This window comes from Anopheles coluzzii, chromosome 3 (genome assembly GCF_943734685.1).
Source record: "Anopheles coluzzii chromosome 3, AcolN3, whole genome shotgun sequence".
Taxonomy (NCBI): domain Eukaryota; kingdom Metazoa; phylum Arthropoda; class Insecta; order Diptera; family Culicidae; genus Anopheles; species Anopheles coluzzii.
The window spans coordinates 46,806,471-47,054,905 of record NC_064671.1 but is presented as its reverse complement, the minus strand read 5'-3'; the positions used below and the strand labels follow the sequence as shown (position 1 = coordinate 47,054,905).

Below are 248,435 nucleotides of genomic sequence, written 5' to 3'. Positions count from 1 at the left end.
CGCTACAGTAGCAAACGTACAGACTTTATCAGTTTTAAATTAAAAGTTAATGCATAGTTTATTTATTTGTTGGATAAATTATCGTAACATTTCATAATAGGGAATAAAATATGTATTGATAGTGAGCAAAATTGCATTTAAATAATTTAGATTGGTTGATTAAACCAATATGGTTGTCGTGTAATGACGGCTTTAGACATGAGTCGTTTGTCAGTCGTTCAACGTCATCATTCATGTGACGTTTATAAGGTGTAGTGTTTCGTCAAACTAGCAAAAATTTAAGAAACTGACGCACCTACCGACCAGGGAAGACCAGCGGTCAAATTAGTGTTTTGCCTTATGCTGGCGCATGTGTCGCGTTCAGTTGCCAGCTCGGTACGGAATTTTTTGTAACGTTCTAAAGGTTTACAACAAGCAGAGCTTTCAATTTTACGATGCATCCATATGACCATTTCATGCACAGTCGGTATATTTGGCGCATGTCTAGGCAGAACAGCTGTGGGCTGCTCGTGCTGGATTGCCGGCCAACAACCTTTCCGGGGTCATTGGTGAATCATACCGAAAATAATTTGGCAAAGCAATTGTACAGAATTATTCTAAATTATTCTATTCTGCAGTGTAATGGAGGTTGATTAAGGAGTAAAATAAAAAAAAATGCAAGAATTGTAATGAGGGAATTATTGAAGGAAAGTTATGAAGATTTGTGTTGACTTATAACATGGCAAGGCAAGGGATATTGTTGCACCCGATGCTCTTATCTAAATTAATATTCATTCAACCATAGACCAGCAAACACCGCTACTAAAACCTCCCAGCAGCGTATCTTTGCGGTATAGTTGAGGTATGCTAATTAGAATCATATGCTAACGATTTGCTCTTGAATTGAAGCAGTCAAAAATTTCCCCGGCAAGATTTTCCCACTGCAATCCATGGTTGTGCTCGCCAGGAAGGGAAGGTCCTTTCGGTTGGAGAACTAATCGCCTTCATTCTCTCTAACCAAGAGACGACCACCAAATTCAACAAGCAGATGATAATTAAATAAACCCCTTTTGGCCGTCCACACGAGTGCGATTGAACTCCAAACTGAGCTCTTGTCGAAGTTTAACAGTAGGATAGTGCCTAGAATCGTTTGTTTATCATTGTCTAATTGATTGCTTCGAAAGTGCCAGCAGCTGGCACGCTTACTGCTGAAGCTGATTGAAATGACGCGAAACTCCCTGGAAGAGCTGGTGGACGATTGGATGCAAAACGGTACAGCAGCGTAACGGTCGGTGGCAAAGGGTTAAAAAGAGTTTCCGCGACTTCATGGCTGCCTGCATTGAAGCGAGAGTCCTGGTCCTAACCTCAAACTGGAACAATGGCTGGGAAATCAAATATTTAATGACAATTATTTACACCCTAGCGATTTGCGTAAATACTCGTCGTACGTATAATGTGCGCCACAAATTGCACGTGGCACGTGGTTTTGGTGGATTCGGGAAGTGATTTGATGAAGCTGAGAGAATCCTCGCCTGGATGATGCGCAGTGATCCAAAGGGCTGAAACAGGTCGTGGGTATGCGAGTCGCACTCAGGTCAAAGTTGAAAGTTGCAAAGACAGGAACCAGGCGCTCGGAATATGAACAGCAGGATGCGCCTTTTCAATTACGTTAATTGTTAACAGTCGTCGCAGGTCAACAATTACTGGCGAAATGGTTGTTGATTGTTTGCGGCGTGCATGGAAGCGTTTGGGCAGGTTAGCATCAGTACACATGTTAGCTATGCGAAACGCCTAAGAAACCCATTAAAATGAACCAACAATAACTACAAAAGCAACTTTTGTAAGATCTCTTCTTCAAAGTGTATTCTAAAATGTATGTAGATTGTGTACCTCAATTTTATCATTAAAAAAATCTTCATAGCTATTTAACACACTTTATTAAAATTACACAAATAAAGGATAATAATAAAATAATTATTTAATAAAAAAAATAAGAAAATTGTGCAATGATTCAATGAAAGATTTTACAACAATAGATTGGACATTCTGGGGTATTGTCATTGCCGTTTTGATCTGAAATATTTCTAACACATACACATGTTCCATTGAGTTTCATTGTTTAATTTAGTTTCGAATTTTGTTTTGTCCTACTGTTGATGATACACTACTCTCTACTAAACCTTATTTATCCTGTGCCGGTCTCGTGGTGCAGTCGTCAACTTGTACGGCTTAACATCATGCCCGTCATGTGTTCAAGCCCCCAATAGACCGTGCCCGTAGGACGTACGTAGTACTTGACTATCCTGCTATGGTAATAATAAGTCACTGAATAGCCAAGCTCACTTCACTACTGGATGTACATGACCGACAACGATTGTGTTGTGCCAAAGAAAAATAATTAATTCATCCTTTGTTGTAATCGTAATACAAATTGTATACGATTCTGGTCCCGTGGCATAATTCTTTCGACAATATTAGAACAAACCTACACTATCCTTTCCTTAAGTTGGAAATACCGTAGCATCAGTGCCCAACAACAACAACAACAACAACAACAACTGGTGGTAATTATGATAAAATCAACAATCAGCCGTTATGCAGTTCCCATTCCCACTGCTTCAATAAGCATTGAATTGTGGTACGAAAAGTTGGTAAATCAAGTTCGATTAGTTTCGCTCGTAGCCTAATTGCTAGGACGTAAAAATTTCGCTTCTCACAGAACGCCGGGGGTTGGGCGTGTGGGCCTTTTGCTCAGCACAACCCAGGAAATGGATGCTATCTGTTGTGGCGCCACTCGTTCAGCACGGGGAAAAAAGCATAAATTCATACAAATCATATTAGCCAATATTGGAATCGCTTCGAATCGGTAGCGAACGGAATTTAGCAACGGAAATGAATTAATATTTATAACCGATTCGGAAGCTGCTGCGAACCGGATAGGATAATTTCCGTTCATTTCCACTGCTGCTTTTGGTTGCCGGCAGCGTGGTTGTTTTATTTTTCTCTGTTGCCCTTGATGCCACGATGGACACCGAACTCGTTTTTGTACGACTCCGGATTATACTTTCAAATGGAGGTAGAATTGTCCTGCTATTTATTCGACATTCGATTTGTGGACCTGCTAAAGTAAGATGAGAAGGAAACAACCTAATGAATGGTACCAATCTAGTCGATGAACAATTAAATGTTTCACTTGCTTGCCGTACCATACCGGATATTGGTGCCCAGTTGGAAGAAACACACCGCCCTCGGTATATCTCGTTTTTGGAAACATTCCAGCGAAAAATGTACAAGACGCTGCCGGTACCGATCGACCAACGTGCTAAAGTAATTGATGCATTTGTGCCAAACTTTCCGTGGGCGAGACATTGGATCGATTAGTTTGCTCGGACAGAAGAGTCACCTACGCTGGTGCTAACCTTCCGGGCCTGAAGTCTGAAATGGAGTCCTGTGCTCCCCCCTCCCTGTGCCTATCCGGAGCTGAAGGACATTTTCTAATCTATATAAATATCAATGACACACAACAGTACCAAAACATAGCGAAAGAATCGAAGGGAGTTTTCCACTGTATCGATTCCCATAAATAACTCCGCGTGCAGTATAATGCCACACTTGCGTCTCGAGCATAAATCAAAACGGACAATTCCGAACACTGCCGTCTCGTTCTGGGACGGGGATAGAAGAACCTTAAACAGTGCGCAACATACGGGATAGAAGTTGTGAGAAAAATCCAAGGGAAAGAGGATAAGAAAAAAAATACGGAACTTAGAGACAGGATGGTCAACTGGACACCAAAGTTACCGGAAGAAAAAAAAGTAACCAGGCGTCTCGTTGGTGGTAAATGGGAAGGGGGAGGGAGGGTGGGTGTTTCGGAAGGGGAAACAGCAGACAAGCGCCGGAATTAAATCGCCGGGACCGCCTTTCGTCACGGTAGCTGCTGACCTTTGGGCATAGCCTTTCGGCAATCGTTTATCCGTTAGATTTGTGTAGAGAGCACGGACAAGGGGAAGGATAATCTAGTGCTTACAGTCAACCCCCAGTCAAAGGACGTGAGGAGGAGAAATCGAGATCGGATGTTTGGGAAGCAGTCGGGAGATGGGAAGCAAAAAGGAGAACATAATGAACTAATTGTCCCAAGGGAACCATTTATTTGCTTTTACCATTTCATCACAAGCACCTTCCTGTAGCACGCGACAGCCATTGGAACGCGTAACCAATAGAAGGCAATCGCCAATCGGTTGGTGATGAGTTTTGATTTCGTTGCGGAGTTGTTAACCTTCTGCATCCGTCTCATTGACCGCAATTTGTTTAGGGGTATTGTAATGACAATGTAAACTTTTTTTTTCATACCCGGAACCATTATCAGAATTGCGATGTCGATGTTTTGGAAAGTACGTAAAAAAGCAATCCTTTTACAGACTATTAGTTTGTTTTCACCGAGCTGGAGTCATGGCCAATTAGTTTTGCATAAAAAAGAGGACAAAGCATAAAAAAGGTCGTAGTTCTAAAAAAATAGAGCACCATAGAAATATGGGACAGTTTTTACGTTTCCGTTCATCCCCGTATGTCTGGTACGGTTGAGAACGCGTGCCGGGCAATAAATTTCCACGTCAGTCTTATCATCGGCTATTGTCCAGCGGCTGGCGTTCTCCAACTACCCTCTTCCTCCCCCCCCCCCCCTCATCACCCACCCCTCGGTTGGGATGCAACACATTAGAGCGGTGGCAAAGCGGGCGTCCATCAAGTCTGGCCAGGAGATGGTCAGTTTTTATGGAGTGGAATGTGATAATGCCCCCCCGTTGCCCTTCGTTCTGTGCCGTTTCGTTCCCTATTGCCCGGTGCGCTCGTGTGGCATATTTTGGGCTGCCAAACCCCGACCTGCCACTGTCATTTCCCTAACAAAGCGTACCTTCCCGGCGATTCCCGGTCCGGTTCGAATTCAAATGGATGGCTGGGAAATTTCTGAACCTGCTGCCCAGTGTGCTACTCGTGCACAGTACAGTGCACAATCTATTTATTGTTATTTAGTGAAGTAAATCGCCCATATTCCTTGCTGCTGCGTCGTGAAAGCAGCAGGGCAGTCTTTTCTAATCAGTCGTTATTTATTTTTATATGTGACCGAACGCATTAGTTTGACTTGGCATTGAATAGCGATGATGGTAATCGAATTTATAGCATTTCTGGCAAATGAAGCGTGCAGGAATGGTTATTTGATCGTACCTTTGCCGTTGCAAAGAAATGACCACACAGGGGAAGGTGTTTAAAATTATTTAGAATGATGTAAAAGGTCAATTCAGAAAAAAAATTTATGCACAATAAACTGTAAAAATGTGAAGTTAAATTATTATGAATAACTTTTTGTTTTACAGAACTTGTACACCTTAAAATAGGCTGATTCTGAACATGTTGTGTACTGTGTAAAACATTTGTATTTTTATTTAGCTTTATTATCCACTGTATTGCTACCTCGCTACTTCGCAATCGATTTACTACTGTGTAACAAACCTGCCATTTGTCAACAACCGGTCAAACATGTCACTTTAATTACCCATCTAATCGGAGCCTGCAGCACCAGGATTCCTTGCTTGGCCCTCTGGCCAATCTGGACATGTTTTGGATAGGAAATCGAAGAGAAATAGAAAAAAAACACCATCATCGCCAATGGCCACCGAGGGGTAGTGGACGCGCTTACACAGGGTTACAAGCACGAGGACAACACCATCTCGCAACCTTTCAACAACATCTTCCACTTTTTTCCTCATGTGTCTTCAGGAATGAGTGGACAAGAGCAGAAGAACTACTAGCACCGAAATGTGCTCGGAATAACAAAAACGTCTTCGAAAAACGTAGCAATTGACGTCCTAAAACGGGCGGTCAGTGCCTGAAGGTGCTTCGGTCCATGTTGAAAACGATTCCGTACCTCGCCGGGGATCGGTTGGTCGGTCAGGTCGGTCGACGCAAGAGCGGCGTGGATTGAAACTAGTGGCTACCAATAAAGTGATTGGAACCGATAGCGAATCTTGTACAAATAATGAGGGTGCAGATAATGTTTTATCCATGATTGCGTCCTTGCTGGAGTGGGCCACTAACAAGGAACATCATCCGTGGGTAAACAATTGCCACAACCGTTCGGTATCGGTGTCGCATCGGTAGGTGGAAATGTTTCACCTGCAATCGGACGAGTAGCCGGAGTAGCTCTGGGTGTGCTATTGCTGGGTGCAGGGGCTAGATTAAACGATGTGAACAAAGATGTGGCGAGAAAACACGGTTCGTGAAGGCACACGTATGAAGCGAAATTGTCGTTTGCAGAACTGACCGCAGCTTCCGGACGAAGGTTCGACAAATGCGGTCGCACCCTCTCCCCCTCCCGCCGTCCGAATGACAAGCGTCTGACAACGTGCCGGGAATTACGAAGGTGGCAATTATTTCTATTTCATCGCCCGATTCATCAATTGCATTATCTCAATCACGGCGGGCACGATCGGAAACGGAAGCATGGGAGGACTAAATTTAATTGTCAGTGAAGGCAATTGAAAGAGTTATCACTCACGGCGAATGATGCGTGCGGAATGTGGATGTTTATGGGACGGCGCAAAGGATGGTGGTGAAGTGTGTTTTATTTCCTACAGTGTCTTTCGGCTTACAGGCTATCGATAATGGTACACGATGACTTCATCAACATAATGATATGTATTATCTGTAAGAGAATATGATATATTATGAAACAACTTACGCGTATTATACCGCAGTTGATTGATTCGATGAGTGAGAAGATAATCCTGATTTGAAGATTTCTTTTCTCTATCGTGCATTCATTACAGGATGATGGTTATAATGAATAGCCCAGCGTTTAGCAACTCATTGACATCTGGCATCTCTTAAATGGAACCTCCTGCGGTGCTCTTAGCGGAGACAATCTGACAATCAGATTTTGCCGGAAGATTATTCAAATCCGAATTTATTTTTTGAAAGTTATTTTTTTTTGTGTGGATTTTTCTATTTTTCAATTTCAATTTTTATCAAATGGCAATAACATGTTGGCACAAATGAGTTTACACATACGTCATGCCTACAGGTTACATCAACCTATGGTACCTGTAAAGATGCAGTTGACTAGCTTGATATTGTTCACTTCTTTTCTTCTTTCTGATAAAATCGTTCCCGGGGTTTATTGTCTCAAGTACAGCTACAATGAGACGGGCAAAAGATCCGAAAGGAGACATTGAAATCGTAACAAACGATTATGGATGCGTTCGACATTTGTTCTGCACTTGATTTTGCCTCTTGCCATGCGTAATGTTCCTATATTGAATTCTCATTTTGTTTCTTCCTCCAAACATCCTAGGTCAGGGGTGAAAGCAGCAGGAGGTCGCGTTATCATTGCGGTTAAAAAATCTCTGTGAACAAATATGCTAGAGGTCGATGTTTGACGTATTATTTGAATGCATAAAAGGCTGAATGAATGTTGGAATGTGTTTATTGCTGTGCAAAAAAGCAATAGTGAGTTTAAATAAATAAAGAAGCGATACCTTTAACATCGTAGAAAAATAATTGATAAAATATTATGTAAGCATAATGCTCCCCATAACGAAAGAAAAAAAACAAACAACATGAATTTCTTCGTGTTTTACACGTCACCATATTATTTTTCATGTGTGTGCAGATTAGCTAATTAAACAGAATTAGTTACCAAGCCTTGGATTTATGGGTTCAAATCCCATATGGACGATGTGCTCTATACCAGCTGTTTTCAACCGGTGTGGAATTTCCCCCCCAATGGGGAGTTTTGACTTTTAAGGGGAAATTTTTCGTTGAAAATTTCGCTAAATATTAAGGGTTGCCATGATCTTCTTCCCCCGCTCTTGACATTTTGAGTGGGGAACGAATCTTACATGCACCCTACAGAGGGGAAAGGCTACAAAAAGGACGAAAACCACTGCTCTATACGCACCTGACTGACTATTAGGCAATAGTGATAAACAATTAGTCGCTAATAGCTAGGCCCATCAGAAATAAATGCTACGTCTATTTCGCAAATAAGAAAGATTTAAAACAAGTAATTGAACTAAAAATTGCACGAGCAAATGAATAACATTTCATTGAAAAAGTGCTGTGGGATATACAATCATGAGGTTACTTAGTAATCCTTTAAAAAATAGACAAAAAATCTTTAAAAATTACACTTAATAAAAAAAGAGTGAATGATGAAAAAAAGTTTGCAGCATCATTAACCCATTAGAGTTGATACATGAATGATCGCTGATTGAAACATATTGACAGAGAGTTGATAGCTACAAAGCTTGCATGAAACAAAGTATTCCATTGGCCATTGGAGTGCTTTTCTAAAGAGAACAAAAATATTCACTAACAAAAAAGGATAATGCTAACGCGGCAAAACCCATTCTTGTTGCGTTTACCCGCCGATTATAAATTATTCGAGTATGACAACATTATGCTAAGTGTATCATTGTAATTGAATTAATTATCCACGCTACTGTCGATGTCTTTCAGGGTGAGGCAGCCCGTGACGAAATCGCTGTAACAGATAGTGTCGGTGCATGCTTTGCATGCGTATTTGCACGCCTTTGTCCCTGTGTATCCCTTTCACCAGTGTCGACTTTTGCCCTCTTTTTCTCCAACGGCAAACCTTTTTCGCTGAGGGCAGGGGAGTCGCCCTTCGGTCTAAATTATTCATTTGTTGTTCCGGTTATGTCCCTAGATTTCCGGAGGCCCTCGGTGAATTAAAAGATTGCGTGAATTTGACCGCAAATCCGATAACGTTTGTGGCTGTGCTGGCGTGGCGGGAGAGCAGGGTTGCAAAAGGATGGCTTAATATCTTCGAGATGACTCTTGTGTTTCTTTAAGAAATTTTTATCAACTGCAAGCATACCGTAGAAATTTTCTCGTAAGACATAACACCGACAAGCTCAAGTCGGTAAGTAGCTAGGAAGGATAGGAAAAAAAGCGTTCAGGAAGATATCGGCTACGGGCAGTCTTGAGCAGTGTAAAATATCATCACTCTATAACGCTATCATTGACGTGCATTGCTCCGCTTACGAGCCACGAGCCCTTTGAAATTTATTGTTTTATAAATAAGTCATCTCATTCCTTGGGAATGGAGTCGGGGTGGTAACACGCTTCCCCGTTTTTGGCGTTGACGAGGGTAAGGCTCTTCCGGTGGTTAGTTAGTGCGACATCACCGTCACCCTCCTGCTCACTACTATCGCGCCAACGCGTCCCGTTCCAGCAGCCGCCAGACAATTAAAGTCCTGTTAAAAGACGCGTTTATAAAATCACTTCATCAGTTAAGGGAAAGGAAATCCTTCGAACCCTAGCCAGTGGAGGTAATTCCGGGGAAAACATGAATGGGATTTTCTTTGCTCCGTTGGGATTTTCTTCACCGCGGTTACTCGGTAATGGTGTTGGTAATGGTTGGATGGTTGACGATGCTGGTAGTTGATTCCCGAGTACGAAATCGTAAGGGAGCCACGAAGTACTTCAAAGCAAATCCAATTTGGATCAATGTTCATTTTGTTACGTGATCGTTTTGTACAAGTTTTTTCCTAATGTTGCCCATTTAATAAGTTCTATACCACAGCATGATTTAACTGTAAATACCTTTCTTGAATGATTATTGTTGCACAATAATGGAAAAAATATTTTAAACATATTCAACAAAAATTCAACTATTTGAAGCACGACACGAACCTATATTTTTTGTCTTATATTATTACCTAAAACATTCCTTTAGCTCATGAGTGAACTTTAAATTCAGTTGTTCACTAGTTTTAACAAGAAAATAGTAACTGAATATATCTTCAGTTCTACCTTATTAAAGGTTGATTTTTGTCTTTAAAAAGTAAAAATTTGAATGTGATTTGAATAGTCCCAAAAATAACTATTTATTTGAACCTTCACAAAGTCATCGCGGGTAGTATTTTAGGCTCTCGAGGGCCGTAGTTTGGACCCCTGATCTATTCAATATATGCGTTTACTCCTGCCGGACGAAATCTTTTCCGAATCGGACCGTTCTGCCGGAGCAAGGACTGACTATCCAGTTGGGTCTTGGTTCTCAAACTTCGTCTCAAAAGCCTGTATTGGCTGGCAAGACAGTGAAGTTCTTTACAGGGTTTACCAGTCCAATAAACAACTGTCCACTTGTTTATAACAATAGTCGTTTTGAATAGACACCTCTGTCTACCACTTGCTCACACGTCAGATGGCGTAAGCTACTCTGTCCAATTGAATAACACAATTTTCACCTTCGATTGCACAACGGTTGGATTCGGCACGGTTTCTTGTGGTTGTTGTATAATTAACAAAATTAATGTTTTGATTTATTGAAATGTATGGTTTATACTGCATATTTCTTGAATAAAAGAAACGTGTTTGAAAATGTTTTGTTTTTGCAAAATTTGTCAAAACAAAACAAACTGTGCCGAATCTGACAGTTGCTTATCGAAGGCGAAAATTGTGTTATTGAAATGGACAGAGTAGCTTACACCATCTGACGTGTGAGCATGTGGTAGACAGCGGTGTCTATTCAAAACAACTATTGTTATAAACAAGTGGACAGTTGTTTATTATGCTGGTAAACCCTGTATGCCAAAAACAAGATGAAATGTTTAAAAAATGATTCACAAATAAAAATCTCTACAACAAGTAGTGTGAGTCTACGAACCCTGTGTACAAAGTTCACTCTATGATCGGTTTCTGCGTTGTTGGCTCGTTTGAATCGTTTGTAGAATTCAAGAATTCCTTTAGTAAAGGAGGTTTTCCTTAGCGATACTTTAGGGAAGGAATGAATCAATTATGCTTTGTGTTTCTAATAATAGAGCCTAATAATATTAACTACTTTCCAACTTATCAACATTGTGTTGTTAAACTTGCTAAGAGTTGGAATATAATTTTTAATTATTTTGTTTTCATTCGGTAAATTGTTATACACTCATCTTTCGACAAATTTGGCCCTAAAGTTATTCGCAAAAAAATATTTGGGAACATCTAAAATTTCCTTTAAAAAAACAACAAAAAACAGTTTTAAACTCAGCAAGTTAAGGGCGTGCAGTAAGGGGTGGATATTTTAACGCCATAAATTCTGATTTGGATCGTTTACGCATCGCGACACAAAGGGGAGGTGGAAAATCACACCGAAAAATTTACCAACTCTGTCTGTTACTTCATTTAGCATCCCCTAGCACAGAAATGTCCTGCGCTGCAATGATACGGGGGTTGATCTGTAAGATACCTATGCCACACAATGTTACAAATCGTTGAAATAAAACATTTTCAAGCAATTCTCCAAAACTACTGCAGCGAGAATTAAGTTATGGAAAGTGAAAATAGAAAAAATCGAAGCTAACGCTTTCGGGGCAAACAACGTGCTCAAAACATGCCCAAAGTACTTTTCAACCAACCTACTAACGTAACACGGATTGTCTCCTCATTGTTCCCGTTTTGTTGCCGCGCGCCGGTGCGTGAACTGTGACCAATGACTTGGTAGGAGGAAAATTGTAGCCTCGCTTCCCTGTTGGTGGATGATAAAACGTGAAAATTGGACCACCCACTGGGCAGGAAATCGCTCTTCAACGAAGGAGACAACCGGCTTCGTAGTCCGGTTTGTGTAAGGTCACCCCGTAAGTAGGACACTTCAGGACTAGTTACAGCACCACCAGCACAGCAACAGCACACTTCAGTTTTTACTGAAAGAAAGCCGGACCCCACCGACAACATGGGAAGCTTCGACCACAAATCACATCACTTAGCCAGCGATTTGTTGTTTTAAATTCGATTGCTCCTCTGGTCGGTACCATCGCTTGTTGCCTTGTTACTTTTACCGACTTCTAACTAGCGGCGTTACTGGGCAAGGGGCGTGGAACTTAAAAACACCCTTAGCGTTGTAGCCACTGAATTGCCACTGTAGAAACGGATTATGTCCAATTATTAGAGCTCAATCATCTATCATGGTGGCAGCAGCATGCAGCACACATTCGCGTTAGCTTGTGGGCGTATCGTGACTTTAATGATACCAGGGCAGTTCATCACGTGTTTGTTGGATTTAAAAAATCAAACAGACACATGCTCCTTGTCAAAAGACATCAACTGTAAATCTTTGCTCTGCTGTTATTATTAATTATTCTAAAATTGTTTGTATTGTTTCAAATGCGTACTTTGTTTATCAGTGTATAATGTGCTTTAATCATAATCTTGACACGTTTGGCACGAATGGTCACCTATGTTCCAATGAAACTTTATTTGTTTATTAATTCATTTATTTTTCAATAATATTTCAGTCGATCGAAAACCTGAATTCTAAGCATTAAAAATATACCAGTTGTGATGCGGATTAAAAAATGTCCTACTGTCCAAACCTGAGTGTCCTTCTTGTTGAATGCAAGAAGGAAATGTCTCGAAACCGTTTTAATTGTATAATTATACTCTAAAATTAAGCAATACGGCCGAAGCCGTTCTTCCTGAATAAAAATAAATCCTTGCCATTTTGGTTAGTTGGGAAGTTTTGCAAACAAAAAAATATGTAAGAAAAAAGTCTGATTAATAAATTTGGCAACCTTTCTGCAGTCATAAGGGCGGTATTTAGGACTTCAATGCTTCGTTTTGCAAAATAAAAAATATCAACACGATTCTTGTCATCCGAAGGGGTCATCCCTCAATTATGTAATTTATATATGTTAATTGTTTTGAATTGTACTTTCTTTTGAATTAATTAAAAAAACAGATATTTTGTAAGAACTGAAGAATGTCCAAATACAGTGAAATCTCTCTAAGCTGAATCTTCAAGGGGGGGTCAGCTTAGAGAGTTATTCACGTTGAGGAAAACTAATGAAGGTGTTGCTATGAAGTATCCAACAAACTACGGGGAAAACATGGCATCCTTTGACCAATATTGTTATGAACAATCATCCAAAAAATTATTTTAGAGAGTTTGGGCTCTCAAATAGCATATGCAACTTAGAGAATATTTGCCTAAGGGAGATATTCATCTTAAAGAGACAATTTATCTTGAAGGGACTAAATCTTAGAGAGATTTCATCGTAACACGTTCTAAATGACTAGATAATATGAAAATTATGAGAATTTCATCAAAATGGTGGTATATAGGTAAAATCTTTGTTTTTTTATGCACAATCAATAACTTCAAAAGTTGTACTTCTTGAAATGTTGCTTTGTTCGAAGTTCGAAAAAATATAATCAAAGTATTTTTATCCTAAATGTTTTATAATAGAAAGCTGGTCTTTTTCATCCCAGTAACCTATGAGTCGCTTCATCATTGCTCCCATTCCCGGTGTAAGACACATTCCGATTGTTTTCTGGTGCCAGCTAACCTTAGAGCGACAGATAAGTTCACGCCTTGCCAGTTCAAGTACTTCCTGTCGCTTGGTCGAACAAAAACGGCTCCGCAAATCTCAAGACGACTCGCCAAACAACGACCTCGAAAGTAAAAAACACCAACACCAAGATAGCGTTCTGGCTGGCCAGAGCGTGCTCGCAAGCATACGCTCGCTTAAATACTGTGTGTTTGGACACATGGTGTGTAGATTTCCCTTCAATAGATATACGATTATACGGTCCATTTGAATCAATAAAGTTTATCAATTTATGTACTTGTTATCCTTGATTTTGTTCCACTTTTTTCTTCTTGTTGGTTCTCGCAATCCTCTTAGACAGAACGGCTTTGAGAGGATGTGTGTGTTTTTTTGAGCTCACTTTCTTTTACTGTTTCTGGCGCTTTTCTTCTTGCTTCCTTCTTGCCCAGTTTATGGAAGATTTCAAAATTCCACGGCAATAATTTTCGTGACTTCCTCCTTCGCCAGTGATATCCGCTCATTTTGCCCAGTCGAGTGTGTGTGTGTCTCCCTTTCCTTGTCACCGTCCCTTCGTCACAAAACGGAACCAAAGCATGCGATGTCTTAGATGACATACAAGATTGGATGTTCATATAGGCATGTAATATGATGACTGTATCTGTCTCTTCGGTGCCGTTCTCGCCTTGCACCACAACTGCGCCATATTCGCGCTCAACCCCCTCATAGAGCGACCCCTTTCTAAGCGGGGTAGCGTATGGTTTTGCGGAATCTATGCTCTTTTGGCTCCCTTTGGCACAAGGAGACCGTCCAGGCGGGAGAAGTGTTTTCCTTTTTATTGACATAATACTCCCATAAGTAATCCGCCTTAAACGGCACATACATGTTCATATTTCTGTGGCGGAACCCATTACCCACGGGCTGGCCGGGACTCGCGAGGGAGCAACGCGAGGGAACTAGATACCACGGGCACGATTGAGATCCGGCCGCATGGAAAGATGTGTCGCGGGCAAGGATGGGAAAGATTTGTAACTTACTCCTCCGTCGCGTTCGTCTAGATTCCCTCAATACTGTGGGAAAGTATAAACATTCCTTCGAGCACTCGAGTGTTTAAAGCGAGCGCGTATTATATTGAAGATTGTTTCTTCTTTTTGGCTCAATCCGAGGAATGCCAATTCCAACGAAATCCACCACTCATCCGATGCGATTAGAAGCGATGAAATGAAATAGAATGGAAAATATATTTTTTTCCCCCACGAGGCGACATGGCTCTCTGATCGTATCATGCGATCAATTTGGTTCGCCGATTTGATGCGGGTTTTATTGGTTTTCCTAGGCAGCGCTGCACTTCCCATGCAATTAAACGTTCACATAAACCTAGCACGACGTATGTGATTGTGTATTTAAAGCATAAACTCTTTTTGGAATGTGGAAAATAATCAAAATATTCTCTGAACTCTCATTCAAGGCAAAAATAAGCAAAAGTTTACTATACTTTACGGCAGGGGCCTCCAAACTTTTCAGCTCGCGGGCCGCATTGCTTCAAAAATAGCTATGTTAAGGGCCATTTGACACTACCTTTAACTGATGGGTGATCGTTTAAATCTCATTTTTATAACAAAAAACTAACAATACTTGTACAGTTTGGTATTACTAAAGGTTGATTTTTGTCTAAGAAATGTAAAAAATACAATTTTATTTGAAAAAGTCATAATCATTACGTATATTTATATTAACTCTGGCAAAGTCATCGTGGGCCGCATTATAAGCTCTTGAGGGCCGCTTGCGGCCCGCCGGCCGTAGTTTGGAGACCCCTGCTTTACGGTATCATTCCCCAATTATATTGTTTTTAAAGGAAAACATTTACTAAGAACTGCCCCCAACAGAGGTGAAAGTGATGTATCGTGCTAATAATGATTGCTTCAAAATGCGCCACCTCGTACATCTTGCCAACAGCTAGCAGAGGGAGCTCTTCTGTCTGGCAAAAATCAATGTCCAAATGTCCCAACAGTATCGTCACATGTCCCCAGATCGTACGATGCCATTGCAGCGATAAGCTACTGCCCTCCACTGCCAAGCGGACGCCTCTGTTCAAGCGCACGAACAAAAGAAGTCAATGAAAATCGATAACCGAAGTATCGAAGACTGTGGATCTGAGTCGTTCCGCATTTTCCACCCATGTCCCTCTTGCATCGCATGCACACGGCACCTATACCTCCTGGCATGCGGGTGGCTGTGCGACGGTGCTTATGTGCTTAAAACGGCACACAGTGAAATACGCAGCAGGATACGAGCTGGCTCTTGGCCACCCTCTAGGAAGGCACTGATAGCTGTCTAATTTATGGATGACAACCATCCGTCCAACGCCGCCTCCGATGCACCGACCTGCTGCTGCTGCTGCTGCTGCTGCTACTACTGCCGCCACCGCCTACCAGCAAATACTGTACACTAGAGACGAGATGAGGAAGTCGATTTTTAAGAAGCGTTCCCGTCCTTCCAACATCCCAGTGACGTCACTGATGAAAGGTCACCGGGCATCACCGTGTCGTAAAGGCGTAATAAAACTCCTGATTCTACTGCTACTGGTAGACAGAGAGAGAGAGAAAAAAGAACGCCGGAAGGAAGATTGGTCGATTGTCGGACAATTTGTCGCGCTAGGGAAGGGCGGAGACGGTAAACAGGGGGAGAAACCGGTGTGGCAATGAAACGTGTTCAATGTTCAATGGGCGTGCAGGATAGATGTCAGTCAACGTAAATGAGATATAACCAGATCCGTTCAGAGCCGCAATGTACGGAAAGTACGCCAACGCCGTACACTGATTGGAATAAAAAGAGGCAAGGTGAACGAGAGCAGTCCCATTTTAGACTCTAGTGCTATGAAAAAAGAAGAAAACATAAAGCTAAAGTTGAATCAATGTAGAAACATACAATTTACATTGAGTACATAATTACACGTAAATTATATCGCGCAAAGGTTAGCGAAAACATAAACCAAGAAAAAAACTCCACGTTTTTTGTATAAAAACAAAAACCTCAACTGTTTCAAACGTAGAAAATTTTTACTTAATTTTTCAACATCTTATATTGTGAACTCAGTTCACATACCCGCTTTGCGATTTAATTTCACATGTCGCAATCTACAATTGAGCCATCATCAACGCGACGAACATCAGACCAACACTGCAGACACTCAACCGCATGGCGTATGTGGGGTGGCGTATTGATGTATTGATCGATCGCGAGTAAGAGAACCGAGACGATAAATTCATTATCGAAGTGATTCAACTGAATTCATTACGGCTTCCGGTTGGTTGCATCGTAACCTGTCCTGGTAGTGAACACTGCACGATGGTTGTTGTACGGAACGATGCAAGTTTAGAATTGAGGTTGCATTTAAAAATAACATGAAATATTTTATGTAGCATTATATTTAACATTTCAGTAAAATTATCTTTTAAATAATGTACAACGATGTTAATATTTAAAGGCTATTAGTATTACACATAAGTTAATGAGTTAATCTAGTACCGTTCTTCTTGAAAAAAAGATAATGAATGAATGTAGCTAAAATGTCAGTAAAAGAAAAAGTTAATAAAAAAATTAATGCTGAAATATTAATTACTATATTAGGAACTGTTTTCGATGGCTTTTGTTGCTAATTAAAAATGTTTGAAAAAAGAAATTTAAATTTATTTTTGTTTGAACTCTTTAATAGTACTTCAATAATTAAGCACTTTATTCTTTTTATTTTAATGCTGTAATACCAGGCAAACAAAATGTTGATTATGATTGAACAATAATTAGACAACTTTTTTGGTATATTTTTTGAAATGCTTCGTTCATTTGTGATTTTTTACTCACTGCAGGATATTCCGCTTAACAAATGGTTCTTTCTTTGAAGGAACAACGCGTGTTTGTCCATTAGTTTAAAACAGGATCGATTCTATTCGACATTTCATTTTGAAGCAAATAAGCAAATAACAAAACCATTCTTTACACACATCGCAAACTGTAAATCTTCTTCTTCTTTTTTTGGCTCAAAAACTGTTGTCTGTCAAGGCCTGCCTATACCACTTGTGGGCTTGGCTTTCAGTGACTTATTGATTCCCCCATAGCAGGATTGTCAGTCCTACGTATGGCGGCACGGTCCATTTGGGGCTTGAACCCATGACGGGCATGTTGTTAAGTCGTACTAGTTGACGACTGTACTACGAGACCGGCTAAGCAAACTGTAATTACGCTAACAATAATACATACAACTCATTCAAAAATATAGATAAAAGAAACGAGAGCTGATTTGTACTAGCAATAGTGTTCAAACATATCGTTAAACTAAATTCACTACTCTTCGTCCAGATGTTTGTAAAGTAATTGTAATTATTCACAGTAGACGATGAAAGTGTACCTTTTTGCATGCATTTCAACCGATGAAAAATTCGATCCTTCAAAATATGAAAAAGCCCCAACACAGACAACCTTCATAACCTGTTCGCTTTTCAGCCAAACAACGGGCTGAATGTCGTGGAAAATTGTGGGCGGATCCTAAATCCGAGTTCGATTACGAATGGTAGTGTGTGTAGAAATAGCAAATAGTAGTAGTAGTAGTAGCAGTACTCGAGGTGGTGGTATTAGCGACAGTATTGGTAGTAGTGATGGAAATGCTGTGAATCTCGTGTCCATGAAAGTGATTTTGTTCTCTTCTTTCGCTTACTGCAATCAACGTTGTTGGCTCCGATTTTTATGAATAATGGGGACACAGGTGCTTGATTCCCGGAAACGTGGAGCTGGTATTAAAAAAAAACAAAGATTATACAAACATATGTAGCCCCAAGCAGACATCCAATGGATGGTTAAGATCGAAACCAGAACTACTGTTAACCGTAGTTGTTGCTCTGCATTCCTTTGTGGTCCTGTTTCCCCGCTATCTATTCCATATCGGACGACGGTTCACATTCCAGTGGTATGCTTTCCCCAAATCATAACAGGGAGGATCAAATATACATAAACATGTCGGTAGGGGACCAAGTGCCGCACCCGTACCTGATACTAAGTCTTGGCGACACAATCAAATGTTATTGTTTGCGGTGGAGATTTCCTGCCATTTTATTTTTTATTGTTTTCTTCTTCCAAAGGCTGCATGCAAAATAAGCTTCCGCGATAGCATGATATAAGAACGCGCGCAAACATTCAAGCGACTGCTACATGATGCGCCGTTCCTGTCGGACGACTCTTGCTCGTCTCTAATGAACACTTGACGACAGTTAGATGATGCTACTTCCAGGAAAGCCGTAGCAATAGTTTCGTAAACCGTACACTTGCTTCTAACCCTTTGTCCGTGCATTTTGTCTGGGCTCTGGGATGGTAACAAGATAGCGAACACACACACAAAATGTGACGATAGGAACATGCCGTCGAATCAACAGGGAGTTGCTTAATGAGTAAAGTTTTGCGGAAGAATTCTAATTGGAGCTACATTTATGAAATGTCGCTTGTATGCATAAGCAATCTATTTCATATAATAATGTATTGAAGAAAATTTGCAAGTTTTGTTTTAGAAATGGGCTGGATAATGTTCCGAATAGATTCATGAATGTGCGAGGATGATCACCAACACTGTTTCGGGTTTGAATGAGGTATAAAGTACATTTGAGATCCATTAAAATATTGTTTAAATTGGCGAGGGTTTTCTTTTTAGTGATCTACCTGCCCCATCGCAGCAATGTGAACCATAATTAATGTTTATAAACTGTTTAAAATTAATGGTGAGAATTCCCCAGCAATGGCGCGCAAAGTAGTAGTAACCGCGCAACGTTGAAAAATATGGGACACTCTTCGCTAAGACGGCCAATTATTCGTAAGCTATCTGATGAACTTACACACCTTATTTGAGGTTGCCGTGTCGCCATTTAGTATCCCGTGGCAGAAAATGAGAAAAGCTAGGACCATCGGAAGGGGAGGCTTGCTTTCAAAATGAGGGTAGCGCACTATCTGATTGCGATTATTCAAATTGACTGCAAGCACCGGACATAATTCATTTTCTAAGGAGACTTAATTGTAAATTTATAGACTTGTCTTGAATATAATTTTCTTCGCACCTCTCGGGCTGCGGCTTAGTTGGTGACATTGGAAATAAAATCGGATTTGTATGTGATGATATGATAGCTGCTTGCTGCTACCGGGTGGTGTTGCTTATAGTCATAAGAATGTATTGTTCGTTTTGAGCAATATAGTGAGACATGCTAGGAGAATATCGTATACTAGCTTAAATCAAATCTAGAGGGAATAAAATTTAGAACCATTCTTTATAAAATATGATTTTTAGGATATAACTATATAGCCAATAATACATCATTCTTTCAGAAAAGTTTCTATGATGAGAATGATAAGCTCAGCGTATTCTTAAAAAAATCATAATTGTAGTAGCAGGTCAATGTACATATTTAAAAAAAAATAAAGAAGCTAACAGAGAACAGTTGAAGTTGATACATAGGATGTCATCAAAGACAAATTTACCTACAAGAAGATTTTAAGTGCTGAATACATATGGGGCCTCGATGCCCTAGTAGCCATCAAGCTTCAGTTATGGGTCGAACGGTGAGCGATGTCATTGAACAGGGTTTGAGATTGATGATGAGCCAGTCTCGTGGTACAATCTTCAACTCGTACGACTTAACAACATGCCCGTCATGTGTTCAAGCCCCGGAGTCAGTCCCGTGCAGTGTTGCGAACGGTGATAGTCGTCGACATAAAATTTTACAAAATGATACTTTTTGAAGCATCGCATTCTAGATCCACGCATTCATTCGACAATCACGGAAAAAAATATCATTTGACACGATGATATTTTTTGTGCTACAATCATTTGACTTTTTGATTTTGCCGTACCTCAAGTGAACTAGATCTTCATCGAAAACGGGTCCTTTTTTCGTGTTTTCGCGTGAATTTCTATACTCCTGTAAGAGAATACCATTTTCCTGGTTCACTGAGTGAAAATATCAAGTGGTCTAATGGCTTAGTATCGGTAAACGCACGATTAAGCAGTTCTGGATTCTCACTGAAAAATGTCAAATGACATTCATTCTACATTTTTTGTAATCATGTCATCGCAAAAGCATTGATTGTTAATGCGCAAATAATTGTCGCTTTTGGAAAGTCATGTCATGGTAACCATGAATATCATGATCAAAAAATTATTTTGACACCCGCTTACTGCGAATATCGTAAAAAATGTCGACAATTAACAACACTGGTCCCGTGTGCCTCCATAAGTAGGGGACTGACTATCCATCTATTGATAATCAATACGTCACTGAAAGCCAAGCCCACTAGTGGTACAGCCAGGAAGGCCTTGACCGACAACGGTTGCTGTGCCAAAGACGAAGAAGAGGATGATTGAGTACTCAGTGGGAAAGGAGTTCTCTCTTTCAGTAGGATCCCGAGATCCAGAATACCAGCGATCTCCTTTATCGAAGCACGTGTGCCTTTCATCAGTTGGCCTAGGCTTTTAGTTTAATCTGAACTAATCAATAATTGCATGTTCAACTAATTCGTATAGATTTGTTCGTTAATGGTGTGATTTTCTTTGTTTAATTAATAAGCTTGATCAAGTTGAGTAAAACAACTATTCACAGACCACAAAACCACAAAAATCACTATAAGGGGTAAATAGAATACCCCCTAACACACATTTTTACTGCTCATAAGATGACAATGTGTGTACCCGAGGTCATTTTTATTTCACCAATATTAAAATGTGCCCCCTAGTGATGATGATAAAACTCGACCAGCTCATATATCTTGATGTTTGTGATCAACATCCTTCATTAAATTAAGAAATTAATAAAAAAATATATATATATATTAAAAAAAAACAAAATCCCACAACAAAAGTCAGATATTCCTACTGTCATTCTTTATGACAAAAGTAATGACCACAGGGCGCGAACGTAGTGCTGCGTACGTAAATTGTTTTTCTTTTCACACATCGAAAAAGGACCGTGCAGTGGTGGAAATCCTTGTTTTCGGTCGTTGGATTCGGTTTTCCGATGTATTTCTTGATTTTTCTGGCTAGATGAAGCTAACTATGGAAAACCAGGTACGTATTACAGTGTGACCAAGCGCACTTGGCGCCTTTCGGTACGAAACGGCACGTGCGATTTTTGGCGACAGAAAGTAAACATTTGCAGGCAGTGAAATAGAATAATGTTCCCGTTTTGCTCCCGTGCCTACAGAATCGACGATGGACCGTGCAATGGTTGCTGGGGTTGGTGACCCTCGTGCTGGTGGTTGGGCACTGTTCGGCGTTCTACGTTCCCGGCGTAGCCCCGGTAGAGTTTAAAAAGGGCCAAAAAATTGATGTGAAAGCCGTCAAAATGACCAGCACCCACACGCAGCTGCCGTACGAGTATTACTCATTGCAGCTATGCTTGCCAAAGAACGGCACGTTTGTGTACAAGAGTGAAAATCTCGGCGAAGTGCTTCGCGGTGATCGGATCGTCAATACACCGTACGAAGTGCGGATGGCGGAAAACGTCCAATGCAAGCTGCTATGCAATGCCAAGGATCGGCCTATGAACTGGGACCACGAGCAATCGGCCAAGGTGGCTGAACGCATTCGCCATGAATACTTTGTCCATTTGTATGTATCGAATTGCATTTAGCCGGGCTGCAAGTTTGTATTTAAATTAATCTACTTTTTTCTTCAAGGATCATTGATAATCTTCCAGTGGCCACAAAGTTTGTGAATCCAGATACGATGGAACTGCAGTTCGAACATGGATACCGTCTAGGGCAAACCAATGGGCCAAACGTGTTTATCAACAATCATTTAAGATTCCGATTGTTTTACCATCTTCACAGCGAGTAAGTTGAAACATCCAATTTAAGAATCAATCGTGCTTATTAAACTCACCTTTCTTTTCAACAGAAATCAGTATCGCGTGGTTGGCTTCGAGGTGGAAACGCTTTCGATCAGTAAAAATTCGCTCTCTTTCGATGGTGATACTTGCATTTTCCCGGACAATCCCAAACCACAAGCGGTAACACCGAACGGTAGGACGGAGCTATACTTCACCTACTCAGTAGTTTGGCAAGAATCTTCCGTAAAGTGGGCCTCCCGGTGGGATATATATCTTGGCATGAACGACGTGCAAATTCACTGGTTCAGCATCATCAACTCACTCGTTGTGGTATTTTTCCTGTCAGGTAATTAACAATGATTGCTTTGATCGATTAGTTTTGTGGTGGACTAAACTGTTACTGTTTTTGTTGCGGTTTAAGGAATACTGACGATGATTATGGTACGTACACTGCGCAGAGATATTGCCAAATACAACACCGATGATAGCATTAGCATCGAGGATACATTAGAAGAAACCGGATGGAAGCTGGTCCATGGAGACGTGTTCCGCCCGCCCCGATATCCAAGGCTTTTTGCGGCTGTTATTGGCAGCGGAATACAGATATTTTTCATGGCACTCATCACCATCTGTAAGTAACATGGTCGCTCAGATGAGGTGGAACTTCTTATACTACTGCTAACCTTTCCTTTTCCCCCAGTTATTGCAATGCTTGGAATGCTGTCACCCTCTTCCCGGGGAGCGCTAATGACGGCTGGCATCATGCTGTACGTGTTTATGGGTCTAATTGCTGGCTACTTTTCGGCTCGGCTGTACAAAACGATGAAAGGACGCAACTGGGAACGAGCGGCCTTCCTCACGGCCACCTTTTACCCGGGATTGGTCTTTGGTACCTGTTTCTTTTTGAACTTTTTCATCTGGGATAAAGACTCGAGCGGTGCCGTTCCGTTCGGTACGATGGTTGCGCTGTTGCTGCTGTGGTTCGGCATATCGTTACCGTTGGTGTATTTGGGCTACTATTTCGGCTACCGCAAACAAGCCTATCAGCACCCGGTGCGTACGAACATGATTCCCCGTCAGATACCCCATCAGCATTGGTACATGAACGTCGGTTTGTGTATTTTGATGGCCGGCATACTACCGTTCGGAGCCGTGTTTATCGAGCTGTTCTTCATATTCTCGGCAATCTGGCAGAATCAGTTCTACTATCTGTTCGGGTTCTTGTTTCTGGTGTTTTGCATACTGGTCGTGAGTTGTTCACAAATATCAATAGTAATGACGTACTTCCAGTTATGTGCCGAGGTAAGTGTAATACACACATGAACGCAGCATGTAGTTTATTGATTTTTTGATCGCATTTACCATCTCACACAGGATTACCGATGGTGGTGGAGAAGTTTTATCGTTTCCGGAGGATCTGCCGTGTACATACTGTTCTATAGTATATTTTATTTCTTCACAAAACTCGAAATAACGGAATTCATACCAACGCTACTATATTTGGGATACACAGGTAAGTAGAGCTATCAAAGTGTATTGATACATTCATTCTTAAGTGCATAAGAGCGCAACCGTTAACTGTTTTTAATCCTTATTCAACAGGTCTCATGGTTGTAACGTTTTACATCCTCACTGGTACGATAGGATTTTTCGCTGCGTACAGCTTTATCAGAAAAATTTATGGAGCCGTAAAAATTGATTAAACAAACATTAAGGGCACAGTTTTCGTTTCAACATTTTTTAATTTAAATCAGTTGCTACTCATAACTTTCACTTTTAACGTAATGAAATTCAGAAAATGCGATGCCACTACTAACTTTTTAGCCCTCAACGCCGGAAATCTTTTTTGTGATAGTACATCGAACATACCGGATGCAGTTCAATTTTTAGCGCGTAAGATCAACTCGAACGAAGAAGCACTTAACGCATTGGAAACGAATGGATTAAACGACAAGACTCTTCTCGAGTAAAGGATAAACGTTTCGTGTACGTTGAGTAGGTGCAGCTGTCATAGACCAAAATCCAAACGAAATGAATGGTGAGTGTCGTGTTTCGATACAAGTAATGTTATACACATTTGCTATGCGTCATCCATGTACGGCCATTGTTGCTGGACAAACTCAGTTCAGTTGACAAACGCTCTGGGCAGACAGACAGACAGACAGACAGATACGCCCAGACAATCGGTTATCAGTTTGCTGAAATAATGATAAACTATCATTTACATCTACATGAAATTACGTCAAGACTCTGCAATTTTAGTTAGTTGTATGATATGCTAAGACTAAATGTAACTAAACGATGAAATAGATAAATAAATCACAGTCTTGAATGAGTAGTACGAGCTTTTACACATCTTAAGCAAAGTAGCAAAAAGCAAAAAAGAAACATCGAAAAATAAGCAACATGATCACTTCAACTAGTTTTTCTCAGTTTGAAGAATTGTTGATAACGATGCATTCCGATCCTCTTGGAGCTATTGATTACTGCAACGATTTCTCTACTTCATCCTCATATTTCGACGCATGGCTTTTTCTACGATATGTGCCCAAAATAACACCATCTCTCATGCCTTCCACAAACCAATTATCCTGAATGCTTGCCTATACATTGCATCTCTAATTTATTTCCAACGGCCACGAGCTGCACCGATTCAAATGTTTTCCATTTTTGACGTTTGAACTGTCAACGTCGGTGTCTCGAAAGGCGCACATGGTGAAAAAGCGGCAACGTCGGTGCTGTCCTGAATATTTGTGTTATGTTGTGTGTACAAACAAGAAAGACTTCCCCGCCGATAGTGCCCGTGAATGTATCGATGTTCAACTAGAAGTTGAATGTTGCGTCTCGTAAAAGCCTCGATTTCCTTCATCCGACGCTGCCCACAAACACGTGCTTTAGCCAGTGTATGTAGTGCCAATATGAAATACTTGAACGTAGCAGAGAAAAATGATGCAGCGAAAACGATTGCCGGTTTGTTGTCGCGAGGATCGTCCCAAAGGGTGAGTTGTCGGATAGTTGACCTTGTGCTGAGAGCATGTTAATGTGTGTTTTTTATTCATTTCCCCAGAGAGAAGGATACTCGCCGTACAACAAAATATACGAATTCAGCTACAATCTGCACGGTCAAAGCATCCAAATGATAATGACATCTGTATCGGGTCATCTGTTGACACATGAGTTTTTGCCCAGTTTCCGTGGCTGGCACAGCTGCAGCCCGGAGGATCTGTTCGACGCACCGGTACGAAAAAATTGCCCGGAACAGTATGAAAAAATCAAGAAAACCCTCGAACGAGAGGTACGCGGTTGCTCAGCCCTCATCATCTGGACCGATTGCGATCGAGAGGGTGAAAACATTGGCTACGAAATCATTGAGGTGTGTCGTGCGGTGAAACCACAGCTGCGAGTTTTTCGGGCAAAATTTTCCGAAATCACTGCACCATCGATAAAGCGCGCGATTGAAAACCTGGTCCAGCCGGATGCTCGACAAAATGATGCAGTTAATGTGCGCAGTGAGCTTGATCTGCGCATTGGGGCCGCATTTACCCGGTTTCAAACGTTGCGGTTGCAGAAATCATTCCCCCTTGACATATCGAACAATCTGGTCTCTTACGGGAGCTGCCAGATACCGACGCTTGGCTTTGTAGCCCAACGGTACAAGGAAATTGAAAATTTCATACCCCAGACGTTTTGGAAGATCAAGCGTAAGTAATTATTCATACGACGGCAAGTGTCCATAATATTAAATCGAAATCCACACATTTCAGTTACACACACGATCGATGAATTAACGGTCGAATTTCATTGGTCGCGAAATCGGCTTTTCGACAAGCAGTGCTGTGAAGCATATCTGATGCTTTGCCAAACCAATCCGACCGCGAAAGTGGTGAACGTTACACAGAAGCCGAAAAACAAATGGCGCCCCACGCCGATGGATACGGTAGAGTTGGAGAAATTGGGCTCCAGGAAACTAAAAATGAATGCCAAGCAAGTGATGACTATTGCGGAAAAACTGTACACCCAAGGTAAGTGATTGCGATAATCAGTAACGAACTCAATTTTCAAACGAAATGGCCCATTTTTCAGGTATCATCAGCTATCCACGTACTGAAACGAACATGTTTACCGGCGATATGAAGCTAGCGCCACTAGTGCAAGCCCAAGTTGCCAGTGATCAGTGGGGCTCTTTTGCGGAAAAGGTGCTCCAGTGGGGTGTCAATCCGAGGAATGGGAAAAAGTCCGATCAAGCCCATCCTCCCATACATCCCACCAAACTACCGACCAATCTCTCCGGTGATGAATGGCGCGTGTACGAGCTAATAGCGCGACACTTCCTTGCTTGCGTCAGCCGCGATGCAACCGGTTCCGAGACGATCGTAAACGTAGTCGTTGCCGAGGAGGAAGAATTTACCGCTTCAGGGCTTTGCATTCACGAGCGAAATTATCTCGAGGTTTACCCGTACGATCGGTGGAATGCGAAGGAAATACACTCCTACCAGGTCGGACATACGTTCGAGCCGACCGAGTTGGGATTGCACGAAGGCTCGACGACGGCACCGAACATGCTGACCGAGGCGGATCTGATTGCGCTGATGGAGAAGCATGGCATCGGTACAGACGCAACGCACGCTGAGCACATCAACACGATCAAGGAGCGTGGCTACATCGGTGAACGGGATCGTGGATTTCTGGTGCCCGGTACGCTTGGCATGGGGTTGGTAGAAGGGTACGAAATGATGGAACTACGCTTGGCCCATCCCGAGCTCCGAGCGGGTCTCGAAGCCGACCTAAAGCTGGTATGCGAAGGCCGTAAAAATCCCAACGACGTGCTAGCGGAGCAAATTGCCAAGTACAAGGAAGTGTACCGAATCATGTCCCAGAAGGCAAGAGCGCTCGATAGAGCGATGGGACAGCGGTTGAACCAAACGCCGCAAGAACCACCGCCAGATGCGGGTGCATCGGCTGCAACCGCCACCGGCTCCGCACCTATGCGAGAGGTCTGCAAATGTCCAAAATGTGGCCACAAGATGTGCCTTCGAACGAAGCGCGATTCCTCCGGGTACTATCTCGGATGTGTCGCCTTTCCTGAGTGCAGGAACAACATCTGGTTCGACGATTCGATGCGTGAAATCAACGTGCTCGACGACACGTGTGCCCGATGTGGCAGCAAAAAGATGACGGTCAAGTTTCGCAGTGTACGCTTTTATGCCCTGCTTCAAAGCACGGACATGGACGAGTATCAGTTTTGTATCGTGTGCGATGACAAGTTTCGAAACTTATTTAACATTAACGAGTCCAGCGTTCGCGTCGCGGCCGGTGCACGCTCATCATCGAATACGACTACTGTACCTGTGGCCCAACCTGCTCGCAGCTCGACCAGTACCTGGGGTACCGGGAATCAAAGCGAACGACGTCCAGCTAACACTGCACACAACACAACCAGCAGTGGAATTGGGCGGTCGAACAGTTCGGCAGGCTCATCATCGTCTTGGGGAACGGGACAATCCACGAGCAACAATTGGGGCGGAAGTCAATCGTCTAACCGTGGCGGTGGATCATCCACCACTACCTGGGGAAAACCAGCGAACAATCGAGCGGATGGTCCAGCTAAAAAGGGAGGTGGATTTGGCGATGCGGGAGGCGCGAAGCAAAATTCCTGGCACAATCCTTCAAATAGCTCACGCGTAGGCATAGGCGATGAGGACGGAGAAGTTATGTGCCGTTGTGGTACGCCGGCATCACGTTTCACGGTGAAGAAGGACGGACCGAACAAGGGAAGGCCTTTCTTTAGCTGTCCCAATCAGGCAAGCTCCTGTGGGTTCTTCAAATGGGGCGATGAAAACATGCCTCCAGCTTCGTCGCATAATGGCGGGACGGGCGGAGGATCGGTCAGTTGGGGCTCTGGTGGCGTCAGTAACAGTGGATCGAGCTGGGGACGCAGCAGCAATGACACTACCAACAAAACATCCAGAACGACTCGAAAGTGTGGCCTTTGTCGTCAGGAAGGACACACGAAAAACAAGTGTCCACAGCGTGGTGATTCAACTGATTTTTGACCCAATAAAGCAGAAATGTGTATCATTTTATTCAGCGTTTTCTCAACAGATCCTCTAGTTCCATGGCTGAGATCATTACCTACTGGGTCGTACTTAATTCCGTTAGGGTGGGGCCCTATCTCTCTAGATCCCTTCGTGCTTCATCCGATGTCCCTCAAGGCAGCAATTGCAATTGCAGATTAATCTGGGACCCTTACTATTTGTCCTTTACATAAATGATGTTTCCACGATCCTTTCTGGGGATAAGCACCTGCTCTACGAGGATGACACCAAAATCTTTCGGCAAATCCAGGAACCAGACGACCATCGGATACTCCAGGCTTCACTGGAAGACTTCGATAACTGGTGCACGCGAAACTCTTTAGCCATTTGTGTTGATATGGAGTTCGCTTGTGACCATCGTCGCGTACAGACGTGTTCTTGTATCGTGCGACCAAGTGAATAGCAAACGAAAAGCGTGCCATGACGAAGGCGAAGAAGAAGAAGAGAGAAGATACCAGCCCAACCGTCTCCGATGAAGGCGTTAATTCGGCGAAACACGCGCCGGACAAACGCGCTAAAATTGATGGTGAAAACACTGATGAAGAAAATGAAGTGGAAGATAACGATGGTTTCGTCTGTGTGGAGCGTAGAAAGGGACGGACTGTCTCCCCACCACCTTCAACTGCTCCATCACCAGCTGCAGGCCCACACAAGCTGTCTCAGCGGCTACCACCCATCGTAGTGAGCAACCCACGTTTCCAAGAGTTGCAAAAAATGCTTGCCCACATCGCAAAGGTTGAGTACCAAATTGTTGGTGTTGGCACAAAAGTTTGGACACGAAATGAGGAAGACTACAAGGCCATTCTCACGTTCCTGCAAACTGCCGATTGTGAGTTTTATACTCATGATCTGCCCCGAGATCGTCCGTTCAAAGTGGTAGTGCGAGGGCTCCCCCTTTCCGACGAGAAGGACATTCGAGATGCCCTGGAAGCTGAAAAGCTCCAAGTAGATGCAGTCTACCGCATCAAACGGCGTCATGAGGGAAACGGAGATAGTGGAAGCTGTCTATACCTCGTTCATCTCAAGAAGGGTACCATAACGCTGGCTGCCCTAAAAGAAATTCGTGCCCTCCTATCTATCCGTGTCCATTGGGAGGCATTCCGAGGTGGACGACGAGGTGTGACCCAATGTTTACGGTGCATGGGCTTTGGCCACGGCTCGCGGCACTGCGGCATGCGTCAACGTTGCTTAAACTGCGCACAAAACCACAACGTCGCGGATTGCACTGTGGTCCCCCCGACAGTACCGAAATGTGCTAATTGTGATGGAAATCACAAAGCAAATGATCCGGAATGCCCTCAAAGGGCGCGTTTCCAAACGATCCGGCAACAGGCGACGCAACGTCGTCCTAAGACATCAGCGCACGGAAGGAACATGGTGCCCCCACCACCACTATCTTCCTACCCGCCCATCGGACGAAATGGTTCGAATGCCGCCTCAGCCGCTCTAGCAGCACCCGCTGCCGGTGTACGTGCTCCTGTTCGCGACAAGACTCCAGCAATCGTTCCCAGAATTCCTCCGGGTTTTCAATATTCGACAGCGCTTAGAATGGCAGGAACTGACCAAACTGCCTCTCAGCCAAATGTATCGTCCGAGGAAACAGCACTATATGATGCTGCAACTCTTATGCAGATTTTCTCCACGATGGTGGAACGGCTTAATAGCTGTCGCTCCCGTCGAGAACAAGTCGCCGTTATCGGAGAGCTCATAATTCGCTATGGATGCTAAACTCCGAATAGCAACATGGAATGCCTGTTCGGTGAAAGCTAAGAAAATTCCGTTATTGGATTTTCTTCAACGATGGGCTATTGACGTTATAATGATATCTGAAACATTCCTCCGCCCCGAGGACAATCTTTCTTTCGCCAACTATCATCTAATTCGATTGGATCGTACAACTGGACACCCTGGGAGAGGAGGAGGAGTGGCCATCATCATTCGCCGTGGGATCATATTCCGGCAATTGCCGCATTACCGGACGGGTATCATTGAGGCGATCGGCATAGAACTACAAATATCGAGTGGCGGCATTATCCTTGTTGCGGCGTACTGTCCGGTACAGTGCAACCGCAGAAATGGACTTGCAGCTGCATTCCAAAGAGATCTCATCACCATCACGAGATCTAGATCGAGATTCATTGTTGGAGGCGACTTAAATGCACGTCACCCGGCGTGGAACAACAACAGAAGAAACATGAATGGTGTGGCTCTCTTCGAGCATGCGCAAGAAGGGCACTACGCTGTTCATTTCCCTGATACGCCAACGTTTCCGAGGATCGGGTCTACTATTGATTTTTTCCTGTCAAACGTTGATCTTGACAAACCGACAACTCTAGATGAGTTAATCTCAGACCATTTTCCGATTGTGACAGAGGTTGTTTGCTCCATATCTAAAGCTCCTCTCGTCTTTCGGAAAAATTACCACAACGTTGAATGGGTGCGATTTGGTAGGCTAGTTGATAACGACGTTACGGACACAAACGTCCGTACCGTGGAAGACATAGACAGGGCAATTAATGAATTTGACCGTGCCATTAAAAAAGCAGAAGCAGCTTGCGTTAGAGAATATCCTGTACGAGGTGAGTACATTGAGCTAGATCCCCATACACGTGCGCTTATCGTGGAACGTAATCGACTTAGGCGCCAGTATCATAACACTGGAAATGTGACCTGTAAAAGTTTAGCTGCGGCTATTGCAAGGCAAATATCCGTTCGTCTGGAAGTGATTCGAAATGAAAATTTCGGACACTCTATGGCAAGAATGGACACAAGGGCCCCGGCATTCTGGAAAGTGACCAAGGTCTTGAGGAAACGGCCTAAGCCTATCCCTCCCTTAGTCAATACTGTTGACAACCTAATGGCGGTTACACCTGAAGCCAAATCGAATGCACTTGCAAAGCAATTTGCCAGTGCGCACACGCTAGGCGCAAATATGCCTAGCCCACATGAGGCAGAAGTAGCAGCTAGCTTATCCCTAGTCGATGAGGCGCAGTCCACGGTACCCCCAGAAGGTAGAGTAACAACTGGGCGGATCAGGACAGCGCTGAGGCGGCTGAAGAACATGAAGGCTCCGGGGTTCGATGGGGTCCTTAACATCCTACTAAAGCACCTCCAAGAAAGGGCCATTTGTTTGATAAGCAATATCTTTCACAGGTGTCTTGAGTTGGGCTACTTTCCTGATGCATGGAAGTGCGCAAGAGTAGTTCCCATTCTCAAACCCGGTAAAGACCCCACGAATCCCGGAAGCTATCGCCCAATCAGTCTCCTTTCCTCGCTAGGAAAGTTGTTTGAAAGAGTGATTCTTGAGTCCCTTCAGGAACCTGTGGAGACACTTGATCTTATCCCTGAGGAGCAATTTGGCTTCCGTCCCGGACACTCTACTACTCACCAGCTATTTAGGTTAAAACAACTTTTCGAAAAGAACAAGAGAGAGGCCAGGTCCACGGTAGTCGCAATGTTAGATGTCGAAAAGGCATTTGACAATGTCTGGCATGGTGGACTTATACACAAACTTGTCACGTTTGGCATTCCAATGTACCTTACAAAGATAATTTCAAACTATCTACAACAAAGGACGTTCAGGGTAGCCCTGGGTACGACGCTCTCAGACGTACACTTACTTCCGGCCGGGGTGCCACAGGGTAGTCTGCTGGGTCCACTATTGTACATCCTGTACACTGCGGATATTCCGGCACTACCTTGTGATGGAAAAATTTTCTTATTCGCAGATGACACTGCCATTGCGGTGAAGGGTAGATCTCTGACAGAGGTGAGTCGTCGTGCTCAGCGCTGCCTTGATACTTATATACAATATGCTTCAAGCTGGAAAACCCGTGTCAACGTGGCCAAGAGTCAGGTCATGATTGTCCCACATCGACGCAAACGGTCTTTGATCCCAACTATGCACAGCAGGGTTGAGGTTAACGGCGTTATGGTCGAATGGACTAACAAGGTAAAATATTTGGGCCTCACGTTGGATAGTAAGATGCTTTCCCACGGACAGGTTGAGAGTATCTTACGACAGGGTCAAACTCTCTTAATGAGTTTATACCCACTGATATCGCGCAGGTCCAGACTTTCCTTTGTGAATAAACTAGCTGTCTTTAAACAAATCATTCAACCAGCGGTACTCTATGGTTGCCAGGTTTGGGGAACATGTGCCAGGGTACATCGCCAAAAAATACAGGTAATGCTGAACAAAATGCTAAGAATGATAGCAAATTGCGATCGATACACTAGGAATTCAGATCTTTATGACATATGCGAAGTAACTCCACTCGATAGCTACATACAACAGCAAACGGCAAAACTAATTGAAAAATGCAGAGATTCTACACACAGGGCAGTACGTGAAATCGCCTCTATTTGAATTTTTCTTTTAGGTTTAGGGTAGATTAGGTTAAGATAGGATAATTAGGTTAAGGTAAAACTCTCAGTTCTATTAATAGAACAAGCTACTACAGTGTATCAAAATACAGCAAGAAAGTGAAGCCCCAAAATAGGACGAATAAGAAAAATACCCTGTAAAGCATACGTGCTGCATCTTGTAAAACTTGGAAAATCAACTGTAAAGGAAATCAAAGTACAAATATACGTTTAACTAACTAATTTGTGTTGATAAGAGTGTTACCAGCACCTTCAGCCGTTCGCGCTCTCCAGTGCATTTCCACTATAGTGGATTTCCACTACGTAGGGCTAACCGTTTCGCGCTCCGTTCGTGGGGGAGCAACAATGACTACACGACAAGGTGTTTTTTGCTCGACTTACCCCAACTCGACGACCGGATACGAAATGCTAGGCTGGCTTTCATCGTTGGGCTGCTCAACGGTAGCATCGATTGTCCGGCTTTGCTCTCGTCACGTATACAGCTATACGTGGCTGCAAGAACCCTCCGCCCTCGGGCGATGCTGGTCATCCCGGAGACAAGGACCACCTTCGCCTCCCGAGACCCGTTCTTGCGCATATGTCTTGCTCTGATTGCGGCATCTGTTGCGTATGAGCCCGGCATGACGATAGCATATGTGTTGAGTTGTATTCATTTTCTTCGCACATCTCATCTGAATCTTTAGCGTCCTTGTTATTGTTGTATAAAAGCGTGTGACTATGTAAAAAATATACTTGATTCAAAGCTGTCATTTGACCAGCAAACAGAGGAGGTGATTACCCGAGGTAATCAATTGCTTGGCATGTTGTTTCGGATAACAAGAGATTTCAAAGACCCAGTCTGCATCAAAGCGTTATACTGTGGTATTATCCGCCCGGTACTCGAATACGCCTGTGTCGTCTGGAAGCCCTCAACCCAAAGACTTTCTGAGAGAATGGAATCGATACAGCGTCGCTTATCCCGATACGCAACACGCTTGTTACCTTGGCCACCTGGCAGTCAGTTACCACCTTATGAATCGCGACTTCTGCTCCTCGGACTGCAACCGCTCCACATCCGACGCCGTACCGCACAACAACTATTTGTGGCTGGTTTACTGCAAAATAACATCGACTGTCCTTCCCTACTCCAGCAGTTAAACTTTTACGCGCCTGCTGTTCAGCTTCGCTCTCGTCCGTTACTTGCCCTGAACCGTAGTCGAACTGGATATGGATCTAGAGACCCCCTCAACTCCATGATTAGGGTGTTTAACGAAGTTCGTCATTTGTTTGATTTTGGAACCTCAGTGCAATCCTTTAAAAACTGCCTTAGAAGCGAATTATTAAGATGATCTTACTACTTATTTTAATCTAATATTAGACTTAAGAACATTCACACGGATCCATTGTTATCCATTGAACGAGTAATAAACAAATTAAACAAATTAAACAAATATGTTATATTCGTATTGTACTCCTACATAAATCGAGTGGGCTTATGAGGTCCGTTGATCTTTTTTTTATTAAGGAGGGACGGCTTTGCCGTATTGCTTGTTGATCATTCAATAAATATCATTTAATAAATATACAAAAAACAGAGTCTCAGACTTTCAATCCTTTTTTATGGGTATACTACCCGTCTTACTGTTATGGGCAGCCGTGCCGACCCCTGGACTTGCTCCTGACTGGTTTGATGTGATTTCTAGAGCACAGCCATGACTCCGATCCGACTCCGGTTATTATTGGTCAGGCTCCGAATCCGGCAAAATCGGAACCATTTGTTCTGCCGGAATCGGGCAGAATCGGAAACAAACTGGAATCGGAGTCACTGATTCCGTCACACTTACTCGACACAGACTCGAAAAAGCTGCGCTTATTCCGATTCCGACTCAGCCCGGATCGATCCTACTCAGAAAAAAGGTATTTTACCTATCACTACTCCGGATGACTCTGACTCCGACGACTATGGATAATGCTGGTCGGATCCGTCCTCCACAGTCGGATCGGAGTCGACTCCGGATTTTTGCCAACTTTACCATCACGAAAAGCAAGCAAAGTCACTAATAACCAAGCCCATTAGTAGTTAAAACAGGCCTTAGACCACTTATGGTGGTTGCACCAAATGAGCAGCTAAGGATAAATAATCAGTCAAAGCGGCCACCGACAGTTTAGGTAGGATTCGCTATGTTTGTTGCGTCAAATAAGAAGAAAAAGAAGAATATCCATGATCATATGCGGTGATCTCTCTTTTGATGTTTTCCTAAACTGCAACTATTTCAGCACTAACCGCGGTGGAACTACATAGTACATACATGAAAGACGGACCATACTCAAATCTTAATGAAACTCTTTTTGCTGAGTGTGAGAGGAAGAACAAAGTAAAGGAGCTGGACGAGCTGAACAAAGATCTCATTGTCGTAGCACATTCCTTCAGCTTCGGAGCTGGCAATGTTGCACGGTACTGGAGAACCAGTAAGTGAATTCTTTTTCAAGCCGGCGAGGTAGGCTCAAGCTGAAATGGTTAAATGACCCGGTTGCCCAGCGATCGGGATAACGGAACCCCAAAGCCCTAAAAACCCTAAGCTGTTTCCAGGCACTCCTATACTTTAGGTCGTGGTGGAGAAGCTGTTATTCCTTTATTTCAAGTTTTGGGTCGAGACAGTATCGGAAATAATCGAACAATAATAATAATTAGATCCCGATAACAGCTCAGGAACTTCAGTACTGGTGTGAATAGATGATGAGTTAAAAAATGAGTTAAGAATTAGTTTCAAAAGTTTGGTAGAATCGATGTTAGTACCAAGACCGTTATAGATTACGAATTTTAGGACCAATAGAGGTTTTGCAACCGTCCTAAGAACGATACAGTTACATGATCATTTCGAGTTGTTAAGCTCATTTTGCTATAATGACGAGCTATACGAGATGTACGGCAACCTCACTGTTGTGCAGCGTATCAAGCTCGCCAGGCTCCGGTGGGCTGGCCATGTTGTACGCATGGAAATGGACGAGAAACGGAAGTATTTTTAGGCCGTCCACAAGGACAGAGGAGGCGTAGAAGGTCCTGAGGTGGCAAGATGGCGTGGAGGCGTCCACCATTAAGGCCGAGATATCGGACTGGCAGACGAAGGTGCAAGACCGTAAGCGGTTTCGGACACTCCTAAGGCAGGCCAAGACCGCAAAGCGGTTGTAACGCCTGATAAGTAAGTAAGTAAGTAAGTGAGCTCATTTGACTTTGAGCATTTGTTCACCCAAAAATCCATTCGCAGGTCGAAATATCTACGTCGAATATCGAAACCAAAGGTGTTCAAATATGCAACGGTCCACGGTCACATGCCGCCCGTGGGCCACTAGTTTGACATACCTGATTTCCAGGACCGAGAAAGGTCAAAAAATCGATATTGGTCCACGGATAGTTCGAAAACTGTATCACTTCCTGTACGGTTCCGGTACTGGGATGAGTTTAAGTTTAGTTTTAAGGTCAGTTCATTGTTCATTGTCACACACCGTTATGTTCAGGATTAGTTTAAATCCCGGTATGGGTTACGTTCCAAAACCGGAACAGGTACAGAATTACCTCCAATATGGGTTCTAGATCCGAAGAGGATATATATTTTGGGATCGATTCAAGGACCGGTATGAGTTCGAAATTAGTTCATGAACTGAAATAAAATAAGATCGGGATTAATTCGAAAAAGAAAAATGGTTTTCTAGTATTTTTTTCTGTTGGTTTTATTTTTGTCACTGTGTATAAAAAATATTTCATCTTTTAACGGTGCAATAATTCCCAGTTAGCCAGCGAACACACATGTTGCAATGCTGCTGGTCGTCTCGTCGTACAATCTATCCATTTACAGATACAAATATACATATAATGAAGGGTTTTCATTTTACTTTTCTTTTCCCATTCCTACGGGTGAGGATAATTATTGCTATTCCTTACTATCTGTTCATACAGAAATAGAGCTATCCAGGTGTGTGCCCGTGTGCGCACCAAAAAATTTCGAACAACCGCTCAACCCTGCAATCCTGCATGAACACAACAATCTGAGCTCTGTACGAACAAAAAGCTCAAGAAGCGAGAAATTCGCGCAAAGTATTAACATTTCTACAATTTAATTAGCTGTATCGGTTTGCATATCCTTGCGATCGATGTTATCAATCGCTGTTCCTACCTATAACTCGTTAAGCTTACATTTGTTTATTTGTTTCCTAGTATCTTCTTTCCAGCATAGACAGTAAGCCACAGTTAAATTATAGATGTATGTGTAGCAATTATGCACATTAGTCAATATAAAGCGCGTCCTCGTGAACAGCAAGAGGCACTTGGTCGTCTTTTCATTTTCCATTCAGCTATACTAATTCTGTGTTATTGGTCTACATTAAATGCATACTTCATTCTATACAAAGGGGTTTTCCAGGATGATGCGACCGCTATTTTACTTTTATTGTCATCTAAGATAGATTTAAATTATTGTATCTTTCTCCCTTCCCACAAACTCCAATAAACAATCATGCTCGTGTGTCGCAAAATCGCAGTTCTTTTCGGGAGCGCTCCAGTTAAGCATTCACATTCACAGCCGTGGTCGCAGCATTTACTTTTACCTATCCGCGCTTGCGTGAGCTCTTTACCCCTCGCAAACAACGAAACATCAAAAATCTTATTGAAGCATTTGCTCTCCTACCTTTTTGCTCACATGTAAAACCATAATTTGTTAATAAATTACACTTTTGCTCTCACGCAATGCTTCATTTCAATGATCGTATCCGTATAAAGTGTCTCACTTACAAGTTTGCGAGCTTGTCCATTGTTATGATACATAAAGGGTGTTAGGATATGGACGATTACTTCACTTTGCTGTATGCTCTTCTTCTTTGAGAAAGAAATTCAGTACATGTAGCATATATTACGTGATAAGGCCGCTAGAACAATGTTCCTTTAAAGTTACTTTTTGTTTGATTGATTGTTTTTTTTTTCTTGGGTATCACTGGAAAGTAGCATCGTTTGTTTCTATGCGTAATTTGACGTTCTATCAGCGTAGAGTTTGTGTTATCTATGTTTATCCCTTTTAAAAAGCCATTGGACTGCAAAGCCGCCCGAATTGGAAAAAGCTTTTCATACCAATGCAAAGAATGACAACGGGACGGGGCGATTGGCAAACATTTTATATCTGTATACTTAATTTTGCTGCAAGCGCCATGTTATCTGCCGTCTACAGCCTTATGCGAAGTCCTGTAATGGGAGGTTCTGTAACGAAAATACGTTTTGCAATAAATACAAGAACATACATTATTATGATTGCCATTGAAGTGTGTAGTTCATCTTGTGAGATTGTAAAGCATTGAAAAATTGAAAAGCGGAAAACACATCATTCGAAACATTTGCAAAAGAACAAGCCAAAAACGGCACTCACAGCAACACATAAATTAAAAAAAATCATTCAAACACACCCCAAGTGTCCCGTGTTTGCATCTAATCTATTCCACTTGTTTCTGTACAATCCGTGTAGTGGTTCTTTGCTCTCCGAGGGTACACACGACACACACGAGAATTTATAGAATGTGATAAGTGATCCTAATTATACAGTGATTCTAATCTAAAAGAAAGAAGTCACAATGTGAACGAAAAAAAACACACTCAAAATATAGTGGAAAAGGAAAACAGTGTAGGTGTAATAGTGTATATGGTGTAGTCGACTGTTGAAAGACTTACCTCAGCCATATTTAGGGTAACAAAACATCACACACACACAACTTCAACAAAACTCATATGCTACAGGTGCGTTTGATGAAAATATAAACAAATGCAAATCATATGGTAAGTGGTTAATTTTAGCAAGAATTTACATTATCTAAATGACCATGCAAAGGGAAGTTTAGTATAGTTAGGTGTCTCGTATACCTACCGTGTATAATTGAAGAAGAAGGATTTTGTATTAAAAATACAATGTTAGTGTGGAATGTTTGAAATATGTTTAAATAGAAATATGTCCATAGACTTAATAAGCAATAAATTAATGGAAGAAAATGAGTTGAAATAGTACATAAAAAAACTGTTACAGTATGCAGACATTTTGTCGAGTATGAATGAATCGAAATTGTCACTTTTGCAAAAAGCAAAAAAAAATGAATAATTTTGATAACTTCCCTGTTTTTTTGTCTAATGCCGCTACCAACTAAAAAATAACATACACCAAACACTACCCGCACAGTCCACCACCAGAGAGATACACACACACATAATACACACACCGAATAAGAAACCAACCGTGGAAGCAGAACATTTAAAATATTTGTGAAAAGCAGTACAAAAGCATAAAAAATTATTTACCCCCAGGCCTGTTAACAAATCGCTTTCTACTGCAGACCGCTTGTAGTGATCGAAAATAGACACAGAGATTGAGGATTGAGGACAAATGTGCACATGCTGATATGCGCGCGTTTCCAATTCTTTCCCAACATTCCATTGACATTTCATTGGGATCTGTTGCTGGGTTCACGCTGGGTAGAAGCTATGGCGAGACCGACGACATCGACATTCGCCTAATAGCCAAATCGCTGCCGTGGAGCGTTGCGCTCGAGTATTCCACCGACGGCAGTGGTCGTAGCGGAACGCTTTCTCGTGATCAGCGTACTGGATTTCGAGTGATTGCTTGAGGTTGTGTGTGTTAAGTACCTGAATATGGATGAGGCAGACGTCGAACGAGACCAGGTTACCAGCAGATTCTCACCTCTTCGTTTTTCTTCTTTGTACTGCAGTGTCACCCGTACGCCTTCGCAGGGCCAAATGGTATTTTTGATGACACGATACGTGAATCTGAGGGAAGGAAAGGCATCGTATCAATTACATTATTCAAACGCATTTGAGCACGCATCGGTAATTATACACGTACCGTGGCAGCAGGGCAAGTACGGAAGTAAGCAGCGTAATCAGATAATACTGTATTGTACTCATGCTCATATGAATAACCCAATAATTGGACGGCAACCCGAAGCAGTTGACACAAACCGAATTGTACGCAAATGCAAACGCATAGAACGACACCAAACTAATCACTATCGATAAGACATGCAAGATTGTCTGTTTCAGGTAGATATATAAAAAAAAAAACAAGAAAAAGATTAATTGTATGAAGTTGATGAACATAGATCCAATGCGCCTACATACCCATGATTTAATTTCTATGGCACAGTGTAGCAGCATCGTAAACAAGCAGGAGGACGTAATCGTTGTGCCAAACACCCATAAATCCACGTCCGATCCCCAGTACGCTGCCTTTGCTACGAAAAATATCACCAAACTCTGGTACACTGCATCGAGCATCACAATCCAAAAGGTAGACCACTTGTAGCCTTTCCCCCGACGTCCCTGTGACACGGAATCAATGAATGGCGGTAAGAAAAGGATCATGAATAATTTGTCAGCCCACCACGCGGCAGCACAGCGGTACACTTACATGCTGATACAACTGCGGATACGCCAGAAGAAGGTCGTCAATAATCTTCTTATCGTACACCCCAATTGCCAGCGGGGGAAGGGCCGTAAACAGCAAATTATAGATCATTAAGTACACTTGATCAATCATGACAGCACCGGAAAATCCACAGTAAAATTGGTACCAGAACAAAAGAAACACGAATGCCTGGCGAGTGGAATGGAGGGAAGGGAATAATTAAAATTATTCAACAATCAGTTCCAGCGCTCATGGCAGATTGCACAAACAGTCTATACGTACCGCATTTTTATAGAAAAAGTAGATGATCATGCGCGCCAATCGATCGTAATTCCAGTGTCCATGTACAAGCAACAACTTTTCCAGCATTTTGAACTTGGCGATTGAAAAATCGGATGCCATAACTGCTTGCATGCCTTCCTGTCCGCAGATACCCACGCCAACGTCGGCCATCTTTGGTTGAAGAGAAAATAAATGCATATCTTTGAGATCTAATAGCAGCACAAATGTACAATAGGCACCAACCTGAATCATAGAGACATCGTTTGCACCGTCACCGATGGCAAGCGTGCTGATACGAAGCTCCTCTTTCACCACCTTCACGAGGAACGCCTTCTGCAGTGGTGTCGCCCGACAGCACAGCACAGACGAACAGTAACGGGTCAGTCTTAGGAATGGCTTGGTGAGGTTGGATCGCAAATCCAGTATAAAGGTGAGCGTTTTCCCATCCACGACTAGTGCGCGTGCTTTATCCAGCTGATCAAACGCATCGTCTGCATCGCTGGAGCCACCGTTGGAGTTGAGCTGCTTTTCTATTTCGTTGAGGTAAAAGTTTATACTCGCTTCCGCCGAATCGCGCGATCGGGCAGTCAGTTTAAGGATGTCCATCTGCGAGTTGAACAGCTTCGCCGAGTAGGCAATGTTAATGGCCGTTTCGGCTTTATCGCCCGTCAGCACCCAAATCACGATACCGGCTTGTAGCAGCGAGGTGATTGTCTCGGGAACGCCCTCCTGCAAACGATCCTCAATGCCGGTGGTCCCCACGAGCGTCAGGCCTCTTTCGAGCATTCCGAACGATTCTCGAATCTTGCGCTCCCGATTCTCCATGCTTAGTTCGCATTCCTCGTGCTTGCTGTACCATTCGCTAAAATCGGTCGCATCCAGCTTGCGCTTGGCCATGACTAGGACACGCAGTCCTTGCCGTGCGTACACATCCAACTGATGCTGCGTCTGCTCGCGCAAACGATACTCTTCCGAGCCCGGCGTGCAAGGTACCAGATTCGGGATGATGCTACTGTCCGCACCCTTCGTGTACAGCACCACATCCTGCGTCCCCGTTCGCCGTACAACCACGGACATGCATTTGCGGGCAGAATCGAAGGGAAGCACTTTCAGCACCTCGTACTCTATGACGCCTTCGCCGGGCACACTAACGAGGACGTGGTTTGGGCTTCGGTTCACCAAACAGCAGTCGTAGCTAAAGGCGGCATTGACAAGCGCCAGCTCATCAGGGCTTTCTGCTTCGTAAATTGGTCGACTGGAGGCAGGCGATGAGGAGCCCTGTGAAAAGGACTTGTGGAATTTCGAAGCGCCACTGCTGCTGTTGTTCGAAGCGAATCGATTCTTACTACTACTGGTGCTGCCCGTACTGCTCCTGTCGGCGCTTTTAAAAACGCCACCGCCCTTTGCGCTGCTTGCCACGTTGCCTAGCTTTGCTACGAGCGATTTCACCTTCGCCGTAGGCGTAGTCAGCGATTTTATCCGCATCGGCGGACTCTCGGACATGGGCGATGTTTCGGCCGAACTGCTGATCGGCGACAGGGATGGCACATGGGCCGCCTTGAGAGGCAACGACGACGGTGCGTTCGGTGGCGGAGAAGGTGTTATGGACCGAGACTCCGTCAATCGGGCATACCGATCACCGATCGTTGGGTCGCACGCCGTCAGCGGGAGACTGCCACCGTCCGTGTCCACCAAAGCAGGCCGCACAAGCGTAACGCTCGTATCGCTATCGTTCATTTCGATCACGCCGCTCGCATTCATGTTATCTCGGTGCGGAGTCGCACTAACCACCACTGTATTGCATATAGCTAGCACCAGAAAGAATTCCTGTATTTGATTGGTGACGGTTTCGCTTCCACCATCGCCAGTATTCCGACCACCCACCACTTGGTTTGCTGCCGTTTCTAGCGAGGACTGGGAATTGCCGCGGAAATTCTCCAGCAAGTTCAGATTGGGCTGAAGAATCGGTACAGGTGCACCTATTTTGTTCAGCTCCTTCTCTTCCTCCGTTTCCGGATGGTTGTAGTCCACGCCGACGATCGTGCACCGTCGGAATATCATGCGATTTTCCGTCAACGTGCCCGTTTTGTCCGAGAAGACGTACTGTATCTGACCAAGCTCCTCCGTGATGTTCATTGCACGGCATTCGGTTCGCTTGTTCGAATCCGGATCGTACAGCTCAATGTTGTTGTGTATGTGGTATACCTGCATCAGTTTGCACAGCTCGATTGTAACGTACAGGGAGAGCGGTATCATAATTTGCAGAATAATGACGAACGTCCAGAACGCTAGCAAACCCTCGTAGTCGGGATTGATCTCGAACGGTAGGAAAGGTATGCGGAATGTATCGTTGTTCGTACCACTGGACGTACCGTCGGAATCGGTTGCATAGAAGGAAAGCCACAGCTTGCATCCCACCGCACCGACGATGCACAGCACAATCAGTATGATAACGCACCTATGGAATTAGTGCCGCAGTGACATTAGTAGTGTAAAACGTTAGGAGTTTCTTGTGTTGAAAAATGACTTCGGGGTAAACCTACCATATCACATCGATGTTCATCTGCTGCTCGATACGGGATCGCTTATATCTGGGGCCACTGTTGTTGAGCATTGCCTTCGTTTCGTGTCCAGCGTACACAACGATTCCTTCTGCGTAATCCGTGTTCTAGAGGTGAAAGAAAATACAATTCAATGATACTCATTTCTATGTATACTACCAGCAGTCACATCATCGTTTGTCACCATCTCCGTACCTTTAGGCGACTTTCTCTAAGCAGCAAACTTTCCGTCGAAACCGGTACTCGCTCCCCGGAAGGATGTATCACAGCACCGTGGAAGCGGTAGATTTTCGTTGACGGTGCATCGACTTCGATTCGGCTGGTGAACTTGTTCGGTGCGAAGCTGTGCTGCTTCTCGACGAAGCCTCGTACCACCTTCGAGAGTGAATTCAGGACAATTGTTCCAGATCGGTTAGAATCAGCAAATGGAGCGATAGAGAATGACATAGAAAGAAGATTCTACAACTTACCTGGCGTCTTTTCAGATTGGTTTCTCCGTCCAGATCGCACGTATCGATGTAGCACACACCATGCGGATCGCTCGACTTGAGCAGCAGTATGTCAGCCGGTACACATTCGTTGTTGGACAAATGTACGAGATCGCCCACACGAACATCCTGCCAAAGGACTTTCTTGTATCGTTCTGATTCACTGCAAAAATAGAAAGGAAAAAAACAGTTATCAGATGATTAAAAACTATTATATCATTGATTAATTGATAAAACTATTTCCGCGTATGGGAACTATGTCAAAGTCATTTGAACAAATGGATCAAAATGATATTTAAAATTTTATCGCGAGTTGCACACTGATTTTTTGTCGGATTAAAACATAGTGATTCATTTCATACTGGAATAGATTCACATACAGATTCATAACTACAATAAACATTTTTTATACAAACACAAGCTTTTCAATTTGCCATAGTCCTCTGATTTCTTCAAAATGTCGATAGTATTATGCCAATTAATAATACAGTGGAACGCCGTGTATCCGGGATCACCAGGCATACGGACTTGACCTTGCTCGAATAATACGGATATTAGACTTAATTGTGTTATTTTACACGCGACTTCGTATAGTTTTGCAAAAATTTGGCAAGCTTTTATGAATATCATGTTTGTTTAGGGAACATTTTATAATTTTTATTGAATTTTATAATTTTTCGTGGTGATGGTATGTTATAAGAACTTTTTTTCAAACCTCCGAATTGGCACGGATATTTGGACAACCGGATAAACACTCGACTGTACATCGAGAACGCATCATTAACGGTTTATTCTTCTCTTCCTTGGTTGGCACCACTGATATATAGGCTATGGTCCCTATAAATAGTTACTGAATACGCTGATCTTCTGGCCCACTGACTCAAAAGGAGGACAAATGATTCCACAATAGATGTTTTAGCTTTTATATATTTTAGCTACTTTCCCATCTTTTCGTCCATATATAGTCTTCAAAGCGAAACTTGTATTAAACAGAAGGCGAAACTTTGACCTGTTACTTTCACAAAAAGACAAGCTAAATTAGTGCCAGAACTTGCGGGAACTTCTTTTTGCATGAGCCATGGTGTGAATTTTTCGAGCCACACAGAACGTCCCCGAAAGCTTGAATGCGCAAGATTGACATTTCTGGATTTGCTAAAGCATTTGCTGCCTTTTGTTCCTTTTTCTGTACGCAAACAACATCATTTTACTTGTACGAGGGGCGTGACAGTTATAGCTGACTGGAATTTTCAATGTATATGCTAATGGGTTAATTCAATCTGGTCAAAAGTTCAATTCAATATTTTTCCTCAACTCGACGAGAGAGGCGCGCGCGCGCCACTTAACAGTCACTGTAAACGTGGTTACTTCCAACTACAGTTAGAGCTGTTTACAGTATCGTCTCCTATCCGATAATCATAATTCAAGAGTTGACGATTAAAGAGGCGTTTGAAACAAAACAACAAAAAACCGTTCAGTTGTCACGCTCGTTGCAGGTCAGTGGCCAGTGGTGAAGGAACGGTAATAACAATTTCAAGCACGTACCACTTGTTATTCAACTTTAAGTGTCAAATGGATCAAACGTAGCGTTTCTTTCTATTGCAATGAATCAATGCATGATGGAGAGCAAAAGAGGCGATTGTCCTACTAATACAATATGATACATTTTACTCAGCTCAGCGTTTGCCGCATTAATTGAATCCTTTGTTTTATTTACAATTTTGTAGCAATTCGTACAATTCAAAAAAATATATAAAAATGTAACAAGTTCTATGACGGACAAATGAGCGCGTTTTACGGCCTTCGCATTGCACAATTATCGCATTCATAACCCTAATGCCCAACTATTTACTTCCAGATGGTTAGAGAAACATCAACGGTTGAATGATACATGTCAACCTTTAATTATTCTGTTTGTTGAATTATGCTTCTGATAACGGCGCGTGTGTGTACGGCAACATTACCGTAAAACGCATGACGAGGTATAAAAGTTATATATTATTCATGTCTCCATTGCTTAGAACCCAGTCACTAGTCATGGTCACCTATTTACCCAACACGACCAAATACTTAAAGCTTGATCGTTTAATGGCACAACGTTCCAGTAACCGTTCGGCAGTATTCGCGTTGTGCATGTGTATTTGAACTTCTGGACAATGAGTCCTTGTTCGGTTGTAACGCACCACCAATATAATACCCCCTCCCTCTCCTTTGCTATTCTGAGACACGCTAGATGTTTTCCTTTGATTACTTATTCAATCATTTACCGAACGTTCTACCTCCCTCCCTCCCTCCCAACCGGGTGTGTATCGTTATCAATAATTCATTCAACCTCGATGGCGCGGATTTATTTGCTAGAGCGGAACTTGCCGAGACATTTTACCAGTCACATCTTTCCCGACTTTCTGCGTTGAATGCTTTCCAGGCGTGTGTGTTTCCCCAACCCCCTAAGGTACAGGGCGGAAAGCACATGTGGCCAAATGAAAATTCCATTACATATGGTATATGTGGTGTGGTGCACGGGGTCTTATTAGCGCGAGAATCCAACGTTCACGTTCACGTTGATCGATATCGATAAAAGATGTATGTAGCTTATGATGGAGTAACACCACAAAAAACATCATGAAATGAACTACACTTCTCGCACTGCAAATGCCATTTCTTTCCAGTGCTACATGGCAAACATGAAATGAGGCAATAATGTACCAGAATTATTAATAACACACTGCGGGGATGCAACAAACATCAAAAGGTCTGTGAAATCTGGAACATTCTAGAGACTGCAGGAATCAAACCACTACTCCAATCAAACTACTCTTCCCATAGGAAGGTTCGTTAGCAGAAGCCTCAATCAAAGCCACAAAGGCCGTGATACACTGGCACGGTTCCATCTGGGACGGAACAAGATATTGTGCACATCGTAAAACAAAAACATTGTAAACTTTCCTGCAAAAAAAAAAAACGAAGAAGGCAAATGACATAAAACCGAAGTAGTATCATTACCTCGCATGCATCAGCTTTTCGTTTTGTTGGCAATATGGACCCAACACATATCGGCTGCATGGCATCATGTGGCTTTGGTGGAGGGCCATTCTGACGCCATGTCCACGCTGCGGTTGCCATTGATTGATATTTACTGGTGACATCGTGTGTGTGTAAGCTTTCATTTAGCCTAACTTTCCCTTTCCTGTGTTCCTCGCATTGCTCGGGTTGCTTTCCATGTGCTGGGGATTTTTTTACACGTCTTTATTTTACTGTGTGGGCTCTGACCCTCTCGCACCTCGTAGGAATGTCATATACAGGAGGCGTGAAAATGTGTACTTCAACGCGTACGATAGCCTTACTACCGTGGCAAGGTTTCGTCGTGCATACATAGCCCTTCAAGGACAATTTACGGTTGACACACGCTTAGACCCCGTCCTTGCAATCATTCGCACATGATACGCGTTATGGCGCTGGCTCTATGTCATCGGGGTTTTTTTTTGTATGTGTAAAGTTGTAGTCTATTGAATATTGAAAACAAAAACAGATTCCAACATTGATTGTGCACATTGGGGGTCATGCGGGTGGAGTGGGTCTACGAGAAGGTCGTGATTGATCATTCCTTTCAAGTTAATTGACGGCAATTGAATATAAACTATGTTGTTACATTAATGTCACTTAAAACCAGTATTCAGAACAGAATTAAAATAGTTGGTTAAGAATAAGTCACTACTAATATGTAGCCTACTAATAAGTAGAAAAGACGTTGGTAATACGTTCATTGTAAACATCTCTATAAAGAAGTGAATGATTTTTTAGTTTAAACAAAATAGTTTATGAAATCTAGGACCACTTGTAATTACTAGTCAGTAATTTTAAACTAAAAATTAAATAAATTCTAGAATTGCCTTTGTCCCAAATAAAACGACCTACTTAAGGTCATCTTCATAGCATAGCGAAGAACATTGTTTTACCAAGTGCAAGCCTAAATTCGTTTCCCCCCCACGTTTGTGTTCCAAGTATTCAATATTAGATGGCCCCTTCCTTGCGCCTTTAATAAATATTTATGTGTCAATAAAGCAGGCACGGGGGCACGTACATATGCACGAAACCTACGATGTATCTGATGATAGGTGGACCACCACACTTTACTTTCACTCACTCACCATTGACCGATTGACTGACTGTAGAAGGATGGGAGGCAAGTTGGCCCTCTTTCCTATGTTGATTTCTTGCGGTCGGTGCCGGAAGCACGATACTCGCGTGATCGCCCGTGAACATAGACAATTATGTGCAGGAATTGGTGTCCAAGGAAAGCAAAGAAGACAGCAACAAAAAACGACGCCAACGACGCCCTTCCAATGTCTGTCCTGTCCAGTGTTGAAAACTCCGCGTCCGGTCATGGTCAAATCGCCGCGTGTATTTTGCAGCACGGTGTTGAATGTGGTAGTGCCCCGCATGGGGCTGTTGTGGTGGTGGTGGTGGTGGTTATGGGGCCTACATGAAGGTAAATTACTTTACACCTGCGTTGCCACCGTTCGTCGGGCCGCAACCATCAGCTGGATGGTTCGTGTGTATGCGTCGTCGTATGCCCATTTAAGCGCAACCGCAGCCAACGATGACAATCGGTGCTATAGCTCTAAGGGTTTGAGGTGCAACACTCCATTTCCTGCACACAGTGAGCACAGTATGAAGGTGCACGTTTATTCGGTACTGGGCTCACGTTCACTTCCGCGAGCGGGGCAGAGCAAAGGATAGCTGCGACCTTGAACCTTACCCAGGTTGCCAGTTACTAGCCGCGAAGGCACCTCTAGACAGCCGTTCGCTATATCATTGGGGCCCTGGGGAACTGGAAACTGGTTTGTGGTACAGTTTCGAGGTTCAATTCGGGGAACGACCATGTGAATATGAGCTGCGCTTTTTGTCGCCATATGACCGAGCAGGACGGCGAGTGAAGGACATGCCAGAGTGGAGGGCCACTCCACTAATTACGGGCAAACACACTAAAGCGATTGTACTCGTCACGTGCATGCTCAGTACACCGTACCTCCTAATCCTTTCGTCAGCTCGATGCACGTTCGCACATACATGTGACAACAATGCGAGTGCAGTGCACACACGCAACAATCTGATCCGCCATCTGGTCAATATGCGCATACCTGCCGCTGAATCAAAAGCAACTGCACGAACTGCATGCACAGCCACTAACTAACCGTCGCGATAGAAAAAGCAATGAAAAATCACAGCTTTAGCAGATGCTAGGATGATGCTACTTGACAAAGCATTATTGCAAAGATTTAACGATGCAAAAAATTTACACAAAATAGTACTTTAAATACCTCGTCATGGTTACACTGTTACTCAGGGAGCAACAGTTCATTAGAAGCGGCAACTTCATTGTAAATACACGCTCTGTTCATGACTTATTGATGGCCGGTCAGTAAGCCACACTAATTGACGGCACAGCGTGGGAGGTGTAGCAGCCGAAACAAATGCGTCATCTTTGTCAGATCGTCGCTCCAAGTTCATGGAAATTCCCCTACTACTGCTGCTATTGCTTTTGCTAGTACTAAGCGCTCTTTTATAATTCTAAGAAAACTGTAACTAAATTTACAAAACATTATTCGTTTTAGTAAAGTATTTTGTTAATGTAGTAAAAGCTTCCTCAAATGATGGACGCACACTATGGCGTCACGAGACATCGTTATGGGAATCAGCTCAAAGAGCTATGAATACATTATGCTACTCCTCATTTTGCGAATCAAACATAATACGATTTGTCTAAAAGCATCGCAGCAACACAATATCGACCATAACGAAGAGGGGTGGCCATCGAAGAAGCAGGAAAAGACAATGTTTTTCCTCCCCCAGAAGCATCGATGCGCAAACCGCTTTTTCGCCAACAAACGGAACTGAGAGAGAGACGATGGTTATGACGATTATACTGATGATGATGAAGCGTACTAACTATTCACAAACACAACACTTTGTTGTTATGGTTATTACTCTTCACCACACCTTTCCGTGGTGGTGGTGGTGGTACCACGTTAGCGCACAACACGGAACCCGGACAGCATCGGCAAACAGGCATGCACACTACAAATGACTTATTTTGTAATTTACCATACGGTAAACAAATGATCTCTAGCTGTCCAGGGACGATCCATGCCTAGTTTCAACACCAAACACAAACCGTATGTACAGCACACAAATACTGAAAATGGTGTTTTGAGTGCAGTTGGTGAGACCTTTTCCCGAACGTTCGTGTGTTTTTCTTTCTTTTAAACTCCAAAGATATTACGAAATTTTTGACACACCATCCTAATTGTAAGGAATGTTTGTAAATAAATCGATCTTGTTGCATCAGTTGTTGTCTATTGAAAGTTGAAACGAAATCGGGCCATTTTTCTTTTCCAACCTCATAGTCGTATTTATTAGGCCTAACCAAACGCACCAACCCAAATTTGGCGGTTGGCCACAAACGAGACAAACACACACCATACCAGTATAAGGAATTGCTCTTGCGTCAAAAAGGTGTGGCCAGCAGTTCGTCTCGTGAAGATTTTTCTTGCATGTGGCTGTACATTCCTATGCTATACGGCCTTGTTGCATCAATCATACTGACCTAAGATTTGATATATTAGAGCTGAGTTCATATTTTCCATATTTTGCCATATTTTACATTCAGCCAATTTTTAATTTGATGAAAAAAACAAAACGAAAAATCAACACAAAATCTTCCATCGAACAATTGAGAGTTTCCTTTATATATACCTCCATGTATTCCTCCATTTAACTCTCTCCTTAGGGCGGGGTTCCATGTTATTGCTGTGACGTATGACATTCAAATCGTAATCGCTACGTTACGTCCTGCGGTTGTTGAGTCGAATCAAAACAACCAATTACCTTTCTGGCCACTTTAAATGATTACTGCGATCCACGATTACCGGATCGCAATGCCCTGGCCGAGGTCAAGGTTCGGGGGGGAATGATTGCAGGAGTTAACAACAATACACGACGAGGGTTACCCCGATGCGTCATTGATAATGGTGGTATTTACGGTATTTATTATTCATTGAGCATTGAGGCGGACCACCGTTCTTTAACGTCTTGAAAGCATCTTTCTTCGCTGGAAATTTATAAATTATCTACCCCACCCACCACACACACACACCGTACTCCGTGACTCCGTATAACAACCCAATGCCCTGCTTGGGTAGAAAATTGATACTGCCATATCAAGATACTACACCATATCCGAAGAAAACATTTTTTTATTCTCTAAAGAAGGCCACATATTTTTACTTTAAAAAACCGGATAAATTTAACAAAATAAAATCCATTATTGTTTATACACTTGCATTTTACTACGACACACAGGCAAATGTTGCCTGAGGAAAGTTAGTTGCCAACCGGACTGCTACAGCCTTGTTCATCGCCAAACAGTAGCGAGATCGACCGATCAAAAGAGCGTAATTGGCCCCGAGATCTGTCGCCATGTTGACCAGCTGCTGCAAGATGGTGGGTGTGATGGTCTTGCTTTCACTAAAAAACTGCAACAACAAAAAGATTTAACAATTAACGGGCAAGTCGGCAAAAGGAGACGCCTGTTCTCCTCAAACTGTTTTTGGAACTCTTATCCTACCGCAGTGAGAAACATGTCCAGCTGCATCCGTGCATTCAAGGGGCTCGAGTTGGCGAGTCCTCCAACAGCACTGACCAGCTGGTTGAAGTACTGGGCAACGTCTTTCTGGATGTCCTTTACCGCAGTAATCTCACCGCTGACGGGTGCCGATACATCGTAATCGCTGCCGGAAAAGCAGTCGCTTAACTTCCGCGCAGCGCTACTGAAATCGCTGATGAATTTGTGCAAAACCTGATCGGTGCAGGCTACTTTGTTTGTGGTGGTGGCCTGGCTTAGGATGGTTAAGATTGACTGCGTCATGGCCTTAAAGCCCGACGCAAGTGTGTCTCCGAAACTTTCCAGGGCATTATCACTAAAATTGTTCCGTACCGTTTCTAGACTATTTGATATCACCTTCGTCTGCTGTACGATCGTACTGAGGTAAGAGTTGTACATGTCGTTCGCTGTCAATGCATAGTCCGCGGACGATCCTCCCACGTACAGATCATTGAATTCCTCCATTCGCTTGGCGAACTGTGCCACACTGGACTGAATCGAAGGCTGCATGTCATTTGCTTCCGAACGGAACGTCCTGTTCAGCTCGTTGAAGCGTTCGTACGTGGAGCACAATGTTCCGTCGATGCTTTGGAACGCACTGTCCATGTTGCTGAGAAATTGAGCCATCTTATCAGAGGCCCAGCGCATGGTACTACCAAACCTGTTGAAATATGGCAGCACCACCGACTCATGGTACACGACCATATCGGTAAGCTTTTGCGCGACATTGGCGACTGTCTGCTTTGGGATCGTACCGTAAAACGTGGCTTGCGTAATTCGGTTGGACGAGAAGCGGAGCATACCCGGTTGCGCCGTGTTTTCGAAAAAGCTAGTCACATCGTTCAGCGTTTGAATGATGGTTGAGAAATCGGGCGTGAAAGCAGAATTCTGCAGTATCAACCATTTGGCAAAACGTTCATCGATCGTGACTGCGGTAAAGGATTTCAGATTGGTAAGCACAACGGAGAAAATGGTGTTTAGATTGCCTGTGTTCGCATTCGTCACCGTGTTTACTTCTCGTGCGATGGCAGCGAGCGCTGTGTAGGCCTGTGGTACCGAGGTGACGAACGATGTAGCCCCACTTTGCAGCAGGAATGTGCCGAACGACAGTTCTCCGACACTGTTGACTGAGTTGACGATCTGCTGCGATACGATCATAAGCCTCAGGCAGGCATTCGTTATGGTTGCAGCTTCCGGAATGTTGGGTGAAACATCGATACCAAACAGCGCCTCGCATCCCTTGAACAAAACACATATGCGCAGTATGAGCAGTTACTAAACCAGCTATGCACATTTACGATCACTCTACTTACAGCTAGTGCATAGAGCAGCAGAGCAATTTTTATCAACTTCATTTTCGTCCCTCAAGTGTTAACTAAAAACGCGTGCGATACCGCAACGCAATCTAACCTGCGGATGTACACGCTCTCACACGCTGCTGAAATGCGGCCCATCTTACAACAACAGAGGCAGCAGCAGCAGCAACAGCAGCGAAACCAGCTGACAAAATAAAGCATTCAAATACATGATTGATATTGACGCAACACCACTACGAAATTTGGTCGAACCAGACTCTGATTCAGAGAAGCAAACACAGAACTAAGAACACGATTTTCTTCAACCAGACAGTGGCCAGGCACCGCCCGTAGAGGTATAGTTCTGATGTTTTTAGGTCTCCCAAACAGTACAAACACTCCAAGCCACAGACGTACCGAACGACCGGCGACCAGACCCTGCCGCCTTGCCTTGGAAGCCGCGTGTGTGATTTACTTTCTGACAAATTTTGGTGCATTGAAATAATCCTTCTAATACGACGGTGAAAAACGATGGGTCTTCGATGGGGGACGCTTCGTTTGGCAGCCCTGTGGGCGTTGTTTGTGTGCTTGCAGGTAAGCTACGTGTACCGAACCCTTCCCCGAAAAAAAAACCCGCAAATTGTCCCACCGATTGACATTTAAATTGGACATGCAACGTTTTCTGCTTTCCTTTACATCTTCCGCTCCCGCTCCCGTCCAGCTTGCGGGTGGTTCTCCCTTCTTCGGTGTGTCAGTTCAGGGAGGCTTCCAAGCAGAAGCTGACATAGCAGTGGCAGCACGAGCTATTCGGTTGGTGGCCGAATCGTCCCAGCAATCGATGGTAACCTTTTCGACGAAGCTACCGTTAAATACCGCAGTCCACAGCGTTACCGCCGGCGCCGTACTGCAGCTTAACACTATTGCTCTTACCAACGTCGCCAACCTTACCGATCGCATAAGCTGGGCAGCGATCAACAAAACCAACCCACCGGCCGAAGTGTTCTCAACGTTGAAAACTGTTTACACTGATGTTGTAACCAGCATGCAACAAGCAGCACCCGCCGCCATCGAATTGATTACCGCCTATTCCGCTGCCAATGGTGCCGCGATTGCGAGATCCAGCAACAACGTTTTGCTTATCTTGGCCGACATTTCCAAAAGCCTATCGCTGTTCAGCAGCACCATCGACACGTTTCCCACCCCAATAACAGCGAAGGAAGTGTTTGAGAAGCTAACCAAATCTCAAATTGCCAACATTGTCGGGGCACTGGATGCACTTAGGGCCGAGCTAACGGTGCTGGCCGGTAAGCTGAAGGATACGGCAATGACGCTGACCGACTCGGACGCGCTCATCTCGAACTACATCAGCATGCTGTCTCAAGCATTTGGTAATATTGACTTTAGCCTGTCGAACGTGTTCAACAGGTTGAGTGGGCTGTCGGCAGATTTCGAGAGGCAACTGCGAGCCTCAGAATCTACCATTATGAATGATGTGCAGTCATTCAACGCGAAGATCACCGTTTTCAAGGACAACATTATCGCCCCAGCGGCTAGTCAGATCCTGTCGATCACGAGAATTTTCAGCGAGAAGTACAGCGAATCCTACACGATTATAAAGCCGAACGTCGAGGATCGGCTACAGCTGGTGGAAGATACCGCCACCGATACGGTGCTGAATGCGGTGCAGAATTTGCTCTTTACCACCTATCGCGTGCTGGACAGTGCAATGCGCCGCATTCCGAATGCGCCCGCGCTGGGGAAACCTTGTGCCAGCGAGTTTATCAACCCTTACGTGCAGAATTTGTCCTCCAACATGGCTTCATCGCTTACCGGTTGCATCTCTTCCACGGCCGCCCAGGTGGAAGCGGTGCTTCGGGCGCAACTTCAAGCAATCGGTGCGCTGGTAAAGGACCGACAGGCATACTTCAAGATGTGGAACGACGCCATTAACGGAGTCAGCACTACCTCCGACGTTACTACAAGAACTGTCGCCTTCATAAAGCTGACTGCGGTTAGTATTGAAAAATTGTTTACTGACGAGAGTAGCATTGTTATCAGTCATTTATTTTACTCTGTTCTGCTTAACATTCAATTTCAGCGCACGGCTAATCTACAGCTCGATACTCAGGGGCCAATGTTGGCGACCCTGTTTTCAATCTACGCACAGTTGGTGTCCAATCTGGATGCTATACTTAACCGCAACAAACTGTGTATTACACTCAAAAGTGCAGAACTGTCTGCCCAGCTGGTTATGGCCTCGACAAGCTTCAACACTTGTATAGATAGTTAGAATATCTTGTAAGTTGGAGAGATATCTCAACTTAGATTGTTGCAAACTATGCAATCATATTACGAACTACATGGCGCTATGCACGAATAGTTTACAATTTTACCGTTACTTATTTTAATCATGAGTAAATTAAAAGTAAACTCATCACAAAATTAACACTTAAGAAATTTGATATGAATTTTTCACATCATGAGAAAACTTTTTTTTGTCAAATTATAGGCAATTTTCGTATAATTTTGCTTGATGCGGTAGGTTTTAGCCATTAATTGATTATTTAATCTGATTTCAATTAAATATTTCATTTTTGCATCTTTTGAAATGGTTTTTAAAATTCGACCAAGGAAATAAATGTTGCATTTGACATTTGATGAGTCAAATGAGTACAATTTGTTCGAAGAACTGTCAAATTTAGAAGTATGGTATGGCGAGTATCAGGGAATGCCTGTACTTTCATAATAACTTTTCGTAAAATAAATTTGCAAAATAATCTAACAGATCGCAAACAATCGAACAGAATTTGTACATTTCAAAACTTAAAAAAATACAAGCACTTATTCACGAGTAATTAATATTATTAAATTAAATAAATGGCGTGATTTGCTCAATAACATGGAACAAAAATATGAAACAATCATGTTTAAGCAACAAACTATCAATTTTGCCTCATCTAAATATTAACAAACATTAGTCAAAGCTAAAATAAGCAGACAAAACAAATAACATTTTTGTTTAGAGATTAGTTTCCAATATGTTTCTCTGAATTTGCTACGCCCGACAGGAATCAGGTCCAACCGAATTTATAACAAGATTGCCCATCGGTACTAATTTCGTCTAATCGCCCGATAAGCCAGCCAATAAACTGTGCCAGATAGCATTGGACGTGAGCAGATACGGACGTGTAATCTATGCCCGATGGAGTTTGTTTGGACGTTGTTTGGATATTTCCTTCTGCATCATTGCAGCCCTTTCCTCCTACAACGCTTATCCGTCTTATCGGTTAAACCATTGCCATCGTGACAATTCAAATTTAATGATAACAACCGCAACCCAAATGCGCAATAGAACGTTTTCCATTGATCAAAAGTGTATTTTTACATTGGGTCACGGAAACAGTGTTTGCTATGGAACGGCGGTGGTTTGCAATAGTCCGCCGTCGTGTGCGTATCGGAAAGCCGGCAACTTCTTCTACCGACACAGAAATGACTATCAGATTCTGCCCCATCCGGTGTGCTATCAGCTACCATCAACTGATTGTTTGGTCCTGTAATGTTGTTATTCGTTCTCGATCGATAACACCAGATTGTGATGGACATGTATGGTCTGTTTAAAATTGGTCCACGTTTCAACTGCTAGCTGGTAAATCGGTTAGGTGGTAAGGTAGGTTGAACAATGAAAACTTTTTATAAAACTATGAGAATTGTGCTTCTGAAAAATGACTTCCAATTTACTTACTTTTAAACAACCGACACAAAGTAAGCATTCCTCGTTCGGTTTCAATTCTTGAACGGTCAAAGCAAAGCACACGCTAAAGCCGTCCTGTAAAAGCCGCAACACATGACTACACGGGACACTAGCGCACACCAGTTTTGCACCAGGTTGTTACGAGAAGAAGTATAAATAATAATAAGGCACGCTCGTAACGCCGGAGACGCCACAACTGTGCGACAATGTCACGAAGTGGCAAAAATTTGGTTACGCAATTCCCGCGCTTAGCTTCACTTGCAGAGATTCACAGTGTTCTAGAACTAGAAACCGCGAACGGGCGACGAGCGAAGACGTCAACCAGACGGCGACGAAAATGAATGTGCTCGTCCATCTGTGACCGTATAAGAACAATTTGTGGCAGAAAAAAAGGCCAACGCTAATTATTGTGTTTCCGTTGCTTTCTGTTGTTTTTCATGCTTCTTTCTGACGGCGTCCGAAAGGTGCACCCCGGTAGGTGCCATATGATGATTTATACGGCTTTGTTTCTATTTATGAAACGTTCACTTTCGTCACTGCGGTTCGGTCTCTAAGTATTTTCAACTGCTTCAAGCGGACAATCCCAGTCTGCTGATTGCTGGTGTTACAAACTGTACAAATTAGTGAACGTTGGTATAATCCATTACTGTTGATTTAATTTACATCGTTTTTAACAACATTTTCTTCCATCATTTCCAATTCTTCAGGTTTTTTTTTTTCAAATAAAAACCAAATCCCGGATGTTGTTTTTGGGCAACCACCAACAGCAAATGAACATTATTCTGATTCGATCGATCATCGTAGGTGCTGTTTATCTTAGATCGTTCGATAGCTCTCACACACACACATACACGGGAACATTGCGTCTCCATCACGTCAAAATCTAAACCCATTGAAGCGACTAATAAGGAAAATAAACCATGTACAGCCGGAAAAAAACATAGAAAATAGTATTGGTGGCAAAACCAACACCCCACATGCCTCACGGACAGTGAGCAAACGTAAATATAAAACAATCTATAATTATGTCGTGAAGCGTACACTTAGTTACCACACAACACCACACCATCATCATCAGACTTATTGTAGCGTGCGAAGGGTGGAATGTGACCAAACTGCAATAGCGTGGTGCTTCCTTCTTCCCAGCAAGGTACACACTAATGTGACATATTCATTGCCTGTGGTCGCGTCCACGAGCCAAATGCCATCCTAACTCGCACTCGATGTGCTATCAATGTGCGGCAGAAGGAACGATCGTCTGTAGCCTCCTATCCCTGTGCCACATTCAACCATTCGCTCATCCATTGAACGGTGGACACGTGGAGCAAGCAAGCAATATGGTTCGAGATTATCCTGCCCATATTTGCACGTACCGATCATGGCGGGGCCAAAAGAAAGAAACACCGCCGAGAGCTTTGTATCCTGCAAGGCCCCATTGTCTAGGCGCTGAGGCAATAGAAAGAAGAAGAGAAAAAAAAACACAGCCAAGAAGAAGCACATTTCAACACACACAGAAACGGATGTTCGAAACCGTACCGTTGCAAGATAGCGAAAACAAGGCATGATTTGTGTATATATGACAGAACAGAGCAGAAATGGTGGAACCGATAAGTGAAAACACGTTGCCCTGTCGCGTCTGTTGGCTCGTGTTGCTAGTTTTTTAGTTTGACATTGAACCACCGTCGTTCACTGTCCCCCCCCCCCCCCCCCCCCGCCAGTAAATGACGCGAGCAATGGGGCAACGTGTGCTCTCTTGCAATGTGGCATTTGAACAGCTGTTTGCTTGAACTACCCTTGGCAATTGGATTGGCTGGTCTTGTCTGGGGGTGGTGTAAAGCTTCTGTGTCTAATTTCAATGAATTTGAGCGATTTGGTTCAATGAAGACAGAGCAAAAACGATATATTTACGTTAACCGTGACTTTTCCTTGCTTTACATACAGCATACTCCATCTTGCAACTAGCGGAATGGACGATTAAAAGAGCAAAATGATTCACTTCATGCGATCAGCAATCATAATTGCTATTTGTAGTCTACGGAAGCGGAGCTCTAACGTCAAACTCTATAATTCAGATCAAATTGAAATAATCTACACTAATTTGGTGTATAGACGTGTTCTGGTAGAACAACCAATGCGACACACCACCGTGTCGCTATCGTATATCAAATATTGAATAGAAATTTACCACAGCTGTGTGATTGCTTCCTGTTACGATGGGTTGTGCTGACCTTCTAAGCAGAGAACAAATGGAACAGAGCAGCACGGCTCGTTGCATGACAAAACGAACCCATTTCCACACCAAACCGCCAGAGTTGGGCCCGTTTTTACGTAAACCGGATCCATCAAATCCGAGACAGCGGACACAACGTGCCCAACGATACAACATTGATAACGGGAAGGGTTAAAATGGTCACCACATTTCGCTAAACATAAGTGAGGCGTGATTTCTTGTGCAAACTTTATCACGAACGCATTTGCGTTTGTATTCGAATGACGTGGGTTTTCCCATACCAAAACCATTGCATTCCGCCAGCTCATTCCTCCGGCATTCGAAGCAATTGTATGGTCCGGGTAGTGACGTTGCACTGCGATAATAGAGCACAATTTATAAGCTTTCTTAAAGCTCGCTTTAATCGTGCAATCGAACGACATGAAATGAAGGGAGGCACACCAAATAGCCTACCGTTTATCAAACCATGCTTTAAAACCTTATTACAAGGGTTGAAACTACCAGCGCAATCTAATCGCTGAAAAGCGCAAAACAGAGAAAAGTGAGCTCAAATCTCCGTCCTCCCCACCGGAAATGATTATGGCCGTGGGTTTCCCAACAAACAAACGAGCAAAAAATAAAATCCCCAAAATAAAAACATTCAATCTTACACTTACCCGTTGTACACGCGGCAGGTCGAGTTGTTGATGCGCTTATCGGACGCTTTCCGCCGGCGATCCTCAAATAGATCCTTTATCGCGGTCACACCGAGCACAAACAGTACCGGGATCATGGCAATCTCCTTCCCGAACGCATTGATCTGCGGGAACCAGTTCAGCAGCACGATGAAGATGAAGTACAGATTCGCGATACGGTGGAACTGTTCGAGCAGGTTTTTCGGCACGAACGAGAGCAGCGTGTACTTGGTGGTGCGAATCTTGTTACCACACAGGCGCCCATTCGGGTGGTCCCGTTTGGGCGTCTTGGGCGGCACCGTATGGTTCGGGACCACGATCCGGTAGCCTCGGTCCTCCAGCTTGCTGCTGGCCGTGCGACAGAACATCAGACGCTTCCACCAGGGCGGCTTGTCCGCCCGGCGTAAGGTGTAGATCGACTCCGATCGTGACGCTTGCCGCGAGTGGCCCTTGATGGAGGTGGCAGAGTGGGGAGCGGCAGTATCGCGCTGCTCCGATTGGTCCTTGTGCCCGGGCGGTAAAATAAAATCCGTTTTCGACCCAACCCGGCTGTGGCCCCGTGTGGCAATCGTTGGGGCATCCATGATTTGACCCTGCGAGAGAGCCCGCTGGTGACCGCCCTTGACCGCCGACTTCAGGGCTGAAGGTCGGCCGGCCGCGCCACCGCTTCCCACCAACGATCCGCCGAACGAACCTTCGCCATGACTGACCGAGCGCGAGTGGCCACCGCCGGTGGGTCGTTGGTATTCTAGCATTATTCTGCCGGCCAGCGGATTCGCACCGATACCCACACCGCCAGAGCTGACGCCGCCACCGATCAGCTGGGCGGCCTGCGCCGCCTGAGATCCGGCGGTTTGGGGCGCATTTTCCGAAAAGACGTACTTCATGTGATCGTCCGCCAGCTCGAGCGGATGCTCCTTATGCGGGGGAAGTGATTGTGGCGGCTGCTGGTGGTGATGATGCTGCGGCTGCGACGGGTGATTATGGAACCCGGTTGCGGCACCGACACCGGTACCGCCGCCTCCGTCGCCCGCCGGCGTAACATCCTTGGACAGCTCCTCCTTTACATGCGTCATTGCTGCTGCTGCTGCTGCTACTGCTGCTGCTGTTGGCGACGAAATGCACCATTTAGATGAGCCCTATGAGCGAGAACACTTTCACTTTTTGCCCGCACGCATGCACGCACGCACTAATCATATGCACATGGAGATGCTTCACCGACTAAAAGCGCCGCTGGTACACATCGACTATTATTTTTTAACCACTAACTAAGCACATTTCGTAATCGCATTCGGAATCGAAACGACGCCGGTTTTTTTCGAACACTGCCGCCTCTGTGTATTAGAAGCACACTATTTTTTTACGGTGTCACCACACTTTCAGGAAATTTGCTCATAGCACTGCACTTATTAGCAAATAAAAACCGCACACAATTCTGCAGAACAAAAAGAAAGAGAGATCGACATTAATGTAAGGTTTATCTTCTTCTTTGGCACACCAAGCGCTGATGGGATGGGCCATCCTGCACCAATAATGGGTTTTGACTATCAGTGACTTATTGATTATTCAGAGCAGGATAGTCAGTTATACATATGGCGGGAACAGTTCATGCTGGTCTTGAATTAACAATGAACTTGTTGACTATAGTATACTGTACAACGTAGTGGTGGGTAAATTTGGCAAAAATCAGGAGTCAACTCCGATCCAACTCCGATAATTTTGGAGCCGACTCTGGAAGGTAGATCCGCCCAGCATTATCTGCAGTCGTTCGGAATCGTCCGAAATCAGACCGAACGACTCCGAACGACTCAGGCCAAATGCGGACGACTTCGAACGACTCCGGATGACTCTGTATGATTTCGGACGACTCCGAACGACTCCGGGTTACTCTGGACAACTCCGACGGACTCCGGGAAACTCCGGACGACTCCGACTCCTGGCGGAACTAGTGGTTCGGATTTTGCCGGAGTCAGAACCGGACTAACAATAGCCGAGCCGGAAGAGTCGGATCGGAGTCTTGGGTGAGCTCCATAGAGCACATCACTAATACGACGCGACCGATCAAGGTTAATTTATAGCTCCCGAATATACCTGCAACAGTGTACACTAGAGGACCTCTTAAAAAAAACATTTTAAGTAATATTCTTCTCTGACACGCCTTTGGTTTATTGTGTTAGATAATGTGATAAAATATTCCATTTAAGCATTACATAATTTTAATGCTTGTCAATAACAATATAGTTTAGTAATTGGGCAATTTTTCCCTAACAATAACATTCGGATCCAAATAAATGAAGACACATTTAAATTTGATTTAAAAACAAAAACCTTTTTCCATATAAGTATGGTCGACCTTCGAAATACGTTAATAATCAAGAGCAACAACAACACAAATAGTGCCAATTTTCACTTCAGCCGTGAGGTAAAACACATCATCATTGCTTTAATCTCTCTTTCACGCTCTTTCACCTTACTACACCACCAGCTTAACTCATTCACTCACACGCTCTTTAAACAGTGATTTGTACTATATTTTTTGCTGTATCTTTCTTCCGGCCACCTCAACCACACCGGATTAAGGTTGTCGTCGTTCCAGGGTTTCTGTTTTCACTAAAGTTAAGAAAAGTGGAACACGACGAACGCTGTGTACGCTGCTGCCGCCAATACAGCTGGCTGCTACTGCTGTTTCTGCTGGGTTGGTCCACTTAGGGGTAGGAAGTGAATGTTACAGTAAAGAAACAGCAAAAAAAAACAGTGTTCAAACATCGTCGTCGTGTTGGCCGAAAATGCGATGGATTTAGTACAGTCAATCTCATCGCGACACGGTTTACCCCCAACCGACACACACACACACACCCGTGGGAGGTTGAACGTCCAAACCAGACCCGAAAAAGATGGGATTGTCACGGTTTGCTTTAAATCGCAACCGTACCCACAAGACCCCCATCTTTAATGAAACCCCAAATGAAGAAGGGAAAACTTTCTTAAACGCCCCTCTATCTCTCTTTCTCTCTTTCTCTCATTCTCTAACAGATCCGTAAAAGTTGGTAAAAGCTTTTTGTAGAACGTGAAACCGATTCATTCCGACGATTGAATATTACTCATTCGTCAAATAAAATGGCAAGAGAAACACTTCTTTTCTCCCATCCGGCTGCACTGATCCAACTCCAAACCCCAAGGCCACTAACCCGCCGTTGGGCCCGCGCGGTCAAACATTGCTTGGGGGAATATCCGCGCGACATAGAAACCGGTTCCACCTGGCAAATGACAACTTCACGATTGTCTTCTTAATGTTTGCTCAGCAGATATACAACACTCAGCATTGACACACTCACAGCCGCGCAGGACCATGGCTGAAAGACAGAGAGAGATCACCGAAAAGCGTCGATGGAGAAATAAATATCAAACACTTAGCAAAGTGATCAATGTAAAAGTGTTTCAAGACACAAAAGTGAAAATTAAAAAAAACCTAAAATGTATGTTTTCAAATATCTTATTACTTATTACTTACTACTATCTTATTAAGTGATACTCAAGACGCAGTGAAGTCCTTTTCTTTCGATGTAGAAGTCTTTGAAAAAACGACATAATCGTTAAGTATTTTTGTTTTACCGTGCAGCCAGAAGTGGTCCAAACGGAACACCGTGGTCTGCCAGTACCAACACAAACACAGTAGTGGCACTCGGGCAATGAGCGACACAAAGCATCGGGGGACTATTTTACACCACCGCTCGACAGAAATCAAGCAGCGGTCCATGCAAATTGCCCGCTCACCGTGTTTGCTGCGGTTGTTGCGGTGGCGTTTTATTGTTTGGCCAACCCGCACTTTTGGGGCTGGGAAAGCGATGACGTTTTCCTTTACACCACCAACACCGGCGTGTGCGCGGGTGTGTGGTTCCGCTCTAACAAATGGCCCACACCCTTGCCGAGGACGGTATGGGTCGCCGCTTCTTCCTATTTGTCCGGCGTTGCGAAGTGCTTCTTGGTGTTTCGGCTTTTCATCCAGCCAGCCAGCCAGCCAGGGTCACTGTACAGCACGCGGCAAGCGTTTGTGTGCGACACCGTAAATATGTGTTTGCGTCATTTTAAATGCGAATTTAGCGAAATCCGCTTTAGCCGACTAATGGGAATGGGGGAAAGGTTGTGCACTAAAGCAAACCACACCACCGCAACTAATTTGTGCCTGTTTCCTACGATTGTTTTGTACTGTACTGAAGATGGAGAGGAAGAATGGTTGTGCAAAACAGAAAATAAACAATTCAATTTCAATAGCAATATTTTGCTATTTATTTCTACATTACTATCAATCGGATATCTGAGCGTGTGTAACGTCATTCATGTTCTATTCATTTATAATTCTATTAGATTTATAATAAGAATAATTTTAGATATCACAAAAATGCGATTATTATTGTACACTAAACACTTATTTCACAAACATTCACATTGAAATGAACCAATCCTCCTTTTTATTCTTGCAGGAAAGTTGCAGACGCCAACAATATGGGACAACGCGACTTGAACACACACACTTACAGATACATAAACACAATAACATCATTTGCCAATGGTGTGCTGCTACTAGACATCCCCTAGCCCTTGCTTCCAGTCAGCCGTCTTGAGCGAACACACAAATCTTCATTGGCCCGATCTTTGGAACTTCCTACTCCCCCTACCCGATGACTCTGACGAGGGCAGCACCCCTTGAAAGACGGTTTGTTGTATGCTTCCCATCCTCTCGAAATGACTTCTACTACTACTTCTACCATCATCATCATCATCATCATCACCACCACCACTACTACTACTACTACTACTGCCACTTCTTTGGTGGTTTCCACTAACCCAAGCTCGTTCCTTCTCGTTCCTTCTCGGCCACGTAAGCGTTCCGCATGCTACTGCCACCGCTCGCCGGTGATATTTTTGCTCGGCCAACATAACTCTACCGCGGTGAGCGCGGTGAGTGACCTAGTTTCTAACGGGCCGATGAAGTCAGCCGCCCCCTTGTGAGCCAAACACACCACCCCGCATATGCTGACCACGAATTGGGGCGACCCTTTTTCTTTTCTTTCAACCTTTTTTTCTTTCATTGCTTTGCATTTAGAGAACCGACCTCGGTACCGACAACTACCATTACATTGAATGCATTATGCAGGTATGTTTCGTTCTGGAGGCATTTGAGGACGGAAAACATTCATATTACATTCCATAGGTTTGCAAACCCTCTTATTCTAGTCTATATTATTGCAAAGCTGCGTTAACAAAATATAGACAAAAATTAGACAAAATTAGATGTTTATTTTTGTTTGCAAAAAAAGGGAAACGCACGAGTAACGGAAGGAAGCAGTTGCGCTATTACGGAAGTTGTAGAAAACTTGCCTAATGAGATGTATACTCCCCGCCAGTCGGTCTCGGTCTTCTGGTCAATATACTGAAGCTTCATTGCTCTTCCTATCCCTCATGTTGCTACTGCCACTCCCACAATATCCCGCACCATCCTCATCAGCTGTCTCTGGCGTCACTTTCGATTCGTAGCCGTATGAATGAAGCAACAGCGACGCTACCCACTACAAATGTAATATTATAATTCGTAGTTGTAGTAGTAAGAGGAGTAGTGGTATGGACAAAAACCTTACAATAGTTGTACACTTCTCGCTTGAGCTGACTCAGCCCGCTTAAGGAAAAAGCGCCAACATCATCCTCACAATGCGCAGATTCTATGCGTCGTGCAGAGTGTGTGTCACACACGATCGCTGTCAAAGTGTGCGTTCGTTTGTGACTGGCAGCACTGTGGAGTGGGAGAAAACATATGATTTCACCCAATCGCTCGTCGGTTTTGGGGATGACAGGCATGGTGGGCATTGTTGGAAGCGTACAAGACGCTACAGGGAAGCAACCAGGAGAAGGTGATCCACCGTTGTGGCAACTTACTTTTGCCGAATAAATGTCATGCTGTGCTTTACGATGGTTGGCCTTTGGATGAGATATTAATTTATAAACATCTCTCTCTGTTTTCGCATCGCCTAGGCACCAGCGAAACGCTACGGGTAAAACAAATGAACAAATTACTGATGGATGACGTTGTTCCCACCAAGATGGCGCGTACCTTCACCTTTCACGAATTCTGTACATCACGTCCACCGACACGATCAGACAAAAGGCAAGAAAACTATGACAATAATCTGCTAATCGTGAGTGGGATTCATTCATTCCACTAAAAGCTACATTAAGCATACTCTTCAATGAATGAAGAAATCTGTTACAAATACAATAATACAATTAGTAGAAAAGGAATACACACACAGGCGAAATCCTTTATAATATAGAATAACTTATATCAGAGATGTTACAACAACCATCTTTCAACATTACACGTCTACCTGGCACAGAAATACCATGTTTAAACAAACAAAATCGTGCATAAGCCGGCAAAAACTGTTAGCCATGCAGATTTCAGAAGTAACGACCTTTCCTTGACTGGCCAGCTTGCAAGAGAAGCACAATCGGGGAGGGGAGGAAAAAACACCAACGTTGGACACAGAAGTCAACAAGCAACAAAAACATCCAGCCGACTTAATTAAATCCCCCAAAATGGCCATGCAGTGGAACCGTCGAAGGAGCGGGGGGGGGGGGGGGGGCGGTAGGTAGCGCATTCGTTTCACTTGAATTGGAACAGCGCTCAATGTCGTCCGCGCGCATCAGCGTCGCAAGAGGCAAGGCAATCCGGAAAGAAAATACAACACAATTTATCTAAATTTAATCGAATGTGGTGCGTATTTCGGCTTGGTAGTAGCGATTGGCTAAGGAGAATCCACCCAGTCTCGCTTTCTATTTTTGATTGATCCTATGGTGCGACTGTACCGAGACGACGACTATTCACGCACTCGCTTCCAATCTTAGTTTGTCGTGGAATGTTATCGTTTGTCTTTTGTTGTCTTGAGAAATTCTTCAGACATCAGTACCGTTTCTCATAAAATATGTGAAAAGAGATCATTCTTCTCGGCTTGAGATTAAGTCTCATTTAAATTTACAAATCAAAGAACTACACCAAGAATTATAAATTTAACAAAAACAAAAAAATAAATTTATCATGCTACACACCGAATAAAAAAGAACCACAAAGGAATAGAACATTAAAAGAAAAAAAAGATGATAATTTGATTTCCTGTTTGGCGGATAACAAGATCTTTATTGAGTAGATCACGTAGGACGCCTCTTTACGGACATTATAAGTGGATCACATACACTTTTGAGAGCAACAACGAAATATTTTTGTTTACCAAATCTCCCCACTGGGAAATGCGTAAGCTGGTAATGTGTGCACAATAATTTCCACTTAAATCATGCAACCCATCATCCTCCATTAGCCTTTGTGTTGTAAAGAAAGCTGCGTTCTTGGCTACACCTCTGCGCCCTCACCGTTCTTCTAGTCAACCCCGCTTCCCGCACCGATCTAATTTCTAACGATTCAATGCTCCGGCCTGATCATCCTCCTTCAGTAGTAAACGGCGGGCTTACATACACACACATACACACCCAACAATAACAAGTGCACACGCGTTCATTCTAGCCGCCAACCACATGCCACAGCTATCAGATTATTGTCCGATATGGTTACGGACCGAAACTCATCAGTCAAATCTACGTACCGGAACCTCAGAATAACGGAAGTCCGTTCCTTTCCGCCGATGTGCTGGCCTCCTCCTCCGCCTCCTCCTCCTTCTCCATAACCTCCCCATAAAAGTGCGCTTTATTCGTGCCACAAAGCTTCACAGCAAAATCGATACATACTGTTCAAATTCATATGGGGTTTCCCACTTGCTGGGGCTAGGGTAGTGTGCTGCTAATGGTGCGGGCGTGATTAGTTTACGGCTTTTGGCCAAGTGTGGAAAATCTTTCCTGATTTCATGCGTAGCAAAAAGGAGAGCGCACAAGAGAGGCAAACCATATTGGAATTTATTTCTGATTAGTAATACACCTGAACGGAAAGCAACAGCAACAAAAAAAAAAAACGCACACCTGGAACTAACGTGTTAGTAAATAAGATGGCAAAAATCTCATCACAAACATATGTTGAGCGAAAATGTTTTTCCAGTTAATTTTTGCTATTTTGGAAATGCCGACCAGCACCGACGTGATTCGTTGTGTTCAAGGTGGGTTTAAGAAGCCGGTAGGACATGACGTCGTTTGACATGAGCAGCATCACTCTACTCGTTACCATGTTTATCTATAATGATTATTTTGGTTAACTACAACCACTACGGAGAAGAATTTAAAACAGACAAGAATGACTTTCGATTGTTCGCGTAACTTAGTTTCTCATTGTGCCAAATGTATCTACGTACAGTTGCAATGAGGGAACCAAGCCTTCGCTCTTTAATTTGGTTCGTACCTTATGGTTGAAGTGTTGCAACATAAATTGGAAGATAAGCCATACACCTAAAACAATCAATCACATGCTACTCTACCTGGTGAGTATTTTGTGCGAGTAGTATTTGTGCTATTTGTGCGCGTTGGTGTGCGTGCTTGAAGCAACATTAAAAGGCAAACATTGTGTTTGACGAAACACGCACCCCCATACAAATAGCAAAAGAACATACCACTAGAGCCAGCTATAATGTGCATTCGCGTGAGATTCAATTGTTGTGCAAAAAATCAAAACAAATTCACACACAGCGAGCAGACAAACGGCCCAAGAAACTCGCTCGCAGACAACCGATGGCAAGGAGGAACAATGGTCCAATAGAGAGGCATAGGAATCGAAAAGGCTACCGTTATGGAAAAAGAACACAAACACACACACACATACATACTGCATGAATGGGTTTTTTTTTTGCCTGAGATGGAAAAATGAATTAATTTTCCTTTCACACTCGCAAGTCCGCCGGCGGGGGCTAAGACTAACGCTATGTAAAATAGATTAGCAAAGAAAAAGAGAAAAAGATAGCCAATCAAACATTAGACGGAGGCGCTTTCTTACGCACAGGCATCGGATGTTATAACAAATACCCCTTTCTATTCGTCCCGGGCGGGGAGGGTTGGTAGGTGTGTTGAAAGATGATCATCGGTAGCAAACAAGAAATGCTACCACCCAGCCAACCACCATCCTCCTGTAGTGGCTGTGAAACCGAAAACATGCATCTGAACTTTCAATGGAAATTGGCTTCCTTCAGCGGAAAGACCGTGGTCATCATATCCGACACATACACCACACATCTACACAACACCTATGCTTCTTCCCATCATGAGCAGCATCTTGCAAGGGGCAAAGAAAAGCGCACATACACATGCACAAAGACCACACACACACGCACACACAAGCTCATTCGACTGGTCGGAAACAAACAGCGATAACGACACCGCCAAGAAGGTGCGGAGGGGAGTGGTGTAAAATCAATCAAAAGAGTTGCAATCACTGGTATCGAATTGCAATCTCTTCATGAGGCGTGTGTATGCTGTTTTCCCTCTTCCGCTTCCTTTTGTACACAGCAGACCGAGGGTAGAGGGTAACAGGCGATAACGTACTAATTGAAAATCAAGCGTTTTCAAAGTGCATCCAATTGATTTGCCTTGACACAACCATTCGTGCCAAAGTGTACATGTGCGCGCCCCCGGACGATTCCGCTGATTTGTTGAAGCGCATTCCAGGCCGAATGGCAAATCACAGCACGGTTGCTTTAAACCATATGCAGGCAGATGTGCCATACCAATTCTGTACCAGATGAGGATGATTGCGATCAAAAGGCGACCACTTGGAGTTGCGGCAGCCAAGTCAAGGAGTTGTTCTATTACATTAATGGATCGCATTGATAAATCAGTTCCACGAGTATGCTGCTATCAATGATCACATGTAGCATGTAGCATTTGCACAAACACGGAGCAAAAGGGTATAGCAAAAAAAAAACAACAGACACTACACATGGACAGCGAGAAGTGGCTGTGTCCAAATGCTGCTGGTCAAGCCTTGAAAAGGTCCGGTTCGCGTTTTTGTCGGAACTTGCCACCCCTAGGCACAAGGGTTTCAAAAGTTGCCCAGTTTTGCACGGAATATTATTCACAGCACACAGAAAGTTGTCCACCTTGGGTCCTCGGGTGAGGCAAAAATGGCACACCACACCGCGAATGCTTGCTTAGTGTTTCCGAGCCTGCCTGATACGACGTTGCTGGCTCAAGTACGTGGGTAGAAAAAAATAAATTAATGCTCGGTTCTTTGTAGTTTCCTGCTAGTAGAACTGGTAAGTTCTACTGCGATACGATCTTAAGCACGATCTACATTTACATACTGGGACTTTTAGTGATAGATTAGAAAAATAAATAAGTTTGCCTACAAGCTGGAAACAGTATTGGAACTCAGAAGCGTGCAGAATTGTTTGCCTTGGCTAGACTGGCCGCTTGACGGGGCGCCAAAGTTCATACTGAAACCGGAATAGCCTTTCTTGACTAATGCCGGGAGCGAGAATGATAACTGCAAATAAACATTAAATGAGAACAGCTGTCGCGTCTTGGGCGGTGCACACAAGAATGTTCAAAGATAGCCCACACACACACACACATACAGACACCTTCTTGCCACCCCCTTTGGAAACGCATTCGCTCGCGTTGCTAAGGCCATGCTGGTAGCACACAACCAAAGAGAAACGAAACACGATATCGTGAAACAGACTCCGCAAAAACCCGTACAGTTGTTCTTGCCATTTAACACAACCATTTTACAAAGCAGGCGGGAGCGAAACAATCGGCATCCAAGCAACGACACACGGCAGCGCGATCATAGTAGCATGATCATTGTAGCATGCACGTTAACCGAAAGGTCAGGAAACTTGGTCCCCGTTCATAACTGCCAATGGAGGCGATAAATGTGCGCCGCAAGGGGATTTAGGCTGCCGAGGACAGTCAAGGGGAAATTAATTACAGTTTGTATGTACCCAAAATTAAGCGCCCAATCCGAGAAGTATTCTATCAGCTGATCTTGAAGGGCACTTTTAGTACAGAAATATTCGCACATGGAACAATACTTCATAAAGCAAGTGACAAGCGTTCAATAGCATTTGTCGTGTCAGATAGGAAAAGAAACAAGAGCTTTGCTCCATTTTTATGTGGATAAAATGTGATTTGTCCCGTTAAAGATTGCTTCCTATCGGAACATAATTGTAGCAAAAATGGAATTATTCGCTTCTGGTGCTGCAATAAAGAAGAGCAAATATCTTATTGCACGTACGAGAGTATTACACCTAGAAGCAATTGAAGCTCACAAACTGCGAGCTATATGGCACCTTGGCTTGGCCGGACAGAACAAACCTACTTGCAGACACTTGCAAGAGCGGCAATCCGTATGATGCTCTCTGTTTGGGAAGCAATCTCGAGTGTATTGCTGGGTAAGATAACGGTTATCTGATAAAAACCAGCTCACCTCAATAGTCGAAGCCAGACCTACATAATAATGCAATCGCAGCTCCGGCAAGGGAAAAAGGGATTTTTGGGTTGAGTTACATGACTTTTGGAATGTAATACGATACCCTCCGACAATCTCATCAATATATTTAGAAAAGTTATAAGCGATATACGAAGGCAACTTGAGCTTACTGGACATAGTAAGGAAAGTATTGCAGTAGTGCTTGGACGGAAAAGTCCAGCAACAAGTTTACAAACCACAGAGTAATAACACTGCCGTTCCGTGATGTGGTCTCGCTTCTAGCTGAATAGTTGCGGTCGTGGCGATCTGTTATTGTTCTATACCGTTTCACAATCTCCAGCCAACTCCGCTCCTACGCTTAGATGCTTGAATGTAGCAGTGTTTGGTATGTGTGTTGGCTGCCTTTATTCTCCCCGTACGGTTTCGGAGCATCGGAGGAAGCATCCAATACCATCACATCGCGCCAACCATACCATCACACAAGAGATGAACAGCCGGAGAAATCGTGGATAACCAAAAGGAAGAAAACGACAGAGACGCCCGCAGCAACGTGGACGGCTGATGGAGCGAGCTAGAGACCATCGAACCGTTCAGCATCCAGCCCATGTGCGTGAATCACACAGCAGACGTAGGAAAGCCAAAGGCCGCACACACACATACACGAACACACACACACACACTTACAGCGACTCACACAAACACGTACAAAGAAACACACGGATTTTTTTCTCTTATGCTTCTAGCGATTTTTTTTTGCACTGAAGTGGGTGAACGATTCCACGACTGCTTTGCCTTTCGTTTGCCACCTTTACCTCAGCGTAAAACCACAAGGACTTTTGCCATATGCAAGAAGCCACTTTTCGCCATGATCACCGAACTAAATTTGCACTTTTACACACCGATCGTTGTAAACAAAGCACCTGTTCTGGGGCTGGGGCGAGTAATTAAAATAGCCGTGAGAGCTGATCCACAGAATGGCTTACTTTCTTCGTCACTACGCTTTGCTGGGCTAGCATTGGCCCGCAGACATAACGGTTAAAACGGCCACTGCACCCGTGAACGACGGCAGCGAAGGCATTTGCGTTTAGCTTACTTTTCGTTTCCGGAACTTAAACTGTAACTCGAGCACGAGCAACGTAAGATGGGTAAAACAAATACGACAACAGACACGGTAACACAGCAGGAAGTATGGAAAACTTGAAAACTAACACAGTCCCTCAGCGCACGACAAACTTAAACTTCCACCATCCGATGAATACCAGCGACATCGTCAAATGCACACACTCAATATAGGCCAGCAAGGTGCTGCCATTGCGGTCGATTTGACAGTCGATGACCAAGAACCGGGCGATTTTGACAGATTGAATTGTCGCTTCAGCACTTTACTTTATGGGCCCAAAGGTGACTTCAATATTCACATTGACTTTGGATCATTAGATTGAAACAATTATTTTATCTTAATGTTGTCCTTAAAGTCTTTTATAAACACTCTGAAACTCGCAAACATATAATTTTATTTAATCTTACAGATTTATTTGCTATCCCAAGTGCCACAAATTCACTAACCGATCACTAAATGGGTTCTAAACGACTCAAGCTCTCTACCCAAACCCCAAATGGGGAAACCCATCCGATCCACTGGCCACTTTTTTGCTTCACTGGCCCAAATAGCCAAAATTGCTTAAGCAGCCAATTTTAGCATGCTAAAGATCGCTGCTTGAATTCGCCTTTTGCAGTAGATAAACAGCATCAAAGTACCGACGATCAAAGCACCGCCCCAAATAGCCATATTTGCTTAAGCAGCAAATTTTGGCAAGCTAAAAATAGCTGCTTGAATTCGCCTTTTGCAGTAGATAGACAGCATCAAAGTTCCAGGTGGTCCTTCTAAATAGCGCCTAAGCAGCTTCCTTATGCCACGGTGCCGGGTATTATTTTTCTTTGCGTATTATTTTCAGAGCAAGCATCATTGATGAAATAAAAAACAGGATTTGTTTTGTTTGTGTACATGTGTTTATTTTTAAATCGTTAATATTTATAAATTACAGGAAACGTATCACAATTTACTGTACAATCACAATTACTTCCCTCAAAATCCCTTCTTCAAAGAACTAATCTAACTTGTGCAGCAGCAATGAGATGATTGCCGGCGTCAGACTTTGACAATTTGACAAGAACCACCTTGTATCGATGTCATGCATTAAAAAGCTATAAAGTTCCACCAAGCTCCGTACGCTTTCTTAACAAGCCTTCAAGTTCCATCATGAACCATACACATCCCAAGCGCCACATATTAAGCTTAAACGACTGGAAAATTGAATATCCATATAAAAAAATGAAAGCTCCACAGCTTCATTGGTTTGATCAATAGATGGCGTATTACAACTCATCATTATATTGCTATCCTTTTCTTGCAATGTGTTTCGACAAGTTTCATCTTCATGACCTATATAGCCTTCTAACTTTCAGAGCAAAAATCTATATAAATGGTCGTGTGGTCAGATACGTGGGTATCAACAATCGAGTTCAGTATTTAAACAATCTTATCGCCGTTCTAGTTCTAGCGATGCATAACTTCAATGCGAAATCATACTACAGTACAGAGGAAATGAGAAAGCTCTCCTCCAAGCGATGAAGCTCAACTGGTTGGGGTATCCCACCAACAGAGAGCGCCACCAGCTTTTTTGCTATTTTTAGAATGCATGAGTCGTTTGCCGTCTGCTAAACGAAGTCTTTCTATATTCCGTTTAGGCAGCGGTCTAATACCAAAGAGTACCGAATGCTTGTTAAAAAGCGCCATAGTTCCGTAAAATACCTCTTATCTCTTTATCAGGTACAAAGTACGATATGGGAACGATTTTTCGTTAAACAGCCTCAAATCAGTTTGATACGGGCGTCACACGAAGCGTAAACTCAAAAAGTTTACGCTTGATTTGTATGGGAGAGCGTAAACTTCCTGTCAAAAGATTACAGTTCCTGTCAAAAGTTTCTACATACACCGAGAAAGCAAGGTGTTATAAATGACAAGGTGAAGTTGTTCAGAGCAAAATGACATTTCTCGACTTGACATTTCTCCTCCGGGGGCTCTGGTATAAAAATCGGGGAGGGCTGGTGCGGGGTAATGAAATTTGTATGCAGAGAGTGACAGATGTCCCCCACAATGTCGCCCAGCAAAAGCGATAAAAATCAACCTTCTAAATACATTATCCTTGCGAGAAAGCAGCTAAGAAAATAACTGACAACATGCTTTGACAGCGACTGACAGCTTTTTCGGCGAGAGAATTCTCCTCGGCATGCAAAGAACGATAGAGCTGAGAAAAAATGAATTGGCAGTTTATGGCGAACGATCAATTATAGTTTGCATTTTTGCCGTCTAATAATTGTAGATATATTATTAAAAAGTAAAAGAAACTTTTTTGGCTTCATTTTAACGATTAAAATGGATTTTTTCAACATCACTTTAAAAGTCTCATCTCGGCGCTTTTCAGAGCTTCTACACACACCAGCGTGAGAAACCGGTTGTCAATACCCTCACAGCCATCTCTCAGCTGCAAACTCGGTGTATGTAGAAACGCTCTGTGGTAGGAACCTATAAGCAACTTGATCTCAGCTTCAACAAATAGTCACATTAAAACATATTGTAATTTATTTTCTGCGCAATTTAGTAAAAAAGACTTACAAGTTGAACGACAATGGCGTAAATTATAGCATTTGATCGTTGTTCGGTTCTGTGCAAAAACGATTCATTCAATTAAAAATACATGTCCAGATGGGCGCACACAGTGCAATGTCAAAACAAGAAACCGGATAATCCGTGCCGGCTCGTTTGTTCGTGACTTCATCATCATCATTTTTTCATCTCATGTTTTTTCTACAGTAGCGTAGTGGTCGATTTTTGCAGCCTCTATTTTCCTGTGCGGTGGACAGCCGAGTTTCTCACCGAATTGGGCAGTGTGCATTGTAGGAAATATTGTGCGGTTTGGTGCAGGTTCAAGTCGGCAGGCTTACACGTGCTGTGGTGTGGTTAGCAGCGTGCAATTGTAGCGAAAACCGATCGGTGGTTGAGAAATTTCCAGCAACTCTCGAAAACTCATCGACACCTCCCCGTCATTGCGTCGATATCGTGTGCGCGCTGTGCAGTAGACTCCCTTCCCGTGCGAGCAGTTAAATTACTAGTCCAGCAAAAGGCCATCGTGTAACGCACCGTCATCATGGATGAGGAATACGACGCGATCGTGCTTGGAACCGGCCTGAAGGAGTGCATCCTCAGCGGAATGCTGTCGGTTTCGGGCAAGAAAGTGTTGCACATCGACCGCAATAAGTATTACGGTGGCGAATCGGCCTCGATTACGCCCCTCGAGGATCTGTTCTCGCGGTTCGCCGTGGATCTGCCGGAAGGAAAGTATGGCCGCGGTCGGGACTGGAACGTCGACCTGATTCCGAAATTCCTGATGGCCAACGGGCTGCTGGTGAAGCTCCTGATACACACGGGTGTGACCCGTTACTTGGAGTTCAAGTCGGTGGAGGGAAGCTACGTCTACAAAGGTGGCAAAATCTCCAAAGTTCCGGTCGACCAAAAGGAGGCGCTGGCATCCGATCTGATGGGTACGTAATATTTTGAGATGCGTTGCGAAAAGTTCGAGAAGCTGAGCCCCCTTTGTTCGTCCAAATACGGGGGCTCCAGCAAAAATTTCGGCACTTTCCAACCGTTGGTTCTTTTTCTTTTTCCTGCATCCAAAATCTCTCTTCGCTCGGTTCATTCGTACGTTCGTGGCTGCGGCGTACTCCCATACACGCACGCACTCGCTCATGTTGATTGCACGTAGCCTTCCGTCCCATTCCGTCGTGTAGGGGTGGTCTTATCTCGCTTTCGCGTTGTCTCTCTCTTTCTTTGTTTCTTTCTCTCGCTCCATCGCTATCTCTTTAAGTAAAGCTCTCTCTAGCCTGCTTGGTTAGCTCTTTCTGAATTATATTGTCCATTTTCCAATTGCACAGTAATGGGGCGCACCAGTCGCAACACTCCACCAGCCAGTCGGCGAAGGAAAGAAGAGCAATGCGCGAAAGAAAACACATGAAAACACGTAATGTGTTGTGGGGCCAGGGGTTGCGGAAACGTAGGTCGAAGAGTACGAAAAGCGAACCAAAACGAATTGACGGAAAATGACACGTTGCTAGATGGGCTCGAATTTTTCCTGCTAGAACCCACCCGGGAAGCATATTTGCGCTCTCGTTCACACATACACGCTCTATCTCTTTCTTTCTTTCTTTATCGATATGATTGTATGTGTGTATTTATGTGGTGACGATGATGATGATGTTGAGGGCATAGGGCATATCTTGCTTAGGCGAAATATGCATGCATTGCCATCGTTTTGTAGATATGGAGAAAACTTATCTTCTCGCATATTGACCGCGACGAATCAAAATCATTGCATAAAATAGTTTTAAAAAAATCTACCGAAGCTTGAAATGAAGCCTTGCTTGCGAAAACGTGCAGTATAAATTACTCATTTGAACGTCCACACGCGGATGAAGTGTGTTATGACTCGTCAGGGTTTTCAAACGTACGATACTTATCTTTAGATATTGAACATGAGACACATGAACCATAGATGAAATTCGTCATTATTAAAACGGTAAATTTTTAGTAAATTATCACTACTACTGGCGGCTTCTTATCCATGACTTTGCTGCATTCGCTCCTACGTGAAGGAGCTGCAATCAATGCATGATTTGATTGAACACTGTTTCAACCTATGTTTTTGTCATCTTTTGTAAGATTAACTACATGTGAGCCTGGAGGTCTAACAGTAATACACAAACTGGGTCGTAAGGCGAAAAAGATGTTCCTTTTGCTATTAACGATACCTAGTTTTCATTAAATGTTATGGAAAACCGACTTAACAGTAATTTGCAATTGACTCTTTACAGGGCTGTTTGAAAAACGCCGCTTCCGCAACTTCCTGATCTACGTGCAGGACTTTGTCGCTGACGATCCGAAAACGTGGAAGGACTTTGATCCATCCACCAAGGACATGCAAGCCTTGTACGAAAAGTTCGGACTGGAGAAGAGCACCCAAGATTTCACCGGTCACGCCCTGGCCCTGTATCGCGACGATTCGTATCTGACCGAGCCGGCTATCAAAACGATCAATCGCATCAAGCTGTATTCGGACTCGCTGGCTCGTTACGGCAAGTCGCCGTATCTGTATCCGATGTACGGTTTGGGTGAGCTGCCCCAGGGCTTTGCCCGGCTGTCGGCCATATACGGCGGTACGTACATGCTGGACAAGCCGATCGACGAGATCGTGTACGACGCTAGCGGCAAGGTGGTCGGCGTACGTTCTGGTGAAGAGGTGGCCAAATGCAAACAGGTCTACTGCGATCCCACCTATGTACCGAACAAGGTAAGAAAGTTTGGCCGAACGATGGTGGTGGTGTTGCTGGGGGTTTAATTTCACACTCACACATTTCCTTCCGCTTGCCATCCCAACAACAGGTACGCATCACGGGAAAGGTTATTCGCTGCATTTGTTTGCTGGATCACCCGATCCCGAACACGAAGGATGCCCTTTCGACTCAGATCATCATTCCACAGATGCAGGTCGACCGCAAATCGGATATTTACGTATCACTCATCAGCTCGACACATCAGGTTTCGGCCAAGGGTTGGTTCATTGCCATGGTGTCCACCACGGTGGAAACCGGCAATCCCGAGGCGGAGATTAAGCCCGGTCTCGATCTGCTCGGCCCGATCGCACAAAAGTTCTTGTCCATCACGGACTACTACGAACCGACCGATGACGGTCTGCAGTCACAGGTGTTCATCTCGCAGTCGTACGATGCAACTACGCACTTCGAGACGACCTGTCTGGACGTGCTGGACATTTTCAAGCGCGGCACCGGGGAGGACTTTGACTTTTCCAAAATCAAGCAGGAACTTGGTGACGAGGAGCAGTAAACAGGTTGCAGCCAGGTCAGGAAGGAGGAGGAAGCATGGTCAGAAAGCATACAACCATAGTCTGAGCGGAAAGAAAAGCGCTTCGGTTGCGTTCTGAAGTGAAAATGGATGATGCGGGCGGAAGGCCAATAGATATCATCATCTACCCTATCATTTATCAATCATTATTCCAAGTAGGGCTTTTTGTAATCTTTATTTGTTAAATTGTGCTTCGAACCATCATCAGTAAAACGCCGAACGTACAGCGGCCGGAAAGTGAGCAACAGCTTCCGTGCTGAGTGTAAAGCAGATGCGTGATGTGAAATCTACAATAACTTTAATTCGTTTGCGCTCCTCAAACGATTCTAAATGTGTTTCACCTTCCTTCATCCAACTTCCCGACAGTTGAAAAACAAAAGATCTATATGCGCATTTGGGATATCAAAGGAATCGCAATGAAACAGAGTCGGTATCATCTTCTTGCGAAGGACTAGCGCAGAAGACGTGAATAGGCACATCGACATCGTGGATAAATGCGTTCGATCGTAGTTGTTCGGAGGCGTAAGCATTACTCTATTATACATTATCTCTTATTGTGAATGATGAATAATCAATAACAAAAACCAGCCAAAAAATACTAAGAAAACTAAAACGTGCGAAATGTTCCAATCCCGATTCTAAATCTGCTCCTCGATCGTCTGCTTCTCTGGCCTGAGGGGAAGCGTTAAGCAAGAATGAAAGAAATGTTGTTCACATCGAATTGGTACGGCTCTGCTAACGCGCCAGAGATTATTTTCCTGTGAGAAGAAACCTTTAATTCCTTTAGTTCATCTATCTGCTACTTTGCTAAGCAAGGGTGGACCTGTCTCGGTTTGCCCAAGATCGAGTCGCTGATGTACGTACGTTTCGGTATGCATGAATGCTGTAAGCAGTCAGTCGTCCCTTTAACCAACGGGATGGCTAATGCAAATAAACTGTCAATACTTTTGTACAACGCCTGCCCCTGGACAACACGGTTCGACCAGGCCTTTCTGGTGATAACCTTGAATCGGTCAAAGTCAAAAGGTATAGTTGCTTAAGAGTCAATGAACAAAAACAAAAGAGAGAAAGAGAAACAAAAAAGGCGATGCATGCAGTTTTGCGAAACTGAAAGCGTTTTTTATTATGTTGATGATCGACTTGAGAAGAATGGAAATACTAACTGTTGCTAAAGCTAATTACGATGAAAATGTATGTAACAACGAGTAGTGAACCGTATGTGTTATTAGAAATCAACATGTGAACGTCAACATCATCAAAAGAGTTAAACTACCAATTCAATATCTGCGCGTGCTGTGCCCTACTGTCAAAAAAAGGGAAGGCTTAACAAAATGGCATTAGAAAGCGTTTCACGAGCATTCCTCCACCACGCCATTTAAACTGCAAATTCACAAACATAAAAAAGAAAACAAAAAATTAAAAGAACTGCGTAGCACGCACGCATCATGAGTGTATCTGCAATAATTCCGAGAGCTAAACATGTAACATCACTCTGCAATAGTGAAAGGATGCTGAACCCTAGTGTCCGCTTGTAACTTGCATGGCGTGGCATAAATGGCGATATCGAAATAAACGATGTACCACAGATTATATGAAATTTCTTTCGCTTTGGTAAAGTCCAGGTTGTTGATGCGAGGAAAAGATGTTCGCATTGGTTGTTTCACTCCGTTAAGCCTTCCGAAGATTTTTGCTTTCAAAACGAAGTTTTGTTCTTTGGTCCGAATTGCCTGTCGCATCAAGCTGAATAGATTTTTTTTTTAACAAGGGTAATGAAACATTCCTTTGAAGCTTATACTTTACACTACATCTCTTCCTACGATAGAAACTAAGAATGTGAAAATTGTCAAATTATTATTTTTTTCATATTTTCAGGTGCCGGCGTGTTGTGCTATCAGTAATTATAATTACAAATTATGGTTTTGCAAACGTGAGAATAGAATATCGATTAATAAAAGGTACAATATCTACTTACTTTGGGCGTTTCTTTGATTTCCTACCAATCCATTTGCATAATGTGGAATACATGCATGATACATTCAGAGGCGAAAGAACTCCGTTGGAGCCAAAGCCTCTCTAAACTATTCCAACAACAACAACATGATACATTTGTTGAATTTGTTAAACGAATACTGGTCCCATCCGGATCTCGAGGGTGGAGACTTCGGGAATCATCTTCTATAAGTCAACCCAGATTCAGGCATACGCTAATGATATAGATATCATTGGTCTTCGGCTCTCCTATGTAGCAGAAGCCTACCAAGCGACCAGGCAGGCGGCAGAGAACCTTGGATTGCAGACAAACTAGTCAAGGACCAAACTGATGGTAGTAACATTAGACCCTACCAATAGCAAATCCAAAATCTCAGGCTAAAAAACAGCAACGACAATAGAATGTAGAACCGGTCATTCTACAGCCTGAGACAGCAGTTCACCTCGAAGAACCTGTCGTGACGGACGAAGCTGGAACTATATCGCACTTATATACCGGTACTCACATACGCCTCTAAGAGCATTCGAGAGGAAGGTGCTCAGAAGGATTTCTGTCCCCGGATGTGTGGAAGGACATATGGACGAACCGTTATAACGACCAGCTATACGAGATGTACGGCGACCTTACTGTCGTGCAGCCTATCAAGTAGTTTTGGGTGAAGTGCTACTGTGCGCACAGTAGAAGTTTTATTTAACATGTTTTTATATGACCGTTTTCTTCAACAGATGATTTGCGACTAACTAAAAACTACAATGAACCGATCGCTCCACGACTACTTTATTTCCACAGGGTTACTTCGTTTACAATACGCCATTTAGGCCGGGATAACGGATTGGCAGACGAAGGTACGAGACCGTGAACGGTTTTGGATACTCTTGAGGAAGACCAAGCGGTTGTAGCGCCGGATAAGTAAGTAAGTAGTCAGAATTCAATAGTTGAACGCATTTTAGCTAGGGTAACTGTACCAGTATTCGGCATTGTACCTGTTTTCGGCAGGATAACTAAAAACGTGTAATTACGCAAAAACGCGTTGAAAATAGTCTCTACACATATTTTTTTAATAGAGATATTCTCATTTGTCATTCATATACGAAGTATCACATTATTTCCTTGCATATTTTTCAAAATATCAAACAACATGTGCAGAGTTCAACATGTTTCGGCAGATTTGCTGTCAGCCAATAGTTCGACAGGTTTCATTATTAAGAGAGCCAGAGCACTAAAACAATGAAAGTGTGTTTTTTCTGAAAAATTCTATGGTTGCAGAGTTCATTCTAGCCCGCTAGGAATTTCACGAAAAACTAGTAATAATTCACTTTAAATACTCCCGAAAATAGGTACACGGTGAATGTTGATCTTTGACAGATCAATGCTGTGGGCTCTTGCCGAAACGTGGAACAATAACACACTTTTGATTTTGCTGAATAATCATTTAAAACCTGATCAAAACACTACAAAGCGTATGTCGACACATAAAAAAGACATTTCTTGTATCAAATATCACTACTTTTACTGTAAATAATCAAATAACTTGAGAGAAAAATAATAATTTGTGAAGCAGTCGGAGCCGTACCCTATAGCAGCCAGGCAGTCTAATTTCTCCAGTACCTACATTGTTTGTAGCTCACATCAAAATGACTGTAAAATTTGCCAACAAAATGCCTAGAAAAACCCGGTTTTTGAAAAAGTCACAAAAATCTCATGGCTTGCCGAGATAAATTAAAGAATTTTTTATATGCAAAAACGTGCCAAGCACGTATTCAATAGTTGGCAGGGAATCGAAGATCAACCAATGAGTTCGGACTGTACTACTGGATTAGCTGTGCATGATTCCTGTTGTGGGCAGCCGTGCCGACCCCTGGACTTGCCGAGGTAGTTGCGCTGCCACCAGTCAACGTCGAGGGGGACGACAGTGGCTGGTATTCAGCCGTACCGGCGAACTCGTTCGTTCCTAGCAACGTTCGCCGCGACGCTCATTTTCACTCATTTCATAGCCCCCTAGATCAAAAATTAGAAAACCGTTTTGATTTTGTACCGGCCAACCTAGTGGTACATCCCTGTCCACTCATGAGCGACGAATGTTTCTCGTCGAACGAGTTCGCCGGTACGGCTGATTATTCAGCCGTACCGGCGAACTCGTTCGACGAGAAACATTCGTCGCTCATGAGTGGACAGGGTTGTACCACTAGGTTTCCCAGTACAAAATCTATACGGTTTTCTAAATTTTGATCTAGAGGGCTATGAAATGAGTGAAAATGAGCGTCGCGGCGAACGTTCCCAGGAACGAACGAGTTCGCCGGTATGGCTGATTGAATCCGTTCGTAGCGGGAACGTACGGCGCTCACATGAAATTCTAGGGATGGCAACACATTTCTTGAACCCGGTCCTGCAACGCCGCGGTGAATAACTGTAGCAACCATCTAGTACGTTAGGAACAGTGTGTGTCACGCACACTGTCGCACACACTAAGCAGCGCAAGGCTTAGTGTGTGCCGAGCGCACAGTTAGAGAGTGTTTGCGAGCCGAACGAGCAGGAGCTCTCGGCAGGGGCGCTCGGTGCGGCTGGTGCGCGGCCACCGTACTGGTATCATTTTAAAGTGTATTCTGTATCGTGTTTTACTATTTATTTTATATGTTGTTAATACGTGTAATAAAGTAGAAAAACTTACAAACATAAAAATTCCAATATTGGCTGGTATTATTGAATCCGTTCGTTGCGGGAACGTACGGCGCTCACATGAAATTCTAGGGATGGCAACACATTTCTTGAGCCCAGTCCTACAACGCCGCGTTGAATTACTGTAGCAACCATCTAGTACGTTAAGAAAATGAGTGTCGGGACGTACGCCGCCGCTACGAACGGATTCAATAATACCAGCCATTGAAATGAAAAATAGCAATATGTAGATCATACCATCATATCAAAGCAATCCTTCCAGGCTTCACCTTGTGGTGGATTGCGTATGGCAAAATTTTAGTTGCAATCTAGTTGCCATTGGTTAGAGCCACCGGGGTAACACCAAATCTCTATTATAAAATTCTAGTAAAGGCTGATCAGCGTTACTTTCCAGCGGTATCTTGGATGTTTTTTTGCTTAGTTTACATCCATACAATGGCAAGCACATCGACTATAGAAAACGCAACGCCGACTTAGTTATTAGTGATTTGAGAGGTATGGAGAAGAATGATACATGTTACAGGCAGTATTTAATAATTGAACGTTTTTCCGTGGTCTTTCGAGATTTTGCTATATATGGGCTTAATTTTTGGTCTAAGCATAAAGAATGTCTTCAACGACGTGTAAGTTAAGTTTTTCAAAAAGTGGCCCAAAGAACTGTCCAGCAAGCCTCAACGTCAAAATATAGGTGGCATACTTTAGGTGGCCGCCACTGTAAATCCGGATGCATGAAAACGTAGCGAGAACATTCACACAAAAAAGTAACTGAAACAAATAACCTTCTTTAAGGAGTAACGGGTCATGCCGGCTTATACAGGCTTTTGATACTTATTACCATTTAGCCAGATAGCCATTCCTTGCTTAGGGCGATGGTCCATGTTCCATGGATGGGTCCCACGGATGAGCATGTTGTTAAGACGACCGAGTTGACGATAGTACCGCGGAACCCCTCAATCCAACAAGAAATAAAAATAGGAAAACTGGACTGGATGGTTCCATTAGTGAGTCAGATTCAGGTACTATTCAGGTCTCGAAATATAAAAGGAAGCAGCATCAGGGCCCGGAATCAGGATCTGTTCCATGACTGATATGGAATCTTAATCAATTAAAGGATCAGTATGTAGTTCACTTCCAGAACCGGAAGGTATATGTTGCAGGATCTGCATGGGATCAGGATCAATTTCAGGACCGTTATGGGTTCAGTGTAAGTTCTGGTGTGGGTTCACGATCAAATCCAAGGCCGGTACGGTTTTTAGAGCCATTATACCGGTATATATACAATTTCAGTACCGGTTAGGTAAATGTATCGATAGTAGAGCATTGTGTTGGGGTACAGAAGTGCTTTAATAGATTTAAAGTGTCAGGAAGTGAAAAATTTACCATCAAATTTAACAAAAAAAAGCATTTTTTTGTGACGACTTCGTGGTACAATTATAAATGGTGGTATGCTTCCTAAAGTCGTAGTATTGTGTTACTATAGTGTTGGTAAACAAAGATATCTCAAAAACTCTGTATAATATATATAGAACTTAGTTTTGAAGTTGTTTTCATATAAATAGCAAGAATCACATTCATAATATTGATTTTTTTACATAATTTGACCGTAAAAAATATATAAATTTGAGTGATGAAAATATTGACTGTATAGCGATGGTAGACTCAGTTGGATATGCGAATTTTGGCCTTTTTGGTAGATTACTTAAAGGAAACTCATTTCTGTTGCTTATTTTTCTGAAAACAATACGAAATGTTAACCATATCCCGGAAAAAATCTACAGTGTCCTGTTTTTATTCTTTTCAAAACTATGAACACTTTTGGAACATGCCTATTACGTGTCCCTATAATGGTACTATGATGGCACTTAAATTTTTTAACCTTTTTAAAAGGGATTTCACCACCATATTTAAAAGACCAGATTTCATAATGACATAAATATACTTAATTACTCGTAAATTATCGTATGGAGCACATTTTTGAGCCATACCACCACTATTGGTACCACCACCACTACAGGTACGATTACCCTATAGGGTCAAGATATATTTCAGATCCGATATGGGAATGGCATCAACTTCACAACCGGTATGGTATCAGGATCAGTTAGGGAACCAGCAAGGGGTTATGATCAGTTCCAGGATCAGGTTCACGATTAATTCTAAAGGCCGGGCTACATTGACCGTACTCCGTAGTGTAATTTTGATTTTCACTAGCGCATCTGGCGGCGACTGGTGGAAGCTTTTTTTGGTCATCGTGGGAATGGTCATGCCGGATCTCAAAAATAAGTTGTTTTTTCATCGTTTTTTGATGCGAAAACGGCTGAAATACTTGCACAACATAATAATCTATCAATTGCATAGCTTTTCCAGTCCAGTTTAAGTAAAAAACATGGAAAAATAACATATTTTCTGAAGCGGCTACAATTTGTTTGGCAAAATGTTTCAGTCAGCCGCCGCCAGATGCGCTAGTGAAAATCGAAATTACGCTATGGAGTACGATAAATGTAGCCCGGCCTTAACACCTATACGGTAATGGAATCAGTTCCAGCACCAGAATAAGTTCTATAAAATTTTAATGGGTTCGGGATTAGTCCCATATGAAATATAAATAATTTTATCTTTAAAAAACAAAATGGAATTTGCGTTGCCTTTTAAAAAATCTGTTGCACGCATTCTTACTGTACCCCATAACCTTATTATATACCCCAGAAATTATCTTGCATAAAGGCCGGGCTACATTGATCGTACTCTCTGGTGTAATTTTGATTTTCACTAGCGCATCTGGCGGCGGCTGACCGAAGCATTTTGCCAAACAATTTGGGACTGCTCCAGAAAATACGTTATTTTTCATTGTTTTTTACTTCAACTGGTCTGAAAAAGCTATGCAATTGATAGATGAATATGTTGTGCAAGTATTTCAGTCATTTTCGCATCAAAAAACGGTTAAAAAACTACTTAAATTTGAGATCCGGCACGACCCTTCCCCCGACGACCAAAAAAAGCTTCCACCAGCCGCCGCCAGATGCGCTAGTGAAAATCAAAATTACGCGTGCGAGTACGATCAATGTAGCCCGGCCTTAACCCTGCAACCGGGCCAAATTAACTAGTACAGTCTTTCCCCGAGTTACGCGACACTCGAGTTACGCGAATTCGAGTTACGCGAATTTTTTAGTTTTGACAGTTCAGATGTCAAATCAGTACAATTTTCTCCATCAATTGTCAAATGAAAAATAATTAGCAATATTTCAAAATTTTAATTCACTAAAAAGTCAGAAATAACTGAATTCTCCACACCAATTGAATCAAATAAGTGATAAATTACATAAATGAACTAAATTCAATCAAAAATCATGATAAAGAAAGTATATTTTTACTGTAAAACGTGATATTCGACTTACGCGAAAATCCGAGTTACGCGAATGTCTCCGGAACGCATTATTCGCGTAACTCGGGGAAAGACTGTACTGAATAAATGTAGTCAGTCTTAGTTTACTCTTGGAACGATTAACATCAGTTTTACATCGCTCTCACAGCCTCAAAAGCAATAGTCTGCAAGCAGGATAACGCATTAGACGACCGTTTTCTTTCGTGTTTTAAATTCAGTAAATAATCTGCAAAATAATTGTATATTTGAAAAACCGAAACAACACGTTTATCGTAATTAAATCTCTCTCCTTTGGCACAACAACCGTTGTTGGTCAAGGCCTGCGTGCCTGTACCACGCAGTGATGACAAAAGTGATGACAAATCTCAAGTTTGCCGATGTGTTGAGTTGTAACCGAATAAAAGAGGTAACACGTCAGCTAATGCTGACGACAAATTCTTACTTATTTATCACGTGCTGGGACGTGTGGTCTTGGCCTACTGCGAGAGCGACTGGATCTTGCAACTCATTATCCCTGTCTTACGTGGGGTTTCAGGGGGTTTCATAATTTTGGGACTCATTCTTAAGTGAAGTAAATGTTATGTGATGGGAATTGGACTGTACGGCTCCTTTTTCCGGATACGGAACAGTAAAATCGTGAAATTCGCTTGAAATACCTGCCGTTTTATGCATAGAACTTCATATTTTATTCGCCATATGAGGACTTCATATTCGACGATCCATATGAGGGTTGAACCCATGACGGGTATAGTATGATATAGTACGAGTTTACGACTGAACCACAGGACCGATGCTCTCGAGCCATATTTTTCCTTTCACTCTTGTTTTCGATATACAGTGGCGGCCACCTAAAGCCCGCGTTAGAGCTTCAGTAAAATTGAACGTGAAATTTTGGGGTTTGATATTTTTAAATAAATTAGTATTCGAATTTGATTTATCGTACACCAAAAGAAAGAATAATAAATTCTCCAACTATCTAGAGTATAAAAATATTTTATCAATAAATTAAATACGTTTCCTTGTGATTCTCCGCTTTGTTCACGGTAAAAAAATAATGGTCAGCGCAGAATCACAAGAAAATGAATTTAATTTATTAATTCAATATTTTTTGTTAAATTAGATAGTTGGGGAATCGAATATCCTTTCTTTTGGTGTACGATAAGCCATATTCTGGTAAATATTTTATGAAACATTTCAAAATAACCCAAATTTCCCGTTCACTTTCACGCAAGGTCGAAAGCTACCTTAAAGTCGGACACCTTGTATTTTCCCATATATTCCCTACCCTGACTTCGGGGCACACTGGACAGTTCCTTTGGCCACTTTTTGATTTTTTTTAACTCGGCTTTGAGGACACCCTTCAGCTATGCTCAGACAAAAAAATCAGGCCAATATCTTAAAAACGTAAGAAAGGTATGAAAGTCATGCGGTCCACCGAAAGTCGGATAGTCTCGATTTCTTAGTAACATTACCACGTAGCTTGCCAACTGCCACGTAGCTTGTTCTGATTTGACAAATCCATTTTGAAATACCAAATAATTTCCGTATTGATCGAATGTAAAATATCATTTCAAAAGGTTTAAAACTGTTCAATTCAGTAGAAACATATCAAATAATAGATTTGGTGGCTAAAACCTTCTCCTACTTGCAAAATTGCACGAACATTAGTGATATTTTGGCTGGAAATCACGAGATTCGACTTACGCGAAAATTCGAGATACGCGGTATTTTACGGCCGTTTTTGGTCCCCATTAACCGTGTATCTCGCGGACGGCCTGTACATTTCACCTCGTAGCGGACACGCGGTAAGGTGAATATTCTCTGAGCTGCATATGCGATTTAGCAGCCTAAATTATAAAAAAATTAACGACATTCCACAAAAATATTGGTCAAAGCATGCTAGGTTTTCCCCGTAGTTTCTTGAATACTTCATAACTCTTCCTACATCAATCGACTTTTCTTTTGAAGAGTTTAGTTATGTCCCCCTACTTCAAAATTCCAATGTTTCAAGTAAAGAAATCCCCTTCAGAGTTTTATGAACGGCTGGACGACTGATTGTCAAATGATCCGCCTGGAAACAGTATCTACCTCAGTTCTGTCTATTTCGGCAAAACGATGACCTTCTATAACAATGTTTGAAGACCACCCTGGCCAGCGCGAGTTCAAAGTTAGTACATGGCAATCGTATTTATAATCAAACTTAAAACAGTTGCTCTACGTCGATTAGACTAGAGCATAGCTAAAGTTCCATTAGATTAGGGCCATCACACTACCATCATTTTAATTTTTACCATGAGAATCATCATTGTCATCGTTGTCATCATGATTATTGTCACTAAATTTACCAACCGATGAGCCTTCCATAGTTGATATAAGATCATCTTAATCTTCGATAAGTTATAGAAGCTCTTTTTTATCCTTCACAGTTTCTACGCCGATCGGCTAATAATTACATCCACATTGGCTGTTTAAAAGAATCGATTTAGGTGTAATAAGGGATCAAAAACCTATCATTACTCTGAAATCCTAGATTCGCCCGTAACGAAATTGGCAAGCATTATTATTGAACAAGGAACACACCAAATTAAGCACTACAGGTATTTGATTAGTATTATTGTTTATTGTCACGTTTTTTTTTCTTTTTCCTATTAGTGTAGATTCGTTTCGTGTTTTTTTTACTATTCATATTCGTAAGAGTGCCTTTCAGAATGTTTTCAGTACGGCTGCATCGAAAGAAAACGAACAACTAAATAACTAAATGGAAACGTAAAGTACGCCGTGCGAGTGTCGATCCTGCTGTACAAAACAAGGAGCGTACTTGTACGGTTAGTGCTGTGATCAGTTTTGGTGGCAGTCTTCTAAGAGAACCTGAATACATTTATACATTAGCTACTTTAGGCTGAAAGTTACTGTAAAGCATAGGGCAAACAAAGCTTTGCTAGTGAACGTCTGCTCCGAAAATGTGATTGCTGTACGTTTGTTTGTTCCTATTAAATTTGAACACTGGTTTTGGTAGTTTTACCGAGCCTTCCGGAGCAGCCAGTGGTTAGCAAGCAACAGAAATTTCGATACAAATGAACTTGGCAGTAAATTTTGTAGTTGGTGAAAGGAAGTATACTTCATACTTTTTGCCGTATCCGGTGGCCTTGCTACACATATTCCGGAAAATATGCAACCAGTTTGGTCGCTGCTCCTCACATGGTGATGCACATTGACCGGTAGCGTATGGTAGACGGACGGAGCGGTACGGCAGAAGTAAACCTTTTCGCAGCAACGGTCAAAACCGTCCATGGCAGTAAAGGGTAGTGAGTGTCGTTATAGCTTCAAAAAGGTTTCAAAAAGAGTTGGCATCACTTTTCGCAGCAGTACATTGCATTTTGTTCCAAGACGCTCTAACGCTCGTTTCTTTTTGTATTACGCCCGCAGGCCAACAAACTACTATACAACACCAAGTAAGTGTTTCAGATGAACAAAACACTGGAACAAAAAGGAAAACAAATTATTATTACATATGTCACTAACATTCCGTCGTCAAATCCTCCGCCGATCGTCGTTCATTCGTTCAGTATATATGAAAAGCATACTTTAAAATATCAATAAATTACAGTTAAAACGGAACCATTGCTGCCAATACGACACGACACTCGTACGCGGGCACACTTGCCAAACACACACGGTGCGGTGCTGATGGTGTGACCCTGGTGGACAGCCCATCTGCGGAGTGCACAGGATGAGCACTTCCCTAAACGTATCTGGCAGATTATTTCGGGGAAAAGCACGCTCACCCATTGATATTTTAACCATCATATCAACATTAATAAATAAAGGACTAGGAACGATCGACGGAGGAGATGGTATGGATGCGCTGGAATGCGATCGACCATAGCTGCAAGCGTTCGTTTGTGGTGATTTGGCTGTTGAAAACATACCGTAATGCTCTCATACGCGGGACTGCTGCTAACTCTGATCTTGCGCATTCCATACTTTACAGTACGCTAGTAAGAATTTGCAACTATGCTAACTAAATGTATCTACGAAGGACACTGGTTTCGAGTTTCTACTACATTCGCAAAGATGCTTTCCGATAATTGTGTTGGGGTTCGTGTTTTCCCCTTTCTTCAAGAGAGCATCCTTGGCGCTCTTTGAGCAATTACCCTTTCTTTTGCGCTCCCCTTTGGGTTTTAATTTAATACTATTTACATATTTCTTCCTAACTTGTATCTACCCTTAGCTGGTGTGCGAGGAGCCACGAATTTCTTCCACGCTCTTCGTCAGCTATCGAATCGTTTAATTTGAGTTACTACAACTACATCTAATCTCAGATTAGTGGTCGATGTGTGCAGCACTAGTATTTTTGTCTTTAAATTAATTCTTTACATTTTGTTTCGTTTTATTGTCGTTTCGGTTAATCGATTTTCGATTTGTTTGTTTATGTGTTTGTGTGTTTTGTTTCGTGATAGTTTTTTTGTGCGATTTGCTAGATCTATCCCATGAAATCATGATGCGACGGTTCCGACGGCTCATGGTGCGCAAAGAGTGGATTGGGGAATTCGGGCGGGTGGGGCAGCGGTCCAGTGATTGTTGGTCGTCGTCGATACGCCATCAGCCAGCAGGACACGGCCACTGCAACGGCCACCAAGGCCAACAGTGCAGTAATCACCAGCGCCAATATCAACCCAATCATCGATACACAAATGTCCTCCACACGCTGTGCCGCTGGTGTGACTGTTAAGATAAGAAAAGAGGAGAAAAACAAGAGAAATTTAGCGACATTCGAAAAGCCATCATGTATATGTTCACTACTTACTGTTGTTCGAGTCGTACGATCGTTCTTCGCGCTTCTCTAGCGTAAGAATCGCGTTGGACTGGATCGTAATTTCCTCCCGCAGGGTGCCTTCCATGCCGAGCGAGTCGTCCGTGGCAAGTGCCGTATCGTCAGCGGCCCGCTTGGTACGGTTGTACACCACCTCGATCGTACTCATCATATCGATGCCAAGCGCTTCACGGCGTCGACGGCGCTTACCGTACGCATTCGCGCCATGGCAGTTGACCGGTTGGCACTTGCCGAAGCAGACCCGAATGTTACACTGGAAGCGGATGTTATCGCTCGAAGGGAACTTGAATGCGTTGAAGCTCGCCAGCAGGCTGTTCGTTTCCGCGTTGTACTCCCAATCGCCAAAGATCGAGGGGTCTGTCGCACAGCCGTCCTCGTCCGTGACGATGTATTCGTTTTCGACACTTTCCTCCATCGTCTTGGCTACGCAACTGCGTGCAAATCCACCGTAGATAGCTGGAAAAAAACAGGTCGATTAGTTAGTGGTCAAGCCGACAACAACAGGGACGACCCATTGTAATTTGCAAAAGCATGATAGTAAAATAGCATGACACTTACTTGCTGGCTGTACCTCCACCTGCAGTCGCAAGTTGTCGCCGATTTCAGCCGAATTGATTTCCTCGCCATTGAACGCGACTATGCGCATGGCACAGGTAGGCGGCGGCCCGGTGTTTGCGATCGTTCCGGCCGTCGTCAGCATCTGCACGTTGAAGCCTAGCGTAACGTTCTGTTCGCCCGTTTGATAGACACACTTGATGTGGTACGCCTGTGCCTTGTACGTCACCAACTTCGGGTGCTTCTGGATGACCAAGACGAAGCTCGCGATGCCATTGACATGGATCAGCCCACAGCTGCCGAAGTGTACCTTGAAGATCTGTGTGCGCGCCGAAGAGGTGTCGCCAGCCAAGTTCACGACCCGCCGACACTCCTCGTCCTTGCTGTGGCCCTTCACGTACAGCACACCGTTGAAGTTCGATTCGGCCAGATCGATGACGACTTGCACTCCGTCAGCTTGGCAGGTCACTACCATCTCGGGCTGCGGGAAGTCTGTGCGGAAGTTGGTTGTTTGATCTGTAACAGTATTCACATCGGGGATTAGGATCTAGATTCAACAGCATATCGGAGCAAAGGCGCATGTAAAGTCTGCCACTAGGCAACGGAATACTTACTGCAATGTTCCTCTGGATTGCCAGTGTATCCCGTAATGCACTGACACACTGCTTGATGGTTCGTGGCATTGCACAGCGCATTGGTACCGCAGATCTTCCGCTGGCAAGGATCATCGCACGTCTTGGACTCAAGATTACAGTACCGCCAATCGGCGCAGTGTTCGTCCCGTTCACATTCGGGCTTCTCACTGCGAACGCATTCGCCCCGGCTGGTCAACCGGTAGCCGTACTCGATTGGACAGATACAGCGACCACGCTCGTCGATGATGAGCCCTCGCTCCAGCGCACAAACGCACCGGCCCGTCTCGTCCACCTTGAGTCCATCCTCTTCGCGACACGGCTGACAGTCGTCGTACAGCGAGAGTCCGTACCCTGGCGGGCAAACACATTCCCCGTTCGAGTTACGCACGAACCCACGGTCTGTAGGACATAGCGCCACTGTATGGATGGTAAGAGAAACACCAATCATATTAATGCCTGGCCAAAGGCACTGCAAAACGCTTGAGATTACTTACTCTTGTCGCACTGTATCGCCGCATTGCCCTGGTATCCTGGCAGACATTCGCATATCATCGTGCGCACCGGCAGCGTGTCCAGCACCTTGCAGTTCGAGTTCACGCCGCACGGTTCCGTCACATTGCACGGGTTAACGCATTCGCCCTGTATGCACGCCGTCTGCGATGGACACTCACCGTCCGTCATGCAGCGATCGTCGCGCAGCACGCAACCCTGCAGCGGGTCGTTTTCGAACGGTGGCGGGCAAGCACACTCCGGCCGATGCTGGTACACCTGGCACTGCTCGTTCTGGGCGCACACTGCCTGCAGCTCGCACGGATTACCGCACTGGCCGTTGATGCACGCCTTGTCCAGCGGGCAGTCCGAATCCCGGCGGCAGCCGATCAGTTTGCATGCCACCTTCGGATTGCCCTCGTAGCCCGGCACACACTCACACACGGCACGATGGTTCACGCCGATACACTCCGCCTGCGTGCCGCAGCTTTCCATCGAGCAGGCCGGTACGCACTGTCGGTTGTAGCACGTGTGCTGCCCCGAGCAGTCGCTATCGGATCGGCACTCGATCTTGATGCACTGCGTCTCCGGATCACCGTCGTAGCCCTGGGCGCACGAGCAGACCGGTTTGTGGTCCTTCACGCGACACTCCGCGTTCGGGCCACAGTTGCACGGGTCGCGGCAGATGCTGTTGATGCAGGCCGTGTCGCTCGAGCAGTCCGAGTCGGAGATGCAGCCCGCCTTCACAACCGGCTTGCAAGTACCGCTACCGCTGCTTACGTAGCCGTCCGGACAGGTGCACAGCATTGTGCGCACCGGTGAAGATGGTACCACCTCGCAGCGGGCCGGCTGATTGCAGGGCGTTAGCGCACTGCACGGTTCCGTGCATTTGTTGTCGATGCAGGCCAGATGGCCCGGGCAGTCGGTGTCATACTGGCACTCAGGCACCACTTCCGGCCGGCAGTCGACGTACGGATTGCCTACCAGCCCAACCGGACAGCGGCAGACGACCAGATGGTTCTGTGCGCGGCATTCGGCCCGCGGCGAGCACGAGTTCTCGTAGATGCACGGATTGACGCACTGCGCGTTGCGGCACTGCTTGTCGTCCGGGCAGTCGTTGTTGCTGCGGCACTCGACCACATTGCACTGCACCAGTGGGTTGCCCCGGTAGCCGCTCAAACAGCGACATTCGGCCCGATTCGCCCGCCCGAAGCATTCCGCCCCGATACCGCACGGGTTGTGGTCGAGACACGGGTTGACGCAGTTGCCGTTCACGCACGCCTTGCTGGTTTCGCACTCCGAATCAACACGGCATCCAATCGCACGGCAGGCCACGTTGGGATTGCCCTCGTAGCCGTCCTCGCACGAGCACACCGCCCGATGGTTCTTAATCGTGCAGATCGCATTCGATCCGCAGCTGCACGGATCGCGACACTGTCGGTTGATGCAAGCCTCCTGCTCGGAGCACTCCGAATCCGTCGTACACACACCTACCGGTGTCTGCAGCACAATGCGCCTACATTCTCCAGCACTGTCTGGCACGTGCAGTGGTGGACATTCGCACACCATCGTGCGCACTGGCACCGAGTCCTGCACCGTACACAGCGCGGACGCGGCACATGGGCGCAGCTCGTCGCACGGGTTGAGGCAACGGTTTCCGATGCACGCCATGCGGCTTGGACAGTCGCCATCCACACGGCACTCCTCGCGTTCCACGGCACGCGGTCTGCAGAACGAGTACGGATTGCCCTCCGGCATCTGCTCAGGGCACTTGCACTGCGCCTGGTGGTTGCTCACGAAGCATTGCGCATTCTGGGCGCACGGTGAATTGGCACACGGATCCACGCACTGCTCCTGCTGGCAGGCGAGCGTTTTCGCGCACTCACCATCGTAGTGACATTCCACTCGGCGACACCGCTCGAAGGGATTACCCTCCAGTCCGGGCAGGCAGCGGCAGGCCGCTCGATGACGATCGCCGTAGCATTCCGCGTTCAGTGCGCAAGGATTCTGATACAGGCAGGGATCGACGCACGCACCGTTCGTGCACTGCTTGTCGTTGGTGCAGTCGCTGTCCGCCTGGCACTCCAGCTTGAAGCAACCGGTTTGCGCGTTGCCCGAATATCCCGGACGGCAGCTGCATACCGGGTAGTGGTCCTTCACGAAGCAGTCCGCATTCTGGCCGCAGTTGCACGGATTGGCGCATATCTCGTTAACGCACGTTTCGCTTCGCGTACAGTCCGAGTTCGAACGACAGCGTGGTAGATCGCCGGCCGCTACATTGACATGGGGAGGGAGCAAACAAGGAAAGGAAACGGTTTTCGTTATTAAACAATTTCGCAAACAAGAATCCCCCATCGGAACAACCGGATGATACTTACGTGGTATACAGTTACCATTGCCGTCCATCGTATATCCACTTGGACAGTTGCACACCGCCTTGTGGTTGCTGGTGCGGCACAGCGCGCCCCGTCCGCAAGCATCACTTACGCACGGGTTCACGCAGCGATCGTTGAAACACGCCCGATCGTCCGAACAATCGTCATCCGCGGCACACTCTTTCGGCGATGTAACGCGCGGTTCCGGTAGACACTCGATGTGCGCATTTCCTACATAACCCGGCGAGCAGGTACACTGCGCCCGATGGTTCGCGGAAGCACACTGCGCATTGATGCCGCACGGATCGGCCTTGCACGCCTCGACGCACTGTCCGCGCAGGCAGCGGTCCGTATCGGCACAATCGCTATCCAAGCGACACTCCTCGATGACGATCGGCTTGCAGCTTCCGGACCGATCCATCAGCATGTCCGTCTGACAGGCGCAGATGATGGTGCGCAGCGGCAGCGTGTCTATTACGCTGCACTTCTGCTGGCTCGCGCACGGCGTTAGCTCCGTGCAGGGGTTTACGCATCTGTTGCGTATGCAGGCCTGCTGCGAACCGCACTCACTGTCCATGCGGCACTCCGGCTCGGGCACATCGCGCATGCACTCGACGTACGGATTGCCCCGCATTCCCGGGGCACACTCGCAGCTCGCTTGATGATTCCTGGCCACACAAGTGGCGGTACGAGCGCACGTTTCGTCGTCGCACACCGGGCGGCAGACGCGGTTCAAACGGTCGCACGCTTCGTGCTCGGCACAATCCTCGTTGTACTGACACATTCCCGTGACGCACGATACGAACGGATTGCCCTGCGTGCCCAGCGGACAAATGCACACTGCCCGGTGGCTTTGGGCTACACAGTCAGCCCCACGGCCGCACTGAGTAGCACCGTACGTGCACGGACTGATGCACTTCTCGTTGAAACATGCCTTATCGAACGGACACTCCGCGTCGATCTTACATTCCGCTGCAAATGCAAATGTCAAAGTTTTGCGAATGAGAAAGTTGTCCCTTTCATACACCTCTTTTGGCGAGAGGTTGCATACGCTCGATACTTACGCTTGTAACATTGCGTCTTTGGATCTCCACCCCATCCGATGGGACAGGTGCAGTGCGGTCGGTGATAGACGGCACGACACTCTGCGTTGCCTCCGCACGGATTGCTGCCGGCGCACGGATCCTGGCACCGTTCGTTGACGCATGCCATGCTCGATGAGCAATCGGCATCGACGACACATTCGGGCGACACAACCGGCGGCTTGTAGCAGTTCTGGAACGGATCTCCCACCGTACCGACAGGGCAGGAGCAGATGGCCTTATGGCTTTGCGCCAAGCATTCCGCGCTCGATGCGCAAGGATTGTAGTCGCTGCATACGTCCACACAAACTCGTGCTCTGCAAGATTCGGTCGGCGCACACTCGACGTCACTGTAGCATCCCGGTTCATCTTTCGATACTAAAATATGAGACGAAAATCCATTAGTAAAGGCACCACAAGGGTTTCCGGGTTTGAAGCACACTACGAAGCGTAAAAGTAGGGAGAGAGGAATTGAAGGGGGAACTGAACAGGCTGTCTAAATGAAAAAAGAATCTATTACAGCTATAAATAAGAAAAGGGATTAAAAATCGTTTGCAAGCTGAAAAGAAGGGTTTAAAGTTTGGGAAATGGTTACGTTTCTACAGGATCAGCTACGATGAAGCAGGAAAGCCGGTATAAGGGCAACTCTCTAGAGTGCTGAAATTACCTGGCAAGCACTGTCTTTCCGCATCGCCCGCGTAACCTTCCTCGCAGACGCAGTACATGGTTCGGAGCGGCAGCGTGTCCTGCACCGTGCAAACCGCATGCTCTGCGCAGGGTTTCGTTTCCGTGCACGGGTTCTTGCACACGCCCTCGAAGCATGCCAGCTTACTCGGACAGTCTGCGTCCATCGTACATTGGGCAGGGTCACGAACCGCAACTGTTACAATGAAAGACGTATAATTAACATTGGCTACTTTACAACCACTGTAGCAACACAGCTAGACAGTTGTGGTAATGCGGAGAGATACATACTCTTTTCACACGAAAACAGCGGATCACCCGTGTATCCTGGTGGGCAGCGGCAGTTGGCCTGATGGTTGTCCACCCTGCACTGTGCGTTCGGGGCACAGTTGCACGGGTCACGGCACTGCTCATTCTGGCATGACTGGTGGTACGGGCACTCGTCGTTGCTGGTGCACTCTGGCCTGGTGCAACCGACCAAAGGATTGCCCCGATATCCATCCATGCAGTGGCAGCGGGCATTGTGATTGTAGTCCGACTTGCAGTACGCATTGCGGCCGCACTGTGTGTGACGGCACGGATCGATACAGTTCTTGTTCACGCACGCCTCCGTTGCTGGACAGTCGCTATCGCTGCGGCATCCGATCTCGTAGCAGGCTAGCTGCGCATTGCCCGTGTACCCTTCGCGGCAAGCGCAAATCGCACGATGGAACTGCACGCGACACTCGGCGTTCTGGGTGCAAAGTCCTGTGCTGACCGTGCAAGGATTCTGGCACTGTCCACCGATGCACGCCTTGTCATTGGTACACTGGCCGTCGCTAGTGCATTCCGGCTGTGGCTGCTGCGGCTCGTCGCGTTGCGGTACGCACTGCACGAACGGCGAACCAGCATGGCGAGCCGGACACGAACATACCGGCGAGTGATTGATTACACTACACAGCGCATTGATACCACATGCACCGACGCAAGGATCCTGGCACCGTTGATTGTAGCATGCTCGATTGGTGGAACAGTCGGAGTTGATGATACATTCCGGATACTGGCATTCTGCACGATCAGCAACCACGCGGCAAATACCGTTGGTACGGCAGGGCGACGGGTTACACGGATCCTTTGGCGGTGCAAGCTTGCACTCGACGAACGGATCACCGATCATGTCCCTTGGGCACGAGCAGACCGGACTGTTGTTGATCGCGTGACATTCGGCTCTGTAACCACACACGCCTGGACAGGGATCGACGCATTTTTTGTTGACGCACGTTCTATCCCTCGGACAGTCGCTGTTAATCACGCACTCGGGGTAACAGCCCCGGCCGAACGGACTTCCCTTGAACTCGGGCAAGCATTCGCAAACAGCATTACCGTTGAATACACGGCACACCGTGTTCTGGCCACAGGGCGATGGATAGCATGGGTCTGATGGCGGTGGAGTGACTGTGTGAGTGGTAAATGGGAAATGATTTTAGCATATTAGAAACTGTTATCTCTAACCTGATTGTGAAATCCTCCATATTCTTTCCCCTTACCTTCCTCGCGCAAACATTGCTCAAACGCGTTGCCCTTCATTCCATCGGGACACGAGCAGACGGGAGTGTGGTTAACTACGGCACATTCTGCATTCCTGCCACATACGCCAGGGCATGGATCCTTGCAGCGATTGTTAATGCAAGCCAAGGACTTTTGACAGTCTCCATTGGCAACGCACTCCGGTCGACAAGATTCGTACGGGTTTCCGAAGTAGTTTTCAATGCATTCACAAATCGCTGTTTCGCCATTTGCCGGTCGGCAACGTGCATTAACACCGCACGGAGATGGATAGCATGGATCTCTCGGTTCAGCCTGTGGCGGCGGCGTGGTAACTGTGAAACATTAAAGGAATTATGAAGATATATTACTTTTGTTTTTGTTTTTTTTTTTATTCAGAAGGAACGGCTTCGGCCGTATTGCTTAATGTAAGATAAATAATTGTGTAATGTATGCATATATTAGATTTTTTTCTTGTACATCTGTGAATTTAATATAATTAAAACTTATAATATAATAATTATAATAAACTTGGAAACACACACACGCTACGGCAAAGGTTTATCACTCACTTTTTAATGTACATGCGCGGAACGGGTCCCCTTCGTATCCGTCCGGACAGAAACAGTTTGCTACATGTAATGAAACGTGACATCTGGCATCGGAACCACACGCGTTCAGACACGGATCAACACATTTTTGTTTGGAACATGCCTGGACACGTGAACAGTCCGAGTGGCTAGTGCACTCTGGTCGACAATTTGGCGGAGAGCCAACCATTTCTGGCTGGCAGCTACACGATGGTACACCGTTGTTATTCGCACAAAGAGCGTTGGGACCGCAGGGAGACGGTTGGCATGGATCGGCGGGTATGTTCAGAGGCGGAGATTTTTCAGCTATAAAGTGGAATCATTCGTTTTCATAAGTAAACGGGAGTGAGGCTATTTGAGAAAAAACTGTATATTACCGATTTCATAACATCTTGTGAACGGATCGCCGGTCATTTTTGGAGGACAAGTACATATGGGGTTGTGGTTGACCGTTGTACAGCGCGCAGCAAATCCACAGCTACCAGGACATGGATCCGCACACTTGAAATTGATACACGCAAGCGAAAGCAAACATTCGGAGTTACCAGTGCATTCCGGACGGCACATGGGTGGGCTTCCGAAATAGCCGGATAAACAAGAGCAGACGGCTTGTCCATTGATTTCGCGACACTGGCTATTAGGACCGCAAGGCGATGGACTGCATGGGTTCGTCACAACCGGTGCTTGCTGTGGTCGACACTGCACGAATGCATTTCCGGCCATTCCATCCGGACAACGGCACATTGGAATGTGATTGATCACCTCGCACAGTGCATCTTGACCGCACGTGCCCGGACAAGGATCTACACATTTGCTACGAATACAGGCCCTATCCCGAGCGCAGTCCGAGTTCAAGACGCACTCTGGCCTGCAGCCTCGGTACGGATCGCCCTGGTACTCTGGCAAACATGTGCAAATACCGTTCTGGCATTGCGCATTAGCCCCGCAGGGCGAAGGATTGCACGGATCATCATTGACGGGCTCAGGCGCTGTTGAATGAAGGGGATTCGTTATGAAGAGATCTGGAAGCCAAAGATTGGGGGAGAGTTTCTTACGTGGCGGTGGCATGGGTCGACAGCTTGTGAAAGGATCTCCAGTGTATCCCTCCTCGCATGTACAAATGGGAGTATGGTTGATCACATTGCATCTTGCATTGATGCCACACGATCCCGGACAAGGGTCCCGACACTTCTCGTTCATGCACGCCTGATTGCTTGGACATTCCGCGTTAATTGTACACTCTGGGCGACAATTAGGCGGAGATCCAATGTAGTTGATCAGACATGAACACGAAGGAGAGCCGTTTACATCACGGCACTGTGAGTTTGGACCGCACGGAGAAGGAACGCACGGGTTCCTTACAACGATCGGAGTATCTTGTACCGGAGCTGTTGTAGAAAAGAACAACGATACCATAGGGTTGGAGATGGCAAGGAATACGTCGTGGGTGTAACGAAAAGAGAGGATCTTACGTGGTATGGGGTAGCATCTCGTGAACGGGTCACCAGTGAATCCTGATTGACATGAGCAAATGGGGCTGTGGTTATTGACGTTGCACCTAGCATTGGTTCCGCACGTTCCAGGGCACGGATCAACGCACTTCTGGTTGACACAAGCCTTATCCAGGGCGCATTCCGAGCTCACCACACACTCTGGTCGACATCCCGGAGGAGAACCAACATAAGTGGGCAGACACGAGCAAACGGCCTGTCCGTTAACCTCTCGGCATTGACTGTTGGGACCACAGGGACTCGGTTGGCAAGGATTGACATACTCTTGTACCGCTGTAGTGAGGGAGGGAAGACAATGTATGATTGAACGAAGCTTCGCAAACAACAGATACAGCGAAAAGCAATGCATGGGGTAAGGGAGCGGCAAGGTCGATCGTTCGTATTTCGTGTGTTTTGTCGAGGTTGTCCAAGAACAGGGCGGGTCAGCGGAGATCTATGATTGTCGAACTAAGCTTGGTCGAGTGAAGCAAGGTCATAAGCACGCAACAGGCGAAGAAGTGGGCAAAGGGTTCCTTACGTTCTCTTTGTTGAATGTTACAATATCGGAACGGATCTCCTTCGTATCCGGCGAAACAGGTACAAGAGGGCAGGTGATTGACGACCTGGCAGTCAGCATTCTGACCACAGGTTCCTGGGCAAGGGTCTTGACATTTGTTCCTAACGCAAGCCCTGTTCGACGGGCAGTCCGAATTGAGCACACACTCTGGACGGCATCCTTCGTAAGGGTTTCCAAAATGATCCTCAATACATGTGCATGCTCCAGCACCGTTTTGTTCCCTACATTGAGCGTTGGCTCCGCATGGGTTGGGGAGGCAAGGCGTCGTCTGGTCCTTGGGCGTATCTTGTTGGAAAGGAACGCACTGAGTGAAAGGATCGCCAGTATATCCAACGGCACAAATGCACATCGGAGTATGGCTGACAACCCTACATTCCGCGTTGGCACCACACGCGCCAGGACAAGGATCTTGACACTTTTGTCGTATGCATGCTAAATTGTTTGAGCAATCGGAGTTGCTGATGCATTCCGGGCGGCAATTGGGTGGTGCGCCTATCATACCCTCTATGCAAGTGCAAGATGGCGAATCACCCACTGCGCGGCACTGTGCATTTGGTCCGCAAGGAGACGGTTGGCAAGGGTTGCTGGGGGTCATTTGTACTGGAGGCTCGACTGAAAGGGATCAAAGATGACAGGAGATGGTGATCGTAAGCTATCTGGATTCTAAACGACTGAGGAACTAAATGGGAATGAAACATACTCATGGGCTGACAGCGTACGAACGGATCGCCTGTGTATCTTTCTGGACAGCTGCAAATTGGATTGTGATTCACAACCGAGCACCTGGCTCCTACTCCACATGTTCCAGGGCATGGATCCCTACATTTCTGGTTGGTACACGCTTGATTCTGAGGACATTCAGCGCTCACAACACACTCCGGACGACACGTCGGAGGGCTTCCAATGTATCCCGGAACACAAGAGCAGACGGCTTGTCCATTGATTTCGCGACACTGGCTATTAGGACCGCAAGGCGATGGACTGCATGGGTTCGTCACAACCGGTGCTTGCTGCGGTCGACACTGCACGAATGCATTTCCGGCCATTCCATCCGGACAACGGCACATCGGAATGTGATTGATCACCTCGCACAGTGCATCTTGACCGCACGTGCCCGGACAAGGATCTACACATTTGCTACGAATACAGGCCCTATCCCGACCGCAGTCCGAGTTCAAGACGCACTCTGGCCTGCAGCCTCGGTACGGATCGCCCTGGTACTCTGGCAAACATGTGCAAATACCGTTCTGGCATTGCGCATTAGCCCCGCAGGGCGAAGGATTGCACGGATCATCATTGACGGGCTCAGGCGCTGTTGAATGAAGGGGATTCGTTATGAAGAGATCTGGAAGCCAAAGATTGGGGGAGAGTTTCTTACGTGGTGGTGGCATGGGTCGACAGCTTGTGAAAGGATCTCCAGTGTATCCCTCCTCGCATGTACAAATGGGAGTATGGTTGATCACATTGCATCTTGCATTGATGCCACACGATCCCGGACAAGGGTCCCGACACTTCTCGTTCATGCACGCCTGATTGCTTGGACATTCCGCGTTAATTGTACACTCTGGGCGACAATTAGGCGGAGATCCAATGTAGTTGATCAGACATGAACACGAAGGAGAGCCGTTTACATCACGGCACTGTGAGTTTGGACCGCACGGAGAAGGAACGCACGGGTTCCTTACAACGATCGGAGTATCTTGTACCGGAGCTGTTGTAGAAAAGAACAACGATACCATAGGGTTGGAGATGGCAAGGAATACGTCGTGGGTGTAACGAAAGGAGAGGATCTTACGTGGTATGGGGTAGCATCTCGTGAACGGGTCACCAGTGAATCCTGATTGACATGAGCAAATGGGGCTGTGGTTATTGACGTTGCACCTAGCATTGGTTCCGCACGTTCCAGGGCACGGATCAACGCACTTCTGGTTGACACAAGCCTTATCCAGGGCGCATTCCGAGCTCACCACACACTCTGGGCGACATCCCGGAGGAGAACCAACATAAGTGGGCAGACACGAGCAAACGGCCTGTCCGTTAACCTCTCGGCATTGACTGTTGGGACCACAGGGACTCGGTTGGCAAGGATTGACATACTCTTGTACCGCTGTAGTGAGGGAGGGAAGACACAATGTATGATTGAACGAAGCTTCGCAAGCAACAGATACAGCGAAAAGCAATGCATGGGGAAAGGGAGCGGCAAGGTCGATCGTTCGTATTTCGTGTGTTTTGTCGAGGTTGTCCAAGAACAGGGCGGGTCAGCGGAGATCTATGATTGTCGAACTAAGCTTGGTCGAGTGAAGCAAGGTCATAAGCACGCAACAGGCGAAGAAGTGGGCAAAGGGTTCCTTACGTTCTCTTTGTTGAATGTTACAATATCGGAACGGATCTCCTTCGTATCCGGGGAAACAGGTACAAGAGGGCAGGTGATTGACGACCTGGCAGTCAGCATTCTGACCACAGGTTCCTGGGCAAGGGTCTTGACATTTGTTCCTAACGCAAGCCCTGTTCGACGGGCAGTCCGAATTGAGCACACACTCTGGACGGCATCCTTCGTAAGGGTTTCCAAAATGATCCTCAATACATGTGCATGCTCCAGCACCGTTTTGTTCCCTACATTGAGCGTTGGCTCCGCATGGGTTGGGGAGGCAAGGCGTCGTCTGGTCCTTGGGCGTATCTTGTTGGAAAGGTACGCACTGAGTGAAAGGATCGCCAGTATATCCAACGGCACAAATGCACATCGGAGTATGGCTGACAACCCTACATTCCGCGTTGGCTCCACACGCGCCAGGACAAGGATCTTGACACTTTTGTCGTATGCATGCTAAATTGTTTGAGCAATCGGAGTTGCTGATGCATTCCGGGCGGCAATTGGGTGGTGCGCCTATCATACCCTCTATGCAAGTGCAAGATGGCGAATCACCCACTGCGCGGCACTGTGCATTTGGTCCGCAAGGAGACGGTTGGCAAGGGTTGCTGGGGGTCATTTGTACTGGAGGCTCGACTGAAAGGGATCAAAGATGACAGGAGATGGTGATCGTAAGCGATCTGGATTCTAAATGACTGAGGAACTAAATGGGAATGAAACATACTCATGGGCTGACAGCGTACGAACGGATCGCCTGTGTATCTTTCTGGACAGCTGCAAATTGGATTGTGATTCACAACCGAGCACCTGGCTCCTACTCCACATGTTCCAGGGCATGGATCCCTACATTTCTGGTTGGTACACGCTTGATTCTGAGGACATTCAGCGCTCACAACACACTCCGGACGACACGTCGGAGGGCTTCCAATGTATCCCGGAACACAAGAGCAGACGGCTTGTCCATTGATTTCGCGACACTGGCTATTAGGACCGCAAGGCGATGGACTGCATGGGTTCGTCACAACCGGTGCTTGCTGTGGTCGACACTGCACGAATGCATTTCCGGCCATTCCATCCGGACAACGGCACATTGGAATGTGATTGATCACCTCGCACAGTGCATCTTGACCGCACGTGCCCGGACAAGGATCTACACATTTGCTACGAATACAGGCCCTATCCCGAGCGCAGTCCGAGTTCAAGACGCACTCTGGCCTGCAGCCTCGGTACGGATCGCCCTGGTACTCTGGCAAACATGTGCAAATACCGTTCTGGCATTGCGCATTAGCCCCGCAGGGCGAAGGATTGCACGGATCATCATTGACGGGCTCAGGCGCTGTTGAATGAAGGGGATTCGTTATGAAGAGATCTGGAAGCCAAAGATTGGGGGAGAGTTTCTTACGTGGCGGTGGCATGGGTCGACAGCTTGTGAAAGGATCCCCAGTGTATCCCTCCTCGCATGTACAAATGGGAGTATGGTTGATCACATTGCATCTTGCATTGATGCCACACGATCCCGGACAAGGGTCCCGACACTTCTCGTTCATGCACGCCTGATTGCTTGGACATTCCGCGTTAATTGTACACTCTGGGCGACAATTAGGCGGAGATCCAATGTAGTTGATCAGACATGAACACGAAGGAGAGCCGTTTACATCACGGCACTGTGAGTTTGGACCGCACGGAGAAGGAACGCACGGGTTCCTTACAACGATCGGAGTATCTTGTACCGGAGCTGTTGTAGAAAAGAACAACGATACCATAGGGTTGGAGATGGCAAGGAATACGTCGTGGGTGTAACGAAAGGAGAGGATCTTACGTGGTATGGGGTAGCATCTCGTGAACGGGTCACCAGTGAATCCTGATTGACATGAGCAAATGGGGCTGTGGTTATTGACGTTGCACCTAGCATTGGTTCCGCACGTTCCAGGGCACGGATCAACGCACTTCTGGTTGACACAAGCCTTATCCAGGGCGCATTCCGAGCTCACCACACACTCTGGGCGACATCCCGGAGGAGAACCAACATAAGTGGGCAGACACGAGCAAACGGCCTGTCCGTTAACCTCTCGGCATTGACTGTTGGGACCACAGGGACTCGGTTGGCAAGGATTGACATACTCTTGTACCGCTGTAGTGAGGGAGGGAAGACACAATGTATGATTGAACGAAGCTTCGCAAGCAACAGATACAGCGAAAAGCAATGCATGGGGAAAGGGAGCGGCAAGGTCGATCGTTCGTATTTCGTGTGTTTTGTCGAGGTTGTCCAAGAACAGGGCGGGTCAGCGGAGATCTATGATTGTCGAACTAAGCTTGGTCGAGTGAAGCAAGGTCATAAGCACGCAACAGGCGAAGAAGTGGGCAAAGGGTTCCTTACGTTCTCTTTGTTGAATGTTACAATATCGGAACGGATCTCCTTCGTATCCGGGGAAACAGGTACAAGAGGGCAGGTGATTGACGACCTGGCAGTCAGCATTCTGACCACAGGTTCCTGGGCAAGGGTCTTGACATTTGTTCCTAACGCAAGCCCTGTTCGACGGGCAGTCCGAATTGAGCACACACTCTGGACGGCATCCTTCGTAAGGGTTTCCAAAATGATCCTCAATACATGTGCATGCTCCAGCACCGTTTTGTTCCCTACATTGAGCGTTGGCTCCGCATGGGTTGGGGAGGCAAGGCGTCGTCTGGTCCTTGGGCGTATCTTGTTGGAAAGGTACGCATTGAGTGAAAGGATCGCCAGTATATCCAACGGCACAAATGCACATCGGAGTATGGCTGACAACCCTACATTCCGCGTTGGCACCACACGCGCCAGGACAAGGATCTTGACACTTTTGTCGTATGCATGCTAAATTGTTTGAGCAATCGGAGTTGCTGATGCATTCCGGGCGGCAATTGGGTGGTGCGCCTATCATACCCTCTATGCAAGTGCAAGATGGCGAATCACCCACTGCGCGGCACTGTGCATTTGGTCCGCAAGGAGACGGTTGGCAAAGGTTGCTGGGGGTCATTTGTACTGGAGGCTCGACTGAAAGGGATCAAAGATGACAGGAGATGGTGATCGTAAGCGATCTGGATTCTAAATGACTGAGGAACTAAATGGGAATGAAACATACTCATGGGCTGACAGCGTACGAACGGATCGCCTGTGTATCTTTCTGGACAGCTGCAAATTGGATTGTGATTCACAACCGAGCACCTGGCTCCTACTCCACATGTTCCAGGGCATGGATCCCTACATTTCTGGTTGGTACACGCTTGATTCTGAGGACATTCAGCGCTCACAACACACTCCGGACGACACGTCGGAGGGCTTCCAATGTATCCCGGAACACAAGAGCAGACGGCTTGTCCATTGATTTCGCGACACTGGCTATTAGGACCGCAAGGCGATGGACTGCATGGGTTCGTCACAACCGGTGCTTGCTGTGGTCGACACTGCACGAATGCATTTCCGGCCATTCCATCCGGACAACGGCACATCGGAATGTGATTGATCACCTCGCACAGTGCATCTTGACCGCACGTGCCCGGACAAGGATCTACACATTTGCTACGAATACAGGCCCTATCCCGAGCGCAGTCCGAGTTCAAGACGCACTCTGGCCTGCAGCCTCGGTACGGATCGCCCTGGTACTCTGGCAAACATGTGCAAATACCGTTCTGGCATTGCGCATTAGCCCCGCAGGGCGAAGGATTGCACGGATCATCATTGACGGGCTCAGGCGCTGTTGAATGAAGGGGATTCGTTATGAAGAGATCTGGAAGCCAAAGATTGGGGGAGAGTTTCTTACGTGGCGGTGGCATGGGTCGACAGCTTGTGAAAGGATCCCCAGTGTATCCCTCCTCGCATGTACAAATGGGAGTATGGTTGATCACATTGCATCTTGCATTGATGCCACACGATCCCGGACAAGGGTCCCGACACTTCTCGTTCATGCACGCCTGATTGCTTGGACATTCCGCGTTAATTGTACACTCTGGGCGACAATTAGGCGGAGATCCAATGTAGTTGATCAGACATGAACACGAAGGAGAGCCGTTTACATCACGGCACTGTGAGTTTGGACCGCACGGAGAAGGAACGCACGGGTTCCTTACAACGATCGGAGTATCTTGTACCGGAGCTGTTGTAGAAAAGAACAACGATACCATAGGGTTGGAGATGGCAAGGAATACGTCGTGGGTGTAACGAAAGGAGAGGATCTTACGTGGTATGGGGTAGCATCTCGTGAACGGGTCACCAGTGAATCCTGATTGACATGAGCAAATGGGGCTGTGGTTATTGACGTTGCACCTAGCATTGGTTCCGCACGTTCCAGGGCACGGATCAACGCACTTCTGGTTGACACAAGCCGTATTTAAGGCGCATTCCGAGCTCACCACACACTCTGGGCGACATCCCGGAGGAGAACCAACATAAGTGGGCAGACACGAGCAAACGGCCTGTCCGTTAACCTCTCGGCATTGACTGTTGGGACCACAGGGACTCGGTTGGCAAGGATTGACATACTCTTGTACCGCTGTAGTGAGGGAAGGAAGACACAATGTATGATTGAACGAAGCTTCGCAAACAACAGATACAGCGAAAAGCAATGCATGGGGAAAGGGAGCGGCAAGGTCGATCGTTCGTATTTTGTGTGTTTTGTCGAGGTTGTCCAAGAACAGGGCGGGTCAGCGGAGATCTATGATTGTCGAACTAAGCTTGGTCGAGTGAAGCAAGGTCATAAGCACGCAACAGGCGAAGAAGTGGGCAAAGGGTTCCTTACGTTCTCTTTGTTGAATGTTACAATATCGGAACGGATCTCCTTCGTATCCGGGGAAACAGGTACAAGAGGGCAGGTGATTGACGACCTGGCAGTCAGCATTCTGACCACAGGTTCCTGGGCAAGGGTCTTGACATTTGTTCCTAACGCAAGCCCTGTTCGACGGGCAGTCCGAATTGAGCACACACTCTGGACGGCATCCTTCGTAAGGGTTTCCAAAATGATCCTCAATACATGTGCATGCTCCAGCACCGTTTTGTTCCCTACATTGAGCGTTGGCTCCGCATGGGTTGGGGAGGCAAGGCGTCGTCTGGTCCTTGGGCGTATCTTGTTGGAAAGGTACGCACTGAGTGAAAGGATCGCCAGTATATCCAACGGCACAAATGCACATCGGAGTATGGCTGACAACCCTACATTCCGCGTTGGCTCCACACGCGCCAGGACAAGGATCTTGACACTTTTGTCGTATGCATGCTAAATTGTTTGAGCAATCGGAGTTGCTGATGCATTCCGGGCGGCAATTGGGTGGTGCGCCTATCATACCCTCTATGCAAGTGCAAGATGGCGAATCACCCACTGCGCGGCACTGTGCATTTGGTCCGCAAGGAGACGGTTGGCAAGGGTTGCTGGGGGTCATTTGTACTGGAGGCTCAACTGAAAGGGATCAAAGATGACAGGAGATGGTGATCGTAAGCTATCTGGATTCTAAACGACTGAGGAACTAAATGGGAATGAAACATACTCATGGGCTGACAGCGTACAAACGGATCGCCTGTGTATCTTTCTGGACAGCTGCAAATTGGATTGTGATTCACAACCGAGCACCTGGCTCCTACTCCACATGTTCCAGGGCATGGATCCCTACATTTCTGGTTGGTACACGCTTGATTCTGAGGACATTCAGCGCTCACAACACACTCCGGACGACACGTCGGAGGGCTTCCAATGTATCCCGGAACACAAGAGCAGACGGCTTGTCCATTGATTTCGCGACACTGGCTATTAGGACCGCAAGGCGATGGACTGCATGGGTTCGTCACAACCGGTGCTTGCTGTGGTCGACACTGCACGAATGCATTTCCGGCCATTCCATCCGGACAACGGCACATCGGAATGTGATTGATCACCTCGCACAGTGCATCTTGACCGCACGTGCCCGGACAAGGATCTACACATTTGCTACGAATACAGGCCCTATCCCGAGCGCAGTCCGAGTTCAAGACGCACTCTGGCCTGCAGCCTCGGTACGGATCGCCCTGGTACTCTGGCAAACATGTGCAAATACCGTTCTGGCATTGCGCATTAGCCCCGCAGGGCGAAGGATTGCACGGATCATCATTGACGGGCTCAGGCGCTGTTGAATGAAGGGGATTCGTTATGAAGAGATCTGGAAGCCAAAGATTGGGGGAGAGTTTCTTACGTGGTGGTGGCATGGGTCGACAGCTTGTGAAAGGATCTCCAGTGTATCCCTCCTCGCATGTACAAATGGGAGTATGGTTGATCACATTGCATCTTGCATTGATGCCACACGATCCCGGACAAGGGTCCCGACACTTCTCGTTCATGCACGCCTGATTGCTTGGACATTCCGCGTTAATTGTACACTCTGGGCGACAATTAGGCGGAGATCCAATGTAGTTGATCAGACATGAACACGAAGGAGAGCCGTTTACATCACGGCACTGTGAGTTTGGACCGCACGGAGAAGGAACGCACGGGTTCCTTACAACGATCGGAGTATCTTGTACCGGAGCTGTTGTAGAAAAGAACAACGATACCATAGGGTTGGAGATGGCAAGGAATACGTCGTGGGTGTAACGAAAGGAGAGGATCTTACGTGGTATGGGGTAGCATCTCGAAAATGGATCGCCAGTGAATCCTGATTGACATGAGCAAATGGGGCTGTGGTTATTGACGTTGCACCTAGCATTGGTTCCGCACGTTCCAGGGCACGGATCAACGCACTTCTGGTTGACACAAGCCTTATCCAGGGCGCATTCCGAGCTCACCACACACTCTGGGCGACATCCCGGAGGAGAACCAACATAAGTGGGCAGACACGAGCAAACGGCCTGTCCGTTAACCTCTCGGCATTGACTGTTGGGACTACAGGGACTCGGTTGGCAAGGATTGACATACTCTTGTACCGCTGTAGTGAGGGAGGGAAGACACAATGTATGATTGAACAAAGCTTCGCAAACAACAGATACAGCGAAAAGCAATGCATGGGGAAAGGTAGCGGCAAGGTCGATCGTTCGTATTTCGTGTGTTTTGTCGAGGTTGTCCAAGAACAGGGCGGGTCAGCGGAGATCTATGATTGTCGAACTAAGCTTGGTCGAGTGAAGCAAGGTCATAAGCACGCAACAGGCGAAGAAGTGGGCAAAGGGTTCCTTACGTTCTCTTTGTTGAATGTTACAATATCGGAACGGATCTCCTTCGTATCCGGGGAAACAGGTACAAGAGGGCAGGTGATTGACGACCTGGCAGTCAGCATTCTGACCACAGGTTCCTGGGCAAGGGTCTTGACATTTGTTCCTAACGCAAGCCCTGTTCGACGGGCAGTCCGAATTGAGCACACACTCTGGACGGCATCCTTCGTAAGGGTTTCCAAAATGATCCTCAATACATGTGCATGCTCCAGCACCGTTTTGTTCCCTACATTGAGCGTTGGCTCCGCATGGGTTGGGGAGGCAAGGCGTCGTCTGGTCCTTGGGCGTATCTTGTTGGAAAGGTACGCATTGAGTGAAAGGATCGCCAGTATATCCAACGGCACAAATGCACATCGGAGTATGGCTGACAACCCTACATTCCGCGTTGGCACCACACGCGCCAGGACAAGGATCTTGACACTTTTGTCGTATGCATGCTAAATTGTTTGAGCAATCGGAGTTGCTGATGCATTCCGGGCGGCAATTGGGTGGTGCGCCTATCATACCCTCTATGCAAGTGCAAGATGGCGAATCACCCACTGCGCGGCACTGTGCATTTGGTCCGCAAGGAGACGGTTGGCAAGGGTTGCTGGGGGTCATTTGTACTGGAGGCTCGACTGAAAGGGATCAAAGATGACAGGAGATGGTGATCGTAAGCGATCTGGATTCTAAATGACTGAGGAACTAAATGGGAATGAAACATACTCATGGGCTGACAGCGTACGAACGGATCGCCTGTGTATCTTTCTGGACAGCTGCAAATTGGATTGTGATTCACAACCGAGCACCTGGCTCCTACTCCACATGTTCCAGGGCATGGATCCCTACATTTCTGGTTGGTACACGCTTGATTCTGAGGACATTCAGCGCTCACAACACACTCCGGACGACACGTCGGAGGGCTTCCAATGTATCCCGGAACACAAGAGCAGACGGCTTGTCCATTGATTTCGCGACACTGGCTATTAGGACCGCAAGGCGATGGACTGCATGGGTTCGTCACAACCGGTGCTTGCTGTGGTCGACACTGCACGAATGCATTTCCGGCCATTCCATCCGGACAACGGCACATCGGAATGTGATTGATCACCTCGCACAGTGCATCTTGACCGCACGTGCTCGGACAAGGATCTACACATTTGCTACGAATACAGGCCCTATCCCGAGCGCAGTCCGAGTTCAAGACGCACTCTGGCCTGCAGCCTCGGTACGGATCGCCCTGGTACTCTGGCAAACATGTGCAAATACCGTTCTGGCATTGCGCATTAGCCCCGCAGGGCGAAGGATTGCACGGATCATCATTGACGGGCTCAGGCGCTGTTGAATGAAGGGGATTCGTTATGAAGAGATCTGGAAGCCAAAGATTGGGGGAGAGTTTCTTACGTGGTGGTGGCATGGGTCGACAGCTTGTGAAAGGATCTCCAGTGTATCCCTCCTCGCATGTACAAATGGGAGTATGGTTGATCACATTGCATCTTGCATTGATGCCACACGATCCCGGACAAGGGTTCCGACACTTCTCGTTCATGCACGCCTGATTGCTTGGACATTCCGCGTTAATTGTACACTCTGGGCGACAATTAGGCGGAGATCCAATGTAGTTGATCAGACATGAACACGAAGGAGAGCCGTTTACATCACGGCACTGTGAGTTTGGACCGCACGGAGAAGGAACGCACGGGTTCCTTACAACGATCGGAGTATCTTGTACCGGAGCTGTTGTAGAAAAGAACAACGATACCATAGGGTTGGAGATGGCAAGGAATACGTCGTGGGTGTAACGAAAGGAGAGGATCTTACGTGGTATGGGGTAGCATCTCGTGAACGGGTCACCAGTGAATCCTGATTGACATGAGCAAATGGGGCTGTGGTTATTGACGTTACACCTAGCATTGGTTCCGCACGTTCCAGGGCACGGATCAACGCACTTCTGGTTGACACAAGCCTTATCCAGGGCGCATTCCGAGCTCACCACACACTCTGGGCGACATCCCGGAGGAGAACCAACATAAGTGGGCAGACACGAGCAAACGGCCTGTCCGTTAACCTCTCGGCATTGACTGTTGGGACCACAGGGACTCGGTTGGCAAGGATTGACATACTCTTGTACCGCTGTAGTGAGGGAGGGAAGACACAATGTATGATTGAACAAAGCTTCGCAAACAACAGATACAGCGAAAAGCAATGCATGGGGAAAGGGAGCGGCAAGGTCGATCGTTCGTATTTCGTGTGTTTTGTCGAGGTTGTCCAAGAACAGGGCGGGTCAGCGGAGATCTATGATTGTCGAACTAAGCTTGGTCGAGTGAAGCAAGGTCATAAGCACGCAACAGGCGAAGAAGTGGGCAAAGGGTTCCTTACGTTCTCTTTGTTGAATGTTACAATATCGGAACGGATCTCCTTCGTATCCGGGGAAACAGGTACAAGAGGGCAGGTGATTGACGACCTGGCAGTCAGCATTCTGACCACAGGTTCCTGGGCAAGGGTCTTGACATTTGTTCCTAACGCAAGCCCTGTTCGACGGGCAGTCCGAATTGAGCACACACTCTGGACGGCATCCTTCGTAAGGGTTTCCAAAATGATCCTCAATACATGTGCATGCTCCAGCACCGTTTTGTTCCCTACATTGAGCGTTGGCTCCGCATGGGTTGGGGAGGCAAGGCGTCGTCTGGTCCTTGGGCGTATCTTGTTGGAAAGGTACGCATTGAGTGAAAGGATCGCCAGTATATCCAACGGCACAAATGCACATCGGAGTATGGCTGACAACCCTACATTCCGCGTTGGCACCACACGCGCCAGGACAAGGATCTTGACACTTTTGTCGTATGCATGCTAAATTGTTTGAGCAATCGGAGTTGCTGATGCATTCCGGGCGGCAATTGGGTGGTGCGCCTATCATACCCTCTATGCAAGTGCAAGATGGCGAATCACCCACTGCGCGGCACTGTGCATTTGGTCCGCAAGGAGACGGTTGGCAAGGGTTGCTGGGGGTCATTTGTACTGGAGGCTCGACTGAAAGGGATCAAAGATGACAGGAGATGGTGATCGTAAGCGATCTGGATTCTAAACGACTGAGGAACTAAATGGGAATGAAACATACTCATGGGCTGACAGCGTACGAACGGATCGCCTGTGTATCTTTCTGGACAGCTGCAAATTGGATTGTGATTCACAACCGAGCACCTGGCTCCTACTCCACATGTTCCAGGGCATGGATCCCTACATTTCTGGTTGGTACACGCTTGATTCTGAGGACATTCAGCGCTCACAACACACTCCGGACGACACGTCGGAGGGCTTCCAATGTATCCCGGAACACAAGAGCAGACGGCTTGTCCATTGATTTCGCGACACTGGCTATTAGGACCGCAAGGCGATGGACTGCATGGGTTCGTCACAACCGGTGCTTGCTGTGGTCGACACTGCACGAATGCATTTCCGGCCATTCCATCCGGACAACGGCACATCGGAATGTGATTGATCACCTCGCACAGTGCATCTTGACCGCACGTGCCCGGACAAGGATCTACACATTTGCTACGAATACAGGCCCTATCCCGAGCGCAGTCCGAGTTCAAGACGCACTCTGGCCTGCAGCCTCGGTACGGATCGCCCTGGTACTCTGGCAAACATGTGCAAATACCGTTCTGGCATTGCGCATTAGCCCCGCAGGGCGAAGGATTGCACGGATCATCATTGACGGGCTCAGGCGCTGTTGAATGAAGGGGATTCGTTATGAAGAGATCTGGAAGCCAAAGATTGGGGGAGAGTTTCTTACGTGGTGGTGGCATGGGTCGACAGCTTGTGAAAGGATCTCCAGTGTATCCCTCCTCGCATGTACAAATGGGAGTATGGTTGATCACATTGCATCTTGCATTGATGCCACACGATCCCGGACAAGGGTCCCGACACTTCTCGTTCATGCACGCCTGATTGCTTGGACATTCCGCGTTAATTGTACACTCTGGGCGACAATTAGGCGGAGATCCAATGTAGTTGATCAGACATGAACACGAAGGAGAGCCGTTTACATCACGGCACTGTGAGTTTGGACCGCACGGAGAAGGAACGCACGGGTTCCTTACAACGATCGGAGTATCTTGTACCGGAGCTGTTGTAGAAAAGAACAACGATACCATAGGGTTGGAGATGGCAAGGAATACGTCGTGGGTGTAACGAAAGGAGAGGATCTTACGTGGTATGGGGTAGCATCTCGAAAATGGATCGCCAGTGAATCCTGATTGACATGAGCAAATGGGGCTGTGGTTATTGACGTTGCACCTAGCATTGGTTCCGCACGTTCCAGGGCACGGATCAACGCACTTCTGGTTGACACAAGCCGTATTTAAGGCGCATTCCGAGCTCACCACACACTCTGGGCGACATCCCGGAGGAGAACCAACATAAGTGGGCAGACACGAGCAAACGGCCTGTCCGTTAACCTCTCGGCATTGACTGTTGGGACCACAGGGACTCGGTTGGCAAGGATTGACATACTCTTGTACCGCTGTAGTGAGGGAGGGAAGACACAATGTATGATTGAACAAAGCTTCGCAAACAACAGATACAGCGAAAAGCAATGCATGGGGAAAGGTAGCGGCAAGGTCGATCGTTCGTATTTCGTGTGTTTTGTCGAGGTTGTCCAAGAATAGGGCGGGTCAGCGGAGATCTATGATTGTCGAACTAAGCTTGGTCGAGTGAAGCAAGGTCATAAGCACGCAACAGGCGAAGAAGTGGGCAAAGGGTTCCTTACGTTCTCTTTGTTGAATGTTACAATATCGGAACGGATCTCCTTCGTATCCGGGGAAACAGGTACAAGAGGGCAGGTGATTGACGACCTGGCAGTCAGCATTCTGACCACAGGTTCCTGGGCAAGGGTCTTGACATTTGTTCCTAACGCAAGCCCTGTTCGACGGGCAGTCCGAATTGAGCACACACTCTGGACGGCATCCTTCGTAAGGGTTTCCAAAATGATCCTCAATACATGTGCATGCTCCAGCACCGTTTTGTTCCCTACATTGAGCGTTGGCTCCGCATGGGTTGGGGAGGCAAGGCGTCGTCTGGTCCTTGGGCGTATCTTGTTGGAAAGGAACGCACTGAGTGAAAGGATCGCCAGTATATCCAACGGCACAAATGCACATCGGAGTATGGCTGACAACCCTACATTCCGCGTTGGCACCACACGCGCCAGGACAAGGATCTTGACACTTTTGTCGTATGCATGCTAAATTGTTTGAGCAATCGGAGTTGCTGATGCATTCCGGGCGGCAATTGGGTGGTGCGCCTATCATACCCTCTATGCAAGTGCAAGATGGCGAATCACCCACTGCGCGGCACTGTGCATTTGGTCCGCAAGGAGACGGTTGGCAAGGGTTGCTGGGGGTCATTTGTACTGGAGGCTCGACTGAAAGGGATCAAAGATGACAAGAGATGGTGATCGTAAGCTATCTGGATTCTAAACGACTGAGGAACTAAATGGGAATGAAACATACTCATGGGCTGACAACGTACGAACGGATCGCCTGTGTATCTTTCTGGACAGCTGCAAATTGGATTGTGATTCACAACCGAGCACCTGGCTCCTACTCCACATGTTCCAGGGCATGGATCCCTACATTTCTGGTTGGTACACGCTTGATTCTGAGGACATTCAGCGCTCACAACACACTCCGGACGACACGTCGGAGGGCTTCCAATGTATCCCGGAACACAAGAGCAGACGGCTTGTCCATTGATTTCGCGACACTGGCTATTAGGACCGCAAGGCGATGGACTGCATGGGTTCGTCACAACCGGTGCTTGCTGTGGTCGACACTGCACAAATGCATTTCCGGCCATTCCATCCGGACAACGGCACATTGGAATGTGATTGATCACCTCGCACAGTGCATCTTGACCGCACGTGCCCGGACAAGGATCTACACATTTGCTACGAATACAGGCCCTATCCCGAGCGCAATCCGAGTTCAAGACGCACTCTGGCCTGCAGCCTCGGTACGGATCGCCCTGGTACTCTGGCAAACATGTGCAAATACCGTTCTGGCATTGCGCATTAGCCCCGCAGGGCGAAGGATTGCACGGATCATCATTGACGGGCTCAGGCGCTGTTGAATGAAGGGGATTCGTTATGAAGAGATCTGGAAGCCAAAGATTGGGGGAGAGTTTCTTACGTGGTGGTGGCATGGGTCGACAGCTTGTGAAAGGATCTCCAGTGTATCCCTCCTCGCATGTACAAATGGGAGTATGGTTGATCACATTGCATCTTGCATTGATGCCACACGATCCCGGACAAGGGTCCCGACACTTCTCGTTCATGCACGCCTGATTGCTTGGACATTCCGCGTTAATTGTACACTCTGGGCGACAATTAGGCGGAGATCCAATGTAGTTGATCAGACATGAACACGAAGGAGAGCCGTTTACATCACGGCACTGTGAGTTTGGACCGCACGGAGAAGGAACGCACGGGTTCCTTACAACGATCGGAGTATCTTGTACCGGAGCTGTTGTAGAAAAGAACAACGATACCATAGGGTTGGAGATGGCAAGGAATACGTCGTGGGTGTAACGAAAGGAGAGGATCTTACGTGGTATGGGGTAGCATCTCGTGAACGGGTCACCAGTGAATCCTGATTGACATGAGCAAATGGGGCTGTGGTTATTGACGTTGCACCTAGCATTGGTTCCGCACGTTCCAGGGCACGGATCAACGCACTTCTGGTTGACACAAGCCGTATTTAAGGCGCATTCCGAGCTCACCACACACTCTGGGCGACATCCCGGAGGAGAACCAACATAAGTGGGCAGACACGAGCAAACGGCCTGTCCGTTAACCTCTCGGCATTGACTGTTGGGACCACAGGGACTCGGTTGGCAAGGATTGACATACTCTTGTACCGCTGTAGTGAGGGAGGGAAGACACAATGTATGATTGAACAAAGCTTCGCAAACAACAGATACAGCGAAAAGCAATGCATGGGGAAAGGTAGCGGCAAGGTCGATCGTTCGTATTTCGTGTGTTTTGTCGAGGTTGTCCAAGAATAGGGCGGGTCAGCGGAGATCTATGATTGTCGAACTAAGCTTGGTCGAGTGAAGCAAGGTCATAAGCACGCAACAGGCGAAGAAGTGGGCAAAGGGTTCCTTACGTTCTCTTTGTTGAATGTTACAATATCGGAACGGATCTCCTTCGTATCCGGGGAAACAGGTACAAGAGGGCAGGTGATTGACGACCTGGCAGTCAGCATTCTGACCACAGGTTCCTGGGCAAGGGTCTTGACATTTGTTCCTAACGCAAGCCCTGTTCGACGGGCAGTCCGAATTGAGCACACACTCTGGACGGCATCCTTCGTAAGGGTTTCCAAAATGATCCTCAATACATGTGCATGCTCCAGCACCGTTTTGTTCCCTACATTGAGCGTTGGCTCCGCATGGGTTGGGGAGGCAAGGCGTCGTCTGGTCCTTGGGCGTATCTTGTTGGAAAGGAACGCACTGAGTGAAAGGATCGCCAGTATATCCAACGGCACAAATGCACATCGGAGTATGGCTGACAACCCTACATTCCGCGTTGGCACCACACGCGCCAGGACAAGGATCTTGACACTTTTGTCGTATGCATGCTAAATTGTTTGAGCAATCGGAGTTGCTGATGCATTCCGGGCGGCAATTGGGTGGTGCGCCTATCATACCCTCTATGCAAGTGCAAGATGGCGAATCACCCACTGCGCGGCACTGTGCATTTGGTCCGCAAGGAGACGGTTGGCAAGGGTTGCTGGGGGTCATTTGTACTGGAGGCTCGACTGAAAGGGATCAAAGATGACAAGAGATGGTGATCGTAAGCTATCTGGATTCTAAACGACTGAGGAACTAAATGGGAATGAAACATACTCATGGGCTGACAACGTACGAACGGATCGCCTGTGTATCTTTCTGGACAGCTGCAAATTGGATTGTGATTCACAACCGAGCACCTGGCTCCTACTCCACATGTTCCAGGGCATGGATCCCTACATTTCTGGTTGGTACACGCTTGATTCTGAGGACATTCAGCGCTCACAACACACTCCGGACGACACGTCGGAGGGCTTCCAATGTATCCCGGAACACAAGAGCAGACGGCTTGTCCATTGATTTCGCGACACTGGCTATTAGGACCGCAAGGCGATGGACTGCATGGGTTCGTCACAACCGGTGCTTGCTGTGGTCGACACTGCACAAATGCATTTCCGGCCATTCCATCCGGACAACGGCACATTGGAATGTGATTGATCACCTCGCACAGTGCATCTTGACCGCACGTGCCCGGACAAGGATCTACACATTTGCTACGAATACAGGCCCTATCCCGAGCGCAATCCGAGTTCAAGACGCACTCTGGCCTGCAGCCTCGGTACGGATCGCCCTGGTACTCTGGCAAACATGTGCAAATACCGTTCTGGCATTGCGCATTAGCCCCGCAGGGCGAAGGATTGCACGGATCATCATTGACGGGCTCAGGCGCTGTTGAATGAAGGGGATTCGTTATGAAGAGATCTGGAAGCCAAAGATTGGGGGAGAGTTTCTTACGTGGTGGTGGCATGGGTCGACAGCTTGTGAAAGGATCTCCAGTGTATCCCTCCTCGCATGTACAAATGGGAGTATGGTTGATCACATTGCATCTTGCATTGATGCCACACGATCCCGGACAAGGGTCCCGACACTTCTCGTTCATGCACGCCTGATTGCTTGGACATTCCGCGTTAATTGTACACTCTGGGCGACAATTAGGCGGAGATCCAATGTAGTTGATCAGACATGAACACGAAGGAGAGCCGTTTACATCACGGCACTGTGAGTTTGGACCGCACGGAGAAGGAACGCACGGGTTCCTTACAACGATCGGAGTATCTTGTACCGGAGCTGTTGTAGAAAAGAACAACGATACCATAGGGTTGGAGATGGCAAGGAATACGTCGTGGGTGTAACGAAAGGAGAGGATCTTACGTGGTATGGGGTAGCATCTCGTGAACGGGTCACCAGTGAATCCTGATTGACATGAGCAAATGGGGCTGTGGTTATTGACGTTGCACCTAGCATTGGTTCCGCACGTTCCAGGGCACGGATCAACGCACTTCTGGTTGACACAAGCCTTATTTAAGGCGCATTCCGAGCTCACCACACACTCTGGGCGACATCCCGGAGGAGAACCAACATAAGTGGGCAGACACGAGCAAACGGCCTGTCCGTTAACCTCTCGGCATTGACTGTTGGGACCACAGGGACTCGGTTGGCAAGGATTGACATACTCTTGTACCGCTGTAGTGAGGGAGGGAAGACACAATGTATGATTGAACAAAGCTTCGCAAACAACAGATACAGCGAAAAGCAATGCATGGGGAAAGGTAGCGGCAAGGTCGATCGTTCGTATTTCGTGTGTTTTGTCGAGGTTGTCCAAGAATAGGGCGGGTCAGCGGAGATCTATGATTGTCGAACTAAGCTTGGTCGAGTGAAGCAAGGTCATAAGCACGCAACAGGCGAAGAAGTGGGCAAAGGGTTCCTTACGTTCTCTTTGTTGAATGTTACAATATCGGAACGGATCTCCTTCGTATCCGGGGAAACAGGTACAAGAGGGCAGGTGATTGACGACCTGGCAGTCAGCATTCTGACCACAGGTTCCTGGGCAAGGGTCTTGACATTTGTTCCTAACGCAAGCCCTGTTCGACGGGCAGTCCGAATTGAGCACACACTCTGGACGGCATCCTTCGTAAGGGTTTCCAAAATGATCCTCAATACATGTGCATGCTCCAGCACCGTTTTGTTCCCTACATTGAGCGTTGGCTCCGCATGGGTTGGGGAGGCAAGGCGTCGTCTGGTCCTTGGGCGTATCTTGTTGGAAAGGAACGCACTGAGTGAAAGGATCGCCAGTATATCCAACGGCACAAATGCACATCGGAGTATGGCTGACAACCCTACATTCCGCGTTGGCTCCACACGCGCCAGGACAAGGATCTTGACACTTTTGTCGTATGCATGCTAAATTGTTTGAGCAATCGGAGTTGCTGATGCATTCCGGGCGGCAATTGGGTGGTGCGCCTATCATACCCTCTATGCAAGTGCAAGATGGCGAATCACCCACTGCGCGGCACTGTGCATTTGGTCCGCAAGGAGACGGTTGGCAAGGGTTGCTGGGGGTCATTTGTACTGGAGGCTCGACTGAAAGGGATCAAAGATGACAAGAGATGGTGATCGTAAGCTATCTGGATTCTAAACGACTGAGGAACTAAATGGGAATGAAACATACTCATGGGCTGACAGCGTACGAACGGATCGCCTGTGTATCTTTCTGGACAGCTGCAAATTGGATTGTGATTCACAACCGAGCACCTGGCTCCTACTCCACATGTTCCAGGGCATGGATCCCTACATTTCTGGTTGGTACACGCTTGATTCTGAGGACATTCAGCGCTCACAACACACTCCGGACGACACGTCGGAGGGCTTCCAATGTATCCCGGAACACAAGAGCAGACGGCTTGTCCATTGATTTCGCGACACTGGCTATTAGGACCGCAAGGCGATGGACTGCATGGGTTCGTCACAACCGGTGCTTGCTGTGGTCGACACTGCACGAATGCATTTCCGGCCATTCCATCCGGACAACGGCACATCGGAATGTGATTGATCACCTCGCACAGTGCATCTTGACCGCACGTGCCCGGACAAGGATCTACACATTTGCTACGAATACAGGCCCTATCCCGAGCGCAGTCCGAGTTCAAGACGCACTCTGGCCTGCAGCCTCGGTACGGATCGCCCTGGTACTCTGGCAAACATGTGCAAATACCGTTCTGGCATTGCGCATTAGCCCCGCAGGGCGAAGGATTGCACGGATCATCATTGACGGGCTCAGGCGCTGTTGAATGAAGGGGATTCGTTATGAAGAGATCTGGAAGCCAAAGATTGGGGAAGAGTTTCTTACGTGGTGGTGGCATGGGTCGACAGCTTGTGAAAGGATCTCCAGTGTATCCCTCCTCGCATGTACAAATGGGAGTATGGTTGATCACATTGCATCTTGCATTGATGCCACACGATCCCGGACAAGGGTCCCGACACTTCTCGTTCATGCACGCCTGATTGCTTGGACATTCCGCGTTAATTGTACACTCTGGGCGACAATTAGGCGGAGATCCAATGTAGTTGATCAGACATGAACACGAAGGAGAGCCGTTTACATCACGGCACTGTGAGTTTGGACCGCACGGAGAAGGAACGCACGGGTTCCTTACAACGATCGGAGTATCTTGTACCGGAGCTGTTGTAGAAAAGAACAACGATACCATAGGGTTGGAGATGGCAAGGAATACGTCGTGGGTGTAACGAAAGGAGAGGATCTTACGTGGTATGGGGTAGCATCTCGTGAACGGGTCACCAGTGAATCCTGATTGACATGAGCAAATGGGGCTGTGGTTATTGACGTTGCACCTAGCATTGGTTCCGCACGTTCCAGGGCACGGATCAACGCACTTCTGGTTGACACAAGCCTTATTTAAGGCGCATTCCGAGCTCACCACACACTCTGGGCGACATCCCGGAGGAGAACCAACATAAGTGGGCAGACACGAGCAAACGGCCTGTCCGTTAACCTCTCGGCATTGACTGTTGGGACCACAGGGACTCGGTTGGCAAGGATTGACATACTCTTGAACCGCTGTAGTGAGGGAGGGAAGACACAATGTATGATTGAACAAAGCTTCGCAAACAACAGATACAGCGAAAAGCAATGCATGGGGAAAGGGAGCGGCAAGGTCGATCGTTCGTATTTCGTGTGTTTTGTCGAGGTTGTCCAAGAAAAGGGCGGGTCAGCGGAGATCTATGATTGTCGAACTAAGCTTGGTCGAGTGAAGCAAGGTCATAAGCACGCAACAGGCGAAGAAGTGGGCAAAGGGTTCCTTACGTTCTCTTTGTTGAATGTTACAATATCGGAACGGATCTCCTTCGTATCCGGGGAAACAGGTACAAGAGGGCAGGTGATTGACGACCTGGCAGTCAGCATTCTGACCACAGGTTCCTGGGCAAGGGTCTTGACATTTGTTCCTAACGCAAGCCCTGTTCGACGGGCAGTCCGAATTGAGCACACACTCTGGACGGCATCCTTCGTAAGGGTTTCCAAAATGATCCTCAATACATGTGCATGCTCCAGCACCGTTTTGTTCCCTACATTGAGCGTTGGCTCCGCATGGGCTAGGATTACAAGGGTTCAATACTGGGACATCCTCTGTAAGTTTGGAAACCAAACATTTCGTTGTAGTTTTGTGACCTTTCCCTTATTTTATAAGTTCATGTGAAGATTTTTTCTACATCCCGGAAAGCTCCAAGCAGCTTTGCACTTTTGTGCGATTTGAAAGCAAGTGTATACCTTAGCGTAGCGTGTGTTTTATTTTGCATATTTTTGTAGTAAATTTACTTTTTGGGGTGCTGCATGCGTGGGTATAGTTGGAGAATTCAATAACTTACCTTTGTGAATTCTCTTTAAAAAAGCGGAAGCTTGAAGCTTTTCCTCAAACCATTGTCCCAAGCTTTATCATATTCATTCATCAAAATCTCTTATTTATGTGCTTAACTTTGCTTGCATTTATGTGCTTAACTTATAGGTTTTTTTCTGATTCCTTCACACAGTTCCATTACAGTACAATAAGACAAAAATGTTGACATCAGCTTTTTTTTACATAGATTTTATAGATATTCAAATTTCCGATATTTTAAATCTCGAGATGTGAAAATAGTTGATGACTGCCTATTAGTAACTATATGTCAAGATTTGCAAAATTTAATGTCAGATTTATGCAAAATTTAGATTCTATATTTACCAACGAGCGATACATTGTTTGATCTTAACACAGTCAACCGTGATCAATATATCAGAGAATGTTATGCAACTGTGTTCAGAGACAGAAACGATGCCTGAACATTTATAAATATATGAATACTATAAATATAAACTATATGTGATAATATGCATAACAGAGTGAGAAAGCAGTATATTAAAAATGTTTAAGTACTCACCAATTATCGCTTGACAGCCTGTAAATGGATCTCCAGTAAATCCAGCATCACAACTGCAGCTTGGCGTATGTCGCGATACAGAACATTTTGCATTCAGACCACAAGATCCCGGACAAGGATCCTCACACTTTTGCCTGATGCATGCTTGGTTATCAGCACATTCTGTGCTTAAAATACACTCTGGCCTACAGCTTGGCGGTGCTCCTATATAACCTGGTAAACAGGAACATGCCTCTCGGTCGCCGATAACTTTACATTCAGCATTCGGTCCACATGGCGATGGTGTGCACAATGCTCTTGGAGCCTCTGTTGTTGAGGTAGTTACAATTTCTTTGTAACATCGAGTGAATGGATCACCGGTGAATCCAGGAGCACAGCTACATATTGGATTATGGTTGATGATGTTACAGTTGGCATTTTGTCCGCACGAACCGGGGCATGGATCTATGCACTTCAAATTAACGCAAGCCCGGTTGGCCTCACAGTCACTATTTTGCTGGCATTCTGGTCGACAGTTTGGTGGGCTACCAACCATATCTGGCTGACATTTACAAACAGCAACACCGTTTTGTATACGGCAAATGCTATTTGGACCGCATGTATACTTGTCACACACAGGTGATGCAGGTGTAACCGGATCTGCCATCCGTAGGTTGCACTGTACGAAAGGATCTCCGACTGTACCTTCGGGACAAATGCATGTTGGTACATGATTTTGAATTTCACACAATGCTTGTGCACCACAAACACCTGGACATGGATCGACACATTTATACTGTACACATGCTAGTTTGTCTGGACAATCAGCATTCACGTCACATTCACGACGACAACCCGAAAAGACATCATATGGATTGCCTTCATAGCCCGTTAAACAATAACATGCTCCAGCATTGTTCCGTTCGCGGCATTCAGCGTTAGGTCCACATGGTGAAGGAGTACAAGGTGTTAGCCTCTCTGTTGTAGCTGTATTGGAAAATATATTCAATAGATAATAAATAATTCATTAGTATTAGTAACGTTCATTGATTATTTGATTGTGAATGTAATACTTTGGAGTACTTACGCGGCAGAATGCGACTACATTGTTCTAGGGGATTTCCTTCGAAACCTTCGTCACATGTACAAACTGGCTTATGGTTGATGACTCGGCAAACTGCATTCAATCCACAACCAGCCGTGCAAGGATCCACGCATTTTTCGTTCTGACATGCCAAATTACTTGGACATTCGGCGTCCCTGGTGCACTCCGGTCGACAGTTCGGCGGTCGTCCAATATAGTTGGCGGCGCATGAACAGGCAGGCTGACTGCCAACAGTTCGACAGTTTGAATTAGGCCCGCATGGCGAAGGCACACAAGGATTTACAGGTGTAATGTCCTTCTGTTCTTCTTTCTTTGCGCACTGCACGAATGGATCTCCAGTAAACCCGGGAGGGCAGCTACATATTGGATTGTGATTAACAACTTGACACCGTGCCTCGGCACCACACGTTCCTGGACATGGATCTACACATTTCTTGTTTACGCAGGCGCGATCCTGACTACACTCCGAACTGACGACGCATTCCGGACGACACATCGGTGGCGTTCCAATGTAACCCGCCAAGCAGGAGCACACTGGATGTCCATTGATTTCTCGACATTGACTGTTCGGTCCGCACGGTGATGGTTGGCATCCAGGAGTCTTAGGACGCTCGGTTACAATCTCGGCCAAAGTACAGGTACTGGCCGGATCACCTGTGTATCCTTCTAAGCAGAAGCACACGGGACTGTGGTTTTGAACGACACATTCAGCATTCAATCCGCAAACACCTGGACACGGATCGCGGCATTTGTTGTTCATGCATGCCTTCGACTTTTCGCAGTCTGTGTTCTGTACACATTCCGGACGGCATCCTGTGTATGGGTCACCGAAATATTCTGGCATACAAGTACACGATCCGGCTCCATTTCTTTCTTTACATACTGCATTGGCACCGCACGGCGATGGATTGCATGGATTGACCGGTTCCACGTCACGTACTGGTGAGGTAAAATTAACAAAGAGAAAAATTATTATTTAATTCCTTGATGTTTTGCGAAAATCATAGTTGGTGGACGATCAAACGTGCATCCAACGAGTAAGTTTTTCGATGAATGTATTATTTGAGAAAAAAAAAACATCTGCAAATGTTTTACAAGTGAATAATGCTTACTGGGAATAATTTCTGTACAGACAGAGAACGGATCTCCGGTAAATCCAGCCTCACACTCGCAGATCGGATTGTGTTTCACTACTGTACACCGTGCGTTAATACCACAAGATCCTACACAAGGGTTAGTACATCGTTCGTTTACACATGCCAACGTGGCTGGACATTCGGCATTGAGCATGCACTCTGGACGGCAGTTTGGCGCTCGGCCGATGTAGTTTGGCAAACAAGAACATGCAGGTGTCGACCCAATAGCTCGGCAGACGGAGTTTGGCCCACAAGGTGATGGAACGCATGGATCTACGGGATCTTGTACGACCGGAGCTTCTACAGCGCGGCCATTGGTTGAAGAGTAAGGCGATAAGAGTAGAGAGCAAGAAAGCGACAAAGCAAGATAAACAGATGAAAAGAGCGAAGAGCAAAAAAGCATTGGGAAAAGAAAGTTTGTACAGGAAAGAAAAGAACAGTTGTGCATGAAGTTGATTGGTACAATCACATCTATATCGTTCCAGAATGCTAGCATTCTGTCGATATGGTTCAGGATGCTTACTTTCAACTGGTACGCATCGAACAAACGGATCTCCGGTGAAGCCAAGTGAACAGCTACAGATTGGGTTATGATTAACCACTTGGCAACGTGCATTCTGGCCGCAAGTACCAGGACATGGATCGTTACACTTTTGGCCAATGCAAGCTTTATCAAGAGCGCACTCCGAGCTGACGATACATTCCGGTCGGCAGTTTGGTGGCGTTCCGATAAAACTGGCCTGGCACGTGCAAACGGCATGCCCATTCGATTCGCGGCAGATACTATTAGGACCACATGGAGACGGAGTGCATGGATTGATCGGTTCATTTTGTTCTAAAATAATGGCAAAATGGACAAAACATATGGATTTCAGTGGTAAGAAACACTGCAAGGAAATAAAAGCAACACCCTAACGAGTGAAAAGCTCAACGAATGGTCTTACTAGGTTGCTCTGGTGGACGACATTGCGTGAACGGATCACCGGTATAGCCTGGTCGGCAAGCACAACTTGGCGAGTGATTGACTACATAACATTCTGCGTCAATACCGCAAACACCCGGGCAAGGGTCAGCGCACTTATTATTCACGCAAGCCCTCACACGTGGGCAGTCGCTGTTGGTAACACACTCCGGTCGACAGCCACTGTACGGATCGCCAAAGTAATCCGGCAGACATGTACATGATCCTGCACCGTTCCGTTCCTTGCATACCGCGTTCGATCCACAGGGCGAAGGGTTGCATGGGTTTCTAGATTCTTCGCGAACAGGTGTTACTACAAGAAGAAAGGTATATACATAGAAGATTGTTCCACACCATAAAAATAGATTGTACATGTTATAATACACATAAATACCATACACACACACACACTCACACACACATAAACTCACTCACACAAATTAAAACTATTCTAAGCAACTAATGTTTACAATACATACATTTATGTACAGGCTCATAAGTATGTGATTTTTGCGATGGCTGATTCTGCTTGATATGTCTTGTGTATCTGGTACAGCTTCGCAAAAACCGCGAGCCATTTTTTTTGTTACATATACTCATGCAAACAATTTGTACATAGATATAGGGAGGGCATGAGAATCGTGAAAGTATAATTCAGTGTCCTGTCATATGAAGGTTTGTATTATGCTTTCACAATACTTCACACACAGTGCATGGAAAGAAGCAGTAGAAGATAGTAGGAAAGTGAAAAGAAATCTTACAAGGAATGACTGTACAGCCGGAGAAAGGATCTCCCGTATATCCGGTTTGGCAGGAGCAGGAAGGCGAATGTTCAATCACGCGACAAACAGCATTAGGGCCGCACGATCCCGGGCATGGGTCGGCGCACTTTTCATTGACGCAGGCAAGATTACCAGAGCATTCCGCATTGATCGTACATTCGGGCCGGCAGTTCGGAGCTCGACCAACATAGTTGGGCAAGCACGAGCAAGCCGGCACGTTTCCGACAGCTCGGCACTGTGAATTTGGTCCGCACGGCGATGGAAGGCAGGGGTTCGTAGGTTCAGCTTGAACCACTTGTTCTAGAAACGGAGCAGCGGATGGACGAAAGGACGAGCGAAAATTATTGACCGTGGCAAATTTGTGCATTTCGATGCGGTGTATAGCAAAAAAGGGGGAAAGCTTACTTTCTTCTGGCACACATCGTTCGAATGGATCGCCGGTAAAGCCGGAGGGACAGCTACAGATCGGATTGTGATTGATTACCGTACAACGAGCGTTAAAACCGCACGTACCAGGACACGGATCCAAGCACGACTGCTTGATACAAGCCTTATCCATTGCACATTCAGAGCTAACAGTACATTCTGGACGACAAGCCGGTGGCGAACCAATGTAATTGGCCTGACACGAACAGACGGCATGTTCGTTCACATTGCGGCACTGGCTGTACGGGCCACAGGGCGACGGACGACATGGATCGATAGGAGTGTGTTCGATTTCTATAGTGCCGAAGAGGAGGGAGGAACAAATGATAATGAACATTAAAGACCTTGGCTCTCTAGCAGCAAGTATACAAAAAAAACACCTACGTTTCGGTATCTCGCGACATGCTTGTGATGGGTTTCCAGTGTAGCCCGGCATGCAAGCGCAAGAAGGCGAATGGTTCATGACGAAGCATTCCGCGTTCAGACCACACATGCCCGGGCACGGATCGACGCATTTGTTGTTCAAACATGCCCGAGTATTCGGACAGTCCGAGCTGAGCATACACTCAGGCCGGCACTCGTGATACGGATCACCGTAGTAATCCTTCACACAAGTGCAGGAACCTGCGTTGTTGCGTACATTACATTCCGCGTTTATGCCACACGGGGATGGATTGCAGGGATCTACTATTTCTGGTTCACGGTGTACTAGAGTTGCGTTAACGTTAGAATTCATCCCAAAAAGGAGAGAGAAAAAAATACAGTCAGAATGGTGGCCCTCACTCTAAGGTACAGGTTTTGCAAACGTAATTCTTACTTATTACAGGGCTACACGAGGTATATGGATCGCCTTCGTATCCTTCAATGCAACGACAGTTGGGCTGATGGTTTTGGACTGTGCAGAGTGCATTCGAGCCACAAGATCCAGGACAAGGGTCACCACAGCGTTCATTGATGCACGCCTTCATCGGCGTACACTGAGAGTTGGAAGTACACTCGGGGCGACAGTTCGGTGCGCGTCCGATATAATTTGGCAAACAAGAACAGGCCGCCGTATGACCAACAGCCTTGCATTGAGAATTTGGTCCACAGGGAGACGGAATGCAAGGATCGGTAGGGGTTTCCTGTACGACAGGACGACCTGCGCGTTGAAAAAAAGCGTTCGATGGGAGAAAGGGAGTATTGTATTGATTCTGTGAAATACACGTAGCAACACGAGGTAAACAATTCTTACGTTCTTCCGGTATACACCGTACGAATGGATCTCCTGTAAAGCCAGCCTTGCAGCTGCAGATAGGATTGTGGTTCACTACTTGGCATCGTGCATTGAAACCGCATGTGCCTGGACAAGGATCCACACACTTGGTCTTAACGCATGATTTGTCTAGCGGACACTCCGAGCTGACCACACACTCTGGACGACAGTTGGGTGGTGAACCAATATAATTCTGCTTGCATGTGCATACGGCATGATTGTTCAGCACGCGACACACGCTGTTCGGGCCGCATGGTGACGGTTGACATGGTTGCACTACAGGCTCATCTCGAACTGCGCGAAGCATTCGAATAATGGTTTAAATGAGGGAAAAAATTACCAAAACGGTTAAAACGTGTTCCAAACACGGTTGTTTATGAAACAATTGTATGGTTGCGAACGATATCTTACTTTCCGGCTGAGGTCTACACTCCGTGAACGGGTTCCCTATAAATCCTGTCAAGCAAACGCAACTTGGAGCGTGATTCACAACATGACACTCGGCATTTACTCCGCACGTTCCTGGGCACGGATCTTGACATTTGTTATTTATACATGCTCGTGTTCTAGGACAGTCGCTGTTCATTACACACTCAGGGCGACACCCAACGTATGGATCGCCGAAATATTCCGGCGCACAAGTGCATGATCCCGCACCATTGCGCTCCTTGCAGATAGCATTTGCTCCGCATGGGCTCGGATTACATGGCATAGGAGTTTCTTGTTGTACGACTGTAAATCGAATGAAATAGGTGAGAGAGAATTTGTTAAAGTTAATGTTACAAAACCATTAAAAACTTGAAGCACAAGTTCTGTAATGGGCTTCATTTATCAAAGCTGCAAATGCATAATTGTTTTATTTGTTCTAATCTAATCGTTTGCCGTTTTGAGCAGTTGTTTTGCAATACTGCTAATACAGTGTGTTGTTATTTGTTACTTATTGTTGCTGTGTAACGACCATATTGTTTTGTTCAAACTTCCCTCGAATTAATTTGGAACAATATATTAGCTTGTGTTATATTTGCGAAAAAGATAATCCTCCAATAAAGCTGCCAGTAGTGTGTTGTGATTGAACTTCTGTTAAAAGCCTCTGAATGAAGTTTCATCCAACGATAGTGTATACCAGTGTGCGCGTTTGAGTGTAGTGCAATTGAAGTGAAATTGTGTTGGGTTTTATCCGTATTGCCAATAAAAAAGTTAAATGTTAACTCCATAAGTAAGGAGCTTAAGCATATTCAATTTGTATGCATATTACATCAACTTTGATTAGCTTATTAAGCCTTTAAAGCAGTTGTTATTTTCATTTCAATTGAGCGCTGTTTGTGTCAAGCAAATTTGTATACTGCAGCTGTAGATGGCTTACTCGGAATAATGCTGCATCCAGCAAAAGGATCTCCACTGTAGCCTGGTGTGCAACTGCACAAAGGTTTGTGAGCTACTACAGCGCATTCGGTATTAACTCCACACGATCCAAGACAAGGATTGCGGCACTTTTCATTAATGCAAGCCAAATTCATGGGACATTCCGAGTCTACCGCACATTCGGGTCTACAGCTTGGCGGACGACCCACGTAGTTGGGCAGACACGAGCACACAGCTCGATTGTTGTGTACTTTGCACACGGAGTTCACTCCACACGGTGACGGTTGACACGGATTCCTGTACTCTTCCTCCAATATCGGTTGTGCTGTATCGACCATAAGCACAGTGGTGAGGAGTTGGAGTTGAAGAAAACGGGAAAACAATGTTGAACAATCAGAAAATCGCATTCCACGAGGGAAGAAAGCAGCAATTGCACTAAGCGAAAAGCAACAGGGTTTAATGCTAGGCAAGTAGCTTGCGTGGTGGTCATTGGCAATATCTTACTTGGCTCCGGTGAGCACTGCACAAATGGATCACCGATAAATCCAGCGTTACAGCTGCAAATTGGATTGTGATTTACCACGCGGCATCGCGCGTTCATTCCGCACGTACCCGGGCACGGATCGATGCATCGTTGATTGATACAAGTTCTGTCGCGAGGGCACTCTGCGTTTATGAGACATTCTGGACGACAATTGGGTGGAACGCCTGAACAACTGATTTGGCATGAGCAAACCGGATGACCGTCCAGCACCCTACATATGCTGTACGGACCACATGGAGATGGTGAACAGGGGTCTATCGGATGACGGGCAGGGAGATCTAATATTACAGATGAAAGAAGGTGCGAAACCATACCGGTTCGTGCAAAAGATGGAAAAGAAGAATACGAGACAGGAGGTGTGTATAATACACGTTAGTACAAATGGTTCCATTTACCGAGAGAGAAAGAGAGAGAGAGAGAGAGTGATAGGACAGGTTCTACGGAACGTATCTTACTTTCTACCACGATAGGACGGCAAGCCTGTGATGGATTGCCCGTATAACCAGGACTACAGCTACAGTACGGCGAATGGTTATGTACACGACATTCACTGTTAAGCCCGCACGTGCCAAGGCATGGGTCAATGCAGCGCATGTTGACGCATGCCTTGGTAGACGGACATTCCGAACTTTGAACACATTCCGGTCGGCAGTTGACGTATGGATCACCGAAATAATTGGGCATGCATTTACAAGAACCAGCACCGTTTCGATCCTTGCAGATCGCGTTCGAACCGCAAGGGGACGGATTGCATGGGTCAATTATTTCGTCCCGTTTAATAGCTACGAAAAATGTATAACATTAGGTCATCGTTTAGGAACAGTAACATTGAATTATTCGTTTGGTTTGTTAATGGACAGTAACTGATCAATCGATCAGTCCTGGCGTGGATATTCGCATTAGATTGTGATTTTTTGACGAATGTCTGGTATAAAAGCCTGATATAAGGGAGATAAGAGAATAACGACTTACCGACTGGATTGCAACCACTGTACGGATCCCCTTCGAACCCATCAACACAATAACACTCGGGTCGATGGTTACGGGTGCTGCACTGCGCATTGTATCCACAGGAGCCCACACAGGGATCGCGGCACTTCTGATTGAAGCACGCTCGATTCGACGGACAGTCTTGATCTGTTTCGCACTCCGGTCTGCAGTTCGGCGGTGTTCCGAGCATACCAGCAGCACACGTACACACTGCACGATTGTCAATCTCACGGCATTCCGAGTACGCGCCACACGGGCTTGGCTGACATGGATGCACTGGTTCCGCCGGTTTCGGATAACACTGCTCGAACGGATTACCAATCATGTCACGCTGACAACTGCAAAATGGTTTGTGATTGATCACTTGGCATTGCGCGTTTATACCGCACAGCCCAGGGCACGGATCGGCACACTTCAGATTAATACAGCTGCGGTCGTGCGGACATTCCTCACTGCTTGAGCATTCCGGCCTGCAAGCTGGCGGTGTTCCGCGGTATCCCTCCGGACAGGAACATGTTGGTCGGCCTCCTACTACTCGACATACGCTGTTCGATGGACAGGACGCACACGGATCTTTCGGTGCCACTGGTGGTGGTACTTCTCGACGACAGCCACGGAACGGATCACCCACGTATCCCCGACTGCATTCGCACACCGGTATGTGATTGGCCACGGTACAGTCCGCATTCGTACCGCACACGCCCGGGCACGGATCGCGGCAGTGTTGATTGACGCACGCCGTGTGGCTGGGACAGTCCGAGTTCAGTACGCACTCCGGTCGACATCCCGTATTGTACGGATCTCCCAGGTACGGTGTGATGCAGGTACACTTGGCGGCGCCATTGTGCTCACTACATACCGCATTTTCTGCACACGGGTTCGGATAGCACACATCCTTTGGTGTGTCCTTCGGCACTGCGGAACATCCAATGAAAGCATCTCCTTCAAATCCAGCACGGCAGCTACAGAACGCAGAATGTGCCACGATGTGACAGTCAGCATTAGCGCCACACGCGTTAGCGCACGGATTTTGACACTTCTCGTTAATGCAAGCTTTGTCCTGGGGACATTCGGAGCTTAGTACACACTCCGGGCGGCAGGCCGGCGGAGAACCGATAAAGTTCGGCTGACACGAACACACCGGCCTTCGGCCGCGTACCTGACAAATTGAGTTCGGTCCGCAGGGCGATGGATCGCAGGGATTCTTCTGCTCCACTGGTGGTTCGTTTTGTCGTGCCTCGCAGATCACAAACGGATCTCCCTGCTGGTTGGCTCCACAGCTGCAGATCGGATTGTGATTCAGCACTTCGCAGCGTGCACCGACGCCGCACGTACCCGGACATGGGTCGGCACACTTTAGATTGATGCACGCCTTGTTCTGCGGACACTCTGCATTGATCATACATTCGGCCTGGCAGGCGGGCGGCACTCCACGATACCCCGGTAAGCACGAGCAAATGGCGTACCCATCAGGTGTAGTACGGCATTTACTGTTCGGTCCGCAGGGGTTCGGGTCGCACGGTGTATTGTCCGGAGGAAGGTACGTTCGTTCCGTGCATGCAACCAGCGCATCACCGGTGTGGGTGGGCGGACAGAAGCAAATCGGTAAATGATTAACCACTTTGCACTGCGCGCTCACACCGCACGCATCTACGCACGGATCGACGCAGCGTGAATTTACGCACGCCTTACTGATCGGACAATCCGTGTTAACAACGCATTCTGGTCGGCAGCCTATCAAAGGATCTCCGTAGTAGTTCTTTTTACATACGCAAGCCAAGACGCCATTCTGCTGTTTGCATTGCGTGTTTGCTCCACAACGGATACTAGCGCACGTTTCCCGTGGACTCTCCTGTGGCTTACACTGTTCGTAAGGGTTTCCATACATCTCCGGCGGACAGTAGCATACTGGTCGGTGACGCTCGACGGTGCACAGTGCGTTGTATCCACACGATCCCGGGCAGGGATCTCGACATTCCGACTGCAGGCATGCCATATTGAACGGACAATCCGTGTTCAGCACACACTGAGGTCGGCATCTGGGATTATGTATTGCATCCGGAGCTACGCACGGATCGCACAGAGCGACATCGTTACCATATATTGAACAAACCTCTCCCGGACCGCACGGATCCGACGAGCACGGTTGTCTGGTCATGTTGCGATCCTCCGGTATCGGCACGCACTGCACGAACGCATCGCCCGTATATCCCGAAGGACACTTACACATCGGTGTGTGATAATTAACACTACATTCCGCGTTCACGCCGCACACCGTACCCAATGCACACGGCGATACACACTTATGGTTGACGCAAGACTTGTCCGGTGTGCAGTCAGAATTGATGTCACACTCAGGCTTGCAACCTTTACGCGGATCTCCATGGTAGTTCGTTAGGCACTTGCACACTGGCCGTTTGTTCCTCACGCTACAACGAGCATTGGCACCGCACGGGCTGGGGTTGCAAGCATCGCGAGGCCGTTCATCTAAGCTGTAGCACTGTACGGCAGGATTGCCTGTTAAACCAGCGTCACAGAAGCACACTGGATGATGTTTCTCGACACGACAATGCGCTCCCGCGCCACACGATCCCGGACACGGATCAGCACATCGCAGTCCGATGCAAGCCTTGTCCGCAGCACACTGATCATCGCTCAAGCATTCAAACGCATGGCATCCCGTTGTCGTCGGATCGCCGCTCAGCCCTGGTGGGCATCGGCATCCCGGTGCCCCATCTACCAGCAGCACACACTCGGCTCCCGGACCGCAGGGATTCGGTTCGCATACAGACCGTGGCTGCTCAACGCATCCTCCATACGGATCACCGATAAAGTTTGGCTTGCAGTAACACTGCTCCCTGCCTTCTGCCACATAGCAATCCGCATTCGCACCGCATGGTCCCGGTTGACACAGCTCCGGTGTCATAACTGGCTCGAGGCAGCTACGGTAGGGATTGCCTATCATCGAATCTGGACAGTAGCATACGGGATTGCGCGTTGCGTCGCAGATCGCTCCAAAGCCGCAGGGATTCGGATCGCACGGGCTTGACGGTTCCACACAGCCACGGATCGTGTTGGGACTTTCAATGTACCCTGGCACACATGTGCATTTTGCATACCCATTGCTCAGTATTGTGCACTGAGTGTTGGGCCCGCACGGTGACGGGACACACGGGTTTTGTGGCAGCGTACATGGCGTCTGGGGTGGATTTCCTTCAAACTCGGGCAGACAGAAGCATGTCGGTTTACCGTTGATTTTGCGACATCCCGAGTTGGGTCCGCATGGATTTGGTGTGCACTCATTTCCTTCAGGAACTGGTAAAAAAGAATTGATTTCATTTGGTAAGTTAATGCCAACGCAAGAGTGTGTTCACTGGCGAACAATTTGCCTAAATATACTTACTGCAATTCTTGAATGGATTTCCAGTTAATCCGCGCGGACAGAAACACACCGGGCTGCCATTGTCGATTTCACACATTGCATTGATTCCGCATGGGTTTGGTTCACACGGATTACTTGGCGGATTGCATCCAGTACGCGCATTACCACCGTATCCCGGTGGGCAACGGCACACGGCTTTATGCCGTTTCACATCACACATAGCATTCGGTCCACACTGGCAAGGTGATGAGCAGCGGCCCTGGATACAAGCTTCATTGTCGTTGCACTGCCGATCCGAGAGACACCCTTGGTGCTGTGTACACTCAATGTAAGCATTACCAACGTACCCTGCCCGACAGCGGCAATCAATTCCATGATTCACTGCAAAACACTCTGCATTGTCGCCGCAAGAGTCGGCTTGGCAAGGATTGATGCAGATGCGATTCAACCGATCGCAAAGCTTATCGGGCGGACAATCTTCGTTGTACTGGCACACTGAACCTACAGTCGTTACTGAAAAGTTAACTTATGCTAATAAGTATCGGTTGTCCAATGCAGCAAAGCATAACCGTTTGACTGTGAGCTGTAATATATCCTACCTGGTACGCATTGTACAAAACCGTTTCCATGATATCCGTCGATGCAACTGCAATCAGTACCGTGATTGGTATTGATGCAAACTGCATTCGCCGTGCAAGTGTTCTTTACATCGCACGGTCTTTGACACACGTTTCCAACACAGGCTTCCGTAAGTGAACATTCATCGTTTGTGGTGCATTGTACTGAATGGTGCAAAATATGTAAAGAAAGTGTTTTGAAATTTGTGAGAAATGTGCAAATATATACATAACATACATGAACGATAATTTCCATGCTCGCGATGGAAATAATCAGAGAAATTGAAAGTGCAAATTAATGATACAAATGCGTTTTATGTTTTGGCATGATATCAGAAGAAAATGGATGGCTTGTTTAGTTTGCACAACTGTCGTTATAAACAAAATAATTGGCAAAGAAGCAAAAATTAGTTTGTATTCCTTACTTGACTCCAGCACGGTGCACTTGATAGTCGGGTTACCCTCGTGTCCAGGTGGGCATGTGCAAATGGGACGATGCATTTTAGCCTGGCACGTAGCGGTTTCTGCACAAACGCCGTCAAATAAGCAAGGGTTTTCGCACAAGCCCATGTAGCACGCTTCGTTATTCAGACAGTCGTTATCAGATTGGCAAGGCTCTGGTGTTTTTGGAGATCCTGGGGGTTCTAGATTAGTTAGCAATAATAAAAGCAAATATTAATAAATTAAGTGCATTTGTTAGGTATAAAAAAGGCAAACAATTTTAGAAGAAGAACTCCAAAACGGGTAAAGAAATGTTCAAAACAGGGAATTGAAAGATTATAGAACATAACAGAGGTTACAGAACGAAAAGTTGTAAGGAATATAGAAACTGAGTTTCAGTTAAGTAGAAAGAGCAAGGATTAGAGAATAATATTTACAGAGATATATACAGGAAATATTTAGGAGATTTGAAGGCAGCTGATAATACCTCTTGCGCAGGGAATGTTAGGGGGGAGATTGGTTGAGTTACAAAGTAAGAAACATTGTGATTTAACACAAATTTCATTCTCAGTGCACTCATTGGTGGATTGACAGGCTTTGGTGGCTGGTGGCATATTTGAGTTATTTTGCATTTCACTTGGATAAGTAGCGGTGGTTATAGATCCTTCGTTCGCATCGATATTTTCATCCCTTGGGTAAACGATTGTTGAGCCCACGAAATTATCCACAAACGTTGAAACAGTAGTAAATGAGTCAGGTGAGGTCATCATGTTATGTGCTTTCATAGTAAAACTATTTGTCATTACGTCATTATACGTCGGTGTTCTGGAGGATTCTTGATCAATCAATGTCTGGAAAACAGTTGAGGAGTACGATCGTGTGGTTTCTGTAACGTGTTGAGTTGTTTGCTCGTCAGTATAAGACGTGGTTGTATCGGAGTCAGCTGCTGGAGTTGTTTGATCATCACGAATTGCGGGCCGACCTGTAGTATCGGTTGTGGTATACGATCGTGTGGTTTCTGTATCGTGTTGAGTTGTTCGCTCGTCAGGATAAGACGTGGTTGTATCGGAGTCAGCTACTCGAGTTGTTTGATCATCACGAATAGTGGGCCGAACTGTAGTATCGGTTGTGGTGTACGATCGTGTGGTTTCTGTATCGTGTTGAGTTGTTCGCTCGTCAGGATAAGACGTGGTTGTATCGGAGTCAGCTACTCGAGTTGTTTGATCATCACGAATAGTGGGCCGACTTGTAGCATCGGTTGTGGTGTACGATCGTGTGGTTTCTGTATCGTGTTGAGTTGTTCGCTCGTCAGGATAAGACGTGGTTGTATCGGAGTCAGCTACTCGAGTTGTTTGATCATCACGAATAGTGGGCCGAACTGTAGTATCGGTTGTGGTGTACGATCGTGTGGTTTCTGTATCTTGTTGAGTTGTTCGCTCGTCAGGATAAGACGTGGTTGTATCAGAGTGATCTACTCGGGTTGTTTGATCATCACGAATAGTGGGCCGAACTGGAGTATCGGTTGTGGTGTACGATCGTGTGGTTTCTGTATCGTGTTGAGTTGTTTGCTCGTCAGGATAAGACGTGGTTGTATCGAAGTCAGCTGCTCGAGTTGTTTGATCATCACGAATAGTGGGCCGAGCTGTAGTATCGGTTGTGGTGTACGATCGTGTGGTTTCTGTATCGTGTTGAGTTGTTCGCTCGTCAGGATAAGACGTGGTTGTATCGGAGTCAGCTACTCGAGTTGTTTGATCATCACGAATAGTGGGCCGAACTGTAGTATCGGTTGTGGTGTACGATCGTGTGGTTTCTGTATCGTGTTGAGTTGTTCGCTCGTCAGTATAAGACGTGGTTGTATCGGAGTCAGCTACTCGAGTTGTTTGATCATCACGAATAGTGGGCTGAACTGTAGTATCGGTTGTGGTGTACGATCGTGTGGTTTCTGTATCGTGTTGAGTTGTTCGCTCGTCAGGATAAGACGTTGTTGTATCGGAGTTAGCTGCTCGAGTTGTTTGATCATCACGAATAGTGGGCCGAACTGTAGTATCGGTTGTGGTGTACGATCGTGTGGTTTCTGTATCGTGTTGAGTTGTTCGCTCGTCAGGATAAGACGTGGTTGTATCGGAGTCAGCTACTCGAGTTGTTTGATCATCACGAATAGTGGGCCGAACTGTAGTATCGGTTGTGGTGTACGATCGTGTAGTTTCTGTATCGTGTTGAGTTGTTTGCTCGTCAGGATAAGACGTGGTTGTATCGAAGTCAGCTGCTCGAGTTGTTTGATCATCATGAATAGTGGGCCGAGCTGTAGTATCGGTTGTGGTGTACGATCGTGTGGTTTCTGTATCGTGTTGAGTTGTTCGCTCGTCAGGATAAGACGTGGTTGTATCGGAGTCAGCTACTCGAGTTGTTTGATCATCACGAATAGTGGGCCGAACTGTAGTATCGGTTGTGGTGTACGATCGTGTGGTTTCTGTATCGTGTTGAGTTGTTCGCTCGTCAGGATAAGACGTGGTTGTATCGGAGTCAGCTACTCGAGTTGTTTGATCATCACGAATAGTGGGCCGAACTGGAGTATCGGTTGTGGTGTACGATCGTGTGGTTTCTGTATCGTGTTGAGTTGTTCGCTCGTCAGGATAAGACGTGGTTGTATCGGAGTCAGCTACTCGAGTTGTTTGATCATCACGAATAGTGGGCCGAACTGTAGTATCGGTTGTGGTGTACGATCGTGTGGTTTCTGTATCGTGTTGAGTTGTTCGCTCGTCAGGATAAGACGTGGTTGTATCGGAGTCAGCTACTCGAGTTGTTTGATCATCATGAATAGTGGGCCGAACTGTAGTATCGGTTGTGGTGTACGATCGTGTGGTTTCTGTATCGTGTTGAGTTGTTCGCTCGTCAGGATAAGACGTGGTTGTATCGGAGTCAACTGCTCGAGTTGTTTGATCATCACGAATAATGGGCCGAACTGTAGTATCGGTTGTGGTGTACGATCGTGTGGTTTCTGTATCGTGTTGAGTTGTTCGCTCGTCAGGATAAGACGTGGTTGTATCGGAGTCAGCTGCTCGAGTTGTTTGATCATCACGAATAGTGGGCCGAGCTGTAGTATCGGTTGTGGAGTACGATCGTGTGGTTTCTGTATCGTGCTGCGTTGTTCGCTCGTCAGGATAAGACGTGGTTGTATCGGAGTCAGCTACTCGAGTTGTTTGATCATCACGAATAGTGGGCCGAACTGTAGTATCGGTTGTGGTGTACGATCGTGTGGTTTCTGTATCGTGTTGAGTTGTTTGCTCGTCAGGATAAGATGTGGTTGTATCGAAGTCAGCTGCTCGAGTTGTTTGATCATCACTAATAGTGGGCCGAGCTGTAGTATCGGTTGTGGAGTACGATCGTGTGGATTCTGTATCGTGTTGAGTTGTTTGCTCGTCAGGATAAAATGTGGTTGTATCGGAGTCAGCTACTCGAGTTGTTTGATCATCACGAATAGTGGGCCGAACTGTAGTATCGGTTGTGGTGTACGATCGTGTGGTTTCTGTATCGTGTTGAGTTGTTCGCTCGTCAGGATAAGACGTGGTTGTATCGGAGTCAGCTACTCGAGTTGTTTGATCATCACGAATAGTGGGCCGACTTGTAGCATCGGTTGTGGTGTACGATCGTGTGGTTTCTGTATCGTGTTGAGTTGTTCGCTCGTCAGGATAAGACGTGGTTGTATCGGAGTCAGCTACTCGAGTTGTTTGATCATCACGAATAGTGGGCCGAACTGGAGTATCGGTTGTGGTGTACGATCGTGTGGTTTCTGTATCGTGTTGAGTTGTTCGCTCGTCAGGATAAGACGTGGTTGTATCGGAGTCAGCTACTCGAGTTGTTTGATCATCACGAATAGTGGGCCGAACTGTAGTATCGGTTGTGGAGTACGATCGTGTGGTTTCTGTATCGTGTTGAGTTGTTTGCTCGTCAGGATAAGATGTGGTTGTATCGGAGTCAGCTACTCGAGTTGTTTGATCATCACGAATAGTGGGCCGAACTGTAGTATCGGTTGTGGTGTACGATCGTGTGGTTTCTGTATCGTGTTGAGTTGTTCGCTCGTCAGGATAAGACGTGGTTGTATCGGAGTCAGCTACTCGAGTTGTTTGATCATCACGAATAGTGGGCCGAACTGTAGTATCGGTTGTGGTGTACGATCGTGTGGTTTCTGTATCGTGTTGAGTTGTTCGCTCGTCAGGATAAGACGTGGTTGTATCGGAGTCAACTGCTCGAGTTGTTTGATCATCACGAATAATGGGCCGAACTGTAGTATCGGTTGTGGTGTACGATCGTGTGGTTTCTGTATCGTGTTGAGTTGTTCGCTCGTCAGGATAAGACGTGGTTGTATCGGAGTCAGCTACTCGAGTTGTTTGATCATCACGAATAGTGGGCCGAACTGTAGTATCGGTTGTGGTGTACGATCGTGTGGTTTCTGTATCGTGTTGAGTTGTTCGCTCGTCAGGATAAGACGTGGTTGTATCGGAGTCAGCTACTCGAGTTGTTTGATCATCACGAATAGTGGGCCGAACTGTAGTATCGGTTGTGGTGTACGATCGTGTGGTTTCTGTATCGTGTTGAGTTGTTTGCTCGTCAGGATAAGATGTGGTTGTATCGAAGTCAGCTGCTCGAGTTGTTTGATCATCACGAATAGTGGGCCGAGCTGTAGTATCGGTTGTGGAGTACGATCGTGTGGATTCTGTATCGTGTTGAGTTGTTTGCTCGTCAGGATAAAATGTGGTTGTATCGGAGTCAGCTACTCGAGTTGTTTGATCATCACGAATAGTGGGCCGAACTGTAGTATCGGTTGTGGTGTACGATCGTGTGGTTTCTGTATCGTGTTGAGTTGTTCGCTCGTCAGGATAAGACGTGGTTGTATCGGAGTCAGCTACTCGAGTTGTTTGATCATCACGAATAGTGGGCCGAACTGTAGCATCGGTTGTGGTGTACGATCGTGTGGTTTCTGTATCGTGTTGAGTTGTTCGCTCGTCAGGATAAGACGTGGTTGTATCGGAGTCAGCTACTCGAGTTGTTTGATCATCACGAATAGTGGGCCGAACTGGAGTATCGGTTGTGGTGTACGATCGTGTGGTTTCTGTATCGTGTTGAGTTGTTCGCTCGTCAGGATAAGACGTGGTTGTATCGGAGTCAGCTACTCGAGTTGTTTGATCATCACGAATAGTGGGCCGAACTGTAGTATCGGTTGTGGTGTACGATCGTGTGGTTTCTGTATCGTGTTGAGTTGTTCGCTCGTCAGGATAAGACGTGGTTGTATCGGAGTCAGCTACTCGAGTTGTTTGATCATCACGCATAATGGGCCGAACTGTAGTATCGGTTGTGGTGTACGATCGTGTAGTTTCTGTATCGTGTTGAGTTGTTCGCTCGTCAGGATAAGACGTGGTTGTATCAGAGTCAGCTGCTCGAGTTGTTTGATCATCACGAATAATGGGCCGAACTGTAGTATCGGTTGTGGTGTACGATCGTGTGGTTTCTGTATCGTGTTGAGTTGTTTGCTCGTCAGAATAAGACGTGGTTGTATCGAAGTCAGCTACTCGAGTTGTTTGATCATCACGAATAGTGGGCCGAACTGGAGTATCGGTTGTGGTGTACGATCGTGTGGTTTCTGTATCGTGTTGAGTTGTTCGCTCGTCAGGATAAGACGTGGTTGTATCGGAGTCAGCTACTCGAGTTGTTTGATCATCACGAATAATGGGCCGAACTGTAGTGTCGGTTGTGGTGTACGATCGTGTGGTTTCTGTATCGTGTTGAGTTGTTTGCTCGTCAGGATAAAATGTGGTTGTATCGGAGTGAGCTACTCGAGTTGTTTGATCATCACGAATAGTGGGCCGAGCTGTAGTATCGGTTGAGGTATACGATCGTGTGGTTTCTGTATCGTGTTGAGTTGTTCGCTCGTCAGGATAAGACGTGGTTGTATCGGAGTCAGCTACTCGAGTTGTTTGATCATCACGAATAGTGGGCCGACCTGTAGTATCGGTTGTGGTGTACGATCGTGTGGTTTCTGTATCGTGTTGAGTTGTTCGCTCGTCAGGATAAGACGTGGTTATATCAGAGTCAGCTACTCGAGTTGTTTGATCATCACGAATAGTGGGCCGAACTGGAGTATCGGTTGTGGTGTACGATCGTGTGGTTTCTGTATCGTGTTGAGTTGTTCGCTCGTCAGGATAAGACGTGGTTGTATCGGAGTCAGCTACTCGAGTTGTTTGATCATCACGAATAGTGGGCCGAACTGGAGTATCGGTTGTGGTGTACGATCGTGTGGTTTCTGTATCGTGTTGAGTTGTTCGCTCGTCAGGATAAGACGTGGTTGTATCGGAGTCAGCTACTCGAGTTGTTTGATCATCACGAATAGTGGGCCGAGCTGTAGTATCGGTTGTGGAGTACGATCGTGTGGTTTCTGTATCGTGTTGAGTTGTTTGCTCGTCAGGATAAGATGTGGTTGTATCGGAGTCAGCTACTCGAGTTGTTTGATCATCACGAATAGTGGGCCGAGCTGGAGTATCGGTTGTGGTATACGATCGTGTGGTTTCTGTATCGTGTTGAGTTGTTCGCTCGTCAGGATAAGACGTGGTTGTATCGGAGTCAGCTACTCGAGTTGTTTGATCATCACGAATAATGGGCCGAACTGTAGTGTCGGTTGTGGTGTACGATCGTGTGGTTTCTGTATCGTGTTGAGTTGTTTGCTCGTCAGGATAAAATGTGGTTGTATCGGAGTGAGCTACTCGAGTTGTTTGATCATCACGAATAGTGGGCCGAGCTGTAGTATCGGTTGTGGAGTACGATCGTGTGGATTCTGTATCGTGTTGAGTTGTTCGCTCGTCAGGATAAGACGTGGTTGTATCGGAGTCAGCTACTCGAGTTGTTTGATCATCACGAATAGTGGGCCGAACTGGAGTATCGGTTGTGGTGTACGATCGTGTGGTTTCTGTATCGTGTTGAATTGTTCGCTCGTCAGGATAAGACGTGGTTATATCAGAGTCAGCTACTCGAGTTGTTTGATCATCACGAATAGTGGGCCGAACTGGAGTATCGGTTGTGGTGTACGATCGTGTGGTTTCTGTATCGTGTTGAGTTGTTCGCTCGTCAGGATAAGACGTGGTTGTATCGGAGTCAGCTACTCGAGTTGTTTGATCATCACGAATAGTGGGCCGAACTGGAGTATCGGTTGTGGTGTACGATCGTGTGGTTTCTGTATCGTGTTGAGTTGTTCGCTCGTCAGGATAAGACGTGGTTGTATCGGAGTCAGCTACTCGAGTTGTTTGATCATCACGAATAGTGGGCCGAACTGTAGTATCGGTTGTGGTATACGATCGTGTGGTTTCTGTATCGTGTTGAGTTGTTCGCTCGTCAGGATAAGACGTGGTTGTATCGGAGTCAGCTACTCGAGTTGTTTGATCATCACGAATAGTGGGCCGAACTGTAGTATCGGTTGTGGTGTACGATCGTGTGGTTTCTGTATCGTGTTGAGTTGTTCGCTCGTCAGGATAAGACGTGGTTGTATCGGAGTCAGCTACTCGAGTTGTTTGATCATCACGAATAGTGGGCCGAACTGGAGTATCGGTTGTGGTGTACGATCGTGTGGTTTCTGTATCGTGTTGAGTTGTTCGCTCGTCAGGATAAGACGTGGTTGTATCAGAGTGAACTACTCGGGTTGTTTGATCATCACGAATAGTGGGCCGAGCTGTAGTATCGATTGTGGTGTACGATCGTGTGGTTTCTGTATCGTGTTGAGTTGTTCGCTCGTCAGGATAAGACGTGGTTGTATCGGAGTCAGCTACTCGAGTTGTTTGATCATCACGAATAGTAGGCCGACTTGTAGCATCGGTTGTGGTGTACGATCGTGTGGTTTCTGTATCGTGTTGAGTTGTTCGCTCGTCAGGATAAGACGTGGTTGTATCGGAGTCAGCTACTCGAGTTGTTTGATCATCACGAATAGTGGGCCGAACTGGAGTATCGGTTGTGGTGTACGATCGTGTGGTTTCTGTATCGTGTTGAGTTGTTCGCTCGTCAGGATAAGACGTGGTTGTATCGGAGTCAGCTACTCGAGTTGTTTGATCATCACGAATAGTGGGCCGACTTGTAGCATCGGTTGTGGTGTACGATCGTGTGGTTTCTGTATCATGTTGAGTTGTTCGCTCGTCAGGATAAGACGTGGTTGTATCGGAGTCAGCTACTCGAGTTGTTTGATCATCACGAATAGTGGGCCGAACTGGAGTATCGGTTGTGGTGTACGATCGTGTGGTTTCTGTATCGTGTTGAGTTGTTCGCTCGTCAGGATAAGACGTGGTTGTATCGGAGTCAGCTACTCGAGTTGTTTGATCATCACGAATAGTGGGCCGAACTGTAGTATCGGTTGTGGTGTACGATCGTGTGGTTTCTGTATCGTGTTGAGTTGTTCGCTCGTCAGGATAAGACGTGGTTGTATCGGAGTCAGCTACTCGAGTTGTTTGATCATCACGAATAGTGGGCCGAGCTGGAGTATCGGTTGTGGTGTACGATCGTGTGGTTTCTGTATCGTGTTGAGTTGTTCGCTCGTCAGGATAAGACGTGGTTGTATCAGAGTGAACTACTCGGGTTGTTTGATCATCACGAATAGTGGGCCGAGCTGTAGTATCGATTGTGGTGTACGATCGTGTGGTTTCTGTATCGTGTTGAGTTGTTCGCTCGTCAGGATAAGACGTGGTTGTATCGGAGTCAGCTACTCGAGTTGTTTGATCATCACGAATAGTGGGCCGACTTGTAGCATCGGTTGTGGTGTACGATCGTGTGGTTTCTGTATCGTGTTGAGTTGTTCGCTCGTCAGGATAAGACGTGGTTGTATCGGAGTCAGCTACTCGAGTTGTTTGATCATCACGAATAGTGGGCCGAACTGGAGTATCGGTTGTGGTGTACGATCGTGTGGTTTCTGTATCGTGTTGAGTTGTTCGCTCGTCAGGATAAGACGTGGTTGTATCGGAGTCAGCTACTCGAGTTGTTTGATCATCACGAATAGTGGGCCGAACTGTAGTATCGGTTGTGGTGTACGATCGTGTGGTTTCTGTATCGTGTTGAGTTGTTCGCTCGTCAGGATAAGACGTGGTTGTATCGGAGTCAGCTACTCGAGTTGTTTGATCATCACGCATAATGGGCCGAACTGTAGTATCGGTTGTGGTGTACGATCGTGTAGTTTCTGTATCGTGTTGAGTTGTTCGCTCGTCAGGATAAGACGTGGTTGTATCAGAGTCAGCTGCTCGAGTTGTTTGATCATCACGAATAATGGGCCGAACTGTAGTATCGGTTGTGGTGTACGATCGTGTGGTTTCTGTATCGTGTTGAGTTGTTTGCTCGTCAGAATAAGACGTGGTTGTATCGAAGTCAGCTACTCGAGTTGTTTGATCATCACGAATAGTGGGCCGAACTGGAGTATCGGTTGTGGTGTACGATCGTGTGGTTTCTGTATCGTGTTGAGTTGTTCGCTCGTCAGGATAAGACGTGGTTGTATCGGAGTCAGCTACTCGAGTTGTTTGATCATCACGAATAATGGGCCGAACTGTAGTGTCGGTTGTGGTGTACGATCGTGTGGTTTCTGTATCGTGTTGAGTTGTTTGCTCGTCAGGATAAAATGTGGTTGTATCGGAGTGAGCTACTCGAGTTGTTTGATCATCACGAATAGTGGGCCGAGCTGTAGTATCGGTTGAGGTATACGATCGTGTGGTTTCTGTATCGTGTTGAGTTGTTCGCTCGTCAGGATAAGACGTGGTTGTATCGGAGTCAGCTACTCGAGTTGTTTGATCATCATGAATAGTGGGCCGACCTGTAGTATCGGTTGTGGTGTACGATCGTGTGGTTTCTGTATCGTGTTGAGTTGTTCGCTCGTCAGGATAAGACGTGGTTATATCAGAGTCAGCTACTCGAGTTGTTTGATCATCACGAATAGTGGGCCGAACTGGAGTATCGGTTGTGGTGTACGATCGTGTGGTTTCTGTATCGTGTTGAGTTGTTCGCTCGTCAGGATAAGACGTGGTTGTATCGGAGTCAGCTACTCGAGTTGTTTGATCATCACGAATAGTGGGCCGAACTGGAGTATCGGTTGTGGTGTACGATCGTGTGGTTTCTGTATCGTGTTGAGTTGTTCGCTCGTCAGGATAAGACGTGGTTGTATCGGAGTCAGCTACTCGAGTTGTTTGATCATCACGAATAGTGGGCCGAACTGTAGTATCGGTTGTGGAGTACGATCGTGTGGTTTCTGTATCGTGTTGAGTTGTTTGCTCGTCAGGATAAAATGTGGTTGTATCGGAGTCAGCTACTCGAGTTGTTTGATCATCACGAATAGTGGGCCGAGCTGGAGTATCGGTTGTGGTATACGATCGTGTGGTTTCTGTATCGTGTTGAGTTGTTCGCTCGTCAGGATAAGACGTGGTTGTATCGGAGTCATCTACTCGAGTTGTTTGATCATCACAAATAGTGGGCCGAACTGGAGTATCGGTTGTGGTGTACGATCGTGTGGTTTCTGTATCGTGTTGAGTTGTTCGCTCGTCAGGATAAGACGTGGTTGTATCGGAGTCAGCTACTCGAGTTGTTTGATCATCACGAATAGTGGGCCGAACTGTAGTATCGGTTGTGGTGTACGATCGTGTGGTTTCTGTATCGTGTTGAGTTGTTCGCTCGTCAGGATAAGACGTGGTTGTATCGGAGTCAGCTACTCGAGTTGTTTGATCATCACGAATAGTGGGCCGAACTGGAGTATCGGTTGTGGTGTACGATCGTGTGGTTTCTGTATCGTGTTGAGTTGTTCGCTCGTCAGGATAAGACGTGGTTGTATCAGAGTGAACTACTCGGGTTGTTTGATCATCACGAATAGTGGGCCGAGCTGTAGTATCGATTGTGGTGTACGATCGTGTGGTTTCTGTATCGTGTTGAGTTGTTCGCTCGTCAGGATAAGACGTGGTTGTATCGAAGTCAACTGCTCGAGTTGTTTGATCATCACGAATAGTGGGCCGACTTGTAGTATCGGTTGTGGTGTACGATCGTATGGTTTCTGTATCGTGTTGAGTTGTTCGCTCGTCAGGATAAGACGTGGTTGTATCAGAGTCAGCTGCTCGAGTTGTTTGATCATCACGAATAGTGGACCGAGCTGTAGTATCGATTGTGGTGTACGATCGTGTGGTTTCTGTATCGTGTTGAGTTGTTCGCTCGTCAGGATAAGACGTGGTTGTATCGAAGTCAGCTGCTCGAGTTGTTTGATCATCATGAATAGTGGGCCGAACTGTAGTATCGGTTGTGGTGTACGATCGTGTGGTTTCTGTATCGTGTTGAGTTGTTTGCTCGTTAGGATAAAATGTGGTTGTATCGGAGTCAGCTACTCGAGTTGTTTGATCATCACGAATTGCGGGCCGACCTGTAGTATCAATTGTGGTGTACGATCGTGTGGTTTCTGTATCGTGTTGAGTTGTTCGCTCGTCAGGATAAGACGTGGTTGTATCAGAGTCAGCTACTCGAGTTGTTTGATCATCACGAATAGTGGGCCGAACTGTAGTATCGGTTGTGGTGTACGATCGTGTGGTTTCTGTATCGTGTTGAGTTGTTCGCTCGTCAGGATAAGACGTGGTTGTATCGGAGTCAGCTACTCGAGTTGTTTTATCATCATGAATAGTGGGCCGACCTGTAGTATCGGTTGTGGTGTACGATCGTGTGGTTTCTGTATCGTGTTGAGTTGTTCGCTCGTCAGGATAAGACGTGGTTGTATCGGAGTCAGCTACTCGAGTTGTTTGATCATCACGAATAGTGGGCCGAACTGGAGTATCGGTTGTGGTGTACGATAGTGTGGTTTCTGTATCGTGTTGAGTTGTTCGCTCGTCGGGATAAGACGTGGTTGTATCGGAGTCAGCTACTCGAGTTGTTTGATCATCCCGAATAGTGGGCCTAACTGTAGTATCGGTTGTGGTGTACGATCGTGTGGTTTCTGTATCGTGTTGAGTTGTTTGCTCGTCAGGATAAAATGTGGTTGTATCGGAGTCAGCTACTCGAGTTGTTTGATCATCACGAATAGTGGACCGAGCTGTAGTATCGATTGTGGTATACGATCGTGTGGTTTCTGTATCGTGTTGAGTTGTTCGATCGGCAGGATAAGACGTGGTTGTATCAGAGTCAAATACTCGAGTTGTTTGATCATCATGAATAGTGGGCCGAACTGTAGTATCGGTTGTGGTGTACGATCGTGTGGTTTCTGTATCGTGTTGAGTTGTTCGCTCGTCAGAATAAGACATGGTTGCATCGGAGTCAGCTACTCGAGTTGTTTGATCATCATGAATAATGGGCCGAACTGTAGTATCGGTTGTGGTGTACGATCGTGTGGTTTCTGTATCGTGTTGAGTTGTTTGCTCGTCAGGATAAGACGTGGTTGTATCGGAGTCAGCTACTCGAGTTGTTTGATCATCACGAATAGTGGGCCGAACTGTAGTATCGGTTGTGGTGTACGATCGTGTGGTTTCTGTATCGTGTTGAGTTGTTCGCTCGTCAGGATAAGACGTGGTTGTATCGGAGTCAGCTACTCGAGTTGTTTGATCATCACGAATAGTGGGCCGACTTGTAGTATCGGTTGTGGTGTACGATCGTGTGGTTTCTGTATCGTGTTGAGTTGTTTGCTCGTCAGGATAAGACGTGGTTGTATCGGAGTCAGCTACTCGAGTTGTTTGATCATCACGAATAGTGGGCCGAACTGGAGTATCGGTTGTGGTGTACGATCGTGTGGTTTCTGTATCGTGTTGAGTTGTTCGCTCGTCAGGATAAGACGAGGTTGTATCGGAGTCAGCTACTCGAGTTGTTTGATCATCACGAATAGTGGGCCGAACTGTAGTATCGGTTGTGGTGTACGATCGTGTGGTTTCTGTATCGTGTTGAGTTGTTCGCTCGTCAGGATAAGACGTGGTTGTATCAGAGTGAACTACTCGGGTTGTTTGATCATCACGAATAGTGGGCCGAACTGGAGTATCGGTTGTGGTGTACGATCGTGTGGTTTCTGTATCGTGTTGAGTTGTTCGCTCGTCAGGATAAGACGTGGTTGTATCGGAGTCAGCTACTCGAGTTGTTTGATCATCACGAATAGTGGGCCGAGCTGTAGTATCGGTTGTGGTGTACGATCGTGTGGTTTCTGTATCGTATTTTGTTGATGATTGTCTAGTTGTTGGTGTTGTTTGTTGTTGATTGATCCATTGTTGTATTGTAATGGGAATAGTTATCGTGAAATCTTTTACAATTGGAGACGTAGTGGAGTTAGAAAATGTGTCCATAGTGGTCGTGTTTTTTTCGTTTGTGAGGTCGTAGGTTATCTGTGAATAATTTGTTAGGGCAATCGTTTCTTGGGTGCTTGTTTCGATATCGCTCAGAGACTCATTTTCAGTTGCTTTTTCTGTGATATTAATTGTTGCTGTTTCTTTCGGGGCAGTGGTAAGTTTGCTTGTGTCAGGTGTTAAATTTTCCATATCACTCTCAGGCATAGGCGTTGTTGTTATTGCTGTGTTTGTTACGTTGTTAACTGTTTGCTTATGCCCTCCTTCGACAAATATGTTTGTATTTGTGCTATTTACATCAGGATAAGTGTCGGTGGTTGTGTGTGGTTCTGTGTTATTAATTTTTTAGATATAAAACAAAACAAAATCATCGTTTAATTGGATGTAAATATTTACATTTTTAAATTGAAATACTTTTTGATGTGGGATGTCTTATGATATGTGTTACGGTTTATTTTAATGTGTGTTTTCAAGCATTTATGCTAAATATTTGTTGGTGGCGTGAAGTGTATGATAGAAGTATTTGTTTTTCATAGATTTTTTTTGTGAAAATACAATGCTCAATAGTGAATAGAGTTAGAAGGTTTAGTTATGAAGAAGCAAATTATAGTCAGTCAATAAATGTTAATGTAGCGAAAACTTACGATCACGACGTATTTTTCTCGAAGCAATTCCATTTATAAGCATAGCGACAGAGTTTAAGCAAGCCAGGAGAAAAGGGAGATTCGAACTAGCTAACTATGAATGGGACTAGAAATGAGTCTAAACTATTGATAAATATATATCGACGAATCGTATGAAAAGAACCGTCCTTTGTAAGGGGAGGAGGTGTGTGGATTTACGCTTCGTAGTGAGGAATGAGGAAATGTCTTTTGAAGAATATTTATGCGCGAAGATGTAGATGTGGATGCAAACAATAAAAATACTTACCCTTGACGCAACCGCCAGTGATTGGATCACAAGGAATGCCCGGTGGGCAATGCTCACAACCAGTTGTTCTATCGGTATCTTTTTGAACACAGTTACAGCCATCACATATCAATCCTCCTGCACAGTCTGATGCTTTTTCACATTGGCATACTAGAGAAAAAAAAGAAAGGATAATATTGCAATATGGTACTCATAGCCATTAGTCAAACGAATTAAACTGTATACGTACGTTTCACACAAACTGTTTCGTGATTTTGAACTTCGCATTCTTCGCCAATATCGCAAGGATTGCCCGATCGACATGGATCAACACAAATTCCGTTGATGCATGATCTTTCCAAAGGACACTCGTTGCTATGCCTACATCCCAGTTCTGGAAGTCGTAAAAATATTGTGTTAGTGAAAATATTAAAACATGTGTACATATCCGATATCGTATCAAATTGTTGAAACTCAAGTGATTGAGTTTGCACAACAAATGTGGTTGGAAATTTAAAAATTCACTGGATTGAAACACATTGAAGCAAACCAATAGCTAAGCTAAGCCCCATTCCTTGTCATTGAATGATACATGTAAGTAATTAAGCAAAGCCTACAGGTAATGATTAGATTCAAGATTTTATGATATCCACCACCAATAATAACAAACAATATGCAATACCAGAATACATGAAACCAGAATCAAAAATACACGTAATATATGTGCAACATAGATGGTTGAACACAACAGTTAATTTGTATACTGATAAAAAATACACTCATTAGCATAGTTTTCCCATACATCCCACTAATTACACTACGAACTACGTTGATTCCTAATCGGTTCCGATGAAGAAGGATAATTTATGGAACTCTGATCTCAGCAGAGCTTATCATGCGGCTGCAGTAGTCCGTTCTGCAGTAAGGTGAAGTCTTTGTGTGGGAGCCACTGGATGATACAAACTCCATACGCAATACTCAAGGGTCATGACGGTAAAGAAAGATGAATCAAAATACGGTAATGAGAGCATTTTCAATGTCATTCCAGATTGATTGTATGGTTTCTTCAACTCTAACCAGACAAACACCCGTTTTATCGGCACGTGGATCAGCAGTGCAGCACCAGCAAAGCTCATACGCTCGCAGTAATTCTTCGAATGACAGAGTGTACAGAAATAGTGTAGCACTGTTGCACCTCAGCATTGGTCAAAGATGCAATCAGTGCCAAAAGACATAGAAGAAAAATAGTCAGGTAGGTATCTAAATGTGTTGACTACTACAAAACAGAGCTGCTGTAAAGTGAAGTCTCCGTTTTGATGATTCTAGGTAACAATACGACGATAGTGATGAGCATGTGAAAGAGCATAAATCGCATCACGTATATGTATTTTGACCAATTATAGCTTTGGTGATGGTTTTGGCAAAGCTGTGGTCAACTACATTCCTGTGGCATGCAAGTGATTGCGATTGCTAAATGCGAAAACCCCATCTAACGTACAGATCATGCAGAGGTACAAAGATACGGAGGTAAAATCCAGTACGGAAATGGAAATGATGAAAGGATTGAAATGTTCGTAAGATTACTGCTCGCAATCCACGCACCGAATCAAACCGGCTGTCTACTAAACGGGATAGATAGTTGGTTGCGTTGGATGATTTTTTTGTGTATATATTACCTGATTTTTTCATACAATCAACGCTGTACCCGGTATTGGTATCGCTATTGCACAAGCACATTGAGACATGATTCAAGGTTTGACAAGGAACATCCTGAGGGCAGGGATTAAATTGAGCACATGGATCGATGCAGATGTTACCAGCACAGGTTTCGTTTGCATTGCAATCGTTTTCGGCACGGCACTGAATGATTTCAATGATCGGTTCCGCCGTTGTTCCCGTAGGATAGGACTCGTAGGTCGTTTTCGCTGCTAAAGTCGTTTCTATCGTCGATGCTGTTGACGTGCTCTCTTCATCTATGTAATCGTCTCCGTCATATTCGGATGTTGAAAGCGGTATGCTGCGATCGTCCAATAAATACTGTTCAGTGGTGGTATTAATATCCGTTGCAGATGCAGCAGTGCTAGTAGTAGTCATGCTTGTAGTGCTGGTTTTCTTTCCCAATGGCGTAACGGTAGCCTCACTGTTTTGCATGAATTCGTAATGCTTAGAGGTAGAGGATAACTCTACAAAATAATCATCAATTGGTGTGGTTACAGTTGGCAGTTGATCAGTCTCTTCCAAATCAGTGGATTTGCGATCTTGTTTTGTGAGTGTATCTGAGTGACTATTTGGCTTTACCGTTGCATTGGTCGTTTTCATCGGAACATTAGTCGTGGATATAATCTCTTCAATTGTTGTCTCTGATATGAAATCGCCAGCTTCTGTTGAGCCAATAGAAGTAAATGGTTCCAATGTGGTTCGAGTATCATCAGTTTCAGTATTTGGAATAACGGTAGAAATGGAATCGAGTACTGTTGTGCTAGCATCGCTTATGCTTTCATCTCTTGCAGTTGACGTGCTAATGTTATTTACATCCATGGTTTGATTCATAGAAATCAAATCTTCTTCGTGTGCTGTAGTGCTTAGTGTAATTGGTCCATCCATGAAGGTGGTAGTTGTATCCACTATGGTTTCAGCTGTGGTAAACTCATCTGATCGATCAATTTTGTGTCCATCATAGTACTCCTCAGGATATTCAGTCATACCTTCAGGCATCAGCGTGACAGAAGTGTTACTCTTAATGCCGTCCAATGGTAAACACCGTTCGGATGGGTTGCCGGTGTAACCGAAAGGACAGGAACAAATGGGAAGATGTGCTTTCACTGTGCAAAGCGCCCGTTCACCACAACCAGACCTACAAGGATCAACGCAAAGGCCGACTAAACAGTGTAATTTATCGCCGCAGTCGGAGTGCACCGAACAGTTGATACCCTGCATTTCATGAGTTTTTTCTCCTTCATTTTTATCTTTTTCAATCGCTGTGAAAGTAAGGTTTAAGTAGTTGGTGTGAGGTTACAATAAAGTACTCATAATAATGTTCAATTAATATATATGTAAATAATGTACATGTAATTTACATTTTAACACAACTGAGACAGACATACAAATGGATAGAACAGATTGAGAGAGTGAGAGGGGGCGATAAACATAGAGACAGAGGTAGTGGATGTATTGTGTTGAGGATGGAGGAGAAGACAATCTCAGATCAAGTAAAGAGAAGGCAGAACGCAAAAAATAATATAATACTTCAGCCATTATCAATAAACATAGCACGACAAATATGGCCACAAATGTTGAAGAAATGGCATTGATAGATAATACGCGCATGTCAATTATAGAGATTATATACAAATACAGGCACCGTTGGTATAAAGTTGTAATTGGTGCTAGTAGCATTAGATAACATTGAAATAACACATACTGCACTATATAAGCCAATAGATGGACAGTAAAGAGCGACAGACAAAAGAATGAATAGATACAAATTGTTGACAGCTAACCAACACAAAGTGATATAAATAGACAGACAGACAGACAGACAGACAGACAGACAGACAGACAGACAGACAGACAGACCGTGATAGACGATAGTGCGATACTGGATCTACAATGCTGAAGTATGGCATATAGTAGAGTAAAGGTGAAATGTAGCGCTTTCAAATGCTATCAGCGTTTTCGATAGTTTTGATTGGTTTTCGTTTGGAAATTTTGTTTGCTTTACCGTTTTAACAGCTTGCTAACTGATTGACACTGAACATGTGTACGATGCAATCGACGTGAAACTTTTCTTTTATATTAAAGATACAATTTTAAGATCGGGATAAGGAGAGTACAAGGAACAAAGGATATTCTGAAATCAAAGTAAGGCATAAGCATGTGTGAATGTTTGTGATTCACTATCACGAGTGATCTATGTACAGTAACTTGGATGTTCGTACTGCAACTCAACGTTCCATCAATATGGCAAATGTGAACCAATGTTTGCCTCAGATACTGCAGTTCGATCGTACTTTAGAACATATCTGATTAGAAGAAGGCTGATAGCATCAGATAGTATAGACAGAAGAAAGGATGAAAGGAAAAAAAAAAACACAGCGATATTGTGAAAGAATTCTAACGTACTTGGCAAGGAAAGGAAACCATGTGTAATGACGGTAGTAGTATTGAAATATAATATAGTACATCTTCAATTGGGCAAAATTCATCTAATGAGATATTGTTGTTGAGATTATTTAGCTCTATTGGAGCTTAGTATATGTTGAAAGGAATCAAAGAGACGGCAATGATAAAAACAGAAAAGAAACAAAATGTTTACAATAGAACATGGACAATGAATGGAAAAGTTGATAAAATGTGTGAATGAGTTGAATAGAGCAAAAGAAGAAAGAAAGTCGATAGTGTTGTGAGTATGGTCGTGTACTATTCCATTCTTTGGTGGATTGTAATCGCAAGAAAAGGGATAAAGACAAAGAAACAGGAAACGCAAGTAGCGGAAATGAATCGGAAAAGAAAAAGTCGACTATGGATCAATGCGCTAATCGCCACTAAACGAACAGAAACAGAGGACAGAGTGGTTTTGGGGGTGTTGTGTTTATGTTACCTTTCAAACATCCATGTCGTACATCTTTAACGAAGCCGGGCGGGCAGAATTTACAGATTGGTTTGTGATCTTCGACATAGCATGGTGTGTCTTCGGCACAAGTGGTCGTCTCGCACGGATTGACGCACTGATAATTTCGGCAGGCCAACTCGTCCGGACAACCGCTGTCGCGTAAGCAAATCGACAGTGATGGACTGCAGTCCTTCATGCATACGCATGTCGGCCTGTGGTCCACCACCACGCAAGCCTTGTCGTCCGGGCAGGGCGCACTGCGCCTACCGTTGGCAAAGCACGGATTTACGCAACGGCCATCGAGGCAGGCCATGTTCGAGGCGCAACCATCGTCGCCGAAGCATTCACGCTTTTCCGGAGCGCACACCAGCTCGCCACTGTCATTCACGATGAAACCGTGCGCACAGACGCAACTGGGCCGATGACGGCGCGAGACACATTTCTTGTTGGAGTCGCATACGAACGGTGCCGGTACCGTGCACGGATCGCTGCACTGCCCGCTGGCGTCGCAGCGCAGGCTTTCATGGCAGTCGCCGTTTGTCTCGCATGCCACCGAAACAATCTTCGGGTCATTCGGTCTTGGGGTGGTCACTTCTTCGCATTTGGGATCCGGTTTGCATTCGACGTTCGGTCGTCCGATGTAGCAGTTCGGGCATGAGCATCTTGGTCTGTGCAGCACCGTCTGACAGAGTGCATTGTCACCGCATGCGCCTCGCAGCGAGCACGGATCGGAACATTTGCCTCCTATGCAAGCCTTATCATTGGCGCATTGTAAATCGTTCGCACAGGATTCGTCTAGAGGTGTTGTTATATGATGATAAGTGGATTGTTGATGATAAATAGTGTGCTCTTGGCATATATATGCTGTACGAATACATGAAGTCTTGTGTCGATTGTTGTTGTTGGGATCGTCGCAGTCCAGGTCGTAAAAGTCGTACTGAAGTTTTGCTGCATGTATTTTGTATTGGTTTTTTCCGGTTTACAACCGAGTAGTTTGGCCGAAACGATGTAATTACATATCCTACCCTCCTAGCAGATAGTCAGTGTGTCTTTCGCTTGCAAACTGGTGCATTGGCCAATCCGTTGATGCAATCCTGTTACATAGCCTCACAACAAAACAAAACAAAACGAAAGGAAACTATTCCCTCTCACACTTGCCATCGTCGTGCGAGAATGGAATTTGTAGAGAAATTATTTCAAACTCAAACTACAGGGCGAGTATGTTGCTGTTGCAGCCTTCGACGAACCAGATAGACGCATTTTTTTGCGTGAGGAACTGTGGTATCGAGGTTTCGAAACCGATAGACTAATCGGGTAATTCTATCGATCACTGTTTTAGTTCTCACAATAGATATACATCCAACACATGCGTTCTGCCCGGGGAATTTATTTGGGTGTAAGGAAATAGAAAAGAAGTGGGATCGAAAGTTGGACGAGGTGGGGAAAACAGGCTACAGTTATCAGAGAGTTGGAAAACATCTACCTCTGACACTAAGAGAGCTTAACGGGAGGAAATAAATAAGACGGCTTTTGTTTTATCGGCACTGTCCTAGCAGTCGATCAAAATGGTAGAACGAATCGTAAGGGGATGTATAAAACAGGACATATTCGTATGTACAGGTGAAGTACAACTTCATTTCTATGCAGATTAAGTACACAAGCTATAGTTAAAGCAGGAGTAAAACACACGAGCAAACAAAAGAAACAAACGCGATAGAGACATTTCATGAATCACAATTCCAAAGGTGTAGAATAGCGAAATGCATTATAAGGGAAATGAAAAAAAAAAAACAGAACAAAACGAAACAAAACAAAAAAGAATAATAGAGGAAACAGGGAAATAGGAGAGGGAAGAATAAAGTCTGAAAATAAATTTGAATACTAGGAAACGAGTGCGAAATAAACCAATATTTGGTGTGTGTGTTTTGATATCAAAAGTAAACAGTAGTAAAACGAAAAGTATGAAAAACAAAACGTGAAACCCCCGTATTAAACCTTATCTTGTTTACACATACAAAACCCGAGGCCTAACACGTGCAAGTAGTGAACTATTTGTGAGAAGTGTCCCGTCCACAGTTCCCAATCTGGCGAGAAGCAATCCGATACACAAAACAATACAAAACAACGAAAACGAAAGGGGAAAAATTCATTAAGTAAGTAAGTAAGTAAGAAGTGACAGAAAGAGCTAAAACAACTACGACATCTGTTTTAAAATTTGAAATAATTTCTTCTCCATTCGCTAGACGGGGAGTGTGTTACACTACGTACAATTTTACTCGGTAACAGGTACAACAATATTCGGAAGAAGGACAATGCACATGATGCTGCATTACACATGTTTACATTTATGATTCTAGCTCGGTACGCTAACGAGACACAACGAGAGCAAACAATGTAGAAAGAGACGAACGAAACGAGAAATTTTGTAAGCAATATTAAAAAAAAAAAAAACAACTCAAACTAAAACTTGCTTGCACACGTTGGTGATGCGGAAGGAAATCGGTGCAGCATTCCCAGACAACAGAGATTGATGGAAACAAATGTAAACTGTGAATGTAGCGCAGATTGGGTAACCGCGATTCTGACAGCGACAATTCTGAACAATAGATCGATTGGTTTTTATTTTATTTTACCAGTTATCGTGAGTTTGTTTAATATAACGAAAACAACAACAATCCCGTAAACGGAAACATTTGGTTTAAATTTGTATATATAAGGATCAGACAGGGTGTGACTTTGCATGTAAACAGAGTTTGGAAGATTAAAACGTGCGAAAATTGCGGTATTTTATACAGGAAAACAAAAAAAAACAACAAAATTTCAAATAACTAACCTAAGTAAAGTGAGAGGCAAAGTACGGTTTGGTAAAGTGTACGGTGGAGGGTGTATGTTCAGATTCAGTGTTTATAGTTTGTAAGGTACCATTTGCAAATTGTCAAACTTCGCTTTCCGCGTGGCCTGTGGTAGCCAACACTATTTAAACAAAATAGCGTTTGCTGTCGTTAAATGGGCAGGCTTAGCAGCGGAATGGTTCAACAGCATTATGAGCTTCAAACATTGAAATATTGCAATTAAATGCAGTATATATAATCGGAAAAAAATCCCACTAGTGATGTGTTCTTTGGTATTACTTTAAACCATATATAATCTGTTCTTTAAATTTGAAGTGCCCGATTTAAACAAAAAAGGTGTATAAAACAAAACATACATAAGCGCGAGAGTAAAATCATTTAAATTATTCAAACCAATTAGATTGTGAATATTCAAAGATCTTCTTTTAGTTTGTTTTAATTGGTAATAATTGTTATGCTTAAACAAAATGGTGGGTATTTGAGTTTATGAATGGTATTGTTATGAAAAAACACGCTATTTGAACGAACTTATCAATGATTGAAACGTTAAATGATAAGGTGATAAATCACGTGATTGTTTCGTTATCGTCGCTTCGAGATGCTGAACGGTTCTATTAGCGATGGTTGTTGGATTTAAAACGGTGAACCAGTTCTGACGGTGTCCACCCGCTTCGCATTCGCACACACTGTGGAAGTAGCACCATGCGGTAGGACGCTGCCAAGAATAGGTAGTACAAAGTGAGACACAAAGCAAACCGACTTACCTTTGCGGCAGATGAACTTGGCACCGTCACGAACACACTCTCCTTCCGCACAGCCAGTCGTTCGACAGTCGGTTGCGGTATCATCTTGAGTGCCTATCGTAGAAAATGAAGGACAACAACTCGTTATTTTCCCCTCTTCGAGTGCAATTGGGTTGTTCCAGTACTTACACGACATGTACGGGTCACCGTGCGGATGCGTTGGCAAACAGACGCACGACGGTGCGCCCCATTCGGTCATGCGGCAGACTGCATTCGTACCACAGGCGTACTGCTCGCAATCGTCCTTCTTGAGCTTTTCCTCGCACAGACAGCCCTGTCGCGGATCACCCACGCAACCCGGCTGACAGGAGCACTCGTAGCCATTCTCATCCTCCCGGCAAACGGTATTCTCGCCGCAGGGATTCTGAGCACAGCCGTTCTTCTGCACCGGCTGGCACTCGTGACGCGCATTGCCGAAGAAGCCGGGAGTGCAGCTGCACTGCGCCTGCCGGTTCACAACGCGACACTGCGCGTTCAGACCGCACGCACCCGGGCTCAGGCACGGATTGATGCACTTTCCGCTCGCGCACTTCTTGTCCAACTCGCAGTCGTCGTTGGTTTGGCATTCGTACTGCACACAGCCTATCGACGGATCACCCTGGAAACCGTCGGGGCACAGGCAAAGCGAACGATGGTCCGACACCTGGCAGAGCGCATTCTTGCCGCACGCTCTACCACCGGCACACGGATCCACACACTTGCCGTTGGTGCAGGACCGCTCGCTGGGGCAGTCAGCGCTCGTTCGACAGCCCGCCACACAGGCCCCATTCTGACAGAGTAGTCCCGCCGGGCAGTTGCCCGGGTTGCATTTGCTGCGGCACTTGCCCCGGTGGCAGGTTTGTCCACATCCACAGTCCTTCTGCTGGCGGCAGGCCTTCACGCAGTACATACCGTCCTCGTCGCAGGTACATTGCGCGTTGCACTTTTCTGCCGGCGGACTGCACGACAGCAACGGATTGCCCAGGTATCCCTGCGGGCAGCTACACTGCACACCGTGATCGATGACCTTGCACTCCGAGCACGAGCCACACTGGCCAAGCGTTGCGCACGGATCCGTACACTTCTTGTTGATGCAGGCCTGCGTGTTGCTGCACTGGTTGTCCGATCGACACCCTGCCTGACAGATGCGTCCCTCGCAGATCAATCCATCGCCACAGGCCGCATCGCTGTTGCACACAGTTCGGCACGTTCCCCGAACGCACCGCTCGTCGGCCAAACAGTTCTGATCGTTACGGCACGTCTGCATGCAGGTACCGCCGTAGCATGCCTGCCCCTTCGGACAGTCGGTGCGCGCCTGACAGAGGCGCGTCTCCTGCCGGCAGCCCAAGCTGAACGGATCGCCCACCAAACCGGCCGGGCAGCTGCACTGCTTCCTGTGTCCAACGACCACACACTCGGCGTTCGTGCCACAGGCCGTCGGTTCCTGACACGGATCAACGCACTGCTGCCCGCTGCACGTCAAATGGTCCGCACATCCGCCGTCCGATCGGCAACCGATCATACACGTTTGACCCTGGCAGATCTCGCCCGTACGGCAATCGTCATCCTTGCGACAGATCGGCTTGCACGAACCGCCATCGCAGCGTTCGTTGTTCAGGCAGCTTTGATCGTTCGCACACACTGGCCGGCAAAGCCGGTCGATGCAGGACGTACCGTCGGCACAGTCACGATTCTCCGTACACTGTAGGGCCGGAGCTCGCACGCAGCCTACCTTTGCGGTCGGGCTGGGTACCATGCCACTGAAGCAGGAGCAGCTGGCCCGATGGTTCACCACGGTGCAAGCGGCATTCGGTCCGCAAGGATTTTCCTGGCACGGGTTGACGCATCGGTTGTCGCGGCAGGTTTCGCTAGCACTGCAGTCACTGTCGGCGTGACAGCCGTAAACGCATCGCCCCGCCAGACATATGTGTCCCAGGAAGCAATCGTTATCCAAACGACACGTCACTGTAAAGTAAAGGTGTGTTCGATTAACACTAGATCATCGTAGAAGCGACGTTTAGCGTGCAATACTTACGCATACAGCTACCCTGCAGACATTTCTCGTTCAGTGCACACTCCTGATCGTTTCTGCATCGTGGCAAACACATCGACTCCTTGCAGATGCTGCCATCCGTACAGTCCGTATTGGACGCGCACGATATCGGAACTGATGAAAACGAAAAGCCAATCAATCAATGAACCATAGACACATACACAACCGACCATAGATCGATCAGTCACACCTACCTCGCACACACTCGACGGCTGCGTCGCCGGTGAAGCCTGCCGGACACGAGCACTGCTTTGCATGCGCTCCCATCAAACATTCGGCATTCATACCGCAGGCGTTCACCTCGTGGCACGGGTTAACGCACTGCCCGTTCGAGCAAACCTCGTCCTGGTTACATTCGTCCGTTTCAGAGCAGGCCGCTACAAGATGTACGATAAGAGTTTGTTTAAATGGCTTTGCTTTGCACACTGCGTTTAGGGGGCAATTTGTACTCTACAACTTTACTCTAACCCGAGAAAGAGAAAGATGGTATTCCCCGGGAGGAGTGAAAAACTGATGGGGTTTATTAATGCTACGAATTCATGAAAATTAAGAATTATGTCCTGACGAGTTCTAGTCAGTATCGGTTGAATGAACATTACTAAATGATTACGAATTTACTGCTAGTAGAAGTAGTAGGTGCAAAGGTTGCATTATTAAATGAAATGAATTTTGTGTTGTCACGAGAATCAGTGATTTGCAAATGATTGAGTTTGTTGAAATTTTGTGCTAGTGTAATGGGGTTGTTTGTTGGTATTGGTATTACTTTTAGTTATCAGTGAGTAAACTAGAAAAGGGTAAATAAATAGTAAAGTTTGTTTTTTGCACTTGAACGACATCTGGGAATCAAAAAGTTTGATTAAAAAATTGTTTTCATTTTTTTACTCGACGAAACTCGAACTCCGAACTTCGAAACCATTGATTTCTGTCTTTTCTTGGCCGTACCATGTAGGATTACCGCCTACTTCACACCTGGAACTCCCATCCCACCTGTCTCCCCCTTCCCCTTTTGCTAACTTACGTTTGCAGATCTGCCCGTGACAGTATGAGTTCTCCGGACAGTCATTATTGCGCTTGCAAGACATCGGTTTCGGCTTGCAGCCATTGGTCAGATCCTTCGGATCGCCCTCGAACCGCGGCCGGCACTTGCACTCCGCATTATGCTTACGGGCGGCACACTCCGCGTTCGGGCCACATCGAACACCGGCACAAACATCGCGACACTTCGATTCACCGTTCTCCTGCACACACTCGGCCACCTCCGGGCAGTCACTGTTCCGCTCGCATTCGGCCGCACGCTTGCAGCCGCTCTGGTACGGATCCCCCACCAGCCCGGCCGGGCACGAGCACCGGTACGAGCCTCGGCTGTTGCGACACTTGGCGTTCGGTGCGCACGGTCGCTCTTTGCAGAAGTCGATCAGCGAGCAGCCCCGCTTCGGGTCGCCGGTGAAGCCCGGCTGACAGTAGCACACCTGGCGGTGGTTTTCGGCCGAACAGAGCGCATTGGCGCCGCAGGGCGCCTCGCCCGTCAGGCAGGCGATCTTGCACGCGTGGTTCTCGCACACCTTGTCCGAGGAGCAGTCGTCATCGCGCTCGCACTCCACTTTGCGGCAGATGCCGCCCGCATCCCGGTAGAAGCCCTGCTTGCACTCGCACTCCGCCACATGGTTGCGTGCGCTGCAGTCGGCATTGCGGCCGCACAGGACGCGCCCACTGTTGCACGCATTGCGACACTCCGACCGTCCGTTCGCGTCCGTGATGCACATCTCGTCCGCGCCGCAATCGTCGTCCGCCCGGCATTTGAACTCCTTCGTGCAGATGCCGTTGTGGCAGTACTGGAAGTCAGGACAGGTGGTGTTGGAGCGACAGGTCGGCTGGCACACGCCCTGTATGCACAGCTGATCGTCCAGACAGTCGCGGTTGGTGCCGCACAGCGAGCAGCACACCCCAGCGCTACACTTCGTGCCGGTCGGGCACTGCGGGTCGTCGTTGCAGTACTGCAGCGGCACACATCCCAGCAGCGGATTGCCAGTCGTGCCCGGCTGACAAGAGCACACGGCCAGATGGTTTTTCGACACGCAGTTCGCACTGCTGCCGCACGCACTCTTGAGCGAGCACGGATTGATGCAGCGATTGCCAATGCACGTTCGATCCGCCGTACACTCGTCCGCCGTGGTACACTCGAGCCGCTTGCAGGCTACCTTGGGATTGCCCCGGGTCGCTGGGGGACACTCACACTGGGCCCGCTCGCCGACCACCGTGCACAGTGCGTTCTCGCCGCACACATTCGCCTCGGCACACGGGTTTTGGCAATGGGCGTCCACACACACTGCACCGCTCGGGCAGTCTTCGCTCGACAGACATTCATCGGCCCGCTTGCAGCCGGCAGTCACCGGGTCGCCCACCAGTCCGGTCGGACAGGAGCACAGATAATTGCCCGGCAAATTCTCGCACAGTGCCGTTTCGTGGCATGGGCCAGGGGATTCGCGCGCGCACTCGTCGATGTCTTCACACTTGCCGTTGGCGAACGTGTAGCCCTGGTAGCAAACGCACACCGCCTCATGGTTCTGGATCTGGCACGTTCCCCGGCCACAGTTGAGCTGCTCGCAGGGGTTGACGCAGCGGTTCGACTCCTCGCTGCAGGCCCGCTCCACTCCGCAGTCCTCGTTGTGCACGCACTCCACCTTGAAGCAGCCGATGCCGCCGATCTCCCCGTCCGTCGCATCGCCAAGGTATCCCGCCGGACAGAAGCATTCCGCCCGGTGGCCCACCACCTGGCACTCCGCATTCCGGCTGCACTGCTTCGTGCTGCACGGGCTGCGGCATTTGCCTCCGATGCAGGCCAGCTCGTCCGCACAGTCGACATCCCGGCGACACTGGCTCGGCTTGCGGCAGCCCGGACTGGCGTAAGCGTCCCCAACCGCTCCCTCGGGACACTCGCAGCGATAGGAGCCGGGAATGTTCTCGCATACCGCGCTCGCATGGCACGGCCGCTCGGAACACTCATCAATATCGGTGCATCCGAACGGCGTCCCGATGAAGCCCTTCATGCACTTGCACTTGCCCGCCTGGCAAACGCGCTGCGATGGGCAGTCGGCGTCGGTTCCGCATCCTGGCACGCACACACTCGCCTCGCTGCATACCTCGCCGGGCAGACAGTTGTTGTTGGTGTAGCAAACCTTCGCACAAACGCTGTTAGCGCACCGCTCTCCAATCGCACAGGATGGCGACGTCTCGGAGCAGGGCAAACTGCACAGATTGCCGATGCACATGTGGCCCGCGGCACACTGTGCCGAAGTTTCGCAGCTCGTCGGCATCCGCACGCAGCCCTGGTCGGGCGATGGATTGCCCTCGAACCCTGCCGGACAGGTGCACTGGGGCACGTGATCTACCGCCGAGCAGAGCGCGTTCGGTCCGCACGCATTCCTGTCCGCCGTGCACGGGTCGGTACACTTGAAGTCAATGCAGGCCGTCGTTCCGCTGCAGTCGCGGCTGCTGCGGCACCCGATCGTACATATGCCACCGGCGCACGCCTGCCCCTGGCCGCACTGGCTGTGATCGGAACAGGGCACGGCACAAACGTTGCTAAGACAGCGCTCGCCCGGCGAGCAGTCGTTGGTGTTGCGGCACGCAACCGCACACTGGCCACCGTGACACACGTCTCCGTTGCAGTCGAGATCGCTCATACAGCCACTGCTCGATCGGACACAACCGTCTCGTGCCGATCCCGTCGCGCCGGGGACGTACTTCGCCTTGCAGCTACACACCGGCTCCCGATTGACGACCGTGCACTGCGAGTTGATGCCGCACGCACCCAGACACGGATCGGTACACTTCCCGTTCACGCAGGCCGCACCGTCCGGACAGTCGCGATCTCCCCCGGGACAGGCCCCTTCCTGTCGGCATCCCGTCAAAGGGTTTCCGATCTGTCCTACCGGACACTTGCACACGTACCCATCCGGGCCTGGCTCGCAGGAAGCGGACGGATGGCACGGGTTCGGATCGCACGATCGCACCTGCGCACATTCGACCTCGGCAATCGGGTTCGCCCGATAGCCCGGCGGACACTGGCACACGGAGCGGTGGTTTTCCGCGATGCACACCGCATTCTCGCCGCACGTATCCTCCTGACACACGTCCACGCAGCTGTGCGTCATGCGATTGCACAGCTGGTTCGAGGGGCAGTCCCGGTTGTAGACGCACGGCACCGACTGGCATCCCTTCGCTAGGTCGTACGGATCGCCAGCGTACGAGCCCGGCGGACACTGGCACTGCGCGGCATGATTGTTGGTGACGCACAGTGCGTACGGGCCACACTGCACACTCTCACAGGCCGGTCGGCAGGACAGGGCCGCACCGTCGTACGCAACGCACGCGTCCGACTCTGCGCACTCCGCACTGGTGAGGCAGGTATTCTGCTGCTCGGGACGGCAGCCATTGCGGTCGTTCGGGTTGCCCGTGTAGCCTGGCAGACACTGGCAGCTGCCGCGATGATTGGACGACACGCACACCGAGTTCGGCGGGCAGGTGAACTCCGTACACACGGCAATGCACTTCAGCACGCCCACGGCATCCGGCCGGCAGGCTGCAACCTGATGGCAGTCCGCGTCCGCCGTACAATCCGGGATCGAGGGCTTCACACACCCCGAGGTAACGGGATTCCAGCGGTACCCGCTCTGACAGTGGCAGACCGGTTGATTGACCTCATTGACCGTGCACACCTCGTGCACGCCACACTCTACCGCACTGCACGGATTGACGCACGCCTGGTGTCCGGTCTCCGTCACAGCCGTGCACACGTGGCCCGGCTTGCAGTCGCCGTCGGTTTTACACTCCGCCACCAGCTTCGCCTCCTGCTGGCAGCCCACCGTCAGGTCGCCCGGATTGCCCACATAGCTCGGTGCGCAGATGCACGTGCTGCGATGATCGTTCGACACGCAGAGCGCGTTCGGGCCGCACTGCACCTTGCTGCACGCATCCACACACCGTCGCACGCCTTTGCTCGTTTGGAAGCAAATCTTGGACGCTTCGCAGTCCGCATCACTGTCGCACTGGCCGTCCGGCACGCAGCCGCTCTTGCGGTCGGCCGCATTGCCCGTGTACCCGGGCGGACAGACGCATCGTCCCGCGTCGCAGGCCGCCCGTGGACCGCAGGTCGTGTTGGCGCACAGATTGTTGCACACGCCACGCACGCAACCGTATCCGGGCGGACACTGCATGTTCGCCCCGCACTGACACTGGCGTGGATTGGTGCAAACCGTTTTCTCTATCGCGGAACACATCACGAACGGATTGCCGCCATACCCGGGCCGGCAACGGCAGTCAAAGCTGCCCTCCGAGTTGATGCAAATCGCGCCCTCGCCGCACACACCGACCGCCGAACATTCGTCCACGTCGCGGCACGCCACGTACGGGTTGCCGCTGAACCCGCCCGGACAAACGCACTCCGCCGAGGCGAGCGACTCGCGGCACTCGGCGTTCGTTCCGCACCGCATCCGGCTGCACATGTTGCGCTGCTGTGGCTCACACAGCCCGTACGGATTGCCGGTCGTGCCGGGGTTGCACACACACACGTTCTGCACGACGCCATACTCGCAGTGTGCGTTCTGGCCGCACGAAGGTTCACAGGCAGGCGATGAGACAGCTAGAGAGAGAGAGAGAGAGAGACAGGGACAAAACATGCATTCAATTAATATCGATCGACAGCGGGGAAAAGTTTGACCTGCGTTTGCAGCAGGGAGACACTTACGTGGCATGCAAATCAGCTCCGGATTGCCGACGAAGTACGGCTCGCATATGCATTTCCCGCTGGCAGCGTCGCAGGTGGCTCCGATGCCACAGATTACCCCGTCGCACTTGTGCTTGCAGCGTCCGTTAATGCAAACCTGCGGATCGGCACACGGTCTGCTGGTGGAGCATTGGTCCGTGGTGCAGGCACCGCCCGGGAACGGGTTTCCCATCTCTCCCGGCGGACATTTGCAGGTCGGTCCGGTGTTGGATACAATGCACATCGCTCCCTGGCCACACATGTACCCTTCGCATTCTGTGGAACAAAAGAGAAGGGTTGTTAGAGCTGACGGTGCTCGTGATGCTGCGATGTTTCGTCTGACTTACGTGATACACAGTCTCCACCCGGGCCCTCGACGAAACCGGCCCGACACCGGCACCAGGCCGCATGCTTCTCCGGCTCGCAGAACGCGTTCGGTCCGCACAGCAGGCTCGCGCACGGACTCACGCAAGTGCCCCGCTCGCAGGCCAGCGTATCCGCGCAGTCCTCGTTCCGCCGGCACTGGCTCTTGACCGCGCCCTGCTCCAGTATGCAGCCGCCCTTGTACGCGTCACCCACCATCCCGGCCGGGCAGACGCACTTGTAGCCGCCCCGCTGGTTCACGCACTGCGCACCGTACGCGCACGGACTGTTGGCACACTCGTCCTCGTCGATACAGCCGGTCAGCGGGTCGCCCTTGAACCCGACCTCGCACATGCACTGGGGCGGATCGGACGGCGTGCAGCGCGCATTCATGCCGCACGGGAACCGCTCGCACGGGCTCTTGCACCGGTTGCCATCGTACGCGTCCATGTAGTACGGCGGCGGGCAGACACACTCACCCGGCTGGACGCACCGCTCGTTCGCACTGCACTCCCGGTCCGCGGCGCACCGCTTTTGCGCCAGCGTGCACAGCCCATGGTACGGATCGCCCGAGTAGCCGAGCGGGCACTTGCACTCGAAGCCACCGATTGTGTTCAGACAGATCGCGTCGTACCCGCACACCTGCTGCCCCTCGCCACACTCGTCAATGTCCTCGCAGTGGCCGTTCGTGAGCGTGCGGAACCCTTTCGGGCAGGCGCAGTAGCTAACGCCGCCCGTAATCGTGATGCATTCCGCGCCGCCCGGACACTTGCCGTCCGGCGAGCAGCTGTCCAGCACGCAGTTGCCCTCCATCAGCTTGTACGGCGCTGCACAGCGACACTCCGCACTGTGGCACTCGTCGCACGACTGGTACGGATTGCCATTGAACCCGGCCGGACACCGGCACTCGTAGCTGCCGGGCAGGTTTTTGCAGAACGCGTTCACACCGCACGCCGTCTTGCCGCTGTCGTCCGCACACTCGTCCACATCGCGACAGCGCCCCTTCGAGTCGCGCTTGTAGCCCTGCCCGCAGATGCACACACTATTGCCGCTGTACGCGTCCTGCACACACTTCTCCCCCGCCGGGCAGGGGTTGCTCTCGCCACACGCGTTCAGGGCGGACTTGGAGCAGCCGCCCGAGTACGGATCGCCCGAGCTTCCGCCCGGACACTGACAGGTGTAACCGCCGGGGAGATTCGTACACACCGCTCCACTCGGACACGGGTTGGCTCCACACTCGTTGATGTCCACGCACTGACCCGGTTGGCCGGTGAAACCCTCACTGCACAGACATTGGGCGCCTCCGCCCGGCACTAGCATACAGTGCGCGTTCGGCCCACAGGTCACCTTTTCGCACGGATGGCGACAGTCATTGCCGACGTTCGGCTCCGGACACAGACAGCGCTTCTGCTGATCGCACACCGCATTGCCCGGACAGTCCGCGTCCTTTGCACAGGCAACCACACTGATACACCGCACACTCGGATCCGGATCGGCAATCGAGCCCGCCGGACAGCTGCACTGATGCGATCCGTCGAGGTTCTTGCAGAGCGCGTTCGTGCCGCACGCACCGGGGCGGGCACACTCGTCCACATCCTGGCACTGGCGTGTCGCATCGCCCGTATACCCGGGCGGGCAGGTACAGCTGTAGCTGCCCGGGTGGTTCGTGCAGACTGCGTTCAAGCCGCACCGCCCGTTCGGGCCCTGGGCCGGATCACACTCGTCAATGTCGACGCAGCCGGCCCCAATGTCGGCCGGGTTGAACGTCCACCCCTCCTCGCAGATGCAGAACGCTTCCTGGCCTTCCGCCTTGCAGTACGCGTTCTTACCACACTTCACGTCCGCACAGGGCGGTTTGCACGGCACTCGGGGCGGCGTTCCGATGAAGCCCGCCTCACACTCGCACCGGTACGAGCCGGGCGTGTTCACGCACACCGCCGACGGTCCGCAGGCGGGCTCCTTGCGCAAGCCCCCCGCGCCACTTCGACACTCATCCACGTCGACACACACCGAGCCCTGCGGCTCGAACCCGTCCTGACAGAAGCACTGACCCTCGATGCACTCCGCATTGTTGGTGCAGTCGAAGGCGGTCGTGCACAGCACGTTCACGTCCGCCTGTTCGCAGGCCACTTTCGCGTTCGGCCGACCCACGTACCCTTGCGGGCAGAGACAGTTGTACCCGGGCGACGCGTTCTCGCAGATCGCGTGCTCGCCGCACGGCTTCTCGTACGCGCTGCACTCGTCTATATCGACGCAGCCCCGGAACGGGTCGCCGGTGTATTCTGGTTTGCATGAGCAGATAAAGCTTCCCACCGTGTCCGTGCATAGCGCATTTTCCCCGCATGGATTATCAAGGCATTCGTTTACATCTAGAGAAGGTGAAAACAGAATCATGTGTGTGGGTGTGGGTGTGAGTGTGCGTGTGTGTTCATGTGTGCGTGGGGTTTGTGTTATGAGATGTGCGCAAGACATTAGTAGATGGAAGCTAAAGCGTACTCAGAACCAATCCCGGGCGATCGACTGCCGGAGTGTGGCAGGCCCAATGCTAGCGAGTAGTGATGGGAAATTTACGGAAAACTCCTTATCGAAAAGGAACGGATGATCAAATTATGGGGTCAAAGTTTTGCATAAATACATGCTTACAAATTTTTAGGTAAATTACTAACGACTTTCCTTGAAAATAAGTACAGTTTCCGTTGAAACGTATTGGTAAATTTCTGACAGCTGAACGAGATCTAAATTTCTTGCCATTATATCACTATCATGAATTCCAGTCTCCAAAAAGTTGTAACAAAACTACAGAAAAATTGAATCTACTAAAGAATTCGTTTTAACCTTAAAAAATATGTTGTAATATGATTGTAAGCTAAGCTTTGAACGTTCCATGGACGGAACGAACCTCGTAGGTCCATTTGACTTTCTCATCACTAATAGCGATCGTCTTCCGGCAGTCGATCATCGAGGATGACTCGAGGAAGCCATTGAGGTAAGGGTATGGGAGGTATGAAAGCGAACAAAACTAACTTTTGCAGAACAATTCACCGCGTCCCTCGTATCCCTGCGGACACAAGCATTTGTAGGATCCGGGAAAGTTGATGCACTTGGCATTTTCACCGCAAGCATGCGCCTTCGCACATTCGTTGACGTCCGTGCACTGACCGTCGTCCGAGGCCACCAATCCGGGCGGACATTTGCACCGGTAGCCGCCGGGCGTGTTAATGCAAATCGCACCCTCCGCGCACGGATTACCGGAACACTCGTCCACGTCTGCCGGCCGAGTTTGTCGATGGTTCGTGGTTGTGGTGATGTATGGTGGTGGTGTGTGATGTTTGTGATGTTGCAGCGGAACATGAGCATGATGTTTTGCCCGTGGCCGCGTGTGCGATTGTTAGTAGCCGGCAGTTTGGCGCACCATTGCCCGATTTGCCCGCACGTGTGATGTAGGTGTCGGCAAAGAGATCGGTCGGTCCCATGGCGATGAGTGGTGGTGATGAGAGTGTGTCATGTGTGGTCCCCAGCAGGCGAATATGATTTATGGCAAAATGCAAATTGAGAGTTAGAATACCGAATGCGTTAGCCGGTGAAGCATGGTGATTGGTAGGCGTTTGGCCTGTTTGGCGAAAAGCGATGGTCGGTGGACCATAACAGTTCGACCCGGACTCCCTACACACCCCCGGCCACTTACCTTGACAGTCCGTCATCGGATCGCCTGAAAAGCCCTGTTGACATTCGCACCGGAAACTGCCCACCTCGTTGCGGCAAAGCGCATTCCGGCCGCACGGTGAACGTGCGCACTCATCGTAATCCAAGCATCCCTGAGCCGAGCGTGCATCTCCATCGAATCCTTGCGGGCAGTCGCAGCGATAACCACCCTCAAGGTTCGTACATATGGCACCTGGTCCGCAAACGCCGGGCTGAACGCACTCATCCACATCGACGCACCCGTTGTACGGATCGCCGTAGTAGCCCTCCCTGCACTGGCAGGTGTAGTTGCCGGGCAGGTTGACGCATTCCGCGTTCAGGCCACACGCTTGCGGATCCAAGCATTCGTTGATATCTGTGCAAGAAACGAGCAGTAGGGTTTGTTGAGATCGTTGCTGTTAAGAGATAGTTCCACCCATTACTCTTACCTGCACATCGCTCTTCACCGTCGCCTTCGAAGCCGGGTTTGCATTTGCACACAAAGTGAGCTGGTAGGTTGCAACATTCGGCATTCTCAACACACCGCTGTGCGATGTTTGGATCCTGACACTCGTCGATATCTGCAGAGCAGCAAACCAGATTAGCCAACACCATCGAGGGCGTGTTCATGTTTCGCTGTTCACTTACCTTCACAATGAAGACCGTCGCCTTGATAGCCAGGAAAGCACGTACAGGTGAAGCTGCCGAGGGTGTTTGTACAATGGGCGAAAACGTCACAGGGTCGATATTTACATTCGTTTTCATCTGACAAAGAGAAAGATTTATAAGTGTTTTTTGTACCTTTTCATGAAACAATTGAACAAAAAAGAAGTAAATTTACCCGGAACTTGGCAGTTACAACCACCAAAACCATCATTGCAGTGGCATTGGCCGTCTAAGCACACTCCATTCGAGCAAGCGGTGCCATCTTTATCACAATCATCTGAAAGGAATGAAATGAATGACAGGAGTTTAATAACAATACTGCTGATTGCCAAAATCGCGATAGGAATACTTACTTGTACACTTTAACTTATTTCTAAGTTCATCGGAGCCCATGTAGCAATCCGATGTACCATCACAAAGTTTGGACAGCTCGTACAGCTGCAGATAGTCTGTCGATTCGTTGACCTGGCAACCGAAGTAGCCATCTTCAAGGTTGAGAAAAAACACTTCGTGTTTCAGACCAAAGATTCCCACGTGCTTACGCGACGCTGAGAGTTGTGCGTTTGTCTGCAAAGAGAGAGAGGAAGAACATTACTCATTAGGATTTAGATAATTAAATTAAACTTACAATAAATCAATTATAATAACAACAATCGTCAAATTATCGAAGTATACTGAAATTGATTTTTTTGTCTGTAATGTAAATTCCTGTTTAAGATCCTCCCCACTGATTGTCGGAGGTATACATAAATTTCGTCAATCCTAACACCACAAGTTCAAGTCTACCGGGCATGATTGTGTCGTTTTCAATGAAATAGTGTAATTCAGCTGCTGGGAATTGAGATGCGCTTCGGACAAATTTTCAATTTACGCTCCCGGTTTTCATTAAGAAACGAACACCCGTTGTACCACAAATTATAATCCAACTCCATCCAGGAACAAGCACACAGAGGGCACATTACAAAAAAAAGTCAGCTGAATTGTCTGGGTGATCAAATAGTGCTGGTGGCAACGATGGTCCGACTGAGTTACGATGCGTTTCACTGTCACGCGTTGGGTGGCTCGGATATACTGGCTGCGACTGGAGAACGAAGATCGCTTAAAGAACATTCCAACAATTACCCAGTCCAATGCCGAAACCATTGAAACAGGACTGACAACGATGACGCGTAAAAAAATCGGGCCCCTCACCGTAAGGGAAGATCGCGCCCGTTCATCAAGACAGAGGCGAATGACTACACAATCCCACCGGGCAGTTGGAGGATGTGAGGCAGCAATCTCTCTTCAAGGTGGTACGGTCTCGTCGCCACGGGGTATTGATTGTAATTTTGGTTTACTGCCAAAATAGGAAAACTCGGCTGCTCGCCACTGAGCTGCGGGAGCTTCTGCTGGGAGTATATCAAATGATGCTTTCTCTAGTTGACATCTAAATAGGCCTATCATTGGAAGCTTCTCTTGGCATGCTACTGTTCCTGGACTTGATGTGATCCTCATTCGTGGACGCGCGATCCGGTTCTTCTCGAGTGTAGAATTTAACGAAATAGACCCAATTGTTTAGTGTAACCTTTCATGTCAAGGTGCATTGATCTGTACGTCATTCCATCAACGGCGTGGTGTAGATTGGACGTGAAGCAGGAAGCAATCAGGAGAGAACATTGGGTATAAGGTACCGAGCAAACCGAACACACGAGTAAGGTGCACATTAAGTTACGTCTCTAGGTGGTACAATAAGTGGATCTGACCATTGAACTGGAACGATCCAACAAGCGATCGATCGATAATTGTGTTTGAAGAGTCATAAAATTCATAATCGATTCAACGCAAAAACAGCAATACACCAGCTCTAGAAAAAGCTGTGCTTAAAAGCTGATCGCAGCCATTCGCCGATGCTCTAGGCTAACGTTTCTGGGTAAACTTGTTAGCAAAATAAATACCTATACACACATACGTGCACATTCGTTGTTACCGGTTTCTGTATGTTTTCCCGGTGCCTTCGAACAAGCTGCTTGATTATGGCCAGCATTGAAGCGACGAAAGACTTGACGGTAGAAGGATAATAATTGGAATTCGATGTTGGTGATGATAGGGTACTATTTTCTTAAATGCGAAGTTTAACACTCGCCCGACACCATCGCTGGACGGCAACTATCAGCACCAAGAGGCGTTAATATTGGCAGCCTATGATTATTCCAGATATTGCTAAAAATGATGCAGCAAGTATTGTGGAGCAGGGGAGTATGTTTTAGGATTAAACGAGAAGCCTGGTACAAATAAAAATAAGACATGAAGGGATCAAACTGTTTTTAAAAATTCATCGATCGTGCCTCCAATCAAAATCAAATGCCTGATTTTTTTCATTCTTTTTTAAAAAAGAATGTATTTATTTACAAACCAGCGTTAAAATTATCTCCACGATTGCGAAATAGTAATGGAAGAACATGGTAATGCTCTGGTCGTTTGATTGTTCCTACGCTTCTATTTATTGGAGGAATTTTTATGGCAAGAGCTTCAATCGTTATAAGAGACTTGTTGATTCGACCAGCATGGATAGATAGAATCCACTTAGCAAATTGAAAACGTGTGTATCCGTGTTAGAATGAGCTTTAAAGATTAAAGGATCATACACATTGCAACTATGATCGTCCCAACAAACATGATGTTTAGTGCTGTAGATTTCGGTATATCACCCCGGCTGGTAATGCAGATACATCACCCGAGCAAATGCTCTTGCACTTTACACTTTTATGACCTTCTGAGAGAGGTAGTTTTCAACTAAGCCGGAGGCTAAGCATCGAGATAAAACACGATATGAGATGAACTGTAACATTAACAATCCAGGTACAAACAAGTTCAAAGCTATTCCTGGCTATAAATTTGCATGGACAACCTGCTGACATGATCATGATCTTTTTCTTAAACGAAAATATTACAATTTGTACTAAACACTTGCCAGTACAAGTTTTCATATAAGTTAATTGTTTTAAATATAATGGTTGTAAAAGGTTTTCCACATGAGCTAAGCGATTTTCATTGCTTGTTTATATAATGGACAATATTAATTGAGCTTTATAAAAACAAATCCTTGTATTCTGTAGGTTCATTGGTAGGTAATTAATTTCATTTCACGAGCGCGCAAGTCACCGTCTCTGATGTTAGTATTGATCGAACGGTGTGTCGAAGCATGATACGGAGAAATGAGATAAAGGAAACCGCCTTTTGTAGAACGAGATTCAAACTTTTCAAATTTCTAATTGTTTGCTTGTTTTGATGTTTGCTTATGTTGGCTTTCACTGCATCTTCATATTACTAAAGAAAGGAATCATTGATTTCGAGAGAATTAATCAATTCAATGCTCATCAGGAAGAATTCCACCCAGCCAGCAAGACACAAGCGATACTGTCGAACGAGAAATGCACGGGTTTAAGTTCATCAACACGTATTTAAGCTGTTCTCGAATACTCGAATGATGATTGTTAATTAATATTATTTCATGTTCGCAGTACACAATTTCGACGATCAGTAAGCAAACAGTAGGTTTAACTAACGGTGCAAGGCAGCTCACATACCTCCCATAATGTTTTGGTTCTGTTCAGATTATGGCACAGGTAATGGGACGCAAAGAATACGTTATAACGGGTTCTAACACGCTCCTGGAGATGCTTTCTGCCGTCAAACGATGTTTTAATTTGCGCTACAGAAGTGTAGGAGCATTTCAAACAAACAACTTCACTAGTGTCAAATGGGTTTCTCTACCCGCCTCAACCATAACGATCATTCATAGGGTTTGGCATGAAGTGAGTCGTTTCTTCAAAAGGTAGCGACACTTGTTGAAGCATTAAAAAAACAACAGTTAAACACTGTCAAGACTGTCTATTGTTCGGATAGAATGTTTCTGGAAGAAAAATTGCAAACAAACATGCGTAAAAGTAACCAATTATCCACAAGCTCTGCACGCAACTAAGCATCAGTACATTCTTCACATTATTAAAACGCAAATCTTTCGCACAAATCTTAAATGTTTGCCTCAAGAAATAAGATTATCATTATGTTCGAGTTGTGCTTCCGATTCCTTGGTCCGTTCACTGTAAAGATCAAGCAGACAAATTGAAAGTGTTGCTGCAAACTTGTATCATAATCTTGAAAAATGATAATCCATCGCGAACAGTGCAACATTGCAGTAGAACTATTATTGCTGTTTATAGTCCCCTCTGCAATGGCCATTCGAGTGACAAATGACATCTCGAGTAATGCATACGATATGAACGCAATTTATTGCTTCATTACGTCGCATAAAATACTGGTGTAGGTACAAAGCATAAAAAGCGGTAGAAAATCATTCACCGATCGATTTGGCGCCACAGTCGATCCTTCATTGTGAATAAATAATAGGTCTGTTTCGTTGGAGAAAATTAATCCGAGAACTTTTCCTCCCAAAGGTTGCGAGGCGTCAGACCAGCTTCGGGTGATGGTGGCGGTGGTGATGATGATGATGGTGATGATGGTGATGAGAATGTGGTAGATAATAGTCATAATGGTAGCGTTGTCGCTTCGGCAACTTTGTTGTTTTATCGGGCGTGTTTCGTTCTGGTTGTGGATGCTTCCGTTTTCAACGACGGTGCGACGGTGGGCATCACTGGTTGCGAATCGTGGACATATATTAATCGATAAATTACACGCAGAGTCAATTCGCATTGCTCACCGCTGGCATGCTACGCCTGGACAAAGATGTATCGGTGGCGGCAAATTGGATTACGATGTTCCCGTTGTACACCTACATTTGCAAAGGCCCGCGGCTCGTTCTGGTCATTTTTCCGGCCAGAACATGTTTTAATCCTTGTCGGAATGTGCACGTTGAAACGAAGTATCTATCGGCAACCGTGAGCAGCTGGGACTCGGAATATAACTCTTATATTTGAAACAGTTTCGATCACACAAGGACATTGTGGCAGCATAGCAAGAACAGCGATCAGAAGCATTCTTAGACCAAAAAAGTGGGGAGTTTTGTTGAAGTGCTGCGGTCTTATAACGGTAGAAGGCAATGCTATCGCCCTATCGGTCTCTGATCGGTTCGCCTCAATCTTTCCCGCGGTGTAAAACTGATTGTCACGCGACTTGATTGATTTTGGTCCGCACATCCACGATGAGCTCGGCTCGGAATGGTGTTGCCATTGATTGCATTTAATTACGATTCGCTTTCGACATGGTAATTAGCCGGTTTCTATTGCCATCGTTCCACCGGGTCATTGAAGTTGAAGTGATACTGTAAATAATGGAACGCTCCCCAAAGTACATGCGTCCCAGAACCGTTACTCGAACGAGAGGTATTCGATAGAAAGACATTCCGATTCTACAGCATTATGCTGGCAGAGCACTAAATCAAGCCGGGTGGTAATAAAATGATCATACGGTACCATTAGGACCCAGAATAGTTGGTAAAGAGGAAAGCAAGCTTATTAGTTTGAAGTAACGTTCGGTTCTTTTATGGCGCTACAAACATTTATTGCACTTCAATTGGAATTTATTAGATGGAAAGAATAACAAGAACAAAAACATTTCGAACTTTGGTAAAGGTAGCTCAATGATTTCTCTTGTTAATGTCAATTTTAAGAATTTCTGCAGACCCTATTCTTTGGTCAATTTTCTCCCATCTGTAGGGTTTCTTTCCGATTGACATTCTGTTGCCTGGTAGCTGTTTTCACGCTGTTCTTCCTCGAAATGTGACTTCAATCGAGTTCTTTTCATAACGCAAAAATGTGAAATCCTGCCAGTGAGCCATTTCTCATCGTCTTAAGTCTCACACAGGCAGGCGAACGAAAAAAAAAGAACTAAGATGATAAACGAGCAGCCCAAACACGATGCCTCAGAGTAAGCCATTTATTATCCGTTTTGAGTGCAAAATTCATACGAATTGTTTGTGGAATCGTTACACGGGGAACAGGTTTTGAAGTGGCAACAATTTTCTCTCCGGCGAATGTGTGTGCACATGTGCGCAAGCATGGTCGATCTTTACGACCAATCTGACCCGAGACCCCTTTTTAGCGGCAGACGAACGCTGAGCGCTGGCGAACTTCATCCAGCCGCAACGACGTACACACAGAAACACACAAAAAACGAAAGCGAACGAAAGAACGAAAATATTTTGTCGGTTTAACATGGAGCGAACGACAAGCGTCAAACAAGTCGCACGTAACGTGAGCTGATCTGGTCATGAACCCCGGGTAAATGTTTGGACGAGTTCAAAGACATCCGCCCAATAGGACGGTTATCAAATGTTCCTGCAATTACATTGTGGTGTGAACACCTTACTTTGGTACATTAACATCAAATGACTACTATTATGGCGCCCTAGACCTCTCTGGACCAGAAGACCCCGTGTACAAGGGTTCGGCCAGCAACTCATAGTAGCAGACACGGTGCGCAGGGATAAACGCATCATCGGCTGGCAGTGGACCCCAGGAAAACAATGTCCATTGAGTGGGGCCCATTAATTTAATTAGGTTTGAAATGGTCGCCTAGCTAGTGCGACTAGTGTATCACGTACGAAGAAGCACATCCACGAAGAAGCACAGGGACGAAGAAAATTGAGCATAAAAGCAACTTTAGTGCAAATTAAAGTCTGATTGCGTCTAGAAGGTGACCTGTTTTGGTGGGTTTCAACGTTATGAAGTTATGAACTTGGCCATAAGAAGAAAAAAAAGGATGATCATTCTTTTAATGTAGTTCATTTATCACATAGCTCGTGGCGGCTCGCGTGTATCGGCTTAGAACAGCATTAGAGTCAAATTGAAGAAGAATGTTCCAATGAAGCAAACGCAGACGCAGACGACGGGAGGCAAGTCTCATCATTAAATCGGCCAATTTAAAGGAATTCAGCGCCCTCCTCAGGTAGCTGCTGGGTTACTACATTACCTTAATTTTAGTTTGCGCACACTGTGCAGCTCTGATAAAGAAGGGGCGGCCAGAGACGAGAAGCACAAACGAGGAGAAGAGTGCAATAATCTTCGAGAAACCAACAGGCGAAATAGTGGCTGCAAGAAAAAAAATCAGCCTGCGTATTAAGGCTCTGGGAGGGGGTGAGATAAATTCAAGGTTAGGATGCTGGATGTGCATCATTACGCGCAAATATTTGCGTAAGCTATGGCGGCAGGCAAATAAAGGAATTCTTCCATTATCCGCAGACGCTTTTGTTGCTAAAACCATCCGCAAACAGGGAGCGCAAACTGCTTGGCTTCATTGCGCCGGAATCCTCGGTCGGAGAATTGTGTGCTGCATACTGCACAACGACGTGTGTAATCAGCATCCTGGAAAAGGGAAATGATAGCAGCCAAGGCTTGTCGTTGTATTGTGCTGCTGCCAATTATTCAATTAAATCACTTAGCAATTGGACAGTTTGGTTAATTATTCTTAACTGCTCCAGCGTGCTGTGATTGTTGCATGAGGATCATCGAGCGCAGCTCAAGTTCCATTTAGACGAATGTTTCCATTGGCCCCAGTGCTGGAAACCGGTTAAAAACCAATTGATATAAAACAAGGTTTTACTCGATCGTGGCAAACGTGTGTGTATGTGATGCTGTAGGGTCGCTTTTGCATGTTACGAACGACTCCACCCTTGCGATCGTCGTGAAGTGAAAGTGAATCATAACTATGCAAAAAGGAAAGTGAAGCCATTGCAATGCTGTAACTTGTGAGTCGTGTGTGTGTTTCAGAGGGCTGGAAACTATAGACACTGGAAGGTCAACTGGAACGGAAAGGTATACAAAAGTTTTCGATGCTGTAGGATACATTCCTCCCTTTGGTATGATGATGAAGAACACTGAAAATTACAACTGCTTTTAATACATTTTTACACCTCCCCGATTCAGCAAGCGAACCACAACAGCGACATCATTTCGTTCGTTCGTCTACACGCGCCATGTTGTTATCACAGATGCTTAATTACACACCTTGTCTGGCGGTGCAACGGTACTTCAATCATTAGATGTGTGCGTGAGCATGAATCGGTGAAAAATCAAACATAAATATCACTTAAAAGCGTTTTGTAGCACCGATATCATCGATAGAATGTGGGTTTTTGAGGCTGCTGTAGCAGCGCTAAGGCTGAGGGAGACAGCGAGAGAAAAAAAAGACTTCACACCTACCATCCCTTCCCCCGCTCCTGTCCTACTCAACCCAACCCAACTTTTTGATCCCATCCGATTGATTGCGGGCAACTGCGGGCAACCAAATGCGAATGCGAAGCATCGAAAATCCTGCACCAAATCCACCAACTCCACCTCTAACAAATATCAATTAACACTTGAAATTATTCAATTTTCCATTTGGCATTTGCTCGATAGCATGTGCGCACGTTAGGTGGGTGCGGTGTGTGTAGGAAGCAAAAAAAAAAAAGGTTTCGGCCGCTGTGATCTGGCCAACCACTTTTTTATCACGTTTGATGAAGCGCGCCCAAACTGTCCGAGAGAAGAAGGCGGTGGTGGTGCTGGTGGTGGTGATGCGCGTAGGAAATTGAAAATTACAACAACAACAAAAAAATGTTGATCATGCGGGAAAAGGGATCGAAAACGGAGTAGGCAGACGGTCAGATGCGGTCAATATTCTCTCCATACAGGCTCCATAGGTTCAACGCCCCCCGAGAGACTGCGCCATCTTGGTAGCGTTAGTCTTGATTTCTTGCCGTTTAATTTCTGCTTTGTTGGCAGAACATTTTTCGGAGGGATGGCGCACGGACCAACGTGCGATCCTTTTTCACATTTTTGTTTATTCTAGTAGCGGACATTAACCGAAAGAAATAGTTATTAGCTAATGATTCGAATCATGGCTGGTGAGGTGTAACCGATTGGATTGGAGGCAGAAAGCAGATTAACAATAACAGCAACAACAGCAGCATCTCCGTAGAATGCAGAAAGAAACTACGAGAACAAAAATACGGGAGGAGACCAGTGCCGCCTGAGCCATGGGTCTTCCAAAAACCGGTGGTGGCACTGCTGTCAGAGGCGTACTCCGGGCTCCATTACGCGCTAAATTGGCACCCAGAATTTCTTCAGTGAGCTCAGCAAGAACAGTCAACAGCCGCTGGCCCGCGGCTAAGTTGTAACCGTTCCTAAGCAGATCCTAGACGATCGCTCGCCGCACTCTCATCGTCCAAATTTAATGAGTTTCACTGAGGTGTCGTTGCCGGTGTTATCTGCTATATTACAACATTAAGCCACAAACAGTGCCGCCCTTGGGCGAGTCACTGTTTTAAATTGACGATGATAATGTTCTGATTATAGCATTAAGCTTTGCAAGCGATTGCAACTACCCATTGGCCGTGGCAAGGATTCAATTTAATCAGCGCCTTAGGGCTGGCAGGGAAATAGATATTACAAATAATGTGCGCGTGTGTGTGTTGTGCTCATTAGAAAAGCTACCAAGTAAATTGATTTCGCTGGGCTTCTACGAATATCCAATTCTACCAATGCTTCAATCTTGTCTAAAGTAACTTAAGCTGTACGATCTTCCAGAAACGTTCACTACAAAACCTACCTTCCGATCAGTTAACCGTCATCAACCGGGTCATTGATGACAGTTTAAGATCGCGCACATCCGTCCCAGTCATTAATTACGTCTATCTGCAGCAGCCATTGTTTCGCGCTTGCTTGTGTGGCGTTACCTTTTAGGGCTCAGTTTGAATAGCCGCTCTTTCACTCATTTTCCAATAGTTTTCTGACCCAGTTCGCTCGCCTTGGAAAAGCCGAAGCATTTCCAGATGGCGCGTGTGCCTGTGTGTGTGAGAGAGAGAGAGCACTTGCGTGGAAAAGATAGATAGGACCAGAAGCTAGGCGTACCGATTTGCCATACCACAGTGCCTTACGGGAGTGTTTTGGATTTGCGGTGGAGTGAACCGGTTTATCTGCTTTCTTCGAAAAGTGTGTTTGCTGACCGGTTTTCGCCAGCGTAATGCGAGATACAAACTTCCACCAACTCCGTACGTTGCAGTCGGCCACTTCCGAAACGGAAAACCCTAACAAAAGCCGACCCGCGATGCACCATTCGCAGGCTCCGTAGGTTTAACGATGTACGGCGAGATTGTTTGTGTAAATAGGCTTTGGCGTCGGGTGTGACTGGCAGTGGTGGCAGCAGCACTATGACATTTGGCTTTTGCTACCCATGCCACCCGTCCCAAAGCCGTCCCCGTCGAGAACGTGCAACGGCCTACATAATTTCACCGCGCTGGGAATTCCGCACCACAAACCAGTGGGACGTGGCCCGTGCATCTTCGAGAATTAAGGGCAACAACACACGGGGATGGGGTTTTTACCGACGTTAGATAAAACACATTGCTGTGGCCCTGCTCCGGGGCCCGGGTAAACCAGGTAGCACAGCGTAACACTCTTACGTAGCAGCAGCAGCAGCAGAAAAGCGGTGACGGTCGAATTCGACGACGTCGGGAGAAAAGAACAGTTATTCTTTCTCCCGTCACTTGTCTCGGATGGCGTGCAGTGTGCCCGCACCGCCATACTGGTTCTATACCGTCCGTATGCTGCAAACACGGACCCCACTTACAACCACGGCAGAAGATCGAGCAATTGGATTGTGTATGAGCGTCGTTTGATCAATCAAACGAATCGACCGGTTCTCCCACGGTAGCACGAGGAGTCGAAATTGTAGTAGTAGAGGCAATAGTAATAGTAGTAGTAATGGTCATAGAAATGCTGGCTGACTTTGGTGTCGTTTAGAGCTGTTTGGTACGAGCTGCAAACCGGAACGAATCGGCTAATGGTATGACGTTGTTTGCAAAGGCAGAGGAGTCAGATCTTCCTTGGAGGAACGAACGATCGTTAAGCTAATGGCACAGTTTCTGGACGATGAACATATGCAACATGTGGCTGGACCGTTTTAGCCCTTCGAAAGATATTTTGCTTGATTAACATTCTTTTTACCAAAACGAAATCTGGACGATTTGTATAAGAATGATTGAAAATAACTTTATTCTCGACCTAGCTAGGTTGGAAGTAAATGTAGAAACCATCGCAATTAAAGTGTGTTAAGCTACTCAAAACAGCACGTTATTTCAATATAAAAGCTTGAAATATCGCTCTCAATAAATTGAAAAGGCGGTACACATTGCGATACGATTCAAATTAAATGTTCTGCAGGCATGAACAATTCCATCATCGTTATTAATATGCTTCCAATTATACAAAGGGGTAGGCATGTGTAAAATGAACGAGAATCGCACCGTTCGAACAGTTCGGTAAAGTGCACGAACGAACGAGGTTCTCAACAAAAAGAACGACCAGGACTTTTGGAAGAAACTGACTACACCGAACGCGTTCGAACGTTCCGTTCAGTGTTCGACGGCACCCATAAATGTGGTAATAAAACGTGCAAAATCATATTGCTTTCTCGCTCTTTCTCGCACCGTGCGAACGGGTCGTCAGAGATCAAAATGTACCCTGTTTGTGTTGAAATCGTACCCATACAACTCAATTCCTCGAACGCCGTCGAATTTGTCCAGCAGTGTTCGATACGTGTGCTGTTGGTGTGGAAATCGTATCTATACGACTGAATTCATCGAACGCGTTCGAACTGGTGTTCGATCTGTGTTCTGTTGGTGTGTAAATCGTACCTACACAACTGAATTCATCGAACGCGTTCGATCTGATCCGTTAGTGTTCGATCTGTGTTCTGTTGGTATGCAAATCGTACCTACACAACTGAATTCATCGAAAACGTTCGAACTAGTGTTCGATCTGTGTTCTGTTGGTGTATTAATCGTACCTACACAACTGAATTCATCGAACGCGTTCGAACTGGTGTTCGATCTGTGTTCTGTTGGCATGGAAATCGTACCTACACAACTGAATTCATCGAACGCGTTCGAACTGGTGTTCGATCTGTGTTCTGTTGGTGTATAAATCGTACCTACACAGCTGAATTCATCGAACGCGTTCGAACTGGTGTTCGATCTGTGTTCTGTTGGCATGGAAATCGTACCTACACAACTGAATTCATCGAACGCGTTCGAAGTGGTGTTCGATCTGTGTTCTGTTGGCATGGAAATTATACCTATACAATTCAATAGATCGAGCCCGTTCAAACGGATTAGTCATTGTTCGCGAATGAACTGAACTGAATTGATTGCGCTCATCATGTTGATCCGTATTTAAGTAGTTTTTTTTTTAAATAGAATCCTTAAGTGTGTATAAGGCATGGGGTACAATATATGTAGGAGACATTTTTGCTCGTATTAGTTTTTTACATGCTAGTTTTTGGTCGGTTTTGCGAAGGATTGTGTTGACCAGACAGCCGAGTGTTTAATGTTTTTAAATGATTGGTTTCAACCGCAGAATGAGTACTTCTTTGGCTACAGTATGCGTCTATGGTGGGTAAATGAAAAAGATAACGAGCGTTCTTTGTGAATAAAAACCTCATGAAACAAAGAACGAAAGAATCGTCGTTCGCGTTCTGTTCTTTTTGGTGAGCGAACTAGTTCGTTCGCGTTCGGTGAAAAGAATCGTTTTGCCCATGCCTACAAAGGGGCAATAAAGTTCCACTATCATAACGTTCGGAGAACTCCATAGTGCCGAAGCCATTTTAACAATAACTCTCAATTGTGTTAAATCACATATCTACTGCAAAGTTATGTGAAGGAAAAACGAAAACGATTTTTTAGTCTTAACCCATCTGCTGGTACGGGTGCGTAGTGTAGCGTCTTACACAGCTCATCATCCGTAACGACCGGCCTTGAATTGATCTTTTCCTACGGTCCGAATGCTCAATGCTCAGTGAATTCCTTCGCGCGCTCGTGTTCATTGAATATATATTTGCCACAATATTGGTGCGACACGACACTGTTTGGCCACAAGGGATTGAAAAAAGGTAAAATGTAGCCGATGCTGAGTTAAAACGAGTCGTTCAACTCTGAGGTGCGAAGAGGCGATAGTGATCGTTTACTAGCCGTGTTACACTGCGTATGAAAAATGTAACCCGTAGCCGGAGTTTTGCTGCGGTTGTGTGTTTGATTACTGCTGCAACCGTGATCAACACTGCAACCGGAGCCGAGGAACAAGTACTAACTAAAGGTAAGGGATTTTCTTGTTTACAATCTTTGATTTAAGATCACGCACTGTGCTGCAATTCTAGACGCACATGTATGAATATGCTTCGTCGTGGGTGTAGGTATATGATTGCCTGTTAAAAGGTACATTTTTGAAACAATATAATCTGTTCTTTACTAAAACTGTACAAAACTATAATGTAAATAAACAACAAATTCGACAGTTGGAGAGCGATTAGAGTGAAGCAAAGAACAAATGTTCATTTAAAAAGGATGAGCTTCACTTGAGTTTCGTTCTTGTATTTAAAGAATGTAGTATCGATTTTTATTCGCATCTGGTCACAAGGGATCGGTTTCCGTCCACGCTTTATCCGCATACCATACGCAACGATCGAAGAGGAAACAAAAGAGAGATTTTCGCGTTTTCAATACAACTCTTTCCTTCACGCACGCGTCGTCCAATAAAATTCCAATTTAGCATACATACACACATGCTCACATGCACCACATTTCAGAAGTCCACTGACTGCATCTTGTTAATTCCGTGGTCAGAGTATCTCGATACAGTCGCACGGTGAACAGGGCGCTAATTACGAAAACGTGTGGCCCGCTCCATTCGTTTACTCACGCAAACCGAAAGCAGCAAACAAGACAGAAATATAGTTATAAAAATACAACAACACACTACATGGAACTTAACTCAAAAGATGCTACATGCACGTTTGGTAAGCGATACGCACGGTGACGATGGTCGCATGCGCGATATAAGTGTGTGCAAGGGTTTTGAAGAGGAGCTTTGTTGGGTATGCGACGGTCTGCGTTCGTGGGACGGTGGGTTTTCATTTTCAAGTGCAAGGTTGCACTCTCCTGTCTTCTTTCTGCTGACCGGAAACGCATCGGTAATTGCAATTGCAGCCGCAGTCAAGCAATTACTATTGAGAATGCATAAAACGCCGTATGGAATGTCGTCAATGAATTGGCGAGGATTCGCTTTCGTTTTGACATGAAAAATGGTCGTTATCAGTTTATTAATATAGGCGATTTATGTTTGAGCCTATGGTACTTTTGTATTCTAGCAATGCACACACAACATCATGCTTATACTAATTCCATTTAGCTCATTGTACTTACCGTTCGAAACAGAAGAATTATCCACACCACTAGTGGCAAAAATATTTTCATTTTTGCTGCAAAGAAAAAGAGATAAGAAAACCAAATTAATATTGTTTGGAAAGTAATGAATGTGGTGCTGTATTATTTCAATATTAACACAAAGTCACGATCAAACAGTGAATAGTTAGTGCGCTTGTCGTATGCCTTGTATTTGCTTGATGATTTGAGCTGCATGTTTACAGTTATTCCCGTACGCCCGCCGTCATTGCGAAAAGGTAAATGTTTAGCCTGTGAAGATGAGAGCGTACTACACCAAAACTAGCGCTTGGGATGTTGGGTAGGGTTCACCAGCTATTTCTCTCTTCCGGGCTGCGAGACGCTTAGGTGTAAAGTGGCATGCGTGACTAACCCATTACTGGGAGCGTTCCAGACTGCAGCGAAAGACAGCACGAGCACGAGGCCACCGTTGTCGCGCCACTGCCTATTTCCTTCCCAGCTTCCATACCACCACTCCCCTTCTGGAGGACACAGTCTTTTGTGTGGTGGTTTCTTTGCGCCTGTTCGAAGAGGTCACAAAGCGGTTGATGATAGTTTGTGACGATCGTGTTTCCCGTTTGAGCTGCTACCCTACAGCACAAATGGGCTCCTCAGGAGCAAGAACTTTGTGGTGTAAACTTTTCCCCTTGAATCTCCGGCAACGGCAGCAGCGTTGCAATATCTCTTTTCCCTGCCAGCATTGCCCTTTGCACACCGTTACTCATTCACTTCGCTGAGCCGTCCGGTCGCATGCGAGATGCGTCGACGGTGCTATCTTACGCTAGAAATCGGTTCAATTTTGCATAATAATAGCTTCGCTGGGTGCCAAAACACCGGCACAAGTGAGGTTGTTACGCAATGGCCAGCCATTGCTTGACAGATCCGTGCCACAGCATGGCCATGAGATGCGCCGGTTTGATGCATTGTCCGGTGTTCAGTGAAACCGTTAAGGTGTGTCGCAAGCAAAAGCTGGTGCTGCTGCTGTGGCTGTTGCGGCTGCTGCGACTGCTCCTGATATGGCACCTTGCCCACAGGCAAACTGTTTCCAAATGTTTGACCACACACGCGGACATCTTTCGCAACGGATAATTGCAAAACAATCAACGCGAGTGAAGGCGCACGTTGGCCCAGTGTGTTATTGTTGTACGAACATCACTACGAATGCACTGTTTTGTATCAGGATGTAGGTGATCAACCAATCGTTGGAACAAGGTGAAAAGGGTATAGCAGCAAACACAAAACTTAGCTTGACAAACACTGATTTACCTTATCTCGATGGCCGCCTCTAATGGCGATGGTACCAATCCAAACGGATACTGTCTCAATATCGGAGTGTCGAGCATCGGGCAGTGTTATAAAAGTGTATCTACTTTACATATTTACTGTTTCCGAACGTATCGCTCTCGATCAAGGCGTACTGCACACAATTTCACGTGCGAGAATGTAAAGCGCCATTGGGAAAAAAATGCAGTTTACACACGTTCGTTCACCTTTTTGCATCTTCGGAGGATGTCTGTCGACGGTGTAACAGTGTGCACTAAACAAAAAAAAACACACACACACTCACACAGACGACGAGATTGTAATAGTACGATCGTAATGATGTATGTAAAATACAAATTTGCCTCACATGGAGTCGCTGGAGAGCTGACCCGTACCTAAGAAACCGAGCAAGCCTGCAAAGCGAACGTGCGGCTGAACCAATAACCGGCCAACCATTCTCCAATGGGGCTCGAGCGGGCCGGTCTCGGCCCATCCGGCGTGTTTATCTTTTTATAACTTCTTGAGCGTTCCAAAGAGGACCATCCAGAACGAACCGGCCATCGTACGCGGGATGAGAGAGTGGACTATCAATATTTATGATTGCAGAAACAATGAATTCCCTCCGCTTGTTAGCACAGAAATCGATCACTGATTTATGACTGTGACTGGCGTGGTCCCGTGGCGGTAAGCATATAATCTGTGTGGAATCTGATGCGATCCCTCTTCTGCGATCGATGCGGAATCGTTCGGAACATCTTAACGCCATACAAACGATGGACTTGGGGCATTGGTGCGCCTCAAACTATTATCAAAAGCTTAGCCGCCCGTGCGTATCCGTACGATCGCAGAAGACACGCGGGATCAAATCCGCAAGCAAGCACACGATAACTATTCGATAAGATAAAGAGTGCAAGGTACAGGATAATAATCATATTAGCATACAATCTAAGCAGCCCGCACGCACGCTTTCTAGACGATCGTTACAGATCGGCGTCCGACCGGCCAAAGGTATGGTGTGAATAAACATAGAAAGGACAAGGCATGATTTATGAGTGCTTTCCTTAATTACACTCGTCTAGGAATCGATGCCGAGAAGCTGACCGTGCATGGCAACAAGAGAGTGCATTGCCAATAATCAGAGTGTTGCATTCCATTTGCGGCGCAAAGGCTGTAGGCGCACATCAATTGCTTGGACAACGCATCATCTATAACAGAACAGCGGTAAACATTTGGTAGAAGATTTATTGAAGAGCAAGCACCCCGCCGTTGAACGGTATGGGAAAATGAGCTGGGCGGGTGGAACAATGTGAGCAACCTAGAAAAAGCCACCCCGGAGACCACGAGCAGCATAAAAGGAAAAGGGCTTTGCCGTCAGGTGAAGGGCAAGTACAATGGCCCATGTATGGAATTGCTCCCGATGGCTAAGGTCGATCGGACTCCGGGGGACCGACCCGGACAGTGTTCGCGCACAGCTCATCTCACCGGTCCGGTGGTCCGGTGATGGAATTAAATTAAGCGGGTAAAATTCATTCCCAACCAAAACCGATCGCATCGTGTAAATTTCCACCACAATTTATTACGCCCGGAACGGTGGTGGCGAAGTACCAAAGTCAACCGGACGGAGCGTAACAGAGATGAAGGGTTAAATTCAATTCCAGATCGAAACGGATTAATCGCGGTAAACGGGGATCGGTAGTGAGTGCAAGGGAGTGGACGAAGCTAGAAGTCTAAAATACACACACACACAGCACAGCTTCCATGTACCAATATTTAGTATTTGTGTAGGATTTGGCTACCACTCAAGAAGGCATACCCAATGCTAACCGAAGTAAAAAAGCAACCCGAAGAAAGCCAGTTCATTAAAAGGGTAGTGTCATTTTTGCGGTACGAAGCGTTCTCCATAAATTTCGCTACCCAGCCAAGAAGTACACGGCGTCGCATCTGTTGTTGAGAAAATGAACGAAAATCCCAGCGCTCGAGCTGAAGCCGAACAGAATCGAGCAATAGCACATGGGCACACAATTAACGTGCTCTCCATTTCACCACGCGCTGTTTAAGCTTGCGTCGCCTCTCGTAGGCGTTGATAAAAAGGACCATAATTCATTAAATGTGATTTTGCGTTTTTGTTGCTCTTTTGCTCCCTAGCTTGCACTAGCCAAGGCAGGAACGGATTTTACTTGGCGTGAGAAATGGTACAGCAACGTGGCAAGACGTAACGTTTCTTTTATTACGCGAGATTGGGAATGTTTTTCTGATAGCACAAGTTACTGTAGCCCCAAGAGGTGCAGCCTCGTTTAGATGCTTTTAGCAGACGTTGCTCGAGCAATTTTCCTTGTGGTGGTATCTGGTCTATTAAAGCGGGCAAGCGATTCAGAGAATAGAAGCTAGACGGAGCAAAGTGCCAAGGAGAACACTCTATATGTCGGGTGGAGAAGCGATGCAGAGACGACAGAAAACTAGAGTTTTCAATAAGCGAAGCATGACCGTTCATTAAGCCAGCGTAAAAGAAATTTAATTTATTGGTTGACAATGAACAAGTGGACAAGTTACAAATAAGACTCGTTTAATCACTTAACCACAAACTATGCAAAAGCAGCATAAACACCGATCGATCGTTTCAATTGTAATAGCAAAACATTCTTAACTTAGCGGTAAATAAACATATATTTTCTTACTAAAACACCTCAAACGAACGATATCCTTCGACGAGTTTTCAACAACGACAATCGGAATGTCTATGATCGGGAGCAAACAGAAGAAGCATCTTCTCGAAGCACCGGTCCATTAATCCATAATGAAAGAATGTTAATTGCCCAAGAATGCGATGCAACGTGGTGTGTTGAATGATTGAATTATTTCGATACATTTGATACACATAAATAACGCCTCCATCAGCCACCTTCCTTCATGCATCATTCGACGGTGGGCACACGCTTGGTCGGTTGTTTCCTGTTTGTCACTGCATAAAAATACCACCAGCAGCAGCATGTGGACACATTTTCCGATGCAACCATGCTTACAATTTTATGCCATGTTAATCACACACGCCAACAAGAACTCGACGAACAACCATACCGGGGCGACCTGCAGTCCTTGTGGATGCGGGATTGCTTTCATAAATAAGCTTTTATTGTTTTTTGTTATTTCATTTGTATATTATTATTCAGCGAGAGATGCGCTGCTGTGCCAGCCAGTACCGTCATCGGTAACATCAGAAATGGCATTATTCTACGGCGTTTCCGAATGGAATGCGGTGCCATTCCTTTTGAAAGGGTAGCGCATAAGATCGATGTTGAAACGCGTGGACCAGTGTTTGAATGTATGCTTCGTTATGAGCGCTGGAACGTGTTTCGCCTTTTGTGGCAGTGGGTACAACATTGGCGATGGATGTGTTTTTCACTCATCCGACGATGGAATCGTGTCCACGTTATGTATGGACATGTACGTGATTGAACTTTCAGTGCCGTGCCCGCGTGCTCGCTATCAATTAGCGATAAGCTTTATTTTTTGCTTTTGATTTTGACAGCCCTTTTGTGCCATTTGTTTAACTGCGATAACAACGGCTTCGTTTTATTTCCATTAGCATTTGCAAACATGATGAGATACTAAATTATGACGCCAAATTAGTAATCCGCACACCGAAGACGATACATGGCAGGCAGATTAAAGATCACTAACCCCGCGCTCACAGAGGCGAGTGAACTTGAAGAAGCCACCAACCATGTCGCTAAGCCCATCTACATGATCAAGAATTCTAATGAAATCTCTTAACAAACGAAAGCTCTCCTCTCTCCGCTTATTTTATGGAAATCTGCTTGACAAACATCCTCCCCCTCCCGGTCTAGAAAACGAACAAGAATAGAGAAACGACCATACATAGGAGAGGGGAAAAAACTGTAAAGAAACCAACATATCAAAGGCTGTTTCCTCCAGCTTCAGGTGTTTCAATGCCGGGGAGGTCCGGATCGCTGACGACGGCTGACGATGGCCAATGTTCGCTGTCTTACATACTCGTGACAGAAATAAAATTGCAATAAAAAGTTGAACTTTTTTCCGTACCCCCCTTCCCTTTGCTGCACAGCTGTTTCGTTCCCTTGTGTTTGCGAGGTGCAAAGAAAGAGAGAGAGAGATCTTCCGAGATCTCTGATTTTGCTAGTGTTCTGTGTCGAGTTTATCGTATTGCTTTTCCATCAGCAGCAGGCGCAGCAGTCATTGTGCCGAAGACGAACAAATCGTACGCCTGTAGTTTCGTTGGCAATAGGGCAAATGAAGGCATGCCGAACCAATGAATCGAACCGACGATCTACATACACACACATAAGGTCGTGCGATATCTCTAGTGTGTCGGTGCCAATTAACAACCAATTCACTTGATTTGTTAATAAAAAAGAAATAATCGTTCTTTTGCGAGTTCGTGAACCGTTGGCGTTCTTTTGTCTCGATGGAGCTGCTATTTACGTTGGATTAATTTGAGTTAATCTGTTCCATTGAATTGTAAATGCCTTCGGCATAATTTATTACGATTGAGTAAGGGAGCTTATGTCTCCTGTTTTTCGTTCCTCATTTTTATTACTTGTGCGAGTTCAAGATGATGAGGTGTTCGCGATCGATAAAAGATCGTTTCATAAAGAGCTCTTACTAAAATGTGTATTAACAAACATGGAAGACTTCATGAGTCTTCTCTCCATTTTGCATAGAATGATTTATGCTACCCCGACCAATAAACGATCAAGATAAGCGATACACCTGGCAGTCGTAAAACCGGGAATGGCTCTGTTATGCGTATGTTTTGTACGGGAGATCGTCGTAACTGATCGTAAAACTACCTAACATAACATGATTGCCTTTCGAATTCTGGTAGCGTCTCGGGAATGATTCGTTACAAAATCTTTGGGTCACTCCACAAATCATTAAATATACTGCTGTTTTCAGAAAGGAATGTCGCATTAATCATGTATAAATCACTCTCGCAGGGTTGAATTGCAATTCACCTCGCAGCCCAAAGCCAAAACCGGTTGGTGATAAATATCCGATCGTTTGACACCCTCACCTTTGTTGCGAGCAAAGCCAGCGGGGAAAGACCATCATCCAAGGGCAAAGAAAAGGCGTTATGTACATTCTTTCGTCCCCTGTTTGCTTATCCTTTTTCGAAGCTGAACGTTACGCTCGACGTCGCCAGTTCTATGTTTTCTAGGCGGCAATGGCCCAAACCGAACACCATTTAACGAACCGTCCTGTGGCGAGGATCACATTTCTGATCGCACGGACGGGGTGTAACTCGGACTGGTACGTGGTGGTTCTGGTGGTGGTGCTAAAGTACCTGTTGTGAGCAGTTGGTGCTACTGTGACCGTGGGTGTTTGCACCGTAGGATGGTAGCCGAAGGAAATGAGTAAAATAAATCACATCCCATTTCACGGGTCCTAAAATTGGATCATATTTCATCAGTCACCCTTGGTGAGACTCTCTACCAACCCTTGCAACGGCGCGTATCATATGAGGAAGTGTGGCAGCACTGAATGAGGTGTGAAAAGATGTCCTCCTTTCTGTCCTGTGCGCCAGGGAACGTCCAAGGAGCGTGTTTGTTTGCTGGATCCGGATCAGGAACGGAAAGGTGTATAGAGCAAGGCACAGGTAAGCTCTAAGGCGTGCGCTAATGATCCACTGGTTGAGTGGGTGATAAGTGCAGCAATGATTCACGGTCGATTGACTTCGAATGTATAGTGATGGTGACCTTCACAACACAAGAGTGGGCGTTCTGAACGATGGAGGTGCGGGAGGCTATGCACCACCATTGCTGTGCGAACAGCCTTCCAAGTTGTTTGATCAGGAAGTCAAAGACCAGACTGATCTGTTGACTGTCTAGCGAAGACTTGTCGGCTTTGCTGCGAAATACTACAGGAAAAGATTTTCATAACCGACCGGACAGAAATAAAGCACAACAAACAAGGAAGATTCATAATGGTAGATTCAACAAAATCCTCGGCACCGACGTATCGGCAAACAGCTTTTCGCAACCGAGCTGATTATTGACTGTTGTGAGCAGCGCGGTGCTATCGACACAGACCCACACACACAGGCGACATTCAAACAGATGTACTCGTGCGCGCAGAACCGAGCAGCTTACGTTCCAGATAATTGATAGCCAAGGACGCGCGATGAAGCTGCCATACGGACGGCGTGTCACGTTGTCTGGAGGGAGTTTTGTCTTTACCTCTTCATTAATTCTACTCTCGTCGGATTTCGCGCACAAGCACGGTTTTGTCTCCCCTAAGCCATTATCATTAGCCGCGCGCGTGTAGACAGCTCTATCAATGGTACGCACAGTGTCCACCGTTCCACGTGATTCCGTGTGAGGATTCCGACCACCATCCGCTCCTGCAGGTCCAGTCGCCGGAATCGATGGAATGTTGCACCATTGTGCTTGTGTGGATGTGAGTCGAAACGACTGTCTAGCTACGTTAATCGGGATCGATGTCATGTTTCTGGTAGAACCGAGCGCCTTATAGAGTTATACGCTAGCCATTTGACGGCACACCGGGGAGACGTCATAAAAATTCTACGCTCTCCCGCTGTCCATTGGGATAGAGTGTGTAGAAAAGATCCATCGATCGCCCGTGGTTATATGAAGAGATTCCTGTTCTGACTACTTTGCTCAAAGCATTAGTGTCCCCTACGAGGTAGCAATCTAACAGTAGTCCAAACTAGTGCGGGACAAAAAGATGACAGATTAATTTACCGTCCAGGGCGTCGGATTTTACCTCAATGGCGTTAGCCGCTTCAATCGCAACCATCGATTCGGTCGGCTGCGAAGGGATCAATCTTGCTTATAAAGAACTGTTTGCTTGCACTCAACTAGCGTTCCTGATCGCTCTTACACAGCTTTGATGCTTTCGATGTTGGGTTTCGACCGCGCAGACAGCAGTCCACTACTGAAAGGCCTCCGAACAGCCTTGATGCTTATCAATCTTCTACCCGACAATTCCTTGTATTTTGTCCATGGAAAACCTGAATACGAATGTTATAGAGCTGTGCCGAGCTGTCAAACATATACGCCAGCCTTCAAGTAGTATATTTCATCCCTCCGCCGACCACGACCGCTCCTTCCCTTCCTCACAGCCCAAATGGTGGCCGATATACAGACGACAAAGTTCATGATTTCTGTGAAACGGGAGTTTTGAGGTCGAAGAATGAAAAGTCAACCATTTTTTTAACACGATCCCGTTACAGATTGTGTATTCTTTTCACCTCTTTTCTTCTGCCTCTGGAGCTATTGTTTCGTTATTTATTGCCATTGCTGTCTGGGTTAGTGACTCTAATATGTTTTTTTTTGTTAGTAATTTGGTCTGCTCTCTTCAGCTCTCGGTCCGACGGTCAGGTTTTTGGATATCTGATTTCGAAGATTTGTAACTGCTCGCATGATTTCATGTACAAATCACGGTTGATCTTTTAAAAAACACAGTTACATTACACCTTATTTATCTTGCAGATGATCTTGCTTTACAAACTTATTTTATCATTAATTTAAACAAGATTACACTGTCTTATATTATTCAATTTCATTAAATTACATTACATTACATTTATCATTTATTTCTTATTGTACAAAGCTTTAGTTCCATTTCAAAAATAAATGTCTCCAACATAAGTATCAAATGCATAAAACAGGTGGAACAAAATCACACCAGTTCGATGAACTTTAGAGCGAGAATGAGATTTTCATGGATTCTGCAGTTGGAAACTGATGCATGAAGACAAGAAAAGAAGAAGCGTTTGATACGCTTCATAATGAACGTCTTAATCCAAGAGTCTCTACATCAAACGTGTCAAGAGAAGGTGCTCGTCAGTTTGAGACATTGTTTTTTGGGCGCAATGACAAAATTTGTTCATATACTGGAGTGTATGTGGTTCCCGCTTTGCTGCTAGACAAGAAGTACTGTTAAGGTAGCAACGCACTAGGCACCAGGCAAGTTCAGTGTCCCTTCTGGCGGGTAATTTTCCGCCTCTCGATTCTCGTTGCGATCGATAAAAAAGTTTATCTCTTTTTTTTCGCTCTTCCTCCCTTTCATTCCGTGTTTGTATCTTTGTGTAGCGATTCTACCGTTCTTGTTCTTACATCGAGCTACGCCTAGGGTAAGCACACGCTGCCAGGGGAAGTAAGCCGGTCGAGAGTGAGTGAGTAGTTATGATTACACTTATTGCATCATATCTTCCGTTGCCATTCACCCTATCGCTGGCATGATCGCTCGTTCCACGGCAGCCCGTAATTCCAGTGCTGGCTGGGCTGCGTTGGACGGTTACACAACAACAATGCCGTTTCGTTTCGGTTCGCGCTGTATGCTACAAGATGCACCCGACTGATTCTAACACAACGTTCTTGCAGCCTTCCATTAGCGGGGTCCCCACACGGTCCTGCCGGAACCTTCATCATATCATCAGAAGGTAATCGATGCAACCCGATGAAGGAAGCCTCCCGGACACCCGATCGTCTCGTAGCTCCGTCCCGCTCCCAACCGCTCAGGTAAGAGGTCACTGTCCCGTGGGCACTTTGTCGTTAGTTCGTTATTTTTGTTTTCGTTCACTCCGCGCAATTGGCTCAGAGTGTCCCGCGCTCGGTGTCGTGATGCAACGGTCCCGCAACTACATCATTCTTGAGAGTAAAATGGGCAAAAGCAGTGCGCCCCCAAGGTTCTAGCGCTCAGCCCCAGGGCTCCCTTTTCCTTATCCCAAGATGTTCGTAAAGATGCTCCGAACCCGTTAATCCAACGGGGCGCTGCGGCTGCATGATGTATGGGAATCTCGGTGCCTCACGCCGGTCAATTGAACAACAGGCCAACCAGTGAGTGCACAATCCTGCTCGTGAACCTCATCATTCGCAGATTAGATCGGAGCAATAGCGTAGAGGAAAAAAAGGAGCTCAAAGAAATCCTAGAGCGAACGTCAAGGCGTTTGGATGAAGCCTAAACGTTACATTTCCGTGTGCTCGGACGCACGTAGTTCCTGCGGGAGTGGCGGGAACAGTTGTAATTTTCGTTTATCAAACGAACGAACTTGAGCTGCATCCTACGGAACAACGAGGAACCGGAAAAAGGGGTGCACGATGCGCGTTGGCTCGCTCAGTTCACGATCGCTGCGGGTTTTCATACGCCTCTCCAGCGATGATTGTCATTGGCAAGGATGAGTTGGAAGAAAGCGCCTTTTAGACACGTATTCTTCCAAGCGTCATGATCTTTCGCGAGCACGATGGAATCAATTTGTTACGAAATAGGTGTACGAGGGAGGGTCATTGGAGTGACTCCAATTTGGAGTCAGCAGAAGCAGCAGCAGGAAAGGACGCTGCCATGTAACGGTTCACCGGTGCGATGCCTCCCATCGGAAACAAGATCGTGAAACTGGACCATACTGGGTTGAGACTTGGGAAGATGTTACAGATACTGGGCGGTACGGATTGGTGTGAAGCGTAGTCGGCTGTGCGGCCTGAACCGACGGGCGTATGAGCATAAGACAATCCAAGAAGAGCATGGACACGATCGAAAGAAAACAACGCAGGAGCGAGGGCAATGAAAAGGAAATGACTAGCCACATTCTAGGCATTCGACATTGGCAGAGGCATTCGGGGTTGCCTCGAGAAGACAAACATGCTAAAGACCCTCGCGTGGACGGTTTGTTGGTGTGTATGCTTGTGTGTGTGTGTGTGCAACACAGGGCTCTTTTCTTGAGAACCAGGAAGCATACGATCGAGCCTAATGTGGAAGAAAAATGGATCCATCTTCACATAATGTTCCACTGGGGTGTTGTGCAGCACGGCACAACCTCACATGAAAGCTTGTGGTATAACTTAACCCTAGCTTGTAGAATTAGTCAACGATGATGATTCTTTTTGGCTGATGCAGTCACCAGTAGCTAGTCCGTTTGTCATTCACGAATGTCGAGTGTGCCTCTATCTTGATGATACCCTTCCGAGAGCATGGCTTTTAACCCGTGTGCCACAATGTACATCCTTGTGGAGGATAGGGAGATTAACTATTAAAATCCAAATAAATAAGAAACCTCACTATAGAAGATACACTTTTTGTATTAACAGCAACCTACGGAGCATCCTATGTAACCCATTTATTTCAAATGTTTCAATCCTTGCTACAGCGTAACAAAAAACGATGCGCTCTAGCATGGAGCAATGAGGAAGCGGCACCTCAGCGAATCCCCATGATGACCCGCGAGCAACATAATGATTACAATAAAACAACCATGACAAGATCGCTGCCACGGTGCCACCGCTTGGATTTGCTGAGATCGTGATTACAGACCCTGCTCGTCCCCGGTTCGGTCGACGAAGGACGAAACGGTTCCTTTTAGATGCCGCTGCCCACCTAGAATCGAGTGAACTAATTTATATAATTTTGCTTCGATTTGTCGGACGGTGTTTAATGCCCTCGATGCTCCCTTTTTTTTGTTCTGTTTTGTTTTCGTGGTCGCAGTGTTGTCGGCGAGAATGATTTTATTTCAATTTTTGTGCCTTCGCTGCATCCACCAGCAGACCAGCCGCCTTGGTTCCTGCTGCTCCGGTGTACTCTCCCTATAGGGCGACTATGCGCGATCGCTACCCCCCGATAGCGCAGGAAACCGTCCGAAGGCGCTGGCTTTGCATCAACACGCTTGCGCTTGATTGTACGGTGAAAAACGAGTTCCGCGGAATGCGTAGCGGAGCAACGCTCGACGACGGTTTTGTGGCGGCGGCAGTGCGAGGATGGCAGCGGATTTGTGTGCTAGATTTGTTCGGTTCGGTTTGTTCCCCTTCGTTCGTGCTATAGTTTAGCCGTACCATTTTCTAACGGGATCTGGAATGGGTTAGCATCGTCGGGTGTACATTGCTGGGCTGTGCTGCACCCGACGTCTTTCCCTGTCCCATTGTTTTGAAGCCACCCTTGGCACCCTTGATGCTCCAAATGCACTCTTTACATGCCGAAAGCCATTCGCCATGCGTCTAGATTATGGAGCAGACCTTGTTTTCACAATTAGCTTAAGATGAGGAGACAATCCGGTTCATTATGAAACACATCACTCCCGACCGTGCGGCAGTGACTGTTATGTTGAATGACTTAACTAGAATGCGATGATTTCGTAAGACATTTAGTGTAGGCTTGATTGGGATGTAGGTCTGCACTTGAGCAGGTTTTAGACATTTGACGGCTTTAACTTGAGCGTGTAGTTTAAACTGTCATTTAAGATGCTACAAATCACAGAAATGGGCTAGAATCGTACAAAATCGTCCTTCTTCTCTACTGAACACTGTGAACGTTAAAGAATAAACAAAACATGTACAAGCCTATTTCCGATTTACGCTTGTGCTCGATTTGCTATACACATTTATGTTTCGATGTTGCGACCTGTGCGATGTTAAATGATTGAACGATTTCACTCTGAACGAACGAGCGCGCCCCTCGCATGCGTCCTAATAACATGCATACAATTTATGTATCGATTATTTGCACTGTCATGATAGCATGTACCAAACGTGAGGTCTTCCGTACCATCGCACCCGACCGCACCGATCGGGGTGGGTACAGCGGCATAACATTGGATCCCTTTTACGCGACAAGCATGTTACACACGGCAAGTCAACATATTAACAAGAAATGCGACAATGAAAGGTTAATGCAAATTTATTAAAACCACTACATGGCCCCAGCAAGCAGAACGGAAGAAAAGGAACAACTGGAACAGACAGTGGCAGTTGGGGCAGCACGCGCCCAACGCCCCTGGTGCTCGCATTGATATGACCATTTTTGTTCACAAGTTGTTTTTTTTTGCATCTTAGCTGCATACCCACTGCACTGTACGCTTCAAACAAACAAAAACATACAGCTACACTTGAAAGAAAACGGTCTGAAAACGAAGAAAAATGAAACACAAAATCGACACTAATTGTCTCGGCTACATCGGCAGCAGGTGAAACAGGATCAGGTCGTACAAAAACTAAAAAAAAGGAAAGAAAATCTCGACACCAGAATGCGCTTCGCACGGAAACACTTGACTGACTGCACGGGGCACCCGGGCACTGGGTGCTGAAAACCCACCAGGAGGGTGCGCATTTCCGTTGCGGAGCGACTAAAGCACCGAGCACGGCTCGGAACCATGCAATAATACGCTGACACTGTTCTTGTCATTTGATGCTGTCCCACACGCTTACACATCTCTCGATGCCGTACAGCATGTGCGCATCGCAAAGGGGTACAAGAAATTGGCTTGTTTTAAAATCGTTTTAATTACGCCCGTAAATCAGTAACAGGGGCAGTAATTATTCCCGACCCACCGCGCGATGTTTGGAAGACATTTTAGCATCGCTGGGTGCAAATCGGACCCGGGGTAGACCGGCGCGCTTCATTGCAAAAACAATAATAACTTACATGAAGGATGAAACGCGCGCGCGCCTAACGAACATCAAGCTTAAATCATCAACCACCAAATGCCTTTCAATCAGAGTGTTGTTGCTCCATTGGCTGCAGCATCAAGCCAAGCCAACTTTCACATTCCACATGCACTGCATCCCGGCCCGAGGATACACCAAATCCGACCCCATTACGGGCGCAGAACGGGTTTGTGCGGGCCGGGTAAGAATATGAAAAGTAACTGCAGTTGTTGCGGGATCCACCGTCCGTGATGGAATCTAACATGGCAAAACTAGATTCCTTACAGTATCGAGAACATCTCCTTCCAACAACGTCGATCGTCACCCCAGGGAACGTGCACAGGAAGCGAGATGGGTGGAATGAAGGAGAGAGAGCCGTACCATTAGAGAGTGTCCTGCAGGACTGGTCCGAAGAACAGTTAGATGGCGCGTAGAAAATATGAATGCTAATTTTCCTACAATCACTCCCCCCTCCTCTTGCAGCAATCGGCCTGTACCGGCAGCTTGCGGGAAAATTTCCCTCTGATTACGCCACCCGACGCAGCGTAGCGACGCAGGGTAAACGGCACGACCCGGCTGTGGCTGTGATAATGGCTTAAGGATACGGGAAGGTCGTTCATTTACCTTCCGCAGGCCGCACAGACGTGCCCGCCATCAGCCGCTCGATCATCGGTGGAGATTCATTTTTCCGCTAAAACCCGTTGGACGTGACGTGTTGTTCGAGCGCGATCGCGATCGCCTCGTCAGTCGCCCCGGTCTGCGTAAGAATGTGCGATAAGAGCGAACGCATCGTAGGATTGTGTGGCAAAACGAAGAGAAAGAGTTGTACAGCAGCAGCAGCAGCAGTAACCTCAGAGCATCGCTCATCCATCTCGTATCATCAGGCTCATGTTTAATGTATAGCCAAACATATGTTTATTCATATTGGATCAGAACAATCTCTATCAGGCGCTGGGGTTTGATCCACACACACACATTGGATGTACCGTCGAAGATCTAGGATCGCATCCCGTCTGGCAGTGCAGCGGTCTATTAAAATTATATGTGTTTATAAATATTTGCTTCCCCCTTTCCAGATGCTCACCGTGTGCTCTTCCACCGCTGCGCCACTCCTCGCCGTAAAAAAAAACAGCGGCCAGTCGATGTAGAGGGTGCAGCAGAAACGGAGCTCGCCAGCATCAGCTACGAGATCTGCACGAGGTACAAGGTTGCGTAGCGAATGCCAAGCGCACGATGAGTATGTTGTTGTCTGCTTTGGTACTTTTATTTCGACCGACTGGTCCGTGATTGTTTTTCGCTCGCCAGCGCAAAGGTGCAGCCGGTGTTCATTTAGTTTGAGCTGCAGCTTCAAATTCCTGCACCACCGTGCCGCCGTCTCAACATTCAGTGGTCCATTTGGGGTTGCCAAAGGAAACATAGACGCCGAGGAAAACCGCCAAGCGCGCGCGCGTTTGCACCACTCCGTTCCGGGGCTTATCTCGCCGATGGATCTCTTATAAATAAATGATTTAAACGAAGCGAGAATTTCATTTTCCTTATCACTTAACAGAATCTCGTAAACTGTACGAACCGAAGGCACCGGAATCACAATTACGCCACGCCGGGAATGAGGCTGTATCCTAGCAGAAGCAAACACCGCGCTCTACCAACCATCGGTCTCCCGAAAAACAAAAACGAACTACTCAAAGGAGCCATTTCGCGGTGGTGGAGGGCCTTGCAGGGAAGAGGTAAAAGTGCAGCAACTACCGCTTTAAATACACTGCACGGGATGATTTAGTGTGACGTGAAGGGAATGTTGGTCGTGCGGCATGTTATGAGGTTGTTTGCATAGAACGTTTAAGTGGATGCAATCGTGTGCAGCCATTAATTAAAGCAATTTAGCACCTTCCTACCGTGGCAGGGCGTGCATGGCCCACCGTTACTGCTGTAGCCACTTAACGCTCCCAAACGCACACGGGATCCTACACAGAACGCGCATTCCTCCGCGCACGATGTTGGCGAAGGGTCAGTACACTTTTTGGAAGAGACTCGCTCCCTCTAAGAAGCTTTCTCTCTTATTAGCTTGTTAGCTTGGAAGCCTTATTGCAAGCACCATTATTATCGATTGGCCCTGTGCACATGCCAGACAAAATGATGTCCATAGCAATCTGGCACATCACAAACGATTATGTCCCGTAGGATGTGGGGAACTATAGAAAAAGCCACTCGGTTTTTTTTTCCATTCACACCTCTCTTTGCAATGGCTTCGAAGACACGCAAGTCATGTTCGTGCGTTTTCTGCATTTGAAGAACGTTTGATCAGCCAAACTAACATTTCAAACGGACCAAAAGTAAACAGACGGGCTGGGAAGGGTACAGCACGAGCAAGCAAACGGGGGAGAGTATGGCAATGCTGGAGAAAGAACCAGGTACACCCGCTTCGGGATTTTCTTGAAACAGGAAATTATCGATCTCGATGGCACTTAGCTCTTCATTGTCGAACGTAGGAGATGAATCAGTTTGGACGGGGCAAGGTTGGCAAGTTGTGACGCTATCCAAATGCCTACGGCGTGGAAGAGAGCCCGCAAAACCGCACGGGTGTGCCCGGATGCTCGTCGTAACACAATCGCGTACCTCGTCGCACCGAACGGTTGAAAAGCGGGGAAACAAAATAATCATGACAATTGTTTGTAATTTCTGTCCCTGCTGACGATAAAAGGAAAGACGATGAGGATGACGATGATGATGACATGCCGTGGACAGTTCCGAGAAGAGTGGTACGGCATAATTATCATGTTTCATGCCCGTAAGGTGTTGGAAGTGTGTTGTATGTCTTTTTAAAAGCATTGACGATTTGCTATCCACTGCTAAGCAGTTCCTTTGACTTTTCTGTGACTTTCTGTCGTATAATGCATTCAAATAAATCTCAGCTACTTTGCAGTGGTAAAAACGCACTGAAACCCTCTTCCTTCTATGTTTTTAAAGCCACCCGCCCGAATGAAGGGATGCCATAAATGGCTGCCGATTTAATGTACCTTTTCCCGCGGGGTCCAATGTTACCCAGTGATTAAAAACAGGAAATTACTCTATAGCGATTTCCGATTTGATGTACCACACGGCGTTTGCTTGATTGAGCTTACAGCGATTGTTTTTTCCTCTTTCGTTCGTAGCTTTACGACAACTGCGTGGAGGAAACAGGAAACACCTTCGCCCCATCGTACGCTTTTGTCTTTCTCTCATCTACATATCATGTGCCTGCGGGCGACGGCTTTTGAAGAAGACTCAAATTTCCGCAGCAATACACGCAGTCACTCGAGCGATCGGGCGATGGTTGACAACCGTCAAAACAGTCTCAGCGGAATAATTTGAGGTTGAATTCTATCGCTTGCCATGCGGTTGAGTTATTCAGCTGTATGTCGATGATCCGGGTGCGAATGCAAAAATGGGGACAAAAGTCGATAAACTCCATCCATCCATTCCGGGTGTCACCGAATTGTTCCTCCACCCGATTCCTGTAGGAATGAGGGCTTTGGCGGGATATCATGTATTCGATACTGGTACCGGACGATCATTTCACCACAGGCTTATCGATTGGATTACGAAACCCATTCCGAATTCCCGTATTATCCCGTTATTTTGCTATATTTTCCACCATATGCTGCAGTGTGTCGATGTGTTGCCCTTGTCCGAAAACATAAAAAAAAACAACAACAAGACGACGAATACGGCGCAAGACGTGACGCCAGTCAACGGGTGTATGCGTTCGTCACCACTTTGTGGACGTAGATTACGTAAACAGTGTGCGAGAGAGCGAGCGAGCGAGCGAACGTGCGGCCAAGTGAAGCGGCCAAGCAGCTTCTACACCACCCGGGACACTGTGTTAGTGTGCTGCCGTGTGCGGTTTGTCTTTTGGGCACACGCACACGGAACACTTAGTTCGCTTCTTGGGCGAACTCACAGGCACGGGCACGGTACAAACGGCCGCAGTTTGGCGGATGCGTCTATTTGAATGTTTAATTAAAGTTGCGAACGAATGCGCCACCACGCAGTGGGTGCGACGCAAAGACCTCAATGCCGCGGATGCAAGAAACCCGACGCAGATTTGCCAGTGGGTGTTGTTCAAAGTCACACATTGTTTGGTTAAAAGCCCAAAATCGGTGAAGTTTTGTTGCTTGTTTCATACGCGGTGAGAAAGCCGATCCCAGTACCGTGTAATTTATGCGATATGGTAATGCTGAAGATTGCTTTTCGAGTCTACAAACTGACGAAAAGGCGCACGAAGCAAAGATGTGGCACGATTCTGCGGAAGATACCGAAAAAACAAAACGCTCTAAGTGATGCAACTGATGCTTAGCGAGAGCGAAACGGGTTGAAGCAACGAGTTTGGACCGGACCGGTAGTCAGTATGGCTGACCACATCAGCTCATCAACTGCTTCAAACAGTCAATCGAGCAACGCAACCGCTCGTTCCGGGAGAGTTGAAGAATGTTTGTAACTCAGCACGCAGCGCAGGCTCGTGGCGAGTTTGAGCTTTTGCTCTGAAACAAGAAAGCACCGTTTGACGGTAATTTTTTTGTTTTTTTGGTGCTGTTTCTCGAGAAGATTATCTTTCCAGGGTGAAAAAAACCTCCATGTGTTCAGTCAGAGTCGTTTCTGGGTTTACGATCCGTTTCGTTGGGTTTGTCCGGTGAGATCATTTGTATGGCGCTGCGATAATCACGGTCGCAGTTGTTTTTTCAAAGTGTGTTTCATTAGTTTTTACTGTTTTCTATTTATTTTCTAACAGCATGCACTACACAAACCCGTCTGGCATGAACAACACATTCAAATCATGTCTCTGGCCAATCGGTTGTTCTAAATACGTGAGCGCTATTAACTGTTCTTCTCTATTAGAGAACGGAATCAAAGCTCTAAACACTGGCGAACTGCGTGACAGCAAAATCATGTTAAACAATTGGTTTATCTTTCTAACACATCTTACATATTTAGTTCCAGATGTGGTCTGAAACATTTAACTGTATTGGATTTGAAAACAACTTTTCTACAAATACTGTATAGCCGAACGTCACATAGCTTTTCTCTGCTACGTGTATAGCAATTGAGCTCAAGGTAGAGATGTTCATGCAATTAGGTAATATGCAAACTCACCATCACCAACGGCCGAGTCACCGTCACATGACTATAACAGTACATGTGCGCAAACAGAGTGCAACCGCTCAACAGTAACAGTGGGTGAGAGGTTTTATTGGTTGATAAAATATTCGTAGGTGTTGGCAGCGTCTGATGCGTACTCCATGAGAAATTAGTCGCGGCGCATGATGCACGTACACTCTCATGCGATCGTTTATGACTGTGTATATGTGTGCACACACGGGCACAGTGTCAAGAAAACGGGTCAAGCTCCATCTAGCTAGCTAGCTAGCTCACTCGCGTCGTATTAGGCATTTGACAGCGGGACCCGATTGGAAAGCTTAACCAATGAAACACTACGGCCGCCTTCCTTACTGTACACAGAAACGTTTCGTTTAAATATCAAACATTTTCTAGTGTAAAGCATCGTTTGCCTTTCAAGCCAAGAGTGCCCCGAATCGATCTACCGAGAGCGAGCTAGCAAAACAAGCGCATTCGCTAGCAACAACCTTGGGCTACACCTACTTCGTGTACTGTTGGAATTATGGTGAACTCATGTCTGTACTGCTTAAGATCCGATTTACAACCGGTTTATGGTGAGTGGAGGAGTGTTTTCAATGCATTAAATATTAACAATATGTGAAGAAAACTAATTCATTACAATGGGAAATTTATGAATGCAGAGAACATGTTTAAAGTTCATATAGAAACGAACGATTTGTATTGTGAGAGATCCTAATTTCTTGTGTCCAAATAACAGCGTTCCATTTTTCTCATGAAAGATCATGCTTTGGCAAAAATCGTGGATTCCTTTCAGTTACTTGCGCAAACCACTAATCACGCCCTCGCTTAGTTTCACATGTATTATGTAAATAAGCTTTGACCAGCAATCCAAACAAAACGAGCAAAGCGACGCTTGACAATATGAAAGACTTCAACGCCCGCAAGTCGCTTGCAAAAACTCCCAAAATTCAAGCGACGAACCTGAAAACCCCGCCAGCACACTGCTTGCTGCCGTCTTTGCAACAATTTGTTTCTGCAATTTCAATTCCTTTCTTCGTTTCTTTAGTTTACTCCCCGCACAATAAATGCACTATGAGTATGTTTTCGTTTGTTGGTTCCGCTGATGTTAAATCTCACGAGTAGGCATGCAGCACGATCACACCCCACAGGATCTCGGGTGTGGGCTTAGGCAAAGAAATTCAACACGCCGTCACGATTTTTCCTTGCTCAAGGCAGGTCAGCGCAGGAAAGACTGCTGTGAGGCGGGAAGGGCCAATGGCAGCGCCAGAAAAAAAGTACCTACAAAACATGACCGGCCCGTCACCAGGGTCGAGGAATTAATCAGGTTTCTTTTTTATTTTGCTTATTATTATTTGCCTCATTTTGCTCACCCAAAAACACTTTCAGCCCCGGTTGCACGGCAAAGAGTGGAGTTGATTGTGTGCTCCAGGAAAAAAAGTCGAGACACTGCATTCGAGACTACTATTACTCAATACATCGCTGGAGCGAGCGAGATTGTGCGAGACTTTTTAACCCCGTGCAATGATACTTTTACTTTACGGTTGAGTTTCGGTTCACCACGAAGTGCACCTTAAAAAAACCGGTGTAATGTCCGAACCACACCCTGGCCTGGCAAAAGTTTCACTTTTATACTGCGCTCAGCACTGCCGACCGCTTCCTGCTGCTGGTTGTATTTAAATCTGTTCTCGGGATCTTGGTAAAGCCACACATGCATAATGCCATTTTCAACGTCTCGCCTGCATCGTTACGATCGCGTGGCTTTTGCGCTGGCACAAGCGCAGTTCCTTGCGTTGAAAATGCAAAAATGAGATTGAGTGAACGTGGCTGAAATGTGGCTTAGCCGTGCTGGAATCGGTTGATTATAAGTTTAATTTTGCCATACGTTAACAAGTTCATTTAGTGATACGCATAAGCAGCTCTGGGCGTCTAGCAGATAGAATTGAACGCTAGGGCTCGTGCAGAGAATGATGATCACGTTGATGCTGCACCTCCCATGTGACGAATGAGGGAAATTTATCACTGCCACTAGAGATCGTGCCGTCTCATGGATCGCGTGCAATAACCAGTCTCGTTGCTACCTACATACCAACTGTCATATTGACCAGAGCATCTGTGTAATACAGTAGCTTTTTATTGTGGCTTTAAACATAGTTTTATGCGATAAAAACACCAATCTCAATTCGCAGTTTTGTAGCCTCAAATCTCACGTACAAATTTGAAATCTTCTTCTCAGTCAGCTTAAAGTCACTTCCACCGAGGCCGAAGTCGTTCCTTATTGCTTTGCATATAGGCTTTGTTTTGTCTTCTCAAACAGCAAACAATGGCTTAAGATGTGGGGAAGATTAATTTTGCTTTCATGTTGAGATTTTTCTTTCGCCTGTTTGCAACAAAAAACGAAACCTTCCTCCCCAATGCACGCTTTGGTATACAAGTTACCGTGTTGCAAGTAAATGATGAACCTACTGCAATAAAACTGAAAACTTACCCAATATTGATGAATGTTTCCTAAGCGTTTGCATCTGGAATGAAAAAAAAAACGAGAAAAACGATTGAGAGGTGATAGCAAAATGGTAAAACTATCATCGTTGCATCTATTGCATAATGTGAAATGAGAAAGACAGTCTAGATGACATCACATCCGATGCCGGCAACGGCTAGCAGTGGAGAGTGTTAGGAAAACGAGCCTCGAGCAAGGCGAGTGTGTTGCAGAGGAAATCGACACTAATATGGTAATGAACTATGCACGATGCCCGGGCGGCACTGGTAACGAGAGTCGGAAGGCAGTAGCAGCAGCATCAAGCAGATAGAACTCGGTAACCCCCAGCTACCTGATAATTAATATGCACTTATTGTCATCGGCTTCACCCAGCACTCGCGGGCACGTACAGTCAACGAGGGAGTGTAGGTTTATGTGTGTGTGTTTGTGTAAGTGTGTTCCCCAGTAGCGCATCCGGTGAGGTGCACTGTACAGCTAGAAACTCTGAAAGAGGCCAAACGCGTCGTTTCGATCCTGTCGATCGTTTGTTGACAATCGCCACCCTTTGCTAGCCGGTAGCGACCCGTCCACATACGTGATGTGTCATCATCACACGAGCAGCATGCAGTGTAAATCTTTTTCTCGACTTTGAACGTGTCATCAGCAACCAGCCACGGTCAAAGCCATTGTATTTATATTCAGGCTTTTTTGTGTTAGCACTGAGGCAAGGGTTCGGTGTAGGTCTTGCTATTGAGACCTAACGAAATTTATTCATATCGCAGCATTGGTCACCGATAGAATACAAATGTACGCACACATACATTAAACACTAGAATGGTAAAGCGTTGCTAGTTTGCTTCCCGCCGTCTAAGTGGCAAACACTTTAACGTTGGTTATTTTTAGAGCTCTCCAGAAGGCCGATGGTAAAGTAATTCGGCACTTCGGCTGAATCATACGCGCCAAGTGATGCGCTCCGGCCAGTACTCGACCTGCACTTAACATTAGCATCAAAGGCACAGCAGAAGTTCGTTGTTCTCTCTAATTTGGTCTACACATTACCGATACCAGCCCAAACATGCCGGTTTGAAATATTCATTCAAGCTTATTCTTTTATTCCACTTTAAAGCATCCAATCGTCAAACGGGTCTCTCTGAGCGCGCGCGCGCGCTCGCTCGCGCATTGTATAAAGGGCGCGAATAATTATTACCAGCGTTTCGTGATGTCTTAACATAACGGCATAACGGCACAACCTCACCAGCGGAGTCGTGAATGCTGCTCGTGAAGGTGCTTGAACACGGTACAGCCCCGAACCCGGGCGCGCTGGTGGTATTTGTGCATGGCTCGCTCCGTCATTAAGCTGATAGTAAGAGGCAGTGCGCGCCCGGCAGAGCGACGAGAGAAAGATCAAGCAAAAAAAAATAGGCAAACCTACACGGCAAACCGACGGATGTAGTGGGAAAATATGAGATGCGTCTTCATTTTTCTGCGTTGTACTTGGAAAACAATGGAACATAATTTTGCATACTTAAATACCATCACCATTACACGCACACACATACACACACTCACTCCTATTTGATTCGGATTGCTGGGCAAAAAGCTCCCTCGGTTGGTTCGTTTCGTACAAGCCCGGGAAATCATCAAAAGCGTCAAAGAGCGCTGCATACAGCAGCTTGCCTACAAGATCTCGTACCTCCCGACAACCGATCCACTCCTAACTCCCACCCCGCTTTTCCTCAGTGACTAACAATAGCTTCTCCGGGAGAGATGAAATAACAAACCAAAAACAAAAAATAACTTAAACATCCGCGATGAATTTGCGCAGTGGGAGAGAACATGCCGGCAGAACTCGGGTTGCTGCTTGCTCCGGCGGATTGTGGTTCCGATTTTCGCCATGTTCTGTATCCGCTCCGCCCGTTTGACCTCGCTCTCCCACCGCTTTTGTTTATCACTCCCTCCCGCTTTTCACCAGTTTTTGCTACGCCACGCTTGATATATCGGTGATTTTTCACAATACAAAAATGCATGAGAATTCTCAGCCACTCTTGAGCGCCCCGGACCCGGAGGTCACTTTTATGATCAACTATATATGTGAGCAATCTTCTCCACCTTTTTCCTTTAACATTTTGCTTCTCGACAATCAAGCATCTGCACCTTTGCAGAATGGTGGGTGAGTGGGATGTGTTTTTTTACAATTTAACTTAACCCTCTATGCCCCATGCGAAAGTCTTCTGCTGAGGAGAATATCACTGCGCCGGTTACGATCGGTTGAATTTGTTTGGTTGTAGTAGTAGTAGTAGTAGTTGGTGTTGTGATGTAGCTAAAAGAATTTCAACAAGATGCATTCAAAGGTCTTTCGTTTGTAAGTGTAAGACGCATTCATACAGCCAAAGTCATCGGTAGCACTATAATCAAGCAACAGGGAAGCAGTCACGGCTTCAACAGCTCCATTTATTTGCTGATATTGTGACCACAACAACACCGTTCTACCAGACGTGTCCCACCAATGCGGATGATGCGGAGGAAAGGCCTGTCTGCGGGTAATGAACCAGCGTACTAGTGGAGAAAGTTGATCGCTGTTGCAGAAGACTTCTGTCATCATTATCCTCGGTTACGTACCTCTTGAACCTTCTTGACGGTATCCCCGGCGCACACACACACACACACGGCCCGCCATATCGAGTGTCGGACATTACGTAAGCACATTATTTAGCCATTTTCCGCTCAATATCCATCCCGGGCGAATGACCAGATGGGCTGGGATCAGCGCGCAAAACCGCACCCCAGCTTCACATTGGCATGCCGCAGTGGCCGCAAGAGTTTTTCAAGTTCATCGAAACCGAGAAATGATCCAACGCCGATGCCGATACCCGAGTGGCTGGAGACATCGCGGGGAGGAAGCGTACACGGGAACAAATGGAAGTGCGTTTGCTGAAGTGAGAAGCAATTTAAATTCTGCTTTCAGCTTCGATTCTTCCGAGAACCCCATTACACCCCATTGCCATTGAGCGGCCGGTGGAAAAACACTTCTGCCCGTGGGTTGCCCGGTCACAGCTGGAAGAGCGCACCCGGGTCGCAGTGGTAGGAGGGAAAGGGGCGCAAACACATGGGAACGGGGTTTGATAGTTTCCTGTTACGAGACCGGCCCAGGTGAAAAGAAAAACCGCTCAAGTAGCACACCGCGCGGATGCGCTACTAGACAGACCGCTTCATTCTCGAGTGCAAAGAATGGAAACGGGTGAAACCGTCGTCACCACCGCTGGTGATGAGAGGTTGACCATTTGTTGAGCAGGGGTGGCATTTCAACAGCCAAAGGAAAGACCTGCAGCCCTTTGAAAGGGTTCGTCGCCTTTGCGCCCGTTCAGCACTTACGAGAAGGTACCGCCGTTTCGTTCTCCATTGCGCCCATGCAGCTTGAACGAGATTAATCAGTTCTGCGGTAACGTACGGTACGATGCCACATCCTCTCTACCATTACTCTTGCCATACAATTTTCAGCGTGAGTTAAAGTGAAAACTTCATACATGTTGTAGAAAATGAAAGCAATAGGGTCTAGAAGCGACACATTGTTTGTTCAGCCATTACAGTTTCGTTAAGTAACTATTAAAACAACGTACGTAAAACAAATACTATTTTCACAACAGTAGAAATAATAGGCAACAAATTATTGCACTTCATTGGGTACAATTCGAACAGACATTCACCGGATGGTAAATGGTAATAAATTCCATTTTATAACTTCATCTCCTGAATCAGTACGAACACCGAGCTCTTCTGACTTTCATAAATGGAAGGCTGAGAACGGCTAGCATTTGTTTCAGGCATTCGAATCTAATCAACCTGTCAAGCAAAAAGATGGTTCACGCAGCTGTGGTAGCGCAATAACCCAGCACTTCAATATCACCGCGAAAAATTTCCTCTCAGAGCAAAGCAGTGGTAATTGGCACGATAAATACTTTTCACAAGTTCTGTCAATATTTTTATTAAATCATTATTTTTTGTTAGTGTTACCATGTTTTGTTAGCGATTCAAGACACTTTGTGTGGTATTGTGAAGCACTAACATTTAGCAATAAAATGTGATCTATGTAACACATGGAAGTATTTATCCTTGGATAACAATGCACAGTTCCACTTCAATGCAATTTATTTCAAGGCACAGCCATCAATTCATTACATACCGATTGGTGAAATCTTGCAAAAATACCACCAAACATACAATCGAACCGGATTCCAGCTGCGACACCAAAGAAGGACTTATTTATTACCGACCTCAATCATAACATGTTCCTCTCCTGCCCAAGGAGATACAATAAACGATCGACCATCTGCCGTAAGTAACAGTAGTCCAACCATTAAGGTGAAAGTTGACATTTGTGACGTAAACCTTTGACCAGTCGATCATTCACAAACTTGGCAAAAAATGGCACCAGCTACGAAACTGGTGTGCGTTGCACAAAGAGAAATTTTTCCTCCAGAAAAGCATCCTATTGTAGTGTGCATGAGCGTGTGTGTGCTTGTGGTTAACTTGAGTTGTTGTTGTTTTTAAGCCTATAACGGTGAAGAACTCGTCGTAGTAGGCGTTTTATATTGAATTTCTGTCATAGTCGCCAAGGGCAACGCGGTATGACTTCATCCCATAGCGATTCGAGCTGTAGCGAGCGAAGGTTACAGCTCGACTTGAAGCACAGCGCCTGCGACTGATGGTTTGTGACATTTGGAGAAAAAAAAACCCTCCACTTCTCAGACACGCATTCGTGCATACATAAACCCTAGTACACCCTTGGTAGAGCTTCAAGGTCGGGTCGGAAATGGAAGTTAGTGGGTTGGTGGGTTGCCTATTGGATCCAGCGGCGATCTGTGTGATGCGGAGAGGAATCTGTCTATAGTGCACGGAGCAAACTTTACTGGTAAGCGCCACCACCCAATAGAAATGGGTGTAGCTTGAGCCACAGTGTTCCGGTACTCGCAACGACATAGCAAACTAAGGGAAATCACACTTGAAACAATGGCCTATAAGACGCTGGCAGTGTCTCGAACTCAAGTGGACACATCAGGTTACGATACCATTGTTGGAGGTTACGGACGGCCTGCGAGGTCCACGGAAGACCCGGTTAGCAATCATCAATTTTAATGAGCTGAACAATTGGTTCAATGCTTTTGTCCTAACTATCCTGACCTTGCTTTGGTTCATCGCTTCCAGAAGAATAGCGATGTCCATGAAGGTAAGATACTATATTATGCAAAACAGTTGTGACCCCTCATGGCTATCGTACTGAGGAAGGAGAAAATTAATAAAAATTACCTCATATGTTATTGCTTAAAAAAGTTCACCGTCACGTTTATCAAAAACCCTCTGGATTGTCTTAAGCGAACGGATATACTTTACTAGCACCATGGTGGAACCATTTCCTCAATCCACACGTAAATACTACAAGGTTGGCTGTGATTAACGAGCAAAAAAGTGTACAGCCTAATGCCCTAAACACAATGTTTTGTGATGGGTCATAGTGCTTGAACCTGACGGCACGACAAAATTTGTTTCGACCATTAAAAGATGCCGCACTTCCCCTCCATTAATGATTTGCGAAGGCACTTTGAATCGTTTCCTTTACGCTGTGAGTAAAACGCTTGCGTGATGACCACCACAGAAATTACATCTTGCGTCTTCTGGAATATATTGGAAGTACATTAAACCCATTCGCAAAGTATGCCTCGTTGCCGCTTCCTTTCGGTACCAGCAAGCGAAACCGAGCCAACTAGTTCCTGGAACACAGTGAGGTCAGTATTCCATGAAATGTTCACTGCAAAAAAGAAGAAATATCCCCACCCCATAGTACGCACTAAAACTGTGTGTCTGCAAGTTGTTCGAATTTCCTCTATAATTAAGGTCAATCAAGCAAAACAGAATACACAAATTACATAAAATCTAGTGCAGAATACCAAACCGAATGCTGAGTGAGAAACGATTGCCAAGGTTCGTTGCAGCACGCGCTCAACCACGCCTCTCGAACTCGTTCAAATCGGTCACTTTCAATTTGTTCTCGATCTTCGTCCTTTATTTAGCGGCTTAAAGCCGGCAGCCGACAGCTAACGATATTCGTAATTAACGTACTCTCTTATTGCTGCCACGGGCTCAACTGTGCTCTTCCCGCTGCTGGGCCAATGTGCATTTGTCCTCCGTGAAAATGGAAACAATAAATCTCCATAAGAGCTTAAGATTAGAGCGAGTGACGTAGTGTTAGTGTAACATTTTGAAATAAATTTGTCCCGTCTGAAGCATGTACAATGCGTGGTGAGATTTACTTCCCCAGTACGAGTCGTTTCCCAAAGGATCGACTTAAGCTCATCCCCCTCTTGCAGCAAGCCGTGCGTTTGGATTCCATTACACATACCACTTTCTCCCGAGATTGTGTGATGATTTCGCTTCGTTTCTATTTGAACTCTCACTTTTACGAATGGGCAGATATTCCAGCCCACGTTTGTCTTTCACATGACTGCTTGTTTGGATCATCTTGCAGAAAGCAAGGGCGAAAAAAAATAACAATCACGCAAACAAGCAAGGCCGACTCGGTGGTGACTGCTACCATCGCCACTAACCATCGCTCCCCCTACCCACACTCCCCAGGGCCCGGTTTTGCATGAGATCCAACCAATCATTTCTTCCACCCCAATAGACATCGCTTGTCAGATGGGCTGACGTTTGATTCGAACGCTCATAGAAGTTTCAAGGCAAAAGGCAAGGAAGCAAAACACAAAGCCAACAGAAGAGATGGACGCATTTTTCTCATTCGTTTGAAACCGTCTCATTGTTTTGCTTCACGCCTTGTGGACGTGTCTGCCGAAGCTGTTGATCGCTGTCGATCATCCCGACCGATCGTCCAACAAAATCATTCGAGCAATTTTAAGCCGGTGCAAAGCAATGGTTGAGAAAATATTTCAGAATCTTGGTTTTGTCAGCTTCCTTCTTCGCGGTCTACATTGAGCGGAGCAGTTTATTGGATACTGAAGATACAAAAAGGGCGGTAGTAGTGGTAATTTGTAACTTCCCAAGATCGATAATTAGTACCTTGAATGCTAGAGCAAGCCGGGCAAGCTAAGTCAGCGAACGCGAGTGCAATTAGTCCGTTGCGTAGAGCTGTAGAGCTGTCAAACCTAGCGCAACAGGAACGGGCAATGCATGTACGAGTCAAACTCATACGCTCTCATCGCACTCGGACTCGGATGCATTCCACAGCTTCAGCTGTCGATCTCTCCGCGCTGGCGTTGCTTACGATTCCTCCCTTAGACAACTATTAAGCTCGATCAAACAAAAACTTCAACCACCAAACAGATGTTCGACAACACCTCCCTCGCTCTCTGGTACCCTCTGCACTTGCCCCTCTGCTGCAGGCTAATCAGTGTAGAAAAACATACTTTTCCGCTAAATCCGAGTGCATTCGAGAAATGCTCCATCGCTAGCTCTCTACGCACCGATGCTTCCGACGTCTCGGTTATGCTGCAATTCTTCCTCTTCGCGAGATGCACAACCGCGTGTATGTCTTCTCACCTGCAACCTTGATCTCGATTACATGCTCGCGAGCGCTGTGGCCTGTGCCAAGTGGCTGAAGAATCTTCATGCAATCATGTGCACCACCTTGCACGGCTCCGGTACGGCCGCCCTTGCTCTACCACTGCCTAGGATGATCTATTTTTAATGAACTATAGCACTCTGGTAGGAGTTTATCGGCTGAGACATTTGCAGTGCTGCCATTCTATTGGCTACGCGGTCGTGTTTTTTTGTGCAGTATTTATTTTCTTCATTTAGCTACCTTTTTCTTACCAGCTGCTCGGCTGCTTGGAACGTAGTTGATGTGAAGCGCAAAATGTTTATGCAATCGTTTGCACAACTTCGCTAGAGAACGTTGTGTTCTTCGCTCTTTTTTCTTTCTTTTTTCTACTCTAGCTTGCTGTGTGTGGAGAGTAAATAAGCGATTTGGCCACAGTGGAATGATCCGAAGAGCGGACGTGGCGATCACAACACGAAAAGATCATTGATCTATTTCTTCGATTGCGCCATAATCCTAGTAGATGATGGCACTTTGGCTAGGATCGAATGGCGATTAACAAGAATGCACCGGGGATGGAACCGAATGGTGCTCATTAGGCCGAGATTATTGCCAGTTGAAACTAGAAACCACATCCTTCGGGAAACCACAACTGATGATCGTAAGCAGCGCAGGGAAGCTATGATGATTTATGACTCTTGCTAGCGCCTATGTTTTCAAAACATGTAGTGGCCTTCTTTCTGTCATCTTCAAACTAATGGCTAGTAAGAACAGTAACCATTATGAAGCGTCAGAGCAATTACTTACACTACGCCTCCAACTCCAACGTATTTCTAACACAGCTGTACCGTGATAAGTGATGCTTAGGAGCGAAGGCTATTTCACAGCTAATTGGGCTTTTAACATGAACTCGTTTGCACAATACTATTTTCGAAGAAGTTTTAGCTCGTTATCAGCTTACCGATGGTATGGGAGATAGCTCATGCGCTATTATTTTTCGTAAAGCTCCCATTAAACGTGTTTACTGTCTGTTGCCATCATCGCCCGACCAAGACGGCAACCAAATTCAGCATACTGGGATAGCGTGATGAACATGAACATCTTTTTTTTTGTTCTTTTCCATCAAGAGTCTTCTTTCAAGGACCTGCCCAGAATAGAACAGCAGACACTTGCCAGTCACATACCTTCTATTCAGTTCAAAACACCATACCAGCGCACAACCCTCAGAAGTTGCGTAATCAAGAGAAATTTCACAACATTGAAAAAGAGTTCTGTTTCGTTGAGCTTTTTTATCGCTCTCCTTTCTTGTAAGTTTCTTTTACACAGCACAGCACGGCGGATTGCTACGCGGCTGTAAATATTATCGCTCGCTGGTGGCGGTACCCACCGCTACCCATCGATTTCGAACGGTTTCCGTTCGAAAACGTCAAGGTTTGGATACATAATTCTTCCATATTGGGCAGTGTGCTCGCGGACCACATATGGAGAATGGCAGCACAGCACAGCATTCGAGCGTCCGCGCATTGCAAACAGCGCTTAAAGAGATAGAGAGCGAAAGACAGAGAGAGAGAGAGAGTTGTAGGGATGGAGAGAAGGGGTATGGCCGCAGCATGAAACCGATCGTCCAGGCACATAGTGCACAGTAGTAGAAAGGAATGGAAATGACTTGTATGTGTTTGTGTTTGGGAACAGGCACGGGGCAAAAAAAGGAGGCCGTCAAGAAATTGAGGTAAAACCGTGGTTCAACAACGGCCAAAGATACGTTCGTTATTCAACACACCTCTTGGGGTTGTCCAATTTCCACCTCTTCTCAGTGCTGCACCATAATTGTATGGGTGAACTATGGCTATGAGATGCTGTTGCCAACGAAGAAGCCGAAAGGTGTATGACGCCAGCCGAACTGGTACCGACTCATACAGTTCGTGCCCATCCGCAAGACGGCCGCCGCTCGTTAGAGCCGAGATTGTCAAAATATCCACCCGGATCGATGGCGATGGTGGATAGATTGGACCGGAGGAAAACAAACGCACTGAAGAAATGAAACACTATCGCTATGGGTGTGATCGTGGTCTGTTCGAAATTCAGCGCACAATTCGATCGTAATCCATCGCTCAATCATGCGTTCGTCAAAGGCCTCAATAGTGCAGCTAATTCAAACCAGCAGGAAAGAAAGGGAGTACATTCCTGCGTTTCATTTTTCCTCTCTTTTCGCTAGTGTGTGTGTAGTGAATTCATAGGCTAGTGATTGATCACGAATCACTATGTGCGATGGTGTCGATCATCGTTTTAATTGAATTCATTGTGCGAGATCATCTTGCGTGATCTTGCTCATTTCACCGCATCTGTTCAACGAATGGTATCCTCCTTTTGCCCCGTACTCCGCGGTGGAATTTCCTTCCATTCTTTCGACCGCTTCTTTCTCGATTCTCGATCGGATAGTTATCGCACATGAACTTCTCACTTTCTGATCGATCAGTCCGGGGTGAATGGCTGCTGATGAATGTGCCGTCATCTCTCACTCAAACCGCACCATCCCAACCCCGCCCGAGCATTGTCTTACCACCCAGCTTGATGTTTGCAGAATCGTCAGAATCAAGATTTGTTCACTTCGATATTACTACACCCGGTCTTACCTGTGAAAGAAAAAGAGACGTAGAGAGAAAAGAGATGAGAATAAATATAGCAAATCAACGTTAAAAAGTGATACTATTGGCTGTTTTAACCGAGACGACAGATGACGGTATGACAATGGCTCGAAAAGGCGCGATTTAACCTCGTTCGTCTGTTATGAATTGCTCGCAAGCCTCGCCAACCTTTTTGTGTGGCGTAGGTGTTGGGTTGGGGGCCTCGGGCACGATCCGGCGACAGTAACTACCACATCAACCCTTGGGGCGCTCCAACACACGCAATCGAAAAATAAAGAAATCACGCCTTTCCAAAACCGAACAGGTCGAGACATCTAGGGAAACTTGCTCCGTACGTCGGCGGATCCAGTCTCACTCATAACACTCGCTCTGATCGACCTTCCTTTCCCGCCTACCTCGAGTCTTGCGGCTCCATTATACATTACGCTAGTCACATTTGGTACGGGCTTGAATCAGCGCCGTAACGGACCCCGGACGCGCACAGATGGTAGATGGAATCCAGTTTCCCACTAAGGCGCATGGGTGTGCGTTAGTTACCAGCATCGAGGCGGTACTCTCATTTGCATTTAATAATCTGCACCAACGCTGAGCGCGATTGGGCCGCTTTCTCGATCAGCGAAGCTTGATCATGCCAGGGGTGGTTTGATTTGTAGCGAATTTTCTGCTGGCTTTTTTGTCGTTTCTCCGATACTTTCTCGCGGTAAAGAAATGCTGATAATTCAGCCGGCAAAAAAGGCCGCCATGAGTAGTACGATATCGAATTGGAAGAGCGTCAGTTTAGATTGGTCGCTTCAAAAGTTTGTTCATTTACAGTGCTATTGCAACATAAAAAAGCGTTTTTGAGCGACGATTGGTAAAGATTTGTATCATTAGCACAGTTTTTACCACAACCAATAACTAAATTGACGACAACGGGGGCTTTTAAAGCTGTTCCAAAAACCAAATCATTTGCTACGGTTGTAGTCATTAGAAAATAGCACAATGATGTATTGTATGCTTATAAGACATTCCCAGCGATCTCGTTACAGCATCTCGGTTTTCGGAACAGCATGACCTCGCTGCTGCTGGTTCGTCACGTCATTTGCGCAGCCGTCAGAGCCGTGGCGGACCGTTGTCGGACAGGGAAGCTTCCACGTCCATGCTGAAGAGTTCATGGTACGTTCAAAGTTCTTGGATAAATACCATCCACGTTATCTAATTAATGCTGACCATTCCCTCAGCAGGAATGCACGTCCAGCTGCCGCACACACTTGGGCAGCATACTGACGGGGGAATATTTTCGTCCAAATACTCAAACAATCGCTATTTCTACAAAGATGCGATCTACTGCTCAACATGCCTAGGAAGTTCGGAAAAGAGAAGCTAATCATTTAAATCGTTACGAGCTAGGTTTATGGGGCTCCCGGGAGCACCGTAGGGATTTGAGAATTTTCTTCACCGCTTCGCTCTGCGTAAATCTACAAGACCGAGCATTTCGTGCACGCGCGCTCCATGGGGTGATGTTATAAAATTCAAATTTTACGACTCAGCTTCTTGTCGAGAATAAGCTATTCAGGCTCGCGGTCGTAAGGCGTGCAGTATCGCAGCTCAACAGTATGGTGGAAAGAATAATGTGGCCGTTTTTTTTCTAATTTGTTGCGCTACAGATAGCAGTGGTGCTTATGTTTGAACACTGTTCTAGCCCGAATTAATTTATATTAACGTTTTTTATCGCTCTTTTCTTTACACACACCAGTAGAGCTAATCGGTCGATATATTGTTTAACTTTCCTCGTTTGCTTGCGATAATTGGGTTGCCCTTTTTCTAATCAACAGATTGATGTTTCCAATCGAATCGGGGTTTGCTTTAGTGTGAATGCTACCGCTACCGAACCCATCCCATCACAAAAGGGCACAAAGGTCATGAATGGCGAGCCAGCAAACCCATCCCCTCCTTAGCTCTCTTATTCGAACGAACGGTAAAAATCTGTCCGCTATTATGTTGGCTGCCCGTGAACGAAAGCCCTTCTCAGCCGAGGCTTGACCGATGCCGGTCTTGCGATCGATGCTCACGAAGTGTTGCTGTTCACTTGACTGCACGTACGGCACACGGTTAGGTAGAGAAGCGAAGCAAGAAAAAAACAACAACAACAACAACATTTTGATCATGTACTTAGGCTTTTCTAAAAATGTTCCGCACACCGGCGCTGTGTGATCAATTCCATCGAGGCCCTATAAAAAAATACACACGATGGAATGTACTGAGAAGCCCGAAGGGAACGAGAGCCTCACGATGAAGTTAAGCCACAACAGCAAGCCACAGCAACAAAAACTAAAACTTGTTCTTTAGCTTCGAACGAGCTCAAGTATCTTTGCACGACTATTAACATAACTGTTTTTGAGCAGCGTCAGACGAAAAGACTAAGTAGGAACGGTTACAACAAAAAAAACAAATGGAAAGGGAAGCAAAAATCTTCCCCAGCGGTCGGCCGGTGTGCGATGCACATGGGTAGGAAGAAAGCTCGTAATGCGTCCTAATCTCTGTTTGAGACTGTGCTGCGAAGCTGCGGTAATCGAACACATTAAATTCCCCGAATGATTCAGGTGGCGTACGGTCGGGAGCAAAAAACAAAACAAAAAATTGGGAAGAAATAGTTTAGTGTAACGATATCAATGTTTGGGGCAAAAGGAATTAAAATTGAAAAGAAAACCTCCAACATACTTTCATTGAGGCAACAAACCAACAGCGCAAACAGCGTAGAAAATTGCGTTTCTCCCGTTTTTTTTCTCTGTTGCTCTTGCACAGTTCACCTGATGCTTGCTTTGGTCAGTTATGTAGTCAGTAGAAAAGCAGCGCAGCATCATACAAACTTTTCCTAGACGATTCGAACTATGTGAAACCTGAACCGTGGTGGCATGTACAGCGCTGCTCAACTGCTTCAAGCCTTCGGTCTTACTTTGGTAGTTAATTGGTCGTGAAAATGTTATCACGTGAATATCCAGTCTTTGCAGTGAACGTTTTGTTAGGACACGCGCACACACAAACACATGTTGGAAGTGCCTGCGTTGTTCTGTTGTGCAAGTGCAGCCATTTATCGAATGCAATCGACCATTCAAGGGTGCAGGCAGTGACTGTGAAACAACACTTCTGAATGCACCGTCAAAGTGGCTCTGAGCAATCGATATCAATTCATCGATATCATCAGAATCGAATGGACTGAATGAAGGAACCAAGTATTGGGATAGATACACAGTTGTTCCGTTTTCATTTCTCGAAACCTGTTTAATAGTATTATACTTATTTATCGTACTAATAGTTTCTCACTTAATGAAAACACATGCTTCATCTCCAAGCATGTGGTAAAGATCAGTCACGTTACCAGCACACCTTCGGTTCCGATGCAAATGCAGGCATCATGGGTTAATCGCATAATACTTTCGAAGAAACATGCACAGCACCAATGTAGCTTACCACATCGCCGGTACTGAAGCAGTGTGCCCTTAGCGCCCATCGAAGTGATTTATGTTACCTTATCATGTCCTTTATGCGGCGTCACGCACACCTCCATGTGAAGGGCGTGTGCAAACGCATTTTCGCTGTTGTGACAATCTAAAACAAACACCACACAGCACACAGCAAGCAGTCACGCTGTCCTGCCCTATGCACGCCACCAAGACCACCTTCATCGACACCAAAACTCTGCCCCGTAACGATGCAACCAGGCTCGCAAATAACAGTTTGCGTTGATTATGTCCTACAAATAACTGTTAATACAGGCCAGCGCCATCGCCTAAAAATGCGCACGCCATGCGCAGCGAAACTAGCTCCACGGGCTGCATTCGCGGCCTGGGATTGGTATTCGTTCTGCACGAGAGTAGCACACTCTCGGTATTTCCCCTCCCCCTCCTGGCCGTAGCCGTAGCCCTGGGTGCCGCAGGTGGTGAATACCGTTAGATGCGTTTAAGTCATCCACCCATCCGGCCTGTCATCCGGGGCTCTGCTACGGCGAAGGAAGTTGGCTCGCGTTATCGGCCATCTTGTGGCTGGTAGGCGCTGCTACTCATGCATGCACGCACCCGGCGATAAACCTGTTGCATAATGAATTTAATTGATTCGAAGCGGTGCGTACCTAAGTCGATTAAGTTTGCTGAAAAAGGAGACGCTTACGCCTCAGGTACTTACAGTGCGTATGTGTTGGTGTGTGCTGATGCTAGTGTTTACCTTTACCCAAGTAGTAAGTGTAACTATGGCAGTGCAGAGTGAGAGCGGCTCGTGTGCGAGAGTGCTGAAGTAGGTCGTGACCTTTTTTTATTCACTGATCTGCTCACACACTTGAGATGTTCGGATTTTTTTTAATTTTTTCTCGTTCGACAAACAACACCGCGCGAGAAATGTTGCAGAGAGAAGGCGCCATTTTACTTCATCCGCGGTGGCAGCGATGGACCGTGAGATAGGGTAAGAGTGACTCAGGAAGTATGGGAATGACGGACCTCCTTAGTATCAAGGGAGGCGTATTTTTATTTTGCCGATGGGTAAACAATAAACCTTCCGGACCATTTTGACTTCCTTTCAATGGGTTCAATGCTGCCGTTGTGTTTACATTCGAATGGAAAATACCGTTGCAGTGCTTGAGAGTCATGTAATGATGGCGTGTCGTTATTTTTGCAGCATCTCCTTAGTTGGTTGGATCCATGTGTTTTGAAAACAGCCCGTGCGAATTTCTTCGAATACATGAGTAGTGGTATTATTCCACTTGATCAAGCACTGCTAAAGGAGCTTCTTGCTCTCAACCACATACCGATGGCCTGCAAACTAGCCATCAGTCATCATAAGGCTGTCGAGCAAGAGTAAAAGCAAATTCTTGTTCTAAGCACGTTGGTAAGCCTCTTCTGAATCTTCGCCTTGGTTGTTGAACACTCATCTAACGACTACGATAACCATGTCTGGGAACGAGTAGCAGCTAGAACCAGCTGATGATACAATGTATCGGAAAGAAAAGCACATTTCTCAGCTTCTTAAAATATACCAACCAACAGTGAGGCGCTGGTACGACCATAAATAAGCAACCGAACCGCTGCGTAATGGTGCTTCCAAAAACGAGAGCATCAATCAATGCCCGATGGTTTCCCGCGCGTCCCCTTTTCGAGTTCGGACACACATACACACTCTCGAAACGGCTCCGAACGACTGTGAGTGTGACAGGGCACGGAAATCCGTGTCCGGTTGCATGCATACAGAAGCTACCAGCTCTGACAACCAATTAGCCAGCTGAGCTGATGATGATTATGGACGCTCCAGAACGCGAGTGGACTCGTATAATACAATCACAATGAAGCCCTATCACTCAACGTTTTATCCCTCCGCCGGTGCTATTGCATGTGTTACGCGGCGGAGACAAGAGTCGATCGTGAAGTGCGTGATCGGGGTCGTCCCGAAGTCCGAAGACGTTTGAGTTTGGCTTTCGGATTGAGGTGGCCCCAACAGTGCGTCGCTGTTGAAGGCGCTGCAGTCGACAGCGATGACGATGATGACGGCTATAATGAACATAACGATCACACTGGACACTACAACATCTTCGCCAGCAAGGCCGGTTGCCGGTTCGTGGCTCAAGAGCTGCGGTCTAGCCCGAACCGACCGAAGCAGCTTGCTTGCGAGAGTGAATGTGAAGTAACGGCCGCATAAGTGGAAGTCACGTTCAGAACGTTCTGAATGATTTCTCCCTCGTTTTGAACGCCAGTTCCTCGACCTCCGATCGCTTTCGGATGTGCGTGGATGAGCGAGGGTGCGCGGATACAGGTGGATAAGGACGACCGAGAACGATAGTTATAATTTCATCATGACCCTAATAGGAGGAAGATTGCGCGTCTATCATCCAGCGCTGCCAGCACAGGCGGGTGAGTCGATAATGGACATGGGGATGTCTTAAAGTTGTCTTTACTGTCAACCAATCACTAAAACAATTCGTAATTACTCCGATTGTTGGTTTGATGTACGCTGCCGTTGGCCGTTGGAACAGACTTTTTCAATTCTTCTTTTTGAAGAATCATCTCTCCAACGAGCGGCTAACGTAGAGACAGTGCTAAACTGGGCAACGGCGGTCGACCTGCTGCTTCCAGCAAATGTACTTGTCATCGCTGTCAAACGGGAAACGACTTGGTCGAATTGAATTGCCATCTTCAAGATAGTTGATAGAAGAGTGCGGTGAGTTTCGCTCATTAGTGAAACCAAACTAACCTCCAGCAGTCACCATTCGGACGTTGTCGACTCTTTAATAATGTTGTTGACGATTTTCTCTCCTGCCAATCGGCATTGTTTTACGACTGTACTACAAAATGCGATGCTACGAGCCATCGTGTATTCCACTCTTGTGATTCCACCGACCACCTTTTCTGTATTGTTGTGCCGAAATCTCTTCTGTTCGAAATCGTCTACACGTCGATCGTCGACAATTAATTGGAAAGGGTACAGACGTCACAATCCATCATTCGGCAACAACGTAACACTTGCGCCCGGTGTGCCTTAACACACACACACACTCACAGATACAGTACATTAAATTGAAACCACCGTTTTTCTCCGTTTCGAGTGAGCTGGAACAGCTCAAAATGGACTCGATAAGCTTTCCGCATACATGCTGCCCCGTCCAGAACAGTGCTTCCTACGCTCTCCCGGCTGCTTAATAAGATCATCGATCATGGCGATTAACGATCGTTAGCGGGCGTTTAGCTGGCGTCATTAGAGTAACGGCAGCCGATAGAGCCGTGTGTGCCGTTCTAGCCTAGCTAACTGGTTCGGCTTCAATAATGAATCGATCGGTGACGTTGATCGAGAAGCTGGGGCTCGTTGTGGGCGCAATGCAATCGGAACAGGAATGCCAAAGTCGCACAAACATATCAAATGACAATTTCATTAAAGACGTCCATCAACTTCAGCGACGACCTTCAGCGATAGGATTGTTGTCGGTCTGAAAGGAGCACCGCGCGGTGTGTCGGCCATGTCAGCCGCCGGCCAATGAAGCTTGGGGAACCAACAATAAACGAAGAGCACTTTCGTCACACACATACATACATACATACACACACAAATACATGTACCTCAAAAATGGACTCAAATGTTGGGCCGGTGTGAAAGGAGGTAAGGAAGGGCTCTAAAGTTAATCAGAGGAAGACTAAAGGGAGAAACCCACTCTCTTGTACAGCCAACCAACATCCGCATCCAATTCCAAAATTCCAAGGGAAATCTCTTTTTTTCATGTGCAGGGGAGTTGAAACCCTTGCGGCAAAATTCGTGTACACGATGAAGTTTCGGTAGGTGAGTAAAAAATCCACTGTTCGTTATGCTATGCATTCGACGAACTTGTGTACCGTGTAATGCAAGCATGTAATTAACCAAACGTACCAAACGTTCGTTCTGCACGGTATAAAAGGAAGCGAGTGGAGAAAAAGCTCCCAAAAAAAGTACATTGCATTGGCGTTTCGGTGTGGCGTTTGTTAAAAGCGGAGGAAGAACTTTAAAACGCATTAAGACGCATTGCGCTTGATGATGCACACTGGTCGTTGACTTGGCCTTTTCTTGATATGGATGTTTGCGTCGGATTTCGGGCGATTGCGGTTTGCGTGTGCATGATGTATCGTTGTTGTGTGTGCCATGTTTTTTCAGGAACGTCTACATTACCCCAAAAGCGGCGGATTGCATCAATCATGTGATGGTTTTCATCGCACAACAAAATGAGAAATCATGCACCGCTTGGCCCGCTGGTATGTGTGTCATTTTGCGGCTCCGGTTGGTAATTTTATTAACCGCTTTTCAATCATCCAGCCAACCGAGCACGACTGCAAAGCAGCAGAAATGGTACCACTCCCGTGAACCGTCCCAAAGGATGGATCCATAATTCATCAATATTCTAAGTAAAATAAATGGAAACCTGCTTCTGGCTGCCTGCCGGTGGTATGCGATGCTATCGGGTATGGATCGCGCTCGTATGATCTTTGCCTTATTCTCACTGCCATCTCGTGTGTCGGCTCAACTGATCGGTTCTTGCCTGGTAGGGAATATAATCCAGCGTTTAAGTGGCACAAGCGCGGATCTTCTGGACACGGGATCGAGCCATGGCAGCGTGCGTGTGCGCTGTGGTAAAGTGCAAATGAACGCCCATTTACCGACAAATGTGCAGCGATTATGAGTTATAAGCTGTGGATTCGCGCCATTTACATCGCAAGCCCGTACCGCACATCTTCCCGTCGCAGCGCTCGAGAAGCGCACGAGTATGTATGTATGTCCGGGTGTGTGTGTGTCTGCCCATGCCTGAAGAAGGCGCCTTGCGGTTGCCATTTGACGGATCGGTAAATAATAGCTCGAAAGCAAAATTGATGCTCCGTGCCCTGGCACATTGTAGGATGTACTGCACGGCCTCAACGACCACGTACTGATGGAAGCAGGACGCAGATGAATCAACTGTTTGCCTTGCACACATTTGCCTATGTCGTTTGGTTGGTGGCTCGAGTAAAATGATGTAAAGTGCATCTTAGGGGCGCCTGCCGGCAAACGCTTCGTCATAGTCTAGCCACCACCATCTAGCCGTCGGTCCGGTTGACCGTATCGGTAAGTATCACTTATTCATTGCCCATTTGCGCTGCCGCCACGCTGCAAGTGCAAATCACATTCAATTGAAGCTAAACCACAGCTTTTTTAACGCACACTGGTAGGATTTGCCTTCAAATGTCGTATCGTAAGCAGCGCTACCTGTACTGGGAGGGGTAATTGCGATCATATAAAATAGATCATACCAGCGCCGGTTTAGATGTGTTGAATCCATCCCATTGCCAGGGTTTTAGCTCGCCGAGAACAATTATAAGCTTATGGAATATATATCCCCATTGTATCACTTTTAACATTTGGCCTAAGCACACAAACACGAACTACATTAAACGAATTATTCATCCAAGGATATACGACAGAATGATAAATCCTACCGCTCACGGACGTGGTCAGTCCCTCGCCAGCGCGATTACTGTTGACTTTCGAAACCAAAAAGCAGAAAAGAACACAGGCCATTTTTAAGCCGCTAGTGAAGGGGACAGTTAAGATTGCCTTGAATAAAATCGACCGGATTCGAGCGCACCTAAACGATCGTACCACCCGGGGTACGTGGCATCGGAAACCGTCCGACACCTTGAAGATCGATTGCACCGCATAAACCGGGAACGACCACTTTTACTCTCGCAACTGCTGCAGCTAATCAAACACTGCCACGACCAACCTAAAACAAACGCTAAACCGCAAACGCACCGAGCAGAAACTGATGCAAAACTGACATTGATGGGCGAATGCAGCAGCAGCAGCAAAGCGCATCGCGTCGGGTGTCGAGGGCGTGGGTGGCTGTGGTACGGCACATATTTGCACTCCAAACTCCAATGCCGCACCACACTGTGCACCGGCACAGCTCGACACTCACAGAAGCGCGAGTGCGATCGACAAGCTGCACGGGGATGACCTCATTCTGCGTAATAGGCCTACTATGTTCACTGTGCTGCACTCGCACGCATGCATCTCTCTCGCGGATGGATTGGGATGGTTGCGCAAAACGCTCCACCGGAGGCTTCTCTAACCACAACTCGTGGTAATGAAAATCTAAGTCAATGCTAATGAAAACCGGCCAACCCACGACCCACAACCGACAGCTGCTTCTGCCCACACGGTATTTAAAGTAGTCAAAATCATTCACAAACTGCATGCCAATCGCTCGCACGTTCTTGGATGCGCACTGCTTGCGTTTCTATGGTAAGAAAGTTTTGCATTTTTCGTCAGCGTGTCGTCGCACTGCGTTCAATGTGCTTTGGATAAAGGATTTGACCTCTGGTGGTGATGAAACAAGTTTACAGGCGGGCATACAGTCCCGGGTTTGTCGTTTGCATGGTGTTTCTGTGTGTGTGTGTGTGATCCCAGCGAACAAGATATCATGGCCAAGGCGCCGGGCATGTTTTTTCGCCCCGAAGGCATCAAAAGTTGTATTGAATTGACGATAATGACGATGCCCCTCTCTTGGATCGATCGTTCGATCGATTGGATGGAGTCGATTATCGAGCGAGAACATGAAACAGCCACTCGGTGAAGGACTAAGGGACTGCGCGAAGGGAACGGAAGCGGGCCGGCGGTAAACGCAATTGCGATCAGAACCATTTACATACGCCCAGAAGGGGGCTCACCCATTCACCGTTCCCTGTAAAAGGCGAAAACGGACGAACCCGTATTGAAGGTGACTGTTCAGCATCTGCATCTTTAAATCGGCAATAAATTAGTCTAGGCTCGGTGATTATCACTCTAGCGTGTAGCGCCTGTTTTCATGTGCGTTTTTTTTGTGTGTGGTTTCATACCACTGCGCAATGAAAAAACAACTTACACCAACGCTCAATGAAAAAAAGGAAGATATCGAATGCAACCGCTAAACCACACATGCGTGGTGGTTGCATTCTGGCAGCTCGCCATGCATACTCCGCGGCCCTGGTGTGTGGCCATGCGGCCTGTTATCATTCTGTCTGCCCCGCAGCGAATGCATCTATCGCTGCGCCATGCAACTTAAGCACCTCCTGCTGCTTTTTGTTTGCGACCTGCACCGCTCAACAAAACAGCCGCTGGCTGCCCGTATCGGTAGGCAGCGTGAGTTTTACACGGCTGGATGAAAATGCGGAGGTTCGTCAACTGGGCGGCATTCAAATCCGATGACATCTTTTGTGTTGACCGGGGTGCTAACCGCCGTAATGAAGAAGGCCCGCTACTCAGGATGTCAACCGGTTTTTCGGAATGATTCTGTTGAACCCGCTGCCACTCGCTGAGAGTTCGTTCGGGATCGCGTTCGCTAAACGTTCGCTAAACAGCCACGTCGGTCGATCCCGGCTGAATCGATCGGTGCGGTGATGTCACCAAGGTATGATAATCTGGTTTCTGCTCACGTTGTTCTTCACTTTTCTGTCTGTTTCGTGGTGGGTTTCTTCTTCTCTGCTTTCCAATTCAGCTTCCTCTTGGGTCAGCGGCCCGTGTTCAGGCGTAATTTTGCTGAACGGCAAAAGACAATTAGCGTTGGAGCTTCCGGAGGAAACCCGCCATCGCTGTAGCCCGCTGTCATGGCGCTGAAGGCCGAACCGTGTACACATACGACGGTATCTTAGTGCCACCTACTCAAGCACGCACACAACCCAGCGGCATGTTAAAGTGCTGTGAGGTTTGGTGTTGACTTGCCACGTCATAAGCCTTTGGTGAGTGTGATCCACCGTTGGACCGTACGAAACCGCCCAAATCGGGCAAACTGGTAGCGTGCGGTAAGGTTTGCAACAAACAACACCAAAGTACCCCGCACACAATCCAAGGCCGTTCGGTTTACCGTGCGCGATCGATCGACTTTTTGCAGCCACACGCGCTGCGCACCTTTTTACCGAACGGCTTCGTACGCCCGGCCCCTACCTACCTCAGTGACATTTAAAGCGAGCGGCTGCCGTAAGCCGTCTGCGACATTTTGGACTAAATCCGTTTGGACACCGTTTTGTGCGCTGCTACTTTGCGCTTCCAGCACGCTCCGGTTGGCTGACTTTCGAAGGTGACGTTCTGCTTGTTTTGTTTTCGTGAATGCACTTTGAAGACATTTATATGTATCCATTTTTTGCCTGCCTACAATTTTCTTCCGACCCTCAAGTGGCTAGAGAAGTGGTTGACTTTTGCAAAACGCCAAATTCCACCTCATACTGCGACCGTGGGTTTGCACAGCGAACGGAGGAAGAACAGTCGAATGCGCCAACCAAACAACAAACCACCAAACCACTGGCGTACCAGTGCAAAAGCGCAAACTTCTCCAAAAAGGAGACCCGTTTCACAAATGTTGCTTCTGACATTTCCAGCTGCGCTGCGATGTTTTGGGGCAATTTTCGAAACGCGTCTCGACCAAATTCGCAACCGGTTTTGGGGTCGCTTAGTTTCGAAAAGCCAGACAACAGGATGCTGGAAAGGGAAATGCGTTGTGCTCTCTATATCTCCTTCGGTTATTTCTTTCATTCCGCGGTTAAACAAAATCAATTATGGCCTTGGTTAAATTTAGCCCCGTCCGACGAAAGTTATGGGCAAACCTGTACGCTAAATCATATTTTGACTTGGTTCGTTTTATTCACGCTGAGTCTAGATGAAGACATTCTTAGCGCGTTCTATTGGTGTGCCCCTGAAACTTGTTGCTTTTAGTTGCTCTTTGTTCATTCAAAATTTAAATTTCATTGGATCATAACTTTATAAAATTAAACCATTTCCAAAAAGCTCAGAACTGATTTAGGTGCCTGAGAAAAACGCTTCTACATGCAGGTGGAATGTTAATGACCTCCCAGTTTCCGTCCCCATCTCATCGGCATCCTATCTCGCAGGGCAAACAATTAATAGAAAGAAGACAAAAAGGCACTACTCGATAATTGTAGATAATTGACGCTACCAGGTGTGTGTGTGTGTTCCTCGCCTGTTCCACTGCCAGCCACGGTGTGTCATTACTGCAACACTGCACGACAAATCTTCTGCAGCTTAAGTTACTGTACCCCCCCACACACGAGCACAGCTAGGCTGTTCTAGCGCAAAGCGCGGTTGAAATTTAACACCGACCACCAAAGGCAGCGCGCCACCAGGTCGTTGGCAGCAGTTGAAACGTTGATAGTTTAATTAGCGAATAACGAATTAGCCAAACCGTGGCGCACTACACGGTAGGAAGCTGCTGCTGCTTTTTATTCTTGATTTATTTGTATTCCATCCACAGACACAGACTGTTGCCGTTGCTCCGAAAGCTTCCGAGTGCACTTAAGAACTAATTGCGATACGATTACAATTAACTTCGTACCTAGTACTACCTCGGTGCCGCCTGGGGATCTCATTTGAAAAGCGAAAACGTCCTCCCAGTTCGTCACCCGATTGCTAAGGTGATAATTTGTATCAAGGAATGCAAAGGGCCTTTTGTTGCGCGTTGCGAAGGGGCCCTTTGTTCCTTAAAGGTAAAGAGGGGTTATTAAATCGAGACCGCCAACATGCAGCCGGCAGTTGGTTGATATCTTGATTTTACTACATCTTTCTCGCTATTTATACATCATTGAAGCGCAAAAGCTTGTCATAATTATTGCGGCTATTGGCAACACATTGTCCCCATGGCTGGGATGAGATGTGGTCGATTTAAAATATACCTTCCCAAGCGGCGTAACTTCCTTCTTGGCAGGATAAGAACAGTTTGCGTTGATGGGGATGGAAACAATATGTTCACAACGCCCTTATAATTGTTCATGTACTGCTGGTACGCTGTTGTGCTTAGTCTGTGCTATCGGTCTGACCCTGAGGCCAGACATTACAACAATGTTTCCAATTTGCTAGAACTGTGCACTACGCCGACAACACCATGCTACACAAAAAGAAGTGCTGAAGATGTTTGCCGCACGTTCCATGACGAGGAGCAAAAATTGCTCAGCCACTGCTACACTTTGCCCGGCTTGCAGTCCTGCAGCAGCGTCCCGCACCCAGCCGTACGAGCATCGAACGAGTGGCAAAAGGCACACAGAACATGCAGAGACAACCGGGACTGCCCCTTTTAACACCGATATGTCTCGGGCTTGGAAATGGCGATGCTGCTGCACACACTCGGAGGCTCGGATGCCCATGATGGTGCTGCTGCCCGCTGGAATGCGCGAAATGGCACGGATCAGACACAACCGGTCACGTCAGTACACCACTGATAGCTGTCCATCTGTCCATTCGTCAGCCGTCTATAGTCACCGCCCGTAGGCTCGCTCGGCCAAGGGTAAGCTACCGATGTGTATTGACAACTGACGTTCACTACATTTGCCACCATCGCATGGCAAGGCGAAGAGTCGGCCGTCTAGAGCAAAACCCTTTCGGAAAGCTCAGTGTGCATTTTTTTTTCTAGACTTTTTGTTTCCTCCGTTCTGCACGCTGCCTGGATGTAGCAAGGGACACTCTGAGGGTCCGCAAGAATTAATAGATGTCGATTATGTTGCACCGGCCAGTGGCGGACCGCATTGAATCGAAGCAGAAGATCAAATTAAGATAGTGAGCCGGGTGAGCGTTACTGTATCGATACTCGTCGAACGAGGCACCTAGATTTGTGCGAGCGCATCACCGACTCTCACAAGTGTTTCACATTGCACTTGGACGATACCACCTGACACGGGAAGCATCAATCTGGTGGTCACTTTGTTTCTGCTGCGAGTTGTGCATACCGCCAGACACCACAGCTCGTCTAAGCGTCGAAACCACTCGAATGTAACGGAGAAAGTATACAACTCCTCCCGTAAAGTCTGTTGCCGTTTGCTCGCAGACTGTTTGCCAGGTTTGTTGGCGATGAGTGAGAGTTGGAATTTATATTTTCGTGATCGTCTTTTTTTTTTCGCTTGCCACCGCTGCTGCCTTACTTTTTTGCCTTACTCTCTGTCTCTGTCGAACAGAAGCCCATCTTCACCGTCGACGCTATGTAGGTTAGCGTTTGAGCGTAATTTTCGGAATTACACGCCACTACACGGATGATGATGCGGATGGTTTCTTATGCTTTCTAATGCTGAATATTAATGCACTACCGATGGCCTCCGACGGCTTTGTTCGGGCGCCTTTGGCACACTGAACGAGTGGAACAATTGCATAGTAATCCAGTGCAATAATTTGATACACTACGAAATTCGTAACAGCACGAGTTTGGAGGGAAATGATGGATTTAAAGCATCATTGCTGTTTGTTTTAACAAGCTACGGAGCAAGCGATCTCCGTCGAGGGTTGAAAAATTAGAGCAAGTGTTACTAGGTCTTGTAACATTCATTTTCGATGTCAAACAACATAATTGTTTTACAATTTACAATTATTTTTGCAAGAACTTCCAAAACCATGAGCTAAAATCTCTTTATGGTTGAATAAAATTAAAAAGTATTTTTTACCATAAACTTGCGTAATTTGCTAACATTAATTTTAAATATCTGCATAGTTTTGGATATTCGCTTTGAATATGCATATTTATCATGTTTTCCTACTTTCCCTAATGTAACGATTCACATTTTTCGCCTTGCTTTGCTTGTACCTTTCGCAAATCACATTAAAAACTGATTAACACTGTTGGACAATTCTTCGCCTTCAAAAGAAAAGATTGTTCATCATAATTTTGCAGCCATTTTTAACAACTGCCACGCAAAAAGATACTGCAGATGAGCCGAACACAGATTGAGCCACCATTTTTTTGTGTGTGTGTGCTTTGTGCTCCGCTTTTTGCCGTTTTTGATACGATTGTTTGTCTGACGGAGAAACTCCTCTCGCGATCTTGCGATTACTTACCATTTTTCACCATGGCTGCTTGTTGCCGTCAACGAAGGCAACCGGAAAGGAGAAGATTCGGTTTGATTCGTTGCTCCTCTGGTCACGAAACGATTTACCGCGGTTGCTCAACAGTCAGCAGCGATATTGTATCCACAGTAAAACGGCACAGTATCCGCAAAAGCAATCCGATCGCGATCGACAGCGATATGTTCCAACTTTCCAATACGGCACCGCAGCGCTTTCGAGCTGTTTTAACCCAAGCGCTAACGCTTTACTATCAACCTGCGTTACAGCGCTGTATCGCGCGCACCACTTTGACACTAAGCTTCACTTGCTGTTTTATTCAGAATCGTGCACCTTTGCTGCACTGGATTGTAACGAGCACAGACAAAAATCTTTTCCTTTCGCTTTATCCAACACCGCAACACGGTGAAGAAAATACACTGTTTTGTAAGATTCTAAGAAATCTCGCACCAATTTTATTTTCACCGCGAATAGGCTTTCAAAAAATCACTCTTATTACACTTTCAACACGATTCACAGCTTGATCATATACTTTCGTACAGCATCAAATCTCGCGCACACCTTTGCACTTTGTGTCGGTTTGCTTACAGCCAAATGTTGCTCACTGTTTTCCACACCCTGTCCAAGGGAGCTTCCAACTCTGGCCAACTTGGTGCTCTTGCTCTGCCCAAGGCTCTGCAGCGCTTTGCTTTTTTTCTTCCTTTTTTTACTTTACGGCCACTCCACTACAAACTAGAGGGAAACACTTCCAGTTCACTCCAAGTCTCAAGCAAGACTGATCTCGTGGTTTTCTCGTGCTCGGCCACTTCGCTACCGATGCGTGGCGTCGATCAAGAGAGTACGCCCGAAAAGGTCGTCGACGAACCGGTGATGTGGGAGTTCGTTCGCGTGCTGTAGGGCTGCAAGCTTAAAGGAAGCTTAGCAACGGGAGAGTTGGTTGCTTGCGTTAGTTGCGTGTCTTGGATCCCAAGCAAGAGAATGGGAAATTGAGAGCAGGAGAGTAAAGTCGATGTTTCGTCGATCGATCGGTGTGAGACACGTCCCACAGATTGACCGTGAATATGTGTGGCACTGGTGTAACTCATGCTCTTTGTAGGTGGAGACGTTCATGCAAGATTTTCCCGCCCTGAAGATTGAGGAGCTTGCGAGAGGCTTGATTCAGAAGAGAGAGAGAGAGAGAGAGAGAGAGAGAGAGAGAGAGAGAGAGAGAGGAGAGAACTAACAACATCAACTGTTGCTGGACAATACTCGCGATCGTTCAAATTCCAAGTGGGAGTTACAAACGGTTTAGCAGCGCATAGTTGTGGGTCGATCTTAAGGTCAATCATCTTTCATTTGCTACTTTTTTGAATGTTGCTCTTTACTGGAGGCTGTGCGTAATTTCATACGTTGTGAAATTGCCTTTATGAAATGCAGTAATGCTTAGAGCTTTAAAGTTATAATTTAACAACTCTAGGGTATTGATTTATGTTAAAATTAAACAAAAAAGATACTTTTATGAAAAATGCACTCTGATTATTCTTTTTTGTTATGAATCGTAAACTGAACTGTGCAGAATATTTGAACCAACGTTTGAAGAATTTTGCAATTTTCATTTCGTGTTTCTTGTTACCCATCGATACAGTATGCTCCAGATCAGTTCAACCGATGACATCATTTTAGTAGGTGCATATACAAGACGCTGGTTTCCCCCCGAAGTTTGAATTTCACCAAGACTTGTGCTCTCACAACCAACGCAAATCAGCAAGAGGTTCATTCGTGCTGCAAGAGAGTGAGTGGCGCCCGCAGTCGGTTCATGCGACTTTCTCTCTTTACCCGGCAAACTACGTGGTTGATCGTTGAAGCAAATCATCGCAACGAACGTTCCATGGAAACGCGCAACCGGTGTGTGCCGCGTTGAATGAAGCGCTAACGGAAAGACATCAACGCCACATAACGCGAGGAACCTGACGTGCGGCTCGATACACCGGAAAGGGTCAATTGCATTATTTGTCAGCAGTGCAAGCCGACAAGCATTAGGGTCTGGGGATTGACCGGAAAAGAATTGGGATTTAACGCACCTTTCTTCGACTGCCGCCGCTGCCTCACAGTACCTAAAGGGTGTGAAGCCGGACCAGCTCTACCTGCGATGGTACGAGACTCATCACAAGAAAAAGGGCAACACAAAGTGAACCTGCGAACCTGCGGCATAGCACAGGTCTCGATCGAACACGCAATCGATGCGATCATATCTCCCAACCACGAACGAACCGAAACGAAACGCACACAACAAAGGCGTCGTTTGGTGCAATGTTTGTTTGTTGGCAAACATTGGTCCGCATTTTGAGGAAAACTACAACAGTATCCTCGATGCTCGTCGAGGCTCGAGAATTGCCGGTTTTGTCGATGCTCTTGGGAGGATTGCCGGTTTCGGAGGTCTGATAATGGCTTCTCAAAACTTCCCTTCAGGTTTCGTTGTCGTTTTCTTTGTCTCGCTCGTTCGTGCCGTGCACCATCCTACGTCTGTGAAATTTTGATCGTTCGCATAGTAATATTATGCTTAAGGCTGTTCTTCTTCTAAAGCCTCAAATTTAAGGTTCATAAATACACACACCAACAGCCAAAACCATCCTTGACATTGGCACGATGTGAGGTGAATAAAAACAGACACCCAGCAGACGGCGTTAAAGTCGGGATGAAGACAACCACAGGAAATGGACGATTCAGCGGCACAGAGCATGCCCCGCATTGTCCCGCATTATGGGGCCGCTTGTTGCAACACAAACATTTGAGCAGTTTCGTGACTTCCTCCTGCGCTACATTGTGCATGCGAATGCAATTAACGAACAATTCAATGTCTGGGGCTGCCTACGATAGCGATCGAACACTTTTGCTTTTTTGCACCTTTTTTTAGCGTCCTTTCCTTTGCGAATCTGTATTCTTATCAACGCGCACCGGTGCATCGGTCTTGGTGGGGTGCTTCAAGCAGATTGTTCATTCTTTTCTTTTCTATAGAACATCGTTTTTGTTTTGTTTTAATTCTTCCTTCTTATCTTGCTGATACATTCCACTTGGTGGTGTGCATCATTATTATGATCGCTATTATGTTGTTGAGCTCAAGAAACTCTAGCAATCAACGAAGTCTTGATACAGATGCCATGTATTTCAATCGTCTGGTCTGGTATGGCAGTATGGCAAACACTTTGAAAAATGTGAACTTCCAATGGCCGATGTAGGAGTACGACAGAGCAATACAAATGTCCAGCAACGTGCTGCACTTGGAAGCTTAAGGGGTGATGGTATGTATTACTTGTGAATCGTAAATCATTTTTATTTCCTGGATGTGCGAAACCATTTGACTTGATTCAATGTGAAATTGAATGTTGGCTATTTAAACATTAGGATTGCGATTTGTTGGGGGTATTTGAACAGATCTGTTAAAAAATGTTTTAAACTGGAAATAGATCTTAATAAAAGCGCTAACAAAAATTAATTTAAACTATTTTAAAATTTAACTAACATTGTGGCCCTTTCCGTTTTAAGTTCATAGGCTGAAATTTCAGCCTGTCAGCTGTTTGCATTGTGTAGCAGTTTTCGAGCAGCTATCTAAGTGTGTACAATATACAGGTGCGCTTATCCCAAGGTACATGTATTTAGAAGACTGATTTTTATCGCTTCTGTTTTTGAACGAAGATTTTAAGTTTTGTGTATTTGTCAAGTTACCAAAAATCCAGTTTGAGCTAAAGTTATCACCGTCTTGTCAAATAGTGACATTCAAATTTGGTTATAAAAACATGCTGATACCACCTGGACTACATACACTTTGATTCTAGATTCTACTACCTGATTTCTTTAATGCACCTTGTGATGAAAACACCACCTTGTTTTGCCATTTTTGAGCAGGTAATCGAATCTAATTCTAGCTAGCTTTGAGGCAATAATCAAACTCCATTTAAAAAGCTGACTATAATCGTGCAATGTGCCATTGTTTGTAACGTAAGATAGTCGAACAATTTATTTTCAAAATTTTAATGCATTAAATTTTCAAAAATGTTCGGTAACCATATTTATTTGCAGTATATCTGGGGGCGCTTGTTGGATTCAACGTAAAGCGTTAGTTAAAATAAATTTTGTTAAACATACAAATCAGTTTTTAATACCTTTACATAAACGGTGAACCACAAATCTTCATCGCGCAACATATCCAAAATAATGAACTAAATCACACCACAAATATGTTGCATGTATCTTTAAAATAAAACTACTTAGTTTAAAATAAACTAAATAATGCCCATCCCTTTTTCGTCTATTCCACCCGGCAATGAAGTATACTCAACTCTTCCTTTTTCTTTCCTTTATTTCTTCCCGTTCAATAGTAGAGTCAACCTACTTCTGCGTTTAATGCAGATCAGCAGAGCTCGCTACAAATTCCTGCGACACACTAAACTCAATGCTCCGGGGGAAAAAATATCCCATCACTAAACAATGACACACCGTCGCCTCAATTCGGTTAACCGCGACTATATATTACAGTAAGATTATAAAGCAATATAAAACGAATCGCAACAAAAAAAAAGAAATGAGGCGTCACGGCACCGGAGCAATTTTACGGTGAATTACATGTCCACCGATTTCGCGTCCAATTCCGGACGTGTGCGCGCGGGTCGCCGGGTAAGCATCGCGTCTAAAAACTGGTACCAATCGATGATGTGCCTGAGACTGCAGAACCACCGCCCCCGGAGCTCCGTTTCCGATACACAGAAGATACACTCGCACCTGAACGTTGCGATAGGGGGTTTAGGTTTGGCCACCACAAGGGTGGCTAACGAAAGTCACACGAACTAATGGCGTCGTAGGGTTATTTTACTAGGCGCGCGGCCATTCCTGGCGTGTCTTGCATTATCAACATTTGATGCGATTAATTGCTGATTATTGGCAATCACGATGAGCTACGAAACTTCACCCGTTCTACGTACATTCCGTGACGCATTTCTAACATGCCGTAAGCTTCCCGGTCGTTTGCAGCACTGTACCACAAGACGGGAAAACGCGTACGAGCAGTACTCGGCAACTATTTTATTTTTATTAGAGCTTCGGGCGATCAGCCAACGTTCGTCTGCTTCGGAAGGAACGTCGCCCGTGGCCCGTGGCCGGTTGTGTGAAATTCTTGCCTCTGAAGGTTCTCAAGGTCAACCATTAGATATGGCCAGTAAGCATCAGCGGGCTGCTGCAGCGGTATTTAAGGCTGACCCGTTTCAGCAATCAAGTGTGTTCTGTTCTCGAACTCTCTACATCGGTGGTGGTGCGCCAAGCCAGTGAATTATTGCTACCTTCCGATCGCTTGCAGCCATCGGCGAAGATCGAGCACGGCGTGAGAAGAAATTTCCTCCTGCTGTCTCTTCTTCCTCTCCGTAGTTCGTGTATTAGAGTAAAGGAAAGCTCAATCAGATTGCACATCTTGATGGTGTGCAACTCATTGGGATATTTTTGTTGATAACAAAATTTCCCGCCATCATGCTGAGCTAACAGACTTTAACGCTTAACAGCTAATTGACACCGTTTGTGCGATGGTGAGTCGGTGTGATAATCATTAATCCTCGAACGAACCAAACCGAGCTTCTAAGCTTCCTTGAAAAAAAAAAAAAAACGCAACACGAAACATTTGCCTGAAAAACGCACAAACTAACTGTAGTTCCAGTGCTCATTTGCGTTCTTCCGCGAATGAGCGCATCGGAGGTGCAATTCTTGGTGGGCATCATTTTGCGGTGAATACTTTTTGCGGCAGATTTGCCGTACAAAACCTGTACTTCTCGATCACTTCAGGCTGGTCATCGAGCTGCATCGATCGGCGTTTCGATGAGGGACGGATGAGTCCAGTGCTAAATTTATCCTAAAACAGCTCATCAACGGCTCGACCACGGCCACGAGAGGGAACGAGAATTAGCACGGACTCGATGAAACTTTGCTCATTACCCCTGGCAAGCGTTAGGTCAAGCTTGGTGGTTGCGTCGGGACTCGACAGCATCATCAGGATGAGATCATATCCCGCCCGGCATCGTTGGTTAATGTTTACGATGTGTGCTAGTGATGAGCCGATCATATCGTCACAGCATGATGCGAAAGAGGGGGTATCGGGAATTTGTTTTTTGTTTGCATTTCAAGCGGAAGATGCGGCCACTTGACGCTTCGATAGCGATCTGGCACTGTCAGCAGGGCTTTACTCGTACGCGTAGGCCTGTGCATGATGCGGATTTCACGAAAATATTCAACTATTCTAGGAACGAGCGCCCTTCGAATACTGCAGATTTGTGTGGAAAAACGTAAAACGCCTATCATACATCATTGAATCGGTGCTGACACATGCATCGGCTAATAAAGCTCTACGTTGATGAAAATAATGATTAATGATCAAGGTACACTGATTGGTCCGGACTACAACCGAGTTAATAACCCAACCAACGGTCACGATAATGCTCGTGTAGTCATATTGATTCAATCCCTTACGTACGAAAACTAACATAACATGTTTCCCTCGATATTGGAAGTAAATAAGATTAACTAGTATTTATGATGTTTTGAATTATAAGGGTCTTTGGGCTTTTTCCAACAAATTTAAATTTAAAATAATAAAATCTTACCTATTATATTACCTAATATATTAATAAAATGTTTTGATATCTTGGATCAAAATCACACAAAAATGGATGATGCTCTTAAGCTTAGCTGACAACAGCCAAACAATCTATCATTTCCAGCTAACTAAATTCATGCTCGTTGGGTCAAGTACGATCAAGTTCACAGTTCATGAACAAAATTAATGAAAAACCTTGAGCTATTCAAACGTATGCAATATCCAGGAAGTGCATCCGAACGATCGCCAAATATTGCAATAAAAATGTAACATTTGGTTGCTCTTATCAATGGAGAATCAAATTTTGCAAGATTCTTAAAAAAGAAAGTTTGAAATTTTGTCATTCAAACAAAATTTTGAAAGTTTGAGAAATTTAAATTGTTTTTTATTCACCATACAACGACATAAAAAATGCCGCTGGTGATCGAAACGAACTTTAATAAATCAAGATGGAATTACGATGGGATTTTTTTTACAATCAAATGAAACCAACCAACTGGATTTTAATTGAAATAGTTCACAAATGGATACAGTGTTAACAAAATGTCTCCAAAATAACAACCATCATTTGCATAACAGACCGAACAGTAAAACAAACACCGTTACGACAATCAACGAACTCCAGCTTAACTTTAGGCAACTTTTTGTGTTCACTCTGTGATACTCACCAAATTTGGCCACCCGACTGGAAAACCGCTTCTCCACACATTCACATCCGTCGGTGGTAAAGGAGGTCACGTTGCAGTCAGTTGTGAAATTGTGTGTGTTTCGCTGATTTGAAGAAAACAACCGAACGTGAAAGATTCTAGCGAAAAGTCTTCTAGCAACAAATCAATTATTCTGATTACCCTTGCGTCACTTAGACTCCCTCTCTCACGGGCACACAGACACACAACTTTCGAAGAGGTGAAAGAAAGAACTGTGATAGCTGCTGGGGCGCATCCGGTAAGCTTGCCTCTCATCCTCATCCTCAACCGAGGGCAAAACAACACCAATCTGTTGCGAACAAAGAAAAACATCAACCTGACAATGCTGTTTCCGGAATGTTGCCGATTCCACTGCGATTATGATGATTGTTTAATCTTCGTAATGATCATACTCGTAGCATGATTGTCTGCGCACGTTCCAGCAAATCCCAGCAAAAACGGGGCGCGCAAAGAAGTGTCGAATGGTGTTGAACCGCGGTGTGAAGGCAGCAAACAATCAAACAAACAGACGAAAGAGAAAAAAAAACGTATCAAATCATTACACCTAGCCGCAAGAATCGAGTGCTCGTTGAAAAAGTTAGTGGAAGTGGGAAAAGTAAAGTAAAAAAAACATACACAAAAACACAAACACATCTTTACCATGCAAGACTAAACTAACGGGAAGATGGACCGGCATGTGGTTGTTCTGAATAATTGCATCGGTGGTACGTATTTCGTCGAGAAAAGCGCTTAGAAACTTTATTGCTAGAACACTGCTAGATACAGAGTCTGTGGTTGGTGGTATTAGAAAACGAAAAAAAGTATATTTTCTTTTATCAATTATGAAAAAAGTACATTTACAGATCCAATACATTCTGACGTATCCCTTTCGACTTTTGAAAGAATATTGAATATTTTTTTAAAAAGCAGCTTTAAAGATCTTCACCGATCGTTACTTTGTAGCACTCCAACACGTCACGATGATGCGCCTGCTGGTCATCAATGTCAAATTGGCGGAGCATTTATCAGCAAAGTTATCACAGCTGTGTATGCTAAACCGGCTCGTTTCATCCGTGTGCAGCCTTCTATAAATACCAATAGGTGACAAATCAAGCAAATTTAATAAACGAATGCCCTTGCCTACAGACTGACGATACATTCCAACCGACCATACGCAACCCTCAAACGGAAGCTGTGAGACGAGAACAGTTGTAAGTGGCGCATCGTTTTGTATCGCTTGTAAAACACCCGGTAGGCATCGGAACTAGTTACATCACTTGTGCCGCGGCACCCAATGTCATTAGTCAAATGTCGGCTCATTTGTTTTTCAACTTCATGCAAGCCAGCGGTGCAAACTTTACAATCGCAATAACCGCCCTTTTACAGCGCTTGCTATCTCTGTAACTTTGGCAAGGCTCGTAACCGATCGACGAACAATTGTTGGCCCTAGGCGTCATATTTGAAGTGTTTAGCACGTTTTATGCACACTGCATTCCGTTAGCGTACACATTTAGTTTTGTGTGCATTAATGAGTGAAATAAATTTGCCTTTCTTCATTAGCGGCATGGTGTGTAATCGTACCCGGGGAAGATAAACCATCTTGAATGCATTCGTAGCCTGCTGTGTTTGATATTAAAATTTGCCTCCGGAAGGCAACGGAGAGGCAACATTGGCACAACATCGGATACGCTGATGATGAGCTATTCCGTACGGCTGTATTAGTTTTATGAGAATGATAAAAACATTCACTTCACAAATAAAAAAGTTTGCTGCTAATGTACCGTACAGTTAGTTTTACAGTATGCTTCACTATTACTCATCATTTGAAAGCTCTTCTACTGTTCTATTGTATAAAATTGGAATAAAAAGGTGGTTAAAAACCAAAAACAATTCATCATAAATAATTGTACTCAATTGTATGCGACATCCATGCCCGTAGTGGAATAAACTATTTTTTCCAGTTATTTGATTGTTATTTGCATCTGGCTTGCTAGTCCTTTTATCCTAAGGAAGATTAACGTTTTGGTCAATGTTATGATGCATTGTGATAGGCTAATATAGCACGGTCATCTACAACAAGTTTATAATAGTGTAATAAAGCCTTATAGTAAACATATTTACAGCAGTGCAATATAGGTTTTTTTTGTATATAATGTCTTCTTCTTCTATTTGGCGTAACGTTTACGCGGACATGCCGGTCCATACAGGCTTTCGAGACTTAATTCTTCACCGCACAGCCGAATAGTCAATCCTTCCTACGGGGAGACTGTCCATTATAGGTTTAAACCCAATAATTTTGAATCATACGAGTTGACGACTGTACCCCGGGATCGCCCCAATATAATGTCTTCAGATGCTAAAATGTAAGCATTGATACAGAATGTTTAAGAAGCTGTTTCATTGATTGCTTAACGATTACTGTTTTTAGTTGGTTGAAATTACTACAAACCGAATGGTATCGTATTAAATTATGAATAGCTGTAATGTGAAAAAGATCAACATAAAGTAGAGAGCTCTCATAAAGGTATATAAACTACAACCAAAAATACTCCAATATATAAATACTACGCCAAACACATTATAACACTTTGCCCTTGATTCTTAATCACCTGATGTGCCTACGCAGCTTGGCAGAAGCGTACACCTTTGCAGAGTCGACAGCAAATTAAAGACACCCAAGCACGTCAGCCCCTCTTTGAATGGGGCTCTACTGAAACAACAACAACAACAAAATATACGAATTTGGACAATTCAAATTAATCTACATCTTCACCAGCCATGCTACAGGACGTTGACATCTCAGAAAGCGTCCGATTTCGTAATGTTTCATTCGTGTGTGAATTACTCAATGTCTCAGACGAGAACACTCGTCAATAGACAAAATGAAGCACGGCCTACGATTTTATTTCGTGAAATTGTACCTCATCTAACACAGAACAATGTGAGATCACTCGTAGTTTGATCGAGGATGATCTTTAAAAAACGCCTCTGATATTTTTCCTCCCTTTTGCTTCAAATTTATTCTTTTTGCGCAGCCTTACACGCGGACTTTTATGATTGATAGATCCCGGGTTGAGTAATTGGCAAAAGGGTATGGATCGCTCACAGCCAATTATGACCTCATCGAGTGTCTACTAACGATCCAACAGTTGACAGCTTGGTTGAGCTTTTTAATATAGCTACACAACCGAATCATACATTTACCATTGGTTCGCGAGTCTATCCAATCCTATTACAACTAAAGCACGACCCGTCAGACCCCTGTGCCTGGCCGCTGCTGATAACCAACAGTACGAACCTTTCAGTCATCGTACGAATTAGTTATCCACCTACACGGTCAACGATCCACGAACTGCGGTACGCAACATTGTTTCCAAACGCTTCTTATGCTGTAGAATCTGTTTGATTGCCTCAAACCTGTGCTGTGGAAAGGAATATTTCGCAATGATAGAATGCAACGCTAAAAAGTCTTTCCTGGTCAAACGCTTTGCTTGCTCTGCACAATGCACTCTCAATGTCCATTTCCTTGCCGTCATCCGTCTATGCATCATGAATTTACAAGCGATTGCATTGCAGCTTTGAGTACGAATCGAGCACTGAAGAAGCCTCGCTTCGCGATTTGTGAAATGCGTGGCGCAGTGAGTCAGCAGCACAGACGAATAAAATAAAAACCATTTTGAATTAATTTTATTCTTCACTTTTCTTCGTCCGATGCTTCCTTCCTCTCTCAGCTAGTCAAATTGCAGCGTTCATTATTTGTGTTCTTAACGTTACAAAGCCACACCAATTGAAGGGTGAGTATGGGGTGGAGGGGTAGGATTCATTTGAATGATTTACATAAGGTAGCATACGCACGGCACCCGCTTAATTTATAAGCTGCATGGGAGCTTATGTATGTGAGGATCAGTTCATAAAAAACGTGCATTCAAAGGTGACATCATACTTGTTTTGTGTTTGTATCGAATAAACGTAAGCACAGATACAGCCGTCTCGTTGGTACGGTTTCATCGGTGTCCAGCAATATGTTTTTCTTTTCGTTATTCAATTTTAAGAACTTACATTTTATTTTAAATTATATATTTTAATAATTTTCTCACCATACCTTATTCTGGGTTTTGTATGTATATAATACGATATACCATAGTTTTTATACTGTCAAATATTCCTCCACAACGGTACATGTAACAGTTAGATTTGCTTATAGAAAACCCTCCCAAAACTGTTCATTCTCTTTCTCATATGGATAACGCAACCCGATGATGACTTCATTCATCTTAAGTATATTATTCGTCTACCAAGGCCTTCTTCCATTCATGGCGCTTTCAAGTATGTGCAACCAATCTCATTGGAGTAAATCATGTTACGCAACATGAAATAATCGAGATACCAGATTTACGCCAGCGATTACACCTCTGTGAATTGATAAACCTGTGAAAGTGTTCGTTGGTTTCATTTTTTGTCTTAAACATTGCATGATATTTTCTGCTGTTTTCAGAGAACTTTCATTTGAAAGTATCTTGAATGTAAGCATTATTAATAACGCATTATCAGCTGAAAATAATAAAAAATAATCTTCTGTTGTTCAATATTATTATTATTGAACAATATTACCTTGAGCATCATTCTCAATATTGATTTCGATATTATTTCTAATTTTAATAACATAATTTATTTTTTTAAGCAATAGGGCAAAGCCGTCCTTCCTGCAAAAAAAGATAATTAATTTTCCATGGGTGGATGCTATAGAAAACTGAATTTTAAATTATATTTTTAGTTGGCGTGTTTTACTTAGATCATAGCTACTCTCGGAGGTTTTGGTTTTGACAATAATTTCATACATAATTTTAAATAAACAAGTCTTCAATCAAGTTGATCTTTCAAATGTTGAACATCCGAAACGTTAACTAAAAAATCGAAGTAATAATGAATGATGAAGATTGTAACCTTCCAAAACTACCTTGCTAAAATTAAGCTGAAAAATCCCTTACCAACCCCCAATCAAATTCAGTGCGGCTGCGCATCGTGGGAGACCGACAGACATTTAGATTATCCCCAGGCTGTTTATTCAATTATGCATCTTCTGCGGCACGCAGATTATCGTGATGGGCCAATACTTTGCCGGTTCGAATGAAGTAATTACATTTCTAGAAGGTTAGTCCGGTTTTCCGATGCACATAAGCTGCCCGGTTTCTGGAAGAATGCTAGCAGTGCAATTACACTTGTACGGATGATAGCATAATTAGTCCATCGGATGCAAACAGAGACCGGCTAGGTAATGGATTCCCTCGAAGGGACGCTCAACAAAACGCTGAAAAGCAGTTCAAAACATTGCAAGGTTTCCGTCTGTTCATCCTTCTTCGGCTGTAGGATTTCTGGATTTACGCGCCCACCACCACCACCAATACCACCGGGCACCTCCCATAATAGGTGCTAAAGTTTGTGAACTTACCGAGCCGCACTGTTGCCTAGCCCTCGGGGGTGCGGCCCAGGATAGCCCATTAAACGCCATTATACCCAAAGCGACATACGCCTTCTGGCGCCAATCGGCCCGGTATTGCTTTCAATTAAAACATTCGATAATTGTAAAATGTTGTTCTACTACAATTTAAACCGACGCCGATGCATTGTGCTGCTGGGAACCGGCGACACGCATGGCCCCTGCGGGGTATTCTTGCCCCATGATCGGGAGCTTTTGATGCATTCGCTCGATGGTGCGGTTGCACTTAGCCAACTGTTCTGACTGCTTCCCGCTTGCGCGTTATTCAGGGCAGACCCTTCCTGCCTTAGCCCGTGGCCAATTGCATTTGCCAGGAATGGCCTGCATTAGCTCATCGCTGAGCAGACATTTTACGCCACTCGACAGCGTATGGGGACATTTGAGTATGTGTGCCGCTGCAGGCAGCTAGAACTACTGTAAATATTGATTATTTTCTTATCCTCCTACGTTGCTAGATTTGTTTGGTTTGCTGTCTGTGTGTCCGAAATGCAATTATGCATCAAGAAGACTATCATTCACGTAGAGCAATACCAACAGTTCCTACCTTCATTAGTATGCATAGAATTGTGACCCACCTACTACAGATTGTACTGTTTGTTTTTCCAAAATTAAACCCAGTAGTAACAAACATCTTGCTGATCTGCCAATAGTCTACAGTGTTTCACAACTTGGTGAAAAAATACTCCTACTTTTACTAGCTGGACATGCCAATGCCACAATGGCTTTCGAAATCGACATACACTGGAACACGCACACACACCAACACACACTTACACCATCGCAATGAACCATTCCGGATCTTCCGTTTTCGAGCGGCCAATCCTCACAGGTTCACCCACGAATGTTCGCCATTTTCGGAAATCTGGCTCCAATGCTATCGAACAACTTCTTCGCAGTTTGGCTCGCCAGCTCGACAACGACCACGGCGACAACTCACCCACCCTTGAGTCATTGCCGAACATCTGGTCGAGTGGTTTCCTCCGACGAGCGTGTACACCCCCAACCGAACCGACTGTCCGTTGACCTTTTCGGCAGTTCTTCTTTTCCCTTACCAAGCCATTACGACGGCCTGGTGCGACACGGAAACCCCACACTTCGGTTAGTTGAAAGCTCCAAAAAGCATTCGGCACCCCGTAACGAAGCGAAGTGATTCCTTTTTCGAAGGATTGTAATGACATTTTGGCCGGACTTAGTGGACAATGGCACTATTATTGACGTGCTTTGTTTAAGGTTTTTCCAGCGCTTTCGATCATGCGTCGGTGGTGCCCGTATTGCATCGAATTGAGTAACAGTTTTGCTCGCAACAGTAAATTGATTTGTTTGTTCCGTTAAAACCTTGTTCAAACGATGGCAAAATTCGCTTTATTGCCACTGTAAATAAGTTTATAAAGAGGTTGGAAGCTTTATTGGCTAGGATGAACAGTTATAATGCATAATGCTTTGTTTGTTGATCTAAATCACGATGCTACAATCATATTTCATGGTGTTGTCAAACCGTACGAATGTACCAACAAAACCGTTATGAAATCCAATTCAAATCCTACCAAAACTAAGGCACAATTGAAACTCACCGAGAAAAATTGTATTTACTCATTTGTTTATTTTCAGTATATTTACTACCAAATTTTGGTTACGACTGATATTATTTAAGGTCTGATTCAAACCCCTTGTGAATGATTATCGATTTTTTATTGATTACTGGCTGTTGAACTAACTACTAACAGAAAAAAAGGTTTCTTCTACCTTAGTCTTTAGATCTTTAGTTTATATCGCCTTGGATATTCAATAGATTTCCCGATGTTTACGATGTGACATGTGTTCTAACGGTTGTATGAACTTTTTACACATTTTAATTAGAATCATATAAAGCTTCACATTCATGCATTGTAAAGGGAGTGTTCATTTCTGTAATATTGCAGTTTTCAATACTTTACCGTTTAACTTTATTCATTACATTACTCTTTGATTATCTCAATATCATACTGTTATAGTGTTGATTATTTGCTTAATTTTCTCTTATTTTAATAATCTATCATGTTTCAGCTTGCAAACACTAAACTGAACCATCTTGGATGACATACATGTTTTTTTATCAACTGCGAAATCAATAAAGAACCATCAGTGAGTGGGTAAAGCAGCAACTATAACTGGAATAGTAAATCATTCTTGATTGTTAAGAAAAGATGAATAAGTATATGCCCCAAGATTATTTTTAAACAAGTATATTTTGTTACTTTTTCTGTTAGTTTTAGCTTAACTTACTCATAGGAAATGGTAGAATTCATGCTCAATCACAACCATGGTCAGCTCTTACGCTTATTATATTAAAGTCACTGCAAACTTTCAAAGTATTTTTAACAAAAAGCCACATTAAAAAATCAATTTTCAAAACTATTACACAATTTAAAGCAAAAAACAGGAACCAGGCATTAGCTCTCCTCACGATCCTGTGATTGTTATAGAGGCTATGAAAATATAGCTATTTTACTGCTTCGTGAGCTATTAAACCCATGAGGGAAATGGGAAGTTTCTCTAATATTTGGTCACGCGCGATAGAAACATTTACGTGACGCTGCCGCTTTACACTCCTGCCCAATAGCATCATATTGACAGTTGCAGTTTTTTGTCGTGGGCTGTACATGGTTTAACGCTTCCCGCCATCTGCCACATGGCAAAGATGACGGCAAACAGCGGCGTCGGTGGCGACAGCAGCAAGGGATACAGTCCAACAGTCCGGGACCTTGACATCGTCCAAAGTAGGGCCGAATCAAACCTATGATTAATCATATCCCTCCGCCAAGCCAGTGTGAGTACGAAGGAGCGCGGTGATCTTTCTGCAATTACTTTGCCCACCGGCGCACTACATTGTTCGGGCGACACTCGGCGCGGGGTGATCAGCAAAGCTTTATCCGGTTTCTTCCCCGCGAATGCGTTCTAATCCCAACCACCGTGCGGGCGTGTGGGAGGGGGGGGAGGGGCAATGCGTGGTGAGTGCTGTTGAACACATATGCCATAAATTGGACAAGTCGCTCCTGCGTAGGACGAACGCCGGCTGCTTGTTTGCTGCTTTGCTGAATGCTTGAAGGAATCGTTCCTGGTACGAATAGCACCAGAAGAACACTAAACTATCTGAACTTTTTTTCGCTTTTTTTCATCCTATTGTCGCTGTTGTTACTTCCATTAACTCGAACGGAGGCGCCACAGTCTTTGTTCCAGTGTCCCCAGTGGCAGTGGCAGTGGGTGGATTGCTTTCATTTATTCGCTCACACTTAGTAGGAACCGGAAACTGGATCCCTGTTCTTAATCGACTTGATCTAGAAATTATGGACTGGTTGCAAAAATATACAGACGTGGAAGAAAATACGGGTACTTTTGTGAGGCAATATTACAGAAACGTTTATTGGATTTAAATTTCAGCACAATTACACATTACTCCATATCACAACTTCGCTTTCTAGCAACGTAAAATCGTCCACCTTTTCTTACTGGTTTTGATAACAGCCAAGGCCAATGACCGTTATCACCCATAAACTTGACCCCAAAAAAAAGGTTCACTACTTCCTGTGGATAAGGGTTAACTGAACCACAACACCACAGGAGTCTCCATCGACGCCAAACATCACCGCGCCCTTGCATGCGCCCAAGCGCAAGGCGTGCGAGTCTTTCCCATTCCACAAACGTTGCGATACAATTGATCGCTAAATAAATCTCCTATTACGTCGTGTAATATTGTTAGCATCCTTTCTGGCGGGTTCATTGCTTTCACTCAACTTTGCGATAAATCATCATGTGCGCCCGCAAACGTTTTCCGAT

General features: G+C 46.1%; 8 protein-coding genes across 14 annotated transcripts; 4 read left to right on the top strand and 4 right to left on the bottom strand.

The window, feature by feature from the left end:
* Nucleotides 1-21,243: 21,243 nt before the first annotated feature.
* Nucleotides 21,244-24,497, top strand: LOC120957012 (transmembrane 9 superfamily member 4). Its single transcript, XM_040378915.2, has 8 exons — nt 21,244-21,396; nt 21,533-21,939; nt 22,008-22,163; nt 22,228-22,505; nt 22,581-22,790; nt 22,860-23,461; nt 23,534-23,672; nt 23,762-24,497. Exons 1-8 carry the CDS (start codon nt 21,373-21,375, stop codon nt 23,860-23,862), a joined length of 1,917 nt encoding a protein of 638 aa, XP_040234849.2. The 5' UTR covers nt 21,244-21,372; the 3' UTR covers nt 23,863-24,497.
* Nucleotides 24,498-24,835: 338 nt separating this feature from the next.
* On the top strand, nt 24,836-28,260 carry LOC120957011 (DNA topoisomerase 3-alpha). Its single transcript, XM_040378913.2, has 4 exons — nt 24,836-25,158; nt 25,227-25,860; nt 25,924-26,181; nt 26,243-28,260. Exons 1-4 carry the CDS (start codon nt 24,994-24,996, stop codon nt 28,210-28,212), a joined length of 3,027 nt encoding a protein of 1,008 aa, XP_040234847.2. The 5' UTR covers nt 24,836-24,993; the 3' UTR covers nt 28,213-28,260.
* Nucleotides 28,261-37,133: 8,873 nt separating this feature from the next.
* LOC120955045 (phospholipid-transporting ATPase VD) lies at nt 37,134-71,731 on the bottom strand. 7 transcript variants are annotated; one of them, XR_005751763.2, is made up of 13 exons: nt 71,518-71,731; nt 58,994-60,446; nt 43,384-43,564; nt 43,109-43,288; nt 42,896-43,020; nt 40,596-42,810; nt 40,353-40,523; nt 40,074-40,259; nt 39,785-39,985; nt 39,510-39,697; nt 39,348-39,433; nt 38,068-38,213; nt 37,134-37,864 (listed from the first exon to the last, which is right to left on the bottom strand). XR_005751763.2 is itself a non-coding variant. In XM_040375515.2 (12 exons), exons 2-12 carry the CDS (start codon nt 60,085-60,087, stop codon nt 37,830-37,832), a joined length of 4,662 nt encoding a protein of 1,553 aa, XP_040231449.2. In that variant the 5' UTR covers nt 60,088-60,446; nt 71,518-71,731; the 3' UTR covers nt 37,134-37,829. The 7 variants fall into 7 exon arrangements, 2 of the variants coding, with proteins under 2 accessions (XP_040231449.2, XP_040231448.2); XR_005751760.2 differs by lacking the exon at nt 38,068-38,213 and having other exon boundaries at nt 38,948-39,433; nt 71,518-71,730; XR_005751761.2 differs by lacking the exon at nt 38,068-38,213 and having other exon boundaries at nt 38,948-39,433; nt 71,408-71,523.
* Nucleotides 50,619-52,492, bottom strand: LOC120955047 (uncharacterized). The gene is made up of 3 exons (XM_040375517.2): nt 52,375-52,492; nt 51,026-52,300; nt 50,619-50,933 (listed from the first exon to the last, which is right to left on the bottom strand). Exons 1-3 carry the CDS (start codon nt 52,414-52,416, stop codon nt 50,748-50,750), a joined length of 1,503 nt encoding a protein of 500 aa, XP_040231451.1. The 5' UTR covers nt 52,417-52,492; the 3' UTR covers nt 50,619-50,747.
* Nucleotides 52,782-54,802, top strand: LOC120955046 (uncharacterized). Its single transcript, XM_040375516.2, has 3 exons — nt 52,782-52,950; nt 53,078-54,367; nt 54,455-54,802. The coding sequence occupies exons 1-3, from the start codon at nt 52,888-52,890 to the stop codon at nt 54,644-54,646; spliced, it is 1,545 nt and encodes a 514-aa protein (XP_040231450.2). The 5' UTR covers nt 52,782-52,887; the 3' UTR covers nt 54,647-54,802.
* Nucleotides 71,732-74,271: 2,540 nt separating the features above from the next.
* On the top strand, nt 74,272-77,396 carry LOC120955576 (rab GDP dissociation inhibitor alpha). The gene is made up of 3 exons (XM_040376572.2): nt 74,272-75,026; nt 76,353-76,828; nt 76,921-77,396. Exons 1-3 carry the CDS (start codon nt 74,633-74,635, stop codon nt 77,380-77,382), a joined length of 1,332 nt encoding a protein of 443 aa, XP_040232506.1. The 5' UTR covers nt 74,272-74,632; the 3' UTR covers nt 77,383-77,396.
* A 10,650-nt stretch (nt 77,397-88,046) lies between these two features.
* Nucleotides 88,047-232,630, bottom strand: LOC120959885 (uncharacterized). Its single transcript, XM_049609528.1, has 76 exons — nt 231,824-232,630; nt 206,324-206,357; nt 185,018-185,073; nt 171,198-171,411; nt 171,020-171,121; nt 170,827-170,943; nt 170,628-170,759; nt 170,183-170,554; nt 169,522-169,764; nt 166,482-168,866; nt 166,117-166,410; nt 161,389-166,011; nt 160,565-160,747; nt 160,353-160,484; nt 158,468-160,282; nt 158,300-158,392; nt 150,322-150,465; nt 150,093-150,242; nt 135,403-135,585; nt 134,825-135,316; nt 131,404-134,736; nt 130,887-131,213; nt 130,392-130,709; nt 129,889-130,212; nt 128,937-129,257; nt 128,505-128,819; nt 128,088-128,411; nt 127,655-127,978; nt 127,250-127,564; nt 126,824-127,144; nt 126,046-126,375; nt 125,625-125,936; nt 125,078-125,401; nt 123,948-124,904; nt 122,882-123,847; nt 121,773-122,093; nt 120,120-121,526; nt 119,388-120,031; nt 117,728-119,150; nt 116,989-117,639; nt 115,336-116,742; nt 114,597-115,235; nt 114,039-114,350; nt 112,944-113,954; nt 112,205-112,855; nt 111,647-111,958; nt 110,552-111,562; nt 109,813-110,463; nt 109,255-109,566; nt 108,160-109,170; nt 107,421-108,071; nt 106,863-107,174; nt 106,446-106,778; nt 105,768-106,379; nt 105,029-105,679; nt 104,471-104,782; nt 104,054-104,386; nt 103,376-103,987; nt 102,637-103,287; nt 102,079-102,390; nt 100,984-101,994; nt 100,245-100,895; nt 99,689-100,000; nt 99,272-99,604; nt 98,594-99,205; nt 98,199-98,522; nt 97,629-97,961; nt 96,394-97,536; nt 96,086-96,298; nt 95,401-95,796; nt 94,340-95,308; nt 91,967-94,234; nt 91,452-91,889; nt 90,841-91,353; nt 90,256-90,738; nt 88,047-90,173 (listed from the first exon to the last, which is right to left on the bottom strand). Exons 1-76 carry the CDS (start codon nt 231,824-231,826, stop codon nt 89,932-89,934), a joined length of 47,661 nt encoding a protein of 15,886 aa, XP_049465485.1. The 5' UTR covers nt 231,827-232,630; the 3' UTR covers nt 88,047-89,931.
* LOC125907435 (uncharacterized) lies at nt 146,226-148,453 on the bottom strand. The gene is made up of 2 exons (XM_049609527.1): nt 147,536-148,453; nt 146,226-147,271 (listed from the first exon to the last, which is right to left on the bottom strand). Exon 2 carries the CDS (start codon nt 147,122-147,124, stop codon nt 146,705-146,707), a length of 420 nt encoding a protein of 139 aa, XP_049465484.1. The 5' UTR covers nt 147,125-147,271; nt 147,536-148,453; the 3' UTR covers nt 146,226-146,704.
* Nucleotides 232,631-248,435: the final 15,805 nt, after the last annotated feature.

Excerpts from the sequence above, each read along its gene's own strand:
- LOC120957012 (XM_040378915.2), top strand. The coding sequence starts at position 21,373 with ATGAAGCTAACTATGGAAAACCAG. Across the intron at positions 21,397-21,532 it reads AGCTAACTATGGAAAACCAG|AATCGACGATGGACCGTGCA; the intron begins GTACGTATTACA and ends CCGTGCCTACAG. Across the intron at positions 23,462-23,533 it reads ACTTCCAGTTATGTGCCGAG|GATTACCGATGGTGGTGGAG; the intron begins GTAAGTGTAATA and ends CATCTCACACAG.
- LOC120957011 (XM_040378913.2), top strand. The coding sequence starts at position 24,994 with ATGTTGCGTCTCGTAAAAGCCTCGATTTCCTTCATCCGACGCTGCCCA. Across the intron at positions 25,159-25,226 it reads CGCGAGGATCGTCCCAAAGG|AGAGAAGGATACTCGCCGTA; the intron begins GTGAGTTGTCGG and ends TCATTTCCCCAG. Across the intron at positions 26,182-26,242 it reads GGAAAAACTGTACACCCAAG|GTATCATCAGCTATCCACGT; the intron begins GTAAGTGATTGC and ends CCCATTTTTCAG.
- LOC120955047 (XM_040375517.2), bottom strand. The coding sequence starts at position 52,416 with ATGAAGTTGATAAAAATTGCTCTGCTGCTCTATGCACTAGCT. Across the intron at positions 52,301-52,374 it reads TGCTGCTCTATGCACTAGCT|GGATGCGAGGCGCTGTTTGG; the intron begins GTAAGTAGAGTG and ends GTTTTGTTCAAG. Across the intron at positions 50,934-51,025 it reads TGGACATGTTTCTCACTGCG|TTTTTTAGTGAAAGCAAGAC; the intron begins GTAGGATAAGAG and ends TTGTTGTTGCAG.
- LOC120955046 (XM_040375516.2), top strand. The coding sequence starts at position 52,888 with ATGGGTCTTCGATGGGGGACGCTTCGTTTGGCAGCCCTGTGGGCGTTG. Across the intron at positions 52,951-53,077 it reads CGTTGTTTGTGTGCTTGCAG|CTTGCGGGTGGTTCTCCCTT; the intron begins GTAAGCTACGTG and ends GCTCCCGTCCAG. Across the intron at positions 54,368-54,454 it reads CCTTCATAAAGCTGACTGCG|CGCACGGCTAATCTACAGCT; the intron begins GTTAGTATTGAA and ends ATTCAATTTCAG.
- LOC120955045 (XM_040375514.2), bottom strand. The coding sequence starts at position 60,087 with ATGACGCATGTAAAGGAGGAGCTGTCCAAGGATGTTACGCCGGCGGGC. Across the intron at positions 39,986-40,073 it reads ATCCGCAGTTGTATCAGCAT|GGACGTCGGGGGAAAGGCTA; the intron begins GTAAGTGTACCG and ends TCCGTGTCACAG. Across the intron at positions 37,865-39,292 it reads TCTGCCTCATCCATATTCAG|AACCTCCCATTACAGGACTT; the intron begins GTACTTAACACA and ends TTTTCGTTACAG.
- LOC120955576 (XM_040376572.2), top strand. The coding sequence starts at position 74,633 with ATGGATGAGGAATACGACGCGATCGTGCTTGGAACCGGCCTGAAGGAG. Across the intron at positions 75,027-76,352 it reads GCTGGCATCCGATCTGATGG|GGCTGTTTGAAAAACGCCGC; the intron begins GTACGTAATATT and ends GACTCTTTACAG. Across the intron at positions 76,829-76,920 it reads CCACCTATGTACCGAACAAG|GTACGCATCACGGGAAAGGT; the intron begins GTAAGAAAGTTT and ends TCCCAACAACAG.
- LOC125907435 (XM_049609527.1), bottom strand. The coding sequence starts at position 147,124 with ATGATGATCAAACAACTCGAGCAGCTGACTTCGATACAACCACGTCTT.
- LOC120959885 (XM_049609528.1), bottom strand. Across the intron at positions 102,391-102,636 it reads TAACATTCAACAAAGAGAAC|CGGTACAAGAGTATGTCAAT; the intron begins GTAAGGAACCCT and ends CCCTCACTACAG. Across the intron at positions 97,962-98,198 it reads CCGCGCATGTACATTAAAAA|TTACCACGCCGCCGCCACAG; the intron begins GTGAGTGATAAA and ends AATGTTTCACAG.